Source organism: Oncorhynchus tshawytscha, linkage group LG30 (assembly GCF_018296145.1).
Source record: "Oncorhynchus tshawytscha isolate Ot180627B linkage group LG30, Otsh_v2.0, whole genome shotgun sequence".
NCBI classification, from domain to species: Eukaryota; Metazoa; Chordata; class Actinopteri; order Salmoniformes; family Salmonidae; genus Oncorhynchus; species Oncorhynchus tshawytscha.
In genome coordinates, this window is record NC_056458.1 from 18,310,201 (window position 1) to 18,569,614 (window position 259,414).

The window sequence follows — 259,414 nt, forward strand, 5'->3', positions numbered from 1 at the left end:
CAGATGACGGTGGACAGATGATGACGGATGGACAGAGACAGATGGACGGATGGACAGATGATGACGGATGACAGACAGATGACGGACAGATGACAGATGATGACGATGGACAGAGCGGGCACAGATGATGGACGGATGATGACAGATGATGACGGATGACAGATGATGGACGGATGGACAGACGGCACAGATGATGACGGAGGACAGAGAGAGGACAGATAATGACGGAGGACAGACGGATACAGATGGACGGACATACAGATGATGACAGAGAGGACAGATATGCACAGATGATTGACAGATGGAGGAGAAGACGACAGAGACGGATGGACAGAGATAGACGATGACAGACGGAGAGATGATGACGACAGAGAGACGGCAGAGAGAGATGGATACAGATGATGGACGGATGATAAACAGATGAGACGGAGGACAGATGACAGATGATGGACGGAGAGACAGATGGACAGAGACGATGATGGACGGATGGACAGATGAGACGGATGGACAGAGGCACAGATGATGGACGGATGAACAGATGGACAGATGATGGACGGAGCACAGAGACGGATGGACAGACGGACGGACAGATGATGATGGATGGACACCAAGATGAGGACAGATGGGACAGATGATGGACGGAGGACAGATGATGGACAGATGATGGACGGATGCTAACAGAGACGGATGGACAGACGGCACAGAGATGATGGACGGAGAGACGGACAGATGCACAGATGATGGACGGATGGAAATGATGGCACAGATGATGGACGGATGCACAGAGAGACGGATGGACAGATGGGCACAGATGATGACAGATGGACAGATGGCACAGATGATGGACGGAGGAAATGATGGCACAGATGATGGACGGATGGACAGAGACAGATGATGGACGGATGCGGACACAGATGGACGGATGGACAGAGGGACAGATGATGGACGGATGCACAGAGACGGATGGACAGACGGCACAGATGATGGATTGATACAGATACAGGACGGCACAGATGATGGACGGATGGACAGATGATGGACAGAGATGATGGACGGATGGACAGATGATGGACGGAGACGGATGGACAGGATGGGACAGATGATGGACGGATGGACAGATGGCACAGATGATGGACAGGATGGACAGAGGGACAGATGATGGACGGGGATGGATACGTGGACAGACGGAGGACAGATGGACAGAGATGATGGACGGATGGACAGATGGGCACAGATGACAGACGGATGGAAATGATGGCACAGATGACGGATGGACGATGGACAGATGATGGACAGGATGGACGATGACGGCACAGATGATGGACGGATGATGACAGAGGCACAGATGATGGACGGATAGAGAGACGGACTGGACGTGAGATGACAGACGGATGGATGAGGACAGAGGGACAGATGGAGATGGATGGACGGAAGACGATGACAGATGATGGACGGAGGACTGAGGGACAGATGGACGGGATGGGGGACGATGGCACGGATGATGGACGGATGGACAGAGGCACAGATGATGGACGGATGGACAGATAGACAGATAGAGGATGATGACGGCACGGATAGAGAGACGGATGGACAGATGGCACAGACGGATGACGGAGGCACAGAGAGACGGATGGGGCACAGATGATGGACGGATGGGACAGAGAGACGGGGACAGATGTGCACAGATGACAGATGAGCACAGAGACGGATGGACAGAGGACAGATGATGGACGGATGGACAGAGAGATGATGGACAGATGGGCACAGATGATGGACGGATGACAGAGAGCACAGATGATGGACGGAGGACAGAGAGACGGATGGACAGATGGCACAGATGATGGACGGATGGACAGAGAGACGGATGGACAGAGGCACAGATGATGGACGGATGACAGACAGACAGATGGACGGATGCACAGATGAGACGGATGGACAGAGCACAGGATGGATGGAGGCACAGAGATTCGATGATGGACAGACGGCACAGATGATGGAGGACAGATAAGCACAGATGATGGACGGATGGACAGAGACAGATGATGACGGATGATGGACAGACGCACAGATGATGACGGATGGACAGAGAGCACAGATGATGGACGGAGGACAGAGTGGCACAGATGATGGACGGAGGACAGAGGACAGACGATGGACAGATGGGCACAGATGATGGACGGAGACACAGAGACGGGATGGAGATGAGATGGACAGATGAACAGAGACGATGATGGACAGATGGACAGAGATGGGACGGATGGACAGAGGGCACAGATGAGGAGTGATAGGACAGATGGCACAGATGATGGACGGAGGCACAGATGAGACGGACAGATGGCACAGATGATGGGACGGAGGACAGAGGGCCTTGATGATGGACGGATGCACAGAGACTCGATGGACAGATGGCACAGATGATGGACGGATGGACAGAGACGGATGGACAGATACACAGATGATGGACGGATGCACAGAGACGGAGGACAGATGGGCACAGAGGATGACAGACGGACAGATGATGACGACGGATGGACAGAGGGCACAGATGATGGACGGATGGACAGAGAGACAGATGACGGACGGATGACAGGACGACGGACGGACAGATGGATGAGACGATGGACGGATGGGACGGAGCACAGATGATGGACAGAGGCACAGATGATGGACGGATGGACAGACGGCACAGATGATGGACGATGGACAGAGACGGGGGACAGATGATGGACGGATGGACAGAGACAGATGATGGACGGATAGAGCACAGAGGACGGATGGACAGATACAGATGGCACAGATGATGAGCACACAGATGGACAGATGACAGATGATGGACGGATGGAATGAGAGGCACAGATGACGGATGGACAGACGGGGGACAGATGACAGACGGATGGACAGAGAGGCATAGATGATGGACGATGGACAGACGGATGGACAGAGGCACAGATGATGGACGGATGGACAGAGAGACGGATGGACAGATAGACAGATGATGGACGGATGGAAATGATGATGGCACAGATGATGGACGGATGACTGAGGACAGATGGACGGATGACACAGGACGGACGGATGGACAGATGGCACAGATGATGGACGGATGGACAGAGAGACGGATGGACAGATGGCACAGATGATGGACGGGATGCACACAGAGAGACGGATGCACAGATGGGCACAGATGATGGACGGATAGCACAGAGAGACGGATGGACAGACGGGCACAGATGATGGACGGATGACAGAGAGACGGATGGACAGAGGCACAGATGATGGACGGACTGACAGACGGATAGACAGATGGACAGATGCACAGATGATGACGGATGCACAGAGGGCACAGATGATGGACGGATGGGACGGAGGACAGATGGGCACAGATGATGGACGGATGCCACACAGAGACGGAGGACGGCACAGACGATGGACGGATGCCACAGATGGCACAGATGATGGACGGATGGACGGATAGGACAGATGGCACAGATGATGGACGAGGATACAGATGATGGACGGAGGGCAGATGGCACAGATGATGGACGGATACACAGAGACGGATGGACAGACGGACAGATGATGGACAGATGACACAGATGATGGACGGATGGACAGACGGCACAGATGATGGACGGAGGACAGATGGCACAGATGACGGACGGATGGACAGAGGAGACGGATGGACAGATGACAGATGACAGACGGATGGACAGACGGAGACGATGGACATGATGACAGATGATGGACGGATGCACAGAGGAGACGGACGGAGAGATGAGACAGATGATGACGGATAGCACAGATGAGACGGATGGACAGAGGACAGATGATGGACGGATGGACAGATGAGAGGGACAGCGGACAGAGGGACAGATGATGGACGGATGCACAGATGGGCACAGATGATGGACGGATAGCACAGAGACGGATGGACAGATGCACAGATGATGGACGGATGGACAGACGACGATGGACAGATGGGCACAGATGATGGACGGATGCTACAAGACGGATGGACAGACGGCACAGATGATGGACAGATGGACAGATGGGCACAGATGATGGACGGACAGACGATTACAGATGATGGACTTGATGGACAGATGGGCACAGATGATGGACGAATGGACAGATGGGCACAGATGATGGACGGATGCACAGAGAGACGGAGGACAGAGGGCACAGATGATGGACGGATAGGACAGAAAGACGGATGGACAGACGCACAGATGATGGACGAATGCACAGAGGACGGATGGACAGAGGGCACAGATGATGGACGGATGGACAGATGGCACAGATGATGGACGGATGGACAGAGAGACGGATGGACAGATGGCACAGATGATGGACGGATGGACAGAGAGACGGATGGACAGATACAGACAGATGATGGACGGAGCACAGAGACGGGATGGACAGAGGCACAGATGATGGACGGATGGACAGAGAGACGGATGGACAGAGGCACAGATGATGGACGATGCTAACAGAGGGCACAGATGATGGACGGATGCCACAGATGACTGATGACAGATGACACAGATGATGGACGGATGACAGAGGCACAGATTTGACGGACACATAGACGGATGGACAGACGCACAGATGATGGACAGATGGACAGAGGCACAGATGATGACGATGACAGAGGGCACAGATGATGGACGGATGGACAGATGGCACAGATGATGGACGGAGGACAGAGGGCACAGATGACTGACGGATGGACAGAGGCACAGATGATGGACGGAGGACAGAGGGCACAGAGGATGGACGGATGGACAGATATAGAGGAGTGGATGGAGAGGAGTGGATGGAGGGATAGAGGGTATAGAGGAGAGGGATGGAGGGATAGAGGGTATAGAGGAGTGGATGGAGGGATAGAGGGTATAGAGGAGTGGATGGAGGGATAGATGGTATAGAGGAGTGGATGGAGGGATAGAGTATGGAGGAGTGGATGGAGGGATAGAGAGAGTTCTGCAGGATCAATGTTAAATGGCCTGGTTAACGACCGGCACACAGCTGACAAAGTCATTAATTTCTGCCAGGACTCTGTGCTGTGTGTGTCCCACTGTCACAGTTCCACAGGCATGCACTGTGAACACTCTGATGCAGAACCCCAGAGCTGTGGGTCAGCTCCCCTGCTAGGCGCTCAGGATCAGGTTACACAACACACTGCAGTCCAGTGCTGACACACGCACCTCAGTCCAACTCAGTTATACTGTCTAAACCCAACTACAGACCTATAGACAACCACATTCAGTTATACTGTCTAAACCCAACTACAGACCTATAGACAACCACTCAGGCTACGTTACATTCAGTTATACTGTCTAAACCAAACTACAGACCTATAGACAACCACATTCAGTTATACTGTCTAAACCAAACTACAGACCTATAGACAACCACATTCAGTTATACTGTCTAAACCCAACTACAGACCTATAGACAACCACTCAGGCTACGTTACATTCCGTTGTACTACACAACCTACAGGTAACTGCCAAAATAATGGAAATACTTGAGTAAATGAGGGATACAAAGTATATTGGTAGCAGGTGCTTCCACATTGGTGTGGTTCCTGAGTTAATTAAGCAATTAACATCCCATTGTGCTTAGGGTCATGTATGAAAATGCTGGACAAGCCATTTGGATACCATGGCTGTTTTATTTATTTATTATTTATTTCACCTTTAGTTAACCAGGTAAGCTAGTTGAGAACCGTCCAGAGTAGTGATGCTGGGCGGGCGGGCAGGTGCGGGCAGCGATCGGTTGAAGAGCATGCATTTAGATTTACCTGCCTTTAAGAGCAGTTGGAGGCCACGGAAGAGAGTTATATAACATTGAAGCTCATTTGGAGGTTAGTTAACACAGTGTCCAAACAAGGGCCAGAAGTATACAGAATGGTGTTGTCTGCGTAGAGGTGGATCAGAGAATCACTAGCAGCAAGAGCGACATCATGGATGTATACAGAGAAAAGAGTTGGCCCGAGAATTGAACCCTTCGGCACCCCCATAGAGACTGCCATAGGTCCAGACAACAGGCACTCCGATTTGACACACTGAACTCTATCAGAGAAGTAGTTGGTAAACCAGGCGAGGCAATCATTTGAGAAACCAAGGTTGTTGAGTCTGCCGATAAGAATATGGTGATTGACAGAGTCGAAAGCCTTGGCCAGGTCGATTAATATGGCTGCACAGTATTGTCTCTTATTGATGGCTGTTATATCGTTTAGGACCTTGAGCGTGGCTGAGGTGCACCCATGACCAGCTCGGAAACCAGGTTGCATAGTGAAGAAGGTACAGTGGGATTCGAAATGGTCAGTAATCTGTTTGTTAACTTGGCTTTCAAAGACCTTAGAAAGGCAGGGTAGAATAGACAAGTCTTTAACAGTTTGGGTCTGGAGTGTCTCCCCCTTTTGAAGAGGGGGATGACCATGGCAGCGTTCCAATTTTTGGGAATCTCAGACGATACGAAAGAGAGGTTGAACAGGCTAGTAATAGGGGTTGCAACAATTTCGGCAGATCATTTTAGAAAGAGACGGTCCAGATTGTCTAGCCGGGCTGATTTGTAGAGGTCCAGATTTTGCAGCTCTTTCAGAACATCAGCTGTCTGGATTTGGGTGAAGGAGAAATGGGGGAGGCTTGGGCAAGATGCTGTGGGGGGTGCAGTGCTGTTGACCGGGGTAGGGGTAGCCTGGTGGAAAGCATGGCCAGCCGTAGAAAAAATGCTTATTGAAATTCTCAATTATAATGGATTTATCAGTGGTGACAGTGTTTCCTAGCCTCAGTGCAGTGGGCAGCTGGGAGGAGGTGCTCGTATTCTCCATGGACTTTACAGTGTCCCAGAACTTTTTTGAGTTTGTGCTACAGGATGCAAATTTCTGCTTGAAAAATCTATCCATAGCTTTCCTAACTGCCTGTGTATATTGGTTCCTGCATATCACGGTGGTTTTCGATGCTAATGCAGAACACCACAGGATGTTTTTGTGCTGGTCAAGGGCAGTCAGGTCTGGAGAGAACCAAGGGCTATATCTGTTCTTGGTCTACAAAAACGTAATGGGGCATGCTTATTTAAGATGGTGAGGAAGGCACTTTTAAAGAATAACCAGGCATCCTCTACTGACGGGATGAGGTCAATATCCTTCCAGGATACCCGGGCCAGGTCGATTTAGAAAGGCCTGCTCGCTGAAGTGTTTTGTCCCCATACACAGGGCAGGAGTAGTCACTGAGTGGTTTGATGAGCATGAAAACGATGTAAATCATATGCCATGGCCATCTCAGTCACCAGATCTCAACCCAATTGAACACTTATGGGAGATTCTGGAGCAGAGCATGAGAGTTTTTTCCACCACCAACAAAACACCAAATGATGGAACTTATCATGGAACAGTGGTGTCACATTCCTCCAATAGAGTTTCAGACACGTGTAGAATCTACACCAAGGTGCATTGAAGCTGTTCTGGCTCGTGGTGACCCAAAGCCCTATTAAGACGCTTTATGTTGGTGTTTACTTTATTTTGGGAGTTACATGTACTCTGACTTTGTTTCATTCCAGACATTTGCTCCCTTCCCTCTGTCCTCATTCCCTCCCTCCATGTACTCCTCATTCAAGGGAAGTGAATGCAGGCATAGGGAAGGAAACCACTCTATGGATTGAAATGCAGCCGTAGTCAAGCTCCCCTCATTCTATATCACACTGAGCTTCATAAACAGAGCCATCTGTATCTAATCCCTCCTCCCTATCCCCTACTCACCCCCCAACCCTATCACTACTCCCAGCTCTCCCCCTGTCCCTCCAATCCCTGGCTATAGTCTCTATTTGGCCCTGCGCAAATGAAACACTACACCGTCACCCTCCCTAGCCCGATCCTCTCTCCCCCTCATCAGCCATTTTTAAATTTGCCACCCCCTCCATCCATACCCCTATTCCCCCTAGTCCTATGTCTATGAGGCAATCCTTCTCCTCCTCCCCCCCAGCCCCCTTTCGCGCCCCCATAATTGTTTGTGATATTTAACCAAAATATCCGTGGTCCATTAACTGACCAGGGCTTGTTGATTGGCTCCGGTCGCCCCCTGAAAAAGCAGGGTTGGCCGCCGGCCAAACACCCATTTCCTGTTAGTCTGAGAGGCTGCATGCAGCCACTGGGGCTCAGATGCATTTCCTGACTTTTATTAATGACCAGGAGTGCATCAGCAGCTACAACCTGCAAGCCCCGACCGACACACACCGCTCACGAGAGAGGGAGGCAGTAGGGATGGAAGGAGAGATAGAAGAGAGGGTGGGGGATGAGTGTGTGAGTGACACAGAGAGAGAGAACGAGAGGGGGGTGTAGTGATGAATGAAGAGACGGAGATACAGAATTCAATGAGATTGAGGAGCAGAAAGGTGGACTGAGAGTGAGAGAAAGAGTGAGGGAGAGAGAAGCATGAGAAGAAAGATGGGAAAGATGAGAGATAAGTGGCTGTTTTAAATAAATGGAGAGGGAGTGAACCAGAGAGAGAGAGAGAGAGAGATGAATAAAGAGTAGGGGGTGTTAAAGATAGAGAGGAGACAGACAGTCCAGAATTGCATCATAAGGAGGAAAGATGAGCATAGTCATCTTCCATGGGAAAACAGAGAGAGTGGAGGGACGAGGGCTCTTCCTGACAGAGGGAAACAGAGAGAGTGGAGAGGCGAGGGCTCTTCCTGACAGAGGGAAACAGAGAGAGTGGAGGGACGAGGGCTCTTCCTGACAGAGGGAAACAGAGAGAGTGGAGGGGCGAGGGCTCTTCCTGACAGAGGGAAACAGAGAGAGTGGAGGGACGAGGGCTCTTCCTGACAGAGGGAAACAGAGAGAGTGGAGGGACGAGGGCTCTTCCTGACAGAGGGAAACAGAGAGAGTGGAGGGACGAGGGCTCTTCCTGACAGAGGGAAACAGAGAGAGTGGAGGGACGAGGGCTCTTCCTGACAGAGGGAAACAGAGAGAGTGGAGGGGCGAGGGCTCTTCCTGACAGAGGGAAACAGAGAGAGAGGAGGGTTGGGGGCTCTTCCTGACAGAGGGAAAAAGAGAGGGAAAAAGAGGAGAAAGAGTGACATGACATGGCAGCTGTTAAACAAGGCCATTCTCCCAGGTCAAAGGTCAAATAGACAGACATGAGGGTGATGGGGGCACATCACTGATACAGAGGACATAATGGTAGGGGCTAGGGGAGGCTGGGGTTAGGGGGTAGGTGTACAGATCACAGAAGGTGGTGAGGGCTGAAGGCCAGTGAGGGTGTGTGGTACGGTAGGGGCGGGGTACAGACTAGAGAGACAAAGAGTTGAGTTAGAGAAGGTTGAGGGTTGTGTGTGGTATGGCATTTGAAGCATGTATACGCCCCTCTTGACCTGACAGGGTCTTGGAGCCGGAGGGGGAGGCACTGACCCACTGCAGGGGTCCTGGTTAGAGGGGTCAACAGAGGTCAGGGAAAGAGCTGCCACTCACACATTCCTTAGTCAGAGTGAAGAGACAGAGACAGTATGGCTTGTGTTAGGATGGAAGGAGAGAGAAAGTACGGTTTGGTTATGGATGGAGAGAGAGAGTAAGGTTTGGGTTATGGATGGAGAGAGAGAGAGTACGGTTTGGGTTATGGATGGAGAGAGAGAGAGTTCGGTTTGGGTTATGGATGGAGAGAGAGAGAGTACGGTTTGGGTTATGGATGGAGAGAGAGAGAGTACAGTTTGGGTTATGGATGGAGAGAGAGTACGGTTTGGGTTATGGATGGAGAGAGTACAGTTTGGGTTATGGATGGAGAGAGAGAGAGTACAGTTTGGGTTATGGATGGAGAGAGAGAGTACAGTTTGGGTTATGGATGGAGAGAGAGAGAGTACAGTTTGGGTTATGGATGGAGAGAGAGAGAGTACAGTTTGGGTTATGGATAGAGAGAGAGAGAGTACAGTTTGGGTTATGGATGGAGAGAGAGAGTATGGTTTGGGTTATGGATGGAGAGAGAGAGAGTAGAGTACAGTTTGGGTTATGGATGGAGAGAGAGAGTACGGTTTGGGTTATGGATAGAGAGAGAGAGAGTACGGTTTGGGTTATGGATGAGAGAGAGAGTACGGTTTGGGTTATGGATGGAGAGAGAGAGTACGGTTTGGGTTATGGATGAAGAGAGAGAAAGAGAGAGAGAGAGAGTACGGTTTGGGTTATGGATGGAGAGAGAGAAAGAGAGAGAGAGAGAGAGTACGGTTTGGGTTATGGATGGAGAGAGAGTGAGTGGTTTGGATTATGGATGGAGAGAGAGAGTTCGGTTTGGGTTATGGATGGAGAGAGAGAGTACGGTTTAGGTTATGGATGGAGAGAGAGAGAGTTCGGTTTGGGTTATGGATGGAGAGAGAGAGTACGGTTTAGGTTATGGATGGAGAGAGAGAGAGTATGATTTGGGTTATGGATGGAGAGAGAAAGTGAAAAACAATGAGAATTAAAACTTCTAGATCTGAATGGGCACCTTCACATGTTTAGTTACAACAGAATTTAGGAACTCAAAGAACTCCGACTGACAAAGACAGATATTGTAAACTTACCAAAAACAATTCAAACTTGAAAACCCCCTGTGAGTTCAGAGACACACACTAACAGTTATGTGCTAGTACTATACAAATACACACATAATCACTCACTTCACACTGTATGCTCTCTCAAATACAGACCGACAGACCGACAGACAGACAGACAGACAGACAGACAGACAGACAGACAGACAGACAGACAGACAGACAGACAGACAGACAGACAGACAGACAGACAGACAGACAGACAGACAGACAGACAGACAGACAGACAGACAGACAGACAGACAGACAGACAGACAGACAGACAGACAGACAGACAGACAGACAGACAGACAGACAGACAGACAGACAGACAGACAGACAGACAGACAGACAGACAGACAGACAGACAGACAGACAGACAGACAGACAGACAGAGAGAGAGAGAGAGAGACAGTCTGTAAACCCAATAGCCTCTTTAGCCCCAGGGGCTTAGAGTGCACAGGCAGTGCAGGAAGAGATAGACTGCATTATCCACATCAAAGCCCTGAGTTATCAGCCATAATCAATTATTCCCCATTATCCCCCCACCCTCACATCCCTCACTGCCTCCCCCAACCAATCTCACACACAGTTGTCCACACATCAGTCATTTGCAGAGCTACAGTAGGCCAGTAGGAATGGATGGAGAGAGGGGAAGGGAAGTTGGTAGCAATGGAGAGAAAGAGAGAGAAATGAGGGAGGGAGAGGGGAAGGGAAGTTGGTAGCGATGGAGAGAAAGAGAGAGAAAGGAGGGAGAGAGGGGAAGGGAAGTTGGTAGCGATGAAGAGAAAGAGAGAAAGGAGGGAGAGAGGGGAAGGGAAGTTGGTAGCAATGGAGAGAAAGAGAGAGAAAGGAGGGAGAGGGGAAGGGAAGTTGGTAGCGATGAAGAGAAAGAGAGAAAGGAGGGAGCGAGGGGAAGGGAAGTTGGTAGCAATGGAGAGAAAGAAAGGAGAGAGAGAGGGAAGGAAGTTGGTAGCAATGGAGAGAAAGAGAGAGAGGGGAAGTTGGTAGCGATGGAGAGAAAGAGAAAGGAGGGAGAGGGGAAGGAAGTTGGTAGCGATGGAGAGAAAGAGAGAGAAAGGAGGGAGAGGGGAAGGGAAGTTGGTAGCGATGGAGAGAAAGAGAGAGAAAGGAGGGAGAGGGGAAGGGAAGTTGGTAGCGATGGAGAGAAAGAGAGAAAGGAGGGAGAGAGGGGAAGGGAAGTTGGTAGCGATGGAGAGAAAGAGAGAAAGGAGGGAGAGGGGAAGGGAAGTTGGTAGTGATGAGAGACAGAGAGAGAAAGGAGGGAGAGGGGAAGGGAAGTTGGTAGTGATGGAGAGAAAGAGAGAAAGGAGGGAGAGGGGAAGGGAAGTTGGTAGCGATGGAGAGAAAGAGAGAGAAAGGAGGGAGAGGGGAAGGAAGTTGGTAGCGATGGAGAGAAAGAGAGAAAGGAGGGAGAGAGGGGAAGGGAAGTTGGTAGCGATGGAGAGAAAGAGAAAGGAGGGAGAGGGGAAGGAAGTTGGTAGCAATGGAGAGAAAGAGAGAGAAAGGAGGGGAAGGGAAGTTGGTAGTGATGGAGAGAAAGAGAGAAAGGAGGGAGAGAGGGGAGGGGAAGTTGGTAGCGATGGAGAGAAAGGAGGGAGAGAGGGAAGGGAAGTTGGTAGCGATGGAGAGAAAGAGAGAAAGGAGGGAGAGAGGGGAAGGGAAGTTGGTAGCGATGGAGAGAAAGGAGGGAGAGAGGGGAAGGGAAGTTGGTAGCGATGGAGAGAAAGAGAGAAAGGAGGGAGAGAGGAGAAGGGAAGTTGGTAGCGATGGAGAGAAAGAGAGAAAGGAGGGAGAGGGGAAGGGAAGTTGGTAGCGATGGAGAGAAAGAGAGAAAGGAGGGAGAGGGGAAGGGAAGTTGGTAGCGATGGAGAGAAAGAGAGAAAGGAGGGAGAGAGGGGAAGCTTCCCTCGCAATCTCATTCTCCTGAAGGGAGCAGTGGAGGACATACCAGAGACCAGCAGCACTCATCAGTAATTCATGAAGCATGCATAGAAGGGGATATGGATCAATTTAGTAAAGAAATGTGGGTCAAAATAATTAGAGAACATCAGAAGTGAATTTGATGAAGCGTCTCTCACAGTTTTATCTTACAATAGCCTAACAAAATAATTGTGAAACTAGCACAACAATTAATACTTATTTGACTGTTAATACTACTGATCGCATTGCAATGACTAACCACTAAACTACTAGGACCACTACTAGTGTACTACCATTACCAAGAATAGATAGATTTACTGATCATCACAAGGTATGTATGTATTGTCAGTCAGACCAGTGAATGGGACAGTGAAATGGTTGACATTCTGCCCGAACCAAGCCCTACAGAGATATCATGACATCATTCACTGAGGGCAGAGGAAGGCTGCTTCCTATCACTCCCTGTCACTGAGGCACAACTGGAGGCTGCTCGCCCCCGCAGAGAGGTACTGATGGATGAAGACAGAAATACAGAATTCAGAAAAAAAGAAACAGCAGAAAGGTGGACTGAGATTGAGAGAGAGAAAGAGTGAGGGAAAGTGAAGTGTGATGGAAAAGATGGGATTGTAAGTGACTATTTGAAAGAGATGGAGAGAATCAGAAAGAGAGAAATATGAATAAAGAGAAGAGAAGGGAGGGGAGTTTAGAGCTAGAGATGGAGACAGTCCGTAATTACATCATATGGAGGAAAGATGAGCCTAGTCATCTCTTCCATGGGAGAACAGAGTGTGTGAAGGGGCGAGGACACTGCCTGCCAGAGGGAAACAGATTGGAGGGGCGAGGACACTGCCTGCCAGAGGGAAACAGATTGGAGGGGCGAGGACACTGCCTGCCAGAGGGAAACAGATTGGAGGGGCGAGGACACTGCCTGCCAGAGGGAAACAGATTGGAGGGGCGAGGACACTGCCTGCCAGAGGGAAACAGCGTGGAGGGGCGAGGGCTCTGCCTGCCAGAGGGAAACAGATTGGAGGGGCGAGGGCTCTGCCTGCCAGAGGGAAACAGAGAGGGGCGAGGGCTTTGCCTGCCAGAGGGAAACAGAATGGAGGAGCGAGGGCTCTGCCTGCCAGAGGGAAACAGATTGGAGGAGCGAGGGCTCTGCCTGCCAGAGGGAAACAGAATGGCAGGGCGAGGGCTCTGCCTGCCAGAGGGAAACAGATTGGAGGGTCGAGGGCTCTGCCTGACAGAGGGAAACAGATTGGAGGGGCGAGGGCTCTGAATGCCAGAGGGAAACAGCATGGAGGGGCGAGGGCTCTGCCTGCCAGAGGGAAACAGATTGGAGGGGCGAGGGCTCTGCCTGCCAGAGGGAAACAGATTGGAGGGGCGAGGGCTCTGCCTGCCAGAGGGAAACAGAGTGGCAGGGCGAGGGCTCTGCCCGACAGAGGGAAACAGAGCGGAGGGGCGAGAGCTCTGCCTGCCAGAGGGAAACAGAATGGAGGAGCGAGGGCTCTGCCTGCCAGAGGGAAACAGATTGGAGGGGTGAGGGCTCTGCCTGACAGAGGGAAACAGAATGGCAGGGCGAGCGCTCTACCTGACAGAGGGAAAGAGTATGGAGGGGCGAGGGCTCTGAATGCCAGAGGGAAACAGACTGGAGGGGCGAGGGCTTTGCCTGACAGAAGGAAACAGTATGGAGGGGTGAGTGCTCTGCCTGCCAGAGGGAAACAGAGAGGAGGGGCGAGGGCTCTGGCTGCCAGAGGGAAACAGAATGGAGGAGCGAGGGCTCTGCCTGCCAGAGGGAAACAGATTGGAGGAGCGAGGGCTCTGCCTGACTGAGGGAAACAGAGGGGCAGGGCGAGGCCTCTGCCTGCCAGAGGGAAACAGATTGGAGGAGCGAGGGCTCTGCCTACCAGAGGGAAACAGAGGGGCAGGGTGAGGTTTCTGCCTGCCAGAGGGAAACAGATTGGAGGGGCGAGGGCTCTGCCTGACAGAGGGAAACAGAGTGGAGGGGCGAGGGCTCTTCCTGCCAGAGGGAAACAGATTGGAGGGGCGAGGGCTCTGCCTGCCAGAGGGAAACAGAGTGGCAGGGCGAGGGCTCTGCCTGACAGAGGGAAACAGATTGGAGGGGCGAGAGCTCTGCCTGCCAGAGGGAAACAGATTGGAGGAGCGAGGGCTCTGCCTACCAGAGGGAAACAGAGGGGCAGGGCGAGGGCTCTGCCTGCCAGAGGGAAACAGATTGGAGGGTTGAGGGCTCTGCCTGACAGAGGGAAACAGAGAGGAGGGGCGAGGGCTCTGCCTGACAGAGGGAAACAGAATGGAGGACGAGGGCTCTTCCTGCCAGAGGGAAACAGATTGGAGGGGCGAGGGCTCTTCCTGCCAGAGGGAAACAGAGGGGCAGGGCGAGGGCTCTACCTGACAGAGGGAAAGAGTATGGAGGGGCGAGGGCTCTGAATGCCAGAGGGAAACAGATTGGAGGGGCGAGGGCTTTGCCTGACAGAAGGAAACAGATTGGAGGGGCGAGGGCTCTGCCTGACAGAGGGAAACAGATTGAAGGGGCGAGGGCTCTACCTGCCAGAGGGAAACAGATTGGAGGGGCGAGGGCTCTTCCTGCCAGAGGGAAACAGAGTGGCAGGGCGAGGGCTCTGCCTGCCAGAGGGAAACAGATTGGAGGGGCGAGGGCTCTGCCTGACAGAGGGAAACAGATTGGAGGGGCGAGGGCTCTGAATGCCAGAGGGAAACAGATTGGAGGGGCGAGGGCTCTGCCTGACAGAGGGAAACAGATTGGAGGGGCGAGGGCTCTGCCTGACAGAGGGAAACAGATTGGAGGGGCGAGGGCTCTGCCTGCCAGAGGGAAACAGATTGGAGGGGTGAGGGCTCTGCCTGACAGAGGGAAACAGCATGGAGGGGCGAGGTCTCTGCCTGCCAGAGGGAAACAGATTGGAGGGGCGAGGGCTCTGCCTGCCAGAGGGAAACAGATTGGAGGGGTGAGGGCTCTGCCTGCCAGAGGAAAACAGAGTGGCAGGGCGAGGGCTCTGCCTGACAGAGGGAAACAGTATGGAGGGGTGAGTGCTCTGCCTGCCAGAGGGAAACAGAGAGGAGGGGCGAGGGCTCTGGCTGCCAGAGGGAAACAGAATGGAGGAGCGAGGGCTCTGCCTGCCAGAGGGAAACAGATTGGAGGAGCGAGGGCTCTGCCTGCCAGAGGGAAACAGATTGGAGGGGCGAGGGCTCTGCCTGCCAGAGGGAAACCGATTGGAGGGGCGAGGGCTCTGCCTGCCAGAGGGAAACAGAGTGGCAGGGCGAGGGCTCTGCCTGACAGAGGGAAACAGATTATGGCCAGAGGGGTTGGGACTCTGCCTGACAGAGGGAAACAGTGGAGGGGCGAGGGCTCTGCCTGACCAGTATGGAGGGTTGAAAACAGAGGGAAACATGGAGGGCGAGGGCTCTGCCTGCCAGAGGAAAACAGAATGGAGGAGCGTGGGCTCTGCCTGCCAGAGGGAAAAAGATTGGGGGCAGGGCGTGGGCTCTGCCTGCCAGAGGGAAACAGAGGGGAGGGTTGAGGGCTCTGCCTGCCAGAGGGAAACAGATTGGAGGGTTGAGGGCTCTGCCTGACAGAGGGAAACAGAGCGGAGGGGCGAGGGCTCTGCCTGACAGAAGGAAACAGAGTGGAGGGGCGAGGGCTCTTCCTGCCAGAGGGAAACAGATTGGAGTGGCGAGGGCTCTTCCTGCCAGAGGGAAACAGAGTGGAGGGGTGAGGGCTCTTCCTGCCAGAGGGAAAGAGTATGGAGGGGCGAGGGCTCTGCCTGCCAGAGGGAAACAGATTGGAGGGGCGAGGGCAGGACGAATATGAAGCGAGTGCCAGCCAAAGAGAGCATACAGGTTGCAGTGGTGGGTAGTATATGGGGCTTTGGTGACAAAACGGATGGCACTGTGATAGACTGCATCCAATTTGCTGAGTAGAGTGTTGGAGGCTATTTTGTAAATGACATCGCCGAAGTCAAGGATCGGTAGGACAGTCAGTTTTACGAGGGTATGTTTGGCAGCATGAGTGAAGGATGATTTGCTGCGAAATAGGACGCCGATTCTAGATTTAATTTTGGATTGGAGATACTTAACGTGAGTCTGGAAGGAGAGTTTACAGTTTAACCAGACACCTAGTTATTTGTAGTTGTCCACAAATTCTAGTAGTGATGCTGGACGGGCGGGCAGGTGCGGGCAGCAATCGGTTGAAGAGCATGTATTTAGTTTTACTTGTATTTAAGAGCAGTTGGAGGCCACAGAAGGAGAGTTGTATGGCATTGAAGTTCGTTTGGAGGTTAGTTATCACAGTGTCCAAAGAAGGGGCAAAAGCATACAGAATGGTGTCGTCTGCGTAGAGGTGGATCAGAATCACTAGCAGCAAGAGCGACATCATGGATGTATAGAGAGAAAAGAGTTGGCCCGAGAATTGAACCCTGTGGCACCCCCTTAGAGACTGCCATAGGTCCAGACAACAGGCACTCCGATTTGACACACTAAACTCTGTCTGAGAAGTAGTTGGTGAACCAGCAAGGCAGTCATTTAAGAAACCAAGGCTCTTGAGTCTGCCGATAAGAATGTGGTGATTGACAGAGTCGAAAGCCTTGGCCAGGTCCATGAATACAGCTGCACAGTATTGTCTCTAATCGATGGCTGTTAAGATATCGTTTCGGACCTTGAGCGTGGCTGAGGTGCACCCATGACCAGCTCGGAAACAAGATTGCATAGCGGAGAAGGTACGGTGTGATTCAAAATTGTCGGTAATCAGTTTGTTAACTTGGCTTTCAAAGACCTTAGAAAGGCAGGGTAGGATAGATATAGGTCTGTAGCAGTTTGGGTCTAGAGTGTCTCCCCCTTTTAAGAGGGGGGTGACTGCGGCAGAGTTCCAATCATTCGGGATCTCAGACGATACAAAAGAGAGGTTGAACAGGCTTGTATTAGGGGTTGCAACAATTTCGGCTGATAATTTTGGAAAGAGAGGGTCCAGATTGTCTAGCCTGGCTGATTTGTAGGGGTCCAGATTTTGCAGCTCTTTCAAAACATCAGCAATCTGGATTTGGGTGAAGGAGAAATGGGAAAGGCTTGGGCAAGTTGCTGTGTGTGTGTGGGGGGGATGTTGACCGGGGTAGGGGTGGAAAGCATGGCCAGCTGTAGAAAAATGCTTATTAAAATTCTCAATTATAGTGGATTTATCCGTGGTCAAATCAAATCAAATGTATTTATATAGCCCTTCGTACATCAGCTGATATCTCAAAGTGCTGTACAGAAACCCAGACTAAAACCCACAACAGCAAGTAATGCAGGTGTAGAAGCACGGTGGTTAGGAAAAACTCCCTAGAAAGGCCAAAACCTAGGAAGAAACCTAGAGAGGAACCAGGCTATGTGGGGTGGCCAGTCCTCTTCTGGCTGTGCCGGGTGGAGATTATAACAGAACATGGCCAAGATGTTCAAATGTTCATAAATGACCAGCATGGTCCAATAATAATAAGGCAGAACAGTTGAAACTGGAGCAGCAGCACGGCCAGGTGGACTGGGGAGAGCAAGGAGTCATCATGTCAGGTAGCCCTGAGGCATGGCCCTAGGGCTCAGGTCCTCCGAGAGAGAGAGAGAAAGAAAGAGAGAAAGAGAGAATTAGAGAGAGCATACTTATATTCACACAGGACACCGGAAAGGACAGGAGAAGTACTCCAGATATAACAAACTGACCCTAGCCCCCCGACACAAACTACTGCAGCATAAATACTGGAGGCTGAGACAGGAGGGGTCAGGAGACACTGTGGCCCCATCCGATGATACCCCCTGACAGAGCCAAACAGGAAGGATATAACCCCACCCACTTTGCCAAAGCACAGCCCCCACACCACTAGAGGGATATCTTCAACCACCAACTTACCATCCTGAGACAAGGCAGAGTATAGCCCACAAAGATCTCCGCCACGGCACAACCCAAGGGGGGCGCCAACCCAGACAGGAAGATCACATCAGTGACTCAACCCACTCAAGTGACGCACCCCACCTAGGGACGGCATGAAAGAGCACCAGTAAGCCAATGACTCAGAGGCAGAGAATCTCAGTGGAAAGACGGGAACCGGCCAGGCAGACACAGCAAGGGCGGTTCGATGCTCCAGAGCCTTTCCGTTCACCTTCACACTCCTGGGCCAGACTACACTCAATCATATGACCCATTGAAGAGATGAGTCTTCAGTAAAGACTTAAATGTTGAGACCGAGTTTGCATCTCTCACATGGGTAGGCAGACCATTCCATAAAATGGAGCTCTATAGGAGAAAGCCCTGCCTCCAGCTGTTTGCTTAGAAATTCTAGGGACAATTAGGAGGCCTGCGTCTTGTGACCGTAGCGTACGTGTAGTTATATACGGCAAGACCAAATCAGAGAGATAGGTAGGAGCATGCCCATGTAATGCTTTGTAGGTTAGCAGTAAAACCTTGAAATCAGCCCTTGCCTTGACAGGAAGCCAGGCACTGGAGTAATATGATCACATTTTTTGGTTCTAGTCAGCATTCTAGCAGCCATATTTAGCACTAACTGAAGTTTATTTAGTGCTTTATCTGGGTAGCCGGAAAGTAGAGCATTGCAGTAGTCTAATCTAGAAGTAACAAAAGCATGGATTAATTTTTCTGCATTATTTTTGGACAGAAAGTTTCTGATTTTTGCAATGTTAAGTAGATGGGGAAAAAAGCTGTCCTTGAAACAGTCTTGATATGTTCGTCAAAAGAGAGATCAGGGTCCAAAGTAACGCCGAGGTCCTTCACAGTTTTATTTGAGACGACTGTACAACCATTAAGATTAATTGTCAGATTCAACAGAAGATCTCTTTGTTTCTTGGGACCTAGAACAAGCATCTCTGTTTTGTCTGAGTTCAAAAGTAGAATGTTGGCAGCCATCCACTTCCTTATGTCTGAAACACATGCTTCTAGCAAGGGCAATTTTGGGGCTTCACCATGTTTAATTGAAATGTACAGCTGTGTGTCGTCCGCATAGCAGTGAAAGTTAACATTATGTTTTCGAATGACATCCCCAAGAGGTAAAATATATAGTGAAAACAATAGTGCTCCTAAAACGGAACCTTGAGGAACACCGAAATTTACAGTTGATTTGTCAGAGGACAAACCATTCACAGAGACAAACTGATATCTTTCCGACAGATAAGATCTAACCAAGCCAGAACTTGTCCGTGTAGACCAATTTGGGTTTCCAATCTCTCCAAAAGAATGTGGTGATCGATGTTATCAAAAGCAGCATTAAGGTCTAGGAGCACGAGGACAGTTGCAGAGCCTCGGTCCGATGCCATTAAAAGGTCATTTTCCACCTTCACAAGTGCAGTCTCAGTGCTATGATGGGGTCTAAAACCAGACTGAAGCATTTCGTATACATTGTTTGTCTTCAGAAAGGCAGTGAGTTGCTGCGCAACAGCCTTTTCTAACATTTTTAAGAGGAATGGAAGATTCGATTTAGGCCGATAGTTTTTTATATTTTCTGGGTCAAGGTTTGACTTTTTCAAGAGAGGCTTTATTACTGCCACTTTTAGTGAGTTTGGTACACATCCGGTGGATAGAGAGCTGTTTATTATGTTCAACATAGGAGGGCCAAGCACAGGAAGCAGCTCTTTCAGTAGTTTAGTTGGAATAGGGTCCAGTATGCAGCTTGAAGGTTTATTTTCATCATTGTGTCAAGAGATATAGTACTAAAACACTTGAGTGTCTCTCTTGATCCTATGTCCTGGCAGAGTTGTGCAGCCTCAGGACAACTGAGCTTTAAAGGAATACGCAGATTTAAAGAGGAGTCCGTAATTTGCTTTCTAATAATCATGATCTTTTCCTCAAAGAAGTTCATCAATTTATTACTGCTGAAGTGAAAGCCATTCTCTCTTGGGGAATGCTGCTTTTTAGTTAGCTTTGTGACAGTATCAAAAAGGAATTTCGGATTGTTCTTATTTTCCTCAATTAAGTTGGAAAAATAGGAAGATCGAGCAGCAGTGAGGGCTCTTCGATACTGCATGGTACTGTCTTTCCAAGCTAGTCGGAAGACTTACAGTTTGCTATCGTAAATGTTAGCAACACCTCCACCTTTGCGGGATGCACGGGGGATATGGTCACTAGTGTAGCCAGGAGGTGAGGCCTCATTTAACACAGGAAATTCATCAGGCTTAAGCCATCACATCAAGATTATGATCAGTGATTAGTTCATTGACTATAATTGCCTTTGAAGTAAGGGATCTAACATTAAGTAGTCCTATTTTGAGATGTGAGGTATCACAATCTCTTTCAATAATGACAGGAATGGAGGAGGTTTCTAAACCTAGTGAGATTGCTAAGGTGTGGCGCCATTTCCGTTCCAATTTTCTGGAAGCTTGCTTCAGAGCCTCGGGTATTTTCTGTATAGCAGGGAGCTAGTTTCTTATGAGAAATGTTTTAGTTTTTAGGGGTGCAAATGCATCTAGGGTATTGAGCAAGGTTAAATTGAGTTCCTCAGTTAGGTGGTTAACTGATTTTGTCCTCTGACGTCCAAGGGTAGACAGATGGAGTCTGGAAGGACATCAAGGAATCTTTGTGTTGTCTGTGAATTTATAGCAAGACTTTTGATGCTCCTTGGTTGGGGTCTGAGCAGATTATTTGTTGCAATTGCAAACGTAATAAAATGGTGGTCCGATAGTCCAGGATTATGAGGAAAAACATAAGATCCACAACATTTATTCCATGGGACAAAACTAGGTCCAGAGTATGACTGTGACAGTGAGTAGGTCCAGAGACATGTTGGACAAAACCCACTGAGTCGATGATGGCTCCAAAAGTCTTTTGGAGTGGGTCTGTGGACTTTTCCACGTGAATATTAAAATCACCAAAAATTAGAATATTATCTGCTATGACTACAAGATCCGATAGGAATTCAGGGAGGAACGCTGTATATGGCCCAGGAGAGAAGGAGAGGCCCAGGAGGCCTGTAAACAGTAGCTATAAAAAAGTGATTGAGTAGGCTGCATAGATTTCATGACTAGAAGCTCAAAAGACTAAAACTTCATTTTTTTGTGTAAATTGAAATTTGCTATCTTAATGTTAGCAACACCTCCACCTTTGCGCCATGCACGGGGATATGGTCACTAGTGTAGCCAGGAGGTGAGGCCTCATTTAACACAGGAAATTCATCAGGCTTAGCCAAGTTTCAGTCAGGCCAATCACATCAAGATTATGATCAGTGATTAGTTCATTGGCTATAATTGCCTTTGAAGTAAGGGATCTAACATTAAGTAGCCCTATTTTGAGATGTGAGGTATCACAATCTCTTTCAATAATGACAGGAATGGAGGAGGTCTTTATCCTAGTGAGATTGCTAAGGCGAACACCACCATGTTTAGTTTTGCCCAACCTAGGTTGAGGCACAGACACTGTCTTAATGGGGATAGTTGAGCTGACTATACTGACTGTGCTAGTGGCAGACTCCCTATGCTGGCAGGCTGGCTAACAGCCTGCTGCCTGACCTGCACCCTATTTCATTGTGGAGCTAGAGGAGTTAGAGCCCTGTCTATGTTGGTAGATAAGATGAGAGCACCCCTCAGCAGGTCAGGCGTGGTCCTGTTTGTGGGTGAGTCCCAAAAAGAGTGCCAATTATCTACAAATTCTATCTTTTGGGAGGGGCAGAAAACAGTTTTCAACCAGGGACTGAGTTGTGAGACCCTGCTGGAGAGCTCATCACTCCCCCTAACTGGGAGGGGGCCAGAGACAATTACTCGATGCCGACACATCTTTCTAGCTGATTTACACGCTGAAGCTATGTTGCGCTTGGTGAACTCTGACTGTTTCATCCTAACATCGTTGGTGCCGACATGGATAACAATATCTCCATACTCTCTACACTCGCCAGTTTTAGCCTTAGCCAGCACCATATTCAGATTAGCCTTAACGTCGGCAGCCCTGCCCCCTGGTAAACAGTGTATGATCGCTGGATGATTCGTTTTAAGTCGAATACTGCGGGTAATGGAGTTGCCAATGACTAGAGTTTTCAATTCGTCAGAGCTAATGGTGGGAATCTTCGGCGTCTCAGACCCCGTAACAGGAGGAGTAGAGACAAGAGAAGGCTCGGCCCCTGACTCCGACTCGTTGCTTAATGGGGAAAACCGGTTGAAAGTTTCTGTCGACTGAATGAGCGACACCGGTTGAGCATTCCTACAGCATTCCTACAGCATTCCTACAGCATTCCTACAGCATTCCTACAGCATTTCCCTCCAGAAACCGTGAGAAAGTTGTCCGGCTGTGGGGACCGTGTGAGGGGATTTATACTAACATTACTATCTGCACTTACTGGTGGCACAGACGCTGTTTCATCCTTTCCTACACTGAAATTACCCTTGCCTAACGATTGTGTCTGAAGCTAGGCTTGTGGCACAGCTATCCTCGCCGTAAGGCGATCGTTCTCCTGTATATTATGAGTACAGTGACTGCAATTAGAAGGCATCATGTTAATGTTACTACTTAGCTTCGGCTGTTGGAGGTCCTGACGAACCATGTCCAGATAAAGCGTCCGGAGTGAAAAAGTTGAATGAAAAACAAGTTGAGGGAGTGGTGACAGTGTTTCCTAGCCTCAGTGCAGTGGGCAGCTGGGAGAAGGTGCTCTTATTCTCCATGGACTTTACAGTGTCACAGAACTTTTGGGAGTTTGTGCTACAGGATGCAAATTTCTGTTTGAAAAATCTAGACTTAGCTTTCCTAACTGCCTGTGTATATTGGTTCCTAACTTCCCTGAAAAGTTGCATATCGTGGGGGCTATTCGATGCTAATGCAGTACGCCACAGGATGTTTTTATGCTGGTCAAGGGCAGTCAGGTCTGGAGAGAACCAAGGGCTATATCTGTTCCTGGTTCTACATTTTTTGAATGGGGCATGCTTATTTAAGATGGTGAGGAAAGCACTTTTAAAGAATAACCAGGCATCCTCTACTGACGGAATGAGGTCAATATCCTTCCAGGATACCCCAGCCAGGTCGATTAGAAACGCCTGCTCGCTGAAGTGTTTTTGGGAGCGTTTGACAGTGATGCGGGGTGGTCGTTTGACCGCAGACCCATTACGGACGCAGGCAATGAGGTAGTGATCACTGAGATCCTGGTTGAAGACAGCAGAGGTGTATTTGGAGGGCAGGTTGGTTAGGATGATATCTATGAGGGTGCCCGTGTTTACGGATTTGGGGTTGTACCTGGTAGGTTCATTGATAATTTGTGTGAGATTGAGGGCATCAAGCTTAGATTGTAGGATGGCCGGGGTGTTAAGCATTTCCCAGTGTAGGTCACCTAACAGCATGAGCTCTGAAGATAGATGGGGGGCAATCAATTCACATATGGTGTCCAGGGCACAGCTGGGGGCAAAAGGTGGTCTATAGCATGCGGCAACGGTGAGAGACTTGTTTTTGGAAAGGGGGATTTTTAAAAGTAGAAGCTTAAATTGTTTGGGCATAGACCTGGATAGTAAGACAGAATTCTGCAGGCTAGGTCTGCAGTAGATTGCAACTCCACCCCCTGTGGCAGTTCTATTCTTGTCGGAAAATGTTATAGTTAGGGATGGAAATTTCAGGGTTTTTGGTGGTCTTCCTAAGCCAGGATTCAGACACGGCTAGGACATCCGGGTTGGCAGAGTGTGCTAAAGCAGTGAATAAAACAAACTTAGGGAGGAGGCTTCTAATGTTAACATGCATGAAACCAAGGCTTTTACGGTTACAGAAGTCAAATGGGGAATGGGAGTGGGAGTGGAGCTAAGTGGGAGTGGAGCTAAGCACGGCAGGGCCTGGATTAACCTCTACATCACCAGAGGAACAGAAGAGGAGTAGGATAGGGGTACGGCTAAAGACTATAAGAACTGGTCATCTAGTACGTTCGGAATAGAGAGTAAAAGGAGCAGGTTTCTGGGCATGGTAGAATAGATTCAGGGCATAATGTACAGACAAAGGTATGGTAGGATGTGAGTACAGTGGATGTAAACCTATGCATTGAGTGATGATGAGAGAGATTTTGTCTCTAGAAACAACATTTAAACCAGGTGAGGTCACCGCATGTGTGGGAGGTGGAACTAAAGGATTAGCTAAGGTGTATTGAGCGGGGCTAGAGGCTCTATAGTGAAATAAGGCAATAATGCAATGGACAAGGTATATTGACATTAGGGAGAGGCATGCATAGCCGATTGATCATAGGGGGTCCAGTGTTAGGTATAATAAAAAATAGGTATAGTAGCCAAAGATATGCTCTAGACAGCTAGCGGGCCCCGGCTAGCAGATGGGCATTCAGGGGACGTCGCGAGATGTTCCTCCAACTTGGAGTCCACATGTGGGAAATTCAATTAATTGGACATTACTTGGAAAGGCACACAACTGTCTATAAAAGGTGTCTATAAAAGGTCCCACAGTTGACAGTGCATGTCACTGAAACAAGCCATGAGGTCGAAGGAATTGTCCGTAGAGCTTCGAGACAGTTGAGGCACAGTTCTGGGGAAGGGTACCAAAAGAGTTTGGAACCACCAAGACTCTTCCTAGAGCTGAACGCTCGGCCGAAATGAGCAGTCAGGGAAGAAGGGCCTTGGTCAGGGAGGTGACCAATAACCCAATGGTCACTCGTACAGAGCTCTAGAGTTCCTCTGTGGAAATGTGAGAACGTTCCAGAAGGACAACCATCTCTGCAGCACTCCACCAATCAGTCCTCTATGGTAGAGTGGCCACTCCTCAGTAAAAGGCACATGACAGCCCGCTTGGAGTTTACCAAAAGGCACGTAAAGACTATCAGACCATGAGAAACAATGCCAAGCGTCACATCTGGAGCAAACCTGGCACTATCCCTACAGTGAAGCATGGTGGTGGCAGCAGCATGCTGTGGGTATGGTTTTCAGCAGCAGGGACTGGGAGACTAGTCAGTGTATTGGCATGGCTCTGAGTGATGGTTTTCTTTGCTGTTGTGCTGGACAAGAGTGCAAAGATGCAAAGTACAGAGAGCTTCTTAATGAAAACCTGCTCCAGAGCAGGTTTTAGCTGTGCAGCAACGCTCCCCATCCAACCTGACAGAGCTTGAGGGGATCTGCAGAGAGGAATGGGAGAAACTCCCCAAATACTGGTGCGCCAAGCTTATAGCATCATACCCAAGAAGAGTCAAGGCTGTAATCGCTGCTAATGGTGCTTCAACAAAGTACCGAGTAAAGGGTCTGAATGCTTATGTAAATGGGGTCCAGGTGAGTGATGAAGCGCACGTGGCCGTAACGATGGTGACAGGTGTGCGCCATCACGAGCAGCCTGGTGACCTAGAGGCCGGAGAGGGAGCACACGTGACATACTGTAGGTGACCCCTTCACCTTGACAGGCTCAATTTCATTGAGATACACAATGAGGTGTGCAGCGTTGCAGAATCCAATTAATGGCCTACGTCCTACCACACAATCTTCATTTTGATTGTGCATCAAATAGTTACCATAATACAGTATATAGTGCTGTACCTGAACATACTCGGCCCGCAGTTGTTTCACCAAGCCGTTGTGTCTCTCAAAAGGCACCAGTTAAAAGTGTTTCATACAGTAGATACCTGGTGCCTCTTCAAAAGGCGGCCGATTGTTGGTAGGCTGACACTGGCAAAGGTGTCATTGTTCTCCTCAATAGCCTGCTTCATTTCAGACAGCCGTATGTCATCCCTGGCCCTCACCATTTCCACAACTGCTGGTTGGTCAGCACATGGCCACCACCATTGGGTCTTCTGTCAATTCTGAAGGTAGAACAGAGTATGCTGTCAATAGATTAAGAATACTGCAACATGTTTTGTGAATTTACATGCATTACAATATGTCATTTAATGTTAATGTAATGGTAAAGCATAGTCCATATCCTGCAGACTTACTGGTTTTCTTGGGGAAATGTTCTCATGGAAAAAATAAAAATAATCGAATTGACTGATCTTCTCAGATTAGGGTTGAACTAATCTGCCAGCCTCTGCCATGGTAAAGCCGGGACATCTGCCTCCCTCAGCTCTCTGATGCCCACCTCTTTGACAGGCTAGTTCCTACCTCTTTAATGGGGCCTGTCATGCCAAATAGTGTCCACCTCTACATTACAATGGGGTTCGATTACCTAAGGATTAGAATTTTGGAGATTACAGCCTAAATTACGTTATTTTCATCAATCGTTCTTGCAAAGATTGCTGATTTCCACAAAAATGTTGCTGTTTTATTTAAGTAATCAAATTAAAACATTACTTCAAACTACTTTTGGGTACCTTGTTAACATTACAAATCAAATCAAATTTTATTTGTCACATTCACATGGTTAGCAGATGTTAATGCGAGTGTTGCGAAAAGCTTGTGCTTCTAGTTCCGACAATGCAGTAATAACCAACAAGTAATCTAACCTAACAATTCCAAAACTACTACCTTATACACAAGTGTAAAGGGATAAAGAATATGTACATAAAGATATATGAATGAGTGATGGTACAGAACGGCATAGGCAGGATGCAGTAGATGGTATCGAGTACAGTATATACATATGAGATGAGTAATGTAGGGTATGTAAACAAAGTGGCATAGTTTAAAGTGGCTAGTGATACATATATTACATAAAGATGCAGTTGATGATATAGAGTACAGTATATAGATATACATATGAGATGAGTAATGTAGGGTATGTAAACATTATATTAAGTAGCATTGTTTAAAGTGGCTAGTGATATATTTTTCCATCAATTTCCCATCAATTTCCATTATTAAAGTGGCTGGAGTTGAGTCAGTGTGTTGACAGCAGCCACTCAATGTTAGTGATGGCTGTTTAACAGTCTGATGGCCTTGAGATAGAAGCTGTTTTTCAGTCTCACGGTCCCTGCTTTAATGCACCTGTACTGACCTCGCCTTCTGGATGATAGCGGGGTGAACAGGCAGTGGCTCGGGTGGTTGTTGTCCTTGATGATCTTTATGGCCTTCCCGTGACATCGGGTGGTGTAGGTGTCCTGGAGGGCAGGTAGTTTGCCCCCGGTGATACGTTGTGCAGACCTCACTACCCTCTGGAGAGCCTTACGGTTGTGGGCGGAGCAGTTGCCGTACCAGGCGGTGATACAGCCCAACAGGATGCTCTCGATTGTGCATCTGTAGAAGTTTGTGAGTGCTTGGGCCAGATGAGCAGGGACCCTGGGCATCTTTCTTTTGGTGTTTTTCAGAGTCAGTAGAAAGGCCTCTTTAGTGTCCTAAGTTTTCATTACTGTGACCTTAATTGCCTACCGTCTGTAAGCTGTTAGTGTCTTAACGACTGTTGTACAGGTGCCTGTTCATTAAGTGTTTATGGTTCATTGAACAAGCATGGGAAACAGTGTTTAAACCCTTTACAATGAAGATAGGTTAATTTATTTGGAGTTTTACAAATTATCTTTGAAAGACAGGGTCCTGAAAAAGGGCAGTTTCTTTTTTTTGCTGAGTTTAAATCAGTGGAGGCTGCTTAGGCAAGGACGGCTCATAATACTGGCTGGAATGGAGTCAATTGAATGTATCAACCGTGTTTGATACCATTCCATTTACTAAGTTTCAGACATTATGACAGCCCACCATGTCCACCTCTCTGACGGGCCCCTTGTCCACCTCTCTGACGGTCCCCTTGTCCACCTCTCTTACGGACCCCATGTCCACCTCTCTGACGGGCCCCTTGTCCACCTCTCTGACGGGCCCCTTGTCCACCTCTCTGAAGGGCCCCCTGTCCACCTCTCTGACGGGCCCCTTGTCCACCTCTCTGACGGGCCCCTTGTCCACCTCTCTTACGGGCCCCATGTCCACCTCTCTGACGGGCCCCTTGTCCATCTCTCTGACGGGCTCCTTGTCCACCTCTCTGATGGGCCCCATGTCCACCTCTCTGACGGGCCCCATGTCCACCTCTCTGACGGGCCCCTTGTCCACCTCTCTGGCGGGCCCCATGTCCACCTCTCTGACGGGCCCCTTGTCCATCTCTCTGACGGGCCCCTTGTCCACCTCTCTGACGGGCCCCTTGTCCACCCTCTGACGGGCCCCTTGTCCACCTCTCTGACGGGCCCCTTGTCCACCTCTCTGACGGGCCCCTTGTCCACCTCTCTGACGGGCTCCTTGTCCACCTCTCTGACGGGCCCCATGTCCACCTCTCTGACGGGCCCCTTGTCCACCTCTCTGACGGGCCCCTTGTCCACCTCTCTGACGGGCCCCTTGTCCACCTCTCTGACGGGCCCCTTGTCCACCTCTCTGACGGGCCCCATGCCCACCTCTCTGATGTTTACCTGTTTGACCAGGCTCATGCCCACCTCTTTGATGGGGCCTATACCCAGCTATCTGACGGGCCCCTTGTCCACAAGCTCTTTGATTTCCTCTTCTCCCTTGCTGTCTATCCTGCTCCATGTTGAAAGAAATTGCAAGTGTTCACACACACCCTTTTATATGGTGACCAATTGTGGTTAAAGTTAAATCTAGAATTGGCTTCCTATTTCGCAACAAAGCATCCTTCACTCATGCTGCCAAACATACCCTTGTAAAACTGACCATCCTACCAATCCTCGACTTTGGCGATGTCATTTACAAAATAGCCTCCAATACCCTACTCAACAAATTGGATGCAGTCTATCACAGTGCAATCCGTTTTGTCACCAAAGCCCCATATACTACCCACCATTGCGACCTGTAAGCTCTCGTTGGCTGGCCCTCGCTTCATACTCGTCGCCAAACCCACTGGCTCCATGTCATCTACAAGACCCTGCTAGGTAAAGTCCCCCCTTATCTCAGCTCGCTGGTCACCATAGCATCTCCCACCTGTAGCACACGCTCCAGCAGGTATATCTCTCTAGTCACCCCCAAAACCAATTCTTTCTTTGGCCGCCTCTCCTTCCAGTTCTCTGCTGCCAATGACTGGAACGAACTACAAAAATCTCTGAAACTGGAAACACTTATCTCCCTCACTAGCTTTAAGCACCAACTGTCAGAGCAGCTCACAGATTACTGCACCTGTACATAGCCCACCTATAATTTAGCCCAAACAACTACCTCTTTCTCAACTGTATTTAATTAAATTTATTTATTTTGCTCCTTTGCACCCCATTATTTTTATTTCTACTTTGCACATTCTTCCATTGCAAAACTACCATTCCAGTGTTTTACTTGCTATATTGTATTTACTTTGCCACCATGGCCTTTTTGCCTTTACCTCCCTTATCTCACCTCATTTGCTCACATTGTATATAGACTTGTTTATACTGTATTATTGACTGTATGTTTGTTTTACTCCATGTGTAACTCTGTGTCGTTGTATCTGTCGAACTGCTTTGCTTTATCTTGGCCAGGTCGCAATTGTAAATGAGAACTTGTTCTCAACTTGCCTACCTGGTTAAATAAAGGTAAAATAAATAAATAAATAAATAAATAAATAAATGTGAAATCAATTAGCAACAACGACTTGTCATTATGTTATCAGGTATCATACATGTCATTTAGATGTTTATACATTACAAACACACATTTTATTTCTGTAGTTCTCAAAATCCATATATAGTAGACAAACCCGTGAAAAATCAATATTTTTTCCAAATGGTTCAGTGATTACCCATCGAGCGTAGTTGGATTAAGTGACGGTCAAGTGTATTCAAACAAATGAGAAGAGAATCATATGAAAATGATTGTGAGCATTGCATTGTGAAAGGAAAATACTTTATTTAGGAAGGTATTTCTAGATGAAACACTGATTTAGGTTTGGAGAAAAAGTTACTGGGTGATTTGTGTGTTGTACTTAGTCAATTGAAAATGTGCTTGAAGTTTTGAAAAAACAGCTTTATTGATGATCTGTTTTGAGTTTTGTACTAAGGGTTGTGAAATTTTAACACATACTTGTGAAAATAGTACCAAAACGATAAAAAAAACTGTAATACTACTGATAGCTGCAATGACTAACCAGTAAACTATTAGGTCCACTACTAGCGTACTACCATTACCAAGAATACAGTTGAAGTTGGACGTTTACATACACTTAGGTTGGAGTCATTAAAACTAGTTTTTCAACAACTCCACTAATTTCTGGTTAACAAACTATAGTTTTAGCAAGTCGGTTAGGACATCTACTTTGTGCATGACACAAGTTATTTTTCCAACAATTGTTTACAGACAGATTATTTCACTGTATCACAATTCCAGTGGGTAAGAAGTTTACATACACTAAGTTGACTGTGCCTTTAAACAGCTTGGAAAATTCCAGAAAATGAAAATCACCCATCTTATTGTGGGATCCTTGTGGAAGGCTACCAGAAACGTTTGACCCAAGTTAAACAATTTAAAGGCAATTCTACCAAATACTAATTGAGTGTATGTAAACTTCTAACCCACTGGGAATGTGATGAAAGAAATAAAAGCTGAAATAAATCATTCTCTCTACTATTATTCTGACATTTCACATTCTTAAAATAAAGTGGTGTTCCAAACTGACCTAAGACAGGGGATTTTTGTAGGATTAAATGTCAGGAATTGTGAAAAACTGAGTTTAAATGTACTTGGCTAAGGTGGATGTAAACTTCCGACTTCAACTGTAGATAGAGTTACTGATCATCCATCGTCAGTCAGTCAGACCAGTGAATGGGACAGTGAAATGGTTGAAATTCTGCCTGAGCCAAGACCTACAGAGATACATTATATATACAAAAGTATGTGGACACCCCTTCAAATAAGAGGATTCTGCTTTTCCAGCCACACCGTTGCCGACAGGTGTATAAAACTGAGCACACAGCCTTGCAATCTCCATAGACAATCACTGGCAGTAGAATGGCCTAACTGAAGAGATCAGTGACTTTCAACGTGGCACCGTCATAGGATGCCACCTTTCCAACAAGTCAGTTTGTCAAATTTCTGCCCTGGTCAACTGTAAGTGCTGTTAGTGCTATTATTGTGAAGTGGAAATGTCTAGGAGCAACATCGGCTCAGCTGTGAAGAGGTAGGCCACTTAAGCTCACAGAATGGGAACACCAAGTGCTGAAGTGCAAAACGCTTTCGTCAGGAGCTTCATGAAATGGGTTTCCATGGCCGAGCAGCCGCACACAAGCCTAAGATCACCATGTACAATGTCAAGCGTCAGCTGGAGTGGTGTGAAGCTTGCTGCTATTGGTCTCTTGAGCAGTGGAAACGCGTTCTCTGGAGTGATTAATCACACTTCCCCCTCTAGCAGTGCAACGGACTAATCTGGGTTTGACGGATGCCTGGAGAACACTACTTGCCTGAATGCATAGTGCCAACCGTAAAGTTTGGTGGAGGAGGAATAATTTCTGGGGCTGTTTTTCATGGTTCAGACTAGGCCCCTTAGTTCCAATGAAGGGAAATCTTCATGCTACAGCATAGAGTGACATTCTAGACAATTCTGTGCTTCCAACTTTGTGGCAACAGTTTGAGGAAGGCCCTTTCCTGTTTCAGCATGACAATGCCCCCATGCACAAAGCGAGGTCCATACAGAAATGGTTTGTCAAGACCAGTGTGGAAGAACTTAACTGGCCTGGATAGAGCCCTGACCTCAACCCCATCGAACACCTTTGGGATGAATTGGAACGCCGACTGCGAGTCAGGCCTAATCGCCCAACATCATTGCCCAACCTCACTAATGCTTTTGTGGCTGAATGGAAGCGAGTTACTGCAGCAATGTTCCAACATTTAGTAGAAAGCCTTCCCAGAAGAGTGGAGGCTGTTATAGCAGCAAAGGGGGGGCCAACTCCATATTAATGCTAAAAATGTTGAAATGAGATGTTCGACGAAGGCTCTTTCCTATCGCTCACTCCCTGTCACTCTAAGGCACAACTGTAGGCTGCTGGCCCTCTCTGCTGGCGAGAGAAGGTAACTGCTCCCTGCAGATGGTGCCCTACTGGAGTAGGATATAGTTGCCCCTAGGCCTTATTTTTGTGGTTTCACATGTCGGAAGAAAATACAAACAAAAACTAAAGTCAAGTGCACCAGTGTTACATTCCAAAAAGCAGAGGGTTAATGCCTAAATGGAAAAGAACAGGAGAATTTTACATGAGCGAGCACAGCCAAGAGATAACTTCAGGCAAGAGATAACTTCAGGGTCATTCTTGAATTATGCTGGCATTTGGGCAAGGCATTTAGGGATTTTTTTTTCTTTTTTTTTCTAAAAATAATTCTGTTGAAATGTGTTTTTGGTACATCTTCCCATTCTAAATCAACAAATATGGTAGCTCAATGACTTTAAATATTTGTTTACGATTCAGATAGCACTGTGCCACCAGTAGGAGTAGTAACACCAATGATGGTAACACCAATGAGACATTCTAGGTTAATTAGGATTTTCTGAAATGGAGGCCACAAATGCTCATATCTAAGGTCATCAATCCTTTATATATAATTTACTAAAGTGATAAGATGAATCATTTTGCCCCCAGTAGCCCCCAGTAGTTTGTACAATGCACACTAATAGATTTCTTGCAGTATAAGGACTTACATAAACTCAGCAAGAAAAGGAACGTCCTCTCACTGTCAAATGCTTTTATTTTCAGCAAACTTAACGTGTAAATATTTGTATGAACATAACAAGATTCAACAACTGAGACATAAACTGAACAAGTTCCACAGACATGTGACAAACGGAAATGGAATAATGTGTCCCTGAACAAAATGGGGGTCAAAATCAAAAGTAAAAGTCAGTATCTGGTGTGGCCACCAGCTGCATTAAGTACTGCAGTGCATCTCCTCATCGTGGACTGCACCAGATTTGCCCATTCTAGCTGTGAGATGTTACCCCACTCTTCCACCAAGGCACCTGCAAGTTCATAGACATTTCTGGGGGGAATGGCCCTAGCCCTCACCCCCCGATCCAACAGGTCCCAGATGCGCTCAATGGGATTGAGATCCGGGCTCTTCGCTGGCCATGGCAGAACACTGACATTCCTGTCTTGCAGGAAATCACGCACAGAACGAGCAGTATGGCTGGTGGCATTGTCATGCTGGATGAGCCTGCAGGAAATACCACATGAGGAAGGAGGATGTCTTCTCTGTAACGCACAGCATTGAGATTGCCTGCAATGACAACAAGCTCAATCCAATGATGCTGTGACACATTGCCCCAGACCAGACCATGATGGACCCTCCACCTTCAAATCGATCCGGCTCCAGAGTACAGGCCTCGGTGTAACGCTCATTCCTCCGTTGATAAACACGAATCCGACCATCACCCCTGGTGAGACAAAACCGCGACTCGTCATGGAAGAGCACTTTTTGCCAGTCCTGTCTAGTCCAGTGACGGTGGGTTTGTGCCCATAGGCGATGTTGTTGCCGGTGATGTCTGGTGAGGACCTGCCTTATAACAGGCCTACAAGCCATCAGTCCAGCCTCTCTCAGCCTATTTCGGACAGTCTGAGCACTGATGGAGGGATTGTGCATTCCTGGTGTAACTCGGGCAGTTGTTGTTGCCATCCTGTACCTGTCCCGCAGGTGTGATGTTCAGATGTACCGATCATCTGCAGGTGTTGTTACACGTAGTCTACCACTATGAGGCCATTCAGCTATCCTTCCTGTCTCCCCGTAGCGCTGTCTTAGGTGTCTCACAGCACGGACATTGCAATTTTTTGCCCTAGCCACATCTGCAGTCCTTATGCCTCCTTGAGCATGCCTAAGGCACGTTCACACAGATGAGCAGGGACCCTGGGCATCTTTCTTTTGGTGTTTTTCATACTCAGTAGAAAGGCCTCGTTAGTCTCCTAATTTTTCATAACTGTGACATTAGTTGCCTACCGTCTGTAAGCTGTTAGTGTCTTAACGACCGTTCCACAGGTGCCTGTTCATTAATTGTTTATGGTTCATTGAACAAGCATTGGAAACAGTGTTTAAACCCTTTACAATGAAGATCTGTGAAGTTATTTAGATTTTTATGAATGATCTTTGAAAAGACAGGGTCCTAAAAAGGGGACGTTTCTTTTTGTTGCTGAGTTTATGTTTTCTTATTAAATAATAGTTACATAAAATGGAAAACGTTTTTGTCATTTGAAAGTGTTTTTATATGGTTTCAAAGGGACAGCATTTACCACCGCAATGAAATGATGACCCTTCAGCAGATAACAATCCAAAGGAAAAACATGCTACTTCATACATTTTTTATTTTACTTTTAAAATGTTCAGTTCATCCACCATTTTATATCATCCATAGAACCATGCCCCAGGCCATGTCCAACCCAGTCACTGATATTCTAATATACCCCACTCCAACCCCCCTCCCCAACCCCAAGCGCAGCGTTCCATTCAATAATAACAACAAAACATACCCATGCACCTCTTAAGGTATTAACATGAAACAAAATGCAGCTGAAACATAACACAACTATGTACCTTGCCACAAAAGAAAAGCAAAAGGCCAGAACAGAGGCAGAACAAAGCTAATTTTACCATACAGTCTCTTTAATTAGCGCATAATTAAAGCATATTTAGCTTCCTTATTTATATGCATAGTAACCATACTATCACCATAGCACATTTAGAGGAGATGTCCTAAAGACTAGCAGGGTAGTGGTGGCTCCACGGAGGACAGACACACTAGTGAGCTGCATACGAATAAGCCCCAGACCCCTCTTCCTGTCCACTCTCAGCCCTCCTGGCTGTAGCATAAGCATTTTACATTTGAGTCATTTAGCAGACGCTCTTATCCAGAGTGACTTACTGGGGAAATTAGGGTCTTCTTGTCGTTCATTCCTGTGCAGAGCAGAGAGAAGCAGTGTCTTTAAGGGCTTGTAATGATTTCCTGTTTCGAGATGAACAGAACATGGATACGGTCGTTATGGCGTGAAGGGTTAATCCATCAGCTGTAATTACAAAAGATTTGTTTCTTGCTGTTTACCACTCACTGTTATCTGCCATACTACTCTTTCATTCAGCATTGGAAAGACAACAAGCATGATCTCTTCCAGTCCTATGATTGACTTGATGTCATAAGAGTGCTGAGACTGACAGTGGATCAACTAGGGCTGCACGATATGGGCAAAAAATACAAATCTAAAAAGCATCGTTCTTGTTTGGAACACTATTTGGACTGCATCTGACGTAAAGGAACAGCATACAAATGTATAGGGAATCTAACAGTGAGGAGGAAATGCTCTGCTGAGTGACAGGCGCATGGTGTGTGTGGGACGGCCACAAAAGGAGAGACACAGATTAAACTATAAAAACAGACGTTACACCCAGTTAAGTGTTTCAAGATATTGCACGCCATATGGATCTCTTGCGATATGGATATTGCACATGTCAATATTGTGAGCTCTGTGAATTTGCTTAATTGTGCAGCCCTACTCAAATCCCTGGAAACGTCTGTGCTGTCACACTAAATCCATTCCAAACTTTCTCACAACCCCATGCATGACTCTCACAAACAACAAGGGTGCCTGTCCAATTAAGCATCCACAACCCCAATATGGAATTTAGTAGAGTCGGGAGAAAATGAATTAATTGTATTACTAACAGAAAAAGGCAGAATTTAACATGCTCTCTCCATGCCATCAGGTCCTGGTCCTGAGTCAACTTCCATCCATCATCCTCTCATCACAGGCTCTCCTCACACGACGGACCCTTGCCCAGCTTATGACAGGGCCAAATAGTAACAGCCCAGTGAGGGTCCTGAGCTCTCCATCCTGGGGCCCCATGGCAGTACACACATGGTTAATGCTATTTGGCCATGCCAGAATGGACAGATGAATAGCCCTTCCTAATCACTCATTATCATTTTCCTTTTAACCACTAACCCTAACCTTAATCGTTACCCTAATGTTACCCCTCACTTCAAACTCTAAACTGAGAACAATAGCTGATGTACTTACTCATCAGTATAGCTATACAGTAGTTTGTCCTTTCTAGCATGGCCGTCAAGTATCTACTTCCTCCCTGCTCTACTCTACCTGTTTGATCATCTCCCCCGTCCGGCTCTCGATTACGATGGTCTTGGTATCCTTGACAGGCGATGTGGAATTGTAGTCATCAGTTAGCAGGCCCAGGAGGGGGTACTGGTTCCTGTACCTACACATCAGTTATACACAGTAAGGACCGCATACTGGTTGGTTAAGTACCTACTGTACACCAGGACAAAATCCTGTTTTGGGAAATACCACACTAGGCATCCGAAATTACATGAACCCATTTTAGAGGAGCTACTGCCCCAAATATTCCCCATAAAATAGGCTCATGGTATTGATGGGCTGACCTTTTGGTGATAGTGGTCGTGGTGACGTTCTTGGAGCTGTCTCTCTTCTTCTCCTGCTGCAACCGCCAGATGTCCTGGAGGTTAAAGATCAGAGATGGGAGATCAGAGGTGAATAGGGAGGGAGGAGGAGGAATGAGGTCTGTGCCGTAATATAGGTGTTAATGATGGAGCTAAAGGTGCACAACGTGTCAGGTAAATACATTCCTGAGGTGACATTAAAGGATCCTTTGGAGCCAAATTAACACAACAACTGTGAGATAATATAGTCAGACTGGCCTAAACAAAACCAATCACTTAATTACAGAAACAAGTTAGGCAACAAACCCAATAAGCGGGGTAGGAACAAATCTAGAAGCAGGGTGAGGACAGACCCTAGAAGCAGGGTGAGGACAGACCCTATGAGCAGGGTGAGGACAGACCCTAGAAGCAGGGTAAGAACAAATCTAGAAGCAGGGTGAGGACAGACCCTATGAGCAGGGTGAGGACAGACCCTATGAGCAGGGTGAGGACAGACCCTAGAAGCAGGGTGAGGACAGACCCTAGAAGCAGGGTAAGAACAAATCTAGAAGCAGGGTGAGGACAGACCCTATGAGCAGGGTGAGGACAGACCCTAGAATCAGGGTGAGGACAGACCCTAGAAGCAGGGTGAGGACAGAACCTAGAAGCAGGGTGAGGACAGACCCTAGAAGCAGGGTGAGGACAGACCCTAGAAGCAGGGTGAGGACAGACCCTAGAAGCAGGGTAAGAACAAATCTAGAAACAGGGTGAGGACAGACCCTATGAGCAGGGTGAGGACAGACCCTATGAGCAGGGTGAGGACAGACCCTAGAAGCAGGGTGAGGACAGACCCTAGAAGCAGGGTAAGAACAAATCTAGAAGCAGGGTGAGGACAGACCCTATGAGCAGGGTGAGGACAGACCCTATGAGCAGGGTGAGGACAGACCCTAGAAGCAGGGTGAGGACAGACCCTAGAAGCAGGGTGAGACAGACCCTAGAAGCAGGGTGAGGACAGACCCTAGAAGCAGGGTGAAGACAGACCCTAGAAGCAGGGTGAGGACAGACACTATGAGCAGGCTGAGGACAGACCCTAGAAGCAGGGTGAGGACAGACCCTAGAAGCAGGGTGAGGACAGACCCTAGAAGCAGGGGACAGACCCTAGAAGCAGGGTGGTCAGACCCTATGAGCAGGGTGAGGACAGACCCTATGAGCAGGGTGAGGACAGACCCTATGAGCAGGGTGAGGACAGACCCTATGAGCAGGGTGAGGACAGACCCTATGAGCAGGGTGAGGACAGACCCTATGAGCAGGGTGAGGACAGACCCTAGTAGCAGGGTGAGGACAGACCCTAGAAGCAGGGTGAGGACAGACCCTAGAAGCAGGGTAAGAACAAATCTAGAAGCAGGGTGAGGACAGACCCTAGAAGCAGGGTGAGGACAGACCCTAGAAGCAGGGTGAGGACAGACCCTATGAGCAGGGTGAGGACAGACCCTATGAGCAGGGTGAGGACAGACCCTATGAGGACAGCAGGGTGAGGACAGACCCTAGAAGCAGGGTGAGGACAGGACAGACCTAGAAGCAGGGTGAGGACAGACCCCAGGGTGAGGACAGACCCTAGAATCAGGGTGAGGACAGACCCTAGAAGCAGGGTGAGGACAGAACCTAGAAGCAGGGTGAGGACAGACCCTAGAAGCAGGGTGAGGACAGACCCTAGAAGCAGGGTGAGGACAGACCCTAGAAGCAGGGTAAGAACAAATCTAGAAACAGGGTGAGGACAGACCCTATGAGCAGGGTGAGGACAGACCCTATGAGCAGGGTGAGGACAGACCCTAGAAGCAGGGTGAGGACAGACCCTAGAAGCAGGGTAAGAACAAATCTAGAAGCAGGGTGAGGACAGACCCTATGAGCAGGGTGAGGACAGACCCTAGAAGCAGGGTGAGGACAGACCCTAGAAGCAGGGTGAGGACAGACCCTAGAAGCAGGGTGAGGACAGACCCTAGAAGCAGGGTGAGGACAGACCCTAGAAGCAGGGTGAAGACAGACCCTAGAAGCAGGGTGAGGACAGACACTATGAGCAGGCTGAGGACAGACCCTAGAAGCAGGGTGAGGACAGACCCTAGAAGCAGGGTGAGGACAGACCCTAGAAGCAGGGTGAGGACAGACCCTATGAGCAGGGTGAGGAACAGACCCTATGAGCAGGGTGAGGACAGACCCTATGAGCAGGGTGAGACAGACCCTATGAGCAGGGTGAGGACAGACCCTAGAGCAGGGTGAGGACAGACCCTATGAGCAGGGTGAGGACAGACCCTAGAAGCAGGGTGAGGACAGACCCTAGAAGCAGTGAGGACAGACCCTAGAAGCAGGGTAAGGACAGACCCTAGAAGCAGGGTGAGGAAGAACAAATCTAGAAGCAGGGTGAGGACAGACCCTAGAAGCAGGGTGAGGACAGACCCTAGAAGCAGGGTGAGGACAGACCCTATGAAGCAGGGTGAGGACAGACCCTAGAAGCAGGGTGAGGACAGACCCTAGAAGCAGGGTGAGGACAGACCCTAGAAGCAGGGTGAGGACAGACCCTAGAAGCAGGGTAAGAACAAATCTAGAAACAGGGTGAGGACAGACCCTAGAAGCAGGGTGAGGACAGACCCTATGAGCAGGGTGAGGACAGACCCTAGAAGCAGGGTGAGGACAGACCCTAGAAGCAGGGTGAGGACAGACCCTAGAAGCAGGGTGAGCACAGACCCTAGAAGCAGGGTGAGGACAGACCCTAGAAGCAGGGTGAGCACAGACCCTAGAAGCAGGGTGAGGACAGACCCTATGAGCAGGGTGAGGACAGACCGCTATGAAGCAGGGTGAGGACAGACCCTATGAGCAGGGTGAGGACAGACCCTATGAGGCAGGGCAGGGGACAGCAGGGTGAGGACAGACCCTATGAGCAGGGTGAGGACAGACCCTAGAAGCAGGGTGAGGACAGACCCTAGAAGCAGGGTGAGGACAGACCCTAGAAGCAGGGTAAGAACAAATCTAGAAGCAGGGTGAGGACAGACCCTAGAAGCAGGGTGAGGACAGACCCTAGAAGCAGGGTGAGGACAGACCCTAGAAGCAGGGTGAGGACAGACCCTGAGGACAGACCCTAGAAGCAGGGTGAGGACAGACCCTAGAAGCAGGGTGAGGACAGACCCTAGAAGCAGGGTGAGGACAGACCCTAGAAGCAGGGTGAGGACAGACCCTAGAAGCAGGGTGAGGACAGACCCTAGAAGCAGGGTGAGGACAGACCCTATGAGCAGGGTGAGGACAGACCCTATGAGCAGGGTGAGGACAGACCCTATGAGCAGGGTGAGGACAGACCCTAGAAGCAGGGTGAGGACAGACCCTAGAAGCAGGGTGAGGACAGACCCTAGAAGCAGAAGCAGGGTAAGGACAGAAATCTAGAAGCAGGGTGAGGACAGACCCTAGAAGCAGGGTGAGGACAGACCCTATGAAGCAGGGTGAGGACAGACCCTAGAAGCAGGGTGAGGACAGACCCTAGAAGCAGGGTGAGGACAGACCCTAGAAGCAGGGTGAGACAGACCCTAGAAGCAGGGTGAGGACAGACCCTAGAAGCAGGGTGAGCACAGACCCTAGAAGCAGGGTGAGGACAGACCCTATGAGCAGGGTGAGGACAGAGCTATGAACAGGGTGAGGACAGACCCTATGAGCAGGGTGAGGACAGACCCTATGAGCAGGGTGAGGACAGACCCTATGAGCAGGGTGAGGACAGACCCTATGAGCAGGGTGAGGACAGACCCTAGAAGCAGGGTGAGGACAGAACCTAGAAGCAGGGTGAGGACAGACCCTAGAAGCAGGGTAAGAACAAATCTAGAAGCAGGGTGAGGACAGACCCTAGAAGCAGGGTGAGGACAGACCCTATGAGCAGGGTGAGGACAGACCCTAGAAGCAGGGTGAGGACAGACCCTAGAAGCAGGGTGAGACAGACCCTAGAAGCAGGGTGAGGACAGACCCTAGAAGCAGGGTGAGGACAGACCCTATGAAGCAGGGTGAGGACAGACCCTATGAAGCAGGGTGAGGACAGACCCTAGAAGCAGGGTGAGGACAGACCCTATAGAAGCAGGGTGAGGACAGACCCCAGGGTGAGGACAGATGAGCAGGGTGAGGACAGACCCTATGAGCAGGGTGAGGACAGACCCTATGAGCAGGGTGAGGACAGACCCTAGAGCAGGGTGAGGACAGACCCTAGAAGCAGGGTGAGGACAGACCCTAGAAGCAGGGTGAGGACAGACCCTAGAAGCAGGGTGAGGACAGACCATAGAAGCAGGGTGAGCACAGACCATAGAAGCAGGGTGAGACAGACCCTATAAGCAGGGTGAGGACAGACCCTAGAAGCAGGGTGAGGACAGACCCTAGAAGCAGGGTGAGGACAGACCCTAGAAGCAGGGTGAGGACAGACCCTAGAAGCAGGGTGAGGACAGACCCTAGAAGCAGGGTGAGACAGACCCTATAAGCAGGGTGAGGACAGACCCTAGAAGCAGGGTGAGGACAGACCCTAGAAGCAGGGTGAGGACAGACCCTAGAAGCAGGGTGAGGACAGACCCTAGAAGCAGGGTGAGGACAGACCCTAGAGCAGGGTGAGGACAGACCCTGAGGACAGACCCTAGAAGCAGGGTGAGGACAGACCCTAGAAGCAGGGTGAGGACAGACCCTAGAAGCAGGGTGAGGACAGACCCAGGGTGAGCAGGGTGAGGACAGAACCTATGAGCAGGGTGAGGACAGACCCTAGAAGCAGGGTGAGGACAGACCCTAGAAGCACAGTAAGAACAAATCTAGAAGCAGGGTGAGGACAGACCCTAGAAGCAGGGTGAGGACAGACCCTATGAGCAGGGTGAGGACAGACCCTATGAGCAGGGTGAGGACAGACCCTATGAGCAGGGTGAGGACAGACCCTATGAGCAGGGTGAGGACAGACTCTATGAGCAGGGTGAGGACAGACCCTAGAAGCAGGGTAAGAACAAATCTAGAAACAGGGTGAGGACAGACCCTAGAAGCAGGGTGAGGACAGACCCTATGAGCAGGGTGAGGACAGACCCTAGAAGCAGGGTGAGGACAGACCCTAGAAGCAGGGTGAGGACAGACCCTAGAAGCAGGGTGAGGACAGACCCTAGAAGCAGGGTGAGGACAGACCCTAGAAGCAGGGTGAGACAGACAGACCCAGGGTGAGGACAGACCCTAGAAGCAGGGTGAGGACAGACCCTAGAAGCAGGGTGAGGACAGACCCTATGAAGCAGGGTGAGGACAGACCCTATGAGCAGGGTGAGGACAGGACAGACCCTATGAGCAGGGCGAGGACAGACCCTATGAAGCAGGGTGAGGACAGACCCTATGAGCAGGGTGAGGACAGACCCTATGAGCAGGGTGAGGACAGACCCTATGAGCAGGGTGAGGACAGACCCTAGAAGCAGGGTGAGGACAGACCCTAGAAGCAGGGTGTTGACAGACCCTAGAAGCAGGGTAAGAACAAATCTAGAAACAGGGTGAGGACAGACCCTAGAAGCAGGGTGAGGACAGACCCTATGAGCAGGGTGAGGACAGACCCTAGAAGCAGGGTGAGGACAGACCCTAGAAGCAGGGTGAGGACAGACCCTAGAAGCAGAGTGAGCACAGACCCTAGAAGCAGGGTGAGGACAGACCCTAGAAGCAGGGTGAGGACAGACCCTAGAAGCAGGGTGAGGACAGACCCTATGAGCAGGGTGAGGACAGACCCTATGAACAGGGTGAGGACAGACCCTATGAGCAGGGTGAGGACAGACCCTATGAGCAGGGCGAGGACAGACCCTATGAGCAGGGCGAGGACAGACCCTATGAGCAGGGTGAGGACAGACCCTAGAAGCAGGGTGAGGACAGAACCTAGAAGCAGGGTGAGGACAGAACCTAGAAGCAGGGTAAGAACAAATCTAGAAGCAGGGTAAGAGAACAAAGCAGGGTGAGGAGAGCAGGGTGAGGACAGACCCTAGAAGCAGGGTGAGGACAGACCCTAGAAGCAGGGTGAGGACAGACCCTATGAGCAGGGCGAGGACAGACTCTAGAGCAGGGTGAGGACAGAACCTAGAAGCAGGGTGAGGACAGACCCTAGAAGCAGGGTGAGGACAGAAGAACAAATCTAGAAGCAGGGTGAGGACAGACCTAGAAGCAGGGTGAGGACAGACCCTAGAGCAGGGTGAGGACAGACCCTAGAAGCAGGGTGAGGACAGACCCCTAGAAGCAGGGTGAGCACAGACCCTAGAAGCAGGGTGAGGACAGACCCTATGAGCAGGGTGAGGACAGACCCTATGAACAGGGTGAGGACAGACCCTATGAGCAGGGCGAGGACAGACCCTATGGGCAGGGTGAGGACAGACCCTATGAGCAGGGTGAGGACAGACCCTATGAGCAGGGTGAGGACAGACCCTATGAGCAGGGTGAGGACAGACCCTGAGGACAGACCCTAGAAGCAGGGTGAGGACAGACCCTAGAAGCAGGGTGAGGACAGACCCTAGAAGCAGGGTGAGGACAGACCCAGGGTGAGGACAGAGAAGCAGGGTGAGCACAGACCATAGAAGCAGGGTGAGCACAGACCCTATAAGCAGGGTGAGGACAGACCCTAGAAGCAGGGTGAGGACAGACCCTAGAAGCAGGGTGAGGACAGACCCTAGAAGCAGGGTGAGGACAGACCCTAGAAGCAGGGTGAGGACAGACCATAGAAGCAGGGTGAGGACAGACCCTAGAAGCAGGGTGAGGACAGACCCTAGAAGCAGGGTGAGGACAGACCCTAGAAGCAGGGTGAGGACAGACCCTAGAAGCAGGGTGAGGACAGACCCTAGAAGCAGGGTGAGGACAGACCCTAGAAGCAGGGTGAGGACAGACCCTAGAAGCAGGGTGAGGACAGACCCTAGAAGCAGGGTGAGGACAGACCCTAGAAGCAGGACAGACCCTATGAGAGGGTGAGGACAGACCCTATGAGCAGGGTGAGGACAGACCCTATGAAGCAGGGTGAGGACAGACCCTATGAGCAGGGTGAGGACAGACCCTATGAGCAGGGTGAGGACAGACCCTATGGGCAGGGTGAGGACAGACCCTATGAGCAGGGTGAGGACAGACCCTATGAGCAGGGTGAGGACAGACCCTATGAGCAGGGTGAGGACAGACCCTATGAGCAGGGTGAGGACAGACCCTAGAAGCAGGGTGAGGACAGACCCTAGAAGCAGGGTGAGGACAGACCCTAGAAGCAGGGTGAGGACAGACCATAGAAGCAGGGTGAGCACAGACCATAGAAGCAGGGTGAGCACAGACCCTATAAGCAGGGTGAGGACAGACCCTAGAAGCAGGGTGAGGACAGACCCTAGAAGCAGGGTGAGGACAGACCCTAGAAGCAGGGTGAGGACAGACCCTAGAAGCAGGGTGAGGACAGACCATAGAAGCAGGGTGAGCACAGACCCTATAAGCAGGGTGAGGACAGACCCTAGAAGCAGGGTGAGGACAGACCCTAGAAGCAGGGTGAGGACAGACCCTAGAAGCAGGGTGAGGACAGACCCTAGAAGCAGGGTGAGGACAGACCCTAGAAGCAGGGTGAGGACAGACCCTAGAAGCAGGGTGAGGACAGACCCTAGAAGCAGGGTGAGGACAGACCCTATGAGCAGGGGTGAGGACAGAACCTATGAGCAGGGTGAGGACAGACCCTAGAAGCAGGGTGAGGACAGACCCTAGAAGCAGGGTAAGAACAAATCTAGAAGCAGGGTGAGGACAGACCCTAGAAGCAGGGTGAGGACAGACCCTATGAGCAGGGTGAGGACAGACCCTATGAGCAGGGTGAGGACAGACCCTATGAGCAGGGTGAGGACAGACCCTAGAAGCAGGGTGAGGACAGACCCTAGAAGCAGGGTGAGGACAGACCCTAGAAGCAGGGTGAGGACAGACCCTAGAAGCAGGGTGAGGACAGACCCTAGAAGCAGGGTGAGGACAGACCCTATGAGCAGGGTGAGGACAGACCCTATGAGCAGGGTGAGGACAGACCCTATGAGCAGGGTGAGGACAGACCCTATGAGCAGGGTGAGGACAGACTCTATGAGCAGGGTGAGGACAGACCCTAGAAGCAGGGTAAGAACAAATCTAGAAACAGGGTGAGGACAGACCCTAGAAGCACGGTGAGGACAGACCCTATGAGCAGGGTGAGGACAGACCCTAGAAGCAGGGTGAGGACAGACCCTAGAAGCAGGGTGAGGACAGACCCTAGAAGCAGGGTGAGCACAGACCCTAGAAGCAGGGTGAGGACAGACCCCAGAAGCAGGGTGAGCACAGACCCTAGAAGCAGGGTGAGGACAGACCCTATGAGCAGGGTGAGGACAGACCCTATGAACAGGGTGAGGACAGACCCTATGAGCAGGGTGAGGACAGACCCTATGAGCAGGGCGAGGACAGACCCTATGGGCAGGGTGAGGACAGACCCTATGAGCAGGGTGAGGACAGACCCTATGAGCAGGGTGAGGACAGACCCTATGAGCAGGGTGAGGACAGACCCTAGAAGCAGGGTGAGGACAGACCCTAGAAGCAGGGTGTTGACAGACCCTAGAAGCAGGGTAAGAACAAATCTAGAAACAGGGTGAGGACAGACCCTAGAAGCACGGTGAGGACAGACCCTATGAGCAGGGTGAGGACAGACCCTAGAAGCAGGGTGAGGACAGACCCTAGAAGCAGGGTGAGGACAGACCCTAGAAGCAGACAGTGAGCACAGACCCTAGAAGCAGGGTGAGGACAGACCCTAGAAGCAGGGTGAGCACAGACCCTAGAAGCAGGGTGAGGACAGACCCTATGAGCAGGGTGAGGACAGACGCTATGAACAGGGTGAGGACAGACCCTATGAGCAGGGTGAGGACAGACCCTATGAGCAGGGCGAGGACAGACCCTATGAGCAGGGCGAGGACAGACCCTATGAGCAGGGTGAGGACAGACCCTAGAAGCAGGGTGAGGACAGAACCTAGAAGCAGGGTGAGGACAGAACCTAGAAGCAGGGTAAGAACAAATCTAGAAGCAGGGTAAGAACAAATCTAGAAGCAGGGTGAGGACAGACCCTATGAGCAGGGTGAGGACAGACCCTAGAAGCAGGGTGAGGACAGACCCTAGAAGCAGGACAGTGAGGACAGACCCTAGAAGCAGGGTGAGGACAGACCCTAGAAGCAGGGTGAGGACAGACCCTAGAAGCAGGGGTGAAGCAGGGTGAGGACAGACCCTAGAAGCAGGGTGAGGACAGACCCTAGAAGCAGGGTGAGGACAGACCCTAGAAGCAGGGTGAGGACAGACCCTATGAGCAGGGTGAGGACAGACCCTATGAAGCAGGGTGAGGACAGACCCTATGAGCAGGGTGAGGACAGACCCTATGAGCAGGGTGAGGACAGACCCTATGAGCAGGGTGAGGACAGAGGAGCAGACCCTAGGACAGACCCTACGGCAGGGTGGGGACAGACCCTAGAAGCAGGGTGAGGACAGACCCTAGAAGCAGGGTGAGGACAGACCCTAGAAGCAGCGTGAGGACAGACCCTAGAAGCAGGGTGAGGACAGACCCTAGAAGCAGGGTGAGGACAGACCCTAGAAGCAGGGTGAGGACAGACCCTAGAAGCAGGGTGAGGACAGACCCTAGAAGCAGGGTGAGGACAGACCCTAGAAGCAGGGTGAGGACAGACCCTAGAAGCAGGGTGAGGACAGACCCTAGAAGCAGGGTGAAGAGGACAGACCCTAGAAGCAGGGTGAGGACAGACCCTAGAAGCAGGGTGAGGACAGACCCTAGAAGCAGGGTGAGGACAGACCCTAGAAGCAGGGTGAGGACAGACCCTAGAGCAGGGTGAGGACAGACCCTAGAAGCAGGACAGACCCTAGAAGCAGGGTGAGGACAGACCCTAGAAGCAGGGTGAGGACAGACCCTAGAAGCAGGGTAAGAACAAATCTAGAAGCAGGGTGAGGACAGACCCTATGAGCAGGGTGAGGACAGACCCTAGAAGCAGGGTGAGGACAGACCCTAGAAGCAGGGTAAGAACAAATCTAGAAGAAGCAGGGTGAGGACAGACCCTAGAAGCAGGGTGAGGACAGACCCTAGAAGCAGGGTGAGGACAGACCCTATGAGCAGGGTGAGGACAGACCCTAGCAGGGTGAGGACAGACCCTATGAGCAGGGTGAGGACAGACCCTATGAGCAGGGTGAGGACAGACCCTATGAGCAGGGTGAGGACAGACCCTAGAAGCAGGGTGAGGACAGACCCTAGAAGCAGGGTGAGGACAGACCCTAGAAGCAGGGTGAGGACAGACCCTAGAAGCAGGGTGAGGACAGACCCTAGAAGCAGGGGGAGGACAGACCCTATGAGCAGGGTGAGGACAGACCCTATGAGCAGGGTGAGGACAGACCCTATGAGCAGGGTGAGGACAGACCCTATGAGCAGGGTGAGGACAGACCCTAGAAGCAGGGTGAGGACAGACCCTAGAAGCAGGGTGAGGACAGACCCTATGAGCAGGGTGAGGACAGACCCTATGAGCTGAGGACAGACCCTAGAAGCAGGGTGAGGACAGACCCTAGAAGCAGGGTGAGGACAGACCCTAGAAGCAGGGTGAGGACAGACCCTAGAAGCAGGGTGAGGACAGACCCTATGAGCAGGGTGAGGACAGACCCTAGAGCAGGGTGAGGACAGACCCTGAGCAGGGTGAGGACAGACCCAGAGGGTGAGGACAGACCCTAGAGCAGGGTGAGGACAGACCCTATGAGCAGGGTGAGGACAGACCCTATGAGCAGGGTGAGGACAGACCCTATGAGCAGGGTGAGGACAGACCCTATGAGCAGGGTGAGGACAGACCCTATGAGCAGGGTGAGGACAGACCCTAGAAGCAGGGTGAGGACAGACCCTAGAAGCAGGGTGAGGACAGACCCTAGAAGCAGGGTGAGGACAGACCCTAGAAGCAGGGTGAGGACAGACCCTAGAAGCAGGGTGAGGACAGACCCTAGAAGCAGGGTGAGGACAGACCCTAGAAGCAGGGTGAGGACAGACCCTAGAAGCAGGGTGAGGACAGACCCTAGAAGCAGGGTGAGGACAGACCCTAGAAGCAGGGTGAGGACAGAACCTAGAAGCAGGGTGAGGTCAGACCCTATGAGCAGGGTGAGGACAGACCCTATGAGCAGGGTGAGGACAGACCCTAGAGCAGGGTGAGGACAGACCCTATGAGCAGGGTGAGGACAGACCCTATGAGCAGGGTGAGGACAGACCCTATGAGCAGGGTGAGGACAGACCCTATGAGCAGGGTGAGGACAGACCCTATGAGCAGGGTGAGGACAGACCTTATGAGCAGGGTGAGGACAGACCCTATGAGCAGGGTGAGGACAGACCCTAGAAGCAGGGTGAGGACAGACCCTAGAAGCAGGGTAAGAACAAATCTAGAAGCAGGGTGAGGACAGACCCTAGAAGCAGGGTGAGGACAGACCCTAGAAGCAGGGTGAGGACAGACCCTATGAGCAGGGTGAGGACAGACCCTATGAGCAGGGTGAGGACAGACCCTATGAGCAGGGTGAGGACAGACCCTATGAGCAGGGTGAGGACAGCAGAGCAGGGTGAGGACAGACCCTATGAGCAGGGTGAGGACAGACCCTAGAAGCAGGGTGAGGACAGACCCTAGAAGCAGGGTGAGGACAGACCCTAGAAGCAGGGTGAGGACAGACCCTAGAAGCAGGGGAGGACAGACCCTAGAAGCAGGGTGAGGACAGACCCTATGAGCAGGGTGAGGACAGACCCTATGAGCAGGGTGAGGACAGACCCTATGAGCAGGGTGAGGACAGACCCTATGAGCAGGGTGAGGACAGACCCTAGAAGCAGGGTGAGGACAGACCCTAGAAGCAGGGTGAGGACAGACCCTAGAAGCAGGGTAAGAACAAATCTAGAAGCAGGGTGAGGACAGACCCTATGAGCAGGGTGAGGACAGACCCTAGAAGCAGGGTGAGGACAGACCCTATGAGCAGGGTGAGGACAGACAGACCCTAGAGCAGGGTGAGGACAGACCCTATGAGCAGGGTGAGGACAGACCCTATGAGCAGGGTGAGGACAGACCTTATGAGCAGGGTGAGGACAGACCCTATGAGCAGGGTGAGGACAGACCCTATGAGCAGGGTGAGGACAGACCCTAGAAGCAGGGTGAGGACAGACCCTAGAAGCAGGGTGAGGACAGAACAAATCTAGAAGCAGGGTGAGGACAGACCCTATGAGCAGGGTGAGGACAGACCCTAGAAGCAGGGTGAGGACAGACCCTAGAAGCAGGGTGACAGACCCTATGAGCAGGGTGAGGACAGACCCTATGAGCAGGGTGAGGACAGACCCTATGAGCAGGGTGAGGACAGACCCTAGAAGCAGGGTGAGGACAGACCCTAGAAGCAGGGTGAGGACAGACCCTAGAAGCAGGGTGAGGACAGACCCTAGAAGCTAGAAGCAGGGTGAGGACAGACCCTAGAAGCAGGGGAGGACAGACCCTAGAAGCAGGGGAGGACAGACCCTGAGCAGGGTGAGGAGCAGGGTGAGGACAGACCCTAGAAGCAGGGTGAGGACAGACCCTAGAAGCAGGGTGAGGACAGACCCTAGACCCTAGAAGCAGGGTGAGGACAGACCCTAGAAGCAGGGTGAGGACAGACCCTAGAAGCAGGGTGAGGACAGACCCTAGAAGCAGGGTGAGGACAGACCCTATGAGCAGGGTGAGGACAGACCCTATGAGCAGGGTGAGGACAGACCCTAGAAGCAGGGTGAGGACAGACCCTAGAAGCAGGGTGAGGACAGACCCTAGAAGCAGGGTGAGGACAGACCCTAGAAGCAGGGTGAGGACAGACCCTAGAAGCAGGGTGAGGACAGACCCTATGAGCAGGGTGAGGACAGACCCTATGAGCAGGGTGAGGACAGACCCTATGAGCAGGGTGAGGACAGACCCTATGAGCAGGGTGAGGACAGACCCTAGAAGCAGGGTGAGGACAGACCCTAGAAGCAGGGTGAGGACAGACCCTAGAAGCAGGGTGAGGCAGACCCTAGAAGCATGGTGAGGACAGACCCTAGAAGCAGGGGAGGACAGACCCTAGAAGCAGGGGAGGACAGACCCTATGAGCAGGGTGAGGACAGACCCTATGAGCAGGGTGAGGACAGACCCTATGAGCAGGGTGAGGACAGACCCTAGAGCAGGGTGAGGACAGACCCTAGAAGCAGGGTGAGGACAGACCCTAGAAGCAGGGTGAGGACAGACCCTAGAAGCAGGGTGAGGACAGACCCTATGAGCAGGGTGAGGACAGACCCTAGAAGCAGGGTGAGGACAGACCCTAGAAGCAGGGTGAGGACAGACCCTAGAAGCAGGGTGAGGACAGACCCTAGAAGCAGGGTGAGGACAGACCCTATGAGCAGGGTGAGGACAGACCCTATGAGCAGGGTGAGGACAGACCCTATGAGCAGGGTGAGGACAGACCCTATGAGCAGGGTGAGGACAGACCCTAGAAGCAGGGTGAGGTCAGACCCTATGAGCAGGGTGAGGACAGACCCTATGAGCAGGGTGAGGACAGACCCTATGAGCAGGGTGAGGACAGACCCTATGAGCAGGGTGAGGACAGACCCTAGAAGCAGGGTGAGGACAGACCCTAGAAGCAGGGTGAGGACAGACCCTAGAAGCAGGGTGAGGACAGACCCTAGAAGCAGGGTGAGGACAGACCCTAGAAGCAGGGTGAGGACAGACCCTAGAAGCAGGGTGAGGACAGACCCTAGAAGCAGGGTGAGGACAGACCCTAGAAGCAGGGTGAGGACAGACCCTAGAAGCAGGGTGAGGACAGACCCTAGAAGCAGGGTGAGGACAGACCTAGAAGCAGGGTGAGGACAGACCCTATGAGCAGGGTGAGGACAGACCCTATGAGCAGGGTGAGGACAGACCCTATGAGCAGGGTGAGGACAGACCCTATGAGCAGGGTGAGGACAGACCCTATGAGCAGGGTGAGGACAGACCCTATGAGCAGGGTGAGGACAGACCCTATGAGCAGGGTGAGGACAGACCCTATGAGCAGGGTGAGGACAGACCTTATGAGCAGGGTGAGGACAGACCTTATGAGCAGGGTGAGGACAGACCCTATGAGCAGGGTGAGGACAGACCCTATGAGCAGGGTGAGGACAGACCCTAGAAGCAGGGTAAGAACAAATCTAGAAGCAGGGTGAGGACAGACCCTATGAGCAGGGTGAGGACAGACCCTATGAGCAGGGTGAGGACAGACCCTATGAGCAGGGTGAGGACAGACCCTATGAGCAGGGTGAGGACAGACCCTAGAAGCAGGGTGAGGACAGACCCTAGAAGCAGGGTGAGGACAGACCCTAGAAGCAGGGTGAGGACAGACCCTAGAAGCAGGGTGGACAGACCCTAGAAGCAGGGTGAGGACAGACCCTAGAAGCAGGGTGAGGACAGACCCTAGAAGCAGGGTGAGGAAAGACCCTAGAAGCAGGGTGAGGACAGACCCTATGAGCAGGGTGAGGACAGACCCTAGAAGCAGGGTGAGGACAGACCCTAGAAGCAGGGTGAGGAAAGACCCTAGAAGCAGGCTGTTTTTCTAATCCAAAACTGTTGGGTTAGTTTGGTTCTAGATTTGTCCAATTACAGGAGTAGACATTTCCTAGATCTGTATGTATCTAAGGGGCCGGGCTGACCAGTGACCAGTAGCTATGACCCCTGACCTCTTCCTGACGTTTGATGACGACCTCCCGCTGCTCCAGTGTTGTCAGCAGCTGTGTGATGCGGAGATGCAGGCTCTTGTCACCTGACCTCTCCGTGGTGTACTCTGTGGTGATCCGCGTCAGCTGGGACTGGACATACCGACAGATAGTCAGAGACACTCACAGTCAGTATAACCACTAGCTACCCATATTTCTTCTCACAAGCACAGTCAGTACTGCTACAGTACTTCCAACAGAGCAGGAAGGCCCCATCGCTGTATCCATGCATCCCTGTTGGCTTCTTTACCCTGAGGCTCTGCAGTTCCTTGTCCTTCTCCTGGCGCAGGGCAGCTAGCTGCTCTGAGTACTGACGTGACAGCTCCTCTGTATTCATCTGAATGGTGCTACTGCTGCACTGGCCAGCCAACTGGATGAAGATGGATACAGAGGGAGACACAAGTTAGTTAACAAGTTCGATCTATGAGAATAATTCTACAGTCGGATACTACAGTCATGAGTAAAAGGAATTGCTAACATGAGTAAAAGGAATTGCTAAGAGCTTATTCTCTGAAGTGAAATGGGTTAGAGCCAGAGATGGAGGAGGGTAGCGTTAGAGTACCTTCTGTTTGAGCATCTCATTTTCCTTCTCCAGGGCTCGGTAGCTGCCCTCCAGTTCTTTGATGCGGAAGTCCCTGTTTGAGTCTGTAGTGCGGCTGCTCAGAAGCTGAGTCTCCAGGGTCCGCTGGCTGGAGCTGGTCTCCTTCAGAGATATCTATATGGATGGATGGATGGATAAAGTTACCCACACACTGTCATACACCCATTGCACTAACATACAGGGCAGAGATACTCTCTTTCAAAAACACCTACAGAAGAGGTGTACACACAGGAAAACACACACAAGCAACACACAGTGGAAGAAACACACATACACACACTCTCACAAATTCTCACACACACACACCTACCTGTAGCTGTCTGTTGTTCTCTCGTATGGCCTCTAGGAGGCGGTCATACTGCTCAGCCTGGTCAGCCTTGAAGCTCAGGTCTCTCTCCAGGGACTCCTTCTCACTCTCCAGACGCTGGGAGAACAGAGACAGAGGCAGTAAGACTGTAAGATGGCCTGCCTGCATGTATATCTCAATGAGACAGTTAAGAGCATAAGAGGGTCCTACAGCGACCCAGGGCCCAGATCTTACCCTCAGATCCTCTGACATGTGGATCAGCTCCTCCCTCAGGCTGCTGAAGGTGGTCAGAAGGAGACGCATGGTCTTGTCTGCTGTCATACGGGTCTGAGAGGGTGGGAGCGAGGGAGTGAGGGAGAGAGAGCGAGGGAGTGAGGGAGAGAGAGCGAGAGAGATGAAAAATAAAGGAGAGATATTGATGAAAGAGAGGTTAGGTGAGGTTTAATGAGCCTGTTTCAGGCATAGTGGAGCCACCAAAGGAATATATTTTCCATAGGCAGATTGTCCATCGAAATGAACAAAAAATGATATAAATATTATATATTTTTTTATATAATGGACGCGACTTTTAGCCCAGCTTTTAGCCCAGCTTTTAGCCCAGCTTGGTAGGGGGACACGACTATTTTTCATAGCAATCTATGGCTGACCAGTGTGTAACGGCCGGCCCCCCTACCAAGCTGGGCTGGCCCGGTGGCGCAAATTCACAAGTCAAACGCACATCATCAGAGAGTGAGACCCACCCTGAATCTGTCAGTCACTCAGTCAAAACAGAAAAACGTAAAGGTGGTGCCAAAAAAGGGCTCTTGAGGCCGACGCATTTTCTAAAAGTTGTGGTTCTGTTTGTCCGAGTGTTGTGTCTGTGAGAAATGACAGATCAGCTGCAGTGGTGCAGGCAAGGAAGGAAGAAAACAGAGAAATACACACTCCTGCACACCGACACAGATCATGATGCCTACTGCTGCCAGTTAGTACAATATACAGCCAAAATATTAAGTCTATGAAATATATTTAATGTCGACTAAAGTAGGCTAATTAGGGAAGGGAGATTTTGGGCAGCATTTAGACACTTGTCTATTTGCAATATACCTGAACAAGTTGTTAGATTGGCTTTTATAACACATAGCGACGGCAATTGGTATCTACTAGACATGTACTCTGCATATTCCTCTTTTAACTAAACACAAGCCAAATGAAGGTACATTTGGGGACTGTGTATTTTAATTGCTTTACCAAAGATTATTCACTTCTGAATCTCAGTCTCTTCAGCCCAGCGAGTGAGTTATTGAGCTGTAGTAACAAGTGACTAACAAGTGTCAGATTACAAAGCCACCACTTCTTGGCAGAAAAATACGCATATGCACGCAGCACTGTCAAATGAAGCACAATGCTGGAAATCAATCTGCATCCATATACACTATTCCCAGCATCATTCTTGACAAACATAGAATGTCATATATTGAATTCAATAGAAGAAAACAGAGAGGGAGAGAGAGAGAGAGAGAGAGAGAGACTGCCAGTTCCTTAATATAGTCATTGGCTGTATTATACAGACAAAACATTAAGGAACTGGCAGTCTTTATCTCTACTGCTCTCTCTCTCTGTTGTCTTCTATTGAATTATATGTAGCCTAATATCTAAAGGGGGGGGGGCACTTGACATGCACTAATTTGAAATATGTATACTGAACAAAAATATAAACGCAACATTCAACAAACAGATTTTACTGAGTAACAGTTCATATAAGGAAATCAGTCAATTGAAAAACATTCATTAGGCCCTAATCTATGGATTTCCCATGACATGACAGGGGTGCAGCCTGGGTGGGCCTGAGATGGCATAGACCCACCCACCTGGCTGCCAGGCTGACCCAGTGGGGAGCCAGGCCCAGCCAATCAGAATGAGTTTTTCCCCACAAAAGGTCTTTATTACAAACAGAAATACTCCTTAGCATACTCCTTGTTCAGTATAGTTATGCTTTTATAATGTATAATATAAGCCAATGGTCATCTTTAAGGCATTTATTCAGTGATTTTCTTCTTTCTATAATATATGTGTTTATTCATTCACAACTAGAATGGATAACACTTTATTTGAAGGGTCAGTAATAAATCATTTATAAGGCATTTATAAATTCTGTGTTCACCATTTTTTATCATCACTCCCACATTAATCATCTATTTACTAATCATGATGAAGTATTTTTGCAGACCCTAATCTAAAGTGAGGGCTATTTATAAATATTATGAGTGACCAGTGTAATACGAGGTGTTGTAGTAGCTGACAGGCCCACCGGTTTGTGTCAAGTACTGTTGGGTTTTTCACACTCAACAGGTTTCCGTGTGTATCAAGAATGGTCCACCACCCAAAGGACATTCAGCCAACTTGACACAACTGTGGGAAGCATTGGAGTCAACATGGGCCAGCATCCCTGTGAAATGCTTTCAACACCTTGTAGAGTCCATGCCCTGATGAATTGAGGCTGTTGTGAGGGCAAAAGGGAATATTAGGAAGGTGTGTAAATAACTAGCGTACTAACATTTACAAATGTGGGCGTAATGATCAATAAATGGTGAGCAAAAGGTTTGCTCATAATGCCTTATAAATGGTTTATTATGGACCCTTAAAGTAATGTGTTACCCTGGGATGTTGATGGGCCCAGCACAGGCAGTGTGGTCCCCTGGTCCCAGTGATGCTAGTCTTATAAGCACAGACATCTAGCTGCTGCTGCACCAGTCAAGTGTAGTGGTTGTAGGGAGAAAACAGTGGATGGAGGGAGAAGACAGTGGATGTAGGGAGAAAACAGTGGTTGTAGGGAGAAAACAGTGGATGTAGGGAGAAAACAGTGGATGTAGGGAGAAAACAGTGGATGTAGGGAGAAAACAGTGGATGTAGGGAGAAGACAGTGGATGTAGGGAGAAAACAGTGGTTGTAGGGAGAAGACAGTGGATGTAGGGAGAAAACAGTGGATGTAGGGAGAAAACAGTGGATGTAGGGAGAAAACAGTGGATGTAGGGAGAAAACAGTGGATGTAGGGAGAAAACAGTGGATGTAGGGAGAAAACAGTGGATGTAGGGAGAAAACAGTGGTTGTAGGGAGAAGACAGTGGATGTAGGGAGAAAACAGTGGTTGTAGGGAGAAAACAGTGGATGTAGGGAGAAAACAGTGGATGTAGGGAGAAAACAGTGGATGTAGGGAGAAAACAGTGGATGTAGGGAGAAAACAGTGGATGTAGGGAGAAAACAGTGGTTGTAGGGAGAAAACAGTGGATGTAGGGAGAAAACAGTGGATGTAGGGAGAAAACAGTGGTTGTAGGGAGAAAACAGTGGATGTAGGGAGAAAACAGTGGTTGTAGGGAGAAAACAGTGGATGTAGGGAGAAAACAGTGGATGTAGGGAGAAAACAGTGGATGTAGCGAGAAAACAGTGGATGTAGGGAGAAAACAGAAAGAGACACACAAACTGACACGTGTACTGCCAGTTTATTGATATTGCGCCTCTATATTATATATGTAAGAGTAATTAACCTTTAGGATTGGGGGGACATGTATTGCAATGTAAGTAGTTAGCCTTTCATAAGGTATTATGAGCCAATGGTCATCTATTAGGCATTTATTCAGTAATCTTTCTTCCTTCTGCAGAGAGACAGCACAACAGGGAGGCAACAGAGTCACAGTTAAAGTGGTGAGTTGTATCTCCAATGGTGATTTACATGTTATATTTGTCTTAAACATGAGCTGGTTAAAAAGGAGGAGGACCATGTTTCAAGGGTCACTGATACAGTAAATGGTGAGAAACACTGTACTATAGTTGCCTATGTTATGTGTCAGTAGCATTACTGCCTGTGTGTGTAAGTAGCAGGTGCGGTGATGTGGGCTGGTGTGGCTGAAATGCCAGGGCTGAATTTTTGTCCCAGTCCGACCTTGGTGTTACCTGCAGCAGGTAGCGGAGCTGCTGTTTGGTCAGCTCAGATGCTCCTTTGGGGATCAGGGCCTCAATGTCCTCTCTCTTTACCTGCATACACACAAATGGTTACTTTCATTTCCAGCATATATAAATAGCTACTGTACAGCAATTTAAACAATACAAGACTAATATGATGTTATGTAAAACCATCGGTCGCTCCTCCCTGCTGTACCTTGTAGTCATTACTGGGATCTAAGAGGTGTTTCCTGGGAAAGAGATGGAAAGGTAAACACATTACAGGGCATGACAAACACACAATTAGACTAAATAAACCATCTTTGTCTCCAGTCTACACATGTTATGATGGAGTTAGCAGCAGGGATGTGTTTGTTCAGTGAATCACAGGTAGTATGAGTAAACAGAGAGTCTAGAGAAATGAGAGAAGTCAGGTCTGACTGACGGTTGTAATGCCTAGTGACTAATTACAGGGTTTACGGTGATGGATGACACTGCAGGTGTATTTAGGACGTGTATTTAAGCTGTGAGATTATATTACTGAGTTTTACATGAAATTCCTGTGAATTTTACATTATTACATTGTACACCTTTATATATATATATATATATAATCACCTCAATTGAATCCATTTTAAATTCAGAATGGAACACAACATGTGGAAAAAGTCAAGGGGTTTGAATACTTTCTGAAGGCACTGCATGTATTATATTCAGTTATAGAGCCTCTCAGTTAGAATACTAGCCCACTGCCTGCCTCACACCTTGATGGTATTTTATGGCCCCACCTGGCAAGTTAAGAGAGGTATAGGGACTGTGCCAAAGTCACAGAATGGCACTTGATCCAGACAGAGACAGCCAGGTATGCATTAATGAATCAATTATACTATCATACAATCAATTTGACTGTGTTTTTACCAATCTAACTACATAACAACATAATAGTAATCATTTATTTTAATGGTAAATCTCTATTGATAAACTGGGTAAATCAAGATGTAAGCTAGGCCTATTCCCAATACGGTTGAATGCATATTCAATAGGAGTGTGTGCATCTACAAGTATTGAGTTATTGAGATGGTTTTGGCTGATTTCATTGGGCTACAAATGATTAACAATCTGTTTCCTTTCCATTTGGAACTTATTTTATTGTGCTGATCAACAACATTTGTATAGAAAAAGCAATCGGTTATTTGATAAAAGTGTGCCCCGTCTCTAAGACCTAATGACGTCATTCACACACACAGTGAGAGAGAGCAGAGACGTGACTGAGGCGAAGCAGACTAAGTTAATTAATAAAGTTCTTGGCAATGACTGTATGATTTTTGGTGACAGCTTTGAAATCCTCATATTTTGTGTTATGGTTCTAGGGTAGTGAATTGATGTTAGTACTAGGGTAGTGAATTGATGTTAGTACTAGGGTAGTGAATTGATGTTAGTACTAGGGTAGTGAATTGATGTTAGTACTAGGGTAGTGAATTGATGTTAGTACTAGGGTAGTGAATTGATGTTAGTACTAGGGTAGTGAATTGATGTTAGTACTAGGGTAGTGAATTGATGTTAGTACTAGGGTAGTGAATTGATGTTAGTACTAGGGTAGTGAATTGATGTTAGCTTCAGCTGTAAACTAGTAAGGAAAGTTAGCTTACAAAACTGGAAGCTACCGATATCTTCTTGCCTAGACATTGTCTTGCGAACAGCAATGAACAGTTGCAACATTTCTACATGCCGTGTTGTGTTATTCAAGCGTGTTAGCTTCTGTGCAGCGTGAGTGGGGAGCTAACATGATGGAGCCTAGCTACAGATTGTACCGGAAATAATGTGATATAACCTAAGATTTTTGGTGTCCATTACTGGGCGTTACAGGAAGGCCCCATACAAACTGCCGCCATAGAGCATTCAACTAACCTGTTCTTGGCTATACTTCTTTGTTATCAATTCAGTGAAAAAAGTATTTCAGAAATGTCAGTTTCCAGTTGCAGGTGTTTTTTTTGCCAATGGGCAGAGTGAAAAATGGGGAGTTTTATCTCTAATCTCATGCTATTTCACACATTTTGCCATGAGGTTGAAAGGAAATATTGATGTTTTTGAGGTCAGGGATTCTTAAAAGACCGGACAATCTCAAAAAAAAATCCACAAATATTTGTCCTAAATATTATCAAAATTTGAAATATATATTTTGATAGACCAAAGTATCAGCTATCACACCATGTTAAGGAACAACCTCGTTTTTTTCATAAATCATTTTTACAATTATTGTAATTATTATAATTATTGTCAATTCTTTAAACAAGTGTTTGAAGTCCATGATTGACCTATTAAGGATCGGACCCTTTTTTCAATTTCCACCCAAAATGACATACCCAAATCTAACTGCCTGTAGCTCAGGACCTGAATGCATATTCCTGATACCATTTGAAAGGAAAACTTAGTTAAATGTACACTGAACAAAAATTTTAACGCAACATGCAACAATTACAAAGATTTTCCTGAGTTACAGTTCATATCAGGAAATCAGTCAATTGAAATAATTCAATAGGCCCTAATCTATGGATTTCACATGACTGGGAATACAGATATGCATCTGTTGATCACAGATACCTTAAAAAAAGGTATGGGCATGGATCAGAAAACCAGTCAATATCTGCTGTGACCATAATTTGCCATCGTCCAGCACGACACATCTCCTTTGTATAGAGTTGATCAGGCTCTTGATTGTAGCCTGTGGAATGTTGCCCCACCCCTCTACAATGGCTGTGTGAAGTTGCTGGATATTGGTGGGAACTGGATCATGCTGTGATACAGTACACATCGATCCATAGCATTCCAAAACATGCTCAATGGGTGACATGTCTGGTGAGTATGAGAATTGTGTACAGATCCTTGCGACATGCGGCCATGCAGTATCATGCTGAAACATGTGGTGATAAGTGTGGATGAATGGCATGACAATTGGCCTCAGGATCTCATCACGGTATCTCTGACCATTCAAATTGCCATTGATAAAATCCAATTGTGCTTGTTGTCTGTAGCTTATGCCTGCCCATACCATAACCCCACCGCAGGGCACAACGTTGACATCAGCCAACCGCTCGCCCACACAACACCATCTATCTACCCGGTACAGTTGAAACCGGGGTTCATCAAAGAAGAGCACACATCTCCAAAATGCCATTGGCTGTGAACGGTGAGCATTTGCCCACTGAAGTCGCTTACAACACCGAACTGCAGTCAGGTCAAAACCCTGGTAAGGATAACGAGCACACAGATTAGCTTCCCTGGGATGGTTTCAGGCAGTTTGTGCAGAAATTCTTTGGTTGTGCAAACCCACAGTTTCATCAGCTGTCTGGGTGGCTGGTCTCAGACAATCGCAGGTGAAGAATCTGGATGGGGAGGTCCTGGGCTGGCGCAGTTACAGGTCTGCGGTTGTGAGACCAGTTGGACACACTGGCAAATTCTCTATAACGACATTGCTTATGGTAGAGAAATTAACATTAAATTCTCTGGCATCAGCTCTGGTGGACATTCTTGCAGTCAGCATGCCAATTGCACGCTCCCTAAAAACTTGAGACATCTGTGGCATTGTGTTGTGCACACAGGTACATATTGTCCCCAGCACAAGGTGTACCTGTGTAGTGATCATGCTCTTTAATCAGCTTCTTGATATGCCAAACCTGTCAGGTGGACGGATTATTTTGGCAAAGGAGAAATGCTCACTAACAGGGATGTAAACAAATTTGTGCACAAAATTAGAGAGAAATAAGCTTTTAGTGCGTGTGGAAAATTTCTGGTATCTTTTATTTCACCTCATGAAACTTAGGACCAACACTTTTCTACATGTAATGAGGACATGAATAAGGGGTCCTTATGGTATAGCTCACCCTGCTCATTCCAAGTCAATCTGAGTTGACCAAATCTCTGGACACATCTTTTAGGAATCACAGTTTTGAGAGAAATATTCTTTCAATTCACAGAGGGGTATTGCAAGAAACTACATAAGATCATGTTTCAGTTAATATCCATTATTGCATTTAAAAAAAAAATGTAAACACTTTTTTAGAGTTTGAAATTTGTTCTGGACAAGGGCATTTCCAGGCATAGAGCCAACATGGAAATGGCTAATATTTAAAGTATTTAGAAAATTCTAAAAACAAATATTTTCCATATAAAATTCCCATTAATGTACATTTGAAACTAAAATAATGCAACAAAATTCAACAACAACAAAAAAGTTCCCCTGCAGGACAAGGATTTTCCTGACTTTTAAGATTCCCTGAGCTAATTTCCTGCTATTCAAAAATTAATAATCCATGAGGCTGAGAGAAAATGTTGCAATTTTAAAGCACACTTCCTGTAATATATATATATATTCAAAGCTCGTGGGCCCTCGGGCCTTGCGAGGGCTGAGGGGCTGTGTGCCACGCCACTGTATTTCATACTGTAGCCTAGTCTGGACAGTTCAGTAGGATCTAGATTTGCCCTCTCCCTTGGGTTTCTGTCTTGTTTCTTTCTTATTGATTCTGTTACGTGTTGTGCTGGGGGGAAAAGCTATATATATAAATATGGCTATATGTTGAGAAAATCAAAACACACCTTCCACGTATCTTGGCCACGTGTTCTGAGATGCAGGTGTGGATGTCACAGTTCTTCCTGTAAACCTCCGCCAGCAGCTCTCCGAAGAAACGTGTGTCCATCTTCACCACGGGCACTACCTCCCTCACCTCACTCTTTATCCCCACCTGAGACACGCTCTCTATCACCCTCTTCACCACATTCTCCTTAACGATGTTCACCATCTCCTCTTTAACCTCCTCCACCTCCTGGGGAAAAAGAGAGGGAACGAGTTGAATCTTAGACATCAATCTGTCACAAGCAAAAGAGAGAGACATACCCACCATCATCATGGCATGAAAGAGCAATATGGCATCTATACTTTTTGAATTAACCACCCTACAGTGGGTTTACTATAATACAAGACATGCAACTGTTCTAGGTCATGTCTATCATATATGGCTGTCAACAGTCATGGTTGCCAGGATGTAGGAATGGGTAAAATGACTGACAATGACTCTGGCTCTATATTGCTCTTGAACAATCAGACGGAGACCAATAAATCTTGTCAGATCCATGGCCTCCAGGACCAGGATTGATTATTTGTTACAATTTTAAGATGTTCTGTTGTTTTTCAGCAGTATTTCAAAATTGTGACAGGTTGGCAGTTCTCAGAATTGATACAGGTTCCAGATGTTTTGCTGGCGGAGGGGGACAGAGAATCTGTTGGGAAGTTGTCTCAACTCAAATCAAATTGTATTTGTCACATGAATACAACAGTGAAATGCTTACTTACAAGCCCATAACAGTGAAATGCTTAGTTACAATCCCTTAACAGGGAAATGCTTACTTGCAAGCCCTTGACCAACAATGCAGTTTTAAGAAGAAGAAAAAAAGAATAGAAATATAACAAATAATTAAGGAGCAACAATAAAATAACAGTAGCGAGGCTACATACAGGGGGTACTGGTACAGAGTCAATGTGCTGGTGCACTGGTAATTGAGATAATATGTACATGTAGGTATAGGTAAAGTGACTATGCATGGATAATAAACAGAGAGTAGCAGCAGCGTAAAAATGAGGGGGGGGACAATGCAAATAGTCCGGGTAGCCATTTGATCAACTGTTCAAGAGTCTTTTGGCTTGGGGTAGAAGCTGTTAAGAAGCCTTTTTGACCAAGACTTGGCACTTCGGTACCACTTGCCGTGCGGTAGTAGAGAGAACAGTCTATGACTAGGTGGCTGGAGTCCTTGGCAATCTTTTGGGCCATCCTCTGACACCACCTGATAGAGGTCCTGGATGTCAGGAAGCTTGGCCCCAGTGATGTACTGAGTCGTACGCACTACCCTGTATAGTACCTTACGGTCGGAGGCAGAGCAGTTGCCAGGATGCTCTCGATGGTGCAGCTGTAGAACCTTTTGAGGATCTGAGGACCCATGCCAAATCTTTTCAGTCTCCTGAGGGGGAATAGGCGTTGTCGTGCCCTCTTCACGACACCAAGGATCTTGATGCTCTCAATCTGCTGCACTACAGCCCCGTCGATGAGAAAGGGGGCGTGCTCAGTCCTCCTTTTTCTGTAGTCCACAATCATCTCCTTTGTCTTGATCACTTTGAGGGAGAGGTTGTTATCCAGGCACCACACACCACACTCACCAATGACTTGTGTTTTTATTATCTAATTGCTAAAACTGCACCTGTAGCTAGTTGGTTTGAATTGGTTCAAAGGGTATTTTGCCACTGAAGATTTCATCCATCCTGAATAGCTTTCACAAAGTCAACAGACCAACCATGTGGCCTTGACTTTCTGCACATGGCCATGTCGTGTCTACATTCCAAGTCATAAAGTTAACCAACCCTTGTGTAACACTTATGCAATATTAAGACAAGCAACTCTTGTGTGTGTTCTTCACATGGATTGTTCCTTGTCGCTCTAGAAACACCTAGAAACACCACTCATATGCATTGCTTACCAAAACATGGAGGGGGTTTGGGGGAGTTGTATTATCAAACCAATGCCAAATCACTCTGACTATAGTCTCTATGGTTTCCTAACAACAATAAAATATGTATGGCTCAAAACACTACAGTCTAAATATTAAGAGGTAGACAGAGAGAGAGTGATAGTGTTCCTTGTCGGATCTATCAAAGTGGAGGAGCCACACAACAGCCAGTCAGACCAGAGTCCTGTAAATGCCCTCTGACACCATTAAATCATGGATGGAGCATCTTCCTCTTGACAACCATATCTCATGTCAGGGACATGACGCTGCATTTTTTGGGGATCAACGATCAATACCTTGAGTCTGCCCCCCGTCTCAACCCAAAAACTGAATGTATGTATGCATGTACTAAAGACATTTGTACAGATGTTGGTGTTTAACATGTTTTTCGATATTGCTTTTTTCTCTTATTCACAAGTTATGTTGCTGGGTATTTAGAATGTTATTTTATCATTCACATGTTGAGGTGGTGGATAATTTACTGCTTTGCCTTTGTCGAGTTTGTTGTATTTTATCTCTTATTTCCCCTTAGCACAACATTCCTAAAGCACCTTTTGTTTGGCACAATGGTCTTCTTATTTGCACCCTGTGTTTTACATTGCACAATTTTCCTCTGTTATATATTTTTCATTTAAATAAATACATTTCTAGCAAAAGGTCTGCAACTGTCGTTGTCTGGTTATTTATAATTGTGTCCGAAAATGTCTGTACTCTGAAACAGTAACTCAGTAAGCTTGTAGTGGTTTGTGAACTTAGCAAAAAAATAAATGTCCTCTCACTGTCAACTGCGTTTATTTTCAGCAAACTTAACATGTGTAAATACTTGTATGAACATAACAAGCTTAAACAACTGAGACATAAACTGAACAAGTTCCACAGACATGTGACAAACAGAAATTGAATAATGTGTCCCTGAACAAAGGGGGGGGGGGGCAAAATCAAACGTAACAGTCAGTATCTGGTGTGGACACCAGCTGCATTAAGTACTGCAGTCCATCTCCTCATCGTGGACTGCACCAGATTTGCCAGTTCTTGCTGTGAGATGTTACCCCATTCTTCCACCAAGGCACCTGCAAGTTCCAGGATATTTCTGGGGGGAATTGGCCCTAGCCCTCACCCTCCGATCCAACAGGTCCCAGACGTGCTCAATGGGATTGAGATCCGGGGTCTTCGCTGGCCATGGCAGAACACTGACATTCCTGTCTTGCAGGAAATTATGCACAGAATGAGCAGTTTGGCTGGTGGCATTGTCATGCTGGAGGGTCATGTCAGGATGAGCCTGCAGGAAGGGTACCACATGAGGGAGGAGGATGTCTTCTCTGTAATGCACAGCGTTGAGATTGCCTGCAATGACAACAAGCTCAGTCCAATGATGCTGTAACACACTGCCCCAGACCATGACGGATCCTCCACCTCCAAATTGATCCCGCTCCAGAGTACAAGTCTCGGTGTAACGCTCATTCCTTCGACGATAAACGCGAATCCGACCATCACCCCTGGTGAGACATAACCGCGACTCGTCAGTGAAAAGCACTTTTTGCCAGTCCTGTCTGGTCCAGCGGCAGTGGGTTTGTGCCCATAGGCAATGTTGTTGCCGGTGATGTCTGGTGAGGGCCTGCCTTACAACAGGCCTACAAGCCCTCAGTCCAGCCTCTCTCAGCCTATTGCGGACAGTCTGAGCACTGATGGAGGGATTGTGCGTTCCTGGTGTGACTCGTGCAGTTGTTGTTGCCATCCTGTACCTGTCCCGCAGGTGTGATGTTCAGATGTACCAATCCTGTGCAGGTGTTGTTACACGTAGTCTGCCACAGCGAGGATGATCAACTGTCCGTCCTGTCTCCCTGTAGCGCTGTCTTAGGCATCTCACAGTACAGACATTGCAATTTATTGCCCTGGCCACATCTGCAGTCCTCATGCCTCCTTGCTGCATGCCTAAGGCATGTTCACGCAGATTAGCAGGGACCCTGGGCATCTTTCTTCTGGTGTTTTTCAGAGTCAGTAGAAAGGTGACAATGCCACCAGCCAAACTGCTCGTTCATAACTGTGACCTTAATTGCCTACCGTCTGGCAGCTGTTAATGTCTTAATGACTGTTCCACAGGTGCATGTTCATTAATTGTTTATGGTTCATTGAACAAACATGGGAAACAGTGTTTAAACCCTTTACAATGAAGATCTGTGAAGTTTATTTTGATTTTTTACTAATTACTAATTTGAAAGACAGGGTCCTGAAAAAGGGACGTTTCTTTTTTTGCTGAGTTCATGTAGATATAGGGTATGTTCTTACTGTCTACAGCTAGACAGCCATTCTCACCCATGTGCCATAGCAGGAAGGTCCTCTTTGAAATGGTTTAAAGGCCACTTACACGTAGCACAAGGTCGTACATGGCCATTTAGATGAGGGTAATGTATTGGGGGGGTCAAGCCTTAATGTTGGACAGTCATTCTGTTGTTACATGTTACAGAACCATGCTAAGCCCTGTAGTCTGTACTAGCCTTCAAAAAATATATGACAAACAAAACCAACATGAGAATGAAGTGTCTGTCTTTATTGTGATTTAAAAAGTGTGAATAAGAAAACCAGCAAAACCCAAACAACAAAAATAACACGTATACAAAAACTGTGTAGCTCACAACACAAGTTACTTTTGAAAGGGGATCCTACTATGACACAGTCATCACCCAGAGGAAGAAAACATTCTGTGTGCATTCGGAAAGTATTCAGACCCGTTGACTTTTTCCACATTTTGTAACGTTATAGGCTTGTTCTAAAATTGATTAAATAAACAACGTGCCTCACCAATCTACACACAATATCCAATAATGACCAAGCAAAAACTGGGTTTTTAGAAATTATTGCAGGAATACCTTATTTACATAAGTATTCAGACCCTTTGATATGAGACTCGAAATTGAGCTCAGGTGCATCCTGTTCCTATTGATCATCCTTGAGATGTTTTTCAACTTGATTGGAGTCCACCTGTGGTAAATCAAATGATTGGACATGATTTGGAAAGGTCCATACCTGTCTATATAAGCTCCCACAGTTGATAGTGCATGTCAGAGCAAAAACCAAGCCATGAGGTTGAAGGAATTGTCTGTAGAGCTCCAAGGCACAGATCTGGGGAAGGGTACCAAAAATGTATGCAGCTTTGAAGGTCCCCAGGAACACAGTGGCATCCATCATTCTTAAATGGAAGAAGTTTGGAACCACCGAGACTCTTCCTAGAGCCGGCCATCCGGCAAACCTGAGCAATTGGTGGAAAGGGGCCTTGGTTAGGGAGGTGACCAAGAACCCAATGGTCACTCTGACAGAGCTCCAGAGTTCCGATGTGGAGACGGGAGAACTTTCCAGAAGGAAAATCATCTCTGCAGCACTCCACCAATCAGGCCGTTATGGTAGAGTGGCCAGACGGAAGCCATTCCTCAGTAAAATGAACATGAGTTTGGCAAAAGGCACCTAAAGGACTTTCGGACCATAAGAAACAAGATTCTCTGGTCCGGTGAATGCCAAGCGTCACGTCACGTCAGGAGGAAACCTGGCACCATCCCTATGGTGCAGCATGGTGGTGTCAGCATCATGCTAGGGGATGACTGGGGCGAAGGTTCACCTTCCAACAGGACAACGACCCTAAGCACACAGCCAAGACAGCACAGGAGTGGCTTGGGAATGTCCTTGAGTGGCCCAGCCAGAGCCCGGACTTGAACCCGATCTAACATCTCTGGAGAGACCTGGAAATAGCTGTGCAGTGACGCTCCCCATCCAACCTGACAGAGCTTGAGAGGATCTGCAGAGAAGAATGGGAGAAACTCCCCAAATACAAGTGTGACGAGCTTATAGCATCATATCAAAGAAGACTCAAGGCTGTAATCACTGCCAAAGGTGCTTCAACAAGGTACTGACTAAAGGGTCTGAATTTAAAAACAAAAATTTTTAACCTTTATTTTACTAGGCAAGTCAGTTAAGAACAAATTCTTATTTTCAATGACGGCCTAGGAACAGTGGGTTAACTGCCTGTTCAGGGGCAGAACGACAGATTTGTACCTTCTCAGCTCGGGGATTCAAACTTGCAACCTTTCGGTTACTAGTCCAACTCTCTGACCACTAGGCTACCCTACCTATGTAACGTTATATTTCCGGGGGTTTTTTGTTTATAGATTTGAAAAAAATTCTAAAAACCTGTTTTTGCTTTGTCATTATGGGATATTGTGTGTAGATTGATCAGGGGGGCAAAAATTCATGCAATTTTTGAATGAGGCTGTAACGTAACAAAATGTGCAAAACGTCAAGGGTCTGAAAACTTTCAGAATGCACAGTACATGTATGTGCACAGGTTTTCCAAATCACACTGCAACATTTACTGAAGGGTGCCACGCTTGATAGCAGCATCCTTGAGGTGCGTTGGTAAAATTACTGGGGAAACCAGGCCCCCGCCTTGAGACCATAATATATAGGCCGGATAGCAACCTCTGTCCAGTGAAGTTCTCAAAGCATATTGTATGTTCGGTAACAGACAGTAGTAACATGACCTACAGCATGGTGAAGCAAGTCAACGTTTCCAGTATTTTTGGACCACTAAACAACTATTGATTTAGAACCACAGAGATACCGCAAGTCACAAAGAAAACAGGAGCTGCCTCCACTATTCCAGCACCATTTCAACTTCAACATCAAATCACCTCTGCTTAGTCTAATACATTGACAACTAAAAGATACCAAAAACAATTTAGTCCAATCAATGTAAGCTAAATATGATATGGCTTGCCATGGTTCTGTTTGTTTATTTATGATGACAATTACAGGCCTCTCTCATCTTTTTAAGTGGGAGAACTTGCACAATTGGTGGCTGACTAAATACTTTTTTGCCCCACTGTATCTCTTAACAGCATCCATATTGGATTTCTATTTGCCATATATTTTTCAACTGTGCTGTGATGTTTCACAAAAGTTCTGAACCTTTCTATTCTCATTGTTTGTACAGATTGTAAATTTAAAATATATTTTTTTGCTAAAAGTATTATTATATTATTGATCGAATGACTATGATGTTTCAGATCACCCAGTAACGCTATCTGCAGGGTTAGCTCCAGGTAAATGTTGCAATTCTTCAGTCATTCCTGGGCCTGTGACAAGCTACATATAGACAGTACCAAAACAAATGATCTAATGAGTCTGTCTCTTTGCAGCAAAATCTGCAGAGCTGGGAAGGTTGTATCCCCCATATAAATAAAATTATATTGGTTGCAAGAATTTAGCATAATAATTTAAATTGAAAAATTATTTGAATCCGGCATCGTTTTGCGTATCAGTTCATAAAACCATGTGCTATGGAATCGGTACGTCAAAAATCTGTCCCCAACTATTTTGCAATCTATATGGCACAGCTGTGAATTTTAGGGTCCTCAATTGAAACTGGTATACTTTTTTATTTATCACAATTTTCTTTAACCAATTATGGTCTTTAATGTAGGGCCGACAGACAAGTTCCTTACTTTTCCCCCTTCCACTTTTCTCTTGCGTTTTTGTGGTGATGCTGCAATTAATTGGTTGTAATTTTGGGTAGAGCAGACATTTCCATATGTTTTTGTTAGATGCATGTGTGACATAACTCCACCAGTCTTATTTATGATATCATTTATGAAGAATATATTTGTTTTTTTTAATACATTTGAATATTTTAGTTTAACCACAATATTTGTTGTATTATTTGTTCTGTCTTTTCTGGTGGATTAAATAAAAAATGCACCCAACTTTCTATGGCTTGTTTTAAAAATGGCGATATTTGGGAGATGATTTCCTTTTCAAATAAGTGAAAATGAGAGGTTGTAATCTGAATAAAAGGAAACAGGTCATTCTTGAACATGGGGTGAGACATTCTTACAAATTTGCTAGAGAACCAGTTTGGATTTAAGTATAACTTTTGTATGACTGAAGCCTTTAATGAGAGGTCTAATGCTTTAATATTTAATCATTTCTGCCCTCAGAATTCATATTTATTGAATAAATAGGCCCGTTTAATTCTGTCTGGCTTGCCCTTCCAAATAAATATATTTTTTCTCAAATAATAAAAAAAAACTGTTCGCTAGGTGTAGGCAAGACCATAAGCAAATAGGTAAACTGGGATATGACTAAAGAGTTAATCAGGGTGATTTTTCTACAAATATACATGTATTTACCTTTCCATGTTAGCAGGATCTTGTCTATTTTGCTAAATTTCTATTAAAATGTATTGGAGTGAGATCATTGATTTATTTTGGGATATGTATACAGAGTATATCCACATCACCATCAGACCATTTTATTGGTACATGGTCATGTAAAAGTAAAAAAATGTTGTGATCCAATACGTAATATTGTACACATCATAATTTGGTTGTAATCCAGAGAGGTTCGAAAATGTATCTAGATCCTTATCTAGCCTTGGATTACTAATCCCTTGATATTATTGTTGGAACTGATTTTATTAGCTAACATTTTGATGGCCATTATCAACATATATGCAGATAGAGGACAATCTTGTTTGACTCCTATTGAACTTTCTGAGAAGTCGCCATTATTTACTATTTTACACTTAGGGTTACCATACACGATTTTAACGCATTTTATAAGAGATTCTCCAAAATTGAAATGTTCCAGGCATTTAGATATATGAACTCCAGTCGTACATATCAAAAGCATTTTCAAAGTCAGCTATGAAAAACACCACTGGTTTCCCAGATGTTTCATAGTGATTAGAATGAATAATGTCCGACAATAGCCTTTTAATTCTATGCGTTATACATTTTGCTGGCCTTCTAGGCAGAGTTGCTAAGAAAAAGCCATATCTCAGACTGGCCAATAAAATATAAGATTAAGATGGGCAAAAGGACACCGACACTGGACAGAGGAACTCTATGTTAGGGGTAGGGTTAGGTTTAGGGTTTGGGAAAATAGTATGGTCAAACATTTTTACTTCCCAAAAAGTCCTGAAATGTCATGAAAATGTGCATGTGTGTAGGTTTGGTCTAACCGGGGATGTCTTTTGCCACTGCCTAGAAGGCCAGCATCCCGGAGTCGCCTTTTCACTGTTGATGTTGAGACTGGTGTTTTGCAGGTACTATTTAATGAAGCTGCCAGTTGAGGACTTGTGTGAGGTGTCTGTTTCTCAAACTAGACACTCCAATGTACTTGTCCTCTTGCTCAGTTGTGCAGCGGGGCCTCCCACACCTCTTACTATTCTGGTTAGAGTCAGTTTGCGCTGTTCTGTGAAGGGAGTAGTACACCGCGTTGTACGATATTTTCAGTCTCTTGGCAAATTCTTGCATCAGCCGTTTCCAGCTACAATAGTCATTTACAACATTAACAATGTCTACACTGTATTTCTGATCAATTTGATGTTATTCTAATGGACAAAAATGTGATTTTCTTTCAAAAACAAGACATTTCTAAGTGACCACAAACTTTTGAAGGGTATTGTATATGTTGTTGTTTTTACTGACAAATCAAATCAAATCAATCCAAACTGTGCAGCAGCCATTTGATGAATGGAAAGAATCTGATATAAACACCAAGTTTGTGTAATGACATTCGGAGATTGTCAAGCCTTCTACAAGATAGGGAGGGATGTATTTTCTGTTTGGCGAAATCGATAGTCTATTTATTGTGGTGTTGAAAATGCAAACCATGATATTGAAACACCCAAAGTCGGTATGCTTTGTTTATTGGTTGTGTGGTGCATTGGCACAGAAACCTGTTGGTGGAAAATGTATGGAAATAGCATGTACAGTTGAAGTCAGAAGTTTATATACACTTAGGTTTGAGTCATTAAAACACATTTTTTTCAACCATTCCACAAATTTCTTGTTAACAAACTATAGTTTTGGCAAGTCGGTTAGGACATCTACTTTGTGCATGACACAGGTCATTTTTCCAACAATTGTTTACAGACAGATTATTTCACTTATAACTCACTGTATCACAATTCCTGTGGGTCATACACTGAGTTGACTGTACCTTTAAACAACTTGAAAAATTCCAGAAAATGATGTCATGGCTTCAGAAGCTTCTGATAGGCTATTTGACAGAATTTGAGTCAATTGGAGGTGTACTTGTAGATGTCTTTCAATCAATCACATCATGGGAAAATCAAAAGAAATCAGTCAAGGCCTCAGAAAAAAAATTGGGATCCTTGGGAGCAATTTCCAAATGCCTGAAGGTACCACGTTCATCTGTACAAACAATAGTGTGCAAGTATAAACACCATGAGACCACAAAGCCGTCATACTGCTCAGGAAGGAGACTCGTTCTGTCTCCTAGAGATGAACATATTTTGGTGTGAAAAGTGCAAATCAATCCCAGAACAACAGCAAAGGACCTTGTGAAGATGCTGGAGGAAACAGGTACAAAAGTATCTATATCCACAGTAAAACGAGTCCTCTATCGACATAACCTGAAAGGCTGCTCAGCAAGAAAGAAGCCACTGCTCCAAAACCGCCATAAAATAGCCAGACTACGGTTTGCAACTGCACATGAGGACAAAGATCGTACTTTGTGGAGAAATGCCCTCTGGTCTGATGAAACAAAAATATTACTTTTTGGCCATAATGGCCATCGTTATGTTTGAAGGAAAAAGGAGGAGGCTTGCAAGCCGAAGAACACCATCCCAACCGTGAAGCAAGGGGGTGGCAGCATCTTGTTGTGGGGGTGCTTTGCTGCAGGAGGGACTGGTGCACTTCACAAAACAGATGGTTCATGAGAAATTAAAATTATGTGGATATATTGAAGCAACATCTCAAGACATCAGTCAGGAAGCTAAAGCTTGGTCGCAAATGGGTCTTCCAAATGGACAATGACCCCAAGCATACTTCCAAAGTTGTGGCAAAATGGCTTAAGGACAACCATGTCAAGGTATTGGAGTGGCCATCACAAAGCCCTGAACTCAATCCTATAGAACATTTGTGGACAGAACTGAAAAAGCGGGTGCGAGCAAGGAGGCCTACTCACCTGACTCAGTTACACCAGCTCTGTCAGGAGGAATGGGCCACAATTCACCCAATTTATTGTGGGAAGCTTGTGGAAGGCTACCCAAAACATTTGACCCAAGTTAAGCAATTTATAGGCAATGTTACCAAATACTAATTGAGTGTATGTAAACTTCTGACCCATGGAGAATGTGATGAAAGAAATAAAAGCTGAAATAAATCATTCTCTCTACTGTTATTGTGACATTTCACATTCTTAAAATCAAGTGGTGATCCAAACTGACTTAAGACAGGTAATTTTTACTAGGATTAAATGTCAGGAATTGTGAAAAACTGAGTTGAAATGTATTTGGCTAAGGTGTATGTAAACTTCCGACTTAAACTGTATATAATGTTTTGTATACTCAGTGTATTTTATATCATTATAAATATAGCATAAAAATGTTGAAAATCTGATTTCCCCCTAGTTGATCACTGTCTGCAGCTGGCTCTGATCGTAGTGTAGGCCTAATGAAATATGCAAGGAGAGTGAGCTCGTCCGTGGTGGTCAGTGAACCCTCAATCTGAGTGGCATCGACTGTACCACAAAAGCATGCTGAAGTGGCAAAATCGATATCCACATTTAAAAAATACAAGGTCACTAGAGTTCTTGTTATTTGTGGTCATAAACATGATTTTGAGTTCATTCTAGGAGTCGGGATGGTTGTGCACAAAACGTTACAGTACAAGGGGAGGGTCATGTGAACTTAGTTTTTCCTTGGGGGGGTACATCTGTTTTTTTATGACATCTTGAGTTGGGCTGGGTCCAAGCTGGGTGTGTCTGACATAGAACCATTCCAGTGATTTCTCCAGTAAAAGGAAGGTGGTAGATAGAGGCTGTGGTGACAGGCCTGGATTAACTGGCCCTGATGCTGGGTGCAACTTAACCGGTTTGGAGAGCAGAGCAACACCTGAGGCTAAAAGGAACAGACTCTGTAAACATTTACTGCTGTTGCCCATGCATAGCAGTGAAACCTATCTCTCCTCACCTACTTAAACCTACAATATATGGATACAACTGAACTGAACAAACATAACTAGGCAGTAAGGTCAAGTGCAGTGGCGTGGATGGCTATACCCCAAATGAAACGTTTCTGTCTCTATAAAAATACACATACAGTGGGGCAAAAAAGTATTTAGTCAGCCACCAATTGTGCAAGTTCTCCCACTTAAAAAGATGAGAGAGGCATGTAATTTTCATCATAGGTACACTTCAACTATGACAGACAAAATGACCAAAAAAAATCCAGAAAATCACATTGTAGGATTTTTAATGAATTTATTTGCAAATTAGGGTGGAAAATAAGTGTTTGGTCAATAACAAAAGTTTATCTCAATACTTTGTTATATACCCTTTGTTGGCAATGACAGAGGTCAAACGTTTTCTGTAAGTCTTCACAAGGTTTTCACACACTTTTGCTGGTATTTTGGCCCATTCCTCCATGCAGATCTCCTCTAGAGCAGTGATGTTTTGGGGCTGTGGCTGGGCAACACGGACTTTCATCTCCCTCCAAAGATTTTCTACTGAGAGGCTATAAGATTTTCAGTAGAGAGGCTATAAGTATTCACCCCCCTTGGTGATTTTCCTATTTTGTTGCATTACAACCTGTAATTTATTTGTATTTCAAGTAATGGACATACACAAAATAGTCCAAATTGGTGAAGTGAAATGAAAACAAATTACTTGTTTTAAAAATTGTAAATAAACTGTGTACGGAAAAGTGGTGTGAGCATATGTATTCACCCCCTTTGCTATGAAGCTCCTAAATAAGATCTGGTGCAACCAATTACCTCCAGAAGTCAAATAATTAGTTAAATAATGTCCACCTGTGTGCAATCTAAGTTTCACATGATCTGTCACATGATCTCAGCATATATACACCTGTTGCACCTGTTCTGAAAGGCCCCAGAGTCTGCAACACCACCAAGCAAGCGGCACCATGAAGAGCTCTCCAAACAGGTCAGGGACAAAGTTATGGAGAAGTACAGGTCAGGGTTGGGTTATAGAAAAATATCAGAAACTTTGAACATCCCACGGAGCACCATTAAATCCATTATTAAAAAATGGAAAGAATATGGCACCACAACAAACCTGCCAAGAGAAGACCGCCTACCAAAACTCACGGACCAGGCAAGGAGGGTATTAATCAACAAAGAGACCAAAAATAACCCTGAAGGAGCTGCAAAGCTCCACAGCAGAGATTGAGGTATCTGTCCATAGAACCACTTTAAGCCATACACTCCACATAGCTGGGCTTTACGGAAGAGTGGCCAGAAAGAGCCATTGCTCAAAGAAAAAAATAAGAAAACACGTTTGGTGTTCGCCAAAAGGCATGTGGGAGACTCCCCAAACATATGGAAGAAGGTACTCTGGTCAGATGAGACTAAAGTTGAGCTTTTTGGCCATCAAGGAAAATGCTATGTCTAGCACAAACCCAATACCTCTCATCACCCCGAGAATACCATCCCCATGGTGGTGGCAGCATCATGCTGTGGGGATATTTTTAATCGTCAAGGACTGGGAAACTGGTCAGAATTGAAGGAATGGTGGATGGCGCTAAATACCGGGAAATCCTTGAGGGAATCCTGTTTCAGTCTTCCAGAGATTTGAAACTTGGATGTAGGTTCACCTTCAATCAGGACAATGACCCTAAGCATACTGCTAAAGCAACACTCAAGCGGTTTAAGGGGAAACATTTAAATGTCTTGGAATGGCCTAGCCAAAGCCCAGACCTCAATCCAATTGAGAATTTGTGGTATGACTTAAAGATTGCTGTACACCAGCAGGAACCCATCCAACTTGAAGGAGCTGGAGCAGAAGAATGGGCAAAAATCCCAGTGGCTAGATGTGCCAAGCTTATAGAGACATATCCCAAGAGGCTTGCAGCTGTAATTACTGCAAAAGATGGCTGTGCAAAAGATGGATCTACAAAGTATTGACTTTGGGGGGGGGTGAATAGTTATGCACACTCAAGTTTTCTGTTTTTTTGTCTCATTTCTTGTTTGTTTCACAATAAAAATATATTTTGCATCTTCAAAGTGGTAGGCATTTTGTGTAAATGAAATGATACAACCCCCCCAAAATATAATTTAATTCCAGGTTGGAAAAATGCCAAGGGGTGTGAATACTTTCGCAAGGCACTGTACCACTGTTGTGTCATCGGCAAACTTAATGATGGTGTTGGACTCGTGCCTGGCCACACAGTTGTGGGTGAACAGGGAGTACAGGAAGGGACTGAGCATGCATGCTTGAGGGGCTCCAGTGTTGAGGATCAGTGTGGCAGATGTGTTGCTACCTATCCTCACCACCTGGGGGAGGCCCTTCAGGAAGTCCAGGATCCAGTTGCGGAGGGAGGTGTTTAGTCCCAGGATCCTTAGCTTAGTGATGAGCTTTGAGGGTACTATGGTGTTGAACGCTGAGCTGTAGTCAATGAATAGCATTCTCACGTAGGTGTTCTTTTTGTCCAGGTGGGAAAGGGCAGTGTCGAATGCAATAGATATTGCACCATCTGTGGATCTGTTTGGGTGGTATGCAAATTGGAGTGGGTCTAGGGTTTCTGGGATAATGGTGTTGATGTGAGCCATTACCAGCCTTTCAAAGCACTTCATGGCTACGGACATGAGTGCTACGGTTCTGTAGTCATTTAGGCAGGCTGCCTTAGTGTTCTTGGGCATAGGGTCTATAGTGGTCTGCTTGAAACATGTTGGTATTACAGACTCAATCAGGGACATGTTGAAAATGTCAGTGAAGACACCTGCCAGGTGGTCAGCACATGCCCAGAGCACACGTCCTGGTAATCCTTCTGTCCACGCAGCCTTGTGAATGTTGACCTGTTCAAAGTTCTTACTCATGTCGGCTACGGAGAGTGTGATTATACAGTCGTCCGGGACAGCTGATGCTCTCATGCATGCCTCAGTGTTGCTTGCCTCGAAGCGAGCATAGAAGTTATTTAGCTCGTCTGGTAGGCTCGTGTCATTGGACAGCTTGCGACTGTGCTTCCCTTTGTAGTCTGTAATAGTTTGCAAGTCCTGCCACATCCGACGAGCGTCGGAGCTGTTGTAGTACGATTCAATCTTAGCCCTGTATTGACGCTTTGCCTGTTTGATCGTTTGTCGGAGGGCATAGCGTGATTTCTTATAAGCTTACGGGTTAGAGTCCCGCACCTTGAAAGCGGCAGCTCTACCCTTTAGCTCAGTGCGAATGTTGCCTGTAATTCATGGCTGCTGGTTGGGGTATGTCCGTACAGTCACTGTGGGGACGACATCCTCGGTGCACTTATTGATAAAGCCAGTGACTGATGTGGTGTACTCCTCAATGCCATCGGAAGAATCCCAGAACATGTTCCAGCCTGTGATAGCAAAACAGTCCTGTAGTTTAGCATCTGCTTCATGTGACCACTTATAGACCGAGTCACTGGTGCTTCCTACTTTCATTTTTGCTTGTAAGCAGGATTCAGGAGGATAGAGTTGTGGTCGGATTTACCCAATGGAGGGTGAGGAAGGGCTTTGTACACGTATCTGTGTGTGGAGAACAGGTGATCTAGAATTATTTTCCCTCTGGTTGCACATTTAACATGTTGATGGAATTTTGGTAGAACTGATTTAAGTTTCCTTGCATTAAAGTCTCCGGCCACTAGGAGCGCCGCTCCTGGGCGAGTGGTTTCCTGTTTGCTTTATTCCTTATACAGCTGACTGAGTGCGGTCTTAGTGACATGAAATGTATAGATGGAAACTCTCTTAGCAAATAGTGTGGTCTGCAGTTTATCATAAGATACCTTCCTTCAGGCGAGCAAAATCTAGAGACTTCCCTAGATTTTGTGCACCAGCTGTTGTTTACAAATATGCACAGCCCCCTTCGTCTTACCGGAGTGTGCTGTTCTATCTAGCCGGTGCAGCGTGTATCCCGCTAGCTGAATATCCATGTCATCATTCAGCCATGATTCCATGAAACATAAGATGTTACAGTTTTTGATGTCCCGTTGGTAGGATATTCGTGAACGTACCTCAACTGTTCATCTCGTGAAAATCTCCCTTGTATCTGGTTTTTATCACAATTTGATCCGCATAAATGCCCCTTCGAACAAATCAATCTTGTTATAGAATCTGAGACAGTGTTCCCGTTTAACCATCAGTCCATCTGCAATCTAATACGTACAGGCAATGCATTACCATGGCAACGCCTGGAAGTGTGTCAGGTCCTTTTAGACTTCAGTGTCTTATCTAAAACGGCCCTGTGTGTCCATGTGAACACTGGTGTAAGTGAAGTGTGTGAACCAGGGCCTAGGGCATCTGTAATAATAGAGCCATGGTATTGTCAACCTGCCTATGTAGTGGGAGGAAGGAGTGTCAGCTTTCTGCCCTTGTGACACTCACAGGATTGAAGAATTTGAGGGGACAAGGTAAACAGGAAACGGATAAATGCAAATAAAAATATTTATATAAAAAATATATTATGAGGCCAGTTTTGTCCTACACACACACACACACACACACACACATACATACATACACACACACACACACACACACACACACACACACACACACACACACACACACACACACACACACACACACACACACACACACGCACACACACGCACACACATACACCTCTAAACAGTTCTCGAGCGATCAACTGAAATTAGAGGTAAGAATACAGCCCCCCTCTAGGTTACAGTCCCATCTTCATCATCAAGGGGAGGGACAATAAAATGCCACGCCCAGTCATTCTCATGGCTGGGCTGGCTGCAGATTAATGGCAGTTAGTCTAGCGTGGGAACACACGCCAGAGACTGAAAGAAGCTGTCTAGATCCAAATGACAATTACACTGGCTGCTGCCAATATGCAAAACCCAAGTTTGACGTAGAAACATTCTTCAGGCAATATCAGCATGCTACTACAAAGGCTGCTTAGCTAAGTGATTTGATGTTACACTGATGTTACCTCAGGCAGGTTGCCTAAAGACAAATAGTGATAAAATTTGAAGGCATTCCAGATTGTGTTTTTATAAAAGAGTAGACTACATGTTTGTACCTGACAAGACATGTTTAGTAACTATCTGCCAGGTATTCAGATCCAACTCTGCTGTTAGCAAAAACAGAAACAGATCTATCGAACCAAATCAAATCAAATCAAATCAAATCAAATTTTATTTGTCACATACACATGGTTAGCAGATGTTAATGCGAGTGTAGCGAAATGCTTGTGCTTCTAGTTCCGACAATGCAGTAATAAGGAGCAAGTAATCTAACTAACAATTCCAAAAAAAACTACTGTCATACACAGTGTAAGGGGATAAAGAATATGTACATAAGGATATATGAATGAGTGATGGTACAGAGCAGCATAGGCAAGATACAGTAGATGATATCGAGTACAGTATATACATATGAGATAAGTATGTAAGCCAAGTGGCATAGTTAAAGTGGCTAGTGATACATGTATTACATAAGGATGCAGTCGATGATATAGAGTACAGTATCAACGTATGCATATGAGATGAACAATGTAGGGTAAGTAACATTATATAAGGTAGCATTGTTTAAAGTGGCTAGTGATATATTTACATCATTTCCCATCGATTCCCATGATTAAAGTGGCTGGAGTAGAGTCAGTGTCATTGACAGTGTGTTGGCAGTAGCCACTCAATGTTAGTGGTGGCTGTTTAACAGTCTGATGGCCTTGAGATAGAAGCTGTTTTTCAGTCTCTCTGTCCCAGCTTTGATGCACCTGTACTGACCTCGCCTTCTGGATGGCAGCGGGGTGAACAGGCAGTGGCTCGGGTGGTTGATGTCCTTGATGATCTTTATGGCCTTCCTGTAGCATCGGGTGGTGTAGGTGTCCTGGAGGGCAGGTAGTTTGCCCCCGGTGATGCGTTGTGCAGACCTCACTACCCTCTGGAGAGCCTTACGGTTGAGGGCGGTGCAGTTGCCATACCAGGCGGTGATACAGCCCGCCAGGATGCTCTCGATTGTGCATCTGTAGAAGTTTGTGAGTGCTTTTGGTGACAAGCCGAATTTCTTCAGCCTCCTGAGGTTGAAGAGGCGCTGCTGCGCCTTCCTCACGATGCTGTCTGTGTGAGTGGACCAATTCAGTTTGTCTGTGATGTGTATGCCGAGGAACTTAAAACTTGCTACCCTCTCCACTACTGTTCCATCGATGTGGATGGGGGGTGTTCCCTCTGCTGTTTCCTGAAGTCCACAATCATCTCCTTAGTTTTGTTGACGTTGAGTGTGAGGTTATTTTCCTGACACCACACTCCGAGGGCCCTCACCTCCTCCCTGTAGGCCGTCTCGTCGTTGTTGGTAATCAAGCCTACCACTGTTGTGTCGTCCGCAAACTTGATGATTGAGTTGGAGGCGTGCATGGCCACGCAGTCGTGGGTGAACAGGGAGTACAGGAGAGGGCTCAGAACGCACCCTTGTGGGGCCCCAGTGTTGAGGATCAGCGGGGAGGAGATGTTGTTGCCTACCCTCACCACCTGGGGGCGGCCCGTCAGGAAGTCCAGTACCCAGTTGCACAGGGCGGGGTCGAGACCCAGGGTCTCGAGCTTGATGACGGGCTTGGAGGGTACTATGGTGTTGAATGCCGAGCTGTAGTCGATGAACAGCATTCTCACATAGGTATTCCTCTTGTCCAGATGGGTTAGGGCAGTGTGCAGTGTGGTTGAGATTGCATCGTCTGTGGACCTATTTGGGCGGTAAGCAAATTGGAGTGGGTCAAGGGTGTCAGGTAGGGTGGAGGTGATATGGTCCTTGACTAGTCTCTCAAAGCACTTCATGATGACGGATGTGAGTGCTACGGGCGGTAGTCGTTTAGCTCAGTTACCTTAGCTTTCTTGGGAACAGGAACAATGGTGGCCCTCTTGAAGCATGTGGGAACAGCAGACTGGTATAGGGATTGATTGAATATGTCCGTGAACACACCGGCCAGCTGGTCTGCGCATGCTCTGAGGGCGCGGCTGGGGATGCCGTCTGGGCCTGCAGCCTTGCGAGGGTTAACACGTTTAAATGTCTTACTCACTTCGGCTGCAGTGAAGGAGAGACCGCATGTTTCCGTTGCAGGCCGTGTCAGTGGCACTGTATTGTCCTCAAAGCGGGCAAAAAGTTATTTAGTCTGCCTGGGAGCAAGACATCCTGGTCCGTGACTGGGCTGGGTTTCTTCCTGTAGTCCGTGATTGACTGTAGACCCTGCCACATACCTCTTGTGTCTGAGCCGTTGAATTGAGATTCTTCTTTGTCTCTGTACTGGCGCTTAGCTTGTTTGATAGCCTTGCGGAGGGAATAGCTGCACTGTTTGTATTCAGCCATGTTACCAGACACCTTGCCCTGATTAAAAGCAGTGGTTCGTGCCTTCAGTTTCACACGAATGCTGCCATCAATCCACGGTTTCTGGTTAGGGAATGTTTTAATCGTTGCTATGGGAACGACATCTTCAACGCACGTTCTAATGAACTCGCACACCGTATCAGCGTATTCGTCAATGTTGTTGTCTCACGCAATACGAAACATCTCACGTGATGGAAGCAGTCTTGGAGTGTGGAGTCAGCTTGGTCGGACCAGCGTTGGACAGACCTCAGCGTGGGAGCTTCTTGTTTTAGTTTCTGTCTGTAGGCAGGGATCAACAAAATGGAGTCGTGGTCAGCTTTTCCGAAAGGGGGGCGGGCAGGGCCTTATATGCGTCGCGGAAGTTAGAGTAACAATGATCCAGGGTCTTTCCACCCCTGGTTGCGCAATCGATATGCTGATAAAATTTAGGGAGTCTTGTTTTCAGATTAGCCTTGTTAAAATCCCCAGCTACAATGAATGCAGCCTCCGGATAAATCGTTTCCAGTTTGCAGAGAGTTAAATAAAGTTCGTTCAGAGCCATCGATGTGTCTGCTTGGGGGATATATACGGCTGTGATTATAATCGAAGAGAATTCTCTTGGTAGATAATGCGGTCTACATTTGATTGTGAGGAATTCTAAATCAGGTGAACAGAAGGATTTGAGTTCCTGTATGTTTCTTTCATCACACCATGTCACGTTGGCCATAAGACATACGCCCCCGCCCCTCTTCTTACCAGAAAGATGTTTGTTTCTGTCGGCGCGATGCGTGGAGAAACCCGCTGGCTGCACCGCTTCGGATTGCGTCTCTCCAGTTAGCCATGTTTCCGTGAAGCAGAGAACGTTACAGTCTCTGATGTCCCTCTGGAATGCTACCCTTGCTCGGATTTCATCAACCTTGTTGTCAAGAGACTGGACATTGGCAAGAAGAATGCTAGGGAGTGGTGCACGATGTGCCCGTCTCCGGAGTCTGACCAGAAGACCGCTTCGTTTCCCTCTTTTTCTGAGTCGTTTTTTTTTTTTTTTTGGTCGCTGCATGTGATCCACTCGGTTACACTGGTTGTAAGGCAGAACACAGGATCCGCGTCGCGAAAAACATATTCTTGGTCGTACTGATGGTGAGTTGACGCTGATCTTATATTCAGTAGTTCTTGTCGGCTGTATGTAAAGAAACCTAAGATGACCTGGGGTACTAGTGTAAGAAATAACACGTAAGAAACCAGATAACTAACTACTGAAATGCTCCATCTAACTCAGCAAAAAATTTCTAATTTGTTAAACATAGTTTTGCGCATTCACACATTCGAAACTGAAAGCGCGAACCACTGCTTTTAACCAGGGCAAGGTGACCGGAAACATGGCCGAATACAAACAGTGTAGCTATTCCCTCCGCAAGGCAATCAAACAAGCTAAGCCTTAGTATAGCAATTCAACGGCTCAGACACAAGAGGTATGTGGCAGGCTCTACAGTCAATCACGGATTACAAAAAGAAAACCAGCCCCGTCGCGGACCAGGATGTATTGCTCCCAGACAGACTAAATAACTTATTTGCTCGCTTTGAGGACAATACAGTGCCACTGACACGGTCCTCTACCAAAACCTGCGGATTCTCCTTCACTGCAGCCGACGTGAGTAAAACATTTAAACGTGTTAACCCTCGCAAGGCCGCAGGCCCAGACGTTATCCCCAGCCGCGTCCTCAGTGCATGCGCAGACCAGCTGGCTGGTGTGTTTACAGATATATTCAATCAATCCTTATCCAAGTCTGCTGTTCCCACCTGCTTCAAGAGGGCCACCATTGTTCCTGTTCCCAAGAAAGTTAAGGTAACTGAGCTAAACGACTACCGCCCCGTAGCACTCACTTCCGTCATCATGAAGTGCTTTGAGAGACTAGTCAAGGACCATATCACCTCCACCCTACCTGACACCCTAGACCCACTCCAATTTGCTTACCGCCCAAATATGTCCACAGACAACGCAATTGCAACCACACTGCACACTGCCCTAACCCACCTGGACAAGAGGAAAACCTATGTGAGAATACTGTTCATTGACTACAGCTCAGTATTTAACACCATAGTACCCTCCAAACTCGTCATCAAGCTGGGTCTCGACTCCGCTCTGTGCAACTGGGTAGTGGACTTCCTGACGGGCTGCCCCCATGTGGTGAGGGTAGGTAACAACATCTCCACCCCGCTGATCCTCAACACTGGGGCCCCACAAGGGTGCGTTCTGAGCCCTCTCCTGTACTCCCTGTTCACCCACGACTCCAACTTAATCATCAAGTTTGCGGACGACACTACAGTGGTAGGCTTGATTACCAACAACGACGAGACGGCCTACATTAAAAATCCTACAATGTGATTTTCTGGATTTTTTTTCTTCTCATTTTGTCTGTCATAATTGAAGTGTACCTATGATGAAAATTACAGGCCTCTCTCATCTTTTTAAGTGGGAAAACTTGCACAATTGGTGGCTGACTAAATATTTTTTTGCCCCACTGTACATACCCTACATTACTCATCTCATATGTATATACTGTACTCGATACCATCTACTGCATCTTGCCTATGCCGTTCTGTACCATCACTCATTCATATATCTTTATGTACATATTCTTTATCCCTTTACAGTTGTTTGTATAAGGTAGTAGTTGTGGAATTGTTAGGTTAGATTACTCGTTGGTTATTACTGCATTGTCGGAACTAGAAGCACGAGCATTTCGCTACACTCGCATTAACATCTGCTAACCATGTGTATGTGACAAATAAAATTTGATTTGATTTGAACATTTCCATGGCTCAATGTCCTCATGGATTTATTCCAACTGGGTTGCAAATTGCAATACTGTAGTAATAAAAAATTAAAAGATGTATTGCTGTAGTGCAGGTGATGGGCAGATGTGTAAAGAGGCAGAAAATGAAACAGTGAAGAGCAGAAATAGATCAGTGAGTAGGGGGTGTAAACAGCCCAGGAGTACATACTCTAAGAAGGGGCTATTCAAACCCAGGCCTCCAGGCCCTCACAACTGCTGTGAAATATTTGCTAATTCATTCAGTAAGCACTCATCTGTTGCAGGGGCAGCACAACTTTTTTGGGACAGGGGGTGCAGGGGAAATATGTTTTTAAAGCCTCATATAGATATCTTTCTGCTTATAATTACAGACATTTGGTAGGCTATTTGTCCACTTGTTGCTCTAGAACAGAGGTTTTCAAACTGGGGTCCGTGGACCCCTAAAGGTACTGCAGGGGTTCCGCAAATGTGTTTTTTTTTCTTTGGGGGAGGTGGGTGATATATTACGCAATTTTTTTAAGTGAAAAAATATTTATTTTATGAATATCACTAGCTGCAACAAAATACCATCCAGTATGAAGGAAGCCAGAGGTAGTTTCATGAGCCAACGCTAACTAGCGCAATGACTGAAAGTACAAAGGAACAGTTAGCATGCTATTCGTACCCATCAGACTTGCCAAAATCTCGAACTATCCTTTTAATGTGGAGGAAATTACAGTCATTGGAGCTAACTACAGGTTTGTTTCTGATATAAATGCTTAAAAGACTGTTTCAGTGTCAACTTAAATGACCAAAACTAGATAGGAACTATATACACTACCATTCAAAAGTTTGGGGTCACTTAGAAGCGTCCTTGTTTTTGAAAGAAAAGCACATTTTTTGTCCATTAAAATAACATTAAATTGATCAGAAATACAGTGTAGTCATTGTTAATGTTGTAAATGACTATTGTAGCTGGACACGGCAGATTTTTTTATGGAATATCTACATAGACGTACAGTGCCTTGCAAAAGTATTCATCCCCTTCGTGTTTTTCCGATTTTGTTGCATTACAACCTGTAATGTAAATGGATTTTATTTGGATTTCATGTAATGGACACAAAATAGTCAAAATTGGTAAAGTGAAATGTAAAAAGTTACTTGTTTCAAAAAATTCAAAAAAAAAATGGAAATGTATTCACCCCCTTTGCTATGAAGCCCCTAAATAAGATATGGTGCAACCATTTACCTTCAGAAGTCACATAATTAGTTAAATAAAGTCCACCTGTATGCAATCTAAGTGTCACATGATCTGTCACATGATCTCAGTACATATACAGCTGTTCTGAAAGGCACCACCAAGCAAGCAGCACCATTAAGACTAAGGAGCTGTCCAAACAGGTCAGGGACAAAGTTGTGGAGAAGTACAGATAAGGGTTGGGTTATAGAAAAATATCCGAAACTTTGAACATCCCACGGAGCACCATTAAATCCATTATTAAAAAATGGAAAGAATATGGCACCACAACAAACCTGCCAAGAGAGGGCCGCCCACCAAAACTCACAGACCAGGCAAGGAGGGCATTAATCAGAGAGTCAACAAAGAGACCAAAGATAAGCCTGAAGGAGCTGCAAAGCTCCACAGAAGAGATTGGAGTATCTGTCCATAGGACCACTTTAAGCCGTACACTCCACAGAGCTGGGCTTTACGGAAGAGGGGCCAGAAAGAGCAATTGCTTAAAGAAAAAAATAAGAAAACACGTTTGTTGTTTGCCAAAAGGCATGTGAGAGACTCTCCAAACATATGGAAGAAGGTACTCTGGTCAGATGAGACTAAAATGTTGCTTTTTGGCCATCAAGGAAAAGGCTATGTCTAGCACAAACCCAATACCTCTCATCACCCCGAGAACACCATCCAACAGTGAAGCATGGTGGTGGCAGCAGCATGCTGTGGGGATGTTTTTCATCGGCAGGGACTGGGAAATTCTTGAGGGAAACCTGTATCAGTCTTCCAGAGATTTGAGACTGGAACAGAGGTTCACCTTCCAGCAGAACAAGTGGATCACACTCGAGTGGCTTAAGGGGAAACAATTAAATGTCTTGGAATGGCCTAGTCAAAGCCCAGACCTCAATCCAATTGAGAATCTGTGGTATGACTTAAAGATTGCTGTACACCATTGGAACCCATCCAACTTGAAAGAGCTGGAGAAGTTTGCCTTGAAGAATGGGAAAAAAATCCCTGTGGCTAGACGTGCCAAGCTTATAGAGACATACCCCAAGAGACTTGCAACTGTAATTAAGGCAAAAGGTGGCTCTACAAAGTATTTACTTTGGGGGGGGGGTGAATAGTTATGCATGCTCAAGTTTTCAGTTTTTTTGTCTTATTTCAAGTTTGTTTCACAATAAAAATAGTTCGCATCTTCAAAGTGGTAGGCATGTTGTGTTAATCAAATGATACAAACCCCCCAAAAATCTATTTTAATTCCAGGTTGTAGGCAATAAAATAGAAAAAATGCCAAGGGGGGTGGATACTTTCGCAACCCACTGTACAGAGGCCAATTGTCAGCAACCATCACTCCTGTGTTCCAATGGCACATTGTGTTAGCTAATCCAAGTTTATAATTTTAAAAGGCTAATTGATCATTAGAAAACCCTTTTGCAATTATGTTAGCACAGCTGAAAACTGTTGTTCTGATTAAAGAAGCAATAAAACTGGCCTTCTTTAGACTAGTTGAGTATCTGGAGCATCAGCACTTGTGGGTTCGGTTACAGGCTCAAAAGGGCTAGAAACAAAGAACTTTCTTCTGAAAGTCATCAGTCTACTCTTGTTCTGAGAAATGAAGGCTATTCCATGCAAGAAATTGCCAAGAGACTGAAAATCTTGTACAACGCGGTGTACTACTCCCTTCACAGAACAGAGCAAACTGGCTCTAATCAGAATAGAAAGAGGAGTGGGAGGCCCCGCTGCACAACTGAGCAAGAGGACAAGTACATTAGTGTCTAGTTTGAGAAACAGACACCTCACACAAGTCCTCAACTGGCAGCTTCATTAAATAGTACCCGCAAAACACCAGTCTCAACATCAACAGTGAAAAGGCGACTCCGGGATGCTGGCCTTCTTGGCAGTGGCAAAAGACATCCCCGGTTAGACCAAACCTACACACATGCACATTTTCATGACATTTCAGGACTTTTTGGGAAGTAAAAATGTTTGACCATACTATTTTCCCAAACCCTAAACCTAACCCTATCCCTAACATAACCCTAACCCCAAAACCCATAAACCTAACCCTTAAGCTTAAAATAGCACTTGAACAAATTCAGGACATGAAAAAAGTCCTGGCTTTTAAAAAAAAGTTTTTGTTATCTGATATTCAGGTGAATTGTTAGGACATTGGGGTCCACACACACACACACACACACTTTGACTTGACCCAAGTATGCTGTGATGATTATTTAACAACAACAATACTGAACAGCAATGAAAGGCAGTCAATGTTTCCAACAGCAAGCTAACATCAACAACTATAATCATCATGACATCTCTGGCCCAATCAAAGAGAGCTGCTGCCTTCCGACCACAATAAAGGCTGCTGGATAACAGGGTGGTGTGAGGCACCCTAACCTCGCCCAAAGCTTAGCGTTGCATATGACCAGGGACAGCGCAGGTGAACAAAGTTCAACTGCAATATACTGTACTATACTTTATTTTACTCTATAATTTATGTTATACCCCTGATGTTACCTCAGGCAGGTTGTATTAAGAGAGATTAACATAAAACCAAATTAATGTTGAAGGCTAAGTTTTAGCTATAGGGTCTGGTCTGTGGGTGTCTCAGAGGAAGCCTTAGTATAAATCTAATCATATGGATCTGAAATGTGCTCCAAGCCACCACTAGGTTAGCTTAAGGCCAAGCTTAAGTGCAATATAAAATAGCTGTAATTACAATATGTAAGTGTGTTTGTTCATGTGTAATTAGATTCTTGCATGTGCACTACATAACTGTGCATGTACGCAGATGTATGTGTGGGTGTCTGTGTGAGATAGTGATACACAAGTAAATGCCATGTACAGGTGTGAAAGTCTCTCTCACCCCCTCCTCCTCCTCCTCCTCCTCCTCTTCAACACTAGGCTCAGGGCTCTTGATGGAGCTAGACATCTGGCTGAATACAGAAGGGGTTTTCCCATTGACGTTCTGAAGGAGGCAAAACAAAAACAGGCAAAATGTCATTACAGTAAATATATTTACATAGCACTAGAGGTAGTACTTACTATGTAATAAGTGGTGTGTCCAGAGGGTGCCCAGGTCAACTCTGAATATAGTGATACATTTGACAAAGACGCACACTGACAGGAAGACTCATCAATCTCACCGGAGAAAGCATCAGAGTGAGCAAAACAGCGCCCTCTGACTTAGCTTTGACCAATAAACTTTCATTTGATTTGAATGTGTAGCACATGTTTCTGATGCCATCTGGCCAAAAAAAGAGTATGACATGTCATGTTATCTGTAGCCCATGTAGCTGATGCTAAGACAGAGGACCACTGTTTCCCTCTGGTTAAATAGTTGCAGCCTCTTGCGAATTGAAGGAAAATTATGAATGGAAATTATGAAACACGGGTAGACAAGAATGAGAAATAATTTTATAGGTTTGTTTATTTTTTAATTTGGGGGCTGGCTTCCTTTGGCAGCCATGAATACACGCCACTTGATAGCCTGAATGTCATTACACATATTGTGTTTGTAATAGATGTCCCGTTCCATTCAAATGGTGGGTGCACAATGCACTGTACACATGCTGGACTTATTTTGGAGTAGACAAATGTGCGCAAGTAACCTACTTAACCTACTTTTTTGAAGTGATTCGTTTGACAATCAGATGAAAACATCCTGACTGTTTGTGTTCCTGACTGTAACGGTTTTCCTCCTCTTGGATCGGACCAATATGCAGCGTGGAAAGTGTACGTCATTTTATTAAACTGAACTGAACACTAAAATACAAAGTAACAAAAAGAATAACCGAAACAGTTCCGTCTGGTAACTAAAACAAAGACAGAAAACAACTACCCACAAATCATAGTGGGAAAACAGGCTGCCTAAGTATGGTTCTCAATCAGAGACAACGATAAACAGCTGCCTCTGATTGGGAACCATACCAGGCCAAACACAGAAATACAAAAACATAGAACAACACCTAGAATGCCCACCCCAATTCACGCCCTGAACAAACTAAAATAGAGACATAAAAAAGGAACTAAGGTCAGGACGTGACACTGACACATTAAAAGCTAATACAGTTAAATGACATGCCTTTACTATAAAGCCCATAAAAAATTCCCATGCACACAAACATACAGTGGTTCCTCAATTAAAAGTTTCAAGCTTATGCTGCTGTAACAGTATAACTTTAGACCGTCCCCTCACCCATACCCGGGTGCGAACCAGGGACCCTCTGCACACATCAACAACAGTGACCCACGAAGCATCGTTACCCATTGCTCCACAAAAGCCACGGCCCTTGCAGAGCAAGGGGAACTACTACTTCAAGGTCTCAGAGCAAGTGACGTCACCGATTGAAACGCTATTTAGCACGCACCGCTAACTAAGCTAGCCGTTTCACATCTGTTACACTCACCCCCCTTTTGACCTTCCTCCTTTTACTCTCTGTTCCGGACGTTCTAAACGACCAATTCTCATAGCTTTTAGCCGTACACTTATCCTACTCCTCCTCTGTTCCTCTGGTGATATAGAGGTGAATCCAGGCCCTGCAGTGCCTAGCTCCACTCCTGTTCCCGAGGCACGCTCTTTTGATGACTTCTGTAACCGTAATAGCCTTGGTTTCATGCATGTTGACATTAGAAGCCTCCTCCCTAAGCTTGTTTTATTCACTGCTTTAGCACACTCTGCCAACCCGGATGTTCTAGCCGTGTCTGAATCCTGGCTTAGGAAGACCACCAAAAATTCTGAAATCTCCATTCTGAACTACAACATTTTCAGACAAGATAGAACAGCCAAAGGGGGCGGTGTTGCAATCTACTGCAGAGATAGCCTGCAGAGTTCTGTCCTACTATCCAGATCTGTACCCAAACAATTTGAACTTCTACTTTTAAAAATCCACCTCTCTAAAAACAAGTCTCTCACTGTTGCCACCTGCTATAGACCACCCTCTGCCCCCAGCTGTGCTCTGGCCACCATATGTGAACTGATTGCCCCCCATCTATCTTCAGAGCTCGTGCTGCTAGGCGACCTAAACTGGAACATGCTTAACACCCCAGCCATCCTACAATCTAAGCTTGATGCCCTCAATCTCACACAAATTATCAATGAACCTACCAGGTACCACCCCAAAGCCGTAAACACGGGCACCCTCATAGATATCATCCTAACCAACTTGCCCTCTAAATACACCTCTGCTGTTTTCAACCAAGATCTCAGCGATCATTGCCTCATTGCCTGCATCCGAAATGGGTCAGCGGTTAAACAACCTCCACTCATCACTGTCAAATGCTCCCTGAAACACTTCAGCAAGCAGTCCTTTCTAATCGACTTGGCCAGGGTATCCTGGAAGGACATTGACCTCAACCCGTCAGTAGAGGATGCCTGGTTATTTTTTTACCATCTTAAATAAGCATGCCCCATTCAAGAAATGTAGAACCAGGAACAGGTATAGCCCCTGGTTCTCTTAACCAACACAAAAACATCCTATGGCGTTCTGCATTAGCATCAAACAGCCCCCGTGATATGCAACTTTTCAGGGAAGCAAGAAACCAATACACACAGTCAGTTAGAAAAGCCAAGGCTAGCTTTTTCAAGCAGAAATTTGCTTCCTGCAACACAAACTCAAAAAAGTTCTGTGACACTGTAAAGTCCTTGGAGAATAAGAACACCTCCTCCCAGCTGCCCACTGCACTGAGGATAGGAAAAACTGTCACTACCGATAAATCCACTATAATTGAGAATTTCAATAAGCATTTTTCTACGGCTGGCCATGCTTTCCACCTGGCTACCCCTACCCCGGTCAACAGCACTGCACCCCCACAGCAACTCGCCCAAGCCTTCCCCATTTCTCCTTTTCCCAAATCCAGTCAGCTGATGTTCTGAAAGAGCTGCAAAATCTGGACCCCTACAAATCAGCCCGGGCTAGACAATCTGGACCCTTTCTTTCTAAAATTATCTGCCGAAATTGTTGCAACCCCTATTACTAGCTTCTTCAACCTCTCTTTCGTGTCATCTGAGATTCCCAAAGATTGGAAAGCAGCTGCGGTCATCCCCCTCTTCAAAGGGGGGGACACTCTTGACCCAAACTGCGACAGACCTACAGTATATATATCCTATCCTGCCTTTCTAAGGTCTTCTAAAGCCAAGTCAACAAACAGATTACCGACCATTTTGAATCCCACCATACCTTCTCCGCTATGCAATCTGGTTTCAGACGAGCTTCAATGCCTTACAACACTCCTTCCGTGGCCTCCAATTGCTCTTAAATACAAGTAAAACTAAATGCATGCTCTTCAACCGATCGCTGCCTGCACCTGCCCGCCCGTCCAACATCACTACTCTGGACGGTTCTGTCTTAGAATATGTGGACAACTACAAATACCTAGGTGTCTGGTTAGACTGTAAACTCTTCTTCCAGACTCACATCAAACATCTCCAATCCAAAGTTAAATCTAGAATTGGCTTCCTATTTTGCAACAAAGCCTCCTTCACTCATGCTGCCAAACATACCCTTGTAAAACTGACCATCCTACCGATCCTCGACTTCGGCGACGTCATTTACAAAATAGCCTCAAATATCCTACTCAATAAATTGGATGCAGTCTATCACAGTGCCATCCGTTTTGTCCCCAAAGCCGCATATACTACCCACCACTGCGACCTGTAAGCTCTCGTTGGCTGGCCTTCGCTTCATACTCGTCGCCAAACCCACTGGCTCCAGGTCATCTACAAGACCCTGCTAGGTAAAGTCCCCCCTTATCTCACTTCGCTGGTCACCATAGCAGCACCCACCTGTAGCACGCGCTCCAGCAGGTATATCTCTCTGGTCACCCCGAAAACCAATTCTTACTTTGGCCGCCTCGCCTTCCAGTTCTCTGCTGCCAATGACTGGAACGAACTGCAAAAATCTCTGAAACTGGAAACACTTATCCCCCTCACTAGCTTTAAGCACCAGCTGTCAGAGCAGCTCACAGATTACTGCACCTGTGCATAGCCCATCTATAATTTAGCCCAAACAACTACCTCTCCCCCTACTGTATTTATTTATTTTGCTCCTTTGCACCCCCATTATTTCTATCTCTACTTTGCACATTCTTCCACTGCAAATATACCATTCCAGTGTTTATTTTATTTATTATTATTTTATTTTTTTACTTGCTATATTGTATTTACTTCGCCACCATGGCCTTTTTTGCCTTTACCTCCCTTATCTCACCGCATTTGCTCACATTGTATATAGACTCATTTTTCTACTGTATTATTGACTGTATGTTTGTTTTACTCCAGTTGTAACTCTGTGTTGTTGTTCGTGTAGAACTGCTTTGCTTTATCTTGGCCAGGTCGCAATTGTAAATGAGAACTTGTTCTCAACTTGCCTTCCTGGATAAATAAAGGTGAAATAAATAAATAAATGAAACTTTTTATGAACTAAAAACAACTATTGAAAACCTTTTGCTCCTGAATGTCATGTTTAAGACTGCCGGGATTTAAATTCTTGCAATATTCAAATAATAATAATAATGGAGTATATGGAAAATGAACATCAAAGAAAGAATAAAGAAAATTAATATGCAGGTGAGTTAAAAAGAGGGGCTTTACATCAAATCTCCTTATAGTGTGGATATTCATTTATTAATTGCGACATGTACAACACCATTTCCCCCCATGTTTTATTTAAATAATTTAAAAAATAAACGAGACTTTTAAGTATCACTTTTTTATGTCAGAAATTAGACATTGTTCTTAGCTGGTAACCCCCTACCACCCTATTCTTTCACAATAGCTGACCTGATTTTATCCGCAGTTTTGAGTTGCTCTGTCCAACTCCATGGTGGATAACACCCACTCATCGTTCATGTAATGGGCTGTAAGGCACAAGTATCCTGTCAAGTGTAATTGGGCCATTGTATTTACCCAAGTTCGGAACCACCCGCCTGCTGATTTTTTTGCCCAATGCAGGACTAGTGCGAGAGAGAGCCTCGGACAGAAATATTCACAACCCCATTCATTTACAAAAGGATAGTTTAATAGCTTGGTTAGGTGTGAAAAATCCCAAAATGTGTGCCAGTTTAGACTACCCATAGACACTGCGGTCAGTCAGAGTTGATTCCTATCAGCACTATGCTTCTGTACCTGCTTCTGTTGCCTATTTATGTGTTTGTTTAATATCATACTGCAACCGCAAAATGTGGGATAAAGCAAATTCACAAATCCGTCTGTTTTTAAATGTTGCTATGCTGTAATAAAGCATTAGAACAGACTCTGGTATTACTTTATTTAGTGTTGTTTACACTGTTCCAGACGGGCAGAAAAATTATATAGTAATATAACAGGTTCCTGTTTGTCATGTAACAGTATCTCTTGTGCTTTTGACAATGACGAAATACCCTTTTCTGCAACTCTACGCCCTCACATCCCTCCCTCCCTTTCCTCACCCTTGTGCGCACGAACCAACCACGAAGCGAATCCCGTTTAAAAAATAGAGACACCCCGAATGACACGGTATGATTCGCACTTTAGACGGCACTTCCAAGTTAATTTACTGCTGCATGCTAATAGCCTTATTTCAATTCCTGACCATGAATGCAAAAACAGTAACAATACTTTTGGAATTGATTTATGATGTATTTGAACAGGGAAATGTACCAAACCTTGCCGGAGTCTTTTAATTCGTTGAACCATCATAATTATATTGAAAAGAATCCACTTTGCATCGATGAAGGTTCAAAATGACATGGCCCCCCTAAACTGGGTGTGCCCCACCTTGGCCACACCATTCAAAACGTTTTGGACATGCTATTGTTATTAGTTACATGTTACACATTCAATCTCAAAGAAGAAAAAACACTTGAATTTCTGTAAAACTTCAGAAGATGAACATCAGAAGATGTTCAAAGAGAAACACAGCTGCAGATAGAGTGATGACAGGGCTGTTGATTCAGAGGGACGTAAGAAGTTGCTGTAATGTGTGTTTGTGTTACAGACTGTATGTGTCACGCCCTGGCCTGTCTTTGTTTTCTTTATTATTTTGGTTAGGGCAGGGTATGACATGGGTGATGTATGGCTTTTGTCTCATCTAGGGTGTTTGAACTGTCTAGGGTTTTTTGTAGATTTATGTAGTTGTGTTCATTCTAGGTGTTTATATAAGTCTATGGTTGCCTAGATTGGTTCTCAATCAGAGGCAGGTGTTTATCGTTGTCTCTGATTGGGAACCATATTTAGGCAGCCATGTTCTTTGGGTATTTTGTGGGTGATTGTTTCCTGTGTCAGTGTTTGTGCCACACGGGACTGTTTCGTTGCCAGTTCACTTTATTATTTTGTATATGTGTTCATGTTCAGTTTTTTCTTATTAAAAACCATGGACACCTACCACGCTGCATATTGGTCCGATCCTTGTTTCACCTCTTCAGAGGAAGAGTAGGAAATCTGCCGTGACAGAATCACCCACCAAAACAGGACCAAGCAGCGTGGGGACAGGCAGCGGCAGGTGGAGCAGAGCAATCAGGACTATTGGACTTGGGAGGAGATACTGGATGGAGATGGACACTGGATGCAGCCGGGGGAATATCGCCGCCCCAAGGCAGAGCTGGAGGCAGCCAAAGCGGAGAGGCGGTGGTTTGAAGAGGCAGCACGGAAGCAGGGCTGGAAGCCCGAGTGTCAGCCCCATGTTTTGTTGTGGAGCGCACGGTGTCCCCAGTGCGGGTGCATAGCCCGGTGCGGTACATACCAGCTCCTCGTATCGGCCGGGCTAGAGTGGGCATCGAGCCAGGTGCCATGAAGCCGGCTCTACGCATCTGGTCTCAAGTGCGTCTCCTTGGGCCGGCGTACATGGCACCAGCCTTACGCATGGTGTCCCCGGTTCGCCTACACAGCCCAGTGCGGACTATTCCACCTCACCGCACTGGCAGGGCGACCGGGAGCATTAAACCAGGTAAGGTTGGGCAGGCTCGGTGCTCAAGAGCTCCAGTGCGCCTGCACGGTCCGGTCTATCCAGTGCCACCTCCACGCACCAGCCTTCCGGTGGCAGCCCCCCGCACCAGGCTTCCTGTGCATGTCCAGAGCCCAGTACTCCCTGTTCCTCCTCCCCGCACTCGCCCTGAGGTGCGTGTCCTCGGCCCAGTACCACCAGCGCCGGCACCACGCACCAGGCCTACAGTGCGCCTCGCCTGTCCAGCGCCGCTAGAGCCTCCCTCCTCTCCAGCACCGCTAGAGTCTCCCGCCTGTCCAGAGCCGCTAGAGTCTCCCGCCTGTCCAGAGCCGCTAGAGTCTCCCACCTGTCCAGAGCCGCTAGAGTCTCCCGCCTGTCCAGAGCCGCTAGAGTCTCCCGCCTGTCCAGAGCCGCTAGAGTCTCCCGCCTGTCCAGAGCCGCTAGAGTCTCCTGCCTGTCCAGAGCCGCCAGAGTCTCCAGTCTGTCCAGAGCCGCCAGAGCCGCCAGTCTGCCAGGAGCCGCCAGTCTGCCAGGATCAGCCAGAGCCGCCAGTCTGCCAGGTCAGCCAGAGCCGCCAGTCTGCCAGGATCAGCCAGAGCCGCCAGTCTGCCAGGATAAACCAGAGCCTCCAGTCTGCCAGGATCAGCCAGAGCCGCCAGTCTGCCAGGATCAGCCAGAGCCGCCAGTCTGCCAGGATCCGCCAGAGCCGCCAGTCTGCCAGGATCCGCCAGTCTGCCAGGATCCGCCAGAGCCGCCAGTCTGCCAGGATCCGCCAGAGCCGGCTGTCTGCCAAGATCCGCCAGTCTGCCAGGATCCGCCAGAGCCGCCAGTCTGCCAGGATCCGCCGCCAGTCTGCCAGGATCCGCCATAGCCGCCAGTCTGCCAGGATCCGCCAGAGCCGCCAGTCTGCCAGGATCCGCCAGAGCCGCCAGTCTGCCAGGATCCGCCAGAGCCGCCAGTCTGCCAGGATCCGCCAGAGCCGCCAGTCTGCCAGGATCCGCCAGAGCCGCCAGTCTGCCAGCCAGGATCCGCCAGAGCCGCCAGGATCCGCCAGTCTGGCAGGATCCGCCAGAGCCGCCAGTCAGCCAGGATCCGCCAGTCTGCCAGGATCCGCCAGAGCCGCCAGTCTGCCAGGATCCGCCAGAGCCAGCCAGTCTGCCAGGATCCGCCAGCTGTCTGCCAGGATCCGCCAGTCTGCCAGTCGCCAGGATCCGCCAGTCTGCCAGGATCTGCCAGTCAGCCAGGATCTGCCAGTCAGCCAGAGCCGCCAGTCTGCCAGGATCAGCCAGTGCCGCCAGTCTGCCAGGATAAGCCAGAGCCGCCAGTCTGCCAGGATCCACCAGAGCCGCCAGTCTGCCAGGATCCGCCAGAGCCGCCAGTCTGCCAGGATCCGCCAGAGCCACCAGTCTGCCAGGATCCGCCAGAGCCGCCAGTCAGCCAGGATCCGCCAGAGCCGCCAGTGAGCCAGCTGTCTGCCAGGATCCGCCAGTCTGCCAGGATCCACCAGAGCCGCCAGGATCCGCCAGTCAGCCTGGATCCGCCAGTCAGCCAGGATCTGCCAGTCAGCCAGAGCCGCCAGTCTGCCAGGATCAGCCAGTGCCGCCAGTCTGCCAGGATCAGCCAGAGCCGCCAGTCTGCCAGGATCAGCCAGAGCCGCCAGTCTGCATACCCAATTAAACAGGTTCTACACATTCCATTTCTCCATGGCAATAGAATGTAAACATTCTATTTTGCGCCAAACATCGCCGACAACTCAATTCTAAGTGCAGCATATTGGACGACTCCACAGCCATTGATCATTCGCGACTTTAAGTCATTCCTGTTATCTCTAGAGCATCCCGTATATCTATAGCGCTGCATTTCTTCCCCATCTTACCATGGATAGGGTTTGGTGCATTCCGGAGTTCACTTATGGTCCCACAAAGGTAATCTTAGGAGAAATTAATTTTAGCATACTGTAAATGCCTGCGCATAATGTGCATAACAAAGCATCATTATTTTCATTATCTTCAAAGGAATTCTGTAGAAGCAGCCTTTATTTTCAGACTCTGCAGGCCTGCTGGGAGGAAACATATTACAATAAACAGGTAAGAATCACCTCACAAAAACATAAACAACAGAAAGAGAGTTCAAGAAACACACATCTAAACATGCACTGTTCAGAGGAGACTGCGTGAATCAGGCCTTCATGGTCGAATTGTTCCATTGAAACCACTACTAAAGGACGGACACCAATAATAAGAAGAGACTTGCATGGGCCAAGAAACACAAGCAATGGACCTAAGACTGGTGGAAATCTGTCCTTTGGTCTGATGAGTCCAAATTTGAGATTTTTTTCCCTTCAATGTGTGTGTATAGAAGGGGGGTACTGTCACGCCCTGGCCTTAGTTATCTTTGTTTTCTTTATTATTTTGGTTAGGCCAGGGTGTGACATGGTTGATGTATGGTTTGGTTATGGTTGCCTAGATTGGTTCTCAATCAGAGGCAGGTGTTTATCGTTGTCTCTGATTGGGAACCATATTTAGGCAGCCATGTTCTTTGGGTATTTTGTGGGTGATTGTTTCCTTGGTCAGTGTTTGTGCCACACGGGACTGTTTCGTTGCCAGTTCACTTTATTATTTTGTATATGTGTTCATGTTCAGTTTTTTCTTATTAAAAACCATGGACACCTACCACGCTGCATATTGGTCCGATCCTTGTTTCACCTCTTCAGAGGAAGAGGAGGAAATCTGCCGTAACAGTATGTTTGGTTGTGTAACTCTGTGTTGTTGTAGCACTGCTTTGCTTTATCTTGACCAGGTCCCAGTTGTAAATGAGAACTTGTTCTCAACTGGCCTACCTGGTTAAATAAAAAATGTAAACATTTTTATAAAAAGTTGCTTTATTATAAGGTGTGGCAGCTGGTTTGAACTTGACTAGGATTGGCTCGCTCCATAACATAAGTACCCTGTGGGACCCAAGACAAGCATTCAGTAAATTATGCTTCATTCATATTTTTCATTTTCTCTGGTGTAGGGTTATACTGGAGCAAATGGTTACTCCATTACTACCAAATCACTATCACAAAAAAGCATGTGGCTTTTCCTGTACATGATTATCAAATGAATAATGAATGGTTAGGGACAATTACACAGTGGGCAGATTATGATAGACCTGTCATGTGGACCTGCACTGACATGCTGTTCTCTTTACTTGCTCATAGATGGTGGATTCTCCGATGGTCCCTATGTGATCATAAGTAGCCTAATAGATGATGCCTAATAGATGAACAGTTCTCTACATACTTAAGATTCATTTTATAATATTATTGAATGTTAAATTGTTATACTCTTACAGGCACTAAGCCTATTTCTTTACAAAATAAATATCCATCATAGTGTATTGTAATAAACTCACCTCTACAATTTGTTCTCGGTAGATGTCTGATTCTTCCAAACTATTTACACGGACCCTCTGGATATTCTGCAAATATACTGGTGACACCATCTGCTGCATAACCTGGGGGGCCTGGTTGACCAGCACATACTGCACCTGCTGCTGCTGACTCGCCTGCTGAACTGGCATTAGGTAGCGCACGGTATCGTAGCCATTACCGATGCCATACTGTACCGGAGCAGACGAAACACTCATAGTTCTGTAACCGTCGATGTATTGGCCCGGCGATAGAACTGTGGTGGCTGGGTCCGACGAGACGCTGACGGTCCTGTATGACGTGGAGGTATTCTGAATAGACATCTTGCTGCGAGTGCGAAGAATAAATTCCACCCAGGTTGAAACTTTGGCTAGATAATGAGTGCGCGCGTGCGAACGTCTATCACTAAAGTATTGTAGCAGAGTAAACTAACTAGGTCCAGTCTCTGAAATATTGAACTTTGAGAACTGTGAAGTTGTTTTGTGTTGTACTACTACGCAACGAAAGCATCGGGGGCGGAGATCTATGCAAATGAGTGTGGAGTGTGGTGTCAGGAAAATAACCTCACACTCAACGTCAACAAAACTAAGGAGATGATTGTGGACTTCAGGAAACAGCAGAGGGAACACCCCCCCATCCACATCGATGGAACAGTAGTGGAGAGGGTAGCAAGTTTTAAGTTCCTCGGCATACACATCACAGACAAACTGAATTGGTCCACTCACACAGACAGCATCGCATCGTGAAGAAGGCGCAGCAGCGCCTCTTCAACCTCAGGAGGCTGAAGAAATTCGGCTTGTCACCAAAAGCACTCACAAACTTCTACAGATGCACAATCGAGAGCATCCTGGCGGGCTGTATCACCGCCTGGTATGGCAACTGCACCGCCCTCAACCGTAAGGCTCTCCAGAGGGTAGTGAGGTCTGCACAACGCATCACCGGGGGCAAACTACCTGCCCTCCAGGACACCTACACCACCCGATGCTACAGGAAGGCCATAAAGATCATCAAGGACATCAACCACCCGAGCCACTGCCTGTTCACCCCGCTGTCATCCAGAAGGCGAGGTCAGTACAGGTGCATCAAAGCTGGGACCGAGAGACTGAAAAACAGCTTCTATCTCAAGGCCATCAGACTGTTAAACAGCCACCACTAACATTGAGTGGCTGCTGCCAACACACTGTCAATGACACTGACTCAACTCCAGCCACTTTAATAATGGGAATTGATGGGAAATGATGTAAATATATCACTAGCCACTTTAAACAATGCTACCTTATATAATGTTACTTACCCTACATTATTCATCTCATATGCATACGTATATACTGTACTCTATATCATCGACTGTATCCTTATGTAATACATGTATCACTAGCCACTTTAACTGTGCCACTTGGTTTACATACTCATCTCATATGTATATACTGTACTCGATATCATCTACTGTATCTTGCCTATGCTGCTCTGTACCATCACTCATTCATATATCCTTATGTACATATTCTTTATCCCCTTACACTGTGTATAAGACAGTTTTTTGGAATTGTTAGATTACTTGTTCGTTATTACTGCATTGTCGGAACTAGAAGCACAAGCATTTCGCTACACTCGCATTAACATCTGCTAACCATGTGTATGTGACAAATAAAATTTGATTTGATTTGATGTCCTCCTCTCATACCTCGTTGTTCTCAAATCACAGGGAATGTAGCCTACCTGAAATCTAGGCAAATGTACGTTCAGTTCGCCTCAACGTTTACTACGTTTCATGACGGTTTGTAGGCCTACCTAACGTCGTTTTCCCAAAACGGTGTACACCATTCTTCAACATCCTTGAATACATTCTCCCCCGTTTGGTAGGTGTGCTGAGGAGTCACCAGCTAAAATTACAAACTCGTGCAGCACACCATATGGTAAGCTAAATAACTGCCTTCTGGGCCACCATAATCACGTTTTTCCAACTGGTCGTTCAGTAGTTTTCGTTGAATTAACGATGCACACCGTTGTTGTTTCTGAAAGCAACCCAAGCTACTTAGATACACTATAAAATGAATTGGTCAACTGTATAATAGTACTCTAACATTAATTCATACACATACTAGTTTTGACCAACACAATAAATAGGTCACTGTATGGATATTAATATGATTTATTCCAGCTGGTTCCAGGTATTAACCTGTATGCTACTACCGCCAATTTTTGGAAATCTGTCTCTCTATAGAATATAATGCATATGTCAATCAATACTTTGAGCTGCGATAGGGTTAGACCATTGTTTTTGTGCACATTCTAATAAAGATGTAATTTCCTTCTCACTTGATTACTCAACTGTACACCCTGGTGTTGGGTGCTTAAAAATAAATACAATTCATTTTATTTGGGAATGTACATTTAATCAAGTTATTTATACAAAGCCAAATCAAATCTTTCACTGAAAATAGTTTACACAATTAACCAACTAAACACTCAATTGACTAAACAAGCAAAATATTTGATTGTAAATACAGTTTTAAAATAAACAGACATTTGACCAAAGTGCAAATGACCAGGTAATGACAGGCTGAAATATTTGATAGAGACCAAACAGTGTTTCAGCCAGCTGAGTCACACAGCAGTAGAGAATACAACCATGAAAAACAGAAATAAATAAGATAGTCGTCAAAATATAACCATACAGCAAGGCAAGTCTAAGCAGTCAAAAAGGTAACAACATTGTACTGTCATTGTCAATTCTCAAATTCCAATATAATGATAGAAAAAAATCCTTATTTGAAAATGGATTCTAATCTGGAATTAGATGTTCAAATCACTCCCTGAATTGACTCAACTGAAAATTATCACCCAAGCATGTATTAATATATATCAAAGTAATAATCAATTTGTGGTTGACAGCAAAATAGAGCTGGAGCCAATGAAAACAATAATTGTCGAATAAATCATAAAAAACAGCAGCAATGTTGTTCCTAAGCTAGACATGCTCACATACTGTAAGTAAAAGCATGCAGTAAGCCCTGCCAAGTGTTTAAACAGGAATGAGAGAAAAAGTACATAATATACTCTGCATTGCTGAGTAAAGGGGCAACAGGTTCAAGACTTCAAGAATGTGTTTTGTTAAGTTCATATGGGAAAACATGATCATGCAATAAATAAATAAAAATCTAAACTAGATAATGCTTTGGAAAGAAATTCAATAAAAAAGTTACTCGTAAAGTACTTTCGGATTCTCTGTGGGGAAAAAAGTGTGTTACATCATTGTAAAGACACAGATAAAAGCTAAAAAGCTTGACTGCTCAGTAATGCATGACTGCTGAAACAACATATTAAGCAACAAAACTAGTCATTCTAATAAAAATCAACATGGCCATGGGACAAGGGCAGAGGTGCAGAATCAGGCATCATATAAATTAGAAACATGATCATGAAAGTAAAGTATAAGGCCTGAGTAAGAATGTAACAGTACAGTTATCCTGATACTTTGGCAACTGACCTACTCAGACTGCGCTTTGCAACAGTGGTTCAATAAAGTACAGAACATGCACACTTTGGCACAACAGCCCCCAATATCCTAGTCCATTCAGGGCTTTACTCAAAGCTCAAAATAAAAATTCAAAGCAGATTCTCTAAAGTAACTATGTACAAGTTAGACATGCCTGTCAAAATACAGTATCCAACTTTACATGTGTGTATCTCTCTGTACATACATTTACATAATGTACACTGAACAAAAATATAAACGCAACATGTAACGTGTTGGTCCCATGTTTCATGAGCTGAAATAAAAGATCCCAGAAATGTTCCATACGCACAAAAAGCTTATTTCTTTCATATTTTGTACACAAATTTGTTTACATCCCTGTTAGTGAGCATGTTATCCTATGTCAAGATAATCCATCCACCTGACAGGTGTGGCATATCAAGATGCTGATTAAACATCATTATCATTACACAGATGCACCTTGTGCTGGGGCCAATAAAATGTGCAATTGTGTCACACACCACAATGCTACAGATGTCTCAAGTAGAGGGAGCGTGCAATTGGCATGCTGACATCAGGAATATCCATGAGAGCTGTTGCCAGATAATTTAATATTAATTTCTCTACCATAAGCCTCCTCCGTCACTTTAGAGACTCATTCTGATTGGCTGGGCCTGGCTACCCAGTAAGTCGCCTTAGCCCCCAAGTGGGTGGACCTATGCCCTCCCAGGCCCGCCCATGGCCCTATATTAGGGCAATTATTTATTTATTTTAATTGACTGATGTCCATACAGTTGAAGTCAGAAGTTTACATACACCTTAGCCAAATACATTTAAACTCAGTTTTCACAATTCCTGACATTTAATCCTAGTAAATATTCCCTGTTTTAGGTCAGTTAGGATCACCACTTTATTTAGAAGAATGTGAAATGTCAGAATAATAGTAGAGAGAATGATTTATTTCAGCTTTTATTTCTTTCATCACATTCCCATTGGGTCAGAAGTTTACATGCACTCAATTAGTATTTGGTAGCATCGCCTTTAAATTGTTTAACTTAGGTCAAACATTTCGGGTAGCCTTCCACAAGCTCCCCACAATAAGTTGGGTGAATTTTGGCCCATTCCTCCTGACAGAGCTGGTGTAACTGAGTCAGGTTTGTAGGCCTCCTAACTCACACACGCTTTCTCACTTCTGCCCACAAATTTTCTAAAGGATTGAGGTCAGGGCTTTGTCATGGCCACTCCAATACCTTGACTTTGTTGTCCTCAAGTCATTTATCCACAACTTTGGAAGTATGCTTGGGGTTAAAGGCACAGTCAACTTAGTGTATGTGAACTTCTGACCCACTGGAATTGTGATAGTGAAATAATCTGTCTGTAAACAATTGTTGGAAAGATGACTTGTGTCATGCACAAAGTAGATGTCCTAACCGACTTGCCAAAACTATAGTTTGTTAACAAGAAATTTGTGGAGTGGTTGAAAAACGAGTTTTCATGACTCCAACCTGAGTGTATGTACTTCCAACTTCAACTGTATATGAACTGTACCTCAGCAAACTCTTTGAAATTGTTGCATGTTGTGTGAATATTTTTGTTCAGTATACTTTCATGGGAATCACCATGACAACCAGGCAGGTCCCAGAAAGTGTTTTCATTCCTGTGCATGTTTAGTGTTCCAGACAACAGCAGACACCTCTACTTCACACAAAAGGGTTGTGGTGAAATGTACAGAAAGCAAAGTCACTCTCCGGGTACCCAATAGTGGCTTTGGTTCAACATTGGACTAAATTCCCATCGCATCTTACTAAACATACATATAGTCTCCCCACATTAAAAAAATACTAGTTTACTATAGAATACTGCAGTACTTACTATAGAATTCTGTAGTAAACTATAGTATACGATACTACACTGCAGTGTACCTTAATCATTTGTAATACTTAATATAGAATATTTTAGTATAATGTAAAATACTATAGTAAATACTACAGTATACTATAGACCACAAAAACACTGCACTAAATATTACAGTAATGTCAGCAAAACTACAGTAAAGGCAGCAAAAACACTACAATGTATTTTAACCATAGTATAGTATTTTTTCATGTGGGTCACCGTTGTCCTGAGTTCCTCTAACAGACTAAACAGCACCTACTGTGACCTTTACTTACCCAGGTAAGTCATTGAGAATAAATTGTCTGACAATAACAACCCGGTTAACATGCCATGCATCACATCCTCCTCTAGCTAGCCCTGCCCAAAACATTGAAGACATTATTTAAACGTCAGATCACACAGGCAAAACCCCAATCCTATACATTTAACAGCCATGGTCTTTTCTTGCACATCCCATGCAGTATAGAGATGTGTTTAAAAAACTAGTCAGACACAATCAGAGGCCTATTCCACATCCCTAAAAAAGCTCAAGTAGATCTCCAGTTACCGTTCCGCCTAGGATAGTCCTCCTCCTTTTCCCACAAGCTCACTTTAAAATGGTAACAAGCTGGCAGTCAGCGTACCTAGCTAATACCTTATGGTCCAAACAGGCTTCCGTCCTCAGCTACAATCCTAAAATTTAGCTGCCAGGAGTGGCATCAAGGATGGTTGATGAGTATGAGGAAGTGTTTAAAAAATAAATTAAAAAACATTAAAAGTTGTATAAAAAAATAATAAATATTATTATATTTAACTTAGATGAGCATGCACATTCAGATTGTGTGACGAGGGAGGGACTGTGAATGAAATGAAGACACAGGGCTGGGGTGTTTCCCTCGCTCTGATACACTCTGGTCCGACGGAGTGTCCACTCCCTGTTCAACTATAAGGGGAGTTTCTTCAGCTGCTCAAACGTGATGAAGAACTAAAGAGCTCTAGTTAAGGACAATACATGGCGGCAGCCCTGAAGTACAATCATGACATTGTCTGTGCCCATACAAAAATCACAAATACTTATAAGACTTATCTGAATAAAATGTACGTTTTGTATGGTATTATACAATATCACTGTAAATATAACAAGGTTCCTCCTTGCATATTTTGCTTCACTGTAAGAATTTGCCACCCTCTACTGGTAGCCAAGGAGAAAGGGGACAGGAGTGCCATAACACAAGCTGTACACCTGACAACAGTTCTCCGTTCCACTGCTGTTCTCTCTGAACCTCTGAGCAACAATAGGGTGATAGAATTAGAACATGCTCCAGTTCCCAAAGGGAGATTAGCTCAAAAACAAACTGACAACTTGTCCTGCAATGCTGAAGTCCACCTACTTTTACCAGGCATGGTTCTTGGATGTCTAAAATACTCAAAACTGAACTGACCTAATAGAATGCAGAGAGACAGAGTTCAGATGACTCCGTTATTTGGATAATAGTGCTGGCAACACAGTGGGTTTGAACTTTGATTCCAGTGATGGAAAGGATACAATGATGTTCCATGGCCCCAGACGCAGCCAGTTGGGCCAGAAGCCCTTGTAGAGGGCAAAGAATCCTTCATTCTTCCAGGTCTGCATCAATCCGTCCAGCGTGCCTTTATACATGGGGTTCCCAGACAGCACTCGCTGGTTCATCATACGCGTCCGCACCACATCCACTGGGTTGGAGGCTAGAGCCCCCGCCAGGCCACACGTAAAACTGGAACTTCAGGCAGAGAGACCGATGTGGGAGAAGCCAGAGGTTCAGGTGTATAATATACACACTCACTGTTAGGTTTTCGATTATCTTTCTCAGAGAATATGACGGTACATTAGGAATAACAAAAATGATATATTTATATGCATTTTACAATATTAATGTCTAAACTCACATAAAGTGTGTGAGTATGGTGTCTCCCATAGTGCCAGACTTGATGAGGTGCTTCTTAGTGATGTCATAGACAGGAAGCTCCACTCCCACTACGATGGCTGCCCGCTGAGCTGTAGGGATGACGCCCTGAGGATGACAACAGTATAAATACAACAACCCGAGAGTACCAGTCACTCAAACGTCTTCAGACAGCCAAAAATAAATAAACTCACGGGTCACAATCTTACAAAACAATAAAGCTCTTCCATGAAAATAAAAAACACAAAAAAATCTTGATGACAGATCAGAGCCACTGTTTGATGTTTGTGACCGAGGGGGCACCACTCACCCTCCACAGGCCACGGGTTCCCTCTGTCTGGTAGATGTTTATGAAGTTGGACATCATGCTGCCTTGTAAAAGACTGCCCTGGGCCTGCATGCGGATCTGAACACAATATAGAAAATCAGGGCCTGCGTTCAGCAGGGCAAAACATTGTGAGACGTTCAGATTATGAGATGCCTCAAACATGCCTCTCTGACACAAAAAGGAGTCACGTCAGTTCTATTCATGACATTACTATCTGCAATGTCCAGTATCTATCTTTCTGCAATCTACACGTTTTCACCTTGACAACATCAGTGGGGTTGGCCAGAGAGGAGGACAGGACTCCAGACACCACTCCACAGAACACATTGATCACCATAGTCTCATCTGTCAGGGAAAAGAACAGACAGCCAGTTACTCCTCCACATCAAAACACACACAAAGACAGAGAGAAATTCTAGAGGTAGGTGCAACGTAAAACAAGTGGCTATAATTCTGAACAAGAGACTTTCAAATGATCATTTAGAGGGGAACATGAAATCTAAAAGGTCGACAAACATGCAGTAATCAACTCCAGACAGAAAGTCTTGAGAATTAGAAAGCATACAGAAAGCCATTAACCTATTCATTACAGCATAATAAGTCAAAGAATGACTACTAACTAGAACCCTCTGCAATTTGGATTTGTCACCATTCAAAACATACTACTATAATATTGTTATTGTATTGAAATTGCACCCTGCCCCTCTTACAGCACACAGTTTGAAATGGAATGGGGACTATGATTTATTTATTAGTGATTATGACAGTTTGGGTTAAGACAAGAAACAATTATCATTATAAGTCACCAGGTAAACAAAACAAATCTACAGTGGAAGTAAGAGAGACAGAGGAGAAGGAAAGAAATGATGGATTAAGTTTAGATCAATAGTTAGAGTGAAACCTTGATCAATGTGATCAAGAGTTAGTGTGGTCCTGGTGCCGTTAATTATGGCAGGAGAACGGGCACTGGATCCCCCCGCCCAACCACCACACCAGGCAAACCACAGCCTGTACCAAAAATAAGCATTCAAAACACATTCGCACAACCTGGCAGAGTGAGGCATACAGAGTGAAGAAGCACAACAGCAGCAGAGGAGATGTCTTCTCTTCACAACACAATCACAGATAACGCAGTCCCCATTCCAGTGATTCATTTGAGCCGGATCCTGCCGGAACAGGATCCGGCACCTCTCCGTTTTAGACTATTTCTTTCCAGAACCTATTTGGCCGGATCCAGTACCTCTCGTGGTATGAAAAATAATTGACACTTTTTGCAATATAAAAATTCAAATAAAAATGTTCAAAGAATGAATAACTGCTGTCTGTTCAGAAAGAAATGAAATAATTCAGAATAGCCTACTATACAATGAGAAGCCCTATAATTTTGCCACATAGGACCAATAGCTTCTTTAAAAAATATTGCCTAGCTGTCTGTCGATTGTGTGTAGCCTAATAACAAGGCATAGCCTGATCAGGAACGCACGGCAAATGTGACAGTGAATAGCATGCATACAAATAAGGGCTTTCCAAAAACATTTCATATACAATTGCGGAATAACACAGGTTGGAAAGTAAATGGCTCCTGCTGAACAGACAAGACTAATCTGTCTGCTGTAGACTACCAAAACATCTGATCAACTTCCAAATAGTGTTTTACAAAGTAGTATAACAGACACAGGGTTTAGGCTTTTGGCACGAACACATTGGCCATCACCGGCAAGTGAGCTGCACATCATTGGGTGAGCATGGAAAATCCTTAAGTCTCAGATAAATCAGTGTGTCAACCCCTCTACTAACTAGGTAATCTCTTCTCAAACTCCATTTGGTTCCGTTTCTCTGTCTACTGCAGGTTCAAATAATCCTGTAATTGTTTGTGCAGTAAATACTCAGTCTCTCAGTAGAGATTGCTTCCTGTGATATGGGAATACATGTTGGCGCCGGTTAATGTAATGCAAACCTATTAATAGACAACTGATGAGATTTGTTCCCTGTTGCAATGGAGGCTCCCAGTCTCCTGTTTATATTGGGCATTAGTGACGGCAGTTAGGCACTCTCGGTCTGTGTTTTCAGACATCTGCGTCAATGCAGGTTGTCCAGACAGGTATTTAACATGTTATCCCAAACTGTTATTTTTGCTGATGACAGTATGAGAAAACGCCCTATAAGCTCTACTGGAAAGCCTAGAGACATAACAAAAAACACTGATCTTCAGAAGAAGCAACGCAATGGCCCATTTCAAAATTACAGGCTTTATTTAAACCCCTGTTGATTGTTTGTGTGTGCAAATTAACAGTATGGTGAAGTCACAAGTACTGACTGCTGTCCCCTCTACCCTTTCAGGTTGGCCAGCTAACCTCTTCCCTCCAAACTCATGGCTGTAAAAGGGTGACTTTATTGTCCTGCCCTGGTATGACTGTTGTTAAGGTCAGTCCGTTACATGAATTTGGCTGGGACATACAGTTCAGTACTCATACAAAAGGGTCGCCAGATTTCATGTGCATGTCGGAGATCCTTGACATTATAAACAACTGAAGTTAAATAATTCTGAGGGCAAAAGTAGATGCCACAAGATACGACCAAACCTCACGTGTGACCCACAACCACCACCCCACACAGTCACTCTCTAATTACTACTTACTACTGACTTCTTGTCATTGATGATGCTTCCAGATTTATGCCCGGTTTTTATACAACATGCCTAAAAGTCTATACAGTTGTAGAAGGCACCAGGCAAACAGAAGAGAGTACCTTATTACAAAATAATGCCATTGCCTATGACAGCACTAATGTATGCAATGCATTGTTGCTTACATCAGCTGTCAGGTGTCATAGATGGATGTTTAGGGCAAAAACAATCATTAAAAAAAATGAAAGAGCAAACAGAGAAAATGATGCGAGATAGAAAGCAGTGGGGAGTCATTGAAACCCACCTTCCGGATGGGTCACAAATAACCTCTTGAGTGTGTTGTAGGTCCCGATCTTGATGGTCCCGTAGGAGGCTTGCCTCAGGAGAGCTGGGGAGATCCTGCACAGAGAAAGACAGGAGTCATTTCGGGGAGTGTCAATTTTATGAACAAGTGAAGAGCTTTTTGACTAACGTTCACACCCCATTACTTTTCCATCAGGACTGTCAAGACATTGGCAGACATTTGTATTTTGCCTGGGAAGCTTGGTTCCCTGCAACTCTCTTGTAAATTGAGTTAACGACTATTGCTGTTATCACATTGGTCACTCCGATCTCAGATTGTTTCTAGACTAACAGGTATTTCAAAGGCTGTCCCCTGATCAAAACCACAGCCAAGAAGAGCGTTTCCCCCCCAGGGAAAGCACCTGCCCACTTTCCCTGTAAAAAGTCACGCTCTCACATACAAGACCAGACTCCATTTCAGTAGCTCAGAGGTCAATAGTTGAGAATGAGAGAAGGTTCTATTAGAGTGGCTTGAGGTTAATGGATAGTGGAGCAGGTTTATATGATAATGATCTAACTAAGAAGAAAAATATTCTGTTCAATTGCGTGTTCTACAAGGGTAGAAATGAGTCTCTTGGACACTGTGTATGCTTGCAAATTAAACATTTGTTGAAAAGTGCACCCGTTAGATTTAGATTTTCATATCGTCATACCGTCCTTCTCTCATACCGGGATATACGGTATTACCGTCTTAGTACACAAGGGGGCATTAGGAAATGTAGCTGGCTATATTCTTTCTATTATAGACATTAGAAATATGATTGCCATGCATTGTTTACTGCAAAAAAATACATTGCTTTTTCACTGTAAAGCTAATTTAGGCCTATGTACAAGGCTGCCAGCCAAATAGCCCTTCTGTTGTCATCTGATGAAAACGAAGCTATTTTCTGCCGAATGTGTTACACTAATACGTTTTCTGTGAAGAAAAACTACATTTGCACATCCCTGATCATGCTACTGTTTTTTTGTTAAAACATTAACTTTCAATAAAAAACACACCCCGTCAATACACAGCTGGACACCAGCTCCCGCTTTCTCACGTTATGCTATTTACATACAAACACGTGACTGTCAACTGTTCTGGGGAACCACGTCAAGCTTCATAATGTAAAATAATGTGACAGGTAAAATGAAGATTCCGATTTGATTTATGTCCTAAAGTACTGCACAAGTTGATTGCAGGTATTTACTTAAAACAAAGCTACAACTATTAAATCTATTGACAAAATTTGCCCCGGGCAAAAGGGAAACCCTTAATGTCAATCCCTGCCCAAACGGGAATATGTTCTACTATAGCACACCATATCAAATACTGTAATATGTTGTTTTTTTCCCCCCATGTGTATAGGCTAACATGTGTAAACCATATTATTTTTGGTCACCCAGAGTACAGTGCCTTGATGCCCTCCTCCTTGCCGATCTTAAACAGGGCGTGGAACATGCCCCGGTAGCGCACCTCCATGTACTGGGACTGGCCCTGCACCTGCAGCCGCGTCTTAGTCAGGTCTATGGGGAACGTACCTGGGGGGAGAACAACCAACAACATCATGACAACATTGTTTAGTTCAGAGATCACTGGTAGTATTTAAATGAAATGACAAAGTGACCCCTCAGTAACTAAGATCAGGTATCTCACTGCAATGAGGTGGACTAACAATGCAGTGAATGCAATGCAAATCAATGTGATTGCTTTCAGCAAGTAGGTGTTGCATTGTTTAGCTTTTTTCTAAGGAGGTGTAATATAATTTATGTTAGTTTATCTAAGAGGTTACACAAGTAAATATAGAATTGCTTGGGGTTGCACACAATTGCGTCTCTGTAGATCTACTCCAATGAAGCACCATCATTAATAATTGTATGTAGCATCCATAATACAGGGCCATCGCCATCAGTCAAGAAGAAAGACTGCTGCAAATCTCTGAGTGCTTCTCAATGCAGCTAAACATGAGTCTTAAATGTGTGTGGGAATAGAATAATGAAAAAAATGCATGATTAAAATAAATTAGTCTGAACAGGTTTTGGTGCATCACGTACCGAATTCTGCGACAATCGAAGCCATCCCTCCGTAGATGAACGGTTTCCAGTTCAGGTTGGCCATTTCGGTGGTGGCCGCTTCTACCTGATCGAGCCCCGCTAAAAACAACAGGCCACCGAGATACAAATAAATAAATTGTTGTAATCGTACATCATTTAACATTGTGCTACCTGATCTAATTACTCTACGAGATCTCATAAAATCAGCGTCACAGAATATTGCACCGGAAAGGATACCCTCTAGTCAAATATTCATGAAAGAGCCATCGCAAATGTTGGGAATTTCTATTGGCTGCAATTTAAGTCAATCGAATTTTATAGCATTTCAATTGGCTTTAGTTGCTACATTCCCCGCCCGCACCACTGTGTGTAATGTTAACGTGAGTGACAGCAATGTCGTTCAGTATTTTCACCCCGAGATGACCCAATGTCATGTTATTATCTGATTATTACGCTAGCACCAGTTAACACTTAAAAAATATAGAGGTGAGTCCCCGTCATCTGAAATGTCAGTCAACTCAACGGAATTTTGTGAATCTGTTGGCCTGAGCCTGCCGGCAGCGCCGCATGTTAGCATTATTCAAACAAACAACCAGCTAGCTAGCTAGCTAACGTTAACAGTTCTATAAATAATTAGAAAACCCTCAACAAAGCGCAGAACCATATAATGACACCTACCTGTAATGTGAATAAAAGTCGTGCTCTGTTATTTTATTTTTGATCTCATATCTTCGACGTCAAGTGGGTTAACTCAATAAAAATAAAAACATCACAAAAGTTATCTGGCTAAGTAGCTTTCCATTTCTTGTGCACTTGCGCCGAAACAGGAACTGAGGCACCGGAAGTTTCTTCTTTTCCGTGGGGTTTATCGGCAGTTGGCATCTAACGTTACGGTGCATTCCCGCCGCTTACTGTATTGGAGTGTGGGCCAGAGACAGGGAGAAACTAAATCCTACCTGCCAGCCCCGTTTCTCTTAAAAAAGGATCACAATTACAGGAGGTTGGTGGCACCTTAATTGGGGAGAACAGGCTCGTGGTAATGACTGGAGTAGAATAAATGGAATTCAATTTGCTCCTTTCCAGCCATTATTATGAGTTGTCTTCCTCTGCAGCCTCCACTGAATCTACTCAATATACTCTTTAAACTAATTTACTGTATCCCCTTCTCCCTCATACTAGATCTCGAAAACCTTGCCAAGGCTTTCGACTCTGTCAATCACCATATTCTTATCCCGGTTTTTCGGATGACTGCCTTGCCTGGTTCACCAATTACTTTGCAGACAGAGTTCAGTGTGTCAAATCGGAGGGCATGCTGTCCGGTCCTCTGGCAGTCTCTATGGGGGTGCCACAGGGTTCAATTCTCGGGCCGACTCTTTTCTCTGTATATATCAATGACGTTGCTCTTGCTGCGGGCGATTCCCTGATCCACCTCTACGCAGACGACACCATTCTATATACTTTCGGCCCGTCATTGGACACTGTGCTATCTAACCTCCAAACAAGCTTCAATGCCATACAACACTCCTTCCGATGCCTCCAACTGCTCTTAAACGCTAGTAAAACCAAATGCATGCTTTTCAACCGATCGCTGCCTGCACCCGCATGCCCGACTAGCATCACCACCCTGGATGGTTCCGACCTTGAATATGTGGACATCTATAAGTACCTAGGTGTCTGGCTAGACTGCAAACTCTCCTTCCAGACTCATATCAAACATCTCCAATCGAAAATCAAATCAAGAGTCGGCTTTCTATTCCGCAACAAAGCCTCCTTCACTCACGCCGCCAAGCTTACCCTAGTAAAACTGACTATCCTTCCGATCCTCGACTTCGGCGATGTCATCTACAAAATGGCTTCCAACACTCTACTCAGCAAACTGGATGCAGTCTATCACAGTGCCATCCGTTTTGCCACTAAAGCACCTTATACCACCCACCACTGCGACCTGTATGCTCTGGTCGGCTGGCCCTCGTTACATATTCGTCGCCAGACACACTGGCTCCAGGTCATCTACAAGTCCATGCTAGGTAAAGCTCCGCCTTATCTCAGTTCACTGGTCACGATGGCAACACCCATCCGTAGCACGCTCTCCAGCAGGTGTATCTCACTGATCATCCCTAAAGCCAACACCTCATTTGGCCGCCTTTCGTTCCAGTACTCTGCTGCCTGTGACTGGAACGAATTGCAAAAATCGCTGAAGTTGGAGACTTTTATCTCCCTCACCAACTTCAAACATCAGCTATCTGAGCAGCTAACCGATCGCTGCTGCTGTACATAGTCTATTGGTAAATAGCCCACCCATTTTCACCTACCTCATCCCCATACTGTTTTTATTTATTTACTTGCTCTTTTGCACACCAATATCTCTACCTGTACATGACCATCTGATCATTTATCACTCCAGTGTTAATCTGCAAAATTGTAATTATTCGCCTACCTCCTCATGCCTTTTGCACACATTGTATATAGACTCCCCCCTTTGTTTTCTACTGTGTTATTGACTTGTTAATTGTTTATTCCATGTGTAACTCTGTGTTGTCTGCTCACACTGCTATGCTTTATCTTGGCCAGGTCGCAGTTGCAAATGAGAACTTGTTCTCAACTGGCCTACCTGGTTAAATAAAGGTGAAATAAAAAAAATTAAAAAAAATCTCAGCCAATATCTTTCCCTCTCATATTGCCCACACTGTATACATGCTCCACTGCCTTTGTTTCCTGGCAATAATCACACTTTCCTGTTGGATGCTTTCCTATCACATTCAAAGTCTTATTCAACTGGCTGTGTCCCACACTTAATCTTGTAACAATAGCCTCCTCTCTTCTGCCCCTTCCTGACTTTCCTCTGTACTTGAAATAAATGCCTGCCCTTAGTATCTCTAGTCCACTGCTCCTGCCATCTCTGCACCATCACTGTCCATATCAAGCTCGTTGCCTCTGCCTTGCTCATTGAAACTACAACATCAACATCCCCACTACTAAGTGCTTGTTTAGTCAGTACATCAACTTACCACACCACATTCCTGCATTACAAATGCTGACCCAGTACGTCCTGCCCTTGGATCTTTTGACCTGTGTAAATTATCTGTGCAAATGGCCACAAAATCCTGATACACAGTATCCAGACGTCTATTAAACAAACCAGACGGATCAACACCCTCCCTATCTTTCCGTAGGCTCTCCAACACTTCTAGATCAACTACTGGAGGCGGGAGTAGCCATGGTGGATTTACCAGAATAGCTACTGTTGGACTAAACTCCCTTCCTTACAGTCTCATCTCCCTCGCCTGGGTACTACCCACCCACCCAAAGCTTGTGTTCTGTCCTCTCTCATGTTCCCAACATGCCTATAAAGGATGAGACACCCCATGTCACTGTAGGTTGACCCAAGAATTAATTGCCAGTTACTGTATCATAATCTGCAAAGGCAAATCCCCCATCTCAACATGTAGTGCAGACACTGGGGAGATCCAAAACACCCCACTACATATTCTGGGTCCTTTCCCCTGTATGACATCTAGCCTTTTCAATGAGGTCCGGGCTGCTGAACAATACACTATACTGCCATAGTCTATTACAGACAGTGATGGGAAAAGTACCCAATTATCATACTTGAGTAAAAGTAAAGATACCTTAATAGAACCTCTTAGGGATTCCTTCACCCCCATTCCCGCTCGGTTCCCGTTAACGGGATTGATTTGACAACATCCAGTGAAATTGCAGCACACCAAATTCAAAAACAGAAATACTCATAATGAGAATTCATTAAACATACAAGTGTTATACATCAAAATACAGCTTAACTTCTTGTTAATCCAGCCACAGTGTAAGATTTCAAAAAGGCTTTACGGCAAAAGCAGACCATGCGATTATCTGAGGACAGCACCCCGCATACAAACACATGAAAATCAGATTTCAACCAGGCAGGTGCTACACAAAAATCAGAAATAACGATATAATTCATGCCTTACCTTTGAAGATCTTCTTCTGTTGGCACTCCAAAATGTCCCAGAAACATCACAAGGGGTCCTTTTGTTCGATAAATTCCTTCATTATATCCGCAAAATGTCAATTTATTTGGTGCGTTTGATTCAGAAATACACCGGTTCCAACTCGCCTACAAAGTATCTAATAAGTTACCTGTAAACTTGGTCCAAACATTTCAAACAACGTTCCTAATCCTAAAAATGTATGGAGTAAAAAGTACATTATTTTCTTTAAGAATGTAGTGAGGTACAAGTAAAAGTTGTCAAAAATATAAATAGTAAAGTAAAGTACAGATACCCGCCAAAACTACTTAAGTAGTACTTTAAATGATTTTTTCTTAAGTACTTTACACCACTGATTACAGATTGGATCAATACAACATACATGGTCCTGAATGAGGAACGCCCAGCCCCCCACTTCTTCCCCGTCAGACAGTGCATCACATTTTGCACCTTCTTACACTTTCTCACCACTCTCTCAATGTGTTCTGCCAGGTCAGCCTAGTGTCAAAGCACACTCCAAGGAACCTGAAGGCCTCCAACCTTTCCAAGTTTCTCCCATATAACCTCAAGTGTACCTCATCTCTCACTTTTCTCTTGGTAAAGAACACTATCTGAGTTTTCTCTACAGAGAACCTGAATCCCCACATTAATGCCCACCGCCCACCGCTCAATTGCTTCCTGTACCTTCCTGAATATGTATGGCACATTTCTTTCACTCTTCCATTAGGCCCCATCATCTGCACATAACGACCTCCCAATATCCGGCCATACCTGAGAGTAAACATCATTGATCATGATTGAGAACAACAGAGGACTAATCAAGCGCCTCTGCGGTGTATCGTTATCCACCAGGTAGCTGCCTGATAGAGACTTCTCTACCCTCACCTGGATAGACCTTCCAAACAGGAAATCCTTTATCCAGTTGTACATTCTTCCTCCTACCCCCATAATATCAAGCTTGATTAACAATCCCTCCTTCCACATCATACACCTTCTCCACATCAAAAAAGACAGCTACAACAGTCTCCTTGTTCACCTGAGCCTTCCTGACCTCTGCTTCTAAGTAGATCACTGGGTCCATAGTTCCCCTCCCCTTCCTGAACCCACTCTGATGTGGCGATACTAGCCCCCTGCTCTCCAGGAAGTAAGTTAGCCTCTCCGTAATCATCCATTCCATAATCTTACATACATGTGATGTTAAAGCTATTGGCCGATAGCTTTGGTAACACTACTGCCTCCTTCCAGCTGCCTGGTAGTTTCCCCTCCTCCCACACTCTGTGTACAACACCAATGCCTTACCCAGGGCCTCAGCACTTAGGGTCACATGGGCCTCCCGAGTGGTGAAGTGGTCTAAAGCATTGCATCGCAGTGCTAGCTGCGCTTGGGTTGTGTTTCGGGGGATGCACGGCTCTCGGCCTTCACCTCTCCCGAGTCTGTACGGGAGTTACAGCAATGAGACATAACTACCAATTGGATACCAAGAAATTGGGGAAGAAAGGGGTAAAACAAAATGAAAAAAAGATGGGCATGCATTTACACCCTCACTCCTATCCAGCACTCCAGGTTGCTCCTCTCTCTTTCTCCCCCTCTGCCCCTCCTCTGATAAATTTGCTGAGCAAGGCACTTGGAAAAACGTTTTGGCATTCATCTCTGCCTTCTCTTCATCTGTTACAGCCACACTGGATAATCCCACTCCCTTCTCACCCCACTCATCCTATTAATCATCCCCCACACTTCTCCCACAGGTGTCGTCCTTCCAATGGTGTCACAGAACCGACGCCAACATGACCTCTTTGCCTGAAGGATAGTTCTCCACACCAGGGCATGGGCCTGAAAATACTGAATCAGAATTCAGTACTCTAAATGCCCTGTTCCTACTCCTCACCATTTCCCCACACTCCTCCGTCCACCATGGGACTGCTTTCCTCCTCCTCCTCCTCCTCCTCCCTGAACTCTTAGGTATAGTATCAGTACCTGCCCCCACTAAAGCGTTTCTCACCCAGTTATTCATAATATCCACATCCCCACTTCTATCCACCCGAGCCATCACCTGCTCACTCAGCTCCTGAAACGGATCCCACTTTGCCCTTCCAAACACCCACCTTCCTACTCCAAATTCCCATCCCCCCTCCCCACCTATCATGTAGCACTAGGTAAATATAAATCATATTGTGAGGGAAACCCACTAAGCATGTGACGTCAGGCCACTTCTTTGTTTTGGTCCTCTGTCTTTTGTTTGTTTGTCTTTTCCAGACTGGCCTTGGTTTCAATGTCCCCAGACCGCTCTATATTTGGCCCAAACATAGACGTTCAGATTTGGTCCAGACCGGCCTTGATTTAGCCCAAACATAGACTATATAATTGGTCAAAAATCTAAACCAATCATAGATATAAATGTTTCACAAGTTTGGATAGCACAGTACAGTAAAGCACGGCAGAGTACAGTACATTACAGTACAGTAAAGACAAGTAGAGTATAGTACAGTAGAGTAGAATACAGTACAATCAAGTAAAGTAAAATATAGTGTACTGTATTGTACCCTACTTTACTCTAATGTACTCTACTGTACTAAATTAAACTGTAATGTACTGTACTCTACTTTACTGAATAAAACTGTATTGTACCGTATCATACTGTACTGTACTGTACGCTTCTGTGTTCTACTGTGCTCTACTGTACTAAAGTGTGCTGTACTGTAATGGGATGTTCAATCTTGTGAAACATAGCCTAGACGTCTGTGATTCATTCAGATTTGGATCTGGTCCACACCTGCCAAATTTGTACTTGTTTTGGGGCGGAGTTTATTCAAATAATACCCTGCATGCATTGCAAGTGTTTGTTTTTACATTTACATTTTGGTCATTCAGCAAACGCTCTTATCCAGAGTGAATTACAGTCAGTACATTCAACTATGATAGTTAAACAACAATGTACTGTATCACAGTCAGAGCAAGAAAGAATACATCTGTAACCGTTACTCAGAATGTTATTGTTGTTGAAGTGGTCTGTTGGTTTATTCTGTATAATGTACTACTTTGAATGTTATTGCTATCAGTTTAAAAGCTTTTGAAAAAGCTAACGTAAGTGACAGATGAGAACAATACTAAATATTATGTTGCAATCGTCAGTTTGCTCCTCTTTCTTATTAACTGTTGAGTGTAGGGGACAGTATTTTGATGAATAATGAAAAAAGTACCCAAATAAAACTGCCTATTTCTCAGGCCCAGAAACTAGAATATGCATATAATTGTCAGCTTAGGATAGAAAACACTCTAAAGTTTCCAAAACTGTCAAAATATTGTCTGTGAGTATAACAGAATTGATATTGCAGGCGAAAACCTGAGGAAAATCCAAAGAGGAAGTACCTCCTATTTTGAAAGCTCCCTGTTCCATTGCATTCCTTCCCTCCATTTAAAGGGATATCAACCAGATTCCTTTTCCTATGGCTTCCACATGGTGTCTTTAGACATAGTTTCAGCCTTTTATTCTGAAAAATGAGTGAGAAAGATCACATCGCGTCAGTGGATTGCTGGGTGCCAGCAGAGTTTTGCATGTGCGAGCAGCTTGGAGCAGACATTTTCTCTCTCTCTCCTATTGAAAAAGCTACGGTCCGGTTGAAATATTTTCGATTATTTATTGTAAAAACAACCTGTGGATTGGTTATAAAAAACGTTTGACATATTTCTATGAACTTTACAGATACTATTTGGAATTTTCGTCTGCCCCGTAGTGACCGCTCGAGCCTGTGGATTTCTGAACATAACGCGCCAACCAAATGGAGGTTTTTGGAGAAAAAAAAATCTTTATGGAACAAAAGGAACATTTATTGTGTAACTGGGAGTCTCGTGAGTGCAAACATCCGAAGATCATCAAAGGTAAGCGATTCATTTTATTGCTTTTCTGACTTTCGTGACTAATCTACTTTGCTGCTAGCTGTTTGTAATGTTTTGTCTGCTGAGAGAGATGTCCTTACATAAACGCTTGGTTTGCTTTCGCCTAAAAGCTTTTTTGAAATCTGACACGCCAGGTGGATTAAAAACAAACTAAGCTGTGTTTTGCTATATTGCACTTGTGATTTCATGAAAATAAATTATGTTTAGTAATTTACTTTGAATTTGGCGCTCTGCAATTCAGGGGATGTTGACGAAAATGATCACACTAACGGGATGGGTGCACCAAGAAGTTTTAAGAGGCATGAAAAATTATTATTGGGATATAATGCTTACTTCATTGAGAATGTATAGCAGTTTAAATACGGAAAGGTATAAAAAAAATACCTATTTTATACCTAAATACCTACGTCCGTATAAGACATATTTTCGACATCAGTACAAGACATATTTTCGACGTCAAGAAAAGACATCTTCTAACATTTCATTCAGTATCTGAAATGCGCGTGATGTCAACGTCTAGAAAATACATATTTTCAACATATAGGCGTATAAAAAATAAACTGTCAATTGAAAAACAAATGTAAAGTTTATTATATCAGTTTTGATACAGCATTAATTACAAGAGACTCAACTGTTATAACATTTAGCTAATCAAGTGGTACAAATTTATTAAACAGCCTATCTTCCCATAATTTGCACAAGGAACATTTTTTCGTATTATTCTATGAAGACATACTGCACTATATGCATTCATGTAGTAGATTTAACTAAACTCAATCACATCAATTCCAGCTGGGAATATTTTCCATGTCCAGGGATAGCATTGAAGCTCACTGAAAGCATACATTTTTTTTATCATGCAGAAATAACTGATCAGTTTTCCACAAGAGGGCATGAAATGAATGATATCTTTGAATTATCCTGCAAACGGCTTTTCCAGCACTTACATTATAATGCAGGGAAATCGGGGCACTAACACAACGCTTATGCAGTGAAGGCCCACTAGGATCTCAACAAAATCTATTTGCATCAATAAAACATTGACATTTTTTAAAACTATCTCCTGCTTTATTACGGTGAACTGCAATGAGAGCTTTTCGTCCTCTTGCTCTGTCGATGGCAGGTGCTCTGCAGGTCATCTCCATTGTATGGACAGGGTAAGGCAGGAGAGTGTCTCAGTCCTGGTGATGATTAGTGTTGAGGGACTCAACTCCGGTTCCATAGGATCAGAGAGTGGTGCGCATTAGCCTCATGACTCGTTGGTACAGCTGCTGGGCAACTGTCATGAGATTCCTAAAATGGTTTGTCAAAAGAACACAAAAGACATGGGCAGTGAGTGGTGCCAAACACAGCAAATTGTTCAAGCCAAGATTCTGTTTAACATGCTGTAGTAAATATTGAGCAAAGATTACTTCATTATAAATCTATTCATTATTTTATGAATAATTACTCTAATAACCCAAATAAAAAATATAATATAAAATAGATGTTGTATTGTCACATACACCAGATCAGTACAGTGAAATGTGTTGTTTTACAGGGTCAGCCATAGCAGTATGGCACCCCTGGAGCAAATTGGGTAAAGTACCTTGCTCAAAGTTACATCAACCATTTTTTAAACTTAGGTATTCAAACCAGGAACCTTCCAGTTACTGGCCTAACGCTCTAACCACAGGCCACCTGCCGCCTAATATGACCCTAACCGTGAGTCTTTTAAGACATGGGAAACAGTAACTCAGTAGCCACATATTCCATCTTCTTTTTACATCCCATATTGTTATACTGTATGTATTTCATTCTCTATCAAGCAAGTAAAGGTACGGCAACACATACAGAACAGAAGACATGCCACTACCTCAGATTTTTGCAAATTACCCTCAGATAAACAGATAAGACATTAACACAATTACACACACCATCATGACTAAGACATTTCTGCCCCTCACACAAATACAAACATACAGGCAAACACACATATACACTGAAATACACACACACATATTGACACAGACTCACCGAGCGCTGATGGAGCCACAGTTGTTGCGGTTGGGGTTCAAGCAGAAGAGCGAAGCGACACAGTAGACACAACACAACAAAATGGACAGCAGTCGTCTCTTTAAAGTCATCTTCAGTACAGAGGAATCTCAGGTCAGCTTCAGAGGTCAAGCCCAAGACAGGAGGTAGTCTATTCAAAGAATAATAACACCTTGAAGATGCTTCTGGCCAAGGCAACCCGTAGGTGAGGAGTGGGCAGTGCTAAGCGTAAATAGGGTGAGAATGACTACTGGTACAGGGACAGTGGGCACAATTACTGCTGACCAACAGAAGTTTTGAATGGCACTGAAAGGTCTAGTAGGGATGAATAACATTCCCACATTGTATGTCTGTGGGAGCCAGAGATTATTGTTTTTTTCCCCTTTGTAATCAAAAGGGGATCTTTACTCTACATGAAAAGATCACTATGTATTTGTATTTTTGTATTTATTATGGATCCCCCTTAGCTGCTGCCGAGGAAGCAGCTACTCTTCCTGGGGTCCAGCAAAATTAAGGAGTTTGTACAATTTTAAAAACATTACAATACATTCATAGATTTCACAACACACTGTGAGCCCTCAGGTCCCTACTCCACCACTACCACATATCGACAGTACTAAATCCATGTGTATGTGTGTGCATAGTGCGTATGTTATTGTGTGTGTGTGTGCATGCGTCTGTGCCTATGTTTGTGTTGCTTCACAGTCCCCTCTGTTCCATAAGGTGTTTTTTTAATCTGCTTTTTAAATCTAATTTTACTGCTTGCATTAGTTACTTGATGAGGAATAGAGTTCCATGTAGTCATGGCTCTATGTAGTACTGTGTGCCTCCCGTAGTCTGTTCTGGACTTGGGGACTGTGAAGAGACCTCTTGTGGCATGTCTTGTGGGGTATGCATGGGTGTCCCAGCTGTGTGCCAGGAGTTTAGACAGACAGCTCGGTGCATCCAACATGTCACTACCTCTCATAAATACAAGTAGTGATGAAGTCAATCTCTCCTCCACTTTGAGCCAGGACAGATTGACATGCATATTAATTAATATTAGCTCTCTTTGTACATCCAAGGGCCAGCCATGCTGCCCTGTTCTGAGCCAATTGCAATTTTCTTTAGTCTTTTTTTGGAGTAACCCTAGATTGGGGTGGCAGCATAGCCTAGTGGTTAGAGCGGTGAACTAGTAAAGGTTGCAAGTTCAAATCCCCAAGCTGACAAAGTACAAATCTGTCGTTCTGCCCCTGAACAAGGCAGTTAACCCACTGTTCCTAGGCTGTCATTGAAAGTAAGAATTTGTTCTTAACTGACTTGCCTAGTTAAATATAGGTAAAACTGTCATGGTCAAAACATATTGATGCAGTAGTAGCTAAAATGGGGAGAAGTTTGTCCATAATAAAGTGATACACTGCATTCTTAACAAGGCAGGTTCTACAGGCACTAGTTTTGACAATGTTAAGGTGCGAGCGACAACACATACGTTTTTCCAGCAGCAGACTATGATGGATAATGTCAAAATCTGTATTTGATGAGACCCTGGTGATATTGTTTGGACTGACCTGGTTGGGTTGTTGTTGCTGAGGGTTAAAACGAGCAGCAGGAAGTTCAGAAATAGTTACAGAGAGAGAGAGAAGAGAGTGTAAATGCATACACTTATGAGGAAGTTGGGTAGTAATTTAAGCAGGGTAGATTTGTCTCCCAAAGCAATGCTTCCCATACGTAAAACAGAAGTAGTTGACTGATAACATACAGTATACTGTACATGCAGGGAGATTCACGTCATCCTGTCTGGCAAATATACACTTTCTCTCTCTTTCTTTCTCCCTATTGTGTATTTTGCCTCTCAGTTTGTTTAGAGCTGTATAAATACATACATAAAACACTTAGCCATGATGAGCCACTGATGAGCCACAGATACAGTGGTTAGTCACAGCACAGCACAGCACTGTGAATGTTAAGGGTTGTGTGTCAAGATGAAGAGGCTTCTCAAGATGAAAATTCCTTCTATACCTCCTTTTTTCTGAAACTCATTTTAGACACTAGAGGAGCCAAGACAGCAGATAGTCTTTATTGATTATAGTACTGTAAGTGGGAGTAGATGGTTATTTTTTCTTTTGTGCCTTGATTTTGACTTTTTTTTAAATTCTGTGTGTTTTCTAAAGGACCCACATATTAGTCTACAGACAACTGCCAGATGGGTCTTCCCAAAGCAGATGGGTCTTCCCAAGAGACATGCCACAGAAAACTCTTCCTCTCTTTCCTTACTGCCCTAATTATTGACATCAATGGATGGGCAAAAATAAAATCACTAATGACTTTATGATAAATATACAAATGGTATCAAAAGCAGATCTATCTTAGTGTAGTGTAGTGTTGATGTTTGTACTGCAGACTACTGTCATTAACCCAGATTCAGTGGTTGTGGTGAACCCTTGTGGAAAATGGCCCAGTCATCCCGGATGTCTGCACCAGGGACTCTCTGAGGGGACTGGGATGATAACCAGAGAGCAAGCTGGACAAGGGTCGGATGCAGAGGAACCACAGCTACAGACGAGAGAGGAGGGGAGATACTTTGCCCTCTGAGGAGCAAAGGCACATCGGGAGTGGATGAGTACCCATTGAACATTCTTCATTTTTTCCTAAAGAGCTTTTTACTTAATAGCTCAGGTTATCGTTGTGGAATTTCTTTCTGTTATACAAGGAGTTTGACAGAGAAACATTAAGTACAGTTCAAGGAGGAAAAAAATTGGTATTTGGATACCAATATACCACAGAAGGAGTGGATGTTGGTTGATATAATTTATTTGTTTTGGGGGGGGATCTCTCAGATATAAACGACTTAGATCTTGTAAAGGACTCAATGGCAGCTTACAATAAGACAGGCTGGATGGGAGAGTCGGGTGCCAACCTCACTGCCATGTTGCCAGGTGTGAGACTCATACTAACCCCTGTTGTATACACTTTCATGACACCAGAAATGATGGGATGGGTCCTGAGTGTGGCCTCTCTCCTCATCATCTCCACCAACCTACTGGTGGTGGCTGCTCTCTTTCAGCTGATGTGCAGGAAGGGCAGTCAGAGCTGGTGCTTCGTGCTCAACCTGGCCCTGGCAGATATCCTGGTGGGCCTGGCTATCACTGGCATTGTCACAGACGTTTTTCAAAATTACAATACTGTGAACAATGGAACTATTCCAATTACTCAACCGCTACTCCTGATGCACTCCACACAGAAGACCAAGTGTTTACTCCGCATGGCCTTCATCATCTCCCCCTCAACTGCGTCCATCTTGTCCATGTTCCTGATCTCTCTGGACCGCTACGTGGCCATCAAGCTGCCGCTGCGCTACTCCCAGCTCACTGGGAGGTGGACCGTGACTGGGGCCCTGGTAGCGCTCTGGATGGTATCCCTCACCGTTGGCTTCCTACCAGGTAGAACAACTAACCTCAATTATCTTATTTCAGAGGGGACACATGTCCCTAACAACAGGGTTACATTTCAATTCAGGGGGATAAGCTGAGACTCAATTTGTGAATTTCAATGTGCTTCCTGAATTGACTAAATTGGAATTTAATTGACCCCAACACTGATTGTTGATCAACTTGATAACGAACATCATTACTTTAATTTGAATATTCAAAATACTATAAATATAGAACATTTATTATTCCCCTCTGCTCCACAGGCATGGCATGGCAGCTCCAGCAGGGAGACTTTGAAAGCAGCAGCCTTTGCACCTTCTTCTCTGTCATCCGTCCCAAGGGCATCATTGTGGTGTTCTGTGCCGTCTTCTTCCCCGTCCTCTCTGTCTTCACCTACTTCTACCTGGACATTCTGAAGATAGCTTGCGGCCATCAGAGGCAGATCCGCCAGGCCCGTCAGGCCGGCTCCAGGCTGCCCCAGCGCAGCCGCTACTGGGGCCACGTCAAGGCCCTGAGGACCGTGGCTCTGCTGGTGGGCTGTTTCACCCTCTGCTGGTGCCCATTTTTTGTGGTGTGTGCAGTGCAGGTGCTGTGTGAGGACTGTGAGTTGTACAAGGTGCTGGAGAATGACCTGTGGCTGCTGGGGCTGTCTAACTCCCTCATCAACCCTCTGGTGTACGCCTGCTGGCAGAGGGAGGTGCGGCTGCAGATTGGGGCCCTCTTCTGCTGTGTTAAGGACAGGGTCAGGAACACAGCCGTGTTAGAGGCTAGTGAGAGATGTCAGACAGAGCTGCGTATACCCACTCATACTGTTATATCTGTGGACGATGCCATGAGCCTCGACCCCACCTTTCCCACGGTCACCAGTGAAGAGGGCCACACTGTACCATTTTCTGCCTCAACCCCCTTGTGAATGACTTAGACATTTTGAAAATGCTTAATGTGGCAGCATAGAGCTTTGTCCATTTCTGGCAGAAACAGTTCACGTCACGTCTTGCGACAGCAACTAACTGACGAGATCAATCAAATGGGGAAAAAATAACAGAGTGAGATAATGGATGTGGAGACATCATGGAACCTAAACCATGGAACAGATGGGCTTATTTGCTTTTTTTGCTCTGTTTCCTCCACTAACCTAATTGATATTATCTCTGCCAAGTATGCACTTTGTCCCTCTCTGCATTCTCATCAACCTCACTGTCTGTGTGTGTCTGAGAGGTGTGTAGGTGTTTTGAAGGGGAACAGCTTTTGTGTGTACAAATGGTTGTTCCCTGATCAGTCAGAGATTATATATTTAAAAAAATTGACAAAGTATTTAATTTCTTGGGAAAGTAGTGTGTATTGCTACCTCCACTAGGGAGGTACATGGGAAATGTGTTTTATTGCCAATACTTCCTACAAAGGATTAACTCAATGTCAATGTAGAATTGCTTTATAATTTTCTCATAAATTACCATAGTGGAAATATATGATACAACCTTGATATGAGGTAGGTAGAATATTATTGTTTGAGTGGTTGCTATTCAAAATAAATGATAGAATGCTTGGATGATTGATTATTCATTCATGAGCACTTCCTTGTCATATAAACACTTATTTTTAGGATAAATAAGTCCACATTTTACAACTAGCCAATAAAATTACACTTTGTGATATGAGGAATGATGGTGCTATAAAAGTAGATTTCATATAGAAAATAGATAATAAAAGTTATTTGCTTAATCACAAAATACCACTGGAATTGAATATTGAAATGCAGTTGTTCTGTGGGACTTGTTTGTACGATTTTTATAATAAAAGTTGTTCAATACTGAGAACAAGGGAGCATGCCTTTGAACTACACCTCCCACAAACCCATGTACGTAGTATGACGCGCCGGAAACTGATGTTGGTCAGGGGGGGCTCCATTTTAAAGTTAGCATCGTGTTTGCGTTCATGATAACTTCATAATGAAGTGAGTATAAGTGACCGATTATGTGTTTTACATTTTGTATCGGCTGTAATGATTATCTAGTTACCCACTGAGGTGTAATGGGGTGATCATGTGAAGAGGTCTAGCTAGCCAGCTAACGTGTACTGCAACATCAGTCAACATGGCTAACGTTAGCTTGCTAGCTAGGTTATAATGTTGACGTTAAATGAATACACACTACTATATATAACTGGGTGGTTCGAGCCCTGGATGCTGATTGGCTGACAGCCGTGGTGTATCAGACCTTATACCACGGGTATGGCAAAACATGTATTTTTACTGCTCTAATTACGTTGGTAACCCGTTTATAATCGCAGTAAGGCTCCTCTTGGGGTTGTGGTATACTCCGCAAGAACAGCTCTTAGCTGTGGTATATTGGCCATATACCACACTCCCTCGTGCCTTATTACTTAAATATATTATGGTCTGTAGTTCCTCATGAGACGACCCCATGGGGGGTTAAGAAAAAAGCAAAGACAGGATCAGCAGAGAGAATATTCTGCATTATATTGCAAGTTAAACTCTATCCTTTCGTCCTTCTCCATCTCTCTGTGTCCTGCAGTCCCCTGACCAAGGTGAAACTGATCAATGAGCTGAATGAGAGAGAGGCCTCATTGGGGGTGAAGGAAAATGTGTCATGGCACTCTGAGTATAAGGATAGCGCCTGGATTTTCATCGGTAAGAGGCTCTGTCAAAGACACCCCTGCGATTGAATAGGATTGATCCGAACCCTGCTATTACAGCCATGTTTAAGGTGTACTGTCAGCTGACCAGTTGGTGGCATCAAAGTAGTGTTTTTAAAAAATTTTATTCAGTCAGTGGCTTGCTCTCTAGGCCATCTCACCTGCAGTTATAAGCCTGTTTCTAACTTCAGTGCTTCTGTTTTAACCTGCGGGTGGGTTTCCATATGAGCTGACGGAAGGTGACATCGTCTGTGTCTTCTCTCAGTGAGTCCCATACATACACCCCTTCCTCCAATCTCTCCACTCACTGTCCTTTCTCTCCCCTTTCTTCATTGTCTGTCTGTTTTTGTCTATACAATTACCTGTCTTTCCATGCTTATCTTCCCCTATTCCCTCTTAACCTTCCCCATTCTGAATAAATGAAGTGTTCTTTGCATTAGATTAGGTGTGTTCCTGCTTCATGTCTATCTGCAGGTATGGAGAGATGGCCAACATCAACCTAGTGCGTGATAAGAAGACGGGTAAATCCAAAGGCTTCTGCTTCATCTGCTACGAGGACCAGAGGAGCACCATCCTGGCTGTGGATAACTTAAATGGGATCAAGGTAAAGAATGGCAATCACTCACAGCTGAGAAGGAGAGAACAAGACTAAACCAGTAGACGTGCATAAATGAAGGTTAGACGATGCAAAAGATGTAAATGACTCATTGTGTTGTGGTCTGTGTCTCTCTCGCTCTCTGTCGGTATCTAGATAAAGGGGCGGACCATCCGAGTGGACCATGTGCTGAACTACCGCCCTCCCAAAGACAATGAGGACATGGATGATATCACCAAGCGCCTGAGGGAGGAGGGCTGTGCCCCCAAACTACCTGACCCTTCATCCTCCGAGTCCGAAGAAGAGGAGCAGTACGCCGTACCCGCGAAGAAGCCCAAGAAAGGTGAGACGAGACTAATGGAGGTCCAGATGGTCCAGGTCTGCTGCTTGTGTCAGCCTCATTAGACTGGGGATTTGAAATGCAAGAACCTTCGTCAAAGTAGAATGAACACTGAACAAAAATATGAACGCAACATGCAACAATTTCAAAGATTTTACTGAGTTATAGTTCATATAAGGAAATCAGTCGATTGAAATAAATTCATTAGGCCCTAATCTACAGATTTCACATAACTGGGAATACAGATATGCATCTATTGGTCACAGATACCTTTTTAAGAAAGGTAGGGGCGGGATCAGAAAACCAGTCAGTATCTAGTGGCGGATGAATGACACGACAGTGAGCCTCAGGATCTCGTCATGGTATCTCTGCATTAAAATTGCCATCGATAAAATCCAATTGTGTTCATTGTCCTCAGCTTATGCCTGCCCACACCATAACCCCATCTCCACCATGGGGCACTCTGTTCACAATGTTGACATCAGCAAACCGCTTACCCACACAACGCCATACAGGTGGTCTGCCATCTGCCCAGCACAGTTGAAACCGGAATTCATCCGTGAAGAGCACACTCCTCCAGCGTGCCAGTGACCATCGAAGGTGAGCATTTGCCCACTGAAGTGGGTTACGACACAGAACTGCAGTCAGATCAAGACCCTGGTGAGGATGACAAGCACGCAGATGATCTTCCTTGAGACTGTTTGACCGTTTGTGGAGTAATTCTTCAGTTGTGCAAAACCACAGTTTCATCAGCTGTCTGGGTAGCTCGTCTCAGGCTGGATGTGGAGGTCCTGGGCTGGCGTGGTTACACGTGGTCTGCGGTTGTGAGGCTGGTTGGAAGCACTGCCAAATTCTCTAAAATTATGTTGGAGGTGGCTTATGGTAGAGAAGTGAACATTTAGTTCTGGCAACAGCTCAGCTGGACATTCCTGCAGTCAGCATGCCAATTGCATGCTGATTGCATGCTGACTCAACTTGAGACATCTGTAGCATTGTGTTGAGACAAAACTGCACATTTTAGTGGCCTTTTATTGTGCCCAGCACAAGATGCACCTTTTTAATGATCATGCTGTTTAATCAGCTTCTTGATATGCAACACCTGTCAGGTGGATGGATTATCTTGGCAAAGGAGAAATGCTCACTAACAGGAGAGAGAGATGCTTTTAGTGTATATGGAAAATACATGTTGCGTTTATAGTTTTGTTCAGTATAATTGCAAGGCAAGGACACCCGAGTAGTGGAGGATAACTTGGATGTCAGTGTGTGTCATGTTCATATCCTCTTACCTGACCCTCCATCTTTTCTTTAATCTCCAACCCAGACAAGAAAGAGAAAAAGAAGAAAAAGGAGAAGTCTCTGAAGGAGGATAGGAAGCAGAGGGAGAGGCTAGCCCAGACTCACTCTGTGTCTCCCCCTAGGCCTGCCCTGGCAGTGAGGGTGAAGCAAGAGGAGGAGGACCTGGGCTATGACAAGTACAGCCAGCGGGGGGCGCCAGAGGAGTGGCTGGGGGCCAGGGAAGAGAGACCAGGGCCTGGGGCAGAGCCACAGAACACACACAGGCAGGTGGACAGAGGGTTCCGAAATCGCCATGGGGAGAGGGAAGGAGAGAGAGAGAGGCCCAGGGAGGATGAGAAGAGGAAAGATGGAGGACTGCAGTTGGAGAGCAAGAGGACAGGCAGGAAGGAGAGAGAAAACCAAGACAGGGATAGAGAGAGAGACAGAACTAGGGAGGGAGAAAGAGAGATGGACAATGAGAGGAACAGAGCGAGGGACTGGGACAGGGAGAAAGACAGGAACAGAGAGAGAGAAAAAGACAGGTCAAGTAAGCACAAAGAACACAGTCGGGAGAGAGACCAAAGGAGAAAGTAACATTAGTACCTTGATTGTAGTCAAGACAACTGGACTGAGTGAAATCTTATTCTTTCCTTCACTATAGAAAGTCAGCAGGAACTGGGACCATGGAACTAATATGATTGGTTGTTTTATTGTTAGTATTTGTCTTATCAAGCCTGTTGATTCCATATTCTCTGTTATGTGGAGACTGAGCCAAACAGTGGATGATGACTTGAGTCATGAGAACATGGCCTGTTTCCACAACAGCAGCAAAGTTCAATCGGAACTGGATTTCAAATGAAATTGTACACTCAAACGGCTGTACAATGCTTAATCAGACAATGATTTACTGTTGTAAACAAAAATAAGTTTTTTTTTTTTTTTTTACAAAGAGATTTTGTTTCTAACAAGCCTTATAAATAACATTTTATTTTTTAAATTGGATTTCAAGTGATACAGAGACACATAGTAATATGGATAACGCAAGATAGGAGCTTCCTCTTGGCTCCAAAAATAGGTGATTTTGGGTGAAAAGAGACTGTCCAAAACATTACACAATTTGTAATTCAGTGAAGAACCAAAGGCAAACAAGATACTTTGGGAAAAAAAGGAATAATTCAGACCAAAGAAAGATCGTATTTACATGATCACTAGCTCATACCTGCTCAACAGGATTTTAACTGCAATTCATCTGTATCGCTGAATGATGTTTAAAACACAACATAGTTAATCATCTAAGACAGAACAAAGCATATATATATATATATATATATATCAAGAATAAATTAACATTTTGTCAAAACATAAAAGGGAAAAAGAGGTAAAGCACATCCTGCCATTAAGGAAATGTTTTAATTCCACTAAGAGGTTAAGTGTGTGAAGGAACCTGTCGATAGTTGGCATGTGAAACACCGTAAATGTCATCAGTTCTATTAATCTCATCACACCGGGGCTCCAATGAAAAAACCCAACTGGGGTATAGAGATATTAGAGGACGAGCCTCCATTTTGTCCTTAGAAGTTAACCCTTATCTTCTTCCAGTGGGGGGCCAGGCAGACAAGCCACCATTTTGTCCTTAGAAGTTAACCCTTATCCTCTTCCAGTGGGGGGCCAGGCAGACAAGCCACCATTTTGTCCTTAGAAGTTAACCCTTATCCTCTTCCAGTGGGGGGCCAGGCAGACAAGCCACCATTTTGTCCTTAGAAGTTAACCCTTATCCTCTTCCAGTGGGGGCCAGGCAGACAAGCCACACTCGAATAACTGGGAGTTTGGTCGCCCCGTTGTCTGGCTGCATGGATAGATCGTCAATGCTATACTATGTTAGTTACCTAGGTGATGTGATGTATTCAACGTTTTTTCAATGACTTCTGGGTCTGAGCTTCACTTGTCAGACAGGTCAGAGGTCAACCGCTGCCTTCACCCGGGCCCCAGATTAACAGAGGCCAGGCTGGGATGGACAGGAGAGGAAAACGTGTGTGTGTGTGTGTGTGTGTGTGTGTCCCAAAGAAAATACTTGTTAGGGACCCAATTGAAATTAAGTGAAGAAATTGCACCCATACAGCTGTTATAGAAACATCCCAGGATAGGATTCGGCTAAACTTGGGAGAAAATAAGTATTGGGTCTGGCTGTACAAAAGATGTCTATGACGTCATGTGTATGTACAAGACATGGGTTGTATTTCCCGAGGTACATGTACAGCTGGATGGGAATGTGTTTCTGTTCAATGTTCTGACACATCATACGGAACAAAACACTTAAGCAGATGAAGAGTTATAGTTAGACATGTTTTTATAGCCTACATAATGACAGCCAAGGTCAGGAATCATCAACTACATTCAGCCACGGGACCATTTTTGTTTTCGTGGATGGACAGGGGCCCAGAATTTTTATTTAGTTTAACTAGGCAAGTCAGTTAAGAACAAATTCTTATTTACAATGACGGCCTACCGGGGAACAGTGTGTTAACTGCCTCTGTCATGGGCAGAACGACAGATTTTTTTTTTTTTACGTCGTCAGCTCGGGGATTTGAGTGCCCAACGCTCTAACCACTAGGCTACCTGCCGCCCCAAAACATAACTGCAGAAATCTGGACCTAAAGATGTTTTCAGTGGAAACAAATGCACCATGAAATCTAATTTTGTGGACACTGACTCTTAGTTTTCATTGATTTGATCTCACATTGCCCCATAAACAATTAATGAATGAAATCCACGCAGTTCTCTCTGGCTCATGATAACTGATGCAGCATTAAAGGCTTCAAGCCCATGTTACAAAAAGGTGAGCGTCACAGTATGCATTTTTTGTTGATATTACAGATCAGCCATAGCAATTGCAGAGCTGTCCTGCCCAAAGGAGAGTGTGTTGGCAGGGACACTGACCACTAGAATAAAATAGGATAGCAGGTAGTTACAACAGCTCTGAAAATAACCTCAAAACCTATGTACAACAGTTTGAGTAACCGTGGATACAAACACATCTCAGATCAACACAACTGAACACAGAATCTCCTCCTATCAGCTTTTAGAAAATATATGGTCATCCAACATTTACATATTACAAATACTTATAAGACGGGGCAGAGCTGATCGGCAGAGGGTGATTTGGGGTATACTGCAGTGTCTCTGGGAGCAGGAGGGGACTCTGTTGGGTTACAGACATGTCTGTGATCAATGTCATCAGAGGTACTTTATGAAAAGGTGGGTTTTTGGTTGCTTGGTTACTATGACGCCGGGTGAAGGCGAGGTACATGGCTGGAGTACTATGGAATTCCCATTTCTACCCACAATGCCATGGGACTTTGCCCCAAAGTCCACAAAAACTGAGAGTCCGTTGAAGACACTGAGGGTGGGTCTGAGTGAGTCTAACTTCATCCTCACAGACACCTTCCCAACTTGGGAGTGCTAGTTAGGTTACGTACAAAAGTAAGGCTGTGGTGGGTTGACTGACCAGAGGGGAAGAGTCAAAACTACCCCCATATTACAGTATGTCAATCAGAGAGTGGAAGAACCGAAGATAAACCAGGTTCTGCAGAACAAACGGTTTCACGAGACATACAGAGGAACAAATAAGAAAACGCATGCCTCCGCCATGCTGCTCATCTCTGTTGGTGAGGAGTGGCTGCAGAGAAACAAAAACGCACAATCATAACAGTAGTGGTACCGTCTCCTGTAGTCGTAGTGGTACTGGCTCGCACACTACAAATATGATTTCTGTGTCAAAACAAACATAATGCCATCTTAAATATGACATGACAATTTCATGAATGAAAAACAGGTGTATGACAACTGACCTTACCAAAGAAAGGGACTAACCTTCAATCTATCAGCGTTTTATGCAACAGAGCGTGTGACTTTGGAGATGTAATGTGCCTTTGTTGTTTGTATTGTAATACAGAATCCATGTGAATAACTAGGCCCTGGGGTTTCACCAAAAAGTGCTTATGACCGGTTTGATACCATGCTTACGATGGCATTATGCAACCTTTATGATGCATTATGACGAGAGCTTACAGCCAAAACACCCGATCAGTGTCTTTATTCTACATGGCGGACATACATGCAGTCTTTTACTTCCAATCAGATCAGGACCTATCACCAATATGTATTATACACACCAGGGTTGGGGTTATAATTGACAGCCTAATTATGAAAACGGTTGAGTTTTGCGGTTCTGAAAAGTAAGGAGTTGGTTAGTAGTCAGTGCAGTCCTTTAGGAGGACATGAACAACCCCAGCTTAGCTCACACTAACCCAGACCGAGGTAGCACATTGGTCACTCTCAGGTCCCGACTCTGCCCATATGCGTCTGAGGCCTGATTGGTCCACTGACCAACTTACTGAAACGTATTTCGCTGTGAGGATTAGGAAGCGGCATCTGTAGGGGCTATTCACGGATGAAGTGGAGGTTCTCTGAATACCGCTGTGTGGCAGCCAATTGACTGACCGTCCTTCTTGCCTGGCACTGGTTGGCTGGGCAGACGAGGAGGTAGGGGTGAGTGGGGTGGGAGCGGTTGAGGAGGGGTCCTGGGGGCGGATAGAGCATCAGTCATCAAAAGCCCACCTCATGTAGGTTACTGTACACTGTCTCCAGCACACACAATGAAACTACTCTACAGCCCAGTCTCCATTCAAGCACTATGAGAGGACAGGCAAACACCCTAACCCTGAAACTACTCTACAGCCCAGTCTCCATTCAAGCATTATGGGGAGCCAACGAGCCTCAAGCAGCAAAACACACACATCCTCTCCATATCCACCTATCCTCTCACACACAGTCTACTGCATCACACAGGAGGCAGGTACAGCACAGCAGTCAGTCACTGTGCACCGGTTTCTGCCCACCGCATGTGTAAGTCTGAGAACGAGAGAAGCCTGTGGGTCTGTGTTTCCACATCAGAGCCGCTCAGCACATGGAGATGGTAACGTTGATCCCCAGGTTGCCGTTGTCGGCGAACAGGTGAGCGATGGACGTGTCAAACACCAGACAGTCGCTGTTCATGATGGCGGCCGCCACGCCGTCGTGGATGGAGCGGGGCGTGGCCTCCCAGGTGAGGCGCCGCCGGTTCCCGTTGAGCTCCAGGCGGTAGGCGAAGTTCTCGGCCTGCTTCCTCGTTCCGATGAGCAGCACCACAGCAAAGAACTGCTGGTGGCCCTCGTACTTCTCTTGCTTCTCCAGGACCAGCATGAAGTGGTGTCCGAAGCAGGACTGCATCATGACCCAGTCCACAGCCCCCGGCAGGTTGATGTCTGTGGCCAGGAAGACGATGTCCTCTCCCTGCAGGGTGGTGATGGACTTGTGGGCGTGCATCAGGTGGGGCATGACGGCCTCCAGGGAGCCCTGCCACTTGCAGGAGGCCCCGGGGCACGGGCAGGTGTAGGGACGGAATTCACACACCTCCTCGTGATCAGGCTTCTCACTGTGGTGGAGGGACAGCAGGCATCCGGCTGACGCATACTGGAGATAGAGGGAGGGCGAGATAAAGAGAAAGAGAGAATTGCTTACAATTTAGTTTTCCTATGTATATTGAGAACCTACTCGAAGTGGAGTGGTGTTGAATGACCCAAGAGATGGGAGACAGAATGGGAGAGGAGGAACAATGCGGGGGAAGAGACAGAATGGGTAAGGAGAGAGAGGAGGTGGTTATAAAAGGAGAGATGGGAAAGAGAGAGGGAATGAAGGAAAGAAAGATATTGCAGACAGGTGGTAGGAAAAACAGAGAAGGCAAAGGAGGAAGTAAAGAAAGAGGGACCAATTGAGAGATTGAAGAATGTGTGGGAGGATAGAGAGTGAGGCAGGGAAAGAGTGCAAGAGAGAGGGAACAAAGAAATAGAGGAGGGAGGGGGTGAGAGTGGCAGGGCACATGAAGGGTATGAAGAGAAGTAGATAAGAGTACTAGCTAAGCACCTTACTAGATATAAACCCTCTGGCATTACAACAGCTTCCCAACACATCCATGGAGATGTTGAGGAAGAACCTTAGAAGATTGGATGGTTATTTTGTATGAAAACAAAGCAATACCAGGCCATTAAACTGCTTGTCGAAGGGGAGATTGAGATACATGACGTTGTTAGCAAGGCTGTTTTGAAAAAGATGTACATATTGAACCATCAACAGACAATCTTGCCTGTAAGACGGAGACATACCAGTAAAGATCGAGTGTAGCCGGAGACGACAGACTACAATATGGGAGGATATGTAAGTAGCTGGTCCGTGCTGGGAGTGCTGGGGCAGTATTGAAGGGTTGGAGCAATAAGTGGATTATCTAATGAAAAGTGCATGAAGGGGGGGGATTCCAAGTTGTATTTGTTGTATGTACAGGATACACGTGGTATAGCATACTCTGTCCAATGAAATGCTTACCTGTAGGCTCCTACTGGACAATGCAACAACAATAAGAAATAAGAAAAGAGAAGAATACGAATATAAAGTAAATGGCTCAATAGAATGGATTAAACATTTCAGCATCAGTAGAATACAGGAAGACAGAATTTATAGACCAATATTTACACATTTCAGGGAAGGGGGAATAAAATGTCTGGTAGCAGCAGTTGTGGTGTGTGTGAGAGAGAGAAAGTGTGGCGCAGCAGTCTAAGGCACTGCATCTCAGTTCTAGAGGTGTCACTACAGACCCTGGTTTGATCCCAGGCTGGAGCACAACCGGCCGTGATCCGTGATCCGGAGTCCCATAGGGCGGCGCACAATTGGCCCAATGTGGTTAGGGGTAGGTCGTCATTTCAAAATAAGAATTTGTTAACAGACTTGCCTGCTTAAATTAAGGGTCAATAAAAAAAAAAATACATTTAAAAAAAACAGCTTGTGGCTGGAGTGTGTGGGGGTCCTTCATGATGCTGCAGGCACCGTTTCAAGTAGATGCCCTGGATGGGTGGGAACACAGCTCCAGTGATGTACTGCAACTCGTCAGGATGCTCTTGATGGTGCAGTGGTAGTATTTGGAGAGAACCCGGTGTGGCATGCCAAATTTCTTCAGGCGCCTTATGAAGTAGAGGTGCTGTTGTGCCCCCTTGACAAGAGTGGTGGTATTGTTGGTCCATCTCACATCATCTGTGATGTGGATGCCGAGGAACTTAAAAATGCTGACTCGCTCTACTGCAGTCCCGTTGATGTGGATCGGAGTATTCCCTCCTCTGCTTCCTGAAGTCAACAATAAACTCCTTTGTTTTGCTGATGTTGAGGGAGAGGTTGTTGTCCTGGCACCACAATGCCAGTTCACTTACCTCCTCCCTATAGGCTGACTTGTCGTTATTGGTTATAAGGCCTACAACCGTGGTGTCATCAGCAAGGATTTGGCTGATTGGCCTGGATAAGGCTGCAGGGAGAGGGGTTCTGAGGAACTAGCGCTGAAGTCACAACCTGAAGGACACCCAGACCCCTTCCGGAACAGGAGACAACCTGGGATAACAACACAACCTTCTATGGTCAATATGGGACCTAGCCAGAAACAGATAGGACCATACGGTCTATGATGGACAATTTGAATTGTCCATCAAATAAGACATCTATTTGAACACACCTTCCTTCCTTCACGTTCTACTTTCCGGAGATCCTCATGTTGATCACTGATCTGACCTCATTGAAGCAACATGGAAGAAATTGAAGCAAATGTGGCAATCGATCCATCACCCACTCAGTTCCGTTAGATCAGTCATTACTCAAAGCAAGGTAAGAACAAAGGACACCTTTTTCTAAGCATTCCAACAGGGCTTATGTGCTGTGTCCTCTAGCTCACTTTCATCTGAAGCCCTGGGGTTGAAAGGATGGGAGGGTGGAAAGATGAGAAGCGAGGGAGGAGGAGGAGGTGGGGTGACATGGTGAGAGGTGCTTGTGTTTCTGCTCCAGTAAAACTGCCCCAGGGGGTAAGTTTCAATATTTATAATATAAAATATTAATCTGTGTGGCAGGTTGGAGGCTTCCCACAAATCAATGGCTATGTTAGGACCCACTGGACCGATTGGCTGAATAACGGCATGACCGACTTTAACCACGCACTATGAAAAGAGCAGCTGGGTCAGAGAACCCTCAGGGGAGAGAGAGACACAACTGCTAAAAAATGTGGGTTAGAATCAAATACTGATTCCCCTGTGTAATCAGTGTCCCAATTAATAACAACAACAAAAAATGTAAGTTTAATGTCACTTCATTTGGGTTTTCAAATGCATCCAGTCACGCAAATTCCTCTGTATCCCTTGTCTCTCCATCTATCAGCCCAAATATTTGTCTGTGAGGTCAGATGTGTAGAGGTCAGTCAGTTTCCTTGGCAGAGTCCCTCAGGGAAGCTGATCCTCTTATCCACCGTTATTAATGACTGATTGACAGGATTTTGTGCCGTAATCCAGTCGGCAGGTCTTTGGTGATAAAGCTCACCCCCCTCCTCTACTCCGTGTGTGTGTGTGTGTGTGTGGGGGCGGGGGTAAATAAGGACCTCTGGTAGTGTGCCCCATGTCACCAATTAATGTAATTTAGGCTAATTGAATTGAAATCCCTTGTCCATCAACATTTCCACAAATCTCCTCAGCGCCACCAAAAATGAACAACATACACTAAACCACTCAGATCACACCTCACGGAATGCAGCATGTCACCGTTCCATTTGGATCAAACCCATTGTTCAAATCTTCGCCCGTCAACACAATAACAGTGATTGTACACTGTGTCCCACCTCTATCTACCCCCCTCCCTGTGTGTGTGTGTCTGTGTACAAAGGAATAGCCCAGCCTCTCTCTATGGTGTGCTACAGAGCCTCAGGGGTTTCAATCACTGCTACAGAGCCTCAGGGGTTTCAATCACTGTTACAGAGTCTCAGGGGTTTCAATCACTGCTACAGAGCCTCAGGGGTTTCAATCACTGTTACAGAGCCTCAGGGGTTTCAATCACTGTTACAGAGCCTCAGGGGTTTCAATCACTGCTACAGAGCCTCAGGGGTTTCAATCACTGCTACAGAGTCTCAGGGTTTCAATCACTGCTACAGAGTCTCAGGGGTTTCAATCACTGTTACAGAGCCTCAGGGGTTTCAATCACTGCTACAGAGCCTCAGGGGTTTCAATCACTGCTACAGAGTCTCAGGGGTTTCAATCACTGCTACAGAGCCTCAGGGGTTTCAATCACTGCTACAGAGCCTCAGGGGTTTCAATCACTGTTACAGAGCCTCAGGGGTTTCAATCACTGCTACAGAGCCTCAGGGGTTTCAATCACTGTTACAGAGCCTCAGGGGTTTCAATCACTGCTACAGAGCCTCAGGGGTTTCAATCACTGCTACAGAGCCTCAGGGGTTTCAATCACTGCTACAGAGCCTCAGGGGTTTCAATCATTGCTACAGAGCCTCAGGGGTTTCAATCACTGCTACAGAGCCTCAGGGGTTTCAATCACTGCTACAGAGACTCAAGGGAGTAATAACACCAGCACAGCACATGTCAACCACACTTCTCTACACTATGTCAATGACGCAGACATGCAGAGTAAACACACATTTACAAAACAATCTATTTAGCTCTCTAAACCAAGGAGTGAAAAACCAACTGGGTTGTTGGCTAATCCTCTGACACTCACAAAAGCTTGCAAACTTGCCCCGTGGCGGTAAATGCTCTTTTCTTCCTCGCCTCGCTCATTCGCTCTTATTTGAATTAAAATGTTTAATCTAGCCTGGGCCTGGGCTCTGCAGGCCTGTTAAAATCTTAAGTAAAGCATTCTCTTTCTGGTACTGGCTGGCTTGGGATGGGGCTGCATGGGGCTGGGGTGAGGCTAGGTCTAGAGAGATGGGGCTGGGGTGAGGCTAGGTCTAGAGAGATGGGGCTGGGGTGAGGCTAGGTCTAGAGAGATGGGGCTGGGGTGAGGCTAGGTCTAGAGAGATGGGGCTGCATGGGGCTGGGGTGAGGCTAGGTCTAGAGAGATGGGGCTGGGGTGAGGCTAGGTCTAGAGAGATGGGGCTGGGGTGAGGCTAGGTCTAGAGAGATGGGGCTGGGGTGAGGCTAGGTCTAGAGAGATGGGGCTGCATGGGGCTGGGGTGAGGCTAGGTCTAGAGAGATGGGGCTGCATGGGGCTGGGGTGAGGCTAGGTCTAGAGAGATGGGGCTGGGGTGAGGCTAGGTCTAGAGAGATGGGGCTGGGGTGAGGCTAGGTCTAGAGAGATGGGGCTGGGGTGAGGCTAGGTCTAGAGAGATGGGGCTGGGGTGGGTGAGGCTAGGTCTAGAGAGATGGGGCTGGGGTGAGGCTAGGTCTAGAGAGATGGGGCTGAGGCTAGGTCTAGAGAGATGGGGCTGGGGTGATACGGCTGAGGCTAGGTCTAGAGAGATGGGGCTGGGGTGATACGGCTGAGGCTAGGTCTAGAGAGATGGGGCTGGGGTGATACGGCTGAGGCTAGGTCTAGAGAGATGGGGCTGGGGTGATACGGCTGAGGCTAGGTCTAGAGAGATGGGGCTGGGGTGATACGGCTGAGGCTAGGTCTAGAGAGATGGGGCTGGGGTGATACGGCTGAGGCTAGGTCTAGAGAGATGGGGCTGGGGTGATACGGCTGAGGCTAGGTCTAGAGAGATGGGGCTGGGGTGATACGGCTGAGGCTAGGTCTAGAGAGATGGGGCTGGGGTGATACGGCTGAGGCTAGGTCTAGAGAGATGGGGCTGGGGTGATACGGCTGAGGCTAGGTCTAGAGAGATGGGGCTGGGGTGATACGGCTGAGGCTAGGTCTAGAGAGATGGGGCTGGGGTGATACGGCTGAGGCTAGGTCTAGAGAGATGGGGCTGGGGTGATACGGCTGAGGCTAGGTCTAGAGAGATGGGGCTGGGGTGATACGGCTGAGGCTAGGTCTAGAGAGATGGGGCTGGGGTGATACGGCTGAGGCTAGGTCTAGAGAGATGGGGCTGGGGTGATACGTCTGAGGCTAGGTCTAGAGAGATGGGGCTGGGGTGATACGTCTGAGGCTAGGTCTAGAGAGATGGGGCTGGGGTGATACGTCTGAGGCTAGGTCTAGAGAGATGGGGCTGGGGTGATACGTCTGAGGCTAGGTCTAGAGAGATGGGGCTGGGTTCCTGCCAGAAGGAGACAGGCCAGGCTTGTGGAGAGGCACACAGACCAGCCCAGCCACTGGCTGCTGAATTATTGAACAACTTCCACATTTAAGTTGCACATCATCTGCAATGAGCTTGGCCAGTGAGGGGAGCTTCTGGGGAGGAGTTGTGTTGTTTCACCTCCAATCAACACATATGCTCTAAACCGTATCACCCTGCTCTGAAATTCTGTCAGCTTCGTTACTGATGGTGTTGTTTTTTTTACGGCTTTTGGCATGATGTTTTACTGACAAAATCAAGCTGGTCAGTGGTTTTTATTTAACTAGACAAGTAAAGGAAAGTAACACATGTAACCATCTCACATTTGGGTAAATGATCAAATAAAGTACTCAGATGTGTGACCATTAACTTTGTGGGCCTTGCATGAACTCCACCTAGATAATCCATTTTCTGACAACCTCCTGCAGAAGCAGTCAAACCCTGCTAAACAACCAACCACCTCCTTTCAGCTGAGAGGCACAGCTTCTCTCCCACCACTACCTCCTCCAGAGAGAGGACCAATGCAAAGTACACAAACTACCTCACTGGCAGTGCAGGAGTGGAACATTCAGGCCTGTTCTCACAGTTAAAAGTAGATCGCTACAGTAAATTATTTAACAGCTTCTCAGACACCGTTTGCCAGGACAATTTCCTCACTGCTGTGCCTGAAGAGAGAGAGGCTACACTCACACTGGCTAACTGACTATTCTACTCTAAGCCAAAAAGGGCCCCCTGGCTGGGTTGGTATCGACTGGCTGAGGCACTTTGGAAGCTCTCCTTCTGAGGTAGAGATACCGTCTTGCCCTCCCTCCAGGATTTGTTCCATCAGGCCTTTTGTTGTGTTGCAGCAGAAAAGGCCATGAGACTGCAGACTCATCAGCCTGCTAAATGGCTGCTCTTAAAAAATAAAAAAGGAGAGCCACACACTCTAGAAGCTCAGATGCAATAATTTTGTAACCAACATTGGTTATAAAATTTGGCTGAGAGACCACCTGGTCCTGAGACTACAGGCTACCTCTGTTAATGGGTCTCTAACCTGATGAGACTTTACAGGTCAGTCAATTAGACAGAGTCTGGGATAACAGCCTTGGAGTAGTGTGCTTCAGTGCCATTTTAGTCATTGTGCTTTACAAATTAAAAAACACAACTAGGCTACTTCTTTCATATTGATGTTGCCATAGCAGAATGGAGAAAATGAGAGGGGATACGGTTATATGGATACTGCAATGAAGGCGATTTGTTTGTGTGGATCCCCTGAGACAGAGCCCTGAGGAGGAGTGATGGTAAAGTTAGTGCTGAGGGGACTTAACCGACTCCACACTCAGGACACAAACCCTGAGTCTCTCTCGAATGTACCAGGAGAGAGATGGAAAATAATGGACAAAAGGGAGATGAGAAAAGATGTATTGAGTAAGCAAAAAAAGGAGAGATGTGGCAGAGAGAGAAGTGTGAGGAGGATGTAAAAAGAGAGAGGGGTGGAGAGAAAAACAGAGGTGAGAGACAGTAAGAGGATGCAGTGGGAGACAGGGAGTAAAACAGAGAGGTGAGACAGTAAGAGGATGCAGTGGGAGACAGGGAGTAAAACAGAGAGGTGAGACAGTAAGAGGATGCAGTGGGAGACAGGGAGTAAAACAGAGAGGTGAGACAGTAAGAGGATGCAGTGGGAGACAGGGAGTAAAACAGAGAGGTGAGAGACAGTAAGAGGATGCAGTGGGAGACAGGGAGTAAAACAGAGGTGAGACAGTAAGAGGATGCAGTGGGAGACAGGGAGTAAAACAGAGAGGTGAGAGAGTAAGAGGATGCAGTGGGAGACAGGGAGTAAAACAGAGAGGTGAGACAGTAAGAGGATGCAGTGGGAGACAGGGGTAAAACAGAGAGGTGAGACAGTAAGAGGATGCAGTGGGAGACAGGAGTAAAACAGAGAGGTGAGACAGTAAGAGGATGCAGTGGGAGACAGGGAGTAAAACAGAGAGGTGAGAGACAGTAAGAGGATGCAGGAGTGGGAGACAGGGAGTAAAACAGAGAGGTGAGAGACAGTAAGAGGATGCAGTGGGAGACAGGGAGTAAAACAGAGGTGAGAGACAGTAAGAGGATGCAGTGGGAGACAGGGAGTAAAACAGAGGTGAGAGACAGTAAGAGGATGCAGTGGGAGACAGCGAGTAAAACAGAGGTGAGAGACAGTAAGAGGATGCAGTGGGAGACAGGGAGTAAAACAGAGGTGAGAGACAGTAAGAGGATGCAGTGGGAGACAGGGAGTAAAACAGAGAGGTGAGAGACAGTAAGAGGATGCAGTGGGAGACAGGGAGTAAAACAGAGGTGAGAGACAGTAAGAGGATGCAGTGGGAGACAGGGAGTAAAACAGAGAGGTGAGACAGTAAGAGGATGCAGTGGGAGACAGGGAGTAAAACAGAGAGGTGAGAGACAGTAAGAGGATGCAGTGGGAGACAGGGAGTAAAACAGAGAGGTGAGAGACAGTAAGAGGATGCAGTGGGAGACAGGGAGTAAAACAGAGAGGTGAGACAGTAAGAGGATGCAGTGGGAGACAGGGAGTAAAACAGAGAGGTGAGACAGTAAGAGGATGCAGTGGGAGACAGGGAGTAAAACAGAGAGGTGAGACAGTAAGAGGATGCAGTGGGAGACAGGGAGTAAAACAGAGAGGTGAGACAGTAAGAGGATGCAGTGGGAGACAGGGAGTAAAACAGAGAGGTGAGACAGTAAGAGGATGCAGTGGGAGACAGGGAGTAAAACAGAGAGGGCAAAAATAAAAACCGTAATGAACAGCTGAGGAAAAGCGAGAAGCGGGTGAGGAATAAAAAGTGAGTGAGAAAAAGAGCAGATGTGGTCCTCTCCTCTTCTCTTCCTCTAGTTCCAGTAACAGGCAGTGACCTCAGGCTGAACAGAGTACCCAGAGGCTCATGTGTCCCGAAAAACCATCCAGCTGCCAGGCCACGGGTATTACGTTACCCTCTCGGCCAGGGAATGGGTCACCGAGGGCCCTCTGCATCCTCTCAATCATTCCCTCCCCCCCAAACCCAGCCCCAGTACACAGCCTTACACCTCTCCATTCCTCTGCCCACACTAGGATCAATAGCAATCTGGCTAAAAGTTTGGGATGAGATTAGCCAGCAGTGAGAGTCCAGTAATTGAGTTAGAGGCATCAAATGTCTCAGCTAGAACACCAGTAACGATCCATTCCCTCTTGTTCTCATGCACTTGTTTTTCCCTCTCGCACACTCTTTCCCTGGCTGCAATAGCATTTCTCAAAATGAGAGATATAGCAACATTCTCTTGATGCCATGAGAGGAGAACCCTTTGGCCTCCATAAGAATATAGTTGAATAGCCCTGTCATACCTCTTCTGAGAACAGCCTTTTCACTCCCCATTTCATCTTGCTCGTGACTGACTGGGTTCGAACCAGAATGTCACAAAGCTGTGTTAGTCCACTTACCTACAGCCTATAGGGATAAGTTCAGGAAGTTCATGTAAAGGACAACACGCTGCTTGCTTAATCAGTACCACTTCCCCTGATTCATGTTTAAGTTGTATTAGTGGTATGTACCGGATACACATGGTATACACCGTCCAATGAAATGCTTTCTTGTAGGTTCCTTCTCGACAATGCAACAACAAATAAGAACAAAGTAAATGGCTCAGAACAACCTCAATTCATCAGGGCATGGACTCAAGGTGTTGAAGTGTTCCACAGGGATGATGGCCCATGTTAACTCCAATGCATCCCACAGTTGTGTCAAGTTGGCTGGATATCCTTTGGGTGGTGGAACATTCTTGATACACACGGGAAACTGATGAGCGCGAACAACCCAGCAGCATTGCAGTTCTGGCCACAAACAACTGTGCCTGGTACCTACTACCATACCCCGTTCAAAGGCACTTTGATATTTTGTCTTGCCCATTCACCCTCTGAATGGCACACATACACAATACATGTCTCAAGGCTTAAAAATCCTTCTTTAACCTGTCTCCTCCTCTTCATCTACACTGGTTAAATCCACTTCAATAAGTGACATCAATAAGGGTTCATAGCTTTCATCTGGTAAGTCTATGTCATGGAAAGAGCAGTTCTTCTTAATGTTTTGTATACCCGGTGTATATCTGTGTGGGTGTGAGTGAGTGGATGTGTGCTAAGGTGTGGAGTCTCAGTGCAGATTGTCAGTCCAGTTCAAGTGTTCAGCAGTCTGACGGCTTGTAGACAGAAACTGTCTCTGAGTTTGTTGGTATCAGACCACATGCTCCGATGGTAAGGGAGTGAACAGCTCGTGGCTGGGGTGTGTGTTGCATGTGATTCAGCTCATACCGAGACTCAAATGGGGCATCATTTGTGTTAGCTTTCTGCCGTGTTTCAGAAGTCAAAGCCCTTTGGATTCGTTATTTGTACAGCTGCCACCATCTTGATTTCCTTGTGTTTTTTCACCTCTCCCCTCTTCTCCGAGCAGAGCAGGCAGGCCCTAGCCTAGCAACTCCAGACTTCACACAGATACAGGTCTCTCATTCACGTTTGCTTGTAAATGTCTAAACTCACCAAAAATGACATTTGGTAGCTCGTAACTATATATGTGTAACTTTATGAGCTGGATTGCCTGTCTCAGCAATTTCTTTATTTTCGTTTGCGCTCGTTATCATATTGAGCTAGCAGCCTCCATTGAAATTTGACATTACTTGTGCTCACTCTGTCAGCATTCTGGGCAATAGAATTCTAGACTTTTCTTTGTGTTTTTGGGCACCCCCTTGTGTACTAAGCTGGTAATACCGTATAGCCCGGTATGAGAGGACAGTATGACAATATGAAAATCTAGATACCACCCAACCATAGTTATAACCCACCGTGCTATTGAAAAAGGCCTTTTACTATTGTGCAAGGGACAATACTTCAGGCTGATTAATGAGTTTCACAGATTCCCATATGCTACATTCACCACCTAAACTCGCTCTACAGAAAACCCTGTGGTTTGAACCAGCGCAACTGTACATCTGAGTCCAGGGGTACCATTGTAAAGGACATCACACTGTCTGCTTAGCAAGTACTGCTTTACCCTGATTCATCGCATATTGAGACTCAACCGCAGGACTTCTGCCTCGAAAACACACGTGACCATGTAGCAGCAGCTTTGGTGACCATGCTTGTGATAAGTAACTTGTCGGAGACCTGAAAACTTGAATTGTCTGAAGCACAGGAGACCTGGGTTAGAACCCAATCAGTCAAACTAACACGTTTTTAGGTCTCAGGCAAGGTTGTTCATCACATGCATGGATCCCCAAACCACCTCTGTTGCCCTCTCATTAAATGGGGTCTACAGATCATTCTGCTTCTGTTTGCAAAATAAAGTGCTGTTGTTGTACAGTAAGCCTGATTTCGAACCCAGTCAGTTATATTTGTGCCATGATATCTGAGTATGAGGTCAAAGGGGGTAAAATCTCTTTTGATGAGTAACCTTGCTGTAGAATTGTGTTAGGGATTAGTTCCGGAAGCTATGGGCTAAGTGGGCTAACACAGTCTTGTGACAGGCAGGAGACCCAGTTCGAACCCAGTAGGTCACAAGAGCAGGATTACATTGGCAGAGGAAAGGCTATCCTTAGAAGGGCTAAACTGTCAACAGTATTCTTATGTGGGCCAAATTGTTTTTATTTTGTGTTACTCCCTTCCAATGCGGCATGTGATCATCATAGAGGGAACAGATATTTCAGAGACTCTTAGCTTTCAGGAATGGGATCATCATAGAGGGAACAGATATTTCAGAGACTCTTAGCTTTCAGGAATGTGATCATCATAGAGGGAACAGATATTTCAGAGACTCTTAGCTTTCAGGAATGGGATCATCATAGAGGGAACAGATATTTCAGAGACTCTTAGCTTTCAGGAATGGGATCATCATAGAGGGAACAGATATTTCAGAGACTCTTAGCTTTCAGGAATGGGATCATCATAGTTTTATAGCCAAAATGGTTCAAATGCTAGAAAATAAATTCAACATTTCACAAGAAGCTTCTGTTTACCACAGTAAGTATTTCATTATATTGGTTCTCCTCTACATTCCCTGGCTATGAAAGTACCAGGATGTTGTCTGTGGTTTTGAATCTGAATTTAGAGAACCGAATTTAAAAACTGAATCCGAATGCATCTGAGAAGTTGAATATATGAAACATTGATGAACTTGAAATGATTGTTTGTAAACTTGATAGACAATGAATGCAATATATACCATTTTGAAACAGAATACATCTAACTTAAATATTCGATTTTAAAACTAAATGCAGTATTCACTCAATAAAATTATTACATTTGTGCGTTACAAATAAAACAAATACTAAAAAGTTAATACAAACTCAAAATTATGGAATTCAAATACAATGTTGGCACTCAAATCACTCCATACGAGGCCCCCTATGACAAGAATCACACAAAACTTCACTAAAGAATGCAGAACCCTGAGGGGACAGACAAAGACTAGGTTCATCAATGATTTATTATTACTATTATTGCAGTATCTAGTCTTTCTAATGTGTGGTGTAAAAAGACTAGGTTTAAACTGTCTGAAAGATTGCTGAGTAAATTAAGGTACTCACCTTGCTCCCATGTTGCGGTTTGGTGAGGCAGACGGGCCGATTCATTCCCCCAACCCCAACCTCTGACCCCGGCCCAGCCCCTGCAGTGACCCCTGCACTGACCCCGTGTTGGCGGTGCCACCCTAGCAGGCAGCGCCACTGAGCCAGGTCCCTTAGGAGAGGCAGGCAGGACGCTGGGCACAGCATTACGCGTGAGAGAATGGACACACACACACAGTCTGACACTCTGTCCAACACACACTATCCCTCAACCAATTTCACACACCACTGAGTCTTTACTATACCCCTCACAATACCTATCAATGGCCGTGCTCTTGCTTTACAAGCGGATCCAATCTCAATCTCAATGCCTGTCTTCCAAAATCCTGCTGAAATCACTCTCTCAAATAGCTTAGGGGCTATATCCCTCTGCACCCCAAAGATAGAATACCTGTCCTCTCAACCATAAGCCAGGTATGAGAATCAAGGGGCTCCACAGCTGGCTACAAAAAGCAAATCGGAGTCTCAGTCCCGAAAAGCACACTGCTGTAATGGAATGGCAGCCTGAGGTGTAAGGAGAGCTGCCTGCCTGCCTAACAGACTCACTGCTCTAATGCTGCATGTAATGACTGAAATCGAACGAGTGATAAGTCCCTAACTCTCCTGTATGTGAGAGTATGTGTGAATGAATGGTCTGTGTCCAGTCCACAGTCACACTACATCTAGCACTAATCCTGCCACCTGCCAAGCTCAGCTCACACATGCATTGTGCCTCTGGCTGACACAGACCACACTGAATCAGACCGTTGTTTCTGTCCCGCCAGGCAACCGAAACAAAGCCACCAGGAGCTCCTCCACTGTAGAGGAATTCAGAGTCTGATGCTCAGAACACAGCAGCCCAGCACACCTCACCGTCCGTCCCCTACGCAGAGAGAACATTCATTACCAGCATTGTCTCCTCCACTACAGCGCTGTGACCTCACTTACAGTATGGCTTCAGCCTGACTCATAGACACATGCCGCATCAGCCACACAGCTAAACACTAGCAAGCAGTAGAGAAGATAAACAGACCAATGCACATTGAGGGTAACAGCTCTCTCTTTCACTTGTTCCCGCTCCCTCCTTTCCTGGCGGTCTCCTGCAGCAGTCAAATGCAAACAGCATGCAATCTACCTTATGAGAGCTCCTCCTCGATGGCTTACTGACCTAAACACACAACCAACAGCAGAATGGTGGATGTCTACATAAACACACCAAAAGCTCCTACCAAATCACCAGCAGCCAGACAGAGCAATCCCTGCATAGCACACACAAGCACACGGACGCACTCTCACTCTCTCTCTCTGCTGCGCTGCTCTCTCCTCCTCCTCCTCTCAGCTCTGCGCGGTGACAGAAAAGCCAGAGCAGCCGCCACGCAAAAACATCTGCAGCACACACACACACAAGAATGGAGTGGGCGGGGAGACAGAGCCTGTCTGTGAGTGGGGAGGTGTTTCACAGCCAAGAGCAGCAATCTCCCGAGCCCATCCTCTCATGTTTTTCTTTCTCCCTCTTTTTCCCGCATCGGTCGTTCCCCTAAAGGACAGACTGTTGGGACTCCAGACAAAACTCACCATCATCTGGCCCTTTCTTCATGTCTCTCTCTTGGGTCGTTCCACTTCAAAAAGCACAAGAGGATTTCGACACTCACCAACAGATAAGATTAGCATTCCTGAAACATTGTTTTATTCAAATATAATTTGATCTCTGAGAAATTAAGCTAATTGATTGCACCCAAATTGGCCATATAAATGTATAGGATAAATATAATATTCAATAAATATAGTACCTAAATATCCGATTTGGACCAAACTTTTTTCTAACAATGAGTTAGGCAGAGGAATCCAAAGAAATGCCAATCACACCCCAACGAGTATATACACTTAACAAAAATATAACCACAACATGTAGTGCCCCATGTTTCATGAGCTGAAATATAAGATCCCAGAAATGTTCCATATGCACAAAAAAACATATTTCTCTCAAACTTTGTGCACAAATGTGTTTACACCTCTGTTAGTGCACATTTCTCCTTTGCCAAGATAATCCATCCACCGGACAGGTGCATATCAAGAAGCTGATTAAACAGCATGATAATTACACAGGAGCACCTTGTGCTGGGGACAATAAAAGGTCACTCTAAAATGTGTAGTTCTGTCACACAATGCCACAGATGTCTCGTGTTTCGTGGGAGCATGCAATTGGCATGCTGACTGCAGGAATGTCCACCAGAGCTGTTGCCAAAGAATTGGATGTTAATATCTCTATCATAAGCCTCCTCCAATGTCGTTTTAGAGAATTTGGCAGTACTTCCAACCGGCCCACAACTGCAGACCACGTGTAACCACACCTGCCCAGGACCTCCACATCTGGCTTCTTCACCTGCGGGATCGTCTGAGACCAGCCACCAGGAGCGCTGATGAAACTGTGGGTTTGCACAATCAGAGAATTTCTGCACAAACTGTCAGAAACTGTCTCAGTGTAGCTAATCTGTGTGCTCGTCATCCTCACCACCGTGTTGACCCGACTGCAGTTTGGCTACATAACCGAATTCAGTGGACAAATGATCACCTTCGATGGCTACTGGCACGCTGGAGAAGTGTGCTCTTCACGGATTAATCCCGGTTTCAACTGTACCTGGCAGATGGCGTGTATGGGGCCGTGTGGGCGAGCGGTTGGCTGATGTCAACGTTATGTTGGCGGTGGGCTTATGGTATGGGCATGCATAAGCTACGGACAACGAACACAATTGCATTTTAGCAATGGCAATTTGAATGCAGAGATACCATGACGAGATCCTGAGACCCATTGTTGTGCCATTCATCCACCACCATCACCTCATCTTTCAGCATGATAATGCACGGCCCCATGTCACAAGGATCTGTACACAAATCCTGGATGCTGAAAATGTCCCAGTTCTTCCATGGCCTACATACTCACCAGACATTTCACTCATTGAGCATGTTTGCGATGCTCTAGATGAACGTCTACGACAGCGTGTTCTTGTTCCCGCCAATGTCCAGCAACATTGCACAGCCGTTGAAGGGGAGCGGGACAACAGTCCACAACCAACAACCTTATAAACTCTATGCAAAGGAGATATGTCGCACTACATGAGACAAATGGTGGTCACACCAGATACTGACTGCTTTTCCCTTTTTATTAAAGGTATCTGTGACCAACAGATGTATATGTCTATTCCCAGTCATGTGAAATCTGTAGATTAGGGTCTCGTGAATTTATTCAATTGACTGGTTTCCTTATATGAACTGTAACTCAGTAACATCTTTGAAATAGTTTTGTTGCGTTTATATTTTTGTTCGGTGTAGTTTCAGTTCTCCATGTCTGTCTGACAAGTAGTTTGGAGCTGCGGCTCGGAGTACTGTTTCTTTATCGTATGTAATGTATTCCCAGTGAATTTGGTGTTGTTTTTCCCCAGTTCAGAGAAATTAGTCATTGAAGTTGTTACGTTTATGTCCCATCCTACATCTTGATATTACCAGGTTCTGAACACTAGATGGTGCTGTTCCGGGGGATTTCTTTTTTAAAGCTCCCTCCCCCCACATCAATGTTAACTTCTTGGATATAGGGGGCGCTCTTTTAATTTATGGATAAAAAAACGTGCCCGTTTTAAGCGCAATATTTTGTCACGAAAAGATGCTCGACTATGCATATAATTGGCAGCTTTGGAAAGAAAACACTAAGGTTTCCAAAACTGCAAAGATATTATCTGTGAGTGCCACAGAACTCATGCTACAGGCGAAACCAAGATGATACTTTAACCAGGAAATGGGCAGAATTTTCGAAGCTCTGTTTTCTATTGTCTCCTTATATGGCTGTGAATGCGCCGGGAATGAGCCTGCCCTTCCTATCGTTTCTCCAAGGTGTCTGCAGCATTGTGACGTATTTGTAGGCATATCATTGGAAGATTGGCCATAAGAGACTACATTTACCACGGGTCCGCCCAGTGTCCTTTGTGTAAATTGGTGCGTAATCTACAAGCTGCACCAGTCATCCAGTGATTGAGAGGAGAGAGGAGGCTTTCAACGAACGATATATCATGAAGAGATATGTGAAAAACACCTTGAGGATTGGTCCTAAACAACGTTTGCCATGTTTCAGTCGATATTATGGAGTTAATTTGGAAAAAAGTTCGGCGTTTTGAAGACTGAATTTTCGTTTTTTTTTGGTAGCCAAACGTGAAGCACCAAACGGAGCAATTTCTCCTAAGCAAATCATCTTTCAGGAAAAATTGAGCATTTGCTATCTAACTGAGTCTATAGTTCTTCAAAGGTAATGATTTTATTTGAATGATTTTCTGGTTTTTGTAAAAATGTTGCCTGCTAATGCTAACGCTAAATGCTACGCTAGGTGCGCTAGCTGTTACACAAATGCTTATTTTGCAATGGTTGAGAAGCATATTTTGAAAATCTGAGATGACAGTGTTGTTAACAAAAGGCTAAGCTTGAGAGCTAGCATATTAATTTCATTTCATTTGCGATTTTCATGAATAGTTAATGTTGTGTTATGCTAATGAGCTGCGGGGATAATTACACTCCTGGAGACAGGTTTTTTTCGTAGCTAAACGTGACGCACCAAACGGAGCGATTTCTCCTAAACAAATAATCTTTCAGGAAAAACTGAGCATTTGCTATCTATCTGAGAGTCTCCTCATTGAAAACATCTTAAGTTCTTCAAAGGTAATGATTTTATTTGAATGATTTTCTGTTTTTTGTAAAAATGTTGCCTGCTAATGCTAACGCTAAATGCTACGCTAGGTGCGCTAGCTGTTACACAAATGCTTATTTTGCAATGGTTGAGAAGCATATTTTGAAAATCTGAGATGACAGTGTTGTTAACAAAAGGCTAAGCTTGAGAGCTAGCATAGTAATTTCATTTCATTTGCGATTTTCATGAATAGTTAACGTTGCGTTATGGTAATGAGCTTGAGGCTGTATTCACGATCCCGGATCCGGGATGGCTCGACGCAACAGGTTAAAGGGGTAATAGTTCACCAAAATTACAAAATGACATACTGGTTTCCTTACCCTGTAAGCTGTCTATGGACAAGGTATGACAGAAATCCATGTGTTGGTTTTGTTGTCCACTGCTAACTTTTTTGCATTTGTGGCACAAATCCAAGTCAACTGTACTTACATTAGCGCTTTCATGCTTTATGTCCAAATCATCCTGAAGAATCTAATAATTGATTGAGTAATTCAATGATGTTACTTATAGATGATTTGGAAATGAACCGCAGAAATGCTAACATAGGTACCATTGCTGTCATACCTTGTCCGTAAGCTGCTTATAGGATAAGGAAACCAATGTAATTTCGTAATTTGTGTGAACTATCCATTTCACATTGGGGGGAATCACCACCAAATTCACTGAGAATACATGACATAGGATGAAGAAGCAATACTCCGAGCCACGGCTTCATACTACTTCTCAGACAGAGAACTGATACTATATACTGGATGTTGGGGTTGTGGGGGTCCATGGGTGGCTTTGACAATTCCTTATGTCTTCTCATTGTTACAAATCAGATGTTAGGTACAATATTTATAGAATATTATATGAATCCTATAAATTAAAATGGCAAATTTGGGTGCAAATAATTTGCTTAATTTCTCAGATATCAAATTATAGTTCAACAAATTAATGTTGCAGGAATGCTAATCTTATCTGCTTCTAACTACAGAAATGATTTCAGAACAATCTGAGATGACGGGTTTCATGGCTTGCTGAAATGGCATGGAATGACCCTCCCCCCTTTCCATCCCTTTCAACCAGACAGAGTGTGTGTAATGAGATTGGTCGTGTAAACAGTGGTGCTGGGAGCTGGTTTCATTGGCTCTGGCAGGTAGCTGAGTGGAGAGCAGCTGGCCTTGGCAGATTGACTTAAAATGTTCCTCTTTTATTCTCCAGGTTTCCTTTCCTCCCCTCATCCCCCACATCGTATCCACGTGCTCCCCCTGTCCAAGGCCAGCCTCTATTACCTCCCTCAATGGGATGTGGGATGAGAAGCCGGAGATACATACATGCGTGTGTAACTGCGAGTCTGAAGACTATAACAGAGTCTAAAAACAAGACAACAGATTCAGCAGCAGGTACTGCTGGAGGACTCTCTATACACCAGAGGGCAGAGGAGAAAGGGGAAGAGAGAGAGAGCGGGGAGGAGAAAGAGAGACAGGGGAGGTACTGCAATACCTTCAGAATGCACCTCCCCCAAGTGTACAAACAAGCAGTATGGGTAGGCACACAAACAAATGCATAGGGTGTGTAAGCACACACTCATGAAGACACCGAAACGCATATTGATAAATGTGCAAACACAGACAACCACACGGCATCCCTGGATAAACTGCATAGCTAGCTGTCAGTGTCCCTGTAGTGGGCATGGCAGACTATTTATAGCACACGTCGCACCAGAAAATTACTGCCTGCACTCTGTTCAGAGGTACTCTCGGCAGGCAAACGCTATTGATGTATCCCGAGACCTTAGCTGTGAGAGACAGTTACTATCAGGAAAGGTTAGTGGGATACAATTAAAGACAGTCTGAACCATGTGTGATGAGAGAGATGTGATGACTGAGACAAGCACACCGCACACATGGGTCATTCCACCTAAAAATACAAGAGGATTGACACCCACCACCTCAGATTGTGCTGAAATCGTTTCTGTAGTTAGAAACAGATAAGACTAGCAGTCCAATAACATAATTTTGTTTAAATATAATTTGATCCTTGAGAAATTAAGCTCATTGAATGCACCCAAATTGGCCCTTTTTATTTATAGGATTCATATAACTGTCAACACACCCCACAACCAGTATCAGTTATCTATGTCTGAAAAGTAGTATGGAGCTGTGGCTTAGAGTATGGCTTCTTCATCCTATGTAATGTATTGCCTGTGAATCTGTTTTTTTCCCCCCCGTTTAGAGAAATTAGTCATTGAAGTCGCTTACCCTTCATCCATTAACCAAATCAAATTGCATTGTCACATGCTTCGTAAACAACAGGTGAAAACTAAGTGAAATGCTTACTTACGGGCCCTTCCCAACAATGCAGAGAGGGAAACATAGAAAAAAACTATAACGAGGAATAAATACAGGAGTAACAATAACTTGGTTATATACACGGGGTACCAGTACCGAGTCGATGTGCAGGGGTACGAGGTAATTGAGGTAGATATGTACATATTGGTAGGGGTAAAGTGACTAGGCAACAGGATGGATAATAAACAGTAGCAGCAGCATATGGGAGTCAAAAAAGTGCAAAGAGGGTCAATACAGATAACCAAATTATCTACCCGGACTAACTATTTAGGTGTTTTATGGCTTGGGGCTAGAAGCTGTTCAGGGTCCTGTTGGTTCCAGATTTCATGCATCGGTACCACTTGCTGTGTGGTAGAAGAAAGAACAGTCTATGACTTGGGTGGCTCGAGTCTGACCATTTTTAGGGCCTTCCTCTGACACCGCCTGGTATAGAGGTCATGGATGGCAGGGAGCTCGGCCCCAATGACGTACTGGGCCATACACACTACACTTTGCAGCGCCTTGCAGTCGGATGCCAAGCAGTTGCCATACCAAGAGGAAATACAGCCAGTTGCGCTCATTAGCATATTTATCTAGCGGCCTCCAAGGAAATTCACTATTACTTGGGCTAATTTTGTTTGCATTCTAGTAATAGACACCCAAACAGGCGTTTGTGTTTTTTAGCACCCCCTTGTGTACTAAGCTGGGAATTACCATCAATCTCGGGATGAGCGAAGAACAGTATGACGATATGAAAATCTGGATACCATCCAACCCTAGTCCAGGGTGTCTGGGCTGATGTGTTGAATAATGAACCATGAACAGCCTTTCAAAGCATTTCATGGCAACAGATGTGAGTGCTATGGGGTGAAATTAATTTAGACATGATACCTTGGCATTCTTGGGCACAAGGACTATGGTGGTCTGCTTGAAACATGTAGGTAGTACAGACTTGGTCAAGGAGAGGTTGTAAATGACAGTGACGACACCCACCAGCTAGTCAGAGCATGCTCCATGTATGCCTCCTGTCTGGCCCAGAGGCCTTGTGAATGTTATCCTGTTTATCGGCTACGGGGAGCAAGATCACAGTCATCCAGAACTGCTGGTGCTCTCATGCATGGTTTAGTGTTCCTTGCCTCAAAGAGAGCATAGAAGGCATTTAGCTTGTTTGGTAGGCTTGCATCCTGGGCCTAAAATGAACATCTGCCACCTAACAAATGCGTGGCATTGGCGGGTAAGATGTCGGTTTCACCAGCCACTTTGGCAGGTGGTCAGGGTTCAAAAGTGCAAGCATTTCACTCACATTTGTGAATGGAAATAGTCAAGTGTGATCACATTTATAGTAAAATAAATGCTTCAGTAGCTGTTTTCAAAGTATTTCCGCCATTTTGTTTCATAGCATGTAAATTAATCGCACAAAGTCAAATAACTATGAATCCTATATAGCCTATGCCACCTCGCGCTGCAACACTGCCTGACTGGGGGCTGTGCGCACATGAAGAGCTGAGAAAGATTCATTTTTAGAAGCACGATGCACAGGCATTAAAGTTGGTTTAATACACATGAAACAAATGTATACTTAAGTGAGACTTTGTCCTTTTGTTTCTTGGCTATTTACATTGTTCACAAGCTTGGTTGTTTTTCAACTGCTAGATAAGAGAAGACAACGGTTTTACTAGTCAGTCAGACTCAATCTCACAGGCACAGTCACCTCCCACCCTTAAAGGGGCAGGAGAAAATGTTTGTCTCATCTGTGATATTTTGCCTAAAAATACACATTTTAAATGTAATGAAACAATATACCACATTACTTCTTACTAGTAATACACTTGTTTTAAAAACATTACAAAGAATGCACATCTGTTTTTTTGTTAAGTATAATTTAAGTGAAATAAATATATTTGGGCTGTTAAAAAATCTGAGCAGCTGCTAGTTTTTTAAAAATCTCCACAGTGGCTGGATCAAAAATAAAATATTATGCCCTGCTCGCATCATTGGGCAGCTTGAGGCTGCGTTTCCCTTTGTAATCCGTGATAGTTTGCAAGCTCTGCCACATCTCACGAGTGTCAGAGCCGGCAAAGTAGGATTCAATCTTAGTCCTATATTAACGCTTTGCCTGTTTGATGGCTTATCGGAGGTCGTAGCGGGATTTCTTGAAAGCCTCCGGATTAGTGTTGCACGGTATAAATACTAGAACATTAAACACGGTTCGGTACTAGAATTTTTGTTACTTTCGACACTTCCGTCAAATGCTTCTCATGTCAAATGGATTGAGAGGATCGAGTCATTCATCTGAATATTCTCAAGGAGGCAGTAGCTTGCACTTGCCATAGACTGTACAGTGCGAGCCACTTTTGAGAAGCAAGCGAGAGGAGAGAGGAAATGCCAACAGCATGGCTTCTTCTGAAGAAAAAAAAAATCATACCCCCATCCCCGCAGCTTGTTGACAAAACTGGCTACAGAAGCAAACTATGGGAATACTTTGATTAGAGCAGATGAGGGCCAGCCCACTGAAACAACTAAGCTAAATGTGTTACAAAGCAGTGCAAGGGAGGTTCATTTCCAAAAATGACATGAAAAACAAATTTACATGACATTTGCATTGTAACATTATTCTAATTTATTTTCATTTTTTAGAGCCAATGACATGAACATCAGCATGGCATTCATGTGAGCATTATAATAGGATTACACAACCCAAAAAGTAAAGCAATGGTCTACACATCATAGAAATACAATGGATTTTAGACTGCATACTACAATTCCCAGAGTGCATTTCACTCATGGCTCTGCCCAGGGCTGCTGGTTGGCTAGTGGCCACTGATCGCAAGCCCAGACAAACCCGAAGTAGTCTGAATACATTGGTGTCAAGTTATGAGTGCATTTCACAGTTTCAAAAGTGTTTGTCGTTTTGGAACTAAACTATTAAATTGAATACATTAAACTATTTAGCTGTACTGAATAATGAATGTCATTTGACCCAATATTATGGCCATAGATGAGCAAATGAATCCTGATATGTATCGAATTACATTTTTAAAAAGTTTAGATGTAATTTAAAAAGAATTGCCTGCTCTGGTATTTAATATGTTGTTTAATATTTGCAATAAATGTAATATATTTGTTATTTTATTTGTTTTACAAGTTATCAAGATATTGTTAAATGTAAATTTAAAAAAGTAGTTATTCTGTGACTTTAGCTAATATGCCTTTTATTTTTGCCGTGGTATAGTTTCGGTATAGAGTATCATTTCGATATCCCGTATCGTGATACTAAACCCTGATGTCGGTATCGAAGTAAAAAAAATCTGGTATCGTGACAACACTTGTCCAGGTTAGTGTCCCACTCCTTGAAAGTGGTAGCTCTTGCCTTTAGCTCAGTGTAAATGTTGCCTGTAATCCATGGGTTTTGGTTGGGCTATGTACTTATGGTCCCTATGGGAACGACGTCGTCGATGCACTTATTAATGAGGCCGGTGACTGATGTGGTAAACTCCTCCATGTTATCGGATGAATCCTAGAACATTTTCCAGTCCTGTAGCTTAGCTCGCACTTCATCGGACCACTTCCATAATGAGCGCATCACTGGTAATTCCTGTTTGTAAGCAGGAATCAGGAGGAGCGACGGCGAGGGAGAGCCTTGTATGAGTTTGTGTGTGTGGAGTAAAGATGATCTAGAGTCTTATTACCTCTAGTTGAACATGTGAGATGCTGGTAGAAATTAGGTCAAACAAATTTCAGTTTCCCTTAATTAATAATCCCCGGCCACGAAAACTGCCACCTCTGGATGATGTATTTTGCGTATGGCCCTATACAGCTTGTTGAGTGTGTGGTCTTAGTGCCAGCATCGGTTTGTGGTGGTAAATAGACAGCTACGAAAAATACAGATGAAAACTCTTGGTAAATACTGTCTGCAGCTTATCATGAGGTATTCTAACCCAGGTGAGCAAAAACTTGACTAACTTAACATTAGAGATCACACACCAATTGATGTTAACAAAGGGACACACCACTCCCCCTCTCAGCTTACCAGAGGCTGCCATCCGACGTTGACGAGGCATGGAAAAGCAGCTACAGTAGGTGTATATAATCCATGTCCTTGTTCAGCCACGACTGAAAGAAACATAGGACATGACAGTTGTTCAGGTCCCATTGATAAGATAGTCTTGAACGGAGCCCATCCAGTTTGTTCTCTAGTGATTGTACGTTCGACAACAAAACAAGGGCACGGGTGGTCTAGATGCTCGACCACATAGTCTAATCATCACGCCTCTCTTTCGAGTCCCGGGGATAAGGGCCTGGTCCAGGGTAAACATAACATCCAGAGCTGCCAACTCGTTGAAGTAGAAATATTCATCCAAATCAGGGTTAGTGATCGCTGTTCTAATGTCCAGAAGCGGTTTTCGGTCATAGGAAATTATGCCGGAAACATTACGTACAAAAAAAAAAACACAATTTAAGAATTGTTCAGGAGACCATAAGACTGCAGCTATCCAATGCAGTGCCATCTTGTAAGTGATTTTGCTGGTCTCGTGTTTTGTTTGTCAACATTTTCTTTGAAACTTTAGGTAGAAAACCAATTTCAGAACAATCTAAGATGATGGGTGTCATGGCTTGCTGAAATGACATGGAACGACTCACACACAAACACATGCACGCACACACACATATACTACAACATGGACAAGTGCCACAGATAAGGACGAACTGGATGCCTATTAACCCAAAAGGGACCACAAGCCTCCACTACTGCCAAATTCTGACTGATTAAAGCGTGAGACCAAAGGGAAGTAGGGAGAAGGAGAGAGGGGATAAAGAGTACAACCGGAAAGGAAAGAGAGTGAAAATAACGAGAAAAAGCATGATAGATAGAGAAAATGAAGGGGAAAAAAGGCATGATACAATGATAGCGCAGAGAGAGATGGGTTCTCAGTGTTCTTAAACACCCAGCAATTCAATTAAGTGCTGACGGATGAGAGTTTATGGTGCAGTCAAGAGTGACCATCGCTCTGGCTGAGATTAATGACTCCTCACACACAGGAGAGAGGGAGGAGGGGGAGGAGGAGAAGAGAGGAAGGAGAGTGGAAGAGAGAGACAAGTTGAGGGCTGAGAGAGGGAGGAAGAAGAGGGAAAAAGAGGATAGGAAAATATGGAGAAGAGAAGGAGGCGGGGAGGGAGGATAGAGGACGAGGAAGAATTACAAGGAGGAAGAGATAATATGGTCATTGTGATTCAGCAGTATAATAGAAAGGGACAGAGGAGGAGGAGGTAGCCAGGCTGGGGACTTATAGAGCAGAGAGATCATGTTCTTTTGTTTTCAGGACATTCATTCAAGTACATCCCACCTCCACCAAGCCCAGGCTGCTAACAGCAGCATGATGACAAATGGTTCCAGTAAAATAAATCCCATTCAGGGGCCTGACGAATACACACTGCGTAAACAAAACACCTTCAGTCGTGGCCAAAAGTTTTGAGAATGACACAAATATTAATTTTCACAAAGTCTGCTGCTTCAGTTTGTGTGATGGCAATTTGCATATACTCCAGATTGCCATGCAAATGAACTGAATCCCCCCCCCAAAATTCCAATGCATTTCAGCCCTGCCACAAAAGGACCATCTAACATCATGTCAGTGATTCTCTCGTAAACACAGGTGTGAGTGTTGACGAGGACAAGGCTGGAGATCACTCTGTCATGCTGATTGAGTTCGAATAACAGACTGGAAGCTTCAAAAGGAAGGTGGTGCATGGAATCATTGTTCTTCCTCTGTCAACCATGGTTACCTGGAAGGAAACATGTGCCCTCCTCATTGCTTTACACAAAAAGGGCTTCACATGCAAGGATATTTCTGCCAGTAAGATTGCACCAAAATCAACCATTTATCGAACCATCAAGAACTTCAAAGAGAGTGGTTCAATTGTGGTGAAGCAGGCTTCAGGGCGCCCAAGAAAGTCCAGCAAGCGCCAGGACCGTCTTCTAAACTTGATTCAGCTGCGGGATCGGGGCACCACCAGTACAGAGCTTGCTCCGGAATGGCAGCAGGCAGGTGTGAGTGCATCTGCACGCACAGTGAGGAGAAGACTTTTGGAGGATGACCTGGTGTCAAGAAGGGCTGCAAAGAAGCCACTTCTCTCCAGGAAAAACATCAGGGACAGACTGACATTCTGCAAAGGTACAGGGATTGGACTGCTGAGGACTGGGGTAAAGTCATTTTCTCTGATGAATCCCCTTTCCGATTGTTTGGGGCATCAGGATAAAAGCTTGTCCAGAGAAGACAAGGTGAGAGCTACCATCAGTCCTGTGTCATGCCAACAGTAAAGCATCCTGAGACCATTCATGTGTGGGGATGCTTCTTAGCCAAGGGAGTGGACTCACTCACAATTTTGCCTGAATAAAGAATGGTACCAACACATCCTCCGAGAGCAACTTCTCCCAACCATCCAGGAACAGTTTGGTGATGAACAATGCATTTTCCAGCATTATGGAGCACATGCCATAAGGCAAAAGTGATAACTAAGTGGCTCGGGGAACAAAACACCAATATTTTGGGTCCATGGCCAGGAAACTCCCCAGACCTTAATCCCATTGAGAACTTGTGGTCAATCCTCATGAGGCGGGTGGACAAACAAAAACGCACAAATTCTGACAAACTCCAAGCATTGATTATGCAAGAATGGGCTGCCATCTGTCAGGATGTGGCCCAGAAGTTAATTGACAGCATGCCAGGGCGGATTGCAGAGGTCTTGAAAAAGAAGAGTCAACACGGCAAATAGACTCTCTGTTACAATTTCATGTAATTGTCAATAAAAGCCTTTGACACTTATGAAATGGTTGTAATTATACTTGAAAATAAGAATTTGTTCTTAACTGACTTGCCTAGTTAAATAAAGGTAAAATAAAAAAAATACTTCAGTATACCATAGTAACATCTAACAAAAATATCTAAAGACACTGAACCAGCAAACTCTGTGAAAATTAATATTTGTGTCATTCTCAAAACTTTTGGCCACGACTGTACACTCCCTACCACTGGGGTAGGCAACCCTGTTCCTGGAGTGCTGCAGGTACTACAGGATTGTGTTCCAACTAGGCACCACACCTGATCAGCTGAGCTAATTATTCAGTTCAGAGATTACCTAAATTCAACACACCTGGTCTTCCAGGTCAATTAAATCAAAAACATGAAGTGCCTGCGGCACTCCAAGACCATGGTTGCCTGCCCTACCGTGTATATACACATCAGTACAATATGTTATTGGGATGGAATGGGATTTTTAGACATACAAGTTCAAAAGATTTATCCAAGGGAAAACATATTACACTACTGGGGCAATCAATACATGCAAACAGACAGGGTTGCAGGGAGGCTGAGATGTTATATGACTCAGGCTAGAGTAGTCTTCTCCAACCCTGTTCCTGGAGAGCTACCGTCCAGTAAGTTTTTGTTCCATCCCTAAACTAGTGCACCCGATTCTAATAATTAGCTGGTTGATAATCTGAATCAGGTTAGTTACAACTGGGGTTGGAGCCAAAACCTACAGGAGGGTAGCTCTCCAGGAACAGGGTTGTAGAGACCTGGGCTAGAGACTCTACCTCAACTATACACCCAAGTCCTCATCAACACAGAAACACACCTGTCAATCACAGCGCTGACACACACACACACACACACACACAGGAGAGCAACACTTCAGAGGGGAGAGGGGATGCTGGATTGTCAGTCTGCCAGCGCTTCTTTGCAAGAACACCGGCGCACACACACATCTGGAGACATGAGGGAGACATGAGGAGAATGTGTTCGTGGATAGGATGAGATGAGATTTTCAGGTTGACTGAGTGTGAAATGTAGATGATGGCTTTGAGAAGGAAAGCAGAGGAGAGGCAGGGAAAGACTGAGGAGAGAGAAGAAAATAGTACTTAAGTGTCTGCTCACAATCCAGTTTCATTAAATCACACACTTAACAAGATAGCAGTAGTGAGATCCTGACAGCTAATGCTAGCTTAATCAAATCCCCATTAGAAACCCCCATAGTGAGACAGCTCATCATACTACATCTTCCCTGCATGAGTTATTATAAACTCACTTTTTATTGGCAATTCCATTTCATTTCCAAATGATGACTATCATTTAAATTGGTGGTCTAAAAAAACCAAACACTGCATTGCAGTTCTGGTTCCCTCCAGTAGGAGATTGTGGCGCTATAGACATATTGCTGTAGAGAGCAGCTGATTAACCTCTCTAGGGTATGTGGGACGCTAGCGTGGCCAACATCCAGTGAGATTGCAGAGCGCCAAATTCAAATACAGAAATACTCATAATAATTGAGAAAAGATACAACTATTTTACATAGGTTTAAAGATTAACTTCTTGTGTATCCAACCACGGTGTCAGATTTTAAAAATGCTTTACGGCAAAAGCATACTGTACAATTATTTGAGAACATAGCCCAGCAGACAAATCATTACAAACAGTAACCAGCCAAGTAGAAGAGTTACACAAGTCAGAAATAGAGATAAAATTAATCACTTACCTTTGATGATCGTCATATGGTTGCACTCAGAAGACATTCATTTATTCAATAAATGTTCCTTTTGTTCGATAAAGTCTCTTTTTTTCCAAAAACCTCCATTTTGTTGGTGTGTTTTCTACAGTAATCCACATGCTCAAATGCAGTCACAACAGGCACACAAAAAAATCTAAATTGTATCCGTAAAGGTCGTAGAAACATTTCAAACGATGTTCATAATCAATCCTCAGGTTGTTTTTAGCCTAAATAATCGATAATATTTCAACTGGACAATAATGCTGTCAATATAAAAGGTAAACAAGAAAGGCACTCTCTTGGTCGCACGCATGAAAAAGCTCTGTCACACGGCAGGGTCCACTCATTCAGACTGCTCTTACTCCCTCACTTTTCAGAATGCAAGCCTGAAACAATTTCTAAAGACTGTTGACATCTAGTGGAAGGCATAGGAACTGCAATTTGAGTCCTAAGTCAATGGATACTGTAATGGCATTGAATAGAAAAATAAATCCTACTTCCTGAATGGATATTTCTCAGGTTTTCGCCTGCCAAATCAGTTCTGTTATACTCAGACACTATTTTAACGTTTTGGAAACTTTAGAATGTTTTCTATCCAAATCTACCAATTATATGCATATCCTATCTTCTTTGAGTAGAAGGCAGTTTAATTTGGGAACGCTTTTCATCCAAAATTCCAAATGCTGCCCCCTACCCTAGAGAGGTAAATTCCCTGAAAATCAACCACAACAAACATTGCGCCTTCCTACTTCCTAACACCTCACTTGGCTTTCGACATCCTACATACTTAAAAATGCAAACACAAAAAAACTAATTAATAAATTAATGCCAAATGTATGCAATGATTCACTCAATAAATAGTCAAATAATCCAAAAACATCCAAAGTGGGGAAGCAGCTAAAACTAAAACACACCAACTGAACAGCTGTTCCATCTACACCACAGCTGAGCTTTACTACCATCCATCATACATCAGCCCTGCTCATACACACACCTCAGCAGGAGTCCTACTCTATCGATTTTAAAGGGATAGTTCACCCAAATTACATTTTGATGTATGGACAAGGTTTGACAGCAATCCATGCTTTCATTTACTTCTCTGGCACTGTTTTCAAATGCTAATGTTTTAGTATTTGTGGCACAAATACCATTCAAGTCATGGGACCAACATTAGCATTTTTCGCACATCAATCCAATAAAAATAAAAAAAACAATAGAAACTCAGTCACATAGATGATTTGAACATGTGCGAAAAATGATAATATTGGTCCAATGACTTGATGGGATTTGTGCCACAAATGCTAAACATTAGCAATTGAAAACTGTGCCAGCCACTGCCAGGGAAATTAAACCAAAGCCTGGATTGCTGTTATACCTTGACTGCTAACAGAATAAGGAAACCAATGTGTCATTGTATTTCGGGAGAACTATCCCTTTAACGACACCACTGCCTCCTGTGTCCACTGACCCATACACTGATGTTAGTGAAACACACACACACACAGTGAGTGCCTGCTCCCTGTGTCTCAGGGAGCAGAGGAGTATGCAAAGCAGATGTCACATTGCCTGCTTCTAAAAATAACATGGGGTCATAGAGGCAGAATGGTAGTGTAGGATCAGTGAGCCCGTCATTAGTGTTAGCATGCAATGGAGCGCAGGAGTGACTAGTCAGGCCAGCACAGCGCTACAGGGCACGCAACCGCAAGGGGGATGCTGCAGGGTGGAATGACCAGACTGAATTTGATAGCACCTCATAACCACTCATTCAATACACACCTGACACATCCAATTAAAATGTGTACTGTGTTGGGATAATCAATCAAGAAATATATGAAAGACAAAACCTGCTAACAGTGTTGCTTCTCCCAAAAAGAGAATGTTCTGACAACACTTGCACCGTGAAATCAGACTATAAACTATTTTCGGTCTAATCACAGATCTCATAAACCGGGTCTAGGTCTGGGTCACCCTGCTCTAACTCTCCTGAGTCTAGGGCTAATTGCCTGGAAAGAAATTGAAAAGCAGATATATAATATTGGTGCCGGACAATTGTCCGGGAGAAGAAGAAAAAAATCCCATTGCGAAATCATGCTTTTTAGCCTATTAATTGATGGAAATTTTTATTTTATTTTATTTTACCTTTATTTAACCAGGTAGGCAAGTTGAGAACAAGTTCTCATTTACAATTGCGACCTGGCCAAGATAAAGCAAAGCAGTTCGACAGATACAACGACACAGAGTTACACATGGAGTAAAACAAACATACAGTCAATAATACAGTATAAACAAGTCTATATACAATGTGAGCAAATGAGGTGAGAAGGAAGGCAAAAAAGGCCATGGTGGCAAAGTAAATACAATATAGCAAGTAAAACACTGGAATGGTAGTTTTGCAATGGAAGAATGTGCAAAGTAGAAATAAAAATAATGGGGTGCAAAGGAGCAAAATAAATAAATTTAATTAAATACAGTTGGGAAAGAGGTAGTTGTTTGGGCTAAATTATAGGTGGGCTATGTACAGGTGCAGTAATCTGTGAGCTGCTCTGACAGTTGGTGCTTAAAGCTAGTGAGGGAGATAAGTGTTTCCAGTTTCAGAGATTTTTGTAGTTCGTTCCAGTCATTGGCAGCAGAGAACTGGAAGGAGAGGCGGCCAAAGAAAGAATTGGTTTTGGGGGTGACTAGAGAGATATACCTGCTGGAGCGTGTGCTACAGGTGGGAGATGCTATGGTGACCAGCGAGCTGAGATAAGGGGGGACTTTACCTAGCAGGGTCTTGTAGATGACATGGAGCCAGTGGGTTTGGCGACGAGTATGAAGCGAGGGCCAGCCAACGAGAGCGTACAGGTTGCAATGGTGGGTAGTATATGGGGCTTTGGTGATAAAACGGATGGCACTGTGATAGACTGCATCCAATTTGTTGAGTAGGGTATTGGAGGCTATTTTGTAAATGACATCGCCAAAGTCGAGGACTGGTAGGATGGTCAGTTTTACAAGGGTATGTTTGGCAGCATGAGTGAAGGAAGCTTTGTTGCGAAATAGGAAGCCAATTCTAGATTTAACTTTGGATTGGAGATGTTTGATATGGGTCTGGAAGGAGAGTTTACAGTCTAACCAGACACCTAAGTATTTGTAGTTGTCCACGTATTCTAAGTCAGAGCCGTCCAGAGTAGTGATGTTGGACAGGCTGGTAGGTGCAGGTAGCGATCGGTTGAAGAGCATGCATTTAGTTTTACTTGTATTTAAGAGCAATTGGAGGCCACGGAAGGAGAGTTGTATGGCATTGAAGCTTGCCTGGAGGGTTGTTAACACAGTGTCCAAAGAAGGGCCGGAAGTATACAGAATGGTGTCATCTGCGTAGAGGTGGATCAGGGACTCACCAGCAGCAAGAGCGACCTCATTGATGTATACAGAGAAGAGAGTCGGTCCAAGAATTGAACCCTGTGGCACCCCCATAGAGACTGCCAGAGGTCCGGACAGCAGACCCTCCGATTTGACACACTGAACTCTATCAGAGAAGTAGTTGGTGAACCAGGCGAGGCAATTATTTGAGAAACCAAGGCTGTCGAGTCTGCCGATGAGGATGTGGTGATTGACAGAGTCGAAAGCCTTGGCCAGATCAATGAATACGGCTGCACAGTAATGTTTCTTATCGATGGCGGTTAAGATATCGTTTAGGACCTTGAGCGTGGCTGAGGTGCACCCATGACCAGCTCTGAAACCAGATTGCATAGCAGAGAAGGTATGGTGAGATTTGAAATGGTCGGTAATCTGTTTGTTGACTTGGCTTTCGAAGACCTTAGAAAGGCACGGTAGGATAGATATAGGTCTGTAGCAGTTTGGGTCAAGAGTGTCCCCCCCTTTGAAGAGGGGGATGACCGCAGCTGCTTTCCAATCTTTGGGAATCTCAGACGACACGAAAGAGGTTGAACAGGCTAGTAATAGGGGTGGCAACAATTTCGGCAGATAATTTTAGAAAGAAAGGGTCCAGATTGTCTAGCCCGGCTGATTTGTAGGGGTCCAGATTTTGCAGCTCTTTCAGAACATCAGCTGAATGGATTTGGGAGAAGGAGAAATGGGGAAGGCTTGGGCGAGTTGCTGTTGGGGGTGCAGTGCTGTTGTCCGGGGTAGGAGTAGCCAGGTGGAAAGCATGGCCAGCCGTAGAAAAATGCTTATTGAAATTCTCAATTATGGTGGATTTATCATTGGTGACAGTGTTTCCTATCTTCAGTGCAGTGGGCAGCTGGGAGGAGGTGTTCTTATTCTCCATGGACTTTACAGTGTCCCAGAACTTTTTTGAGTTAGTGTTGCAGGAAGCAAATTTCTGCTTGAAAAAGCTAGCCTTGGCTTTTCTAACTGCCTGTGTATAATGGTTTCTAGCTTCCCTGAACAGCTGCATATCACGGGGGCTGTTCGATGCTAATGCAGAATGCCATAGGATGTTTTTGTGTTGGTTAAGGGCAGTCAGGTCTGGGGAGAACCAAGGGCTATATCTGTTCCTGGTTCTAAATTTCTTGAATGGGGCATGTTTATTTAAGATGGTTAGGAAGGCATTTAAAAAAAATATCCAGGCATCCTCTACTGACGGGATGAGATCAATATCCTTCCAGGATACCCCGGCCAGGTCGATTAGAAAGGCCTGGTCGCAGAAGTGTTTCAAGGAGCGTTTTACAGTGATGAGTGGAGGTCGTTTGACCGCTGACCCATTACGGATGCAGGGAATGAGGCAGTGATCGCTGAGATCTTGGTTGAAGACAGCAGAGGTGTATTTAGAGGGGAAGTTGGTTAGGATGATATCTATGAGGGTGCCCGTGTTTAAGGCTTTGGGGAGGTACCTGGTAGGTTCATTGATAATTTGTGTGAGATTGAGGGCATCAAGTTTAGATTGTAGGATGGCTGGGGTGTTAAGCATGTTCCAGTTTAGGTCACCTAGCAGCACGAACTCTGAAGATAGATGGGGGGCAATCAGTTCACATATGGTGTCCAGAGCACAGCTGGGGGCAGAGGGTGGTCTATAGCAGGTGGCAACGGTGAGAGACTTGTTTTTAGAGAGGTGGATTTTTAAAAGTAGAAGTTCAAATTGTTTGGGTACAGACCTGGATAGTAGGACAGAACTCTGCAGGCTATCTTTGCAGTAGATTGCAACACCGCCCCCTTTGGCAGTTCTATCTTGTCTGAAAATGTTGTAGTTTGGAATTAAAATTTAAAATACCAGTCGATGGAAATACATTTGACGGGTCATATATAAATCGGTCTATAGGTTAAGTTGCATAATTTAGTGGAATTAAACTACAGTATATTCTTTACGCATCTTTTTTATCACTTGTAAGCCTACAGTATACAGATACATAGCCTTTGAGTGGAAAATCTGTCAGACAACACAAGAGCTGCTGTTGGTGCTGAAGCATCTTGTGGTGCTTTCAAGACAAATGATTTGACCAAAATTATGGTCAAATCATGTCGTCCGTAATAGGGATGCACGATATATAGGTGAACATATCGCAATCAGCCGATATTAGCTAAAAATGCCAACATTTAAATCCCAACGTCGGTATCGGCCCAATATCTAGTTTAATGCCGATGTTAAAAACCGATGCCAAAGCTGCCGTGAATACCTATATAAAACTTAGTTACATGACATAATGACGCCATGTAAAATTTTGCACTTCATGTGCAACACAGCATCCCTAACCTAGCCCACAATGTCTGCTGTGTGGATCGAGCAGTCAACAAGTCGAGCAGTCATTTGAAAGAGTAAGAACATTTCAGCGAGACAAGTCAAAGGCGAAATCAATTAAAGCCAAGATAATGGAATTCGTTGCTCTTGACAATCAACTGTTTCTTCTGTCGTGGGTGATGTTGGCTTTCGCCGAGTGGTCGAGCACGGGTAACCACAAGCAAGTGCGCTATTTTTCAGATGTTGCCCTACCGGAGTTACACAGTAGTAGTGTCACTGCTATTAGCTTCACAACATGCTATGGAACGCCGTTTTGGTCGTTGCGTGTCAGAAAACATACAGTAGCACTGCCAAAGCTGTACAAAAAGTCTGCAAACAAGCAAAAGTCGGCCACGAACGATGTGTTAACAATACCGCATTGGTAATAAATAATTATTTTTTCGACCGCAACATCTGTGGTAGCTAACGAGCACCAATACAACCAGCCTGAAAACAATGACCAGTAGAAACTGCAGTCATTTTCATTATTCTTAGCAATGAATCCTTGTGAGTAGGTATTAGCTAGGTAGCCACTTGTTGTTTGCCTATTGAAATTGAACTTCAGTTCATGAAAATAAATAGCTAGCCAGCTACTTAACCCTGTTGCCCAAAGCTTACGTGATAAGCAGCCAGCTAGCTTCATCTGGCTGGTGAGGCTTGACCGAACCAGGTTGTGTTGTGAAGCTAGCCACAATAAGGATTAGACACAAAAGTGGAATTTGCGGCTTGCCTTCAAAATAAAAGTATGTCATTGACAGTAATGGAAATTAATACAAATAGTATAATTATGTCATACCTTTATTTTGAAGGCTAGCCGCAAAGTCCACTAATCCTTAATGTGGCTAGCTTCACATATGGGTCCGACCACCATTAATCAAAAAAGAAAAAAGAGAAAAGAACTGTCTTCTAAAATAACCCTAATTTATATGATGACACCTAGCTAACTATAGCTACTGAAATAGATGTCGTTTTGCTTTGTTTTTGGGGAAGAACATAGTTTTCATCCATGAGCTAGCTAACTTTTCTTTTATGACCAGCACTGTAGGTGCGCTAGACAACTTTACCAGTATCATAGCATATGTATCGATGAATCGTTGCGACATATGAAATACGAGTTATAGTGTTATCAATGTGTAAAAACTACGTAAAAAATGTATGAACAGTTAAATTATGTGATGTGCAATCATATTCAGATCCTGATTGGTCAACAAGCTTATTTGGCGTGTATCTTTTTTGACACATTCCATAGAAATCCTGGTTGAGAACGAAACAATGGAAGAAATGAACAACAAAACAACACAGCAAGTAAGTGAAAGAAATAGGTTTTGATTACGTTTTACTGGTAATGGGGACATACGTAAATGCCAACAAAATAATTTTTGCGTCAGTGTAGTGTGTGTAACCTTTATTTAACTACGCAAGTCCGTTAAGAACAAATCTTTCTTTACAATGACCGCCTACCCGGCTGACGCAGGGCCAGCTGTGTGCCGCCCTATGGGACTCCCAATCACGGCTGGATGTGATACAGCCTGGATTCTAACCAGGGACTGTAGTGACCACTCTTGCACTGAGATGCAGTGCCTTAGACCACTGCGTCCATGTGTGTGCGTGTTAAATAGTTAACTGTACTAGAATGCTTAAAACGCCGCCAAAAAATTTAAATATCGGTTATCAGTACCGTTTTTTTTTTTGGCAAGGAAAATATTGTATATATCGGATATCGGTATTGGCCAAAAACGTCATATCGGTGCATCACTAGTCGGTAATCTTCAGGTCAGAAAGTTAGAGCTCTAGAAAGAGGCTTGCGTTGCCGAGTTGGAATTCCAAGTTAGATGACCGTCCAAAACGATTTTTCCCAATCGAAGTTAGTTTTTTCCCCAGTTCCTAGTGGTCTTTCCTAGTTCCCAGTCGGAAGTCTGAGATTTCCGAGTTCCCAGTTGTTTTGAAGAGGCATAAAACAGCAACGGAAGGCAGGCTACATCAGCGTCACAACACTTTGCAATGAGCTGGAGGCCGTATGCATTTTGAAAACATATACTTAATTGAATGTTTTAATACATATTATGAGGCATGTCCTTACCTTGCTTCAAAGTAGCCTATTAGTACCCCTGTCCTCAAATGCGGGGTTCAGATTATTAATTATGAGATTGGGGATTGGAGGCTTTGCACAAGGTGAGTGAGTGTGTGTCTGGGAGGACATGTGTGTTAGAGGGTTTGTGTGTAGGCCTACCTGTTGTGTGTGAGTGAGCGAGAATGAAGCATTATTATGGTGCAAATGCCACTCCTAGTATGTATAGGCTAATTAGGTTAGTGTCTGTGGTCCCCTGGCTGCTGCAATCAGGCTCTGCCACTCTGAAATCACTCAGATAAGGGATGTGATTAAAGGGGTGCAGAAAGGATTGGGTATGTGTCTGTTTACTTGTAGCCAATGATAAACCCCATCAGGAAGCCAGGCAGTTGAGTGCAGGCAATGCACAGTGTGTGTAAACAACAACAAACCGCAGAGGAACCGGTCCAGAATAGACGGACTCCTACCCAAAATAAACTGTTAGTCCATGCAGGCAGGAAGGCAGGCCTGGGCTCCTCATATCCATGTCTAATCCCATTACACAGTGTGGCCGCTGCAGGCCAAACGCAGAGACTGTTACAACACTAACACCAGGAGAGAGGAAAGGGCTTGGCTTGAAAATGTCCAAAAGACATTAAAAGTAGTTACATAAAACAGAGCTCACTGGATAGAGTAGGATGTCCAAAAAGCCTATCAGAGATGTAGCCTAAATATGGAGCTGCTCCTGAGGAAATGGACCTACATAAAAACACCATATAACACAGTGGAGCAGTGGGCTGCAGCTTTAGAGAAGGTAAACACAGCCATTCTGAGGAACCATTACTGGTAGAACAAGAGCTGTAATGTCTAGGTTTGGATCCTGTGCTGTTGTCTGTCATAGGGATACCTGTCCCCAGGGGAGGTTAGAGAGGGTTAAGGTTTTGACTAGGGCTGGCACAAATAGTGTATAACTGACGGTTATGGATGAAGACTGTCATGAAAATAAAATAACCGTCATAATAACAAATAGAAATAGAATGAACAGAACAGGCTTGGAACCTCTGACCCTGACAATTTGACTGGTAAAATCATGGGTACAATCACAATGGCTGTCTGGTATTGCGAAGCAATCAACTCTAATCAAATGCTTATTTACAAGCCCTTAACAAAGCTGTTCTAAGAAAAAAGGGATAAGAAAAACAAATAATTGAAGAGCAGCAATAAATAACAATAGAGGGGCTATATACAGGGGGTAAAGGTACAGAGTCCACATGCGGAAGAATCAGTGTCGAGGTAATTGAAGTAATATGTACATGTAGGTAGAGTTATTAAAGTGACTATGCATAGATAATAACAGTGGGTAGCAGCAGGGTAGAAGGAGGGGGGGACAGTGCAAATAGTCTGGGTAGCCATTTGATTAGCTGTTCAGGAGTCTTATGGCTTGGGGGTAGAAGCTGTTTAGAAGGCTCTTGGACCTAGACATGGCACTCCGGTACCACATGCCGTACGGTAGAAGGGAAAACAATCTATGACTAGGGTGGCTGGAGTCTGACAATTGTTAGGGCCTTCCTCTGACACCGCCTGGTGTAGAGGTCCTGGATGGCAGGAAGCTTGACCCCGGTGATATACTGGGCCGTACGCACTACCCTCTGTAGTGCCTTGCAGTCGGAGGCCGAGTAGTTGCCGTATCAGGCAGTGATGCAACCCTTCAGGATGCTCTCGATGGTGCAGCTGTAAAACCTTTTGAGGATCTGAGGACCCATGACAAATATTTTCAGTCTCCTGAGGGGGAATAGGTTAGCTTCAGCGTGTAAATCAGCTAGAAAGATGTGTCGGCATTGAGTAATTGTCTCTGCCCCCCCCCCAGTTAGGGGGAGTGATGAGCTCTACAGCAGAGTCTCACAACTCAATCGCTGGTTGAAAACTGTTTTCTGCCTCCTCCATGTTTTCTGCCTCCTCCATTCCTGCCATTATTGAAAGAGATTGTGATACATCACATCTCTGAAATAGGGCTACTTACAGTGCCTTGTGAAAGTATTCGGCCCCCTTGAACTTTGCGACCTTTTGCCACATTTCAGGCTTCAAACATAAAGATATAAAACTGTATTTTTTTGTGAAGAATCAACAACAAGTGGGACACAATCATGAAGTGGAACGACATTTATTGGATATGTCAAACTTTTTTAACAAATCAAAAACTGAAAAATTGGGAGTGCAAAATTATTCAGCCCCTTTACTTTCAGTGCAGCAAACTCTCTCCAGAAGTTCAGTGAGGATCTCTGAATGATCCAATGTTGACCTAAATGACTAATGATGATAAATACAATCCACCTGTGTGTAATCAAGTCTCCGTATAAATGCACCTGCACTGTGATAGTCTCAGAGGTCCGTTAAAAGCGCAGAGAGCATCATGAAGAACAAGGAACACACCAGGCAGGACCGAGATACTGTTGTGAATAAGTTTAAAGCCGGATTTGGATACAAAAAGATTTCCCAAGCTTTAAACATCCCAAGGAGCACTGTGCAAGCGATAATATTGAAATGGAAGGAGTATCAGACCATTGCAAATCTACCAAGACCTGGCCGTCCCTCTAAACTTTCAGCTCATACAAGGAGAAGACTGATCAGAGATGCAGCCAAGAGGCCCATGATCACTCTGGATGAACTGCAGAGATCTACAGCTGAGGTGGGAGACTCTGTCCATAGGACAACAATCAGTCGTATATTGCACAAATCTGGCCTTTATGGAAGAGTGGCAAGAAGAAAGCCATTTCTTAAAGATATCCATAAAAAGTGTCGTTTAAAGTTTGCCACAAGCCACCTGGGAGAGACACCAAACATGTGGAAGAAGGTGCTCTGGTCAGATGAAACCAAAATTGAACTTTTTGGCAACAATGCAAAACGTTATGTTTGGCGTAAAAGCGACACAGCTCATCACCCTGAACACACCATCCCCACTGTCAAACATGGTGGTGGCAGCATCATGGTTTGGGCCTGCTTTTCTTCAGCAGGGACAGGGAAGATGGTTAAAATTGATGGGAAGATAGATGGAGCCAAATACAGGACCATTCTGGAAGAAAACCTGATGGAGTCTGCAAAAGACCTGAGACTGGGACGGAGAATTGTCTTCCAACAAGACAATGATCCAAAACATAAAGCAAAATCTACAATGGAATGGTTCAAAAATAAACATATCCAGGTGTTAGAATGGCCAAGTCAAAGTCCAGACCTGAATCCAATCGAGAATCTGTGGAAAAAACTGAAAACTGCTGTTCACAAATGCTCTCCATCCAACCTCACTGAGCTCGAGCTGTTTTGCAAGGAGGAATGGGAACAAATTTCAGTCTCTCGATGTGCAAAACTGATAGAGACATACCCCAAGCGACTTACAGCTGTAATCGCAGCAAAAGGTGGCGCTACAAAGTATTAACTTAAGGGGGCTGAATAATTTTGCACGCCCAATTTTTCAGTTTTTGGTTTGTTAAAAAAGTTTGAAATATCCAATAAATGTCGTTCCACTTCATGATTATGTCCCACTTGTTGTTGATTCTTCACAAAAAAATACAGTTTTATATCTTTATGTTTGAAGCCTGAAATGTGGCAAAAGGTCACAAAGTTCAAGGGGGCCGAATACTTTCGCAAGGCACTGTAATGTTAAATCCCTTACTTCAAAGGCAGTTATAGTGAATGAACTAATCACTGATCATAATCTTGATGTGATTGGCCTGACTGAAACATGGCTTAAGCCTGATGAATTTACGGTGTTAAATGAGGCCTCACGTGCATCCCGCAAAGGCGGAGGTGTTGCCATCATCGACTCAGTGGGTGTTGTCCAACATGTCTCTGGACCTACTCACTGTCATTTACGGTGTTAAATGAGGCCTCACGTGCATCCCGCAAAGGCGGAGGTGGAGCCATCATCGACTCAGTGGGTGTTGTCCAACATGTCTCTGGACCTACTCACTGTCACAGTCATACTCTGGACCTAGTTTTGTCCCATGGAATAAATGTTATGGATCTTACTGTTTTTCCTCATAGTCCTGGACTATCGGACCACAATTTTATTTTATTTATATACCATCATGTTTGCAATTGCAACAAATAATTTGCTCAGACCCCAACCAAGGAGCATCCAAAGTCGTGCTATAAATTCCCAGACAACACAAAAAAATCCTTGATGCCTTTCCAGACTCCCTCTGCCTACCCAAGGACGTCAGAGGACAAAAATCAGTTAACCACCTAACTGAGGAACTCAATTTAACCTTGCGCAATACCCTAGATGCAGTTGCACCCCTAAAAACATTTCTCATAAGAAACTAGCTCCCTGGTATACTGAAAATACCCGAGTTCTGAAGCAAGCTTCCAGAAAATTGGAACGGAAATGGCGCCACACCAAACTGGAAGTCTTCCGACTAGCTTGGAAAGACAGCACCGAAGAGCCCTCACTGCTGCTCAATCATCCTATTTTTCCAACTTAATTGAGGAAAAAAGAACAATCTGAAATGTATTTTTGATACTGTCGCAAAGCTAACTAAAAAGCAGCATTCCCCAAGTGAGGATGGCTTTCGTTTCAGCAGTAATAAATTCATGAACTTCTTTGAGGAAAAGATCATGATTATTAGAAAGCAAATTACGGACTCCTCTTTAAATCTGCGTATTCCTTCGAAGCCCAGTTGTCCTGTGTCTGCACAACTCTGCCAGGACCTAGGATCAAGAGAGACACTCAAGTGTTTTAGTACTATATCTCTTGACACAATGATGAAAATAATCATGGCCTCTAAACCTTAAAGCTGCATACTGGGCCCTACTCCAACTGGGCCCTACTCCAACTAAACTACTGAAAGAGCTGCTTCCTGTGCTTGGCCGTCCTATGTTGAACATAATAAACAGCACTCTATCCACCGGATAGGTACCAAAAGTGGCAGTAATAAAGCCTCTCTTGAAAAAGCCAAACCGTGACCCAGAACATATTTTAAAAACTATCGGCCTATATCGAATCTTCCATTCCTCTCAAAAATGTTTGAAAAGGCTGTTGCACAGCAACTCACTGCCTTCCTGAAGACAAACAATGTATATGAAATGCTTCCGTCTGGTTTTAGACCCCATCATAGCACTGAGACTGTACTTGTGAAGGTGGTAAATGACCTTTTAATGGCATCAGACCGAGGCTCTGCATCTGTCCTCGTGCTCCTAGACCTTAGTGCTGCTTTTGATACCATCGATCACCACATTCTTTTGGAGAGATTGGAAACCCAAATTGGTCTACACGGACAAGTTCTGGCCTGGTTTAGATCTTATCTGTCGGAAAGATATCAGTTTGTCTCTGTGAATGGTTTGTCCTCTGACAAATCAACTGTAAATGTCGGTGTTCCTCAAGGTTCCGTTTTAGGAGCACTATTGTTTTCACAAAATAATTTCACCTCTTGGGGATGTCATTCGAAAACATAATGTTAACTTTCACTGCTATGCGGATGACACACAGCTGCACATTTCAATGAAACATGGTGAAGCCCCAAAATTGCCCTCGCTAGAAGCATGTGTTTCAGACATAAGGAAGTGGATGACTGCAAACGTTCTACTTTTAAACTCGGACAAAACAGAGATGCTTGTTCTAGGTCCCAAGAAACAAAGAGATCTTCTGTTGAATCTGACAATTAATCTTAATGGTTGTACAGTTGTCTCAGATAAAACTGTGAAGGACATCTGGCGTTACTCTGGACCATGATCTCTTTTGACGAACATATCAAGACTGTTTCAAGGACAGCTTTTTTCCATCTACGTAAACATTGCAAAAATGAAAAACTTTCTTTCCAAAAATGATGCAGAAAAATTAATCCATGCTTTTGGCACTTCTAGGTTAGACTACTGCAATGCTCTACTTTCCGGCTACCCAGATAAAGCACTAAATAAACTTCAGTTAGTGCTAAATACGGCTGCTAGAATACTGACTAGAACCAAAAGATTTGATCATATTACTCCAGTGCTAGCCTCCCTACACTGGCTTCCTGTCAAGGCAAGGGCTGATTTCAAGGTTTTACTGCTAACCTACAAAGCATTACATGGGCTTGCTCCTACCTATCTCTCTGATTTGGTACTGCCGTACATACCTACACGTACGCTACGGTCACAAGACGCAGGCCTCCTAATTGTCCCTAGAATGTCTAAGCAAACAGCTGGAGGCAGGGATTTCTCCTATAGAGCTCCATTTTTATGGAATGGTCTACCCATGTGAGAGACGCAAACTCGGTCTCAACCTTGAAGTCTTTACTGAAGACTCATCTCTTCAGTAGGTCATATGATTGAGTGTAGTCTGGCCCAGGAGTGGGAAGGTGAACGGAAAGGCTCTGGAGCAACGAACCGCCCTTGCTGTCTCTGCCTGGCCGGTTCCCCTCTTTCCACTGGGATTCTCTGCCTCTAACCCTATTACAGGGGCTGAGTCACTGGCTTACTGGTGCCCTTTCATACCGTCCCTAGGAGGGGTGCGTCACTTGAGTGGGTTGAGTCACTGATGTGATCTTCCTGTCTGGGTTGGCGCCCCCCTTGGGTTGTGCCGTGGCGGAGATCTTTGTGGGCTATAGTCGGCCTTGTCTCAGGATGGTAAGTTGGTGGTTGAAGATATCCCTCTAGTGGTGTGGGGGCTGTGCTTTGGCAAAGTGGGTGGGGTTATATCCTTCCTGTTTGGCCCTGTCCGGGGGTATCATCGGATGGGGCCACAGTGTCTCCTGACCCCTCCTGTCTCAGCCTCCAGTATTTATGCTGCAGTAGTTTTTGTATCGGGGGGCTAGGGTCAGTTTGTTATATCTGGAGTACTTCTCCTGTCTTATCCGGTGTCCTGTGTGAATTTAAGTATGCTCTCTCTAATTCTCTCTTTCTCTCAGAGGAGGACCTGAGCCCTAGGACCATGCCTCAGGACTACCTGGCATGTTGACTCCTTGCTGTCCCCAGTCCACCTGGCCATGCTGCTGCTCCAATTTCAACTGTTCTGCCTGCGGCTATGGAATCCTGACCTGTTCACCGGACGTGCTACCTGTCCCAGACCTATTATTTGACCATGCTTGTCATTTATGAACATTTGAACATCTTGGCCATGTTCTGTTATAATCTCCACCCGGCACAGCCAGAAGAGGACTGGCCACCCCTCATAGGCTGGTTCCTCTCTAGGTTTCTTCCTAGGTTTTGGCCTTTCTAGGGAGTTTTTCCTAGCCACTGTGCTTCTACACCTGCATTGCTTGCTGTTTGGGCTTATAGGCTGGGTTTCTGTACAGCACTTTGAGATATCAGCTGATGTACGAAGGGCTATATAAATCAATTGGATTTGATTTGGTTTGTTGTGCCTGTCTTGGTGTGCTTGGACCATGTTAGTTCGTTGGTGATGTGGACGCCAAGGAACTTGAAGCTCTCAACCTGCTCCACTACAGCCCTGTCGATGAGAATGGGGGCATGCTCGGGCCTTCTTTTCCTTTAGTACACAATCATCTCCTTTGTCTTGATCAAGTTTAGGGAGAGGTTGTTTTCCTTGCACCACATGGTCAGGTCTCTGACCTCCTCCCTATAGGCTGTCTCATCGCTGTCAGTGATCAGGCCTAGCACTGTTGTGTCATCGGCAAACTTGATGATGTTGGAGTGTCGTGCCTGGCTGTGCAGTATTGAGTGAACAGGGAGTACAAGAGGGGACTGAGCACACACCCCTGAGGGGCCCCCGTGTTGAGGATCAGCATGGCCAATGTGTTACCTACCCTTACCACCTGGGGGCAGACCGTCAGGAAGTTCAGGATCCAGTTGCAGAGGGAGGTGTTTCGTCTCAGGGTCCTTAGCTCGTCTGGTAGGCTTGTGTCACTGGTCAGCTCTCGGCTGTGCTTCCCTTTGTAATAGTTTGCAAGCCCTGCCACATCCGACAAGCGTCAGAGCCGGTGTAGTAGGATTCAATCTTAGTCCTGTATTGCCGCTTTGCCTGTTTGATGTTTCGTAGGAGGGCATAGCGGGATTTCTTATAAGCTTCCGGGTTAGAGTCCCACTCCTTGAAAGTGGCAGCTCTACCCTTTAGCTCATTGCGAATGTTGCCTGTAATCCATGGCTTCTGGTTGGTGGTGTACTCCTCAATGCCATCGGAAGAATCCCGGAACATTTTCCAGTCTGTGCTTGCAAAACAGTCCTGTAGTTTAGCATCTGCTTCATTTGATCACTTTTTTATAGACCGAGTCACTGGTGCTTCCTGCTTTAATAATTTCCATGGTAATGTACAATGTTCATTCAAAAGATGTTGATGTGGCTCAAGCAATGGAATGTATTCTTTGGTTGATTAAACTAAACTGACATTACAATCACAGCACATATTTTACTTCCTGCTTTGCTCCTATGGGTACACTCACAATGGCCGCCAGTCCACCCATTATGCAAATATTTACATGGATGGGGATGCTCGTTTTTTTCATTCCATTTCTATGGCAGCACATGCAGTCATTTTTTTTTCTATTCGAATAGTATTGGCTTTCCAATTATCATCGTCCAAAACTCCATGACTGTCACAGCCTTAGTTTCTATGTTGGTACTACTGAGAAATGAAGATTGTTTCACTGATTACTGGTAGGCAGGGATCCACACAGCCCTCAAACGTTAGTCTCTGCAGGCCTGGGTGCTGTGCCAGAAGCCTTAGCACCCCACTGAAAACAAATAACTGCCTGTATATCCATCCACCACATTACTGCCCCAGCCCTTCATCTCTTTATACCCCCTTCTCGCTCTTCTTCTCTCTCTGACACAGCCTTTAGCCTCTCCCAGAGAAAGAGGATGAAGCAGGGATCATCTTTGACAGGATTGTAGCACCACAGAGCGTGGATACAACTTGAATGCCTCCGTAATGCAATCAGAGCACCATTACAGAGCAGGAGCGACTACTTGCCTGACTGACAGAGAGAGGAGATACAAGAGCTGCTGTGTGTTTCACACTACTATAAAGAAGAGAGCTTGACTGAATGGGTTCAAGCAAGCATGAATGAGGGTAGTGAGAGCCAATGTAATTGTACACATGAAACCTGCTCTGTTTAGAATGTGGGAATCCAAAGGGTGCATCAATGTGTATGTAGGCATCTGATCTGTGTGTGTATTGTGAGGCTGTCGTCACCATGTAAAGTATGCAATCGTCAGGGTGTGTTTGTTTGTATGGGTTTATGTTGCGGTTTTTCACACAGATAAGTTTACCTCAATCACTCCACTCAGTGACCTCTGACCCTCAGGACCCTGGGATATTGAGCAATAAGTGTGATGACATCTGCACCATTGAACGTCTTGATTTCATAACTTTTAAAAGTCTTTTGATCATACAAGACCATGTGAATGATTAAGCTGATTTACAGAATGCGCTGTGGGTGTTTCACTCAAAGTCAATGACAACATATTTGGCCCTTATGACAACACAACATACTTTATCTGACCATAACGTTAGTTCAGACAAAGGTTTCTTGCACTTTGCCAGGCATTATTGATTGTTGTGGTCGGTTCAATTCTGATCTTCTCTGATAATTACATGACAAGTGACTAACCATGATGACAACACAATATTGATCATAACTAGCTGCTTCACTGTTGCAGTTAAGAATATGCACCTGTAGTGACCCATGTGTGGCAACAACTACTAAACCTTCTCTGCTTAGTTCGAATACACTTTGTCTGTTTCGGATTCATGTATAGCTAAGTACACAAGTACAATATACCAGAAGAGATCTGATGGGACAGACACGACAGCCTAGCGATTTACAAACATGCATCATCATCCCAACAGCAACATGTTTTGATCTCAGGACGAGAGCGCACGAGGTGCTCGCACACCTACTTGTCAAAGTGTGCGCGAGCTAAGTAGCTAGGCTAGCTACTACATGGCAATAAGTACAACACGCTAGCTAGTCATGTAACTGCATATTTTGGCTTCAACGCATGTCCGTCTTTATTTACCTTACAAGGAAACGGTAGAGTAGAAGCAACTTTTTCCATAGCCAAGTTCCTGATACTCGGGGTGAGAGGGCCGCGACAAGTCGGACAACAACTCAGCTTTTGACGACATTGGTTGCAAACAAGATGTCCGGCCTGGCATTGCAGAATCGGTGGTAGAACGTAGTCAAAACAAACCGGGCACTCGAACAAGGCTGTAAGTTCAGCAGATTGTCCATGTAGCGATGCTGAGGGCAAGGCAACAGCAGCGACAGGTAGAGCCGAGCCAGACCCGGCCACAGCTCCTACTCCGGCGGCTGCAGCTGAGGCAGCAGCTCCCCCCGAACCGCCGTGCTTTCCTCCGCCTGCTTTCCCGGAACCGAGTCCTCCGCCCCCACCGCCCGCAGAGGACGGGCGGCTCATATCGATTAGTTCAGTTCTTTAGGATAAACCCAGCGCGGAGTCTGAAGCCCAGATTCCTGTTTACGCACTCCTCTGAGTGGCATTCAGACTACGCTCCAAGAAATCTCCAAGCCCCCGGGGACAAAACATGGTGTCTGAGTTTGATAGAAAGCAGAAAGCCCATTGGAGAGCATGGTTTGGACTGACAGCTTCTACACCAATTAGAAAGTGAGCCTGGGTGGTTACGTAATGCGCACTGTGCACACAACAGACATGTTGACATGTAGTCACAGACAGAGCCTAAACCGTAATACGCGAGAATTGTTTGCTGTTAAAGACGATGTGATACCCTCTATATGCAATATTCCAGTCAAGGAAAAAGTAACATACCTTGGGATTACCATATCTAAGGATCAACAGGAAAGATGCTCATTAAATGTTATACCTATTATTGAAAAAAACAAAAAGAAGTTGAACCATTGGTTGCAGAAGGATTTATCCTTGGAAGGTCGAGTATTGCTTTCTAAAGCTGAAGGTATCTCCAGACTTACTTATGCAGCCTTATGCATCCCTTTATCTTGACAACAAAATAGGTAAAGCAGTTGACCAGGTGCTTTTCAACTTCATCTGGAAAAATCATACACATTATATTAGGAAATCTGTCATTATGAACTCATATGAATATGGTGGCCTCAATTTTTTATTTTATTTTCCTACTTTGAATAACACTTTTAAGATAAGTTGGGCTAAACATTTTTTAAAGAATCCAACTTCAATTTGGAATTTCATCCCTCATTATATCTTCTGCCGTTTTGGTGGCCTCAATTTTATGTTACTTTGTAACTATAACATTGATAAGATTCCTGCAAAATGATATGCTTTTCATAGACAAGTATTCATAGAGTGGTCGTTAATATATAAACATAATTTCTCCCCGCGTAGGTATTTCATTTGGAACAATAAGGACATTTTGTATAGAAACTAGTCTTTATTTTTTAAGAATGTGTTCAATAATCATATCTGCTGGTGAGTCAACTTTTTAATGCAGAAGGATTGTTAATAAATTATTATCAAATCAAATGTATTTATATAGCCCTTCGTACATCAGCTGATATCTCAAAGTGCTGTACAGAAACCCAGCCTAAACCCCAAACAGCAAGCAATGCAGGTGTAGAAGCACGGTGGCTAGGAAAAACTCCCTAGAAAGGCCAAAACCTAGGAAGAAACCTAGAGAGGAACCAGGCTATGAGGGATGGCCAGTCCTCTTCTGGCTGTGCCGGGTGGAGATTATAACAGAACATGGCCAAGATGTTCAAATGTTCATAAATGACCAGCATGGTCAAATAATAATAATCACAGGCAGAGCAATATCCCTGTAACACCTAGAGAGTTCGCCATAGTCTTTGATGCTATTCCATCTGGAACTCTCATGTTATTTAGAGGTGTAAGCCAGACCTCACCTTCTTGACCTATCCTCGCTTAATCCAGTGGACTCTCCAATAGGGAAAATATGTTTCTCCTTGCTACCTCAGAACAGCAGATCTATACGTGCTTTATTTAAAAGGGATATTGTATCCATTCCTTATGTCACAAGTTACTGGAATACATTGGTCACTAATATCTGTTGGGAAAAAGTCTGGTTATTACCAAACAAATACTTGCTTGTTAACAAGGTCAAAGAGGTCTCTTTCAGAATGATCCATATGTATTACCCTGCAAACCTGAAGAAACTTAAAAAAGACATTAACATTGATTGTACTTTTTGTGTTGAGCATCCAGAAACAGTTTTGCATTTATTTTGGCATTGTCTACTTGTAAAACAGTTATGGAAAGATATTCACAGTTTTATAACTGTTAATATTCTTGATGACTTTTGTTTTCTTTATGGGAGAATGTGCTGCTCGGTTTCCTTAACTATAATAAAGAGAAATATTTTTTTTTTTACCTCATAAATCTAATTACGCTAATGGAAAAATGTCATATTCATTAAAAAAAATATTTTACCTTAATTAAATGTAAATTCACTAATAAAAAAACGCTCTTCCGTGTTTTCTATAAGGAATTTGAGCAGTACATTAAGACCATTCTACATTCTTCTAATAAGAAAGCTGTTAAAACAATCAATATGTGTGTTTGTATAATCTGTAATTTGTTGTACCCCCTAGCATATGTTATCATTGTCTATTTATGTACTTTTTGTATGTATACAGACTTTTCTACATTGGTAATAAAATAATATATATATATATATATATTTTTTTTTTTTTTTTTTTTTTTTAAGTGACAAATAGAACATTTATTTTTATTTTTTATTAAACAGAAACATGCTAAACACAAAAAACAGAACAGCCAGAGGGATTCCACAAAGAAGTAAGAAAGAGAAAAAAATACAAATCCACATTATATCAATTCAAATACAGACATGTTGCAAAGACATTTTGTTTTGTATAAGTTTGAATGATTTTAAATAGTTTTCCAAGTCTGATAAAAAATAAAAATAAAATAGTATTTTTCTTCATAAATGTTGATTTGTGTATGAAAAATGTTCCTAATAAAATAAAGAGATTTCTGACATACTCACGTTCAATTGTAGAATCAGTATAGTAAAATATGCCCAACTTAGATATTTCAATGGTTGTATGCATTTTGTTGCCAAGATTTAATTTTACATTATTTCAGAACACTTCACTATGTAAACAATGACAGAATAAGTGTTCAATAGATTCAGTTTCTAGTTCACAAAAACTGCATTCACTGGTAACATCAGGTATATATTTAGAAATCAAGCTATTACACGGATAGAATCTATGGATAATCTTAAATGAGATCTCCTTTACTTTATTGGTCACCATAAATTTGTGTGGTGTGAGCCAAACACGGCGCCAGTTTACATCAAACGATGAAGCCCAACAAAATATCACAGAAGGAATAGACTTCCTGTAGAAAATATCCCTTAATTGTAAGGGGTGCGTACTGGCGGCAAAGAAGTCAGATGCAGGAGAGCAAAAATTGTGTTTCCAACGGCGCAGTTTAATAATAAAAACCCACCGGAAACCAGAATAATCAATAAATGGGTACAAAACCCGCCGCACACCAGACATAACGTGCACAAGCACTTACAATAAACAATACCGGACAAGGACATGGGGGGAACAGAGGGTTAAATACACAACATGTAATTGATGGGATTGAAACCAGGTGTGTGGGAAGACAAGACAAAACAAATGGAAAATGAAAGGTGGATCGGCAATGGCTAGAAGACCAGTGACGTCGACCACCGATGACCAAACTTCTAATGCTTAAGACAATCAAAGACAAAATTGTGACTTACGGTATCAAACGCTTTCTGAAAATCCCAAAATAAGATAACAGGGAAGTCATCCAATAGATCACAATACTCAGCCAAGTCAAACACCAGCCTCAGATTATTAGATATATGGCGCCCTTTCATAAACCCTGATTGACATTCATCAATCAGATCATTCAAGCAAGACTTTAACCTTTTCGCAAAGATTGGGGCTATAATTTCATAGTCGTTATTTATGAGTGTGATTGGATGCCAATTATCAATATTTAAGAGATCCTTGTGTGGTTTAGGTATAAGAGTAATAACCCCTTGCTTCAGAGAGGCAGGTAGTTCTCCCTTCTTGAAAGCCTCCTTAAAATTTTCAAGTAAAAATGTTGTTATTTCTTCAGAGAAGGTTTTGTCAAATTGAGAGGTTGATCCATCACAACCTGGAGATTGACAACAAGACCAATTGAATTCTTCCCTAACCGAGTTAACATTCTCTATAGAATCAAGGAGATCCTTAGAGTCACTCAAATTGTTATCTAAGGAGTAAAGATTCTCATAAAACCTAGTGGTAAAGTCTGATAACAACTCTCTATCCACAGTGGTTACCCCATTAATCTTACATTTCCGAAGTGTGTTCCCCTCTAGTCTTTTCCAAATGAAAAAAGTATCTACTGTTCTTTTCGTATTTTTCAAGTCATTGCTGGATCTTATGAAGGCTCTTCTATCCTTTTCCTCATAAAATGTATCTAGTTGATTCTGTAAATCATTACATTTTGTTTTCTCATTAAGTTCAAGATGCTCAATCTCTGTGATATCCGCAATTGTCTTCGAGAGTTCAGCTACCTCACATCTCCTTCTTAAAGCAAGCCGTTTTCCATAAGTAATACAGGCTGAGTGGATACAAAATGTCAGCAGTTCCCAATATTTCCCATATTCTGCATTAGATGTAGCTAAATTTCAGTGAACAGAAATGAGATTCTTCATCACATTTTTTAAATCATCATGCAATAGCAATGAGTTATTTAATTTCCAATAACCACCAGAGTATTTCTTATCATCATAACTGCACATTCTTACAGTCAACCATATGACTTTATGATCCGTCAGGACTGCAGGCAGTATTTTTACCTCTAGACTGTTGGGCTCAAGGTTATCACCCACAAGTCAATTCTTGATTGTAGTGAACGATCTCTATTATTCCACGTGTATTGTTTCTCTACAGGGTTTTTAACTCTCCATATGTCAATTGAGTACACACAGATAGAACCTACCTCAGTGTAAAATCTTTGATGTAGTCATCTTCTTTGAATATTTATTGGCGGATCCCAACCAACGTTTCAGATGCATATACCGCCACCTACTGCCCTGGAGAGTGAGGCCGGCCTCATATTACTATCCTACAGTATATTCTCCTACCTAGCCCTTTACTGATAAAATAGCATAAATCCCTACTAACTGCCCTCATCCCATCTACCGACCCAAAATACCACCTAAACCCCATCCCTGTCCAAAGTCATAAAATTCACAATAGGGGAGAGTGGGGTAAGTTGAACCAAAGGGTTAGTTAACCAAAGGGTTAGTTGAGCCACCCCTTGTTTCTAGGAAACCATACACAAAATGAATCATACAGCTAAATATTTAAGATGGGGTCTTCATTTCATTGCGTCTGTGATGGAAAAAGTGGTAAGCAAGTTTGACTTTGTGAAAGAAAACAGATTTTCACAAAGTCAAATTAATGTATTGTGTCATGATGGTTGCATCTAAACCAAAGTAGATTGTTTTAAGATAGTTGGGGGTCTCTATAAGCTACAATATGAGGTCCTAAGCCAAGCATTAAAGTGCATCATTGTAGCTGTGTGGCTAATATCGTCAAAATGTTGGCCTTGGGGTAAATTGAGCCAATGGCTGTAATGCCCTGACCTTAGAGAGCCTTTTTATTTCTCTATTTGGTTACGTCGGGTGTGATTTGGGTGGGCATTCTAGTTTGTCTATTTCTTTGTTGGCCGGGTATGGTTCCCAATCAGAGACAACGATAGACAGCTGCCTCTGATTGGGAACCATACCTGACTATCAAAGAAATAGACATTGGGGATCATACTTAGGCAGCCCTTTTTCCCACCTTCAGTTGTGGGAATATAGTTTTTGTATTTTGTTGTTTTTCTGTGTTATTTTTAATAAAGACAAATGTACGCCTACCACGCTGCACCTTGGTCTCCTTCTATCAACGGACATAACAATGGCCACCATATACCATACAAATGATTACATTTTGATTACCTATGCATAGTATGTTTGCAATGTGTGATTCATACAAACTCAAGATTCAACTCAAGTGCATTTTTATGGTTACAGAGCAGACATCATCATGCCCTGTGTATGAAAATGTAAAACATGCAAGGCTTTAGTCCCCCTTGAGGTTCCTGAGAGAGCAGCCAAGAAAGTGATAGAAGAGAAGAAGTCCATTTGAGCAGCAGCACAGTAGCGGTGTGTGGGTAAAATCACTGACTAGGGCAGCTCCAAAATACAGGTGTTTTAGCCTAGCTCAGTGCTTTCTGTGGTGGTGGGGCAGCTAGCAGAAAATATGGAGTGTAGGGGTTGGTAATGTTCTCTAGTTGCACCGTGATTGGCTCAGTGTTCTGTCACTCATGGGGTCATTACGTCAACACAAAATCTACAGGGAGAGCGCGACAATTCAAACACCTTGGGTGCTGCCGTAGAGTTACATTAGAAGTGCCCATCCAAGAAGGCTCAAGGTCATTGGCCACAGATAAAATGATGTCATATTATGTTATATCTACAGTAGCTTTAATTGAACTGATCATGTCAACATCATACTTTCAAAATCTTAGCAGGCTAGCAGTCATCATGAATCAAGTCAACAATCTACTGGCAAATCCTTTTCAAGCCTTGTCATATGAAGAGAAATGATGATGAGAAATTATAGATAAAATGTATTGGTGCTCATCGGCCATTGGACATAAACATTGGAGTTGGAAAATGCAAATTCAACAATGAGTGATTTGGAAGGAATCTGGCTAACTGCAAGCGCTGCAAAGCAATCACTAACCTGCTATTCAGTGGAGTGGGTGTGTGGTCCAAGTCTGGGTTTAAGGGTCTCTTTTCCAAGCTTAAAATGATAAACATTCAACATTGGCCATGCTGTCAATCCAGCATGACTTCTGTCGCATTCAAAACAACTGGAAACTCGGAACTGGGAAATCTCAGACTTCAATGAATTCAAAACAACTGGGAACTCCGACTGGGAAAATATGATTTGAACGGTCATCCAACTCGGAATTCCAACTCGAGAACTCGGGCCTCTTTCTAAAGCTCCAACCTGAACATCACTGATGGCATGATTTGACCTTGCTTTTTTCAGAGTTCCCAGTTGTCTTGACAGCACCATAAATCCAGAGAATGCCAGACCTTGATCACAAAGTTTTATGACAAGATTTGCCCATGTAGGACCGCCGCGCCACCTTACTGTTCAAGTGAGCACAGCACAACAACGGTGAGTCCAAAAATGTATTGTATGCTGCTGCATTAATGATGTAATATGCCAGGGAGATATGTATTCTGTAGCTAAGAAGGTAATACTAAGTGTATGTAGTGTAGTAAGCTGTTAGTAGCCCGTGTGCCTCATCCTAATCATTTCTCTAAATAGCCTGTTTTAGAGAAATGTCCTCATCGAATATTGTAATAGCTTTCATCTGCTTATATTCCCCCTTTATTTATCCTTCGGTTCTGACTTGGTGTACATGGAGAATACTGTAAGAACGGCCCATTTTCTGAATTCTGTTGCTGTACATTTCAAAAGTGCTGAACAAATAGTTATAGTAACTTCCTAGCTCGCTCATTAATGTCTTAATTGAAATTACGGTTCGCCTCTTATCCGCTTGTCGTCCCCTTATGCCATAGTTTGTACATCTCAATTGTCAGTAGAAACCATATTTGTTTAAGCAAGTCAGCCATATCAGCTATGTTTTATTAAAGGCAGTAAATGAGGCTGAATGATCTTTCCCTGCCAGACAAGGCTCCGCTGATAGCCAGGTGTAGCATTGGTAAGGATTCACTCTATGGGGCTGAAAAGAAAGCTATGCTGTTGGGACAGCTTTATGTTGGCCCTAACAGTTTGTGGGCGCCCTTTGTCACCGTTATAGAGCAATTAATGTATTGTTTAGTGTTGTGGATTTGCTGGCATGCACCAAACATTTTTTTGTTTCTTTGCCCCACTCTAAGATTGACATGCTAAAATTGCCACTGTAATCAACATAAGCTAAATATGATGTGACTGTCCACGGTTCTGATTTCTGTATGCGTGTGTGCGTTCGTACAAGTAGAAACACATGTGGACTCACCCTACTTGTAGAGAAATGTCAATGCCATCCTCCTCTTTCATGTTTATGAAACGGTCTATCACTCTGTCATACAGTATACATAGTATATATATTTAAATGTTTTGCTGTCCTAGGCTACCTGGCTAAAATGTTTGCTCGCTAGCCTATCTTCCATTCATAGGCAACGTTAGCTAGTTAACATTAGGCTTATTTTGACATGTTTTACTTTAACCTTTATTTAACTATACATCTAGTTATGTATTGAACTTCCATCCTCTCAGGCCAGGGGCACAACAATGTATGAATTAATGGTTAGATCAGAATCGGTGTTATAATCATTGACCAGTACGGAGAATTAAGTAAAAGTCCATATCCCCATCTCCATCCATGGCTAATTTAGGAAACGGACAATTTTAGCTAGCTGGCTAACTAGCCACCGGAGGACAACAACACAACCAGATGCAACAATTCAAATTTCTGACTTATGCTCTCCATGGGATTTGATAGGAGTGATGTCAAATCCAAGCTGGCTTGCCTTGACACTTTTTGTTGGTGCGCCAGGACCATTCACAATTGAGCTCGCTCAGTTTAGCTCAACGTTGATTGGCACATTTTTTATACATTTTTTATCGAGAGTGGCTAAATTCCTCCTGGCTTCCCTTGCCTTCAATGGTTCAATCACTCGGATGCTTTCTCCTGTGAGATACATTTAGCCTCTTGCGAATTGAAGGAAAATTATGAAACACAGAGAGACGCAAGATACATTATATTATCATTTTAAATTGAATTTTAAAAAAAATGTTGTTGGAAGCCTGGCTTCCCTTGGCAGCCATGAATATATGCCACTGCAGAAGCAAGGGATGAAAATAGACTGAATGACACTGTATGGCTCATTTGGTAATACATGGCACTTGCACCGCCAAGGTTGTGGGTTCGATGCCTGGGGCCACCCATACGTAAACTGTATGCAAGCATGACTGTAAGTGGCTTTGGATAAAAGCGTCTGATAAATGGCAAATATATAGTGAAGTACATTGACAAAAAAAGATAAAAAACACATACCTGCGCGAAGGACTGGCTATAATAGAGTATCAGAGGCAGACAAGGTCTTATCTGATGACACGGAGTCTGAGCTTGCTAAGAATCTTGAGTACCGGTTTCATGGGCTTAGTAGCCTCAAATGCAGAGAACTTGCTTAAGCATTGGCACATCGAAACAACATTCCTCTCTCAGACAACTGGTCAAGAAATTGAAGGGTAAGCGCTATTGAGCAGAGATAGTTATATCTGAATGTAGGCATACATTTGAATGTAGGCAAAAATAGTGTTTAACATGATTTTTTAATGACTACCTCATCTCTGTACCCCACACATACAATTATCAGTAAGGTCCCTCAGTCAATCAGTGAATTTCAAACACAGATTCAACCACAAAGACCAGGGATGTTTTCCAATGATTTGCAAAAAAGGGCACCGATTGGTAAATTAGTAAAAAGAAGAAAAGCAGACACGGAATATCCCTTTGAGCATGGGGAAGTTATTAATACACTTTCAATGGTGAATACACCCAGTCACTACAAAGATACTGGCCTCCTTCCTAACTCAGTTGCCGGAGAGAAAGGAAACCGCTCAGGGATTTCACCATGAGGTCAATGGTGTCTTTAAAACAGTTACAGAGTTGGTAGAGTGGCCAGACTGAAGCCACTCCTCATTAAAAGGCCCATGACAGCCCGTTTAGAGTTTGCCAAAAGGCACCTAAAGGACTCTCAGACCATGAGAAACAATATTCTCTGGTCTGATGAAACCAAGATTGAACATCTCTGGAGAGACCTGAAAATAGCTGTGCAGCGCCGCTCCCCATCCAACCTGACAGAGCTTGAGAGTGTCCGCAGAGAAGAATGGGAGAAACTCCCCAAATACAGGTGTGCCAACCTTGTAGCGTCATACCCAAGAAGACTCAAGCCTGTAATCACTGCCAAAGGTGCTTCAACAAAGTACTGAGTAAATGGTCTGAATACTTATGTAAATGTGATATTTCCATAATTTATTTTGCTTTGTCATTATGGGGTATTGTGTGTAGATTGATGAGGGGGAAACAATTATTTAATCCATTTTAGAATAATGCTGTAGCCTAACAAAATGTGGAAAAAGTCAAGGGGTCTGAATACTTTCCGAATGCACTGTAGGTATTCCTCTTATCTAGGTGGGTGAGGTTAGTGTTGAGTGCAATCGAGATTTCATAGTCTATTGATCTGTTGGGACAGTATGCAAATTGCAGTGGGTCTAGGTCAGGATTCCCCAACTGGTGGCCCATGGGTGATTTTATTAAGCCCCCCAAGTTTTCTTTCAAATAATTATGATTTTACTTTTTTAATCTGTTCCAAAGTATTCCCCTAACAGAGATATACACTGAGTGTACAAAACATTAGGAACACCTGCTCTTTCATTGACAGACTGACCAGATGAATCCAAGTGAAACCTATGATCCCTTATTGATGTCACCTGTTAAATACACTTCAATCAGTGTAGAGAGGTGACAGGTTAAAGAAGGATTTTTAAACCTTGAGATTATTGAGACTTTGAATGTGTATGTGTGCCATTCAGAGGTTGAAGGGGCAAGACAAAATATTGAAGTGCCTTTGAATGGGATATGGTAGTAGGTGCCAGGCGCACCAGTTTGAGTGTAACAAGAACTGTAGCGCTGCTGGGTTTTTCACACTCAACAGTTTCCTGTGTGTATCAAGAATGGTCCACCACACAAAGGACATCCAGCCAACTGTGAGAGGCATTGGAGTTAACATGGGTCAACATCCCTGTTGGATGCTTTCGACACCTTGTAGAGTCCATGCCTTGATGAATTCTGGCTGTTCTGAGCGCAAAGGGGGGTGCAACTCAACATTAGGAAGGTGTTACTAATGTTTTGTACACTCATTGTATGTGATCCTATACAGTAAGCAAGAAATTATGTTTTAGTCAAATAGATCCGTTTGGGCTTCCTGCGGTTAATTTGCAGTACATATTATTTGCAATTATGTTCCAGTCCCCTGAACATCCACTCAATAAAAAAATTGGCCCGTGACTGAATCTAGTTGATGATCCCTGGTCTAGGGTGTCTGGGATGTTGGAGTTTATGTGTGCCATAACCAGCCTTTCAAATGACTTCATGCTTACATGTGAGTGCTACAGGGTGGTAATCATTGTGGCAGGTAGTCTTAGATTTCTTGGGAACAGGAATGATGGTCAGCTTGAGACATGGGGATTAGAGACTGGGAAAAGGAGAACTGTGTGCGCGACCAATAAACTTTGTTTTGGTCCGTTTCTTGGACCATACATCCATCACTAATCCAGTTAAGAATTTAAACCCATATGTCCGAATGTACATCTATACTTATGTTACTCCGTTATTAATGTGCAATATCTGATTGTTGTAGTAGCTGGGGAAGTTTTGACAGGACAATTAGTTTCTTACTGTTCATCTCAGGACAATGACAAAAAGTGCGCAAGTCTACTGCTTTGATATTCAAGTGTATATTCCCAATAAAAATAATCAGATCCTGAAGTCATCAGATTGACGTCTCCCTCTATTAGCAACTGAGTGGAACAAGTCCTCTAAACTATTCCCAGACTGAAGTGTAAAAATCCTATTGTATTCACTCATATCTTGCTTTCTGCATTTGAAGTACCATTAGAAGTTTCAAGCTTTATAAATATATATTTTTTTAAACTTAGTTTCAAGCTAAATCCTGCACTGTGGTAATGTGTCCAACTAGTGTTCCATAAAATACATTTCATAGACTACATTTATTCACACTTTTTTATTTTTATATACAAAAATTAGTGGCAAACAGGCATGACACTACACTTACTAAATGTCCACAACAATAATGGGGGAATTGTAGGCTGGCTGGCTAACCTCAAAACTACCTTCTACTATATTTACAGCACACTCTTGATTTCATCTAGCTGACTCCTTTATCAGATTATCCATGAGGTCATAATGCATCATAGTCATCGTCGTCTTCATGCTTCCTCTTCAGCGATTCGCTGGCCGAGTTCTGTGACACCATGTTGGTGGTGATGAGGATCTTTTTGGATCCGATCAGGGAGGGGTTGATGAGAACATTTTGAACCATTGGGGTGGATGGTGTGGCTGTCGGAGAACAAAATACAAAAATATCAGGATTTATTATGAACATTTAAAATGCACATTTTATTAAGTGAATAAACAACTGAATTGAAGCGTCTGAGAGACTTGAATTGAATTAAATCGTATTGGTTACATGCGCCAAATATAACAAGTGTAGACTTTTGCAGTTGAAAAAAATAAATATTTGCCAAATAAAAATGAAATATTAACAATACAAACAATAACAAGGGTATATGCAATGAGTACCAGTACAGAGTCAATGTGCGGGGCTACGAGGTAGTTGAGGTAATACAGTATCAAGGGGTAGGGGTAAAAGTGACTAGGTAATCAGGATATAGAACAATCATAGCAGCAGCGTATGTGAAAGTGTGTCCGTGTGTGGCATCAATAAGCATATGTGTTTGTGTGTTATGTACTGTGTGTGTTGGAGTGTCAGTGTAGTGTGTAGATAGAGTCTAGTGAGTTGTGCCAGTCAAGGGAGTCAGTGCAAAACAATTAAATTAAGATAAATAAATAAATGGGAGGTCAATGTAAATAATTTTCAGTGCCTTCTGACACTGCCTGGTATAGAGGTCCTGGATGGTAGGGAATTCGGCTCCAGTGATGTACTGGGCCGTATGCACTACCCTCTGTAGTGCCTTGTGGTCGGATGCTGAACAGTTGCCATACCAAGCTGTGATGCAGCAATTGAAGATACTCTCATCGGTGCAGCTGTAGAACTTTGAGGATCCGAGGGCCCATGCAAAATCTTTTCAGCCTCCTAAGGGTGAAAGAGGCATTGTCGTGCCCTCTCATGACTTTGTTGGTGTGCTTGGACTACGATAGGTCATTAGTGATGTGAACACAGGAACTTTAAGCTCTTGACCTTCTCCACTACAGCCCTGACGTAAATGCGGGTGTGTTCGGGCCTCCGTTTCCTGTAGTCTACAATAAGCTCCTTTGTCTTGCCCACTATGAGGGAGAGGTTCGTGTCCTGGCACCACACTTCCAGGTCTCTGACCTTCTTGGGGACAGTCACTATGGTGGTCTGCTTAAAACATATACAGTGGGGCAAAAAAGTATTTAGTCAGCCACCAATTGTGCAAGTTCTCCCGCTTAAAAAGATGAAAATTACAGGCCTCTCTCATAGGTACACTTCAACTATGACAGACAAAATGAGGGGAAGAAAAAAATCCAGAAAATCACATTGTAGGATTTTTTATGAATTTATTTGGAAATTATGGTGGAAAATAAGTATTTGGTCAATAACAAAAGTTTCTCAATACTTTGTTATATATACCCTTTGTTGGCAATGACAGAGGTCAAACGTTTTCTGTAAGTCTTCACAAGGTTCACACACACTGTTGCTGGTATTTTAGCCCATTCCTCCATGCAGATCTCCTCTAGAGCAGTGATGTTTTGGGGCTGTTGCTGGGCAACACGGACTTTCAACTCCCTCCAAAGATTTTCTATGGGGTTGAGATCTGGAGACTGGCTAGGCCACTCCAGGACCTTGAAATGCTTCTTACGAAGCCACTTCTTTGTTGCCCGGGCGGTGTGTTTGGGATCATTGTCATGCTGAAAGACCCAGCCACGTTTCATCTTCAATGCCCTTGCTGATGGAAGGAGGTTTTCACTCAAAATCTCACGATACATGGCCCCATTCATTCTTTCCTTTACACGGATCAGTCGTCCTGGTCCCTTTGCAGATAAACAGCCCCAAAGCATGATGTTTCCACACCCATGATTCACAGTAGGTATGGTGTTCTTTGGATGCAACTCAGCATTCTTTGTCCTCCAAACACGACGAGTTGAGTTTTTAACCAAAAAGTTATATTTTGGTTTCATCTGACCATATGACATTCTCCCAATCTTCTTCTGGATCATCCAAATGCTCTCTAGCAAACTTCAGACGGGCCTGGACATGTACTGGCTTAAGCAGGGGGACACGTCTGGCACTGCAGGATTTGAGTCCCTGGCGGCGTAGTGTGTTACTGATGGTAGGCTTTGTTACTTTGGTCCCAGCTCTCTGCAGGTCATTCACTAGGTCCCCCCGTGTGGTTCTTGGATTTTTGCTCACTGTTCTTGTGATCATTTTGACCCCACAGGGTGAGATCTTGCGTGGAGCCCAAGATCGAGGAAGATTATCAGTAGTCCTGTATGTCTTCCATTTCCTAATAATTGCTCCCACAGTCTATTTCTTCAAACCAAGATGCTTACCTATTGCAGATTCAGTCTTCCCAGCCTGGTGCAGGTCTACAATTTAGTTTCTGGTGTCCTTTGACAGCTCTTTGGTCTTGGCCATAGTGGTGTTTGGAGTGTGACTGTTTGAGGTTGTGGACAGGTGTCTTTTATACTGATAACAAGTGGAGGACAGAGGAGCCTCTTAAAGAAGAAGTTACAGGTCTGTGAGAGCCAGACATCTTGCTTGTTTGTAGGTGACCAAATACTTATTTTCCACCATAATTTGCAAATAAATTCATTAAAAATCCTACAATGTGATTTTCTGGATTTTTTTTCTCTCATTTTTTCTGTCATAGTTGAAGTGTACCTATGAAGAAAATTACAGGCCTCGCTCATCTTTTTAAGTGGGAGAACTTGCACAATTGGTGGCTGACTAAATACTTTTTTGCCCCACTGTAGGTATTACAGACTCGGACAGGGAGAGGTTGAAAATGTCAGTGAAACTTGCAAGTTGGTCAGTGCATGCTCACAGTACACGTCCTGGTAATCCATCTGGCCCTGTGGCCTTGTGAATGTTGACCTGTGCTACTCACATCGGCAGCGGAGAGCGTGATCACACAGTCTTCCGGTACAGCTGATGCTCTCATGCAAGTTTAAGTGTTATTTGCCTCGAAGCGAGCATAGAAGTAGTTTAGCTCATCTGGTAGGCTTGTATCACTGGGCAGCTCTTGGCTGTCCTTCCCTTTGTAGTCTGTAATGGTTTGCAAGCCCCGTCACATCCGACGAGCGTCAGAGCCGGTGTAGTACGACTCGACCTTAGTCCTGTATTGATGCTTTGTCTGTTTGATGGTTCGCCGGAGAGCATAGCAGGATTTCCTATAAGCTTCCGGGTTAGAGTCCCACTCCTTGAAAGTGGCAGCTCTAGCCTTTAGCTCAATGCAGATGCTGCCTGTAATCCATGGCTTCTAGTTGGGGTATGTACGTACAGTCACTATGGGGGCGAAGTCATCAATGCACTTATTGATGAAGCCAATGACAGATGCGGTGTACTCCTCAATGCCATTGGAAGAATCCCAGAACATATTCCAGTCTGTGCTAGCAAAACAGTCCAGTAGCTTAGCATTCGCTTCATCTTACTTTTTTATTGATCTGGTGGTTCCTGCTTTAATTTTAGCTTGTAAGCAGGAATCAGGAGGAAGGAATTATGGTCAGATTTGCCAAATGGAGCTTTGTATGCATCTCTGTGTGTGGAGTACGCAGTTGAAGTTGGATGTTTACATACACCTTAGCCAAATACATTTAAACTCAGTTTCAGAATTCATGACATTTAATCCTAGTAAAAAATTCCCTGTCTTAGGTTAGGAGTTAGGATCACAACTTAATTTTAAAAATGTGAAATGTCAGAATAGAGAGAATTATTTATTTCAGCTTTTATTTCTTTCATCACATTCTCCATGGGTCAGAAGTTTACATAGACTCAATCAGTATTTGGTAGCATTGCCTTCAAATTGCTTAACTTGGGTCAAAGGTTTCAGGTAGCCTTCCACAAGCTCCCCACAATAAGTTGGGTGAATTTTGGCCAATTCCTCCTGACAGAGCTGGTGTAACCAAGTCAGGTTTGTAGGCCTCCTTGCTCGCACACGCCTTTTCAGTTCTGCCCACACATTTTCTATAGGATTGAGGTCAGGGCTTTGTGATGGCCACTCCAATACCTTGACTTTGTTGTCCTTAAGCCATTTTGACACAACTTTGGAAGTATGCTTGGGGTCATTGTCCATTTGGAAGACCCATTTGCGACCAAGCTTTAACTTCCTGAATGATGTCTTGAGATGTTGCTTCAATACATCCACATAATTTCCCCTCCTCATGATGCCATCTATTTTGTGAAGTGCACCAGTCTCTCTTGCAGCAAAGCACCCCACAACATGATGCTGCCACCCCCATGCTTCACGGCTGGGATGGTGTTCTTCGGTTTGCAAGCCTCCCCCTTTTTCCTCCAAACATAACAATGGTCATTATGGCCAAACAGTTATATTTTTGTTTCATCAGACCAGAGGACATTTCTCTAAAAAGTACAATCTTTGTCCCCATGTGCAGTTGCAAACCGTAGTCTGTTTTTTTTATGTTGGGTTTAGAGCAGTGGCTTCTTCCTTGCTGAGCAGCCTTTCAGGTTGTGTTGATATAGGACTCGTTGTACTGTGGATATAGATACTTTTGTACCGGTTTCCTCCAGCATCTTCACATGGTCCTTTGCTGTTGCTCTGGGATTGATTTGTACTTTTCGCACCAAAGTACGTTTATCTCTAGGTGATAGAACGTGTCTCCTTCCTGAGCAGTATGGCGGCTGCGTGGTCCCATGGTGTTTATACTTGCGTACTATTGTTTTTACAGATGAACGTGGTACCTTCGGGCATTTGGAAATTGCTCCTAAGGATGAACCAGACTTGTGGAAACGAACCGACATGCCAAAACTATAGTTTGTTAACGAGACATTTGTGGAGTGGTTGAAAAACGAGTTTTAATGACTCCAACCTAAGTGTATGTAAACTTCCGACTTCAACTGTAGGTGGTCCATAGTTCTTTTCCCTCTGGTTGCACATTTAACATGCTGATAGAAACTTGGTCAATCTTATTTAAGTTTCCCTGCATTAAAGTCCCCGGCTACTAGGAGTGCAGCCTCTGTGTGAGCGTTTTCTTGTTTAAGAGTGCAGCCTCTGCCGGTACATTATATAACCAGCCAGCTGTATGTTGATATTGACGTCGTTCAGCCACGACTCCGTGAAGCATAAGATGTTACTCTTTTTAATGTCCCATTGGTAGTTTAATCTTCCCCGTAACTCGTCGATTTTATTGTCCAAAGATTGCATGTTTTCTAGCAGAATTGAGGGAAGTGGGGGTTTATTCGATCGCCTTCTCAGAAGGCAGCCCGCTCTCCGGCTTCTCTTTCTCCACGCAGATCATGGGGATCTGGGCCTGCTCCCGAGGGAGCTGTATGTCCTCCGCCTCGGGCTCGTCAGAGTTGTGAAAGAAGAAAAAGGATTCTGCTAGTTCATGGTGAGTAATTGCAGTCCTGATGTCTAGAAGTTATTTTCGGTCATAAGAGACGGTAGCAGCAAGTTACAAATGAACAAAAAAACTATCAGTTGGGGGCACGTCTGCCTTCTGCTCCAGCGCCATCTTACCCTGGACCGGGGCGCTGGTAGAAATTAGATAAAATGGAATTCAGTTTTTTTATGGTCCTATACAGCTCGCTGATTAAGGTCTTAGTGCCAGCACCAGTTTGTGACAGTAAATAAACAGCTACGAAAAATACAGATAGAATACCTCATAATAGTCTGTAGTCCATACTAACTAAGGTGAGAAGAACCTTGAGACGTCTTTAATTATTAGAGATCACACAATTGGTCAGGAGCTCGTAAACCGGCCACCATTTCCTCCGGCGACATTCTCTAATGATGTGAATACATAGTATACCATTTATAAGATTACAGTAGACTCCTTCACCAGCAATCTGAAGCAAGTTAGCAGTGTGAAATTAAGGTTAGTCTTACAGGACTTGGAGGCTGCAGTCTGTGAGGATGGGATCTGAACGCTGAAGCGCTGCCCCGAGAGTGACACTGGCGTCCCCACTTTGGTTGTGACTGACTGCACTGAGGGAGTGCCTGGAAACATGCAGGAAGGAAGGAGTACATGTATTTTCTGTTTCATTATAAAACAACAGATATGGTAGAAACAGGTCTGCACACCAGGAAGCAAACCCACATCCCACTGTCAAATAAGGACTTGGAGCAGTGTGTTAAAAAAAAACATGTAATAAAATGACAAGGTATGAGTGAAAACGTAGATTGCACAAAAGGGTCGCTCACCAAGGGTAGGCGTGCTGGGCCTGCTGGACACAGCTCCTATACTGAGGCGAGGCACTGTTATTCTCCCCGCAGATGAGGACACCTGCACAGAAGAGGAACAGTCAGAAGGATTCACAAAAGAGAACATACTGGAATAGAATACAATAAACATTGATTGCAAGTGCAGTAAATTCTGCAAAGCAGAACATAAGGCTACCTTTTTCTGTATGGACTTAAGCCTGTAGTTAGGAGCAGTAAGACAGTAACGGTCAGGGGGCAGGCGTGGCCCAGTGTATGGCTTAATCAAGGGCAGAGGGGTCTGGTTCTTCTGCCTAGCTACATCCAGCAGGAACTACACAAAGACAACATTGTCAGGAGTTAGTCTAGATCATTTATGAACATCAGAAAAAAATGTAATGTCTGTCTTGGCACTAGTTTTAAATCTTACATCTCGTGGTGGTGGGGAGGTGAAGGACTGGTCCATTCGACACTGGATTGCAAGTCTTATGTCGTCAGCATCCACAATGTTCTTCTTGGCATGTGTTGCATAGATTTTGGCATCCTCAATAATAGTTGTCACATATCCTGTAAAATCAAATGATATATAAGGACGGCTGTTCATTGTCTTGATACGTTGGTGTCTTGTAACTACTAAACATGCAATATTGCACACTGAGCATAACTAACCTGAGAGAGTTGAATGTATACTTACTGTAGGTAAATTCCAGCATTTGATTAATAACTCTGGGCTCATACTCTGTTATCCCCATGTCTTTGAGGATTTGGATCATAACCTTTGCAATGGAAAAATATGAGCACATAAGCAAGAAATGCAGTATGCTGTGTGGCTGCATGGACAAACATGAAGTAGAGTAACATTTCCATGTGTTGTCATCAACTGCACTAGCTAGTTACAACAATAACAGTCAGCAGCTGACGTTAGCTTGTCCTGCTAACTAACAAGCTAGCTATTAGTTACCATTCCCAATAGGCAAGTAGATGCCATTACACAAAAACAACGTTAGAATGATATGGAGTTATATTGCTGGACAGCTACTCTACAAATGCACATTTAAAATTAAGAGCGTCAGTTCTTCTAGTTCTAACGTTAGCTAGCTGACAAATAAATACCAAGCTAGCTAAATTTCTTAGCTAGTTACCGTAGCTAGCTAACGTTAGCGAGCTCACTAGCTAGCGAACTTTTGACACAATCCTGCAAAAACTAGAAACTTGAATTCAGCTGTCATAAAATATATCTAACTAAACACTCATCACCACTGAAGCTACACTCATGAAACTATGACATCTCAGAAATGGTACCTTAGACGGTTTACTCCTACCTGTGCATCTTTAGGAACAGTTTTCGGAGAAGCCATTTTCACGTTTGACCCTTACCCCGCCCATCCACTTCCGCACAGCCGTACTAAAATAAAATCAATATGCATATAGTACCGCCACCCTCTGGTTCACCGCGTTTATGACACTTAGTTTTATATTATTTGGGGGCTTTATAAAATATACACATTTACTGTAAATGCATTGATCCAATAAAATATATAGCTAGCTATTCTATGATGCAAAAATACAACTCTAGCTGTTGTGAAATTGAAAGTGCAGGAACTGAAATAATCTCCCTAGGTGGCGCTGTGAAACTCGAGGTTGATTTAGCTGCCAGTCAACAAACACCAAATAAGAATTGACGCGTAAATAAACGATGGCTAGCTAGCCAGCTAGTTACGAATAATGTGATACCTATCTTCTTCGAGTTTACATTTCTGTCAACGTAGGGATTTTGGTATTTTGTATTATCAAGTAGCTAAGCAACCATCCTGTAGGAAAGCAGACACGATTGGAGGCACGATTCCTAGACAAGTAACGTTAAGTAGATTGCTATTTGGCTGCTGGTACGTAAATCTCATAAACACTGAATAACATTTGAAATGCTGATGTTTGATAGTCAGAGCTCACAGTGGGTTTGTCGATGTCATGGTCGTTATAATGTTAGTTGGAGTTAACTTCGGTTGATGTTACCGACTAACATGCATAGTTTTTTTTTATTTCCCTCTAGGAAGATGATATCCCAGGTGTTCATATTGTCCTCCAAAGGAGATCACCTCATCTACAAAGACTGTATCCTACATCATAATATCTTACCTTTCCCTCTTACACATATCCTTAATCTTCAGGCATTTCTCCCAGTGAGTTGTCAGTGGAAATGCTGTGAATAATGAATGGCCTTAACCCTGAGTTGTCAGTCCGTGGTGAAGCTGGAAAAGATGCTGTCAACAAATTCTATGAGATGGTCACTGCATTGACTGGTGGCCAACCTCCAGTTGTAATGGTAAGTTGAAGGGTTTGGCAAATCGGTATGGTGTGGGTTTTGATCAGCCGTCTATTACGGTATAATCATAGTTTCAAACAGTAATGTGATTTCCCTCCATGGTTGCCCACAGAAACACAAGGAGCTGCATTTTGTTCACATCAGACAGGGAGGGCTCTATTGGGTTGCCACGACGAAAGCTGATGCCTCTCCCTTCACCATCATCGAGTTCCTAAATAGGTAATTGTGTCTGTAAGGAATGTATTCTACAAGTAGCTTTCTGTGTATTTAATATCTCATTTGGTGTGCATCAGTCTCTCCACAACAACCTGATTTACAGGTTGGCCTCTACTGTGTGTGTGTGCGTGTGCATGCGTGCATTAATGTTTTGCTTACTGTGTGTCACAGATTAACAGCCCTGGTTAAGGACTACTGTGGTTGTCTGTCAGAGAAGTCTGTCCAGATGAACTTTGCTCTCATTTATGAGCTGTTGGATGAGGTAGTGGTGAGTATTCTCTCTCTTCTGGCATCCATCTTTATGCCATTTTGAAGGCCCTATATTTGGTCCTAGTTATCCATGCCTATCTCCGTTCCTCCTTATTCCCACTGTCATCTATTTTCCTCCCTCTCTCTCGTCCCACCTTTCTCTCACTTTATCCCCATCAGGACTTTGGTTACATTCAGACGACCTCTACTGATATCCTAAAGAACTTCATCCAGACTGAGGCGGTCAGCTCCAAACCCTTCAGCTTGTTTGACCTTAGTAACGTGGGGCTGGTAAGACACCAATGCATGGTCACAATCACACTGACTCTTGGGGCTGCCCTGAAAATAAGTGCACTGGGTCCCATTTGCTAACATTTCCTAGTTATCTGCTTTTTAACCTTAACATGTTGAGCCCTACTTACTCAGCTCTTTTATTCCACTTTCTTTTCCCTCCTGGTCAGTTTGGAGCAGACACCCAGCAGAATAAAGTGGCCCCCAGTGCAGCTGCCACACGGCCCATCGTGTCAAGTCAAGGAGAACAGGTAAAGAATGTGTCTACTGCTGGATGTTAGTGTGTTGATCGATGAAGATGTACAGATATGTATGAATTCTTTGTATATATGTATTCAACACCTTGTTTTTTCCCTTCTGTCTTCAGGGAGGCAAAAACGAGATATTTGTGGATGTGATTGAAAGGATGTCTGTAGTCATTGGTGCCAATGTAAGTATCACCGATTACATGGTGGAGCCATGCATATGATCAGTATCTCTTCCTTAAAGGTCAAGTCTCTCTACATATGTGAAAATGGCGCATTTCTATGATCTGTAGTTAAGAGGATAAGAAGAACGGTCCTAAAAAACCGCTGCTCTGTAGCTAGGTGTCCATCCAATTGGCGACAGATTTTCATGTGAATATTCTAAAATCTGCATAAAGAAAATATGTGCATTTTCCCACCAGTGGTGTGTTTCTACCAAATGTTTGTATTTTGTAAACGTAGTTAGGGATATTAAACATAGGATTAAACGTTTTAAAATATTGTGATTTTCAAAACCTGTAACGAGTTTCTTGCTCTCTAAGTCACCACACATCTCATAGTGTTTGAAAATCACTGTTGTAACTTCTGATGAGGTCATTGGGTAGAACCAATTATATAATTATATTATATATTTTTTCTTCAAGGCATAGAAATGCGCTGTTTTCACATCTCTGGCTTGGTTGCTGGAGATCATGAATATGAGCTTGAAAAGGGGCAGAGTTGCACTTTAACCTATACTTACTTACTTTCTGTCCTTTCCATTTCTTTCTCTCAAAGCAATTAATTCCCTCACTGTTCTCCAGGGAGTTCTGATGAAGGCAGACATTGAGGGAGAGATCAGAGTGAAGTGTTACATGCCAAGTTGCTCAGGTGAGTTTTCGTGTTTCAAGTCTTCATTTTGAATGATAAGCTGCCAGAGTAGGTACGGTAAATAGAGGGCAAGTACAAATCCGAATTCCTCCGTGTCAAATTCTCATCACTTTCTCTCCCTTTTCCCCTCTACTCTGTTCCTCACCCTGTTGATAGAGATGCGGATTGGACTGAATGAAGAGTTCAGCATAGGAAAGTCCCAGCTGAGCGGTTGGTACCATCCCTTTGCAAATACTACATCCTTCACTGGCAATATTAGTCAATTTGATAAGATCAGCAGTCACTGTGCGGACTGTATGGGTGACCTGAATGATTACTACACTTCCTGTAAAATCCTGCATAAGATGAATATGAGACCATTGTATTAAAACGTATGATTCCCTGCCACGGCATTGATTGTCATAATGGATGTTATTGACCTTTAGTTGTACTCTTATCCATGTTGTGGAAGAGCACAGTCACTATGGGCTGAATTCCCATGGATTCATATTTGCACACATTCTCGTTCAGCTCTCTCATTGACATCAAGGTATTATACAAAAGTCTGCTATCGACTTTTATTCAAATTAGGATTCTGCCATATATTCCAAATGTAGTTTCCCTTCCCCCACCCTCTCTCCTCTCAGGTTATGGGGCAGCTGTTCGTGTGGATGAGTGCAGCTTCCACCAGGCTGTCAGGCTGGATGAGTTTGACACCTATAGAATTCTGAAAGTGTGTCCCAGCCAAGGAGAGGTGCTCATGGAATTTACTAAATCACACACACAAACACTACAACAATACTTGTATCTCACTGTTATATAAACCAATTTATTCTCTCACAGTTTCTTACAAACATTTTCCTTCTCTAGCAAACAGTGATGCAATACCAGTTGTGTGATGACCTGCCCACAGCCCCTCCATTCCGTCTATTCCCTTCTATAGAGAGGGACAGTGGTGGCAGGTACAGAACCCTGTTCATTCATGTTGGGTAGAGAACCCTTTACCAGAACCATCTCAGAATATGTAGAACACACAGATTTCCCTTACTCTTTGATGACAGTCATTTTAACTTCCCCATTTTACTAACTTGAGTGTTGGGAAATCAAGTCTTTAAACAACCCAACCACCACCCTTAATACACACTTGTTCTTCCCCTGTAGGTTGTTGATGTACCTGAAGCTGCGGTGTGACCTGCCCCCAAAGAGGTCAGTTCTCCATTAACAGGAAATGTTTATTTGCTGATATGCATCTTCTGTATGTTGAGAATGTAGAGTTTGCATGGAGCATATGTGGTAGTCATTGAACACTTTATCATGTTGTATGATGCACATTATAATAGTTTAATAACATATGATCGTGTAGTCTGTCAGTGTGATTGTCCTTGCCTTCTCTGACTGGGCTGCAACTTAGGTCCCTCTGTCACTGAGGCAATCTCTTTTCTCTTACAGCGCTGCTATTAATGTTTCTATTACAATACCGGTACCCAAGGGCTCGCTTCGGTGAGAAGAAACTCCTTTTTCTATCTCATGTTCCCTCCATCTTTTGCTTTCTCTCACTATGTGTAACCCCCCCACACACACACACTACATAACAAGCTCCCCCTCCTCTCTCTTTTCTCACCCTCTTTGTTCTCCAGTCTCTCTCAGGAGTTGAGCAGCCCAGACCAGAGTGCTGAGCTGCAGCCAAAAAACAAGGCTGTCCATTGGGAGATCCCTCGCTTCCCTGGGGGCGCACAGCTCTCCGCCCTGTTCAAGGTGACTAAACATATCCGAACAACAATGGGAAACATGGAAATAGTAGATACTGGTAGTGTGAGAGTATAATAGGCCAGTTTCAATTATTATGAAGTCAGGAAATCAGGAACTTCTTATCAATCAGGAAGAATCACCTCTGCACACGTGTTTGCTGTAGATCAGATTGTTAGGTGCAGATCAGGTTCTCAAAATCCATGAGCCATTTCGCATAGAGCAATGATGCATATGCAGACAGCATCGAATGGTTACCATGCAGTACCATTCAAAAGTTTGGACATAGCTATTCATTCATTTTTTCTTTATTTGTACTATTTTCTACATTGTATAATAATAGTGAAGACATCAAAGGTATGACATAACACATATGGAATCATGTAGTAACCAAAAAACTGTGAAACAAATCAAAATATTTTATTTTACATTTGAGATTCTTCAAAGTAGCCACCCTTTGCTTTATTGACAGCTTTGCACATTCTCGGCATTCTCTCAACCTGCTTCATGAGGAATGTTATTCCAACTGTCTTGAAAGAGTTTTCACATCCTGAGCACTTGTTGGCTGCTTTTCCTTCACTCTGTGGTCCAACTCATCCCAAACCATCTCAATTGGGTTGAGGTCGGGTGATTGTGGAGGCCAGGTCATCTGATGCAGCACGCCATCACTCTCCTTCTTGATCAAATAGCCATTGCACAGCCTGGCGGTGTGTTTTGGGTCATTGTCCTGTTGAAAAACAAATGATAGTCCCACTAAGAGCAAACCAGATGAGATGGCGTATCAATGCAGCCATGCTGGCTAAGTGTACCTTGAATTCAAAATAAATCACACAATGTCACCAGCAAAGCACACCCACAACATGACTCCTCCACCATGCTTCACGGTGGGAACCACACATGTGGAGATCATACGTTCACCTACTCTGCGTCTCACAAAGACAGCGGTTAGAACCAAAAATCTCAGATTTGGACTCATCAGACCAAAGGACAGATTTCCACCAGTCTAATGTCCATTGCTCATGTTTCTTGGCCCAAGCAAGTCTCTTCTTCTTATTATTTTTTTTTACCTTTATTTAACTAGGCAAGTCAGTTAAGAACAAATTCTTATTTTCAATGACGGCCTAGGAACAGTGGGTTAACTGCCTGTTCAGGGGCAGAACGACAGATTTGTACCTTGTCAGCTCAGGTGTTTGAACTTGCAACCTTCCGGTTACTAGTCCAACGCTCTAACTACTAGGCTACCCTTGGTGTCCTTTAGTAGTGGTTTCTTTGCAGCAATTCGACCATGAAGGCCTGATTCGCACAGTCTCTGAACAGTTGATGTTGAGATGTCTGTTACTTGAACTCTGTGAAGCATTTATTTGGGCTGCAATCTGAGGTGCAGTTAATTGGCCATTTTTGAGGCTGGTAACTCTAACTTATCCTCTGCAGCAGAGGTAACTCTGGGTCTTCCTTTCCTGTGGCGGGCCTCATGAGAGCCAGTTTTATCATAGCGCTTGATGGTTTTTGCGACTGCACTTGAAGTTCTTGAAATTTTCCAGATTGATTGACATTCATGTCTTAAAGTAACGATGGACTGTCGTTTCTCTTTGCTTATTTGAGCTGTTCTTGCTGTAGGGTTATCTTCTTTATACCAATCCTACCTTGTCACAACACAACTGATTGGCTCAAACGCATTAAGAAGGAAAGAAATTCCACAAATGAACTTTTAACAAGGCATACCTTTTTAATTGAAATGCATGCGCTGGTTGAGAGAATACCATGTGAGAGAATACCATGTGTGTGCAAAGCTGTCATCAAGGCAAAGGGTGGCTACTTTGAAGAATCTCAAATATAAAATATTTTGATTTGTTTTACACTTTTTTTGGTTTCTACATGATTCCATATGTGTTATTTCATTGTTTTAATGTCTTCACATTTATTCTACAATGTAGAAAATAGTAAAATAAAGAAAAACCCTAGAATGAGTAGGTGTGTCCAAACTTTTGACTGGTCTTGTACGTTAGTGAAAACTTTGCAAGTGCATTATATGCCCCTAATAGTAGATAGACAACTTTGTATATGATTGACCAACATGCTGACCACTTCCTCTCTCTCTGTACATTCAGCTGGAGGTCTCTGGCCTTAGCGCTGCCTCATTACAGGAAGTGGGACCGGTCAGTCTGAACTTTGAGCTGCCGAAGTACACCAGCACAGGACTGCAAATTAGATTCCTCCGCCTGTCCCCGATACAGCCTGGACCGTCGCAACGCTGGGTCCGCTATGTAACCCATTCAGACTCGTATACCATCCGTATCTGATACGGACATACAGTACATACACACACCATTGATCAGTCAGACTCTCAGTACAGATGTGAGCCCCGATCCTGACTGCCTGAAAACGTCAAGGGACTTTTGTATCAAATGTTTATTCTGGTATATGACGGAGTGACCCAATACAAATCTACTACATCAAAAAGTTACCCCTACATTTCACTATTGTCCTTATATTATGTCATGTGGGAAATCATTCAGGAAAGTCTATGAATGTACATAAAAACATATTCAGCACATTTGAGTTTCTGTAATGCAGGGATAATCAGGATCAATATACAAATAACCAGGACCAACCCCTGGAGGTCCGCAGAGGTACTGCAGGGGGTCCACAGCTAGATAAAAAGTATGTGTGTATATATATATATATTACACACACAGTACCAGTCAAAACACCTACTCATTCAAGGGTTTTTCTTTATTTTAACTATTTTCTACATTGTAGAATAATAGTGAAGACATCAAACTATAAAATAACACATGTAACCTAAAAAGTGTTGAAACAAAATATATTTGAGATTCTTCAAAGTAGCCACCCTTTGACTTGAGTCCACCTGTGGTAAATTCAATTGATTGGATATGATTTGGAAAGGCACACACCTGTCTATATAAGATCCCATAGTTGATAGTGCATGTCAGAGCAAAAACTAAGCCATGAGGTTGAAGGAATTCTGTCTATAGAGCTCCGAAACAGGATTGTGCTGAGACACAAATTTGGGGAAGGGTGCCAAAAAACATCTGCTGCATTGAAAGTCCCCAAGAACACAGTGGCCTCCATCATTCTTAAATGGAAGAAGTTTGGAACCACCAAGACTCTTCCTAGAGCTGGCCGCTCGGCCAAACTGAGCAATCGGGGGAGAAGGGCCTTGGTTAGGGAGGTGACCAAGAACCCGATGGTCACTTTGACAGAGCTCCAGAGTTCCTCTGTGGAGATGGGGAAACCTTCCAGAAGGACAACCATCTTTGCAGCACTCCACCAGTCAGGTCTTTATGGTAGAGTGGCCAGATGGAAGCAACGCCTCAGTAAAAAGGCACATGACAGCCCGCTTGGAGTTTGCCAAAAGTCACCTAAAGGACTCTCAGACCATGAGAAACAAGATTCTCTGGTCTGATGAAACCAAGATTGAACTCTTTGGCCTGAATGCCAAGCATCACGTCTGGAGGAAACCTGGCACTATCCCTACGGTGAAGTATGGTGGTGGCAGCATCATGCTGTGGGGATGGGTTTCAGCGGCAGGGACTGGGATACTAGTCCGGATTGAGAGAAAGATGAACAGAGCAAAGTACAGAGAGATCCTTGATGAAAACCTGCTCTAGAGCGCTCAGGACCTCAGACTGGGGTGAAGGTTCACCTTCCAACAGGACACGACCCTAAGCACACAGCCAAGTCAAGACAGGAGTGGCTTCGGGACAAGTCTCTGATTGTCTTTGAGTAGCCCAGCCAGAGCCCAGACTTGAACCCGGTCGAACATCTCTGGAGAGACCTGAAAATAGCTGTGCAGCGACGCTCCCCATCCAACCTGACAAAGCTTGCAGAGAAGAATGGGAGAAACCTAAATACTGGTGTGCCAAGCTTGTAGCGTCATACCTCATTTGCAAAAATTTTGAAAAAACTGTTTTCCCTTTGTCATTATGGGGTATTGTGTTTAGATTGATGGGGGGAAATGTAATCAATTTTAGAATAAGGCTGTAACGTAACAAAGTGGAAAAAGGGAAGGGGTTTGAATACTTTCCGAATGCACTGTATAGTGGTGTATGGCTCCTATTTCCATCCATGGCTAATTTAGACAACAACACAACGAGTTGCAACAATTCAAGTTTTTCTGTCAATGATGTGTGCTCTCAATGGGATTTGATAGGAGTGAAGCCAAATCCAAGCTGGCTTCCCTTGACACTTTTTTGTGGAGCACCAGGCCCATTCAATAAACTCGCTCAGTTTAGCTCGATGCTGATTGGCTAAATTTTCATACTTTTTTTGTCAAGGGAGGTAAGATGCTCGCTGGCTTCCCTTGCCTTCAATGCTATGGGCGGCAACAATGTCATACTCGTTTGGACCAGACAGCATCAGATAGCCTACACGTAGAGAGACAGAGGGGCGCTGTTTCCAGTGAGAACGCACATTCAGCCTCTTGCGAATTTAAGGGAAATTATGAAACAGAGTTAAAAGAGATTATTTATGTTTTTATATTTTTTATTTGGGCTTTTTTTGGGAAGCCTGGCTACCCTTGGTATCGATGAATACACACTACTGCTACTAGGAAGACTACATTTGCTTTCTAAAGGACTGACATGAGCATGATGCTGCCCATTTCTCATACATTTAGCCTATAAAAGGCCTATAGCAAATCAAAGTGTATTTGTCATGTTTGCCGAATACAACAGATGTAGACCTTACATTGAAATGCTTACTTACAAGCCCTAACCAGCAGTTCAATTTTTAAGTAAAAAATTGGTATTAGGTAAAGAAAAAAACGTTAAATGACAGTGAAAATAACAGTAGCGAGGTTATATACAGGTGTTACCGGTACAGAGTCAATGTGCGGGGGCACCGGTTAGTTGGGCTAATTTGAGGTAATATGTACATGTAGTTTAATGTATAGTTTAATGTGACTAAGCATAGATGATAAACAGAGTAGCAGAAATGTGAAAGAGGGGGAGGGGGTGGCGGGACACAATGCAAATAGTCCGGGTAATCATCAGGTGCACCGGTTAGCCGGGCTAAGTGATGTAATATGTACATGAATGTAATGTTATAGTTAAAGTGACTGCATAGAATGTAGTAGTAGCGTAAAAGAGAGGGTGCAAATAGTCCGGGTAGCCATTTGATTACCTGTTCAGGAGTCTTATGGCATGGGGGTAAAAGCTGTTGAGAAGCCTCTTGGACCTAGACTTGGCGCTCCGGTACCGCTTGCCATGCGGTAGCAGAGAGAACAGTCTTTGACTGGGGTGGCTGTGGTTGTTGACTATTTTTATGGCCTTTCTCTGACACCGCCTGGTGTAGAGGTCCTGGATGGCATCTTGTTTGAATATGGAAGGTAACGTGTAGGAACTAAAATATTTCAGTGATATTTCTGCAGTGTGCCGACTTGACGGATCCCATGGGATGATGCGGCACACTGCTGATAAACCTATTTTTTGCCTTGGTATAGCTCTATTCGGACTGGTTTTACTAGAGACGTTGGTTTTGTAATTGTTATACAAGCATGTGCGCTATTCCACGGCTCGATTCACACAATATTTGTTTTTCAAAACTCCCCTGTAATTCAACATTTTTTCAAATTGGATTGACTCTTATGACGGAAGCATGGAGGGTTTTGTTGTGGCGTAAAGCTATTTGATGTCTAGACGATAATAGGCAACACTGGTAACTCTTATTTGTCTGCCAAATGTATAGGTCTCCCCATAATATTTAAATTGATGAAGTGCGATCATAGGCTAATCATTATTTTAACGATCCATGTCCTTCCTAATAACGATGCCCCCCACCATGCTGATTTGAGCTTCTGAACCATATTTGCACATGATTGTGTTTGTGGATGAGAAAGTGAACTTGCCTTTTCCAAAAAGTTTTGCGGAAATAGTATAGTGCTTTGCGATGTAGCTATCATCCTCTAGATTTTCACGCCAACCCTAATCTAGCGCGTCTGATTCAATAATTAGCTGGTTGATAAACTGATCAGGTTAGTTACAACTGGGGTTGGAGCGAAGACCTACAGGAATTTAGCTCTCAGAGAATAAGGTTGGAGAGCCCTGACCTAGGACATCAACAGCAAACCAGTGTTTCATTAAATAATCTATAGGCACAAGTGTTTATTGCACATTTAGGCCTAATTAAACTGATGCTGTTGACGATTTTCAACTTCAATTCACTGGCACTATGAAAAATAGCTTAACCATACTCATTGATAGCCTAATATATACTTTTGGTGAATTTACGAGGCATTGCTAGACATGCCATTGCTACACTGAACAAAAATATAAACGCAGCATACAACAACTTCAAAGATTTGACAGAGTTACAGTTAATATAAGGAAATCAGTCAATCAAAAATAAATTCATTAGGCCCTAACCTATGGATTTCACATGACTGGGAATTCAGATATGCATCTGTTGGTTCTCACAAAATGTAGGGGAAAGGATCAGTTAAATGAAACAATCTGAAAACCAGTCAGTATCTGACCACCATTTGCCTCATGCAACGTGACACATCTTCTTCGCATAGATTTGATCAGGCTGTTGATTCACGCTGTCTGCCATCTGCCCGGTACAGTTGAAACCAGGATTCATCTGTGAAGACCACACTTCTCCAGTGTGCCAGCAGCCATCGAATGTGAGCATTAGTCCACTGATGCCGGTTACTACGCCGAACTGCAAACATGACCAACACTTTACAGGTTGCGTTTTATATTTTTGTTCAGTGTGTATATAATGTGTCACCCTCACTTTCTTCCTGTATTTTCTCTCTCTCTTCATGTCTTCTCTCTCACGCGATTCTAGGTGTGGTATCCCAGCTGATTGTCTGTTTAAAGGTTACTGTGCATATGAGTACACAGAAGTATGAAAGGTGAAGACCACTGTGTGTGGGACTACAACTTGAGAAACAGCAGCACCAGCAACAGCTTTGGGATAAGGGAAAACTCACAGTAAAATCCCTGCCTTACGTTTTTGTAACACAGAGAAATAAAACTTGATTGTCTTCATTACTTCATTGATGCACTGGTACAGTATGAGCCAAAATGTGTATTTTTAATAAGGTTTTCCAGAACAATACTCATTCCATGCAATGTCACACATTGATCTTGTGTTTATATCAGATCATCAAAAGGTTCTACAGCTGCACCACCGAGAGCATGGTTGCATCACTGCCTGGTATGGCAACTGCTCGGCCTCCGACCACAAGGCACTACAGAGTGTGTGTGTACGGCCCAGTACGTCACTAGGGCCAAGCTTCCTGCCATCCAGGACGTCTATATCAGGCGGTGTTAGAGGAAGCTCTAAAAAATGTCAAAGACTCCAGCCACCCTAGTCATAGACTGTTAACTCTGCTACCGCACGGCAAGCGGTACGGTAATAACATTTTATTTGTCACATGTATATATGTATGATTAAAATGAATAATAATAATAAACCTTTGCGAAGTGAATTGTCTGTGTACAGTGCAACAGACACTCAAAGTGAAATACAGTTTACATGGAAATGACACACTGGGACACATTTAATTGCAAAGTGATCTTTCATATAATTGATATACATTTTAATTACTGATACCTCCACTATGCTCACATGTTCTTGACCTGATTTGTTTTATGTTGTTTGCACAGCCAACGCTCTCACAGGAGTATTTACATGAACATTCCTGCTGGCCTACTTTTCCAAAAATCCATTCATACCACAGAAACATAACCACTGAAGGTTGGCCTTTCTCAGTTAGGTACGGAAATCCATTAATCCAATCCTAGTCTCATGGCCATCCCACACTTGAACTGGATGCAGAGATTTGTCAAATCCCGTACAACAATCGCAGGTCCTGCAGCCAGGCAGCCACTTCCTGTAGTTCAGGAACAGGATGTGATGCCATCAGGCGAGGCCAGCCATCTTGTTGAGCAGGGCCTTCTGGTGCTGGAGGTCAGAGTTCGCAGTGGGTTGGAGTAGCCCTGAAACTGAGGAGGAGGAAAGAAAATAGGATAACAGAAACAGTACATTTTACAATTGTAAACTACCCTGATGGTGTCTCCAGTAATGACACTTCTGCAATATATATATTTACTATATTTACTTTCATTGTACTGGTGTGAGTATATAGTCTGTCACTGCTACATGTTTCCACGATGATATTGAATTACCTACCATCATCTCGGCCAAGGGACGATGGCCAACAGCAACTTTATGGCGAATCTGGATGTCCCGGATGGCCCCTCGCCCTTGAGCTAGGTCATCCAGCACGAGGCTCAGGTGCTCCTCCCCCACGTCACCTCCAGTGTCATCACAGGCTCCAACACCTGCCCCCCGCCTGCCTCAGAGCCTACAGAAATGGACAAACACAACACTGTTACTACTGTAGTATTACTATCACCAACAAACATGCTACTGTATTGCTAATGCCTTTTTTCTTCTATGGGCACTCACAAACCACTGAGGAGACTACAGTACATAGGCAGAGATCATCTCACATTGTGTACACAACTCTATCAAAGGTGTTCCTGTGCAGGTGTTAATGTACAGTACTAGTACTAGTCAAAAGCTTGGACACACCTACTCATTCAAGGGTTTTTCTTTATTTTACTATTTTGACTATTTTATAATAGTGAAGAAATCAAAACAATGAAATAACACAGATGGAATCATGTAGTAACCAAAAGAAGTGTTAATTGTACATTTGAGATTCTTTAAAGTAGCCACTCTTTGCCTTGATGACAGCGTTGCACAAGCTTGGCATTCTCTCAAACAGCTTCATGAGGTAGTCACCTGAAATGCATTTCTATTAAACAGGTGTCTTGAGAAAAGTTAATTTGTGGAATTTCTCTTTCTTAATGTGTTTGAGCCAATCAGTTGTGTTGTGACAAGGTAGGGTTGGTATACAGCAGATAGCCCTATTTGATAAAAGACCAAGTCTATATCATAGCAAGAACAGCTCAAATAAACAAAGTGAAATGACAGTCCATCATTACTTTAAGACATGAAGGTCAGTTATTCTTGAAAGTCAAGAACTTTGAAAGTTTCTTCAAGTGCAGTCGCAAAAACCATCAAGCGCTATGATGAAACTGGCTCTCATGATGACCGCCACAGGAAAGGAAGACCCAGAGTTACCTCTGCTGCAGAAGATAAGTTCATTAGAGTTACCAGACTCAGAAATTGCAGCCCAAATAATTGATTCACAGAGTTCAAGTAACAGACACATCTCAACATCAACTGTTCAGAGGAGACTGCTTGAATCAAGCCTTCGTGGTCGAATTGCTGCAAAGAAACCAACACTAAAGGACACCAATAAAAATAAGACTCTTGCTTGGGCCAAGAAACACGAGCAATGGACATTAGACCAGTGGAAATCTGTCCTGATGAGTCCAAATTTGAGATTTTTGGTTCCAACCGCCGTGTCTTTGTGAGACGCAGAGTAGGTGAATGGTTGATATCTGCATGTGTAGTTCCCACTGTGAAGTGTAGAGGAGGAGGTGTGATGGTGTGAGGGTACTTTGCTGGTGACCCTGCCAGTGATTTATTTTGAATTTGAGCGACACTTAACCAGCATGGCTACCACAGCATTCTGCAGCAATACGCCATCCCATCTGGTTTGCGCTTAGTGGGACTATCATTTGTTTTTCAACAGGACAATGACACAACACACCTACAGGCTGTGTAAGGGCTGCATGAGATGACCTGTTCTCCACAATCACCCGACCTCAACCCAATTGAGATGGTTTGGGATGAGTTGTCCCACAGAGTGAAGGAAATGCATCCAACAAGTGCTCAGCAAATGTGGGAACTCCTTCAAGACTGTAGAGGGAAAGCATTCCAGGTGAATCTGGTTGAGAGAATGCCAAGAGAGTGCAAAGCTGACATCAAGGCAAAGGGTGGCTACTTTGAATAATCAAAAAAATAAAACATATTTTGATTTGTTTAACACTTTTTTGGTTACTACATGATACATGTGTTATTTCATAGTTTTGATGTTTTCACTATTATTCTACGATGTAGAAAGAAAAACCCTTGAATGAGTACTTTTGACTGGTACTGTATATTTATAAATGTATGTATTTATTTATTTAGTTTTTAGGGGGTGCTGCGGCACCCTCAGCACACCCACTTACTGCAGCTATGTTCATATAGAAAAGTAGTGTAAGGAGTTGTGTCTTTTCTATAACTTCCAGTGCATTTGGAAAGTATTCAGACCCTTTGACATTTTCCAAATTTTTGTTATATTACACCCTTATTCTAAAATGTATTAAATTGTTTTTTTTTCACCTCATCAATCTACATACAATACCCCATAACGACAAAAGCAAAAACTGTTTAGACATTTTCGCAAATGAATTACAAGTAAAAAAACGAAATATTATATTTACATAAGTATTCAGACCCTTTATTCACCACTTTGTTGAAGCAGCTTTGGCAGCGACTTCAGCCTCAAGTCTTCTTGGGTATGACGCTACAAGCTTGGGACACCTGTATTTGGGGAGTTTCTCCCATTCTTTTCTGCATATCCTCTTAAGCTCTGTCAGGTTAAATGGGGAGTGTCACTGCACAGCTATTTTCAGGTCTCTCAAGAGATGTTCGAACGGGTACAAGTCCGGGCTCTGGCTGGACTACTCAATGACATTCAGAGGCTTGTCCCGAAGCCACTCCTGCGTTGTCTTAGGGTCGTTGTCCTGCTGGAAGGTGAACCGTCGACCCAGTCTGAGGCTCTGAGCACTCTGGAGAAGGTTTTCATCAAGGATCTCTCTGTACTTTGCTCTGTTAATCTTTCCCTTGATCCTGACTAGTCTCCCAGACCCTGCTGCTGAAAAACATCCCCACAGCATGATGCTGTCATCACCATGCTTCACCGTATTGATTTTGCCAGGTTTCCTCCAGACGTGATGCTTGGCATTCAGGCCAAAGAGTTCAATCTTGGTTTCATCAGACCAGAGAATCTTGTTTCTCATGGTCTGAGAGTCTTTAGGTGCCTTTTAGCAAACTCCAAGCGGCCTGTCATGTGCCTTTTACTGAGGAGTGTCTTCCGTCTGGCCACTCTACCATAAAGGCCTGATTGGTAGAGTGCTGCAGAGATGGTTGTCCTTCTGGAAAGTTCTCCCATCTCCACAGATACATTCTGGAGCTCTGTCAGAGTGACCATCGTGTTCTTGGTCACCTCCCTGACCAATACCTTTCTCCCTTGATTGCTCATTTTGGCCAGGCGGCTAGCTCTAGGAACTTCTTCCATTTAAAATCCAGACTGTATCACATCCAGCCATGATTGGGAGTCCCATAGCGAGGCGCACAATTGGGCCAGCGTCATCCGGGTTTGGCTGGGGTAGGACGTCATTGTAAGTAAGATGTTTTCTTAACTGACTTGCCTAGTTAAATAAAGGTTAAATAAAAAATAAAAAATAAGAATGTTGGAGGCCACTGTGTTCTTGGGGACCTTCAATGCTGCTTTTTTCGTAGCCCTACCCAGATCTGTGCCTCAACACAATCCTGTCTCGGAGTTCTACTGACAATTCGTTCGACCTCATGGCTTGGTTTTTGCTCTGACATGCACTGTTAACTGTGGGACCTTATAAAGACAGGTGTGTACCTTTCCAAATAATGTGCAATCAGTTGAATATACCACAGGTGAACTCCAATCAAGTTGTAGAAACATCTCAAGGATGAGCAATGGAAACAGGATGCTCCTGAGCTCAATGTCGATTCTCCTAGCAAAGGGTCCGTTTACTTATGTAAGTCAGGTATTTCTGTTTTGTATTTGTGATACATTTGCAAACATGTCTAAAAACCTGTTTTCACTGTGTTATTATGGGGTATTGTGTGTAGATAGATGAAGAAAACATTAAAAATCTAAGTGTTTTTGTCACATGCGCAGAATACAACAGGTGTTGTAGACCTTACAGTGAAATGCTTACTTACAAGACCTAACCAAAAATGCAGTTTAAAAAAAGAGGAATAAGAAATAAAAGTAACACATTTTTTATTTGTACCTTTATTTAACTAGGCAAGTCAGTTAAGAACAAATTCTTATTTTCAATGACGGCCTAGGAACGGTGGGTTAACAACTGCCTGTTCGGGGGTAGAACGACAGATTTGTACCTTGTCAGCTCAGGTGTTTGAACTTGCAACCTTCCGGTTACTAGTCCAACGCTCTAACCACTAGGCCACCCTGCCTAGTGCAGTAGTAGTAAAATAACAATAATTTAATCAATTTTAGAATAAGGCTGTAACATAACAATATGTAAAAAGTCAAAGGGTCTGAATACTTTCCAAATGCACTGTATACACATTGCAATTCAATCTGCAACGCTCTAGCGTTAAGGCCCAAAAAGCGTACCATTTTGGCGTAGGGCATTCTGAGAGTGCGTAGCTATTGCGCAATGCTACACTGTTCCCAAAAGCGCGTCTTTATCAGAACTGCACGGATCGGATGAGTTCCTGCTTTTGCGGAAGCGAAAAGGAACGGAAGCCAGCGCCAGATAGCTTGCAAGGGTGGAGTAAAATACACCATAAAATAAACAGATAACAATTCACAGAAATACACACGGCTTGTTCTTTTGCCACCAATATACCGAAAGCCTGCCGAGGAGATGGGGGACAAGGCGGGCACCAGGTAAGGATTAATTCCCCCGCAATCTCGTATTTTCTACTCCCTTGTCAGTGTGTGTGTTGTTGTGTGTGAAGGCACGAGCACGGGGAGCTAGCTACGCTAGCATCTTAGCATCACTTGAGACCAGCCTATTCCCCTTACATCAACATCTGATTGGTCCATACTTACCAAGGCAAGAATAGCAACTAGCTAACTAATTAAACGTTAGAGACCATTTAGCCAAAACGACCATAGTCGTAGGATTTCGAGAGCAGTGTTTGTGTTGTTGTTAGCCAGACCCATATGTTTCCTAGCTAGCTAATGTTAGCAGAGGTAGTTAGCGAGCTAGAACTCTTCGGGCGGAAGAGTCTTCGCAATCCACCGGAATATCCCTGTTTTACCTGCACCTTGATGACGATAACATAATTTCTAGTTTAACTAGACAACTAGCTAGTTTCGCTTCAATTGCAACAGTTTTAGTAAGCATGTTCTAGCTAGCTGCAGGTGGGGTAAACGGTGTTATGATGGCCCCCGTGGGTGTGTGTGGGTTTAGGTACAACTCGCATCCAACAACTAACGTAACTGTAGCTAGCTCAAAATGAACGAATGAGCTGATATGCATGATTGATGTACTGTTTTTAGTCCTGGCTAATTAGCTGTCTGTTTATTTGGCCCTCAGTGACATCTATTTGATGTACATTTTACGCTTAATCGCCCAGTGTTATTTCATGCATAGATAAATATCCTGCATGTAAACAAACAAACACAAACAGTCTATCCAGCTATTGATACCATGTGCCATATACACGTGATTACTGTATATAGGCATGTTGTATAGCCACTGTTGTGTGCTGTCCATATCAGGCCAGGACAAAGATGCAGCTATTCATACACTTGCCGGCCTGACACCTTTGATAACTTCAAAGTATTTTGCTCTTGGTAATCAGCTGCTTGTATCTTCATCAGTATGTACAGTCTGACTCTGAGCAGCTGTACTTCTCCACTAGGTTATTCTGGATCGATGTCCTCTGCAAGTGACTATAAATAATGTGGAATATATTTGGAGAATGCAGCATGGTTCTCTACTGACATTTTTAATTGATTTGATTTATTGGTGATTGTGCAGTGGACAGGGTCACTTTCATGTAGAAGGTTTGACGTAAACGGTCCGATTGGTGTTTAGGTTCAGTGTTTTGAGATTTAGGGTCTAGGTCGGGTTAATAGGTGTTTCTCTTGTGGTTTCTGAAGCGGCAGCAGCAGTGATGACGAACCCCTGATGGATGCTCGTGAGCAAGTGGCGTGGTGTTTTTGAGGGGTCAAGGGTTTGGATGGTAACTAGTCAGGAGGTATAAAATGTAGCACTGGCTCGTAAATGAAGAGTCAGCAGAGCACTAGGCCAATGAGATTCAAACTGAGCATGTGCGACAAGACATGCCCTGTCCTGTGTCCACTACACACTCACTATAATTCAATTATATCCCAAGTCAAACTTACTACCATATGCTGTTAGTGTGCTCATGTTCTCCACCACTGGTGGGAAAGGATAAAGTGTTCACCTTCCTCCACTAGTCCTGGTCAGAAATGGACTAGTAGTCCCTCTTCATTCTCCTAATGTTAAGGAGTTGTTGACTTGTCCTTATCAGTTAGTTATCAGCAGTCACTGGGATGAGTTTCTATGCAAATTTCCCATTTATGACAGGACTACAGTCGTTCAATGCTCGCCAGATAATATCCTCTTTCCTCCTATATGCACGCACACACTGTGTTACACCTTGCCACATTCCATGAACCTCTCACAAGTATGTGTGTTTGCGTACCTAGGTTAGGTATGCATAGGGTGTGTGTAGGCCTAGTCTGTGATAGTGAAAGTGCTCTCTGAGAATTTAGTTCAGAAACTATTGTTGAACAGAGTACACACAGTATGTATCAATACTCCTTTGTAGATATTCCTCGTGAAATGAGGAAGGAGTTTTTTTGTCCTGTTGTGTTTGTGGCAGTCGGCAGCAGGAAATGGCCTCTATTTGCTGGGAGAGAGTTTCCTGTCCAGATGCAGGATATTGGGTCTAACCCTACACCTCTGGGACATGATAGAGGGCAAACTGGACGAACACCAGGGGCGTATTCATTATGTGGATTCGGTTGCTAAATGTTTCTTAAATGGAATCAAACAAAACGAGGAGTGACCTACCTTAATTTGTCCAATTAAAACACTAATTCTAGTAGCAAAACGTTACATTTTGCAACTGTTTGGACTAATGATTACACCCCAGAGGTGTGAAAGTTACACCCCATACTTTATAGGCTATAGCTTGTTACTTGATCAAATCTCTCTTTCTTTCTCTCTCACTTTCTATCTCCTTTTGTCAGAGTCTTCAAGAAATCAAGCCCCAACTGCAAGGTAAAGGACATGAGTATTGCATGACTAGTTGTATCCTTTGATGGTTTATGTTATTAATTGTGACACTTTCACATTTGTATAAAGTCGTCTACTTCCCTCCCTCCTTTCTGCAGGTCACAGTATACCTGGGAAAGAGAGACTTTGTGGATCACCTTGACCAGGTGGACCCAGTCGGTAAGTGCTGGATGGTCAATGAGTTTACTGGTGAGAGCATCATGGGACTCTCATAAAACTGCCTAATTTTATTGTTCGTAAACTCTGTGTTTCAAACAATTAATATTGTCTAATCAAAACCTTACCTCTTTACATTTTCCTTTCTCACAGATGGTGTGATTCTAGTGGACCCTGACTATCTGAAAGAAAGGAAAGGTATGAATTGGCATCTTCCTCATTCTCTCCACTGTTTTGTCTCCTCTATTTTTTGCCATTTTATATCAACCTCTTCTGATGTTCAAACCCCTCCTCCTTATCCCCAGTGTTTGTGACTCTGACGTGTGCATTCCGCTATGGCCGTGAGGACCTGGACGTGCTGGGCCTGTCCTTCCGGAAGGATCTGTACATCTCCACCTTCCAGGCCTTTCCTCCAATCGCAGAGGAACGCAAAGCCAACAGTCGCTTGCAGGAAAGACTACTGAAGAAACTGGGCCAGCAGGCACACCCCTTCTACTTCACAGTGAGTCAAGTAGACACACACAACCACACACACACACATGAACATACATATACTTTGAGTCTGTAAAATATGGCATATTTGTGTCTCTCTCAGATTCCCCAGAACCTGCCGTGCTCAGTCACCTTACAGCCAGGACCAGAAGACACTGGGAAGGTAAAGACGCTTGAGCATCACTTCATGCAAACTTACACATTATATGATGGATATCTAAACTCAGCAATTTCCATACCTTTAGAGTCAACAATACACACCCACATGACGCTAATAATGCCGATTTGATCGTTTATGTCCATGCCGCTTCTCCTTTCCTCCACCTTTCCCTCTTTAGGCATGTGGGGTAGACTTTGAGATCCGAGCGTTCTGTGCCAAATCGATAGAGGAGAAGATTCACAAACGGTACAAAAGCCATGTTACTCTGTGTCTTCTGCAGGAGCTTTTTAGGGTCTGTAATCCTTGAAAATATGTGATATGCATGTCTGTGCATTTCTCTATGTTTTTAGTTAGTCAGCAAAGTTGGTGATCTGTAACGTGTGTGTTGTGTAGGAACTCTGTGCGGCTAGTGATCCGTAAGGTGCAGTATGCCCCAGAGAAGCCTGGGCCTCAGCCCATGGTGGAAACCACACGGAGCTTCCTCATGTCGGACCGCTCACTACACCTGGAGGCCTCTCTGGATAAAGAGCTCTACTACCATGGAGAACCCATCAGCGTGAATGTTCACGTCACCAACAACTCCACCAAGACTGTCAAAAGAGTCAAAATCTCAGGTACCTGTCTTTCATCAAAGTTGTATCAATTGTTATTTTATGACTCTAGGCTCTATTTGCTCTTCTCTCCTCTGTTTTCTTTTGTATGTGTGTGGTTAACTCTTTCTTTTCCTCTCCCCAGTGCGACAGTATGCTGATATCTGTCTGTTCAGTACGGCTCAGTACAAGTGTCCAGTGGCTCAGGTGGAGGCAGAGTGAGTATTTTACCTGACTATTATACCTATCACTCCTCAGTTCCTTTATTTCTACTTTGCCTGTTTCCTTTTATACATCACACCTAGGGCTGTTGCGGTGACGTATTACTGCCACCCTGGCAGTCATGACCACAGTAAAATTCTACATGAACGTTGAGTCAGGGTAATCTCTTTTTATGCACTCTGGACATGCATTAGTAGTAGTTTACCCAACTCTCTAACGATCATCAGGTGGCTAATGGCCTGGAACTCAGGGCTCTATTGTTCCTCTAACCCAGTGGTTCCCAACCAGGGGTACTAGGACCCCTGGGGGTACTTGGCCTATCCACAGGGGGTACTGGAAGACTGATTGGTCAAATCTACATGAGGGGGTACTCCGGGCAGAGCAAAATTAAATGGGTGGTACAGTAACCAAAAAAGGTTGGGAACCACTGCCCCAACCACTCTGACATCTATGCAAATGTAATCGAAAATCACATCAAACACTTATCATCAAGACAGAAGGTGCTTTTACAACTTACCTCACTGTGCTTGATCAATTTGAAGAAAGAAGTTCAACAATAGGTTGAAACTGAGTGAAAAACATGGTCGTTGTGGATGTTGTTTCAAAGCCTAACACAACAAAATGGACAGCGCTTTCTAAGGTGATGATGAATTCAAAGCATACATATGCATATTAGAGCTTATGCATAGGCCTATATATGAGCCCAAGCCCCCAAATCCCCCTGAATTTAAATAAAGATTGTGCCATTAAATAGCCAACTACATATTATGCATGGCAGAAAAACATAAATACGGATTCATTATATCTTTGGTACATAATCGGTGTATCTTAAATTAAAGAAATTCAGATTTAGACTATAATTATAGTAAATTTGTTGTAGATTTTGAGTAGCCAAGTAATAGGGAATTTAAACAAATTATAATGGACTGACACATTACCTTGAGCTACAAAATATCTCACCACCGTGAGTTGATATCTCCTCCTCTCCTTTATTCCTTTCTCCAGCGCGCAGAGAGAGAGAGGGGCTGTTATAACAGTTTAATGAAATATGTTTAGTTGTGAAAACATGTTACTATCGATGTTCCCAAACAGATTTCACCTGGTTTCACAAATTAAACACTGGGTAGCTGCAGGAACAGGGTTGGAGAGCACAGAGTTTGGGCTGAATATCACCTGTGCCGCAGCGAAATTACTGGAATAGTCTACCCAACATGAGTGGAAACCGTACCGGCAGGAAAGTGGCCTCCATTCGCTATTCCAGTGCATACGGATTACATGTCTTTTTTGTATTGCTTGTTTGATAATGGGCTATTATAAATCACAACTAATTTGACATATTAGTAAAGACGAGTTCATATTCAGAATAGTCTGTCTGATTGGTGGAAATATGATCACTTGATGAGAGAACAGCGTATGCAGCCTGAGGTAAGGAGCAGAGCTCAAGCTTTTTAGTTGTTGCGACTTTCTCAAATCATCAATAGCCAACTGTCGGATCATACAGCCCATATATCTTTGATTTCTAAATCATTTTAAGGTTTGTATCATTCACAACTAAAGTTGCCAAATAACTCTAAACCTAGCGCATAGGACCTGTTTCAAATAATCACTTTTACGCTCAACATAGCCACTTCATATGTGCGCTCTCTCGCTCCAGAATGGGAATATTATCCAGTCTATTTTTATCAGCTAAGTTCAATTATATTCTTCTTACTATAAAATCATATGATGTTCTCGGGACTTACACGCATATATTGTCTGCTAAATGAACACGCCTACAGCTTATGGCATATTTTTTTTAATTAAAAAATATAATAATTTTATAGCCAGATAACACACAGCAGGCCAACTTATATTCTGTTCTTCTGAAATACATTTATTTCAAATCATAATGTTTTTTGTTTTTTTTAGACCTGCCTAAAATAAATACATTTATTGTTATGGTGTATAATCAATTAGTTTTATTCAACTTTTTAAAATGTCGATGTTCCAAAGGTGTGCGTCAGAGGCTTGTATGCTACTTGTCTGAGTGGAGCCTGGAGATGTTAATTTAACATGATTGTTAATTAACAGTCTGTGAGACGGCCAGTCTTTTGCATGACAATAACCTGCTGACCGCTGCAGCACCAGACGTCATGGTATATAGACTATGTTGGTGAGCATTAAAGGTTTAGTTATAACATGTTTGATTTCTGGCGCCGTTCTGCCATTGTATATCAGTATTTTAGGATGAACAAATGTTGAAACAACATTTACCCTGGTCTGGCAAGGAACAACAAAATGTTGAATTTGTAATTCTAAACAAAGTTCCTTCTATGCTACAGGTAGAGGACAAAACATGGAAACTCTGTGGGAATGAGAAACAACAAGTACCCAAAGCAGAGGCTACATTGGTAACCTGTTCATAAAAATTTGAGTCTACTTTAGATAGCAGAGACACAAAATTACAGGGTGTTTATGTCAAAAAGAGTGGTGAAGCACTGTCTGTTACCCTGAGCACATCCCCCATCCTCTGGTAGTTCTGAACTACTGCAGTATAGCCAGTCATGCATTGTGGCTGGTAGCACCTGGGGATTTGCTGTTAGCTGGAATGACGCTGTGTAAAGCTTGTGTGTGTGCGTGTTTCTTTGGGTCGGAGCTTTCTCAGGGGCTACGTAGCAGATCTTAGATTGTTCTCGGATCTAGTCTGACTGTGTCTGCCTTGCTCGGTGGCGTTGGTGGCATCCATCCGCAAAGCCCAACTGAAGGGTAGCAACAGGAGGGAAGAGAGTGGATTTGAACTGCCATTCCTGAAGCCAGAACGACAACCCACTTGTCAGATGTTGTTCATTTCTTCTTTTGTTTTCATCAATTTCCTCTTTTGCTTTCTGTTAACCTTTAATATTTTATACATGCAAGAAAGAAAAATAGTATCATGTTTATAGCTAAGTTAGCTAAAAAGTCCTCTTCCAGGCCCACAGCCTCATCCAACAAGTATGGCTGCTGTTCAAACAAATTCACTGTAAACTTGATATTTATCTAAGAAGTGTAAGGCAATATGAATAAATCATACATATTTATCTTTTCAATAGTGTATGATCCATGTACTGTATGAATACTTTCCAGGAGTAGCCCTGTTATTTTATATTAGTGCAGAAGTTTGATTTGGTACAGGGGACCCTTGTTTCTAATAATATCCTGTACAGTTCTGGCTCGGGCTTGCTCTCCCTCCCCCATTCTTTCCTGTTCATGCCATTATCATTTATCAGATTTCCAAGGCATCTCTTAAAAACTTCTAGCTTGTGATCAGGTGTTTTTTCCATACCTTCTTGTCCAGATCTATTGATATTCCAGTTATGTCCCAGGTGTGCTGATAGGTGTGTGTGTTCCTCTCCTCAGTGACCAGGTGTCGTCTAGCTCTACGTTCTGTAAGGTGTACACCCTCACACCCACGCTAGACAAGAACCGTGAGAAGAGGGGCCTGGCCCTGGACGGAAAGCTCAAACATGAGGACACCAACCTGGCCTCCAGCACCATGTATGATGACTCACACACACAAACACTGTAGTCTGGCATCCAGAAATCTGTTAGATAATAATAACACTCTCTCTAGCTTGGCCTCAGCAATATTTCACACACCACACATATTGTAACTTGGCCAGCATGTGAGTTTACACATGCTAAGGGAGTGGTTGAGCTCATAAATGCATTTATTCAGATTTATTTTCAAACACAGCACCCTAGAAGATGCAAGAACCCATCCCTTACTGAGAACCTTTTTCACCACCCTCTCTTTCTCTCATGTTTGTGTTTCAGTGTTAAGGATGTAACTAACAAGGAGGTCCTTGGAATCCTGGTCTCCTACAGGGTCAAAGTAAAACTGGTCATCTCTCGTGGAGGGTGAGTTCCACATGAGTCTGGTCAATATCAATATGTTGTTGTGGGGGTGTTCTGTGCAGGTACACACTGCAGTGTTTTCCTTACGCACTACTTTTTAAACTTCATATATTAACTAGGCTTCTTTTAATTTAAAAACCTCAAAGTCTAAGGGTGTTTCTCAAAATACATACTACCTCCGAACACGCAAATTGGAGCACTTGAGGGTCGGAGTATGAGTTCAAATCAAAGTATGTGAAACTGAGCACAGAGGGCACTTCTTGAATGCGTACTCCATTTGTACATATTTTGAAGCCTGCATCAACACAAGCGTCAATGGAAAGTATGCAAAGAATTATGACGCAACCACGTAAAAAATTATGCAACATTTCTTGAAATCAATGGCAGGCATTATTTGAGCTGAAGCGAGAGAATGAAATGTTGCCTGTTCACATCTCATATATTTCCTGACTACAATATCTTATCTTGATATGTTAATAAATACATGCTGTGTTAATTTTGGCATGTTTTCCTGCCTATGTACCGTATACTGGCTAGCTACTAGTACTGTTAGATGGCCACAAATAATTGTTAGCTAGAATTGACATCTATCTTGTATAATATTAGTTTTAGGTAATTTTTACTTGATTTTTACTTTTATTTAACTATGCAAGTCAGTTAAGAACAAATTCTTATTTGCAATGGAGGCCTACCCCGGCCAAACCCGGATGACGCTGGGCCAATGGTGCGCCGCCCTATGGGACTCCCAATTACGTCCTGATGTGATTCAGCCTGGATTCGAACCGGGGACTGTAGTGACACCTCTTGTACTGAGATGCAGGGCCTTAGACCGCTGTGCCACTCGGGAGCCCAACAGTTAAACTATCTGGTTAGCTACATTATTATGATTCACATATAGCTAGCTGTTAGTTATGAAGTAAAACGGTTGCTTTGTGTTTATCTTGTTTCATCTCTATTGCCATTGTTGTCATGATTGGAAAACAGTTCAGTGAATGGGTAAGTCAATAGGGCTAACTAGCTAGCTAGCCATGAAGAATTGGTAGCTACCCATGAAAAATGTACATCTACCTTGCACAACATTAGTTTTAGGTCAATTTTGCCTGTTTAACTACATTATTACGATTCACATATCTAGTTGATTATTATGAAGTGAAATGTTTGCTTTGTGTATATATCTTGTTTAATCTATTGTTGCCATTGTCCTGGCTGGAAGAAGGTTCAGTGAATGGAGAGGTAAAGTGTGAGGTAATACAGTAGGGAGAGTGCGAGTGCTTCTCAAATGTATTGTTTTATGGGGTTTTTTCCCACACTTTCGTCTTCACAAGAACATGATCTGAGAATGCACTCTTGAGCATGAGAGTGGAGCACGGTAGTATGAAAAATTGAGAAACACCCTAAGCCTCTCGGTTCTAAGCTGACATGTGGAATTGTTTTAAGGTGTTCATAACATAGATCATTTAGCTATTTGTTTTGGAATTGTAGGACCCCTTTAGGTATAAAAAAATAACTGCATATAAATATAAAACAAGTATTGAATTTTGCCTTTACTACTATAGCCCATAGAAACGCATTGAATAACATATTCATAAATGGCAAAAGACAGAAAAAAAATGAATTATAAGGTTTAATAAGAAAGCTCAGGAAATACACACTACAGGTCAAACGTTTTAGAACACCTACTTATTCAAGTGTTTTTCTTTATTTGTACTTTTTTCTACATTGTAGAATAATAGTGAAGACATCAAAACAATGAAATAACACATATGGAATCATGTAGTAACCAAAAAAGTGTTATAAATTATATTTGGATTTGTTTATTTGAGATTCTTCAAAGTAGCCACCCTTTCCCTTGATGACATCTTTGCACACTCTTGGCATTTTCTCAACCAGCTTCATGAGGTAGTCACCTGGAATGCATTTCAATTAACAGGTGTGCCTTTAAGTTAATTTGTGGAATTTCTTACCTTAATGTGTTTGAACCAATCAGTTGTGTTGTGACAAAGTAGGGGGCTATACAGAAAATTTGGTGAAAGACCAAGTCCATATTATGGCAAGAACAGCTCAAATAAGCAAAGAGAAACGACAGCCCATCATTACTTTAAGACATGAAGGTCAGTCAATACGTAACATTTCAAGAACTTTGAAAGTTTCTTCAAGTGCAGTCACAAAGACTATGATGAAACTAGCTCTCATGAGGACTGCCCTTGAGAATTTTCCTGCAGTTCTATATTGTTTCTCAACAGGGAATCCATGTTTACCTTACAGAATACAACCTTTTTTCTTAGGTTTTTGCCACAATAAATGTAATTGAACGACTAGACTAGTTTTTCTGACTAGATTACTAATCTACCGCCTTCCCTTCAAGTCTGAAACCCTACCAACTCTGTGACTCACAAACATCCTGTCCCCTCCCTGACAATCCCACCCACAGTGATTGATTGACAGGCCAAACTGTTAAAGGGATAGTTCACCTAAATTTCTAAATGACACATTGGTTTCATTACCCTTAGTGTCCATAGCCACAGAGCCAATAAAATACATAATTTTAAGAACAAACATCATTGTGGCAGTTCATATCTTGCAGTAAAACTGTAAATATAATTTTTATCTCAAGAGACTGGTTTAGTGATATATACGGTTATATTACTTAGAAAATAGCTCTGATCATATAGGCCTAGACAATATCCCAAACATTAACAACACACTTAATTCATACATTTTAATTAAGTCACAACCCATTTTACCAATATGGGAGGTAAAGTCATTAAAGTATTCAACAATTAACTGTGTATTTCGAATAGAATCAAGGAATTAGAATGTATCAGAGGTCACCAAAATAACGCTTGTTCTGCAAAAAACACTATCCGGCTGGCTACTTCCATGTCCTCAGGGAAACACTGACACACACACCTACCACTGACCACACACATGCTGTAGTCTACACACACACACCTTTACACTCCAATCTGTGTCATACACTCCTGATACTCTGCCACTACAACTTGTGTATAAACAGTCATAAAATCACGTCTCCCAGACCCTCACTCGTCTCTCTGCTCCTCCCCCTCCACTCACTGGTGCGCCATGCTTTGTGGTCTCCCCTCTCTGTTGCGGTTGCCTTGGTTTTGAGTTCCCGCCTCATTTCATCTTCCCTCCTGTGGTTTGTGTCTCTCTCGCCTCCTGTGTTTGTCCGCCCGTCTGTTTGTGCGTCTCTCCCTCCATCCGTGCATCTGCTCTTGCATTGGGTCATCTCAGGCTGCTGAGTGGCGTGTTAGAAAGGTAATATGACATCCCAGCCACCACCTGCATGTGTGTGTGGTGATCTTATGCCCTACTGCCATTTGTGTGTGTGCGCTTGGTTGAGTGTCTGTGCGCCAGAACCGCCATCAGTGCCTCTTAAGTGTGTGTATGTGTGGTTATTTTACATACCAGCCATTGTATGTCAAATCTCACCTGCAGATGCTAAGCTGCAGCCTCCTGTGTTCTCCCTGCCTGAGTCAGTCCTAACCCTAAGGATGGTGTGAGGTTTCATTAGGCTGTGGCCCAAAGTCACACTGATGCAGAGTTATCAATGCAGTGTTGAGGGGAATTAAGCTTGAATATATTAAGTCTGCACATCTTGGTGTTCAGGCTTTGATTTATTACAATTCATTGGTTATTACTGTATAATGACTGTTTGGAAACAAAGTGCTACCCAGACCTGAAGAGTTCCCATTGGTGAAGATCAATGTTCGACAGCGAAGGAGGGTTGATGGGGATAATTGCCCCTTCACTGATCAAACATGTCACTAATCACTATTTCCTGGGTGGTTTCCTGTCAGATCTGGATTATTAATTGTGCAATAGTATATCATATGAATGTTTCCATAGAATAACAAATTGTTATTGATTGACATGCATAATTGAACATGCATGTGGTCCTTCGTAGCCCATTTGTTAGAGCATGGCGCTTGCTACGCCAGGATAGAGGGTCCAATTCCCGGGACCCCCCCATACTTAATGTATGCACGCATGACTAAGTCGCTTTGGAATAAAGAGTCTGCTAAATGTCTTATAAAATATATGCATGCATAATAATAATTATTGATCTTAATAAATGTTGTTTATGTTCTGTGTTTTTCCAGAGATGTGTCGGTGGAGCTGCCCTTTGTCTTAATGCACCCCAAACCCACAGAACTGCCCATATCCCGCCCACAGTCAGGTACCTACAGACTCCCATCACCTCTCCATAAGCCCACTATCAGGTCTTTATCTCAGTATTTTGGGTTCCTCTCCTTCCCTTCATTTGCAGTGAATTGAGAGTTGAACAAATCCTCTGGCAAGCTTCCACCATATTCTTCCACCTTGTTACATTCACATATTCAAATGTTCCAATCAGTTCAAATTAAGGAAGATGAGCACTTTAGAGTCCCTCAAGGGGCTTGCTTTTTTGTGTGATTGGGAATCAGTGAATTAGTGGAGACTCTACTTATCCTATAAGTGAAGAGGAATTGACAATGGACACAGTCTTGTGAAATATCTGTCAGTAGTTTAGTTCAGCCTTGTGGGCAGGGAACAACAGTCCCTCACATACACAAGCACATCAAATACATAATCTCACTCTGGTATTTCCTGCCTGTAAATTACTATGGAGTTGCCATGGTGACATCGCACTGACATGTCATTATCTGTGTGTTCTAACAGCTGTGCCGGAGTCGGACCCTCCCATCGACACCAACCTGATAGAATTTGAATCAAAGTGAGTATTAATCTGGTCTGTCTGACCATTGTAATCACTGCTTCTTTACTGCGTTTACACAGGCAGCCTAATTCTGATCTTTTGCCCAATTATTGGCAAAAGACCAATAAGTGAAAAAAATATCAGATTTGGGCTGCCGGTGTAAATGCAGCCAAAGACACCCTAAGACTATTCCCAAAGATCTAAAACACTCACACTTCTGCCATGTTTCCTTGTTTCTTGTGGTCCTGCAGTAGTTTCTCCCAAGATGACGACTTTGTGTTCGAGGACTTTGCCCGCCTGCGGCTCAAAGGAATGGCAGACGACGAGGACTGTTAGAGCTCACGCACACACTCTTGCGCCAACTCTTACACACGGTGGGATGAAGGCATGTGGATGGAGAGGTGTGGTGGCCTCGTGGTCTTCCCTATGCTGCTTGCGGTGTTCTTTTGTCTTGCTTAAGCCACTTTTCTTGTACATGTTCTCTGTTTTGCGTTCTCGCCGTCTGCAGTGGTTGTTGTTATGGGGGGGGGCAAACACAAGTGAACCCAGCACCATGTAAATGTTGATGTAATATTGTACCATGGCAATGCTGACAGATCCACAGGTGTCATTTGGCCAGCAGTTTTTAGGAGCGGTGTAATAAGTGCTATAATGGATAAAAAGTAGATTTAAATGTCATAAAGAGGGATGATGTGCCATGGCTGTCCACGCCGAGGGAGTGCCATTAAAAGGAAGGGGGCTTTATCGTTCTTTTTCCACCAATAGTGATTTAAATGTAATTATTTCTACAAATATTGATCATATTGATCATGTATTGATCATTGATATAAAACGAGGTTTAGAGAGTACCTGTAAACACACCGAGAGAAGGGCAAACACACAGACTGACACACTTTGGTTTGGTGATGTAATTTAGGCAACCCTTTCATCTGCCCCATCTTGACATTCCTGAATTTCTACCCTGTCATTCATTCTGTAAAAACCTTCATGTTTTAAGGGAAGAATAGAGGTATCTATGATTCACTCTCTTCTACAATAAAAAGAGGACAGATGATACGCTCCCACTTACAATAAACTTGCACACACTGGACCTGCACTGTATAGCCTAGTGATACTCCTCATTGTCAGTTAATCTCAATGCACCACTGACATTTATCAGATTCTTTTTCAAATAATTTCTACATCAGATTCCATTCACTTTTGTGCTGAATCCCAAACTGGCCCCTAGCTCTTCTCCTGTAGATCTGAAAGGATTGGATAGATATAAGTAATGTGGGGAAATTCCAACTAGCCAATGAGAAGGCATTGTGAATCAATTACTATAATATGTATACCTATCCAATCCTAGAAGTGCCTAGTGACAGGCTAGCTAGGGGTCAGTTTGAGATTCATCATTGGTGTCAGAGCTTTGTAGAGCAACAGCGACACCAATGGAGCATGTTTTTCAGCAGTGTTGTGAACTATGATCTGTGATTATTGTTGTTGTGCATCTATGGGTTACCTGTTTGCAGCTCTAAGTGTGAATATTTGAAAGTGCTGCCACTGAGCTGCGGGAGAGTCTTAATGTCTACAGAAAGTATGCTGATATGATTGATGGAACATGACAGAACTATTAATATTATTACTACTGTATCATTGACTATGATTATTCTCAATCATTTAATACTTTTGTTAGCCTTTTTTCATATTTTTTTTTAAATTAAAGGCAAAATGAATTAAATTCTCTAGTAGATACTCCTTTTCGTGTACGTTCTATCAAGTCTCACATCCAAAGACGGAAGAGAAGTTAATCTGACTGATGAAGTCAAGTATCCAAACATGGGCTCAGATGACTTCCTCGTCAGAAGTTCAATTTCTTTATCTACAATGTGTGTTCGCGTTAAATTTGTTTTGCACAGTAGCTTGTCAGAAGTTATCAAAATGGCATCATGCTTCACCATTTGGGGCTCAAAGTGCCACTGACACATTTATACCTACTTTGCAGAAATGTGTAGTTAGGTAAGCTCCTTTGTGGGCCAGTGAGTGACCATTAAAGGATGGTCGCACATAAAAACAGGAAGCAGTCACAGGACAGAGTGGTGTCTAAGTGAAGTGAAAAACATGACAGAAGGTTTACTTTATTGCTCATAGTATTTTAAAACGGTTAATGATAAAACATTGAGTTAGGTCTTAGGTACTCACTTAAATAAGCCTGTACATACAGTATCTGAAATTCACAACTGTATTACAGTTTGGTTTATAATTAGCTTTACCTATAGATACATTGATTCAAATCAATATCTTTCAATAGATAAACATGTTAAAAAAAACAACATTTGAGCCACATTCAAGGTCTGTTTTAGTACAGGAAGTTTTGGGAAAATGTGTCAAGGTCCACCCTGGGCAGTGTGCACCATCCTCCTCTGGGCAAAGCAGACCTTGATATTAGTTGGGACGCAAGCAAGTGCCTGACACTGCTGTGTGTTCTGTGTCTGTTTGTGTGTCTCCTTACAGAGAAAAGACAGGAGAATGGACAGTGGGCAGTTATGCATACGTGTCACTACACGTCACTGTGATTAGAGTATGCAATCAGAACTACAATAGCAACCCCCCAATGAGGATAATTTAAGGCTATTGGAAGTCTTACTCTGTATGGCAGTTACTGGTTCTTTGAAGGCCTACCAGTCATCCAGGAGTTGGTCTGCTCACCTGGTCGCAGCATCGTTCTACGGAGGTGCTTGTTGAGCCGATGGGTGAAACGACACCATCTGGTGGGGGAAAAGCATTCAATCGCTGTACCTCTATCCACGTCGAGTACTACACACCACACACATCTCTCTTAGCCCCAACCACATTTACATTTGTACATTTTAGTAATTTAGCAGACGCTCTTATTCAGAGCGACTTACAGGAGCAAATAGGGTTAAATTCCTTGCTCAAGCGCACAATGACAGATTTTTAGCATTTAGTCGGCTCAGGGATTTAACCAGCAACCTTTCGGTTACACCTAGATATATTACTTTACCTCAAGGGGAAGAGGCTAGGAGTTTAAATGTTCTAAGTATTCAAACTAATTATAGAACCCTTGCTCTGTCACCTTTCCTGTCCCTCATTGTGCCTGTACACCCTCTCTGCCGCCGCCTCCTTCTCATCCATCCATCTCTCCAGAAGCCCCTCTTTCTCTCTCCAGGCCGCTGCAAGCCCCTCAACTCCCGCTGCTCCAACCGCAGGACTGCCAACTCCTTTGATTGGGTCTCCAATTCAAACTAACGCTCTGATAGGCTGGCCTGCAGAATGTTGGCCCCCCTAGCTTGAGTGACAGCTTCCTTCTGATAGCGGGAGACTCTAATAGAAGATGGTGACATGAGTCTATGTAAGTTTATATCAGACAACCTCACAACTAAGATCCCTCTCCGTTTCAGTATCTTTGTAGACAATGTCATGGATCCATTATTAAACCATATAGACGACTGTACCATAACATTAATGTATGAACAGATTTCAATGGTTGATCACTTACTGTGAGTGGCAGTATTGAAGCTCTGCTTCTTTCAGGTACATGAGGGTGGTCAGGTCAGAAACTGTCCGAGAGAGCTGGGGAGGAAAGAAGAGGAAGATTGGACTGGTAAGAGCAGGTCAAAAATAAGATAAACAATCACTGTTTTGATCCAATTCTGGGCAGGAAAGGCAAGGAGAAGCCATCTTGTGTACAAGGCCACTATGTAAGGGCTGGGTTGCCAGATGCAGCACAAGCGAAGACATCAGAGAATCCAATTGACTGGATGACATTGAATGGAACCAATGTAGCAGCAGCACCCACAACTCTTTCCACAATCTATGGAAAAGTGCACAAGAATCTTGAAACTGACCAAGAAATATGGGTTGAGTGGGACTGGATCCAGTAAGATAATTGACAGTCACCTTTTCTGTTATATGTATCCTCTCTCTGAGGATGAGGTGTAATTCTCTGTGGTCAGCTGTCATTCCACCATATCCTTCAGAACTGTGGAACATATTGATATATGGTCAGAGAATGCTGATGGACATCAAATCAAACATTAGGTTTGTATGTCAGTTGATCTTTCCAGATCAATGGGATGCATTGTTTGCATTACAACACATTTGCACAATTCTGGATGTTCTCTAGGTGTTTCCATCTCCTAGCCTAGTCTGACCTTTACTCTGTTCCAACTGGCACTCCTACCTGGGTCTCTGTAACTCATCCCAAAATGTCTCCCTTAAATCAAGCCGCTCTGCTAATTTGGACACTGAAAAGAGACAATCACAACATGTTGGCAAATTATATTCACAAATAACTCATTATTCAAATGTAATAAATCCACAGATAACTGACAATTTACAGGTGTTGAAGACACCAGTGAATGGGTCATTTTGTGTACAATCTCTCTGGAACAGTCCAGCGCGCACGTGACTATTCCACCTTTCCATTGCCGTCTTTACTCTGAAGTTCTTATGGTAAAGTATTTAAACGACTTGGAGGTTGCGATTGCTGTTGGCATACTTTTAAAACGTAAAATTGGCAAGAAACCTTGTCAGTACTTGCATGTCTTTAGACTGAACACAGCGTCTGTCACAACGCTACCAAACGTTCTACTGAGTGTAGTCAGAGACGAAAGAGGCGAAGCGAGAGGTTTTTCTCCGCCCACGAAAATATTTGTTTGTTCGGAGGTCACTAACCACGTTTCCATCAGACAATTTCATGAAGATGAATTACATGGCGCATGAACAAAAAGTGACGACTCGGTTTATGGAAACATGAAATGCCGGTAAAAATTGTATAAATGCCGACATTGTTAGTGTTTAAATATTGGAGAGTTGAGACCAAATCACGGACGCTGGACAGAGTGGATTTCAGTTGTAACAAAAGACAGTTTTAATGAGTCAAAGATATCTTGTCCCGCAGTTTTACGTGCACGGATCTAGTTCATATAACTCGGCAAGGAGTCAGGTGAAAAAGAGGCCTTATACAAAGGTTACATTCATTTTTATACATAGAATAAAGTAGGTGGAGTCTTGTCGTTTTGGTCTTCTGACTGGTCACAAAGGGTTGGAGGCGGGCCTTGCTCTAGCCAGAGCGGGCCCCATTGGTGCATAGCAGAGTCTTGTTCTGAGCAACCGACCAGTAGAGGGGGTGAGATGTGTGTTTTTACAAGGTGACATTTGTGTGTCAGGAAATCTGACACAGGAGAGCAGAGGGGGTCAGTTTTATGGCTGGGTGTATGTGTTCTTGCGATGGAATGTCTTTGTTTCCTGGGGTCGGGAGACAACCAAGTTGAGGGGATAGTATTAGGGGGGTAGTTTTATTGCTGGCTGTGTGAGCTAGTTCCTGTTTTAGCAAGGGTACGTAAGATGACTTGAGTCAGGCGGTTTAGCTTAGCGCTGTATAATATATGAGCTATGTGTATGAATGTTTACATATATATATATATATAACAAATCCCCCTCTTCACGTCTACTAGACGTGAAAACTATAGCAGAAAGGTGGTGGTTCCAGTCGTGGGTATACATAAGGTGGTGCTTCTAACCTTGTCTGGTGTGCATGGTGGGTCTGTAGGTGTAGTCCTACGTTTGGTGCGTGTGAGATTGAAGGGAGTGGTGCTAGGAATGTTATCAGGGATAGGGGTTGGGGTGAGAAGGGTTGATGCTTTAGTATGTGTTTGTTGTTCTATTAACCATGTGAGAGTGCCTAAGGACACCCCAAAGATCAGTAGGAATATCACAAACAAAGGGCCAGATATCCCCAGCCTCACCCAGGGAGGGAGAAATGTCCCTCTAACTGGGCGAGGTTCCTTTTTCAGGGGAGGCGGAGTTTGATGCCGCATCACCTGAGGAAGGAGTGTCTTCATTTGGAAATCGAATTTAGGCCGCTCAAATCAGCTCTGACTTCGGTCAGTGTTCTGGAAGGAGTTGGGGCTAGGGTGCAATGTGTAAGGTGGTGCCAAGGTGCGCCTGATTTACCTTTGACCTGGACTGAGTGTGAAGTAACCTCCTTCACTTCGTACGGTCCAGTCCACCTGGGTTCCAGCCACTTTATCTTGTGGACTTTTAACCCTCACCCAGTCACCAACCTTTACCTTCAGTGGTGGCGTGTCCCCCGGCAGCTCCCCTTCCTGGACCTTGTGAACCTGGGTAGAGAGTGCTGCAGAGAGAACCGTCGGTTTTTTCACATAATCAGACATTACAATTTGTTGTACATCAAGAGCGGGCATATGACCTCCCTCCCTTGGTGGACCAGGCATGACTCTTCCAGTCATTATCTCATGAGGAGAGAGATGGGTGCCTGCTCCTGGTGAGGCTCTCATGGCCATCAGCACCAGAGGCAGGACTTCAACCCATGTCAACTTCGTACCTGCACATACTTTAGCTATCTTAGCTTTTGCTTTTGGTTTAACGTTCCACCAGATTTTGGGACAGGGAGTGGTACACAGAACCAAATCTGTGTGTTATGCCAAATCTTTCTTCCACCTGTCTTAGGTGTTTATTTCTGAAATGTGAGCCATTTGTCAAATTTGATTTTTCTTTGGATGACATACCTGGGTATTAGTTTGGTTTGTTAGCCACTTAATGACTGACCCAGCATCTCCCCTTCTCTGTTGGTATTGCTTCTACCCATTTGGAGAACCTATCTATCATAACTAGGAGATAGCGTTTATCTTTAGAATACATTGTCGGGGCCCATGTCGGTGTAATCTATACTAATGTCCTGAAAACATGCATTAGGTACTGGGTATTAGCCCCTCGGTGTTTGATATGATTTCTTTGGGTTGTGGCTGCCACATATGTTGCATTTGTCACAAAATAAGTCAGTCATACCTAATCATATGAGGGTGCCACCAGATGTGCGAGACCTTTTGAAGGGTCTTTAGTTTGCCTTCGTGTGTGGGGCCATGTGCTTCTCGTAAAAGTTCTGGGTCCATCAATGTGGACTGCTCCATGGGCATAGGCTGAGTCTGTATAGTTATTCATAGTCTTTCCTTTTCCTCTGATGAGGGCCTGCGTCAATCCGATGATTTCAGCTAATTGAGCAGGTACTGGTTGCGGGATGATGCTTGATTGCAGGGTGACATCACGAGGTGAGCTGTTTTTTCAATAGCTTTTGCTACTGCAGCAACGTATCTGGAGCATGTTGTCTGTCCTACCTCAATGTGGTCAAGTTTGGAAGAGTAGTACATCAAGACCCTTCTCTCCCCCTCTTGTTTCTGGAATAGGACGGATGAGGTGAATCCTTCCTTTTCAGAAACATTCAAATGGAACTTGTTCTTGTAGTCAGGTGCAGTCAGAGCTGCTGCCGCTGATAGATCTGTTTTCAGGAGTGCTATGGCTGTTGATGCTTCAGCCGTCCAGGCCAGGGGTGCATGGAGGTTCCTTGGTCGTAGGATGACCGGTGCTGCCACCCCCTCTGGGCCTCACACATTAGTACAACACCTGATAGGTAGGGTCAGGTGCATCATTTCTTCGTCCCAGTCTGCAGTGTAGGGGCAGCCATCAGTGCCTCAGCTTGGGGAGTCTTCTATGGGTGCAGAGTGTAGATTTGAGCTGTCAGTTGGTTGAACTTAAACTGGATGTGAGGGGTGGTAGGCCCTGTGGGTAGGCATTTTAGCCAGTATACTTCTTGGGTTTCAGACAGCGTGGGCGTCGGCTGGAGTGGCATCCTCATAATTCTTGCTGGGCGATCAGGTGTTGAAGAGGGAGGGTTGGTGGATACTTCCACTCCACTTTCAGTAGTATTTGAGGGAACTTGATAGTAGAATAGGTGCATCCTGTGTCTACCAGGAACTGATGGGGGACACCCTCAACTTCACACATCATAGTTGGTTCAGTGTGCTGTTGAAAATGTTGTCTCCCTTCTCCTGCCGTGGGTGGTGGGCATCTTCATGGCCAGGGCATGGTGTTCCCTGCCATTCCCTGGAACTGCGGTTGGTTGTATCCTCCCTGCTGCTGTTGCATGCGAGTAGGTCCGGGGTGGTTGTATGCAGGTGCTGACTGCTGTGGGGAACTGGGTCCTGGTTGATGGTGTTGCAGAGGTGGGTTTCCTCCACTTCCTCTTCCTCTCCATTGCTGTTGCTGCGGGGAGAGTGGTTTCCTGCAATCTCTGGCAAAGTGACCGGGAATTCCGCAGTTATAACACTGGTAGTTTCCCCCTCTGTGTTGTCCAGTGTAGGGACCCCGTTGAGCCCATACTGGCTGTTGTTGTTGCAGGATATACTGCTGTGGGGGAGGGTATTGGGGTGGTGGGGCTGCCTGCTGTTGGATCATCTGAGAGACAGTCTGTGCTACGATCTGAGTGATATCTGGCTGCTCCCCTTGGTCTTGAGTTTCTTCTGCAATCATTTGTTTGGGCGTGGTGGCTGCAGACATTTTATCTAATTCGTCTGATAATGTGTATAATGCGTTATCTAGGTTTTAGTCAGTCCTTTGTGTGGTGTTTATCCCTATCTTTGTATACCCAGCCCGTCCTTGATCGAGACCAGGGATGTACTGCGGTGCTGGCTCAAACTTCTCTCGCCCCCACCCTCGCACAGAAAGATCTTATCAGTAATGTGGTTGCAGTCACGTGTGTGCCTCTCCGGCATGTAATTCGAATCTGTTCAGTGATTTGTTTAGGTATTTTCTTAGAAATGATTCGGCGATTTCCATTTGGAACAATATATCAGTGAATATATGCGGTTCTATAACAATTTTCAGAGTAATTCTAGCTCTGTAGGAAATATAGATAGAATTTCTCAAAAAAATGTTCTGCGAATTATTTAAATACTTTCTGTAAATAATTCAGTAACTGCCTTTATGAACCTATATCAGTAAATTCAAGCGATTCTATAACAACTGTCAGAAGAATTCTAGTACGTTAGGAAATAGAAAAATAGAAGGATTTTAAAAAAAAATATATATATATATATATTTGTTTTTAGCGAATCATTTAAATACTTTCTGTAAATAATTCAGTAACTTCCTTTATGAACTTATATCAGTAAATTCAAGCGATTCTATAACAATTGTCAGAACAATTTTAAACTTTAGGCAATATCAACAGCAATGAAAAAAGCGAAAATCAGTGTTCGAGGCCAGTGGCTGTCAATCAAGGTTGCACGGCGATTTGGCTACTAAAGTAGCTTTGTCTATCAGCACGTGTGCATAATAGCCCAGTTACGTATCTCAAACGTTTCTCTCAATTTAATTTCCCCGGTCTCAAAATCATGGAACGTCAACTCTGGTTATATTATGTTATTGTTTGATGTGCAATGGTCACATCATTCCCGATCTCTGTCTAGTGGAACGCCAAACTTACATATCCTATATCTACTCGACTACACCTCTTACATAACCTGTTAAATAGTACACAGCTTTTTTAATAGGGCATTTTTCATGCAGATTCATTCGATCCAACCACACCTCAACAAGACCTATTCGTTATCAATAGGACATTTTACTTGCAGATTCGGTTCATCTATCATTCAACTATAACCACACCTCCACAAGACTTATTCGATATCAATAGGACATTTTACATGCAGATTCGGTTCATCTATCATTTAACTATAACCACACCTCCACAAGACCTATTCGATCGTACACAACGTATCAATAGGACATTTTACATGCAGATTCGGTTCATCTATCATTTAACTATAACCACACCTCCACAAGACCTATTCGATCGTACACAACGTATCAATAGGACATTTTACATGCAGATTCGGTTCATCTATAACCACATTCATTCGTATGAAATTCTCATTGAATTTCCAACATCCATAATCGTGTCCTTTACATGTTAAAACACAGCCTCTATTTAACGTCACCTCTATACACAACCTAATATATTTATAATTAGGACAGTTTTCTATGCAGATTTCGGAACAAATAGGGTCCCGAAGGAATTTAACACATTGGTCAATCACAATTCACACATTCCTATTAAAATAACTCAGTATAGGCCAATTAATAAAAAATAAAAATCTTTTTTTTTTTCTTTATACAAAACAAGATATCTTTAATCGATGCCTTAGGTTCTTATGTAAAAAATAATTTGGTAACGATTCATACTCACGCTCAGTACTTTCTGATCAAAATTTGGTTTAGGCTATGATACAATATGCAGATTTCGATTTAACAGGCTTTGCTTACCTTATTAGTAGAGCGCTCTGATCAGATTTCCTGAGGCAAGATGAATGGCTGATTTTCTCCTGGTTCAGGTCACTCTTCCGTCTAATTTGAACCGGATGATTTGTCTCGCCTCTCACACCAATTTATCATAGATCGAATTTAGGAAAAGCCATCCTCTTGCTACCAAGTTCTGTTAGTGTTTAAATATTGGAGAGTTGAGACCAAATCACGGACGCTGGACAGAGTGGATTTCAGTTGTAACAAAAGACAGTTTTAATGAGTCAAAGATATCTTGTCCCGCAGTTTTACGTGCACGGATCTAGTTCATATAACTCGGCAAGGAGTCAGGTGAAAAAGAGGCCTTATACAAAGGTTACATTCATTTTTATGCATAGAATAAAGTAGGTGGAGTCTTGTCGTTTTGGTCTTCTGACTGGTCACAAAGGGTTGGAGGCGGGCCTTGCTCTAGCCAGAGCGGGCCCCATTGGTGCATAGCAGAGTCTTGTTCTGAGCACCCGACCAGTAGAGGGGGTGAGATGTGTGTTTATACAAGGTGACATTTGTGTGTCAGGAAATCTGACACAGGAGAGCAGAGGGGGTCAGTTTTATGGCTGGGTGTATGTGTTCTTGCGATGGAATGTCTTTGTTTCCTGGGGTCGGGAGACAACCAAGCTGAGGGGATAGTATTAGGGGGTAGTTTTATTGCTGGCTGTGTGAGCTAGTTCCTGTTTTAGCAAGGGTATGTAAGATGACTTGAGTCAGGCGGTTTAGCTTAGCGCTGTATAATATATGAGCTATGTGTATGAATGTTTACATATATATATATATATATATAACAACATTCAATTTGTTCTTCAACATGGTGGGCTCTTTTTGTGTCGGTAAAATTAAATTATGGAGAAATGGCAGTGGAAACGCTTTTATGCGCAAATATTGATATAATAACCATCATATCGAAGTAAATTTGGAGTCACGCGATGATATGTTGTGTGGTCCTCGCACATCGACTCGCGAAAGCATGCAGATTATTAGGCTACAGATGAACTTCACAGGGTGGTGAGCGAGTTTGATGCTCCTTTCCAATAAATAGGTTCTTATTCTGACAAATAATCTTGTTTTTATCCAGAATAATCTCATAATGTAGGTAGCCTACCCACACTGCGAGTTGTTGGCTAGAGCGCATGTGCCAAAACCAGAGTGGGCAAATTGGATAATCACTGGATGACGACATCAATTGCACCATTGGAAAATATAGCTTGGACTGTAGCCTGTAAAAGCCTATTCCTGCTCTTTTCCCGCGATCCATCAAACACATTTGGTGTGTCATCATAGTGGTCTCTGATTTGAGGTCAGACTTGCTCAGGCAGAACAAATATAAACTTGTGCCTTTTTTCAATGCTGATTTGAATGTCATTGAGAAAATAGAAGTGTCATTTTTTTTCTGCAAACATGCTTTCTGTATATAAAAGTTATCCTCGAAGTAATCATCTAGTTTTTCAAAAGTATCTGTAATCTGATTACACAATTTTTGCTGGTAATGTAAAGTATTAAAATTACAGTTTTTTGTAATCCCTTACATGTAATCCGTTACAGCATATTGGAAGAGTGTCACATATTCCATTCACCCAGTTCAATGTAACAGCGTTGTAACAGCATTACAACATGATACTCAAATTTTACCTATACCCATCACGAAGTTGCTACAACCTATGAATGAAAGTTTACAACGTAGGTGCACACAGGACAAGAGAAAAATTGAGGTGACACATGGACACAGTGATATTCAATACCACCTTGCACACTCTTGCCTGCATCTAGCAGATATCTAGCTCTCTATCCACCGGATGTGTACCAAACTCACTAAAAGTGGCAGTAATAAAGGCTCTCTTGAAAAAGCCAAACCTTGACCCAGAAAATATAAAAAACTATCAGCCTATATCGAATCTTCCATTCCTCTCAACATTTTTAGAAAAGGCTGTTGCGCAGCAACTCACTGCCTTCCTGAAGACAAACAATGTATACGAAATGCTTCAGTCTGGTTTTAGACCCCATCATAGCACTGAGACTGTACTTGTGAAGGTGGTAAATTACCTTTTAATGGCATCAGACCGAGGCTCTGCATCTGTCCTCGTGCTCCTAGACCTTAGTGCTGCTTTTGATACCATCGATCACCACATTCTTTTGGAGAGATTGGAAACCCAAATTGGTCTACACGGACAAGTTCTGACCTGGTTTAGATCTTATCTGTCGGAAAGATATCAGTTTCTCTCTGTGAATGGTTTGTCCTCTGACAAATCAACTGTAAATTTCAGTGTTCCTCAAGGTTCTGTTTTAGGAGCACTATTGTTTTCACTATATATTTTACCTCTTGGGATGTAATTCGAAAACATAATGTTAACTTTCACTGCTATGCGGATGACACACAGCTGTACATTTCAATGAAACATGGTGAAGCCCCAAAATTGCCCTCGCTAGAAGCATGTGTTTCAGACATAAGGAAGTGGATGGCTTTTAAACTCGGACAAAACAGAGATGCTTGTTCTAGGTCCCAAGAAACAAAGAGATCTTCTGTTGAATCTGACAATTAATCTTAATGGTTGTACAGTCGTATCAAATAAAACTGTGAAGGACCTCGGCGTTACTCTGGACCCTGATCTCTCTTTTGAAGAACATATCAAGACCATTTCAAGGACCGCTTTTTTCCATCTACGTAACATTGCAAAAATCAGAAACTTTCTGTCCAAAAATGATGCAGAAAAATTAATCCATGCTTTTGTCACTTCTAGGTTAGACTGATTGTATTTGATTATATTTAGTATAGTTTTATCTAAAAAATAATCACTTTTTAAATGTTTTACCATTTTTATTTGAATGAAATTCACTGAGGAGGATGGTCCTCCCCTTCCTCCTTTGAGGAGCCTCCACTGTTGGACCCCGTGCTTGACTTGGATCAGCATCAACAGAGTGGAGACTGAAACGCCTACACCAGTAGAAATTCACTTTTTCGAGCTGAAAGACAATGGCTATGATGTTGCAGAACAATTTAAGTCGTTTTATTGACTTAAAGTGACAAACAGAACATTTGTGCCAACAATGCGTCTTTTCCTCAGTGGTGGAAAAAGTATAAAATTGTCATACTTGAGTAATAGTAAAGATGCCTGAAAAGAAAATTACTCAAGTGAAATTCACCCAGTAAAATACTACTTGAGTAAAAGTCTAAAAGTATTTGGAATTAAATATACTTAAGTATCAAAAGTAAATATAATTGCTAAAATATACTTAAGTATCAAAAGTAAAAGTATAAATTATTTCAGATTCCTTATATTAAACAAACCAGATGGCACAATTTTCTATTTTCTATTATTTACGGATAGCCAGGGGCACACTCTAACACTCAGACATAATTTACAAACAAGCATTTGTGTTTATTGAGACCGCCAGACCAGTGATGTTCTCTTGATAAGTGTGAATTGGACCATTTTCCTGTCCTGACTACTTTTGGATGTCAATGAAAGTGTATGGAGTAAAAAGTACCCCAAAAAAGAAAGTATTATTTTGTTTAGGAATGTAGTGGAGTAAAAGGCAAAGTTGTCAAAAAATATAAATAGTAAAGTACAGATATATATTTTAAAATACTTATGTAGTACTTTAAAATATTTTTACTTAAGTACTTTACACCACTGCTTTTCCTATGAAATGACATGCACATTTCTTTTTAGCCTACATTTAGTTTCAGGGCTGGGTTTTATTTGAATCGTACCACCCACCAGCACGGCATTGTTTATTAATCAGAACCACCTACAAAGTTTGCGAGTCGCGACTGAGCTGATCATATTTGTCTGCAGCAAAGATGGTGGATAAATAAAGATAATTCACTCAGGCGTTTACCATTTAAAAATGTTTGTCAGTTTCGAAGGACACATGGCCCTCGACCTTCGCATCTCCCGAGTCCGTACGGGAGTTGCAGCGATGAGACAAGAGTGTACCTACTACCAATTGGATACCACGAAATTGGGGAGAAAAAAGGGGTAAAAAAAGATTTCCTTTCACTGGAACTAAGGGGCCTAGCCTGAAATAGAAAAAACAACCCCAGACTAGTATTCCTCCTCCACCAAACTTTACAGATGGCAATATGCATTGGGGCAGGTACCATTCTCCTGGCATCTGCCAAACCCCGATTTGTCCGTCGGACTACCAGATGGTGAAGCATGATTCATCACTCCAGAGAACTCGTTTCCACTGCTCCGGAGTCCAATGACTGCTAGCTTTGCACCACTCCAGCCGACGCTTGGCATTGCGCATGGTGATCTTAGGCTTGTGTGCAGCTGCTCGGCCATGGAAACACAGACAAACTGTTCTTGTGCTGACAATGCTTCCAGAGTGTTGCAACCGAGAACAGAAGATTTTTACACGCTACGTGCTTCAGCACTTGGCAGTGCCATTCTGTGAGCTTGTGTGGCCTACCACTTCACGGCTGAGCCATTGTTACTCGTATATGTTTTCATTTCACAATGTCAGCAGTTACAGTTGACCAGGGTAGCTCTAGCAGGGCAGACATTTGATGAACTGACTTGTTGGAAAGGTGGCATCCTACATACTGTATGACGGTACCACGTTGAAAGTCACTGAGCTCTTGAATAAAACCATTCTACTGCCAATGACTATGGAAATTGCATGGCTGTGTGCCAAATCCACTTACGTGAAGAGGTGACCACATACTTTTGTATATATAGTGTATGTAATAGGCAATTGATAAACACTATATATATACAGTGGGGCAAAAAAGTATTTAGTCAGCCACCAATTGTGCAAGTTCTCCCACTTAAAAAGATGAGAGAGGCCTGTAATTTTAATTATAGGTACACTTCAACTATGACAGACAAAATGAGGAAAAAACATCCAGAAAATCACATTGTAGGATTTTTAATGAATTTCTTTGCAAATTAATGGCACCTGTTTGAACTTGTTATCAGTATAAAAGACACCTGTCCACAACCACAAACAGTCACACTCCAAACTCCACTATGGCCAAGACCTAAGAGCTGTCAAAGGACACCAGAAACAAAATTGTTGACCTGCACCAGGCTGGGAAGACTGAATCTGCAATAGGTAAGCAGCTTAGTTTGAAGAAATCAAATGTGGGAGCAATTATTAGGAAATGGAAGACATGCAAGACCACTGATAATCTCCCTCGATCTGGGGCTCCACGCAAGATCTCACCCCGTGGGGTCAAAATGATCACAAGAACGGTGAGCAAAAATCCCAGAACCACACGGGGAGACCTAGTGAATGACCTGCAGAGAGCTGGGACCAAAGTAACAAAGCCTGCCATCAGTAACACATTACGCCGCCAGGGACTCAAATCCTGCAGTGCCAGACGTGTCCCCCTGTTTAAGCCAGTACATGTCCAGGCCCGTCTGAAGTTTGCTAGAGAGCATTTGGATGATCCAGAAGAAGATTGGGAGAATGTCATATGGTCAGATGAAACCAAAATATAACTTTTTGGTAAAAACTCAACTCGTCGTGTTTGGAGCACAAAGAATGCTGAGTTGCATCCAAAGAACACCATACCTACTGTGAAGCATGGGGGTGGAAACATCATGGGGCTGTTTGGGGCTGTTTTTCTGCAAAGGGACCAGGACGACTGATCCGTGTAAAGGAAAGAATGAATGGGGCCATGTATCGTGAATTTTGAGTGAAAACCTCCTTCCATCAACAAGGGCATTGAAGATGAAACGTGGCTGGGTCTTTCAGCATGACAATAATCCCAAACACAATGCCCGGGCAATGAAGGAGTGGCTTCATAAGAAGCATTTCAAGGTCCTGGAGTGGCCTAGCCAGTCTCCAGATCTCAACCCCATAGAAAATCTTGAGGGAGTTGAAAGTCTGTGTTGCCCAGCAACAGCCCCAAAACATCACTGCTCTAGAGGAGATCTGCATGGAGGAATGGGCCAAAATACCAGCAACAGTGTGTGAAAACCTTGTGAAGACTTACAGAAAATGTTTGACCTCTGTCATTGCCAACAAAGGGTATATAACAAAGTATTGAGATAAACTTTTGTTATTGACCAAATACTTATTTTCCACCATAATTTGCAAATAAATTCATTAAAAATCCTACAATGTGATTTAAAAAAAAAAAATCTCATTTTGTCTGTCATAGCTGATGATGATGATAGCTATGATGAAAATTACAGGCCTCTCTCCTCTTTTTATGTGGGAGAACTTGCACAATTGGTGGCTGACTAAATACTTTTTTGCCCCACTGTTAAGAGGAATTCTACATTCCTATATGTTTTGTAGCCAAAACCAAATTCGCACTCTCTCTATTTCATAATAAGATGTAAATGTATTATTTATGCATGAAATAGATCGAGACCAGTCTTAAAAGTCAGGTAACAGCATTTAATTCAAGAGAGTACTGACCCAAAATACAAAGAGCATTTGATTTTAAAGAGAGAACATAAAATGACGTCATCAGTTTCACACACTCTCTCATAAAACAAACATTCCAATCTGTCTAAAAGATGTACTTTTCTCCACTAATGGAACATCAAACAAACATTCTTATCTGTCTGAAAAGATATATGCCCTGCTTTCTCCCTTAAACCCGCAAGGTACAGACAATTAATTCATTTTACTTATATTTTCAGTAACAGCTTAACCAAGAACCCATACATTTCATACCATAACATAATAGTATTAAAATAAATAGTTCTAAGTGAAATGTATACATAATTAATCATTCCAACTATAATTTCCTCCAACAATCCTCCCTTTGATGAAATATTATACATTCAAATCTACATCTAATTTTATCAAACATAAAAAATAAAAATATGAACAAACTTATAACTAACCTTATTATAAAGGTTTATCAGATTTATCATACGAATAGACTTATAATTAACCTTATTATAAAGGTTTATCAAATTATCATATGAATAGACACATAACCAACATTATTATAAATGTTTATCCGACTCTTCACCCCTCATTAATCAAATCTAACCTTAACCTAAAATTTAAACCTACATCAGAATTATAACTCTTATCAGGATTTTCATTACAATCTTTATTAAAAAACAGTCTAATATTGAGATGGGATACAACCTAGCCTCCCTAAACATCGAAAATGGTCTCATCAAATATAAAGTCCCCACAAATAAAAGATCCAGATTCGTCCACTTGTTCTGTAGTCATACATTCAGTCCTCCATGGGTCAGAACCTGGAATCGGCCCATACCGCACCATCTATTGGCCTCATACACAGGGAATTAGACAACAGCCCCCTAAAACTAAAACAGTCACACAGGTGAATGTAGCCCATAACACAGTGATCATAACATTTTTCCATTTTCCAAACGTACTATCAGAACCCAATCAGTCAGAGAAGTATCCACCCCAGAGTTTTCTGCCAACCCGTGAGCCAGGGTGGTCAAACCAGCTGAGGCTTCGGGCACCGATTCGTCCGGAGCTGTGTTATTTGGGATGTAAGCACAAACATGGTCCTGATAATCACGCATACTTCTCCCTTTTCAGCCATTAACATATCTAATGCAATTCTATTCTGCCAAACCATCCAGCTTGTTGCTTCAGTCTGTTCTGCAAAACCTTTAATAGCATCTCTGGTATACTTGTTAAAGCGCTGTTGATTATCATAAATATAATTAATCCAGTCCACGTTCTTATTGAGAGTAGACCCCCCCGGAAATGCTTAACTCTAATCCTGCTAGGATCTGATTTCTTGCTTTGACTCATCTGGCACCCCCCTTGGAACCCCAATGTTATCAATGTGTACTTAGTCAATAAGAGACCCGGATGGAATAGCTCTTTTCTCCCATTTGGCTATACTTCATGTCTTGGTGTTGAATGAGTGTCAAAGGCATTACAATGGAGCATAATCCTGTCCAATCTGTTGGTAAAACCTCGCCCTGACATCATTTCCCAAGAGTACTGTACCGGGCCAAACAGTAATAATCTCCTCCGGTCACTGTGAAGGGAGGAACCTGGGGATTTAAATAGTGCAAATAAATACAACTGTCATTATCTGGCATTCCTGCTTTCGTGAACAGCTTTACCATACCGGCCTAAACTCCTCTACCCAGAACCGTACTAGGGTGTCGGCCAAGACCTGGTCATCTCCATACCACAACCCTAGATCCTCCTTCATTTCTATTTAAAGGGTTAAGCGTATCTTTATGCAATACACCCCTCTCTCCTGATTACAATCAAAAACTCTCATCTTCACTCTACTCTACCTTCTTCCATACTGGGCGAGTGGATTCATATAGCCCTCTCTCTCCAAATGAGCTATGACCTGTGTCCACGATCAATATGGGAACCTGCACCGATATATGCCATAAAGGCTCAGAGTCCTAGACTGCCATGTAGTTAGAGACTCCATTTTGGTCTACATAAAACTCCATTGAGAGATCCTTCCCAACCTCTACTCTAACTTCCTGTCTACCCAGATCTAGGGATCTCTTATGCTTATTTTGGAACAAAATCCTCATCGTCTAAACCATGGGTCAAATTACCACTCTCCGCATACTCGAGTAGGACATGCTGTATCAGGAATATGTCACCCACGATAAGACAGCTCAGACGAACAGCTTCCATGTGAAGCCCCACCCTCTCCCCGAGAACACATCACTTAGCAAGAGCCAGACACATCTTCACTTCTATGAACAACAACAGGGGTGAAAAGACAGGGAGGGTTACTTCATTCGAGAGATGGCCCCCGGAATTCTGTTAATTCCAGTTCTCCTCTCGAACACTGTTTATTGTTCGACAGTGTCATTGTGTCTTACCCTCCCGCCGTGCGATATGAATCCGGGTAGCTCTTTCAGCTAGCTGTCACCAGGAGTCTTTGGTATGGTCCCCCCAACAAGCCTCTGGGACTGGATTGAGTGACTTCACCTGTAGTGCATAAAATCTTGGACATACAGGTTTGGTTAACAAACAGTTTCATTTGTTCTATCTGATTATTAGCTAAAAAAAAAAAAATTATTAGTTCATTATCCCGTAGGTCACATCCTATCCTAGAACACAATTTACCCATCCCCCCTTTGTTACCTGGCTCTGCCCAGGTAACAACCTTGCCTACTCTTAAACAATGACTTAGGTAAGATTAGTAAATTATCCTAATGTCTGACATCATCATGTAGGAGCCCCTTTTAGTTTTCAACATGTCCAATTCTCCCTTGGGCGTCCATTCATGTCAATCCTGTAACAATACTCTGTCAAGTTTCTTATCTACTTTAAGAACTATCTGTGCTACTTATATATTTTCTTAAATATATATATTTACCAATTTAAACCGTAACCCATTTCTCTCATATCTCTCAAATACCACTAAGCTTCTAACTGTTTGACTTTATCTAAAATCATTGATTTTGGAAAAAACATGTCTATGAGTGGCTTTTCTCTAAAGTCCTTACATTTCCTTAATCAATCTATCTTAATACTTACAATGATCCTAAATCATCACAGATGTCCTATATTCCTGTTAAATTTAATACTATTTAAAAACTTCTAATAATCAAACAAAGTCTAATAAATGCTAACCATATCAAAATCCTTCCTACACTAACAAGCCCTTTCCTTCAGGGACCCTCAGTATTCTATCTGATAATAACATGAATTTAATATGTGTTGCAAAGTGTGGAATACCTTATCTACAGTAATTTATCACCCCTAAAAACTGTAACTTATTTTTCTATGTAATTCCCTGCCCTATTGGCTTAATCTTTCTCCTATCCAAACCTCAATGTATCTTATCTTCCCCTATTTATTCTCAATGATAAATATGACTTTTTCTCTGTTACAATACCAAATCATTAATAGCCCATTCAAAAACTTTACAGCTAATGTTGTAAAACAGAATCCTGAACCACTTTCTCTTCAGTGATTCAAACAATAAATTATAAACCCCTAACCAAAACTCCATTATAATGAATTTACCTTAAAACTAGTAACTCAATATGACCACATTCATTATACAAATGACTCTCCCCTGAGGCAGATCAGACCTCAGAAGACAGTCACGATAAGATCAATAGGTCATAAAATAAAAAAATTCACTTGTATAATTAAAACTCATAAACTAAAAACTCATAAAGTTCCATATGTGAGCGTGCCTCTTTAAAATACCTTTGCACTAAAACAAATAGTCCTAACAATTGTTTTATGTGTATATACTTGTAGACCTGTTTTAATTTGGTCGTTTATGGCCTCATTCTCCCCAAGATTATAATCCCAGGAAACATCTAAAATTGAGACACCTAAACATCAATTTTCCCAGAAGAACACAACACGCCTAACTAGCATTCACTCTGCTACTTCCGATTCAGAAACTCAAAAGTGAACTATAAACTAAACCTAATGATGATTCCCCTTTAACTCAAATCATTAATCATAAATTTTAAACAACATCAATGTATATGTTTACTTAAATGAACATGCTACCCTTAGATACAATTAACCCGATAACATTATTGTAGTACTTTTTCCCCTCTGCCGCAAATGTCGTACATTTCTCAGTGTAAGAAATCCTAATCCCAGATATTTACTAAAAATGTAAACGCGTTCTCTCATGGCTCCTTTAATTGACTTATTTTAGATCACTTCCATCCGTCCCGGAATGAAGAATCCTACTTAAGCACGACAGAATACAATGTTTACCTAAATTAAATCAAACTCCAAAATTGACCATAACTAGCAAACAAATAAACAAACCACTTTTATCAGCTAAAAACAAACTATACGAAAACTCACTACTATAATGCTTCAGATGGCAAAATTACTCAGAAACTCACGTTTACATCTCGATAAAACAAAACATCATCTGCGTGTTCCTCAAGAAGAAAAAAAACACAACTTGACAACTTGCCCCTGTTACAGATGTCTAGTATCAGGGGAAAAGCTCAAATAACCAAATTCAACCTTGCTAGTTTCCCGAAACATATGCAATTATGTTTTACTATAGAGGTTGCGTTTCAACATTAAATACCCTAACATTGTTCCACATAATGGAAACAGTGCTCAAATTCACTGGTGTTACATAAACAATCAAACCAGGAATCAATAACCATCAGAATCCATTATCACGATGTTTTACGATTCAGACATTCAATCTCCCTTTCTCATGGCCTAATTACAGTCTAGATAAACGCCACAAATCAATGATACCTACCTAGCGAATCATCTGCTAGTTTTTAGCATCTTTCCTGACGACTTACATACTCCTTTTAAAAATGTATTTCGACATTTTTATCAACTTCTGAAAAGTGACTCAACAATAATGCACGCATTTTCCTTCTAAAAGACACAAACCATTTTCTCCGTTACCCCCAGTCCGTGGCGACAAAAGTGCCTCGCGAGTGTTGTCATCAACAAGCGCTCAACCTTGGCTCAATCCGTAACGACTTTCAATGAATTGTAAATAATTGTTGTTCGATTAACCAAACCTAATTTATCACATCTGTTCAAATCCTGAATTATAATTTACCACCCCAACCAATATCTAAATTCGCTAATTTTATAAAAACATTTCAATGGGCATAAATCGTAATTGTCTCTTTGTTATCATTTAGAATCAATTTTGCTCTAAGTAACTGTCTCGTCTTTGACTTAGTATTTTAATTACAACTCTATTCCCAATACGTTATTCACTTGTCTAATTAAAACTCATACTAGCATATGTGAGTGTACACCTTTAAAATACCTTGTCACCGGGAACATATATATATATCTCCCCTTAACCCAAACTTTTGCTACTACAACGACACCCAATAATTCTGATAATCCCTACACATCGTTTGTTTTAAATCTCTTGATGTTTCATGTAACTCATTCAGTCTATCTTCAAATTGTCGTCCCAAAATATTTTATACACTGCCATACACTCAAACCACTGTGATTGACGTGCACTGTCCCTTTAAGATAAGACATTTTATTTTTTTCCGCAATGAAAACGGAAAACAGATCATGTTTAGAATACGTTACTTTTTTCTTACCATGTTTTGTGCTAAATTTATCATATGTCAGTCGATTCATAAATAGCTATAATGTCCGGATAGCATGAAATTGTATCGTATCTCTCCGTTATTCCCTACATTTAACTTTAGGTGACTTTCTCTTCTATGATACATTTATTTAAATACGACTCCCATCTCAATACATTATTCCCCCAGATCATTTTGGGCAAAATAGCATATTACCTCAATTGTCTCGCCATTATTTTTAATGCCTTCTTTTTTATTCAATCTAAAACACATAATAAACGTTCAGTTATATTTAGACAAACACTGGCGACCGTATTTTCCCGGCAAAACATGCAAATAGGTGAATTTCACTCTAATATCAGTTTTAGTTAACCGCCTCGGCTGGGAACCGAACCGTAGATTGCCGTTGGTAAGACTGCTGCGCTCACCACTATACTACCAGCGCTATGGAATTGACTGAGACTCTCCGCAAATATACCCATTTTACAGTTATCTGTATTTGTTACTCCGGCATCTAGACAACAGAAAATAGCCCCAATTTAAACGCCCAAAGTTTTCCCTCAGTTTAGGATTCTCATTCATCTCGCTCCCTTTGTATCTGACCCTTATTTTGCTTTACCCGATTGTCGCCTCTGACTTTCCACACAGTTAAATAAAAACCTTGTTGACGACTTTTGCAGGGAGTGTTACACTCCCGGGTGAAATGTCCAATTTCGTTACAATTAAAACATCTTGTATTTTTCTTTTGACTCACCTTATCCATTTTCCTCGACATTATTATTATAATTGTCCGTAGTCCCAAAACTTTGACACCGGGAATTCCCAGAAAATCGTCATATAACTTATCTGCTACTTCTTGATAGTCAGACTACTTCCCATATACAGATAGACTACTCAGGTTCAAACTTTATTTAGGTATGTCTTTTGAATTAATGGCTATCCTATTTGTACGGAACAAGCGTCCTAATTCTCCAATGCGTACTATATCTCTCCTTAATAACCTTCTGGCTTGCAAAACCAGGATTTATTAAGCTCTAGTTTATTTATGGTAGCACAATTTACCACAGGTCAATTTCAGACCTGCTTCCTTCCTATCGATTTTGGTTAAAACCCAAGGTAGAAACCCATTTTATTTGTTCAGAATATTCAAGCACCTATTATTGATCAAATTCAACTCCTTTATAACATTTGAATCAATAAATATCCTAAATAATCCCTCCCAAATTCGAGAATAAAGGCTACTATACCTGCTGCCGACTGGGAAAAGCACTGTTCGTTGTATCTAGTCACCCTCCCTGATTTCTGTTATAATACGCAGGCTTGAATTTTAACCTCAATTCGGAGGCCAGGACTTTTTTTTGTAAACGGGTGTCTCCCGTCCATGCACGATTTTCAGCGTACTACCTCCAGATAACAGGGAGGGGTATTTAGATCCGGGATCGAAGGACCAATTGTTAGAGGAATTCTAAACTCCCATATGTTTTGTAGCCAAAACCAAATTCGCACTCTCTCTATTTCATAATAAGTTGTAAATTTATTATTTATGCATGAAATAGATCGAGACCAGTCTTAAAAGTCAGGTAACAGCGTTTAATTCAAGAGAGTACTGACCCAAAATACAAAGAGCATTTGATTTTAAAGAGAGAACATAAAATGACGTCATCAGTTTCACACACTCTCTCCGATCCCCACAATAGCGAAGTGTCTTCAGGTCTGGAGATGTCTTCTACTCCCCTCATAAAACAAACATTCCAATCTGTCTAAAAGATATACTTTTCTCCACTAATGGAACATCAAACAAACATTCTTATCTGTCTGAAAAGATATATGCCCTCCTTTCTCCCTTAAACCCGCAAGGTACAGACAATTAAATCGTTTTACTTACATTTTCAGTAACAGCTTAACCAAGAACCCATACATTTCATACCATAACATAATAGTATTAAAATAAATGGTTCTAAGTGAAATGTATACATAATTAATCATTTCAACTATAATTTCCTCCAACACCCACTGTATATACAGTGCCTTGCGAAAGTATTCGGCCCCCTTGAACTTTGAGACCTTTTGCCACATTTCAGGCTTCAAACATAAAGATATAAAACTGTATTTTTTGTGAAGAATCAACAACAAGTGGGACACAATCATGAAGTGGAACGACATTTATTGGATATTTCAAACTTTTTTAACAAATCAAAAACTGAAAAATTGGGCGTGCAAAATTATTCAGCCCCCTTAAGTTAATACTTTGTAGCGCCACCTTTTGCTGCGATTACAGCTGTAAGTCGCTTGGGGTATGTCTCTATCAGTTTTGCACATCGAGAGACTGAAATTTTTTCCCATTCCTCCTTGCAAAACAGCTCGAGCTCAGTGAGGTTGGATGGAGAGCATTTGTGAACAGCAGTTTTCAGTTCTTTCCACAGATTCTCGATTGGATTCAGGTCTGGACTTTGACTTGGCCATTCTAACACCTGGATATGTTTATTTTGAACCATTCCATTGTCGATTTTGCTTTATGTTTTGGATCATTGTCTTGTTGGAAGACAAATCTCCATCCCAGTCTCAGGTCTTTTGCAGACTCCATCAGGTTTTCTTCCAGAATGGTCCTGTATTTGGCTCCATCCATCTTCCCATCAATTTTAACCATCTTCCCTGTCCCTGCTGAAGAAAAGCAGGCCCAAACCATGATGCTGCCACCACCATGTTTGACAGTGGGGATGGTGTGTTCAGGGTGATGAGCTGTGTTGCTTTTACGCCAAACATAACGTTTTGCATTGTTGCCAAAAAGTTCAATTTTGGTTTCATCTGACCAGAGCACCTTCTTCCACATATTTGGTGTGTCTCCCAGGTGGCTTGTGGCAAACTTTAAACAACACTTTTTATGGATATCTTTAAGAAATGGCTTTCTTCTTGCCACTCTTCCATAAAGGCCAGATTTGTGCAATATACGACAGATTGTTGTCCTATGGACAGAGTCTCCCATCTCAGCTGTAGATCTCTGCAGTTCATCCAGAGTGATCATGGGCCTCTTGGCTGCATCTCTGATCAGTCTTCTCCTTGTATGAGCTGAAAGTTTAGAGGGACGGCCAGGTCTTGGTAGATTTGCAGTGGTCTGATACTCCTTCCATTTCAATATTATCGCTTGCACAGTGCTCTTTGGGATGTTTAAAGCTTGGGAAATCTTTTTGTATCCAAATCCGGCTTTAAACTTCTTCACAACAGTGTCTCGGACCTGCCTGGTGTGTTCCTTGTTCTTCATGATGCTCTCTGCGCTTTTAACGGACCTCTGAGACTATCACAGTGCAGGTGCATTTATACGGAGACTTGATTACACACAGGTGGATTGTATTTATCATCATTAGTCATTTAGATCAACATTGGATCATTCAGAGATACTCACTGAACTTCTGGAGAGAGTTTGCTGCACTGATAGTAAAGGGGCTGAATAATTTTGCACGCCCAATTTTTCAGATTTTGATTTGTTAAAAAAGTTTGAAATATCCAATAAATGTCGTTCCACTTCATGATTGTGTCCCACTTGTTGTTGATTCTTCACAAAAAAATACAGTTTTATATCTTTATGTTTGAAGCCTGAAATGTCGCAAAGTTCAAGGGGGGCGAATACTTTCGCAAGGCACTGTATATATAGTACCAGTCCAAAGTTTGTACACAACTACTCATTCAAGGGTTTTTCATTATTTTGTACTATTTTCTACATTGTAGAATAATAGTGAAGACATCAAAACTATGAAATAACACACATGGAATCATGTAGTATCCAAAAAACTGTTAAACAAATCAAAATATATTTTTGATTTTAGATTCTTCAAAGTAGCCACCCTTTGCCTTGATGACAGCTTTGCACACTCTTGGCATTACTCTCAAACAGCTTCACCTGGAATGCTTTTCCAACAGTCTTGAAGGAGTTCCCACATATGCTGAGCACTTGTTGGCTGCTTTTCTTTCACTCTGCAGTCCAACTCATCCCAAACCATCTCAATTGGGTTGAGGTCGGGTGATTGTGGAGGCCAGGTCATCTGCTACAGCCCTCCATCACTCTCCTTCTTGGTCAAATAGCCCTTACACAACTTGGAGGTGTGTTGGGTCATTGTCCTGTTGAAAAATGATAGGCCCACTAAGCCCAAACCAGATGGGATGGCATATCACTGCAGAATGCTGTGGTAGCCATGCTGGTTAAGTGTGCCTTGAATTCTAAATAAATCACAGACAGTGTCACCAGCAAAACACCATCACACCTCCTCCTCCATGCTTCACGGTGGGAACCACACATGCGGAGATCCTCAGTTCACCTACTCTGCATCTCACAAAGACACGGCGGTTGGAACCAACATCTCAAATTTGAACTCATCAAACCAAAGGACAGATTTCCACCACTAAAGTCCATTGCTCGTGTTTCTTGGCCCAAGCAAGTCTTTTCTTCTTATTGGTGTCCTTTAGTAGTGGTTTCTTTGCAGCAATTCGACCATGAAGGCCTGATTCACACAGTGTCCTCTGAACAGTTGATGTTGAGATGTGTCCGTTACTTGAACTCTGGGAAGCATTTAATTTGGGCTGCAATTTCTTAGGCTAGTAACTCTATTGAACTTAAGCTCTGCAACAGAGTTAACTCTCTCTTCCTGTGGCGGTCCTCATGAGAGCCAGTTTCATCATAGCGCTTGATCGTTTTTGCAACTGCACTTGAAGAAACTTTCATAAGTTCTTGACATTTTCCGGATTGACTGACCTTCATGTCTTAAAGTAATGATGGACTGTCGTTTCTCTTTGCTTATTTGAGCTGTTCTTGCCATAATATGGACTTGGGTCTTTTACGAAATAGGGCTATCTTCTGTATACCACCCGTACCTTGTCATTACACAACTAATTGGCTCACAAGCATTAAGAAGAGAAGAAATAACACAAATTAACTTTTTATAAGGCTAATTGTTAATTGAAATGCATTCCAGGTGACTACCTTGTGAAGCTGGTTGAGAGAATGCCAAGGGTGTGCAAAGCTGTCATCAAGGCAAAGAGTGGCTACCTTGAAGAATCAAAAATATATTTGGATTTGTTTAACATTTTTTTGGTTACTACATGATTCCATATGTGTTATTTCATCGTTTCGAAGTCTTCACTATTATCCTACAATGTATTAAACAGTAGAACTAAAGAAAACCCCTTGAATGAGTAGGTGTGTCCAAACTTTTGACTGGTGCTGTATATACAGGGCATTCGGAACATTTTCAGACCCCTTCCCTTTTTACACATTTTGTTACACTAAATTAAATGTTTTTCCCCATCATTCTACACACAGTACCCCATAATGACAAAGAGAAAATTGAAATATCACATTTACATATGTATTCAGACCCTTTACTCAGTACTTTGTTTAAGCACCTTTGGCTGTGATTACAGCCTTGAGTGTTCTTGGATATGACGCTATAATCTTGGCACACCTGTATTTGGGGAGTTTCTCTCACTCTTCTCTGCAGATCCTCTCAAGCTCTGGCAGGTTGGATGGGGTGCGTTGCTGCACAGCTATTTTCAGGTCTCTCCAGAGCTGTTCGATCGGGTTCAAGTCCGGGCTCTGGCTGGGCCACTCAAGGACATTCAGAGACTTGTCCCGAAGCCACTCCTGTGTTGTGTGCTTAGGGTCGTTGTCCTTTCAGAAGGTCCCGAAAGCTCTGGAGCAGGTTTTCATCAAGGATCTCTCTGTACTTCGCTCCATTCATCTTACCCTCGATCCTGACTAGACATGCCAAAGAGTTCAATCTTGGTTTCATCAGAACAGACAATCTTGTTTCTCATGGTCTGAGAGTCCTTTAGGTGCCTTTTGGAAAACTCCAAGCGGGCTGTCATGTGCCTTTTTAATGAGGAGTGGCTTCCGTCTGGCCACTCTACCACAAAAGCCTGATTGGTAGAGTGCTTCAGAGATGGTTGTCCTTCTGTAAGGTTCTCCCATGTTCTCCCATTTCAACAGAGGAATTCTGGAGCTCTGCCAGAGTGACCATCGGGTTCTTGGTCACCTCCCTGACCAAGGCTCTTCTCCCCCGATTGCTCAGTTTGACTGGGCAGCCAGCTCCAGGAAGAGTCTTGTTGGTTCCAAACTTCTTCCGTTAAAGAATGATGGAGGACCACTGTGTTCTTGGGGACCCTCAATGCTGTAGACATTTTTTGCTACCCATTCCTAGATCTGTGCCTCGACACAATCCTGTCTTGGAGCTCTACGGACAATTCCTTCGACCTCATGGCTTGGTTTTTGCTCTGACATGCACTAACTGTGGGATCTTATATAGACAAGTATTTGCCTTTCCGAATCATGTCCAATCAACTGAATTTACCACAGGTGGACTCCAATCAAGTTGTAGGAACATCTCAAGGATGATCAATGGAAACAGGATACACTTGAGCTCAGTTTCGAGCCTCATAGCAAAGGGTCTGAATTCTTTCTTAAATAAGGCATTTCTGTTTGTTGTATTGTGTGTAGATTGACGAGGACAAATTTGATCAATTTTAGAATAAGGCTGTTAAGTAACAAAATGTGGAAAAAGGGAAGGGGTCTGAGTACTCTGCCAGGACTCTGCCAGGACCTAGGATCAAGAGAGATGCTCAAGTGTTTTAGTACTATATCTCTTGACACAATGATGAAAATAATCATGGCCTCTAAACCTTCAAGCTGCATACTGGACCCTATTCCAACTAAACTACTGAAAGAGCTGCTTCCTGTGCTTGGCCCTCCTATGTTGAACATAATAAACGGCTCTCTATCCACCGGATGTGTACCAAACTCACTAAAAGTGGCAGTAATAAAGCCAAACATTGACCCAGAAAATATAAAAACTATCGGCCTATATCGAATCTTCCATTCCTCTCAAAAATATTAGAAAAGGCTGTTGCACAGCAACTCACTGCCTTCCTGAAGACAAACAATGTATACGAAATGCTTCAGTCTGGTTTTAGACCCCATCATAGCACTGAGACTGCACTTGTGAAGGTGGTAAATGACCTTTTAATGGCATCAGACCGAGGCTCTGCATCTGTCCTCGTGCTCCTAGACCTTAGTGCTGCTTTTGATACCATCGATCACCACATTCTTTTGGAGAGATTGGAAACCCAAATTGGTCTACACGGACAAGTTCTGGCCTGGTTTAGATCTTATCTGTCGGAACGATATCAGTTTGTCTCTGTGAATGGTTTGTCCTCTGACAAATCAACTGTAAATTTCGGTGTTCCTCAAGGTTCCGTTTTAGGACCACTATTGTTTTCACTATATATTTTACCTCTTGGGGATGTCATTCAAAAACATAATGTTAACTTTCACTGCTATGCGGATGACACACAGCTGTACATTTCAATGAAACATGGTGAAGCCCCAAAATTGCCCTCGCTAGAAGCATGTGTTTCAGACATAAGGAAGTGGATGGCTGAAAACCTTCTACTTTTAAACTCGGACAAAACAGAGATGCTTGTTCTAGGTCCCAAGAAACAAAGAGATCTTCTGTTGAATCTGACAATTAATCTTAATGGTTGTACAGTCGTCTCAAATAAAACTGTGAAGGACCTCGGCGTTACTCTGGACCCTGATCTCTCTTTTGAAGAACATATCAAGACCATTTCAAGGAAAGCTTTTTTCCATCTACGTAACATTGCAAAAATCAGAATCTTTCTTTCCAAAAATGATGCAGAAAAATTAATCCATGCTTTTGTCACTTCTAGGTTAGACTACTGCAATGCTCTACTTTTCGGCTACCCGGATAAAGCACTAAATAAACTTCAGTTAGTGCTAAATATGGCTGCTAGAATCCTGACTAGAACCAAAAAATGTGGTCATATTACTCCAGTGCTAGCCTCCCTACACTGGCTTCCTGTCAAAGCAAGGGCTGATTTCAAGGTTTTACTGCTAACCTACAAAGCATTACATGGGCTTGCTCCTACCTATCTCTCTGATTTGGTCCTGCCGTACATACCTACACGTACGCTACGGTCACAAGACGCAGGCCTCCTAATTGTCCCTAGAATTTCTAAGCAAACAGCTGGAGGCAGGGCTTTCTCCTATAGAGCTCCATTTTTATGGAATGGTCTGCCTACCCATGTCAGAGACGCAAACTCGGTCTCAACCTTGAAGTCTTTACTGAAGACTCATCTCTTCAGTGGGTCATATGATTGAGTGTAGTCTGGCCCAGGAATGGGAAGGTGAACGGAAAGGCTCTGGAGCAACGAACCGCCCTTGCTGTCTCTGCCTGGCCGGTTCCCCTCTTTCCACTGGGATTCTCTGCCTCTAACCCTATTACAGGGGCTGAGTCACTGGCTTACTGGGGCTCTCATACCGTCCCTGGGAGGGGTGCGTCACCTGAGTGGGTTGAGTCACTGATGTGGTCATCCTGTCTGGGTTGGCGCCCCCCCTTGGGTTGTGCTGTGGCGGAGATCTTTGTGGGCTATACTCAGCCTTGTCTCAGGATGGTAAGTTGGTGGCTGAAGATATCCCTCTAGTGGTGTGGGGGCTGTGCTTCGGCAAAGTGGGTGGGGTTATATCCTTCCTGTTTGGCCCTCTCCGGGGGTGTCCTCGGATGGGGCCACAGTGTCTCCTGACCCCTCCTGTCTCAGCCTCCAGTATTTATGCTGCAGTAGTTTATGTGTCGGGGGGCTAGGGTCAGTTTGTTATA

At 44.1% G+C, this 259,414-nt stretch overlaps 8 protein-coding genes and 2 long non-coding RNA genes across 16 annotated transcripts; 4 read left to right on the forward strand and 6 right to left on the reverse strand.

Moving 5' to 3' along the window:
- Nucleotides 1-34,583: 34,583 nt before the first annotated feature.
- On the reverse strand, nucleotides 34,584-61,129 carry LOC112228621 (protein POF1B). Its single transcript, XM_024394088.2, has 11 exons — nucleotides 60,889-61,129; nucleotides 56,513-56,546; nucleotides 56,308-56,388; nucleotides 52,613-52,705; nucleotides 52,382-52,495; nucleotides 52,033-52,185; nucleotides 51,721-51,840; nucleotides 51,435-51,563; nucleotides 36,704-36,777; nucleotides 36,402-36,519; nucleotides 34,584-35,205 (listed from the first exon to the last, which is right to left on the reverse strand). The coding sequence occupies exons 1-11, from the start codon at nucleotides 61,089-61,091 to the stop codon at nucleotides 35,200-35,202; spliced, it is 1,125 nt and encodes a 374-aa protein (XP_024249856.1). The 5' UTR covers nucleotides 61,092-61,129; the 3' UTR covers nucleotides 34,584-35,199.
- Nucleotides 61,130-103,005: 41,876 nt separating this feature from the next.
- On the reverse strand, nucleotides 103,006-110,973 carry LOC112228620 (brain mitochondrial carrier protein 1). The gene is made up of 9 exons (XM_024394087.2): nucleotides 110,813-110,973; nucleotides 110,135-110,233; nucleotides 109,483-109,621; nucleotides 108,063-108,157; nucleotides 105,392-105,477; nucleotides 105,115-105,210; nucleotides 104,788-104,912; nucleotides 104,408-104,621; nucleotides 103,006-103,846 (listed from the first exon to the last, which is right to left on the reverse strand). Exons 2-9 carry the CDS (start codon nucleotides 110,196-110,198, stop codon nucleotides 103,805-103,807), a joined length of 861 nt encoding a protein of 286 aa, XP_024249855.1. The 5' UTR covers nucleotides 110,199-110,233; nucleotides 110,813-110,973; the 3' UTR covers nucleotides 103,006-103,804.
- A 7,833-nt stretch (nucleotides 110,974-118,806) lies between these two features.
- Nucleotides 118,807-120,537, reverse strand: LOC112228619. The gene is made up of 2 exons (XR_002950079.2): nucleotides 120,031-120,537; nucleotides 118,807-119,307 (listed from the first exon to the last, which is right to left on the reverse strand). It is a non-coding gene; the product is annotated as an uncharacterized LOC112228619 (long non-coding RNA).
- Nucleotides 120,538-122,845: 2,308 nt separating this feature from the next.
- LOC112229123 (glucose-dependent insulinotropic receptor) lies at nucleotides 122,846-124,813 on the forward strand. The gene is made up of 2 exons (XM_042309717.1): nucleotides 122,846-123,467; nucleotides 123,677-124,813. The coding sequence occupies exons 1-2, from the start codon at nucleotides 122,897-122,899 to the stop codon at nucleotides 124,369-124,371; spliced, it is 1,266 nt and encodes a 421-aa protein (XP_042165651.1). The 5' UTR covers nucleotides 122,846-122,896; the 3' UTR covers nucleotides 124,372-124,813.
- Nucleotides 124,814-125,307: 494 nt separating this feature from the next.
- On the forward strand, nucleotides 125,308-129,656 carry LOC112228618 (RNA-binding motif protein, X-linked 2-like). 5 transcript variants are annotated; one of them, XM_024394086.2, is made up of 6 exons: nucleotides 125,308-125,412; nucleotides 125,993-126,108; nucleotides 126,326-126,377; nucleotides 126,588-126,717; nucleotides 126,865-127,051; nucleotides 128,370-129,656. In XM_024394086.2, exons 1-6 carry the CDS (start codon nucleotides 125,408-125,410, stop codon nucleotides 128,915-128,917), a joined length of 1,038 nt encoding a protein of 345 aa, XP_024249854.2. In that variant the 5' UTR covers nucleotides 125,308-125,407; the 3' UTR covers nucleotides 128,918-129,656. The 5 variants fall into 5 exon arrangements, with proteins under 5 accessions (XP_024249854.2, XP_042165559.1, XP_042165560.1 ...); XM_042309625.1 differs by having other exon boundaries at nucleotides 126,343-126,377; XM_042309626.1 differs by lacking the exon at nucleotides 126,326-126,377 and having other exon boundaries at nucleotides 126,589-126,717.
- siah2l (seven in absentia homolog 2 (Drosophila)-like) lies at nucleotides 129,293-179,946 on the reverse strand. Of its 2 annotated transcripts, none has more exons than XM_024394084.2 (2): nucleotides 179,330-179,946; nucleotides 129,293-133,834 (listed from the first exon to the last, which is right to left on the reverse strand). In XM_024394084.2, exons 1-2 carry the CDS (start codon nucleotides 179,726-179,728, stop codon nucleotides 133,283-133,285), a joined length of 951 nt encoding a protein of 316 aa, XP_024249852.1. In that variant the 5' UTR covers nucleotides 179,729-179,946; the 3' UTR covers nucleotides 129,293-133,282. The 2 variants fall into 2 exon arrangements, with proteins under 2 accessions (XP_024249852.1, XP_042165563.1); XM_042309629.1 differs by lacking the exon at nucleotides 179,330-179,946 and adding an exon at nucleotides 146,019-147,672.
- An 11,188-nt stretch (nucleotides 179,947-191,134) lies between these two features.
- Nucleotides 191,135-198,922, reverse strand: taf9 (TAF9 RNA polymerase II, TATA box binding protein (TBP)-associated factor). The gene is made up of 7 exons (XM_024394083.2): nucleotides 198,834-198,922; nucleotides 198,206-198,287; nucleotides 197,942-198,078; nucleotides 197,711-197,845; nucleotides 197,515-197,596; nucleotides 197,200-197,310; nucleotides 191,135-191,488 (listed from the first exon to the last, which is right to left on the reverse strand). Exons 1-7 carry the CDS (start codon nucleotides 198,867-198,869, stop codon nucleotides 191,331-191,333), a joined length of 741 nt encoding a protein of 246 aa, XP_024249851.1. The 5' UTR covers nucleotides 198,870-198,922; the 3' UTR covers nucleotides 191,135-191,330.
- A 240-nt stretch (nucleotides 198,923-199,162) lies between these two features.
- On the forward strand, nucleotides 199,163-205,894 carry ap4m1 (adaptor related protein complex 4 subunit mu 1). Its single transcript, XM_024394082.1, has 16 exons — nucleotides 199,163-199,397; nucleotides 199,562-199,623; nucleotides 199,749-199,834; nucleotides 199,947-200,053; nucleotides 200,222-200,318; nucleotides 200,480-200,590; nucleotides 200,761-200,841; nucleotides 200,958-201,020; nucleotides 201,639-201,705; nucleotides 201,862-201,915; nucleotides 202,332-202,438; nucleotides 202,555-202,646; nucleotides 202,846-202,890; nucleotides 203,134-203,184; nucleotides 203,322-203,439; nucleotides 205,539-205,894. The coding sequence occupies exons 2-16, from the start codon at nucleotides 199,566-199,568 to the stop codon at nucleotides 205,728-205,730; spliced, it is 1,329 nt and encodes a 442-aa protein (XP_024249850.1). The 5' UTR covers nucleotides 199,163-199,397; nucleotides 199,562-199,565; the 3' UTR covers nucleotides 205,731-205,894.
- A 9,947-nt stretch (nucleotides 205,895-215,841) lies between these two features.
- Nucleotides 215,842-230,362, forward strand: LOC112228614 (arrestin red cell). The gene is made up of 14 exons (XM_024394081.2): nucleotides 215,842-216,040; nucleotides 218,384-218,414; nucleotides 218,528-218,588; nucleotides 218,739-218,783; nucleotides 218,891-219,087; nucleotides 219,181-219,240; nucleotides 219,416-219,483; nucleotides 219,631-219,851; nucleotides 219,973-220,045; nucleotides 223,425-223,562; nucleotides 223,842-223,925; nucleotides 228,047-228,123; nucleotides 228,606-228,660; nucleotides 228,894-230,362. The coding sequence occupies exons 1-14, from the start codon at nucleotides 216,018-216,020 to the stop codon at nucleotides 228,976-228,978; spliced, it is 1,218 nt and encodes a 405-aa protein (XP_024249849.1). The 5' UTR covers nucleotides 215,842-216,017; the 3' UTR covers nucleotides 228,979-230,362.
- Nucleotides 230,363-230,683: 321 nt separating this feature from the next.
- On the reverse strand, nucleotides 230,684-233,559 carry LOC112228114. Of its 2 annotated transcripts, XR_006080415.1 has the most exons (6): nucleotides 232,826-233,559; nucleotides 232,543-232,624; nucleotides 232,142-232,215; nucleotides 231,719-231,966; nucleotides 231,269-231,389; nucleotides 230,684-231,128 (listed from the first exon to the last, which is right to left on the reverse strand). It is a non-coding gene; the product is annotated as an uncharacterized LOC112228114 (long non-coding RNA). The 2 variants fall into 2 exon arrangements; XR_002949983.2 differs by lacking the exon at nucleotides 231,719-231,966 and having other exon boundaries at nucleotides 230,688-231,128.
- Between the last annotated feature and the right edge of the window lie 25,855 nt (nucleotides 233,560-259,414).

Coding starts and splice junctions, on each gene's coding strand:
- LOC112228621 (XM_024394088.2), bottom strand. CDS start 61,091: ATGGTGAACATCGTTAAGGAGAATGTGGTGAAGAGGGTGATAGAGAGC. Junction 56,547..60,888: donor GTGGCCAAGATACGTGGAAG/GTGTGTTTTGAT, acceptor TCTCTTTCCCAG/GAAACACCTCTTAGATCCCA. Junction 52,706..56,307: donor AGCTCCGCTACCTGCTGCAG/GTAACACCAAGG, acceptor CCACCCTCTCAG/ACCCGTATGACAGCAGACAA.
- LOC112228620 (XM_024394087.2), bottom strand. CDS start 110,198: ATGGCCAACCTGAACTGGAAACCGTTCATCTACGGAGGGATGGCTTCG. Junction 105,478..108,062: donor ATTTGTGACCCATCCGGAAG/GTGGGTTTCAAT, acceptor TTTCCCTGACAG/ATGAGACTATGGTGATCAAT. Junction 104,913..105,114: donor GAACCCGTGGCCTGTGGAGG/GTGAGTGGTGCC, acceptor TGTCATCCTCAG/GGCGTCATCCCTACAGCTCA.
- LOC112229123 (XM_042309717.1), top strand. CDS start 122,897: ATGGCAGCTTACAATAAGACAGGCTGGATGGGAGAGTCGGGTGCCAAC. Junction 123,468..123,676: donor CACCGTTGGCTTCCTACCAG/GTAGAACAACTA, acceptor TTGAATATTCAA/AATACTATAAATATAGAACA.
- LOC112228618 (XM_024394086.2), top strand. Junction 126,378..126,587: donor ATCGTCTGTGTCTTCTCTCA/GTGAGTCCCATA, acceptor GTCTATCTGCAG/GTATGGAGAGATGGCCAACA. Junction 126,718..126,864: donor ATAACTTAAATGGGATCAAG/GTAAAGAATGGC, acceptor GTCGGTATCTAG/ATAAAGGGGCGGACCATCCG.
- siah2l (XM_024394084.2), bottom strand. CDS start 179,728: ATGAGCCGCCCGTCCTCTGCGGGCGGTGGGGGCGGAGGACTCGGTTCC. Junction 133,835..179,329: donor CTCTACCGTTTCCTTGTAAG/GTAAATAAAGAC, acceptor CTCTATCTCCAG/TATGCGTCAGCCGGATGCCT.
- taf9 (XM_024394083.2), bottom strand. CDS start 198,869: ATGGCTTCTCCGAAAACTGTTCCTAAAGATGCACAG. Junction 197,846..197,941: donor CCTCCCCACCACCACGAGAT/GTAAGATTTAAA, acceptor GTCTTTGTGTAG/TTCCTGCTGGATGTAGCTAG. Junction 197,311..197,514: donor GCCCAGCACGCCTACCCTTG/GTGAGCGACCCT, acceptor GCATGTTTCCAG/GCACTCCCTCAGTGCAGTCA.
- ap4m1 (XM_024394082.1), top strand. CDS start 199,566: ATGATATCCCAGGTGTTCATATTGTCCTCCAAAGGAGATCACCTCATC. Junction 202,647..202,845: donor GAGAGGGACAGTGGTGGCAG/GTACAGAACCCT, acceptor CTTCCCCTGTAG/GTTGTTGATGTACCTGAAGC. Junction 203,440..205,538: donor AGCTCTCCGCCCTGTTCAAG/GTGACTAAACAT, acceptor CTGTACATTCAG/CTGGAGGTCTCTGGCCTTAG.
- LOC112228614 (XM_024394081.2), top strand. CDS start 216,018: ATGGGGGACAAGGCGGGCACCAG. Junction 218,415..218,527: donor AATCAAGCCCCAACTGCAAG/GTAAAGGACATG, acceptor TCCTTTCTGCAG/GTCACAGTATACCTGGGAAA. Junction 220,046..223,424: donor GTGGCTCAGGTGGAGGCAGA/GTGAGTATTTTA, acceptor TCCTCTCCTCAG/TGACCAGGTGTCGTCTAGCT.